The 267,564-nt window shown below is 35.4% G+C and overlaps 3 protein-coding genes across 4 annotated transcripts; 1 reads left to right on the forward strand and 2 right to left on the reverse strand.

Moving 5' to 3' along the window:
* Nucleotides 1–8,789: 8,789 nt before the first annotated feature.
* Pkhd1l1 (PKHD1 like 1) lies at nucleotides 8,790–146,487 on the reverse strand. Its single transcript, XM_042672936.1, is given in 80 exon segments — nucleotides 8,790–8,979; nucleotides 12,082–12,354; nucleotides 15,159–15,312; nucleotides 15,634–15,780; nucleotides 16,493–16,644; nucleotides 19,754–20,095; nucleotides 24,781–24,916; nucleotides 26,003–26,160; nucleotides 28,389–28,556; nucleotides 28,720–28,952; nucleotides 30,530–30,695; nucleotides 32,962–33,078; nucleotides 33,157–33,268; nucleotides 34,167–34,289; nucleotides 34,372–34,520; nucleotides 36,539–36,629; nucleotides 39,600–39,721; nucleotides 40,418–40,547; nucleotides 41,965–42,068; nucleotides 45,357–45,530; nucleotides 47,150–47,279; nucleotides 47,929–48,047; nucleotides 49,848–49,977; nucleotides 51,467–51,615; nucleotides 52,094–52,182; nucleotides 54,029–54,200; nucleotides 55,557–55,716; nucleotides 56,754–56,905; nucleotides 58,484–58,675; nucleotides 60,164–61,193; nucleotides 63,659–63,795; nucleotides 65,014–65,255; nucleotides 68,175–68,304; nucleotides 69,374–69,503; nucleotides 69,911–69,990; nucleotides 71,697–71,853; nucleotides 72,459–72,606; nucleotides 73,533–73,707; nucleotides 76,250–76,399; nucleotides 77,073–77,321; nucleotides 80,182–80,245; nucleotides 80,247–80,818; nucleotides 80,821–81,166; nucleotides 81,933–82,159; nucleotides 83,155–83,325; nucleotides 84,047–84,235; nucleotides 84,874–84,978; nucleotides 85,365–85,507; nucleotides 87,471–87,666; nucleotides 88,610–88,742; nucleotides 90,435–90,556; nucleotides 91,966–92,130; nucleotides 93,357–93,467; nucleotides 95,623–95,728; nucleotides 95,936–96,058; nucleotides 96,818–96,972; nucleotides 98,181–98,328; nucleotides 102,987–103,159; nucleotides 103,690–103,853; nucleotides 106,128–106,252; nucleotides 106,948–107,097; nucleotides 108,733–108,846; nucleotides 110,084–110,241; nucleotides 111,712–111,855; nucleotides 113,074–113,209; nucleotides 113,597–113,756; nucleotides 118,374–118,465; nucleotides 119,736–120,004; nucleotides 123,043–123,132; nucleotides 125,330–125,440; nucleotides 126,241–126,311; nucleotides 130,089–130,131; nucleotides 131,643–131,716; nucleotides 132,226–132,279; nucleotides 132,498–132,591; nucleotides 134,579–134,636; nucleotides 138,572–138,680; nucleotides 140,027–140,171; nucleotides 144,179–144,268; nucleotides 146,363–146,487. Coding segments are annotated over 80 exon segments (12,756 nt in total). The 5' UTR covers nucleotides 146,436–146,487; the 3' UTR covers nucleotides 8,790–8,968.
* Nucleotides 146,488–159,312: 12,825 nt separating this feature from the next.
* On the reverse strand, nucleotides 159,313–170,380 carry Eny2 (ENY2 transcription and export complex 2 subunit). Of its 2 annotated transcripts, none has more exons than XM_042673096.1 (5): nucleotides 170,293–170,380; nucleotides 168,698–168,774; nucleotides 165,114–165,184; nucleotides 162,638–162,712; nucleotides 159,313–159,576 (listed from the first exon to the last, which is right to left on the reverse strand). In XM_042673096.1, the coding sequence occupies exons 2-5, from the start codon at nucleotides 168,763–168,765 to the stop codon at nucleotides 159,500–159,502; spliced, it is 291 nt and encodes a 96-aa protein (XP_042529030.1). In that variant the 5' UTR covers nucleotides 168,766–168,774; nucleotides 170,293–170,380; the 3' UTR covers nucleotides 159,313–159,499. The 2 variants fall into 2 exon arrangements, with proteins under 2 accessions (XP_042529030.1, XP_042529029.1); XM_042673095.1 differs by having other exon boundaries at nucleotides 170,221–170,363.
* A 219-nt stretch (nucleotides 170,381–170,599) lies between these two features.
* Nudcd1 (NudC domain containing 1) lies at nucleotides 170,600–216,117 on the forward strand. Its single transcript, XM_042673105.1, has 10 exons — nucleotides 170,600–170,813; nucleotides 178,889–179,043; nucleotides 190,044–190,229; nucleotides 192,907–193,087; nucleotides 193,512–193,694; nucleotides 195,374–195,578; nucleotides 200,799–200,943; nucleotides 202,816–202,941; nucleotides 212,415–212,574; nucleotides 215,484–216,117. Exons 1-10 carry the CDS (start codon nucleotides 170,696–170,698, stop codon nucleotides 215,774–215,776), a joined length of 1,752 nt encoding a protein of 583 aa, XP_042529039.1. The 5' UTR covers nucleotides 170,600–170,695; the 3' UTR covers nucleotides 215,777–216,117.
* Nucleotides 216,118–267,564: the final 51,447 nt, after the last annotated feature.

The following is a 267,564-nucleotide window of genomic DNA, read 5'->3' on the forward strand; positions in this document are numbered from 1 at the left end:
TGCTTACAGACCTTTTAGTGCAGAGTTAGGCTCGTAGCAAACATCCATAGAAGCATCTCTTACCATAGTTATGACTTATAGGACTAAGACTTTTCCCCCTTCCCAAATTCAGGAAACCCTCTTCAACTTCAACACGTACTGTATTCTTTGAATGCCTAATTTCCAGTAATTAAAATTCCAATTCATTTTGAATTCTCTATATTCACTAACCCTAACCTAAGCAAGCTTTTTGTTTTTGTTGTAAGTTTATCTATACTTCAGATTATATATTATACCATATAATATGATGATTCTTTATTTTTCCTTACTAAACTTGCCATTTCCTAATTAACCAAAAGTATATACTTTTCTAGAAACATTAGTTGCTGGGTACTTGCTCCTCAACACAACAAATGGAAAGCATTAAATCTTGCCAAAGATTGCTAAAATTAGCTTATAAATATATAAGTAAATACACTGAGTAGTATGGAAGTATACACAAATGTACTAGCTGAATATGGTCGATTCGAAGGATAACTCCAATAGTGTAATTCCTTAGAAAGGGCAAAGTCAAAGTTCAGCAAAATAAACACCAGAAACAGGTATGTGAAATGGGTGGGAAAGGGTAAAGGGGAGAAAGGTAGACAATGAAGAGAAGGAGGGGAGAACACAGCCAAGAATTCAATGTGTGTCATACAAATTTAAGCCCACAGAGACAAAGGATGCGTGGTTCCCTTATATGTGGAAGCTGGATTTACAAACTTGTAAGTAAATACATTAGGTGGTATGCAAGAGTCTACAGATGTATTAACTGAAATACAGTAGATTCAAGGAACAAAAATAGTGTAATTCTTTAAAAGGGCAGAATCAAAGTTCAGCAAGTAAAATACCAGGGAGCAGACACTTGAATGAGGTGGGGTGGTGTCAAGGGGAAAATGTTAAATGAATGGAAGAGACGAGTGGGAAATGCAGTCAAGAATCCAGTGTATATCCTGCAAAATGAGCAAGAGTGAGGAAAGGGATGGGTAGAGAAGGGACATGGGTAGGAATGTTGAGAGATGACACTGATAAAGATGCAATGTATTCATAAGCTGCTTTGTTAAATGACAACTCCTTTGTACAATTGCTTAAAGAAAATAAAAAATTTTAAAAATATTTTAAACTTTAAAAATTACTTTAGAAATACCTAGAAAAGAATATTGCAAAATTGAGTGGTAACCCCATAGGTTGGGATCATAGTTGTTACTAATTTGGAATCTTGCTTGAGAACCACTTCTTGGAATCTTCAATTTTCAGTCCACTCCTCCGAAGGAACTTGATGTGGGTGGGAGAATGGGACTACCAAATGCCAAGTGGGAGGAACACAAGGAATAGAAAAATTTCTTTCTGGATTGCCTTTAATCTTTATGCACAAGCCATTCTTCCCACTTTAAGTTTCTAGTCAACGGCTGTGGGCTTCCAACCCATCACTCACCAGTTTAAAAGCCTGTGTGGTTTATTGTAAATTCTCTATCAGGGGCTTAGGTCTCTCTTGCAAACTGCTGAAAAGGTTGGAACAGACCTTGCAAACACAGGCCTGTGTTTCCAAATCATCCCAACTTGGTTGCTTACATTTTCACCAAAGTATACTTTTGTTGTGGTGTATATTTTGTTATTATTTCTCCTCAAGCACAAATTTAGACCACCTTGGGCTTTAATGGCTTTTTATTAATAAGCAGCTGTTCATGGTTGTAGATAGATCATAAAGTCACATTTATCCTACCAAGCAAAACAGAATAACATCTAAATACGTTTGAAAGCGTAGACTTTTCTGATTATAATTTTATTGTCTTTAGAGAATTTACTTGCTGTCAAAATATTAAATGTTATTCTGGAAGAGTAGAACATTTTAATATCCAATGTTTAATATCTAATATTTAATAGTAAAGGTCAATTGATTAATAAAGAAGTCAGCCATTCTAACATTTTTGATGATAATTTTACATAAGATGAAATTTTTATTGCTTAATACAGGAAGATCTAAGATTTAATAACTTTTTTTTTTTTTTTTGCCAGTCCTGAGGCTTGAACTTGGGGCCTGAACTGTTCCTGAGCTTTTGCTCAAGGCTAGTGCTGTACCACTTGGGCCAGAGATCCACCACTAATAATAATAATAATAATAACAATAATAATTCTCCTCTTTCTTTTTGGTAGTTTATTGGAGAAAGTCTCATGGACTTTCCTGCATACTCAAGCAGTCTTTGACCCAGGATCTTCAAATCTCAGCCTTCTGAGTAGCTAGGATTATAGGCGTTAGCCACTGGTGCCCAGGTTAAGGATAAAAGAGTCTTAGAAGTGAAGAAAAATAATGTTTTTTAAAAAGAGTAAAATGAAAATTCTCATCCCATCTGCAATAAAGTTTTGTATCATTACTTAGATAATTCTGCATTGTTATCAGAGTTATAGTTCAGCTATAACTTGATTTGAGCAAGATCTAGAAATCCAATATTTTTAAATGATTTTTTTTTTTTACTTTTTAAATTTAATTTTATTGTCAAGGTGATGTGCCGAGGGGTTAAAGTTACATATGTAAGGTAATGAGTACATTTCTTTTTTTCCTTAATATATATTTTTATTGTAAAGATACTGTACAGAGGGGTTACAGTTACAAAAGCAAGGTAATGAGTCTACTTCCTATCCAGCACTGTTACACCCTCCTTTATTTTTCCCCTACCATCCCTTCCTCCCTACCTCCCCAACTCCTCCCTCCCTTCCACCCCCCATGCAAAGTTTCTTTTCAACATACTGTGTTATACATCTCATTGTTACAATGGGTCATCCTGTATCCTTATTTCAGCATTTTGTTATTTCCCTTCCCCTCCCTAATTAGAAAAATGTATCATATAAATCTTATGCCTTTTAAAACTATTTCTAAAAGCAAATATGTTCAGATTCATACACTTATCATCAAACAATTACCTGATCTATAATGTATCCCTTGCCTTCTAATAGCATGGTGCATTGCAGCTGTGACCTTAAACAAGCTTATGCCTCAATTTTCTCATCTGCAGAATTAGGTTAATAATCCCTTAAGAATTTACTGTGCAAATTAATTGTCATAATGTATGCACAAATGTGTTGGGAAGACAGCAATAGCATCAATGAAAAGTTCCTGACACCCAAGTTATTATCTTCCGTGTCCAATATATTCTCACAAGGAATAGTGCTTCCAAAGGCATAGAAGTAAAATTTCAGTCAACAACCTGTAATAGGCATATTTGCCAATAACACATTTTAAAAAAAGTAAAGGAGAGGGAACATTGAAGCTGATTCAATGTTCCCTTGGCCACTTCTGCCCATTTACTTTAAAGACATAAAGTGTAGTGGTAGCATCAGAATGAAAGCACTGTATGTCCGTTCTTCTCCAGGCCTTTTCTCACAGCATAGGTTATGTTTCTCTTAACACAATTTGCTGCCAAATTTTGTCCATTTTTCAGTGCCCATCATTTTAGCAGATGTAGACTATTGTAATGACCTAACTAGTCTTTCATACTTTATTTTTCTCTTCCTCTAAAACAGGTCAATACTTTGTTGTCTTATTAATATACTTTAAATAATAGCCATCATTGTGTAACTGTATCCTGCTCAAAATATTTATTTGCCACTGTCAGTTCAGATTCACTTTAAAAAATAAACCTTAATTGTTGTTCTTTAAAGTCTTAATTTATTTCAAATGTCTTCCTGGAACTCCCCTGGCCCTAGAAAATACCAGTCTTATCAGTAATTCTTAAAGTTGTTTGCTTGTAATTTTTAAAGTTGTGGGGCTTGAACTCTGGGCCTGGGTGCTGCTGTTGTTCAAGGTGAGAGCTCTACCAGGTAAGCCACAGCGCCACTTCTTGTTTTCTGTTAGTTAATTGGAGATAAGAGTCTCATGGAATTTCCTGCTGGGCCTGGCTTTGAACTGCAATCGTCAGATCTCAGCCTCCTCAGTAGCTAGGATTACAGGCATGAGCCACTAGTGCCTGGCTTGTAATTCTTATTTAAAATTAAATTCATATATAAGAAATATTCAGTGTAATAATTTCAATGTGTTTTTTCTCTTCCTAGGGAGAATTCACATATGGAAAGGATCATCTGCCAAAGCACATAACTTAAAGACCAATGACAGTACTCTTGCCACATAGCCAGCCACACTGATAAATATCTTGCCCAAAGGATTTTTTTTTTTGTTCATAGGCACTGTGCCCATAACCATAGTAACCATGACTAGTTGGCCTATAACAGTGTGGATTTTATACAGTGTTATTTAAAATATTAAGGCTCTAAGGATAAAGTGCAGCCTATAACATTTTGTCAGGATTTCTTTATCTCAAAAATCTGGTGGAATAAAAGTTTAATCCTGTGGCCTATTTATTTAGTTTATTTCATTCTTATGAACATACTGTGTGCTAAATTCCTTAGAATAATCAGTAGCACATATTACTGTCAGTCTTAAGGAACATCACTAATAAAGTCAGAATTCATGGATAAAGAGCATTCCTGGAAGTACAAATTTTCCATGAAGATTTTAGAATTGTTGAACCATAAGTAAAATATTAAGGCATGTGATAGATAGCAAGAAGGTTATAGCTAGTCATATGGCTACAAAGATGTAAAAACTTACTGTAAGCCCCCCAATAGACTTTACCTTTATGGTCTGACACAGTGCTGGAATTTCTTTCACTCCAACAGACACTCTATGTCAATTGGAGCCAGCATGAGGGAACAGAGTATGCCCACTGGGAAAATGAAGAAAGGAGGCTACCCTCCTACTGCTTCAGATAGGTTTCCGTAACCAAACACCAATAGATTCACATCCATGCTTAAACGTTTGTCTAAGCTGGTATGGGTAATCATTTCAAAGTATGTGTTTTATGTTAAGCTCTTTTCCTGTCCTGTCTACCTCTCCACCTCTATAAGGAAAGATTAATTCTTGATTCTCTTGTTCCTTTCAAATTTTCCATCTCAGAAAACACAGTAACCCAGGAGATATAAGAGTTAAAGAGTAATATCCTCAGCTGGTGGGCTGGTGGTTCATGCCTGTAATCCTAGCTGCTCAGGAGGCTCTTCAGCTCAAGGGGAACACTCTACCACTTAAACCACAGTGCCACTTCTGGTTTTCTGGTTGTTTATTGGAGATTAGAGTCTAATGGACTTTCCTGCTGAGGCTGGCTTTGAATCACGATCCTCAGATCTCAACCTGAGTAGCTAGGATTACAGGCATGAGCCACTAGCACCGGCTTTTCTTTTTCTTTTAAGTTTCAAATTTCCTCATCTAGAAAAAGAATGATAAGGTTACAGGGTTATTATAAAGAGTCATGTAGAATACTTAGCATCACTTAGAGCAGTTAATAAGCATGTGGTCAGTTTACATTGGTATTGTTAGTAGTAGTAGTGAGAATATATAAGTACTTTATGGATAAAAAGAAGAGGCTGGGAATGGTGGTACAGGCCAGCATGGGCTATTTTGCAAGACTCCATCTTGAATCAAAGAGAGGCAAAAGCAGCTGGATCATCTAGAACTCACTGCAATAATCAAGTGCTGGAACATTTTAAGAAAGCTCACAGGTTAAGAGCTTAGTTGTCCTCTGCTCCATCCACTTTAGAAGCCATTTGCAAGCTTTATGATACAGATTGTTTTTAACCTGTGCTTTGCCCCAATTAGCTATAAAACAAGGCCTCTATGATGGTTACCTTGCCAAACACTTAGCCAAACATGTTTGCTAGATTATTGTGAAAGATACTACAAAAGTCACCGATGTTACAATAGACAAAAGATATCGCAAAGTCATTTGTGGGACCAAAGTATGGAGGAAAGGACACTTTCTCCGTGGTTGTACTACCCAGGAACCTCAGCACATTTACTCAAGTTTTCTGAACTCTGACCATTTGGGTTTTTAGGGAGACTAATGCTTATACCAATGCGTTGGAGAGGGGAATCCAGTGAGGCCCATCTCTTTAGACTCTTCATGGCCTATCTGTGCAGCCTTCCTCCTCCCAAATATGGGACAGAACCCCATTTGAGATAAGAGGTCAGGATCTATCATTTATTAGAGAAGGTAGGTCAGAGAAAGATGGTGAAGATTAATGTTCTTTAATCTGCCTTTGGAATGAAAAAGTTGTATATAGCTTATCCTTCAGAGGTATGAGTCAGGAACTGTGGAGGGAAGTGTGTGTGTGTGTGTGTGTGTGTGTGTGTGTGTGTGTGTGTGTGTGTGTGTGTGTGTGTGTGTACTAATACAACATGGGATTTTAATAATCTGTTGAGAAGTAAAATAGTCCCTCAGTATTTTCAGAATTTATATTTACATTTCTAAGAAAGCAATATTAAACTATTGAAAGGCAAGTAATTTAGGAACATAAATGGATAACATGAATACTGAAGCCATCTTGTGCATGGATTCTTCAGAATTTAGGAATTTAGAAAAGTAGTTGTTAAATTGCAATTTATCTGGCATAAAAAATTATTATGGGTATATACTATGATAATGCTAGAAGGTTCTTTAAAAGGCAGACAGCCAGAGACTAAAAGCAATTAAATCAGTAACTTTTAAACATGTCTGTGGCTAAGAACATTGTTTAGAAATTGCATCTACTGTTATATGCCTTGTATTAGAAAATATCTTTATTAAGCATCTAGAGAGAAATTTTGACCCAAAGTCTCCAGTAGACTAAATTAAAAATTTAGGAAAGAAAAGAGTGCAGATGGTATCAAATTTGTGGTTTTAACAGTATTCTGATACGTAAAATGGAAGATAAGTATATCTTCCAGAATCCAAGTATGGAATTTGTTTCTTAGATGCAAAAATTGTAATTCCTGGAATTTAATTTTCTAACAGGAAGTATCATGGAATGGAAAGTACATGGATTTGCCCAGATTTAAAATCTCAGTCTGGAATAGAGGCATATTGGACCTTTTTCCCAGAGGTCTCACCCTTTTATACCAGGAACTGAGGGAACTGAGGCAGGAACTGAGGGAACTCTGAAAGTAGTGGTAGTATCGGATTGAACATCAGTGCTCCTTTGACATGGCAAATCTTCCTCGCGAAGAGGTTTTCATGTGTTATTTAAGATTATCAGGTACATCTTAACCTGGAGTTTGCTTAAAATGGTTACATTCATACAAATAGCTTGAACTTTTTTTAGTATCTCCTAGGCATCACTATCCCTCTTCCGATTTATTTCCCTGCAGTCTACCTACCTTCCTTCTAAGCAGTCCCTTGCATAAGACTTAAGGTACCCCAGTGCCAGATCTCTCTCTTCTCTCTCTCTCTCTCTCTCTCTCTCTCTCTCTCTCTCTCTCACACACACACACACACACACACACACACACACACACACACACACACACACACACACACACACACACACACACACACGGAGCCCCCATCAGGTTCAGCAGGTTTATGGGCTCATTCTTCTGCATCCTTTGGCCAGATAGCATTCTGGAATGATGTACTGTGCAAGCCTACATTTGTCTTCTACAGGCTACTCCAGCCTTCTGCTCCTTGATTTTATTCTTATGACTCAAACACCAGCCCATTGTTTACCTCAAACCTCAGGATCAACTATTAAGTTTCCCATGAGGTAAATGGAAGTCCTTGGCTCTTGCCTCTGTCATCCCTCCCTTTTGAAAATAGCTTCAGCATAACCATCTCTGAAAAACTGCTCTTCAAAAATCCTCCTTCAACCATCATTTTTTAGCCTACCTACTTTGAAAAATGTGATACCTTGTTTGGTACTTGCCTTTGTAATTTAGCTTCCGTCTTAATATCTGGTTAAATCTTGGTTCATGTTACCCACAGAAGAATCTCAAGTCTCTTGAATTCTTCGACAGAGGTTGACACCCTCCCTATATCCTCCTCTCTTGAAACTATCATTTCATAGCATCCAGCTGCTTGCTTTATTCACAAACCTCCATTATTCACTAATCTAATAGGCAGTGACTATTAGATTAAGGACTAAGCATTTTGTGAGCATACAGGGACAAGTGCTAAGAAAGGCAGAACCCCTAATGTGAAAACCTTACCATCTAGTGGTGCACAAGTCTTCACTCTTGCCACCATACCTTCTGCCCCAAATGCTTGATAGGTGTCACTTGTGACAAAATAATTTGTGATTGCCGTTTTTACCTGAGTAGACATGATTGCCATGCCTTTCAAGGGTGTTCTGCCAAACAGAGTCATTACCTTTAGAACTTTTTAATTAAAGGCTATGTTTTATAGTAAATTTTTATATTAATTTATTAACTAATCTGTCTGCATTTTCTAGTTTATCTTCTTGAAATGTTTCTATTCTTTAGCTAGAGTTGTAGATCACACTTAGTGGTGGTAATCAGTGCAAAGAAAGGCCAAGCAAAGAACAAATTTGGAGTTGTTCCCAATGCCCATTTTGTTTACCAATATCAAAAAGCTTATAATACTAGTGAGGATTTGCAGGTCCAGACCTAGGACTGTATGAAATTTCTGGAAGTATTCAGGACCTGAATGAAAAACAGTTTGATAGAGGTATAAAACACACTCATCTCCAGAATCCTCAGGAATTAGGATGATTTACATGGTTAGAAATCAGAGCTTCATTAGTAGAGAGATATCAACCCTTGAATATATGTTCTAATACATTTTTTTGAAATGCCTACAACATGACATTAAGAATTTAAGTGAGAACTAGACAAGTTCACTTGGCTCTGAAAGGATTCTCTGATTTCTTGGTATAATTTGGAGGTGGCATATCTGCTTCCAAATCAGAGATTTTCAGAAGTTTTGTTTTAGTGAAATAAGAAAGTACAAATATAAGGAATCAAAATAAGCTTGTATTTTGATGAAATCTTATTTTGTAATTAATACATTTTAAATGTTATAAAAGTATTTTAGCAAATTTTCTTGAAGATGCTATAGAAGGTTTCTTGCTGCACAACAAAGTAGTTCACAAATAAGCAATCTTCCTTCCGCTGGTTCTTTGGAAGAACACTTTAGTTGTCTCCTAAAAAAATGAAAAAATACAAAAGCTTTTAAAAAGCCATCATAAAAGATGGTATGATTAAAATATATTTCATTAATTTTAACTTTTAAAATATTTCATATTATGGTTAAAACAGGAAAAATAATACCTAAAAGCAATTTAAAAGTTTACCAGTTTTATGTTAAAATCAGTAATAATTCTCTAAGGAAAATGTAGAATTGTGTTGCTTATATCATGTTGTGGGAAGTTTTCTGTAAATATTGCCATTTTGTTTGGTGAAATTTCATGATTGTTTCCAAAGTATAATATTTTCAGGTCAAAAGCAAAGGTACGAAACAAGCTAGCATTGGCTAGCTTATTTAATTGGCATTTAAATCACTGGTAGTTTACTTAGTAGTAAAGAAAAAGCTTTTAAAATTTTTAAAGCTTCTAAAGTGAACAGCGTGCTTTTTATTTGGAAAAGGCCCTGGGGAATAAAACAATAAGCTATATAATTCACTAGTGATTTGAAAGTAGAATTTTCTTAGTTTGGAAAACATTAAAGTGAGGAGTCACTGGGATTAAAGTCAGTGGGAAATTTTGGAAAATGAAGAAACGAAGTATATAAGTATGCAGTTAGCAACATTTATCTATTTAACTAATTACCTTATTTTATTTTTTTTAATGTATGATACAGGGAAGATGCAATAGTGAACTGTGATATGGCAAGGGACAATTATATTTTAATGCTTCAGAAGAGAAAAATGATTTTGAACAATTTTTTATGTTATAAAATTTTAAAAACTAGTCTCAATTTTTATTAAAATTCTGAACCCAATTAAACTTACATAAAAATAACTTGAGTCTTAGTCATCACCTATGATCTCTCAACTTAAACTTTCCCATGTATTTAGCTATGAAAAGACAGACAAGATATCTATAAACCATGCTTCTCCCTTGACATCTGGATCCTACCTATTGTCAGTATGAGGGAAACAGGGCTTATTCTTTGCAATTTATGGCTATTCCTGAAGCCTCAGTTGTTGGTTTCAGGTTCCTTTTTTTTTTTTCTTTGATTTTGGTTACTTCCAGAACTAGCTTTATTGTGTCTCTATATCCTGACCTCCTTTATATTTAAATTTAAAATCCAGTCATGGCTTTTTATTACTTCAGGTACTTTTGTTTGTCCTGAATTACTCTTAAACCTCAAATTTTCTAAAACTTTAAAATATTATGTGATGCTTTCATTTCATTAATATACCAAAAGCTTAAGTCAATTGCAAACTCTGCCAATCAAAGCTCTTTACAATTTGTCCAAACTACTCCTACTCAACATTTTCCCTTAAGTCAGATATGAGAACTTGTGCTTCTTTTAAGAGCTAAAATCAATTAAACATCATTTTTAGTAACTATAATACTTAAAGCATAAAGCACAGATCTTCTATTTACCAATTAATGAGGAAGACTATTTTGAATATAAGTTTAATAGAAATATACTACATAAAGCCCTGTAATAAAAATATAAATTAAGAGACCAAAGAATAAGGGAAATAAATATCTTGTAGAATAGAAATCAAGAAGGAAAATGTGCTCTAAGAAGTAGAATTTGAGTTGGACCCAGAAGAATGTTTTGAGAATTGAAGAGTAGAGGAACTTTAGATAAACAGAGAGATTATGTGGAATTATCTAGAAAGGAGACAAGTCTGGATTTAGCCAGGCAAGTGTGGCCCACACTTGTAATCCTAGCTACTCAGGAAGCTGAGACCTGTGGACTGTGGTTTGAAGTCAGCCTGGAAGGAAAGTTTACAACTCTTATCTCCAATTAACTAGCAAAAAGTGAGAGATGGAGATGTGGTTCAAATGGTATAATGCCAGCCTTGAGTGAAAAAGCTAAAGGGCAGTTCAAACCCCAGTAGTTGCTTTGAGTTCAGATCCCAGGAATAATATCCACATAAAAATAAAACCTCGGTTTAGAGTCTTTTGGTATTGATGGTATTTTGCAATGCCGAGGAATACTTGAGGTTTTCAGATCCTTGTACTTTCCAAAGCAAACTCTAACAGACTGGAAGAGAGGGAATTTAAAAACAAGGAATTTAGGAAGTTGTTAAGACAGACTAAGTGAGGATTAAAAGCATTGAGAATAGAGCAGTGAGAAGTTAATTGAGGGACAAAGAACATGGTTGGATGTGGATGCCACAGAGAGGGAGAGGATGTGGAGCTTGAAGGAAAGGAAGAAGTCAATGATGTAGCAACCAGGTTGCTCAGAAAACATGGTATTATCATTAACTGAGATATTAGCAGATGTATGCTTAGAAGAAAAAGAAGAAATCAGTGCTGAGCATTTGTGGCTGCAGCTACCTTTTTTCATTCCCACATTTTTCTTTGCTCCTACCATATCCTTTTCTTGCACGCTTTTTCCCTCCCTCTCAAAATTGACATATCATGTAACTAGCAACTTTCATGTGTTGCTGATAAAGTAATATTTACAATCATCCAGCAGGCTACATTGTAGCCCACAAAGAATCCTCTTCCCATTAATTTCCTTAATGCTCGCTACCTCTGTTTGTTATATTTGGTAACTAACACCCAAACATACATCATGTGTAGAACCTTAATACATGCAACCCAGCCAAGCTTTGGCCACAACATGGAGATATGTCTGAAACCAAGTCAATAGCCTGGATTTGGTGGGCTTTTATTTTCATTTTGTTTTTGCTGGACCTGTGAGAAAAAGGGAGTACATTCTGCATTGACTATCAGACTGATAGAATGTAAACAGGAAGATCTTGGTACCTTTGCTATGAGGATTGGAAGAAGGGATGACCTGGGAGTAAAATTACTACTAAGGAGATTAGAGCCAAGACATAAAAGGAAACAAGGTTCTGTGTAACATCACTTGAGTTTGGGATCTTGCTGCAGTCAAACTTCTCACAACCAGATAAAGGTCCTGAGATGAGCTGTATTTATCATTCCCTACATTCTTACATACCAACATAGAATGGGAAGAACATTTCCTGTAAGGTTGTCAAGTCTCTGCCATTGAGGATGACATTTTCTCTTTGTGTTATCAGTGGTGACAGGCATACATGCTGTGCACAGTCTTTACTCAGAAAACACATTATGCACAAAATGAGCCATCTTTACCTGCAATCATGTTCAGAATAAAAACCGTGGCCATAAATATTTCCAAGAGCAAAACTCTTCCCATCAGACAACTCATAACTATGGTCAGTATGTGGGCAGATGGACGCACAGTTGATGCTTCGTTGTGGCTGCTGCTGCTGCCACTGCTGCTGCTGCTGCTGCTGCTGCTGCCGCCACCACCACCACCAGAGATGGACTGTGCTGTTAGACTGAAAGCTCTGGATTCTACTCGAATATTGTTATCCAGGAGAAATTCAATTTTATAATTTTTTCCTAGTAGAAAAAAAACATAATAGTTAACTTCCTCACTTATTTTCCAGTTCCAATTTGGTTTCCATTGACTTCAAATTAGGATCTAGTACCAAATGAAGTAGTTTTTGCAATCAAGTCAAATAAATTAGTTTGAAGGTCTCCGAGCGAAAAGAATGTCTTCTTACTAACCATGGACAGGGAATTCTCGATAGATTCTCTTTCTGCTTCTTAGGATCTTTTTTAGACAGTTCCTCAAAATGCAGGAAAATAGGGAAGTAGATGTAAGAGTTGAATGTCTATTTCATTTGTGCTTAACAGACATAGTCCTGGAGAAGCTTCACCCTTACTTCGTGGAGGTAGAGATGAATATTGAATATTTCAAACAACAGAGTTTTAAAAATATAGTCTCCACTCAGACTAAATGACTTTAACCATCCTCTACATTGGTTTTAAGTCAGATGGCAGTTTCACAGCACAACTGAGACTCTTTTTTCCTTCCTACCCCAGCTAGACACCTTAGGGAGACACCAATGTTTATGTTTAGAGTATAAAGGAGAAAGGACTCGTTAACATATTTTTAAATCTACACATTAAATCTTCCCATACTTTTGAATATGAGATAACCAATGTCTTTTTCTGCTACATTATTTCTTCTGGTACTACTGCTACCATTAGCAGTAGTTTTCACATAGAACAGGTTTGTACTGTTTTATAATAAGTCCATGATCTACATTTTTTCTATTCAGATGGTCTTGTTTGCTCGTAATGAAGTAGTTATGTGTAGAAGCAGCATGATGTAGCTGCTGTTGGGCAGATCTCAAGGGAATCCCTGCAGAGCAATAATCCATGAGAGTGGGTACTAGAAAGAGACAGGTGGCCCACACTTGTATTCCTAGTGACTCAGGAGGCTGAGATGTGTGGAGTGAGGTTTGAAGCCAGCCTGGGAAGGAAAGTCTACAACTCCTATCTCCAATTCACTTGCAAAAAAGTTAATTTTCTCAATATACTTTAATAAATTTTACTGTGGTTAATCTGATAATGGACCAACTGATCTAGAAATAATGAATATGTCTATACTTGGCTGTCCTTTTTATATATAAGCAAAGAAATGAGATTTCTCACATTCTCCTATTCTTGATGAGATGAAGGGTAGAGGGAAAGAAAGTGAGAAGGAAAAGAAGGAGGAAGAAGAAAAAGAAAAGGGAGAAAGCAAAGGATATGGAAGGAGGAAGACAAGGACAAAAAGGAGAGTAAGGTAGGAAGGGGGAAGGAAGGAAGAGGAAAAGGGGAGCATATGAGAAACACTTCTCTATAGGATTGATAAGTGAAAGAGTTGAATTTTGAATGAAAAACTATTGTATAAAGTGCTTTTTTAAAAAATTATTTTGGTACCACAATAAAATTCTACCATCTCTCTTATTGCTTCAGGACTTCAGCAGTCTTTACTTTGAACCATTGCTTTCGGAAATGGTGAACAGCTTGGGCACAAGCTCAGATTTTTGTTCAGGATATTACTGGATCGACTTTAATGAGGAGGTGAGCAACCTTATCTTAGGGAAACATTCTGTGATGTGTCTCATTTCCTATAAACATGTTCTAGTCTTATCACCACTTAAGATGACTGTTAACAGAATGCAGCTTAATCAAAAACCATTAGGACATTTTAGGTACTTGCTTAGAAACACACTGTTGAGCCCTTGTCATTTGATTTCTATCAGTATTAGATTAAGATCTTGCCTCTCAGTAAACATATAACTTTTCAAGTCATGAGACAATAAAAAACCTAAGGGAAAACCTTGGAAATTATTTTGGCTTTTGACATCTAGTTATTTAAAACTTAGATTATTTCTAAAGTTTATTTTCCTTATTTTACCCTCTATCGTTACTTCCATCAGGTGTGTGTGTGTGTGTGTGTGTGTGTGTGTGTGTGTGTGTGTGTGTGAGTGTGACAGAGACAGCAGTGATAAGGAGTGAGAAAGTGTTACTTCATACCCTTTTAATAACAGGTCTGCTTCAAAGTATAAGGAGGTTATCAATTTTATTCTTTTAAATACTTTGTAATCCATCGCAAGTAGAAATCCATGTTTGTGGATATCATTTAAACTCTAGTAGAATAGTCTTTTCCAGTAGGAATTTTACCATCCATATAGATGGTAAATATAAGAATTTTACCATCCATATGGATGTCAATATAAGAAACCACACAGTGAAAGATAAATTAACTGAAGTTAGTGTATTGACATTGAAGGCATACTGCATACAGGTTGGTTGGGTATATGTCATGATAACTCATAGGGGACCTGTATTCTCAAAGAGTGTTATAATTCTCCACAACAACTGGCCAAGGATCATATGGGCACTGTGGCTCATGAAAATGGTTATGTTTTCTCCTTTCCATTGGCTTTAAGAAAGATTACAACCTAGCTCAACTCTTAACTTATGTATTTGGCTGTAAAGTCATATGAACCTATCTTACCCTTTCTTTTTTTTGAATTTGAAAGCCCACATATTAGTTTTTCTTACTATAAATATAGTATCTATTTGGTAGATAAAAATGGATAAAAAAGAATCTACAAGTTGACACAATTTTATGTATATCCTCAAATTATCTGTCTTAATTTAATCATTTATTTTCTTTCTTTTGCCAAGTAAGTATATTTTTATAAGTTAGATTCAATATTTTCTGAAACAAGACAGGGTCTAACATACTGACTTCTACAATTCATATGCCAAAGTTCTGTAAGAATATTTTGTTCATTAAAAGAAAATTATAATTTTCCTTGCTTATGGGGTCTATATGTGAGGAAATAAAATACTTTACTCACCTATTCTAAGAGGAGTAAGATCTGTATAGTTGGCCCAACAGCTGCTAAATGGAATTGTTGTATTTCCATTAAGGCCGCTGACTTGGTTATTATTGGCATCTTTTAGTATAGCCTTCAAAGTAAGTGAAGTAATCCCAACGGATATACAATTACCCTCCAAAAAAGAATAGAGAATTATAGCAATTGGATTGTCTTTTGCTCTTCTCAAAAGATATGCTAAATTTATTTTTTTAAAAAGTCTCCTTACAAATTTAAAATCTACAGAAGCCCCTCATTCCACACAAAAAGTTCATAAATATTGTCAAGGAGTGCTCTCATTTCATATAAATGTTTTCACAACAGTAGAAGAGAATATGCATAGGTACAGTCTGATTTCTAAAATGCAATCCGAGGCTGCCAGTATTCCAGATGGCTTTCCATTCACAATTTACACCTCAATCCTTCACGAAAAGGAAGATGTTGTGTCAAAACTTACATTGGAATCTGTTGCTTTTACTGAAGGCTGCTGAGAAAATGGCTGTCCTGGGTGTGCTGCCACTGGCTGGGTGATCACGAAGAGGGAGGACACAAAGGCCACATGGTGGACAGGAAATGCAGACCTCTCGACTGGCTGGGCAGTCACCTGGCATGGACAGAAGAAAATGTGTTTCCCAGGGCATACTACATTCTACAGCAAACTCATCTCAGGCAGGCCAAGTGCAGTATCCTATTGTTTATTAAAAATAAGTCAGAGGGCAGATGACACCCCAAAATTGTTCAAGAATTCAAGGAGAGATCAATTTAACCCTAGCTGCTGGAGTCAGTCACTCTTAAGAACATTTTCTTAACAGTGATAGTTTTGATTATTTTCTGGAAGCTGAATGTGAATTAAAGGCTCTGTGGGAAGGGTAAGCAAATGCAATTATTATATTCAATGTACATTACATAAAAATCAAACTATCTGACGAGGATAGGATGAGGAAGGGGAAAAGTGAGGGAGAACAAAAGAAGAGGTGACGTTGATTAGGATGAATTGTACCCAGTCTGACTTACAGAATTGTTAACTCTTCATACAACTACTTAATAATGAAATTAAAATAAAAATTTAAAAAAGGTTCAGTATCCACAGCACATTAGTATAAATATCCAAAGCAAAGCACATGTGCAATCAGTACACATTTCAAGTGATCTTACTGTTTACTCAAACAACATTATTATCATTTTGGTAATCTCACAAAATATAGTCTACAGTAAATTAGAAAGACATGCCTTCTAAATTTCTGCCTTAAAATAGGAAAAAGTAACAATCTTTTAAATAGCTAAAGTGAATTTTTTCCCTAGGTGAATGTTCTTACCTTAGTCCAGCCAGAATCACTTGGGCGAGGGATAGGAGTGGTAATAGACATGGAAGAAACATTAAATCCAAGAATACTACTGATTTTTCCTAAAATTACAGCTTGTCCAAGAGAAGCAGCAGTTTCCTGGAGTTCAGATAATTGCATCTGACCTATGGACAAACAGTATCATGACATTTAGATTTAAGAATATAAAATTTTGAGAGAACATGGAAAATACAGTTAAAATACAGTTTTATTTGTAGTTCTCTGTCCATTATAGAATTCTAAGACTTGTAAACTGTACCCAAAACATATGTCTGTGTGTGTGTATATCTGTGTGTGTAAAAAATTTGGTAGAATAAGTGAAAAAGCCCAAAAGTAGAAAAAAGATATAAGGAAAATGAATGGGAGATTGGGAAAATGGATCTCTGAATTTAATACTTCTCCATGTTTTTTGTTTGTGCAGCACTATCAACTGTTTGTATTATAACCATTTTTTCAACAGCAGAATGTTAAAAGTAATATAATTGGTAATTTTAAAGTAAATGTATATGTTGTTAAGTATTATAATAAAGCCCCTTTTATTTCAACAACACAAAAATGATTTAATTGCAAATATCCCAGCAACATTTTTGTGCATTTAATTGTACTGTAAAATAGTTGCTTTGTATAACATGATTACAAATGCCCAAGATAAAAAGGTTTCTTTCTTTTTTCCTTTTTCTGCTTATGAGGTTGTTAATTTATTTACTTATGCCTATTTGATGTACGTGTGAAACAATGTTGTCCATTAACACACCTGAATTTTATATTTTGAGTTGCTCTTAAAAACAATTAGGTATAATTGTATTGTTATTTCAATAGTTGAAACTTCTTTTTTGCAATTAGTTCATGCTGATAAATTTTGAGAAGAATAAAATCAAAACAGGATGTTAATTTTGATTTTTTTTTGGGGGGGGGGTCCAGTTGTGGGGCTTGAACTCTGGGCCTGGGTTCTGTCCCTTAGCTCTTCAGCTCAAGGCTAGCGCTCTACCACTTGAACCACAGCGCCACTTCCGGCTTTTTTCTTTTTGCTTATGTGATGCTGAAGAATCGAACCCAGGGCCTCAGGCATGCAAGGCAAGCTCTCTACCACTGAGCCATCTTCCCAGCCCAGGATGTTAATTTTGAAAAGGAAGAATAATTCATTAAATTACCAGTCTGTACATTAATAAGTTGCTAATGCTATTACTAAGTTACTACAAAGTTGTTTCTTGCCTTGGTTGGCAGTTTTGATGGTTAATTTTAATACTATGTGTAGTTTCTGTTTCTCTTTTTTTCTAGATGGAAGGACTGGGATTTTCTCTTAAACTTTTGGCCCTATCAGTGCTCCTTATCTTAGGTAGTGACACCTCCCTGCATCAATTTCTTTGGTGCTGATGTTTAACTGTACTTCTCTGCTATACCAGACCTAATCAGTTTTCAATTTCTCACTACAGCCACACTATCAAAATCTGAGTTGAAGTTAGAGGTTACTAAAACAGCTTTTAAATCAGTTCATATCCATTCTTGTCCTTTCTACTCCATTCCATACAGAGTAGTCAGTTACTATTTACAAACAACTGTAGCCAGAATAAAGTGTTGATATCCTACATATCTTGATTAGCTTTTGTCCGGTATTTTCACAATTAAAAAAAGTTCTTAACTTGTCATTAACTGAGCAATAAATTATCCCAAGCAGTGAAAAAAAAAAAAAAGAATTGAAATCAGTGAGCTGCTTCTTTTAAGGCTAAACCATGATGCTACCCTCAGGCAAAAGGAGTAACGCTTGGAAAAGCACAGCCAGGGAATTTTATGCCCTATTGGTTTGTTTCAGAGGTCTCTTTCCCACGACTAAGACTATCCAGTAGGATAAACGCTGAAATTTTCATATTCTTTATTCTCTATGAATCCTTCTGGGATATTTCTCAAGAAGGCTTCACAAATATAAGGCCTTGTATTGTCTAGGGTAGCAGTACCAAGTTGCTTCAGGTCTATGTACTACTATTACTTTGCCTTCACTGGTTTTCTGTACCTGCTCTTCACTGTTCTTATTCACAGCACCACTTCTGGCTTTTTCTGTTTATGTGGTACTGAGGAATTGAACCCAGGGCTTCATGCATGCTAGGCAAGCAATTTACCATTAAGCCACCTTCCTAGCCTAATAGGTTCCTTCTGACAGTATGACATATAAATGGATTAGTTTCTGCTGATTGCCATTTAGAAACCAAAGGCATTGACTGAAGCCTTCTTATTCCTCACCCTGGTGATCTCCTTACTACTTAAGTAACTGTCCTGTAGATTATCTAGGAACTTCCAGATATCTTAATACTGTGTGAGAATATCTATTTTCAGGACAATGGGGAGCACAGAGTTCAACTCCATGCAGTTTTTCTTTCCACTTTCCAGTTTTTTGCTGTGAGTCAGTCCAGGCCAGGTCACAGGGATATTCTTGTAACTCAATCTCTGTCTATGTCTAGAAGACATACCAATAATCTGTCTTTCATTATTTTCCTGTCCTTAGTTCCATGCTCTCAGATTGTCTTATAGCTATTGAAAACATATGGATAATAAGCTAGACGTACTTTGAACTCAAAGTAGAACTGGACAAGTGGTGTGTAAGGAAAGCTAGGTCATATATAGGAAATAAATTACAATTTCTCTGGATATCTAGTAGCTAGTATAATAAAATTTGGACCTTGCTAACATACAAGGTTTATTAGTTATTTCTACAAGTGTGTGAACAAACTGCATATGTAGAATGGATCTATTACAATGCTCACATTAAATAAATTATCGAGCTGAGTCATGTTGAGTCCAAAGTGATTACCCAAGTCCAAGGAAGCACAGGCTGAAGTAAAATCAATTATGATTTTAGACAGAGAATACTATGGGATATCTGATTGCAACTCAAGGCAACAAAAGAGTTTTCTTGACAGATTTCCTCATCTCACTGAAAGGTTGTTTTCCTTCCTCATCTATCAGCTCTTAAGTTACTTCTTTAGGTAGATTGTCTCAGATTTTTTTATATTTGATCAAATATTTTTGTTTCCTAATCACCATAAAACAAGTTAAAACTAAAATTCCTTTAACGTTCCAAAGTTGGTGCTATAGGAGTAGAGAAGAAAACAAAAGGGTCTGCCTCTAGGTCATTACATGATTCAGGGTTAGTTGGTATGATTTCCTGAAGCCTAGCTCACCAAAACTTGGTTGGTTTATTGATGGCTGTAGACTTGGTAATTCTACTCTTTTGTCTCATACCTGTGGTGTCATTGGGTAGGAGCTGAGTGGGAGCTTCTCCAATCTCTACTTCTATTGTATGTCTCACGGATCTCTTCCTTCTTAGACTCTCTCCTCCTATTATTCTGGTGACACGGATTTTGTCACTTGGTATTTTTAGGAACAAAGCAAGATTTCGAACTAGATTCTGTGAGATGTAAAAGTCATCTTCTGTTACACCAGGTAATTGGAAAGAAACAAATATGACTGTAGCAGTATGAATCTCAATGGGTATAGTTCCTTTAACCAAAAGGTAAAGCATCTGGTAGGTCTTATCAAAGTAGTTTTCACCAACAGTGGAATCCAGGTTAGGAAGAAATTGCCCTACAAAAGAAAAAAAACAAAACATCAATCACATAGATTTACATGATCACAATTATGATGTAATATTTAACACTTGTTTTCATAAAGTTTTATTTTATAATTTTCATTAGAAATCATGCATATTAGGAACACAAAATATAATTAACATGCAAAGCTGAAGTCAAATCTTTAAATACTGTCAATAGTGATTATATTTTAAATTTTTCTTCAAAACCAATTAGCTATATAGTATAAGTGAGAAACAAATCTAATCTTAAACCCAGGAGCTTATACTGTGTACTTGTAACATTATTTCCATATTCAGAATTTTAAAGCTTTGACTGAAGGCACTGGTAATTTTAAAATATAAATTTAACTTTACTAGCCATCTAATTTAAAATATAACAATTTTAAGAGACTATTTACAATTCAATGTTTCTCTTTTTACCAAGGACAGAAAGTATGAAATGAAAATAAAAATATATTAAAGCATCTTAGAAGAATCTTAAAGCAACAAAACATATTTACAGTGGCTAACATAAACCACATTCAAAAAAGAGAATTGTTTTATAAAATGATTGAATTTTGTATAATGATTTAATTAATTATACACACATAATGAATGATATATTGTTTCATGCAAACTACTAACAAAGTTTAAGAGGTAATAAATTCACTAATGCATAATTAAGCCTAAAGGTTGAATTATGTGATAGTTGAATAAAATTGTTTGTTCCTTACCATCTTTTATTATGTGACAATGATAAATATATTTTGCATTATAAATTAAACTTGTTCTCAAATTACTATTGGGGCACATATACTATTTATATTAGGTAAGTTTCTCGCTATCATAGGAAGGAAGGAAGCAGAAACATCTTCCTCTGTCTGCCACGTGAGAACACAGCAAGAATGTGGCTTGTTCCAATCAAGAAGAAAACACCTACACCTCATGTGTCTCGACCATGTGTAGGCACTCTTAATATCAGACTCTCAATCTCCAGAACTGTGAGAAAATAATTTCTGTTTCTTAATCTATTTTGTAATATTTTAAAAAAGATTTGGGCAATTACTTCTCCTATACTTCAGTTTAGTTGAATATAGTCACCTCCTTGCATTATTATGATATAGTAACAATGATTTAAACAAAACACTCTAAGAACAGTGTCTGACAGGTAGTATGAATAGCTAATATTTATTAGGCCTTTTTTTGAATGAGAATGAGTTGGATCATCCATAAATACTCCCAAGTTTAGCTTATATTATGCCCTTTAGCACGTATTAATGTAATGTTGGGAAAAAATTGTGAAACTGTCTAAAAATGATGATAAGCAGATCACATGGAATGGAATGTTTGTCAATGTCATCAGAATCCTAATAAACACAAAAAGGTAAATGAACAGGAATAAATACTGGCATTATAAATATATTGCCAAATGAGTATGTATAACCTATTTTATTTAAGCCATTTCTCATATTACTTAATAGTATTCAGTTGACATTCAGATTGACATTTCTTGTCAATCCTTATAGAGCACACCAGTTAAGTTAGGCTCTGACCTCTATGAAGTATCAGAGATAAAGCAGCAATTCTGAGCAAAATCTCTTTTAAACAGAGAAATGACTAAACTCAATGTTGAATTATGATCTTCTCAAGAACATGTAGCCAGGTGCTGATGGCTTATGCCTATAATCCTAGCTACTCAGGAGGCTGAGATCTGAGGACCATGGTTTAAAGCCAGCCCAGGCAGGAAAGTCCATGAGACTCATTTCCACTAAACCAGCTCCACATCCAGAAAACTGGATGTGGAGCTGTGGTTCAAGTGGTAGAGTGCTGGCCTTGAGCTGAATTGTTGAGGGACAGCACCCAGGCCCAGAGTTCAAGCCCCATGACTGACAACAACAACAAAAAAACCCGCGAAAACTAAAACAAAAAAACTTGCATGTACGAATACATAAATCCATCAAGAGTGACTTTTTAAATTTTGTAAAGGTGATGTGCAGAGGGGTTGCAGTTACATAGGTCAGGTAAATGAGTACAGTTCTTTTTGTCATGTGTGTCAATACTTTTTTTTTGCATGTCTGATTCTTTTTTTTTTTTTTACTTTTTTTTTTTTTTTTTTGATCCGGTCGTGGGGCCTGAACTCTGGGCCTGGGCGCCGTCCCTCAGCTCTTCAGCTCAAGGCTAGCGCTCTACCACTTGAGCCACAGCACCACTTCTGGCTTTTCTTATGTGGTGCTGAGGAATCGAACCCACGGCCTCGAGCATGCAAGGCAAGTGCTCTACCACTGAGCCACCTTCCCAGCCCTCTTTTTTTTTTTTTATTGTGAACATACTGAGTACTTTTTTTTTTAATAGGCACACTATAGCTCCCATAAATGAGGGAAAGCATAAAACCTGTGATTCTCTGAGTCTGGATTACTTCACTTAATATAATTTTTCCAGGTCTTTCCATTTCCTTATGAATGGTACAATAGCACTATCATTTTTTTTTCTGATGGATAAGTAGAATTCTACTGTGTGTATCTGTCTGCATGTTTTTATTCATTTGTTCATTAAGGGATATCTGGGCTGATTTCATATCTTGGCTGTGGTAAACAATGCTGCAATAAACATGGTTGTACTGGTGGCTTTAGTGTATCCTTGTTTGTGCCCTATTGGATAAATGTGCAGGAGTGGAATTGCAGGATATATGGTAGTTCTGTGTTTAGTTTTTTTTTTTTTTTGAGGAACCTCTATATTGCTTTCCAGAGTGGTTGAACAAGTTTATGTTTCCACCAACAATATGATAGGGTTTAATTTCAGCCACCTCCACACCAGCATTTTATATGGTTAATTTACTTGATAAAGGCCATTCGAACTACAGTGAGGTGGAATCACAGTGTTGTTTTGATTTGCATTTCCTTGATGGCCAGAGGTGTTGATTCTTCATGTGTCTATTGAACATATTTACTTTTTCTTCTGAGAAGTCTCTCTTTAAGTTACTAGCCTGTGTGTTAATTGGGTTGCTTTTTCCTTGAGGGCTTATTTTTGAGTTTCATTTTGAGCTCTAAGTATTTTTTGGACATTAGGGCCTTTTCTGATGTATAGCTCCAATTCAATAATCTTTCTATTTACCTTGTTAACTATGTCTTCTGCAGTGCAGAAACTTTTAAGTTTGTTGTAATGTCATTTATCACTTATTTCTTTGATTTGTTCTGTTTCTGGATTTTTACTTAGAAAGTCTCAATTTGTGCCTAGGAGTCCTGGCATTTTCTTTATGCTTTCCTGTAAAAATTTTATGGTTTCTGGCCATACATTGAGCTCTTTGATCCATTTTGAATCAATACTGGTACAAGATGATATATGGGGATTTAGTTTCAGTTTTCTGTACGTGGATATTCAGTTTAACCAGCAACATTTCTTCCTCCCTATATTTTTGGCTCCCTTATCAAATATTAGATGGCTATAGGTCTGGGGGTTCATTTCTGGGTCTTCTACTCCATGCTGTTGGTCCTCAGACCCATTTTTGTGCAGTACCAAGTTGTTTTCATTATTGTGCCTCTAAAATAGAATTTGAAAGTTTAGTATTGTTATTCCTCCAACATCGTTCTGCCTGCTTGATTTCTGTTGCTTTTCAGGGTCTTACTCCATATGAATTTTTGCATTGCTTTCCCAATCTATGAGCATGGTGTTTCCATTTCCTAAAATCTTCAATTTCTTTTTTCAGATTTTTTTAAGTTTTCACTATAGAGGTCCTTCATATCCTAGTTAATTCCTAGCATTTTTATTTTTATTTGAGGCAAATGAGGTCCCTTTCTTGGTTTCAACTAAATATTCTTGTTGTTGGCCTGGATAAACTACTGATTTTTGTGGGCTGATTTTATACCCTGCTTTTTGCCAAAGTTTTGGATAAGCATTAGTAGCCTAGGTGAGAAAGTTTGGGAGTCCTTTAAGTACAGGATCATCTCATCTTCAAAAAGGGATAGTTTTACTTCTTCCTACCTATTTGGATCTCTTTTATGTTTTTTTTTCTTGCCTTATTGCTCTTGCTAGGAATTCCAATATTATATTGAAGAGGAATAGAGAGAATAGACATCTTTACCTCATTCCTGATTTTAGGGGGGATAGCTTTAGGCCTTCAACATTAATGTGCCTATAAATCTATAAGTAAACAAAGTGGGTGGTGTGAAAGCAGTTACAAATTAATTAACTTAAGGACAGACTATATGTAGAATGCATATAGGATAATTCTTTAGAAAGACGAAGTCAAAGCCCAACAAAATAAGTACCAGGATATGGGTACATTCAAGAGGCAGGACAAAGGGAAAGGGATAAAAGAATGAATATGGGAAGAGAGTAGAATGCATGTAAAAATGCATTGTATATACCATAGAACTGAAAATAATAAGGTAAGGGTTGAGATGAAGGGGGAAGACAGTGCTGAAGAGCTAACACAGATCAAGATGCATTTTATATACATAATCTCCTTTTTAAGTGGCAAAAAGTTCAACACATAACCTAAAAATTAAGAAAAGTGAGGAAAGGGGTGGGGTTGGAGGGGTAGGTGAGAAGGATGAAAGGGGTGACATTAGTCAAGAAGTGCTATATTCATAAACTGCTTTGTTGAATGGCAGCTCCTTTGTACACCTATTTACAGATACAAAGAACTTTATATTAATGAGTGCATATAGCATTTGAACTGTACTTTTCAAGAAATGAGTACCTGTGCGCAGATGTCTATTAAGTTTACAGTGTTTCTTTTGGGTATCCCATACTGTATGTTTGGGACAAACCAATGAATTGTTCACATACACATCCAGTCTCTGAAGTGTTGAAAAGAAAATTCCCACTAGAACAGCCTGTTAAAAATAAACGTTTTTGTGTTTTAAGATAGCAGTACAATAAAATATTTAAAAATTTAGAATGTTAAAATATCCTTTAATTATGTACCTTCTGTAAAATACTGTTTACCAGACTTAAGACAAATATTAAACTTTTCTGAGGTCTAGGGGATTTTAAAAAATATGATTAGAAATACAATAAACAATTTGAAAAACTACTAAAAATGTCAATGAACTGCAAATTTAAAATAACTTTGCATTCAACTATTCATGCAGATGTTGTAACTTAACCCTTAATTGACAGTACTCAGTTAACAAAAAAAGCAACTAAATTACTGGAAGAATACTTCTAAATTAAAGAGTAATTTCCAACTACTCATCAGATAAAAGATTAATATCCAGATTAAATACACAAAACTCAGATCATACACAAATTATACAGAAAACTCAGATTATACACAAAAAACAAATAATTTTATTAGGATATAAGCAAATTAATTGAACAGAGTTCTTAGAAGAAAAAGTACAAATGGCTAATAAATGCACAAAAAGTGTACAATATCCTTAGCCATAAAGGTACTGAGAATCAAAGCCATAACAAGATTCCCTGTAAGCCCAGAATGGTAATCATCAAGTACACAGCAACAAATGGTATGAGAGATAAAGGAGCCCTAGTATACTTGGTAGGAAATATATATTAGTGCAACCACTATGGAAATCAGTATGGAGATTCATCAGAAAACTAAGAAGAGAGCTACCTTATGACCCTAACACACTCTCGGTAGCATCATGGAAGAATATATAATTCTCTTACTAGTTTTGGGTGTACACTTTTTTACTGTAAAAAAATTTGTTCATCATGCAAATCATAGTTAAAACATGGTCCACATGAGTAACACCAGAATCAAATGCATATTGGGAGAGGGTATTAGGCATGTATAAACACATTACTATGTGGATAAGTAATAATTTTAGAAGAGCCCAAATGGGTGCTTAAAATGAGTTAGAGAGTTGAAAATGTTATAGGAAAGGAGATATAAGCCTTAGCAGATAGAAATATATGCAAATAATCATCTACAAGGCATCATTTCTATCTTGGCTTACCTTATTTTGGTCAACATTAAGTAACATCAACCGAAGATTCTGAGGACTGGTACCGGTGAAGTAAATTTCGTAAGACTGGTTTAGAGCCACAATGCTATGAAACAGGGACAGTCTTCTCTGGCAGGTGTATCCAGCACACCAGCCATGATCCTGTGGTCCTGAATCCACACAAAATAAAAGTCCATGCTCCTATATTAGCAGTTGTACAGTGATATGGCATAAAATATGAAGAATAATTGCATTTACACCTAGATCAGTACCTCAGTCCAGAAATCTTATTACTTTAGGTGTGATTGAGATTGAGAGAATAGCAATTTGAGGCCAGTCAGACTCAGTAACAAATACTTCAACAACCAAGTCAAGTATGACCTGTTCGAAACAAACCTCACAAACAAATCAGGTATGATTGTCACACACCTATAATCTAGGGAGGCAGTTAGGAGGATTCTGGTCCAAGGCCAGCTCTCAGACAAAAAGCACTAAAACCCTCTCTGCAAAATAACCTAAATAATATAAATGGCAAGAGTCATGTTCAAGTTCAATCCTCTAAATTTAACTCCAACACTACTCAACTTATAATATCAATAATACATTTCTGTGATCTAATTTAAATTCACATTAAATATTTAGAATCATTCACTATCCAGCAATTTATGTTATTTCCAAACCTTGACTTTTTTTTTTTTTGTCAGTTGTAGGGCTTGAATTTTGGGCCTGAGCACCGTCCCTCAGCTCTTCAGCTCAAGGCTAGCACTCTACCACTTGAGCTACAGCACCACTTCTGGTTTTCTGGTGGTTTATTGGAGATAAGAATTTCATGGACTTTCCTGTCTGGGCTGGCTTTGAACCGTGATCTTCAGATCTCAGTCTCCTGAGTAGCTAGGATTACAGGTGTGAGCCACCAGCACTTGACCAAAACCTTGGCTTTTATACAATCCAGGGTTACAAAGATAAATTGCTGTGTGACAATTTATCCTAGAAAGTCACTGAAAGAAATAGTAGTAGCCTTGTATGTCATTTTAATAATCATATTAAAGACATATAGTGAGGAAGGAAATGCTTGATTCTTTCTCTTCCCTGTTAAGTGTGAGTCTGGGAACCTGTCTTCTTAGGCTTTGAGATAGGAAATGTGCTATAAAGGAATTAGTTTGCTAAGAGTGGGACTTGAACCTGGAAATCATGAACATTTGTTAAGTTGGGACAAGTTTCATTTATTTTTTCACTTAATTGTTTTATTAGTTAATTTGTAAAGTCAACAAACACATTTGATCCAGTCTTTAATCTTCTTCTATTTTCATTTTAACTTAATATATTTTTAAAGATGGTGACTACAAGTCCTCTTTTACAAGGTCAACATATTAATGATCTGAAGCCATCTGGGAAATAACACACCTTCCTAACATCTGAAAAACTAAATTTTAAAAAGGGATATTTTTCTACGTGAGTCCAGGCATTTTTAGAAAAGGTTGGGCATGATTTTCATAGCAAATGCCTCTATTTTGCTTCAGTGAAACTTGGTGAAATATAGAAAGATGAATTTTTTGATGTATTCATTAGGTTCACTGAATTTTCTGGCTCACCTAGAAATATTATAAATATTTATAATTGAAGTTCAATCAGATTTTAAATCAGCATATACTTCTAAGACTCAAGTAGAGCATAACATTTCTCTTAGCATATAAAATATAATTCCTACTTTTAGTGTACTTTCTTTTAGGGTCAGTATATAAAATAAAAAACTGCAACGACAAAAGTCATATTATGAATGAAGCTGGGCATTAATGTTTGAAATGAAAGTTTGATAATCAATAACTTTTATGGATGATATTTTCACATCTAGTATAAACCACCAATATTCAAGCCAAAGATACACAAGAACAAGAGAAATCTAGACTCTAGAATCAGTTATGAAAAACAAGTTTATAAGTCTTCCAAAGATTTATGAGAATAAAAAATCAGTAGACTAAGACCACCTTCTCTTTGAATATTCCAAACAGCATGCCAATTTCTTATTTTATATAAGGCAAATCACATTTTTAAGAGTTAAGCCAATTTTTCTTTATATGTATGTATTACATATATATTTACACATACACCTTGTCAATAAAGGCATGACAATCATTCCAGGAATAAATTTCCTCTTCCCTTCCTTTCCACTTAATCCTTTCCCCTCTCCTCCCTCCTCCTTCTAAGGTCAGTTTGAAGTAATAGCCCTGGCTTTCCTGAATGGAGGGCTGCTGAAGAGTCAAGTCTCACCTTTTCTTACGAATGAAAGGCAAAGAAATCTCAATGTTTGCTAGTTGCATGTGGCAAAAATGTATAAGATAGCTTCATGTATTTAATAAAATGAAGTAGTAACATTGGTTCTCTAATACTAATCACCTACCATTAATAAGATCAACATAGCCATTGCTCACTATTGCCACTGGTGAAAGTCTTCGTGTTTCTGTGTCAGAGTCCAGGCTTTCAATAACCATCATGGCATATTCCAGCCCAAAGCACTGGTAGCTCTGCCACTCTGGAATGTATTTACAGGTTGAATCTCTAATAATTCCTAGAAACACAGGAATATATATTTTAGCAATGAAAATGAATCTTTTTACAAACAATGTGAGGAACATTTAAGATATAGATTGAAAATATAAATTATTAAGATTAAAACATTTTATTCCATGAACTTGAAAGGAGGTCTGACCATGGAATAAGATGTAACAAACCTTTATATGGGGCTTTCTCAGTGACTGGAATTCTGCTTCCATTCAAGAATGTGAGCATCACCTTTGGAATTCTGTAGTCACCAATTCCTAATTGTTTGTTTCCATTCCATTCATACTCTGCTTGAGGTATAACTGAACCAGAATTCCCCAGAAAGGAGCCATCCATGTCTCTAAGGAAAGATTTCCTTTTGGCATCACAAACCATGTCAACACAATCAGATGGATTCACTTTACTGGGGGAAAAGACAAAATGATTTAGTTCACTGCTCAAGACAGCAAATGTGAATAAGCTTGAGTACTGGACTAGAAGGTCCAAGGAATCAAAATACTGACAATCTTATTTCATGAAGGGTTTAAAGTGGGACAAAGTAGCATATACAGTTAGAATTGCAAGAAGATTTGCTTTTTCCATTGTTTATTTGGCCCATAATGATGATAAACTAACATTTTTGAAATGACAAGATGCATCTGTGGAATATAAAAATCAGAATTCCATTTTTCTATTCCATATTTTGTTGAATAATAGATTTAACATTTATGGACTGTTCATAATATAGTAACATTGCCCAAACAGATCTATCCCTAGATTGGCTAGGAAGTCTTTGTTATTTTTCTGTTTTGTCCATAAAATTTGATAAAGTATTGCTTTTTATAAAATAACAGCTAACACTAAGCAAAAGGAAAGAAATGGACCTATCACCCAATGTGGAAGAAATAATTGTATTGTCAAAGCTCATAGAATTCGCAAACAAAATAGACCATGATAATGACAATTTGTCTCATGAAGGTTAAAATGTATTTGTATCACTATCTCACAAAACTGAAATTTATGTAATCACTTAATATTCTAAAAAATATAATAAAAGTTCCAAAAACATGTAATTGTCTTTTGTTTTATTTTGTTTTGATAGGACGTGGTCTTGCTATATATCCAGAATTGCCTAAAAATCATAGCAAGTCCTTCTGACTCTATTTCTGAAGTTCTGGGATTACAGAAAAACACCAACATGGTCAACTTTTATATTATGATTCTTTGGCTACATATTTAAAGGCACTCTATAGATAACTATAATAAAGGAGATGTAAAGTAAAGACACAAAATAATGGGCTATCATCCAAATAAAATCAGATGAAGTTAAGCTATTTATGAAATATTTTTGTTTCTTATGAAAGGTGTCTCTTTAATTACAGATATTCTTTTTTTTTATTTCCCTAAACTGAAACTAGTCAAGAATCTCTGATAGACATGTCTTTTATCTAAATTCTTGACTTGAACTTCCTATAAAATAACTGTTATTGACTATTTTCTTCTACCTACAATCTAAGTGATCAGCTTCTGGAAATAATCTGACACCAATTGACCTTTATGGTCAGAGAAAGTGCTGTTCTAAATACTTACACATTTATAATCACATTTGTTAGAATACTTGATGCTTACTCTCCAAGTGCATTTTGGAATAACTGTAATAGGATATTTTGAAAGGAAGAGGTAGAAGAAAATTCATAACAAATGAAAAATACAAAATGATTGTGGTATGTTATCTTTAATGGAGAGATATTAATGTCAAATACTCTTCAGACCTCACATTATTAATGATGTAGGAAAGGAAGAACAGGAGGAGAAATGCTTCTCAAAGTTCAGTTTTTAAAATGTAACTGAGAAACCTTAGATTTATATCAATAAAGTCATAATTTCATAATGTAGATGGAGTTTCATAGATATTAGCAGTTATTTTGGTATAGAAACTCAAGTCTTTGAGAAGGAGTATTGAAAGGAAAATATATCAAATAAACATCAAATGCAATTTACCTAATGTCAGGCCTGTGTATAAATATTTTGGACTGTTCAGTGGAATCAACCAGTTGTATCTTCTTCACATGGACTGGATGCTGTAAATCCTCATTTAAAGGATTAGTAATGAATATCACATTCCTTTCCCCTGAACAAACATTCTTAAATCCAACAAAAGTTGAGCCTGAGACATGATAGAAAAGTGATTAATTTTTCTGACTGAAATAAGATCAGATTTATTTCAAACATTTTCTTTAACATATCCTGATAAAGTAAAAAAGTTTGTCACAAACAAGGTCATACTAAGGCTACCAGCACAGCTATGTTTATTGCAGCATTATTTACCATAGCTAAGATATGGAACCAACCCAGATGCCCCTCAGTAGATGAATGGATCAAGAAGATGTGGTATATATACACAATGGAATTCTATGCCTCCATCAGAAAGAATGACATTGCCCCATTTGTTAGGAAATGGAAAGACTTGGAAAAAATTATATTAACTGAAATAAGCCAGGCCCAAAGAAATATAGGTCCCATGGTTTCCCTTATTTGCAATAACTAGTATATGTCTGAGTCAAGCAGAAAAGGTCAGATAAGTTGATGTTAGGGGAATGAACCCCAAGATAAATATTGTGTATGGATCGAGAAAATGTGGCACTGCCCCTAAGCTCTTTTGCTCGAGGTTAGCATTCTACCTGTTTGAACCACAGCACCACTTCTGGTTTTCTGTTGGTTCATTGGAGATAAAAGTCTCACAGATTTTCTTGTCTGGGCTTTCTTTTAACTACAATCCTTATAGCTTATCCTCCTGAGTAGCTGGGATGACAGGTGTGAACCACCTCAGACTTGTTAAAAATTTGGCATACCCCTAAGTTTGGTCAATGGGACATTAGCCATTATAGCATAAGCAGAAATCTAGAGCGTGTTTGCATATTAGGGCCTGCTTTCTTGAGAAGCTTTTGGAAATTCTATGGTTTTCATAGATAAGAAAGTCTGGCATCCATGTGGCCTATTCTCATCATTCAAACTAATAGACTGCACCAGGTTTTAGCAAACACTAGTAATTGGACATGGATCCAGGCTTTTCTACTAGATGAGGCCATCTAGCATTGATAAGGTACACTGTGGTATATGCCCGGTGCTACTTATAAATGAGTAAGCATAGAAGGGTGTAAGTATATAAGGGTGCTGAATAGGGGGGGACTGGGATCATGTAACATTGTACCAGATAAGCAATGTTGAGCAGAAAACATGTTAGCCGGGAAGGAGGGAAATTTAGAAAAACTGAAGAAGGAGCTATTATATATGGTCAAGGAACCAACTGTAATCAATGTGACTACGAATCCTCTTTCATAATTTTTCCAAGAGGTTGTGATCATACAGAATCCTAGAAGAATAATTCAAATAGAATAAACTTAATATAACTAAACAAAGCAAGCTGGTTCTGGGAGTGGATTGAAGTGAATGCAGACTGGCTCACCCATTTGGTGCCTTTGTAAGTACTGTCTGCTAACAGTTCAGGATCACCTCCTCTCCCCCGCTCCCCTTTTGCAGTGAATTAGCTTTAGGCAAACAGCAATCATATTATCCAGGAAAGTAAGACCCTCATCACAAAAAGCTGTAACCCAAAAATTGCTGACATGGAAGTACAAATGTACATTCCCTGCTCCCAAAATTCGAGACAAATCCATTGGCAATTTGTATTCCAGGAGTGTCTGGTGGGATTAAGTGAAGCCATGCTCCGGGTCACATCCCAGCTCTGTTTCACCTTCCCTCCCCTTGTGCTCCTTCAGCACCTTTCTCAAGCACTCCTCCAAGAAACTACTTTTAGAAAAATCTCATCTAATACAATGCTTCTGGGGTCCCCCTCCCCCAACCCAAGTCAACCACTTTTCATACATTCCCTTTCAAGACAATATCATATAAATGAATAGTTATTTGTGTACCTTTTAGAAATTTTCCTTATGTGGCTTCCTTTTACAGGTCTATTTTTGTTGATATATGGTATTTTCAATATTCGAAATCATATTTTATTTAAAACAATAAATGTTTACCTAAAACTTCAGTACCATGTTATATAATGTTCAACCAGGGTTTTATCATTGTAACAATAGTGAAAAATGATCATTCCTTTTACATTTCTGGGCCTAAAATCATGAATAATAAGTCAAAACTTCGATATCTAATTTATTGTATTGGTTTCATCAAAGACACACTGGGTAAAATTATTATGACGAGATATACTAAACATAAATAGTGGTTCAGTGTATTTAATAGGAAAAATAAAAATAATTGACATGTTTTCCACATTAGTTTATATATAATGATTTGACATTTCTACAGAGATTGTCTGGTCCGTTGGTTTGTATGTAGGGATTTTTTTTATTTTAATCTCAGTTCAGCCAATATTTGGGAGAGGCTTTGTGAAAGGCCAAAGTTGAACTTGCCTGAGACATCCAAAAGACCACTGATAGCATTGTAACTCATGATCCCTGCGTGAGGCTTCCGCGGTGCCAGGTTATGAGCTGAAGCAAAGGTAGGCCAACAGATTCCACTTCTCCCACCTTTTGCAAAAAGGAATAGGTTAGCAGAAATGGCTGATACAGTCATTGGAATGCCATCGTTAAAATTCAAAATTTCACCTGATGGATGTCTAGAACTCCGATGTGCAGCTGTGAGTTCAATATTGGGATCATCATTAGTTAGGACATCCGAGCAATTAAATTCAGGACTACTCCCAACAATTAATGAGTTCTAGGTTTGAAAAGTCCAAACAGTACAGTGTTAAGAATAGCTCTTTCTAAAAGAAGACATAGTAAAGCTAAAACTGAAATTTTCAATAACAAAGCAAAAATAGTAATTTTAGAATTATTATTTGCTTCATTAAATGAAGATAAAAAAGTGTGGTTATAACCCTGACTGGAATGACACTACGAGAGAGTGGGGAAGGAGAGAGAGAGAAAGAGAGAGAGAGAGAGAAAGGAGGGAGGGGGAGAAGAGAAGAAGAGAGAGAGAGGGAGAGGGAGAGAGAGAAAGATAAATAGTTAATAAAAGGGCATGCTATATTTCCATGATAGAAATGTGTCCTAATAATAGTGTTAATAAAAAGGGAAGGGATTATCATTACTACTTCTGTTGCTCCAGAAAGCCTTTCTAGAAGGTTCAAAAATTTAGTGAACAGCTACAAGATCAGGTGATCATCAAGAGGAGGTGAAGGAATATGAAAGAGATAAGAACAGAATTGTCTTATTTCAAAAGAAGCAAGAAGTGGAGCCAGATGTTGGTAACTCATGTTTGTCATCCTAACTACTCAGGAAGCTGAAATCTGAGGATCGGAGTTCAAAACCAGCCCAGGGAGATAATTCTATGGGACTGTATTCTCTAGTTAAGCAGCAAAACACCAGAAGTGGAGACACGGCTTAAGTGGTAGAGTACCAACAAAAAAAGCCAAGGGAGAGCCAGAAGCTTGAGGCTCAAGCCCTACTACTGGCAAACATGCATGCACACGCATGCACACACACACACACACATTAACACACACACATACACACAAGCAGGAAAGTATGAGTTACAAATATCAGTCAAGGAGGTTATTCTTAATAGTTCTTGAGTTAAATTTACCCTTCTCAAAATGGCTCTGTTTATTTCTTACCTTAATCTTAATTATTTTACTAGAAATTTTGTGAGATACAGCAGCTGGCATGTAGATCATAGAAAAAATGGCCATTCCGTTGTTCACCAGGGTTACATTATAGATATGCACACTCTCTGTGGTCTGTAATACAATGTGAACTTTACAAACTACTAATAACAACCGTAAAAGAAAGTAAGCAATCACCATCTTTCATCATATATACCTGAAAATAAATTCCATAATCCCAGCATGCCCAAATGGTAAATCCCTGTATAAGAGAACATCCAGGAAGGCCATCTTGGTTCATGTAGATACCATATAACCCCCCATGTGCTTCGTTGTCAAACCAGTCTTCCATTGGATTAGATTGACCTTGGAAGAAAACATAGAATCAAAAAGTCACATTGCAAGTCAAGCTGTATTATTTTAATAGACAGTATTAAAGGTTTACATGCTTGTCTATCTATCTATATATATATTAATTCCAGTGTACACTTTAATGTACACTTTTAACATTTTTATGGCTCTGCAGTTATAATTTACCCTCCTTGCTAAAAGTCTTACAAATTTGTTGCTTATTTGCAAAAAAATAGTGTTAGTAGTCCTGATTAATCAAATATGAATTTTACTAGAAAGAGCATGAGGTTTTGCTGGAGGCATGACTCAAATGGAAGAGCATGAGATCTAGATTCTAGCATACCTAAACTTGAAATGAAATACCAATTGCAGTGGTAAAAAGCTATTTCTTGCCCCTCCCCACACTGTTTTGTCCTTGAGTCTTTTGGATCATACTATTTTAAGAATTATTTCTTTAAAAAGCTTTCTCTGAGTGCTTTTAAAATAGTTATTTGAGGGGCTGGGAAGGTGGCTCAGTGGTAGAGCGCTTGCCTTGCATGCATGAGGCCCTGGGTTCAATTCCTCAGTACTCCATAAGCAAAAAAGAAAAAAGCCGGAAGTGGCGCTGTGGCTCAAGTGGTAGAGCACTAGCTTTGAGCTGAGGAGCTGAGGGACAGTGCCCAGGCCCAGAGTTCAGGCCCCATGACCGGACCCCCCCCAAAAAATATTTGACATGCAATTAAAATCTGTTACTTGACACTTGGTTAATTATTTGTGAATTTCCCTTTTCCCTTCCCTACTTGGGTCTAAGCTTCATAAGAAGAAGATACCATGCTTGCTTATTCATCATCGTATTCCTGGATCCTGGCATGCAATGTAGAGATAAGTGTGTCTTTGATAATTGTTTTGCATTGATGTGTATGTGATCTTGGGAAAGTTATTTAATTTTTGAAATCTTACTTTGCTTGTCCATTAAAATGTTTGAATCCCGATCCATGATTGTTTCAAAATAAAATGAAATAACCCATATTCCATTCAAATATCCTCAATACCATAGAAACAAGTATATTGATTAACATATCTTATAATTAAAGCAGATGGGTTATGTATGTTCAAATTGGACCAGTAACCTAAATAACTCCATCCCTCAGCACAAAAGAATTGCTCAGAGTATCTGATTTTCTTTTCTCTTTGATTCACTTTCCTTTTCTATAAGAATTTATTCATATTACTCTACAGCTTCCACTTCTCCTTTACGGATATACTTGTGACTTCTCCATGTCTCTTTTGCTTTGTTTCAAAGAGACATGTTCCAGTATTCAGCTTTGTACAACTCGTCTGCTATTAAGGGGCACATAGTGGCTTTCAGCTATCTGGTAGTACAGATAACGTGATGGAATAAAGTCGTTCATTAACCATGTTTTAAGTGTGGAAAGGCAACAGTTACTAGAAGTGGAAGTTTTGGGTTAAAGGTAAATGCACCCATGATTTTGGTAGCTATTCTCAGAATCCCTCAGCTATGTAAAATTATTCCAGTCTTTTCTCCAATGAGCAGTGCACGTTTGTTTTCCTGTTTCCATCCAGCCTTGCTAAAAGCTTATGTTTGGTAAATTCTTAGGGAAGTTCAATAGAGAGATGTACCTGACAGCTATTAATTTTTTTCATGAATGCAGCTTTTAACTTACAAATAAGAGGTATTGAGTCTATCAAAAGCATGAAGGAGTGTCACATTCCAGTAGGCACATGCCTCTGTTACTTGGAAGTGCTGCTTTTTGTGTGTGAAAGCAGTCATAGGGCTGGGCAAGGTACTTACTGTTGCCATGCCAACCAAGCCAAGGGCTGAAGTTGCTGCTAGCGATTTTTGGTAAACTTTTTCTTAAAAGCTTATCCATTTCTCTTTAGAAACAATACTTCTTGAAATAATTGACTTTGTTGAAATCTTTAGGTTCCAGAAGTAATATAAAGAACATAATGAATTTACAAATGATAATTCATTTCTAACCAGTTTGGACAAATGCTTTCTGGTTGTAGTGATTATGTGTTAGAAGACTTACTTGAACATGGTTCACCATCAATGCGGTATCCTGCTCTTCCAAATCCAGCAACTACATTATTTTGTAGCACTGTATTCGTCCCTCTATTTATCTAGTACAAAGAAAAAGAAAATGTTTTGGACTAGGCTGTTGTACAACTATAAAATTAGAACAAGTATATGACACCTTACCTGTGGAGACTTCATTTTATTTTCAGGAAAAAATTCATCTATTTACCCCCACTGAAACATCATAAATGAAATTATATTAAGTAGTGTTTGTGTGTGTGTGTGTGTGTGTGTGTGTGTGTTGCTGATGATTGAACCCAGGGCCTTACACGGCAAAGTTTCGTTCTCTAACCTTGAATTAAGTTTGGTGTAAAACCATCACGAGGTATTATATCTTGTTTAGAAAAACTGCATTTAATGATAAATACAGTAACTCATATCTATTTTCAGCTACTCAGAAGGTAGAGATCAGAAATATGGCACAAGTACAGCCTGAGCAAAAAAGTAAGACCCCCATCTTACAACAAAATCTGGGTTTAGTGTCATTCACTCATCATAGCAGCTATGCAGGAGGGATAAATAGGAGAATTGGTGTTTAAGCCAGCCTAGGCAAAAGCCCCACAAGGCCTTACATGAAAAATAGTAAGATAAGTAGGGCTGAGACCATGATTCAAGTGGTAGCTCACCTACTCAGAAAACTGAAAAAAGGTTATTTTCAATTGTTTCATTTTTAAAATTATCGTCAAGTCATTATGCATTAGGATTTCCAGTCAACATGTCAGTTTATGAGTACAGTGCTTCTGGTGAGTGTCATCCCTTTCATAATGCTCCTCAGCTACAAACCCCATTCAGCACCTCCATTTTTTAGTTCCATTTTCATGCATATAGCTTGAATATTTTTTGGGGGGGTCCAGTCGTGGGGCCTGAACTCTGGGCCTGGGCACTGTCCCTCAGCTCTTCAGCTCAAGGAAAGTGCTCTACCACTGAGCCACCTTCCCAGTCCATAGCTTGAATATCATGGCTGCATTTACCAACCTTTCCTCCTTCCATCCTTCTATCCCACTCCCTTTGATGTCCCCAACACCACAAGTTCCAGTTTCCTGGTATTCATTTTGGTAAATTGTAAGATAGTTGTTGAAAGGAGTTACAACATTGGAATTCTGCATATAAACATATCACAAAATAACAAAATGTGGCTAAAATGTAAAGCTATAAACTTAATTCCAGTATTTTGAGAATGCTATAAGAATTTTATCATTTGTTTTAGTTATATTTTGTTACCACTTTGATTAAGAAAGAGACAACTAAAGTAGTTAGAATAGACTATATAATTCACTAGTGATATAGATTAATTTAATAAATCTGCTATGATCAAAAACAAAGTTAGCAACATATGAAACTAATTGCCAAACAATTTTATAGTATAACCAATACATGTGTAGATCATTGAAGATTTATCCTTGTTTACAGTGTCAGGAAAAGTTAAAAATCTTAGCGGTTTAAGGTATATTATCCTGGTATTTGTTTATTTATTTAGATATTTATTTATTGGTCCTGGGACTTGAACTCTGGGCCTGTGCTCTGTCTCAGAGCTTTTGTGTTTCTGCAATTTGAGCGACAGTTTCAGTTCTGGCTTTTTGTGATTAACTGGAGATGAGTCTCACAGATTTTTCTGCCATGGTTGGCCTGGAACAGTGATCCTCAGATCTTAGCTTCCTCAATTGCTAGGATTACAGGTGAGACAGCAGCACTCAGCAACATCCTGATTTTTTTTTTAATTAAGTTTTTTATTGTGAAAATACTGCACAAAGGGGTTACAGTTACATGAGCAAGGTAATGAGTACATTTCTTATCTAGCATTGTTGTCTCCTCCTTTTTTTCCCTACCATCCCTTTCCCTTCCCTCTCCTCCTCCCCCCCTCCTGCCTTCCCCTCTCCCCTGCAAATTGTAAAGTTCAAGACACTATGTCAAAACACGAACTTTACAAGTCGAAAAATGAACTTAACATCCTTATTTTTAAAGGCTGTAATAAAGAAGAATGAACTGGATTCATATATGGAAAATATGTACCATTTACTTTCAAAATCTGTACATAACTTTAAAGATATACAACTGATGATATTTGATTATACTCTAACATCTATAGATTGAGAGAGTTTTTACCTTTTGTATGTATACTTAATTTTAGCTTTCTGATTTTACCCTAGGGTAATAATTAACATGAGGACAAAAACAAATACTTCAAAAGTAATTATTTTTAATTCCTTTCTATTCCTACAGTATAGGCAAATAAAAACTACAAGCTACAAATTGGAGAAAAATGACTTGCCCAAATATTTTCTCTCCATTTTCTTGCTTGTAATCTAATGTCCAAACCCCACCAAATAATACCATCTGCAGTAATTGAAGAAACTGCATGGAAAACAAGAAGGACCCAATTGGTAATGTGAGAGAAGTATAGAGTTTCTTTTCTTTTCTTTTTTTTTTTTGTCGGTCCTGGGGCTTGAACTCTGGGCCTGGGTGCTGTCCCTCAGCTATTCAGGTCAAGGCTAGTGCTCTACCACTTGAGCCACAGTGCCACTTCCAGTTTTCTGAGTGGTTTATTGGTGATAAGAGTCTCATGGACTTTTCCTGCTCTGGATGGGTTTGGACCTCAATCCTTATATCTCAGCCTCCTGAGTAGCTAGAATTACAGGTGTGAACCACCCGCACCCAGCTTAGAGATTCTTTGATTTATCATTCTACATTTCAACATTCAGAGTTTGGTAATATTCACACCAGGAACTCAGCTCACCAGCAGTGGAGTGGTTCTGCTCCAGAAGTTGAAAGTGAGGAATAATATTGAAGAAAAAAGGAACTAGGTGAACTACTTAAACCAATAGACACCAACAGAAAGAAATTTAAAAAATAGTTATTAGGGACCCTAACAACTTATTCACTCCAGTTAACACATTTTATTAGTTATCAAACTAGAAAATATAGCTGTCAGTAATATAAGATTTACAACTTTTCCAGAAATTATGATTATATATTATACATATAATTTTGTGTAAATATAAATTTATTCTCATTACCTCAATAGCTGCATGCCAGAGACTGGAACTTAAATCTTTTCTGTTCTGATAGGTTCCTGGCCAAACTGAAAGTGTAACTAAATTTCTTCGAACTCTGTTGGCATTCCCCCATATTCTAATGCCTGGAATGAAAAAAAGAGAAAAGTCCCCCAAGATATATATGCTAATTTGTATTGATACTATAGATAATATCTTTCATTTTTTGCATAAATTTATTTCTCTAGGTTGAACCTGAGAGATGATCCTATTAGATTTTAGTGAGTCCTCTAACTCTTCATTAAATAATTCCATTCTTTTAATAGAATATTTGAGTTCCAGGTTTCACTATAGATTTTACCAAATACACACATAACTTTTTATAAATATAAAAAGGCTGATATAGAATATAAAATATATTTTATATATATAAATATAAATATATATGATATAAATATAAAATAAGCTGATAAAAAAGAAAGGAAAATATTTTAAATATATATATATAATTTTAAACTAAAATAACTTTGTGAATAATCTTTATGATTGACATGTGAAGCACATCTAAACATGGTATTTTAAATGATGAGTGATTAGATTCACATTCAGTCATTGGCAATCATTCTTCCATGTTTTAGGCTCAATATATGGGACTATTCAATATAAAATAGAAATCAAATTCCTCTGTCATACCAGCCACAATTCAGACATTCATTAGTCACAGGTGGCTTAGTGATTTCTGTGTTTGCACAGACATAGACTATTTCCACTGCCAGAGAGAGATCACTTGAACAGCTTGGCTCTAGAGTTTACAGATAAGATTACCTCTGAAGGTACATTACCTTCCCCTACTGTAAAGTGAATGATGTTGTCATCTATATCCAATCCATCTGTCCCAAACACGCCAATTGCTGGGGAGAAGCCATGGTGAAAAGAGCATCCTCGAACATAAGACAAGCCATGTTCTTGGACCTATAAAATATTGAGACTCTAAGAATATTTAAAATGTAGAATTGTCAAGTACTGTTGGTCATGCCTATAATCTAATTGTTGAGGATTATGGAGTGACACCAGCACCGGTATACAATCTCTATCCTTTCTCAACCAATAGTTGCGTTTGGTGATGTCTATTTGTCATCATAGCTATGATGAGAAACACAAAACAGGAAGATTGAGGCCCAGGTATGTTTCTGGGAAAAAAGTGAAATTATGTATCAAACATAGTGTGAAAAAGGACTGGAGGCAAAGCTCAGCAGAAGCACATCTGCCTCGCAAGTCCTAGGCCCTCAGTACAAACCCCAGACCCACCAAAACACTACTTCTACTACTACTGTAGTAGTAGTAGTAGTAGTAGTAGTAGTAGTAGTAGTAGTACCAGTATACTTAAAGAAAAACCTTGAAGTAATTTTTTGGTAAGCAAACCTGATCATACTCAATTTACTTTTCCATAAAAAGAGATGATTTCCCCCATTTGATTCTGGGAAATTTACATATATCTTAAATTTATGATTAAATAAACCAAAATTACATTTGCTTTTTAAAGTGCAGATCAGAAAATTCTCAAGTGTATTTATATTTTCATCTGCAAAATACCAAAGGGTAAAAATTATTTTTTGACCAGTATATTACATATAAAAGTGCTCTAAGCAAGGGTTCCCAATTTAAGCACGGATAGGAATGAGTTGGTAAGAAAGTCAGAGATTTCACCAGGTACTGGTGGCTCACACCTGTAACTCTAGCTACTCAGGAGGCTGAGATATGAGGATTGTGGTTCAAAGCCAGCCTGGGCAGGAAAGTCCATAAGACTCTTATCTCCAATAAACCACTCAGAAAACTGGAAGTGGCACTGTGGCTCAAGTGGTAGAGTGCTAGCCTTGAGCTGAAGAGCTGAGGGACAGCGCTCAGGCCCAGAGTCCAAGGCCCATGACTAACCCCCCCCCCAAAAAAAAGAAAAGGAAGTCAGAGATTTCAACTATAAAGCTCCACTATTTTGTTTTATTTCTTCTAAGAAATATGTTCCTCTCATCTTCCAAAGTCTCAAACTTTGGTGGAGATACAGATACATAGACATGTTTGTACTTCATTTAATAGACATCATGTAATAGACATTGTTATTCCTTGTGATTGCAACAGAAAGCAGGGATTTGAATCACTATTCAGACCTTAATTCTGTTACATTTTCAATGGTTCTTATAGAACTGAAAATCAATGGATGAAATGAGTGAATCAAATACTACTATGAATCTAAAAATGTTGATGGGAAATATATCCAAGAAAGTTTGATTGTATTAGAACTATAATTGCAACTACTTGAAGATGTAGCTATGTAGTTAAGTAAATGAAGATATAAACATTTTATGTTGAACATGCACAAAAATTAAATACAAACCTGTCCTAGGTTAAGAAATGTTATAGCATATCTTGGATCTGTGCTGTCTCGGAAGCCTTCCTGACCACTATGATAAAATTCCACATTACTTATTCTTGCATTTCCTAGGGTAGGAGACAAGAAAAAAATTTCCTAAAACAGAGTGAAACATTTTTGAAAAGCTACACACACTATTCAAAATTTCTGTTGAAAACCTCATTAGTATTGTTTTTTTCAATCCAAGAAATGTAAAATTTTTCAACATTATTTCTTCCATTGCCTTTCTTCTTAGATGATTTCCCCCCAATGGAATCTTTCCTCATTTAATTATAAAATGTTGATTATACATATATAAGTCTGTTAAAACATAGTATCTTTTGAAAGACCACAAATGATTTCAATAGCTAATTGTTTTCTCTCAAGGCCTAATTTTCTTCCCCTTGAGGGTAAATTTGCCTATTAAAATAATGTCTTCAAATATAATTTACTTGTCATTTCATTATTATTGCTACAAAGAGCTTATACTCCCTTATTTGTAATAATTAGATAAGTCTAGGATAGTCCTAGCAGAGATCACAATAGCTCAATAGCTATGCACATATGACCATATAGAATGATGCTAATCAAAATGATCTCCAAAATATAAGCAATAAGGTTTTTTGTGTTTTATTATGTACTATGTGAAGTTATATTTCTCCCTTTATTTATCCCCTGTTGTCATTGTTTTTGATTTTGCTACCCTGTGTCTTGTATATACATTTATCTGATTTAGGGGAGGGAAGAGGAATAACAAAATGGTGAAATAAACTACAAAGTGTCAAATGCAATAGTGAGACCCACAAGACACTTTGTTGAAAATGAATTTTACAGCTTGGGGGAGTGAAGGAAGTGGGGAGAAGGGAAAATGGGAGATAATGAGGGAGAGGGAGTAAGTGTTTGACAAGAAATGTACTCATAACCGTACTTACATGATTGTACCCTCTGTATATCACCTCTACAATAAAATAAAATTAAAAAGGAAATATTTTGTGGAGAAGCATGCCACATTTCCAGCTATTATAGACCTTTAATAAAGAACATATTTATACTAAAAATAAAAATAAAAGATCTTCCTGTCAAGAAAGAAAAAAATGAGCTTAGCACTTATACTAATGGTATTAGCTTCCAGAATCCCTCTCAGTATATGTATTGCCAACTCCTCACTGGTTTGTCATAGTACCATAGAAGTGACAGTAATTTATATATGACCACTAATCTAGAGTTATAATTTATAGATTTATACTTTTATATTAGTAATAATAGCAATGAAAACCTATGAGATATTACTCGATGCCAAGTGCCTGATTTAAAAAAAATCTATATTTGTCTTGAATTTGTGATGAAATAAAGCAAAAGCCATATGTTTACTTTAAAGGCAGATGAAAAATTCTCAACTATATTGATATTTTAATTATGACCTCTGAAGTGCTAATGTACTAAGCATGTTTAAACTAGTTTACTATATGATGATCAGAGATATTTTATTTTATTTATTTTATTGCTTTTGTTGGTCATGGGGCTTGAATTCTGGGTCTGGGCGCTGTCCCTCAGCTCTTCAGCTCAATGCTAGCACTCTACCACTTGAGCAACAGTGCCAATTCCAGTTTTCTGAGTGGTTTATTGGAGATAAGAGTCTTATGGACTTTCCTGCTCAGGCTGGCTTTGAACCGCAGTCCTCAGATCTCAGCGGCCTGAGTAGCTAAGATTACAGGCATGAGCCACCAGTGCCCAGCCATAGGTATGTTATTACAGAAAAATAATACAAAGGTCTACAATTTTTACAATTAGGCAAAGGTCTACAATTCAGATATGTGGATAGGACTGAGTCAATGAAGTTACAGGTTGCAAAGAGAATCAGACGTAAGCAATGTGTGGTTTAATCCAACTAATTTGGGCTGGAGAGTAGTATGTCTATCTAACAGGCATTAGGTTCTGATTTCAAACCCAAGTATCTTTTTTTTGTAAAACAATAATTTTTATTAGCATTCTATTAGTTTGAACTCTCCCTCTTCCTGTCTTGTAGGAAAGGAAACTGAGGTATGGAATTTCCTGATTGGAAAATATCAGTAAAGGATATTTCTTCTTCCCAAATCTGATATCTAATAAGATGCACTGGACAAGAGTCATTCTGACTAGGATGGAAAAGCCTGTCTTAAAATCCATGTTGCAGAGATTAAATATATGGTAGACAACACAGGAATAATAATAGAAATCAGGCTAAAATGATTACTACCACCCTTTTAAAGCTTTGTGATTAAATGATAATTAGATTACTAGTGGTAAGGATTTAAAGCTCTCTGACCTAGACAATAATTATTAAAGTCTGCTAACACCACAAAAGGAGAAACAACCATAGATGCTTACTGATAGAAAAATTACAACAATGAGATGTACAAGATGTTATGTCAAAAAAAGTACTTTACAACTTTGGCATGGGGGTGGAGGGGAGATGGGAAGGGATGGGAAGGGGAAACAAAGGAGGAGGAAACAATGCTTAATAAGAAATGCACTCATTGCCTTGCCCATATAATTGTAACCCCTCTGAATGGTATTTTCACACACACACACACACACACACACACACACACACACACACACACACACACACACACAGTATCAGCAACTCTAGAGAATTCTTGCCCCCAAAATTGTCCAAGACTCCAGCTCTGAAGCTTATGTTCAAGAATTACAAGATGGGCAGGAACAAGTTCAATTCAGGGAAGGCAATAATTGGATTCTAAACTGTGGGGAACACTATAGGAAAAAAATCACTTGTCTTAAAAAAGAAATACATCATCATAAAAGAGAAATGAAGCAAAGACTTGTAACTGGTATCAATGTGCATGTTATTTAGTTTCTGCTTTGAGCAAATAATGCATAGAAAAGGGGAGACATGATGTACAGAGGAAAATTGGAGAAATTAGAACTATCATTTGGTGTTAATAAATGAACATAACTTAAAAAGTAAAATCCAAAAGTTTTAAGACAATGATTTAGATAAAACAAAACCGGCAAAATTGAAAAATTTGAAAGTGCTGATTGCATGAATTTGTTATGCTGTTCTATTTTTGGCATATGTTTGAAATTTTCCTTAAAAATAATAGATGATCTGTTGGACTTACTATAAAATGATTTCTGTTTTGATGAGAGGCTTCTTTAGCTTTTACTTAAGGTCATTATTAGTTTGCTACTTTTGATTATCTATAAAAATACAGACAATAATCTGAGAGAATTTAGTTAAAGTGTAATACTTGAGTTATATAATCACTCTTCAGGTTTTATTTTTCCTATTCCTATAAAAAGTGAGAAGTATTGAAGAACTAAAACAAAAGGCTATATTTTACTTAGGAAAAAAAAACTAAATTCATACCAACCTTGAAACGTCATCATATTCCCCATGAATGAGCCAACCAAAATACGTGCACCAAAAGAGTCCTTGGACCAGCCTGGGTAATCTTCACCAATTATTTTGATGTTCCTACTCAGTATCCCAACATCAGCTGCTAATGTGTAGCTCTGATCTGTTTCAGGGACATGGTATCTTTCAGCTGCAACATAAAGTGGGCTAAATCAATGTCAATGCTAAGAAATATGTTTTTATTAATTTCTGTGTAGTTGATAGACTAAATAATTGTCTAATATGAAAAATACATAAAGTGCTTAGATTTGCATGATGAACATATATATAGCAGGCTGAAATTAAGATAGCCTTTTATTTATAAAAAACTTTTGTTTATAAATGCAATGGAAAAAATATTTCCTCTCATTGCACCAAGAAAATTATAGTAATCAACAATTACAGACATTGCTTAACAAGTATTTAAGGCAGTTTCAGTCACTCCAAATTATACGAGAAAATATTGTTTTCAGCAATGCAAGTAGTTTAATTTTAATAGATAAAGAGTTAAAATGAGAAAAAAAGGTGTTGCCCAAAGTCATAAGAATGAACAATACACAGATATCTTTTGTTCTGACCTCTAAATCTGGATTAACCCCACTTTTCCTATGGCACATTGTATATTAATAACAATTCTTTGTAATTATTAATTATTCATAATTCTTTATTAGTATATACTATCTGCACATATACTTCTTAGTGATTTGTAAAACACAAGTTTTACTGTTTCTAGAAACCTTATCTAAAACCTTATGGCAAACAGGTACACTTCAAACAAAGAGAATATTTAGAACTTTTAGTGAAATAATCCATAAATGTCAGTCTCTAAAGACCCAGCTGCTTTCTTTCTTTCTTTCTTTCTTCTTGGTTGGTCTTGGGGCTTGAACTCTGGGATGGGTGCTGTCCCTGCGCTCTTCAGCTCAAGGCGAGTGCTCTACCACTTGAGCCACAGTGCCACTTCCCCAGCTGCTTTCTAATGAATTATATCGAGTGTTTTATAATCAATCAAAGGTTCTTCAACAAATCTTTTTCTTTTGATTTCAAGAAAAAAATGTGATATAGAATGATAGGCACAGACACGTGCTGTGTGATGAGAAAAGTTCTTTTAAGTTTCATTTGTATGCACATCCAGGGCTCCCAGGTCCATCCTATTGCCCTCACTGCTGGACTTCTCATGGACATTAGAGTCTTTGAAGGGTTTTGTAGCTTCCTTGTCTGTCTGTTCACATTTTCTGAGATGTGACTGAAAAGTGCAAGTAAAATACAGAAAGACTGGGGTTTTAGGAAGGTCCTACTTTAATTTAAATGATAAAAAACTTCATCAGAGAATACCAATGTGCATATTTCCCCAAGAATTACAGTTTCCGCTTGCATGGTACTTTGTGAATAGGAAGTGATAGCTGAAGATGTCCATGAGACAAGTGAGGACAACCTTTGCTTTTGGATCAGGGTTTTAAAGTTCCATGGTGCATAAGAATTAGCTAGTGGCTTGTTCAGAACAGAAGGTGTTAGGGTCTTAATTCCATTGAGTGTGACACAGTAGAGCTTTGCTTAAATGAAAGAGTGAAGCAATGAATGCATATAGCAACCTGTATGATAGCCAATGCATAACTAGTAGTACCAATTTGGTATGAGAGCCAATCTGGGTAAATTGCACTATGAAAATATATGCTTTAGCAAAGAACTATAATCACGGGGAAGAACACTAACCCATGAACACCTTCAGACTTTTAAACAAGCTATCCATTTTGTTAAAGAGCGGACACTTACCGAGGTGAGTGAAGGAAAGGCTACCATTGAGAATGAGAATTTTGTGGCCATGCAGGATTTTAACAATACTTCTAGTTTCTGTCTGGTGGAGATCATAGCTTGTGGTGGTTATCACAATCTCTTCTCCCTCCTGAGAAAAATTTCAAGTGCCAAATTCAAGAACATTTTTGAAAACAAGTTTATATTTCTTAGTAACAACTATTAAATAATTTTAAATGTATATCTGATTGGCAATCACAGTATCAGAATAAAGTGTACAGTGAGGTCTCTATAAGTACACATGCTTGTTTGGTAATAAGAATTCTAACTTGTGAATTTACCATTTATAAAATCAAAATTTCTACTGTCAAAATATCCACTCAACACAAGCATTATTTGAAAATTTTTGGGCTTTGTTTCTTTCCAAATGCTTAACAGATAAAATAATAAACTAGAAGAGGTAACCAATATAACAATAAATACATTTAAAATAATTACATTATCTCTTTTGAAAGAATGTGTTATGAACTAATACTTTCACTAGCAACCTTCAAGTTTTTCTTTCACATTAACATATGTACACTATTATTTATGTATTCTAAAGAAGCTTTCAGACCACAATTTTGGTACACATTTAAAAATTGTGTAATCTCAAGTCATCCCTATGTGAGATGATTGTAAAATCCACATTTCTCATCTAGACAATCGATCACACAAGCAAAAAATGTTCATAAAGAGAGAAGAAACATTTTAAGTAGACCCTTCTGTATGCATTTTATACTGCACAATATTTTCTCTACCTGCCAATCCACAGCATCCACCAGGGATAGGACCTTGGAACCTGCCTCTGCAGTTTCCGACAGTTTAGTTTTATAGATTGAACGAGGAAGTCCATGAAGATCCAGCTCACCAAACACCCCTAAAGGAGAAAAATCATTGCTACTTTTTCACCACACAGTGCTGAGTTAGATGCTAGGATAAAGTGAGACCATTCATGAATACATTTTAATAAGTAATTGAATATTCAAGAATTAATGAATAAATGAAGGCTCTGGGCTAAAAGATGTGATATTTCTAGGAATGTAGTCCATATGACAGAAATTTTTCAATGCAAATAAAAAAATTTTATGTTTCTGGGCTGGGAAGGTGGCTCAGTGGTAGAGCACTTGCCTTGCATGCATAAGGCCCTCGGTTCGATTCCTCAGCACCACAAAAGCAAAAAGAAAAAAGCCGGAAGTGGCGCTGTGGCTTGAGTGGTAGAGCGCTAGCCTTGAGCTGAAGAGCTGAGGGACAGCACCCAGGCCCAGAGTTCAGGCCCCACAACTGGACCCCCCCCCAAAAAAAATTATGTTTCTCTGATATGTATGAATTGTATGAATTCCTTTATATGTTTTCTTTAAAAGGTCCTTTGAAAATTATTTACATCCTTTAACTGATATACAATCAGTCTATTTTCAAAATGACAAATCATAGATAATAAAAAGAAAACAATGAAATAAAGTATACAATAGGTAGATGTGTAATAATATTTAGAAATTCTAAAAAGAATTACCCCACTATGTACATCAATGGGAGAATGATTAAATGAATTTTAACATTAATACTAAGGGGTAATGTTCTATAAAATAAAGTATTTATCTAGAAATATTTCTATAATATTATTTGAAGACATTGCATTGTAATGTATTTAATTTTGTTAAGAGGAACAATACAACTCCATCTAATAACTATTTAAAATATAAATATGGGTATAAATTTTTTAAATGAGCAGATACATGAAAATTATTAACAATACTAGCTTCCTGAAGAGAGTACAATTGGAAAGATACATATTTTCTCTGAATATTTTTGCTGAAAAGGTTCTATATTATTTGAAATTACTGTTGAAATAAAAACAAACACATGAAAACAGATATATAAGTATATATAAATATATTTAAGATGGAATTTGTCTGCTTCCTGAGGAATGCTAGCAGAGAGCTAATTCAGTCTCGAGCCATTTTAAAATCCCCTTCATGGGTAAGTTTTAAAAATTGTATGGTGAAGCAATAGTATTTGCTTATTTGTGTCTTCTAAATAAATATGCAATAAAAGTGGGCTTTCACTGTGATCACATTAAACACTTTCAGGTCCTTTGCTTTCTAGGCTCAAGAAGAAATATGCACAGTACATTATTACCCCTGGGAAATTAACCTCAACCACAGCTGCTATTGGGTAATTAACAGCAGAATCAATGGATCCACATATTATTAAGAAAATTGACTTTAGAGTTGTGGCTAGAGTTGTGGTAGAGCTCTTGCCTTGAGCACAAAAGCTCAGGGACAGTTCGCAGGCCCTGAGTTCAAGCATCTTGACCAACCAGAAAAAAAATAAATAAATAAAAGAAATGGACTTTTAAGAGAAAATCACTAAAATCAAGAGTATTATGGCTATATCAGGAAAGATAATAAAGACAACTAGACTAGCCAAATAATATCCACACATATTTGTTAATTTAACCTTGTTAAATTTGGTTTTATTTAAATTTGGTTTTATAATATATTACATTTTAATTTAAATATATGCATCTATTTCTGTTTTAGTTTTTAAAAATTTTTCTACTACTTATATGACCCTTTACTATAAAGAACTATGACATGACTTATGTACTCTAGTGCTACATATTTAAAAGTAGCCTCTGAAAACTGCCAAGGCACATTTGCTATATGTAGACACATACCTAAGACCTTTGCCCCTTGATTTGGTCCTTCTGGGAGAGCCCATTCTGGAGTAGTATGATTTCCTCTAAGAACAATCTGTAATTCTCCTTTAAAAGGGTTATCTTCCCAGCCACCGATTAATCTACCTCCCTGTGGTGAAGCAGAAAATTGTTAAAGTTAAAAAAATTGAGCTGAAAGTATTTCATCCACTAAAAAAGAACTAGAACTAGAAAGTAAACGGAAGTCAAATGTCGTGTGTGTGTGTGTGTGTGTGTGTGTGTACCCACACCCATCATATGGCTATAATTTAGGGACTAGCTGCTGTTCTGAGCCCTTTTTTACTCGAGGCTAGCATTCTACCACTTGAGCCACAGCTCTACCTCCAACTTTTTTGAAGTTTATTGGAGAGAAGAATCTGGATTGCAAACCCCAGATCACAGCCTACCAAGTAGTTAAGATTACAGGCATGAGACACCAGTGTCTGGCAAATAACTGCATTTTGTTATAGCAATATTGAAAATGGAAGTTAGGTCAACCCATTTACTTTAGGGTAATATAAATGCTTTTCCAAGGTCAAAATCAGTATTTACTTACTATCAGAACTGGAGCTAAAATTGCAATACTTTAACACCTAAACACATGTGTTTGAACAGACCATATTGTATCTGGATGCAATATGCCATATGCAGAATATATATATATATATATATATATATATATATATATGTGACCCATATCTGAACCATGACATTTATCATGCATCATTGTTAATCCCAACAGCCACCACTACATGCTTGTTGATTCTATGCCACATAGAACAGAAAAGGCTTTGTATATGTTAATTACACAGTTTAAGACTTATTCTAATCTCTGATGCTGAAAAAGGACAAATAACTTACTCAAGGTTACCCAACAAACAAATAATGAAAATTCAGTAGTATCTTCGATTTACTACAAAGACCATATGTTATACCCTTTACAGCATCCAAGACTATGTTGCTTGGTTTTATTTCTTTCTCAAAGCAAACCTAAGGACTTTCTTTTTATAAATTTTATTTTAGTGTAAAGGGGATGTACAGAGGGGTTATAATTACATAAATAGACAATGAGCTTATTTCTTGTCGAAATCTGTTATCCCTTGTTTTCTCGTGCTCTCCCTCCTTGCTTTATACAAAATTGTGCTTAATAGCTTTGTGGCTTAGCCATTCTTTATCCTTTATAAACAATTTGAGGTTTATGAGATAAGGCTTTGATTGCTCCAACAATAGATTTTTAAAATATTCTTTCTTTTTAAAAATTCTTGAATTACTTTTGCTTTTTACTGGAGCTCCTAGGGACTAATTGTTGGCTCAAGCTCATTGTTCAACATACCTAATAGCAATGAAAATGTTTTAAGAAGAATTGAAACCAGGCCAACTTTATATTCAACATATCTTGATCATTAATCCTTAAGGTATGTTGAGTTCACAATTTAAAGAGAGGTAGAATAATTCTGGATGTACCAAAGGCTCACATTTCCTGGGCTAAAACAGCTTCAATTTTTATTCAAAATTGAGTATGTTCTATTGTTATTATCTCAATAAATCTAGAGATCAGAATTTGCTTGATAAAGATACAAATTGAAATATATCATGCTGACCTGCACTGATATGTAGGTAGCATTCAAAACAACTCTTCTGTAAGAAGGCCCTGCTGTGCCCACTTTGGATTTATCTTCCAGTTCTAGAACACCCCAAACTATGAGCCTTTCCATTGATGGCAAATCTGTGTCAGCTACAATCCAGGTTCCTGTAAAACAGTACATATAAATATTGTAATCCACTAGCTGTGGCCTATGGTAAAACATGAACAAGCTTATCAGTGTATCTTGGGTGTGAAGTTTATAACCTATCTTTTTATACAATCCTGTCACTCATAGACAATGTTACTGAATTTACTTACTTACTTTATTTTCTATGGAGGTTAGCCTTGACCTTTTGGGTTCAAGCAATCTTCCTGTTTCTCACACATTTGAGCAGCTGGCATAATAGGCATCTCCATGCTGCCCAGTTTATATTACTGTTAACAGTCAAGATTAAACTTATACAGAACCCAGAAGAATTTGATTCATATCAGGGCCACAAATTATACTGCCCCTCTTCAGATGTACTCTTTTCCCAAGGTGGAATGCATAAAGGTAGAAACCTTATTAACTGAGGTATCTATCTGTGGTAGTATTAAGTTACATAAGCACAACCATCTGTCCTATCTTTATTTGTGTATTTACCTTCAGGAATAATCACACTTGCTCCTGGATGGGGTATAGTATAATTATTTTCTGGAGATGATTGCCAAAAGGAATCATTGGACCACAAACTGAAAGCAGAAGAAAAATATTTCCATCAATTATGTCTATATGTTTAGTAGCGTTATACCACCCATTTAAGATGATAGAATGTGAATTCGATAGTTTATAATTTCACTAATTAGACAGCTAATTTATGCAACAAGGAAAATACTTAGCACACATACTATATATATGTATATATAGTATTTATTCTCTCTCTATATGCTGTGTATATGTATATATGTATATAGATACCTTTTTTCTACTGAACAAAACTTTCTTCTCACAACATGAATTACTTTTTCCACTAAATTGTTATTGTGATATAACCTAATTTTGTCTCTATAGTCAGTTGCTCCATTTCCTTATGAGATTTCACATGGTCGAAAAAGTGAAAAGTAAATTAAATGTGTCCTTCATGTTTGAGGGGCCATAACATGATCTTATTTCGTGTGAAATGAGATTGAGGATGTACTTGGATAGATTCTGGGGTGTGTATAGAGGGGGAAAGAATAACTGGTACTTGAATTGCCAAAGATAGTAAATGTTGGCCCTGAATATAGTGGCAGGGTGGAAGAAGTTGGCGGGCAATCAGAATGAAGGCTCCATGTCTTAAGTTGAAATAAACATGGAAAATGTATTCAGCCTCTTTTCATAACTATGCCTTCCAGAAACTATCTGCTAATTCAAATTGTTGTAAAGTTGATGACATTTCCTTAGTGGAAAATGTTCACAGAACTTGTGCAGATTCAATATATGTATATATATATATATATATATATATATATATATATATTCATTTATATTGTCGGTTCTGGGGCTTGAACTCTGGGCCTGGGCACTGTCCCTCAGCTCTTCGCTCAACATGAGTGCTCTACCACTTGAGCCATAGCGCCACTTCCAGTTTTCTGGTGGTTAATTGGAGATAAGAGTCTCACAGACTTTCCTGCTGGGACTAGCTTTGAACTGCAGTCCTCAGCCTCCGAATGAGCCACCTTCACACAGCTGTTTGTTGTTGTTGTTTAGTTCCATTAATATATATAATCTGAATGGTAATATGTTCAATAATTTTTAAACTAATTTTCATCTAGATTAGCAACTCTTTCTTCTTATCCCGCCAACAGTATCACCATCACTGCATATGTTTTGTATTCTTATTTCCCATCAACATAATCCCTCATAAACCAGGCATTTATGTTGTATAGCTAAAGGTTTATATTCTACTCCTGAGATTCTGGTTCTTAATCAAAAATCTGTTTTTTTTCTGATGGCTAACTGAACAATACAAATTGATTAACCCAATTACATCTATTTCCAGTGAGGCAAATTCACATAATGGAGAAGAGGGACTATAATATGACATGATCGTGTCATCACATACCTGTTTTATGCCCTAATTTAGGCAATCTAAATCTGTTACACTAGTCACATTTCCTAATTATGTAGTAATAATATCTACCTCAGTTAGCATAAAGATATTCTGTGCAATAACTTTGATGGAACTATATCTTTTAACAAGGTCTCTAGAGCATTTTTTACCCCTCCCTGCTTCCTCTACTGTCATTTAGAATACATTCAGAGAGTAGCAAGAGGAGTAATTTGGAATATGTAGCATCTGTTCAATAGTCCATGTCTAATAGTCTAAATTTCATATGGGCAATGGTGAAATTACCAATAATGTTCACACTTCATTTCTGTGACATTCTCCCGTGTTTTCTTTAGGGTGGTTGTAAAACCAAGCAAAGCAACATACTTTATCAACTACAAGGCCTTGTGCTAGAGAAAGGCATCATCATCATCTCACTTAGTCATGGCAAGTGAAAAAGGTTATGTCAAGAGTTATAGAAGGGCATTAACCACAAAAGCCCTCCATACTTGTAAGTGGTTGGTCGTTTCCTGGGAACTGGTTTTCTTGAGGAGGGATGTACAGAAAAACAATCTTGAAGAACACAGCAATAAGCTTGGAAATTGATAATGACATCTTTCACATTAGGGTCCAGAGTCCCAGAAGTGAGCTGACTCTGTTGAAGGTCACTTCTTCCTGACACTGAAAGTACAACAAATATTAGTTAACAATGGTAAAGAGTTAACATGAAAGTGCTTAAATGTAATCAGAACCATAGCATTTTGAATAACAGCATCTCAATGGAAATGTTGCATTATCTAAATGTACAGACAGGTATTGAGAAATTTCAACAAAATAAATGTGTTACTAAAAATATAAAGTATAAAGTGAAAACATCTTGCTAAAAATGAGTGCCTTAAATTTTAAGGCTCAGTATGATGGCATGTTTCTTCAGTCTTATTTACTCCTGTAGAGCTGGACAGAATTGCTGTTTGACAGACAGCTAAGGCAAAAAGATAGCAAGACCCCATCTCAACCAAGATGAAAACCTGGTTGTGTGTCTCTATGTATATCTGTAGTCTCAGGTTCATGGGTAGCAGTGGGAGGAGGGTGGCAATACTGGCTGGCCTAAGCAAAAATGCAAGAGCCTATCAAACAATAAAGCAACAACGATCTGGAGTATGGCCTGAGTGATGCAGTGTCTGCCTAATGAATGTGGGGCCTTGAGTTCAAACTATATAATGACAGAAAAAAAGAAAGGTTTGATTTAAATTTATTCTTGTACAGTTTTTCTAAAATAAGAAAAAAAAAAGGGAAACAGGAGATAGGCCATCATAGTCCTTGCCTAAGAACTTTGTGAAATAAATGACCAGAATCATGTACAAGTTTGTTAGTGGTAGCTACAAAAATAAATATGAAGTTCCTAAACTCAAGTCTTTTACTAGCATAAATGTAGTGGCTATTATTTTCTTTTTTTTTTTTTTTTTTTGGGTCTGGTCCTGGGGCCTGAACTCTGGGTCTGGGCACTGTCCCTCAGCTCTTCAGCTCAAGACTAGCGCTCTACCACTTGAGCCACAGCGCCACTTCTGGCTTTTTTTTCTTTTTGCTTATGTGGTGCTGAAGAATCGAACCCAGGGCCTCTGGCATGCAAGGCAAGTGCTCTACCACTGAGCCACCTTCCCAGCCCCAAGTGGCTATTATTTTCATTCAACAAGTATTTCTTTTCTTTTTTTTTTTTGGGTCCGGTCGTGGGGCCTGAACTCTGGGCCTGAGTGCTGTCCCTCAGCTCTTCAGCTCAAGGCTAGTGCTCTACCACTTGAGCCACAGCGCCACTTCCAGCTTTTATTCTTTTTGCTTATGTGGTGCTGAGGAATCGAACCCAGGGCCTTAGGCATGCAAGGCAAGCACTCTACCACTGAGCCAACTTCCCAGCCCCTCAACAAGTATTTCTTAACTCTTCCATACTGGGCACTGTCTATCCCATTTGTCTATGAGGCAAATTTTCTCATCCTTTAGGAAAGGCAGTAAAATGATGGCTTCTTCCTAATGAACACATACCCAAGTAATACAGTGTGCTAGTGTTTGTTTCAAGATGCCAGTCTCCATTCTTGCTAGTATTCCAATTCAATGGATTCGAAGAACCATTTCTCATATCAATAACATTAAACATATCAGGATTTTGAGTGAAGTTGTGTGATATAATTACATAGTCTTCTTCCTATAAAAATTGACAGAAAAGTACCAGTTTATTTTTAGGCTAGTATCTTGCATGATATACATTAATTTCAATGACATTACTTGTCCTTCTATTGTTCTAATAAAAATGTTAGTTTTAGTTTTTATTTATGTTTATTTTATTAATACTTTATATGACTATAACAATTTCAATAGATCTATCACTAACACAATTAGTATATGTGTATGTCTACATTTGAAGAATATTTAATTTCTATGATGTTTGAAATATTTGAAAGAGTACAGGATAAGATTTGGGGGGCTGTACAAATACATAGTATAAGTAGAAAACATGTATGGGAGGAAAATAGCTAATTCAGGACACTGGTTAGAGGTAGAGAAAGGGGATTTAATCAGGCTTCCATTTCATCTGCAAAATTATGTTTTCAAAAATAGAAAATAAATATTTATAAATTGTTATAACTGTGGGAGGCATAAATATTATTTTGAAAACTAATTTGCTTAATGTTTGACTTCGCTTATAAAATGAATAATAAGCCCTTAATTGGCACCTGAGATGTTCTAAATATTCAATAAACAGAAATTCTTATCCTAGTAATTTAGGACAAGTGCACTAATCTGGTATAATATTATGAGCATATCATGGAAGGACTTCTTGCTATTCTTGCTCAAATGAACTCTTTGGGCTGCTTCCTAAATTTAGAGTGGATTGTGAAAGATATGCAGGACTTTAATAGATTGATTTTTGAAATGAGGGCTTTTTTGGGGGGGCGTCAGTCGTGGGGGCTTGAACTCTATGCCTGGGCGCTGTCCTTGAGCCCTTCAGCTCAAGGCAAGCACTCTATCACGTGAGCCACAGTGCCACTTCTGGTTTTTGATGGTTAATTGGAGATAAGAGTCTCATGGACTGCCCAGGCTGATCTTCAGATCTCAGCCTCCTGAGTAGCTAGGATTACGGTGTAAGCCACCAGCAATGAGAGCTTTCTGAGTCCAACAATAGATATGAGCAAAACAAAAATGTCTAGAGTAAGACAATGAACTTTACAGCTCTTCATATACCTTAAATCCATAGAATGTGGATGTGTATGATATATTGGTTATATGATCCACCCCTTTGAAATACCAGTTAATGTGATTTGCATTTGGAATCAGAGCCATCCATCCAGACATATGAGTCAGTCGTTTCTTCTGAAAGGGAACCACACTAGTGCCTGCAGAAAATGATACAAGCAAGTTATATCAACCTTTACCTTTTAAAATTTTCCTCTTTATTAACAAGTGCAAGTTATTTAGTCTGTGATAGTCTCTTCATGGCTTTCAAAATGTCTTTGTTCAACTGAAAGTTGAACAATATTTAATATTGCATTTGATTGGAACATAAAATGCCTTCACTTGGGATTCCAAATTCAAATGGAGACTTTATTCCTTAGAAAAAGAGAGCACTGAAATGTGATGGCTATTGAACTATGAAGACAGAAAACTATGAGGACACAAAATGTTTAAATCTGCTAACAGAATTCTTTCAATATCATTCACCTAAACATACTTTTATTTCTATTCTTTAAAGAACCTAAATTTTCAGAATTTTTGATTTCCAGTGTCTATAAACATAATTTGCCTTTTTTGTCTATTGAGCTGTATAACAAATGCTGAATTGTATATAATCCATTTAAAGGATGCTGTTTTGACTGAAGTGTTAAGGAATGAGGCCTGAACTGTCCAGTCACTTCACAGTGGTCATGGTATCTAAACTTTTTAATGAGAACTTGGAAGCTGACCTACCTTGTAGTATTTGGGGCATGAGAGAGTGACTGAGCATTTAAGTACTTGAAAAGGTTTCTTAGAAATAGAGACCTTTGATTAATTCTCCTGTATATTTTCTTCCTCTATTCTCCTTAAGAGGTTGTAGTTGGGCCATTGAGGGTGTTCTCTAGAGGATTGTGCTACCGCTGTGTTTTCCTTGTTATTTTTTGTAGTTTTTCCTCCATTGCACACAATGTACCATGATGTGCTGCTTATCCACAATCATAAAACAATGAGGCCAAGGACGGAAACTTCCAAAACTGTGGGCCAACATAAACTTTCTCTTTATAACTTGATTATCTTAGGGGTTAGTTGGAATAATGGAATTCTGACTGAGAGAACAATAAGAGAGCAATAAGCTAAAAGTAATTTCTAATCCTTCAGGGGCAAAATAAAGGTATTATTTAGTACATCAGCCTAATATTTGAAAACATAAGAAACAAGATATCCACCACACCCCTATTCAGCTTTCTTTTTACTACTTCAAATGTCCTGTAAATCATGAATTATGCCAGCAAACTAAGACAACCCAGTCAGTAACCATGTCAAGCATATCTGCTGTTCTAAGATATTGGAGCATTAGTGTCTGTAGTGGTACAGTCTGTACTGGTACTGGTCTGTACTGGTAGGAAAGCAACCATCATTGGCCCATAGTATGCAGCTATTGATTCACCATCTGTCAATCAGGAGCATAACAAACATGCTTCAGTATTAGGAATGCTGGTATGTTTTTACTGTCTTGATACAAAGGTTATGCCAACTGCTCTTCACCATAATATTAACAGGAGGTTTCTTTGTCAACAGAATATTAGAGTGATCAATGAATTCTTCACACACTCACTCTGGGTGTGTTGTTTTCTGCCTGGGCTAGGATTGGTATAAACATTATGCTTTCTGTAAAGTACCAAGCAACTGCTTAAGAATAAATGCAAAAGCTTAAGGAAACATCTTTAAATGATCATTTAAGCTATTTAAAATAACCTTACCAAAAGAGTCTGAGAGAACCACATCCTTTTCAAGTAGAGATACTGGAGAAGGCTTGTTGAATGCTAAGCGATGGAAACTGACTGAGGTATCACACACAGACCCAGGGAAGCCAACACTCCACTGGGCCTCTTGTGTGCAATGTGAAGGGTCCAGCAAGGAGCTGTGTGGAATGACAGTGTACCCTTTGTGCCCTGGAAAAGAAACATAAGTAGCATGATTACTACTTCCATTACAAAACTTAAAAAGCTGGTCCACACTGCACAGCTTCTGTGGCCCATAGTATTACCAATAAAATCTAGAAATCTTAGCATATTGTTTTCTTTTGTTTGTATGAAGAAGAACTCCCATAGAGATTTTGCATCAGGTACATGGGTTTTGAAGCATTAGTAAGAGTCAATATAAGAGATGAGAAGCAGGACACAAAGGACTGAAATCCATGGCCACAGATCCTAGACAGTTATCCAATGAACGGTTAACATTAAAAGAAGCTGAATTTAGTAGACCAATATAGGTTACACAAAATCTTTGTAAATCAGAAGCATCAAAAAATTCTCCTTGTCAAAATTCATAATTAATTAGAGTAGGATATAGAAGTTATCACTTTGAGAATCACATCCTGAATATCTAGAATAGTTTTCTTTTATCTTTCAAAGATTCTTTCAAATCAATTGTTTACATCTTTCAATTTACTTGTCAATTGGCTCTCTTTTTTAAAAGTATGATTCAACAAGGTACATATATTCTTTAAGTCTTATTTAGGCGACTTTTTTGTTAACAATGCACAAAGACATTAAACTCTAGAAACCATGAATATTTACAGAAAATCTGACATATGAAGTGCTTAAAAAATAAACCGAAATCTAGAATGTATACTGAAGTTTTTCTAGATAACACATTCTTCCAATGAGTCCAAATGTAGAGTATAAATGAAAAAGAAAAGAATCATGGTGGGCTGGGAAGGTGGTTCAGTGGTAGAGTGCCTGCCTTGTATGCATAAGATCTTGGATTCGATTCTTTAGCACCACATAAGCAGAAAAAGCCAGAAGTGGCGCTGTGACTCAAGTGGTAGAGCGCTAGCCTTGAGATGAAGAGCTCTGGGACAGTGCCCAGGCCTAGAGTTCAGGCCTCATGACTGACCAAAAAAAAAAATTTTATATATATATATATAATCATGGTAAGCTTGATATTTACTTCTTCTCTTGAAAAGTTTTCTAGCAAGAGAATATCCAGACTTCTTATCTTTTGTAAATAATGATGGCTTTTATATATCTGTGGGACATGTTTGGCTGTGGGTTTGGCAAGGCAAGAAAGTAGTGTCTTAACTGTATATTGAGCATAGAATAAAATTGTTTTGAAATAAAATTACTTCCTTTGTAGATGAGTATTTCTGTAAATATTGTTCAACATTTGCTATTGACTCAAAATCCAAGTGTGGCCATAGGAGGAAAAGGGCATATTTGAAGGCTACCTCTGCCAGTTTGAGTCTCGTTCAGAAACATCATGGGTAATATTTTTACACTTGCTGATTTTTTAAAGAATTATTTTAAAATAACTTCTTTAATAAAATTTGAGGCTGGGTAAGACCTGTGATATTGGTTAATCTGTTTTAGCCAATCACATCTGAGTGAATACATTTTCCCCCCAATCTATGTTTATCACAAACTGAGAACAAATGTTACCTGTGAGTGAGCCATCTATATCAATCAGTAGTGCTTCGTGCTCCCATCTAAAGCCGGCCTTATTTGGCGCGTGAAAATACTGGATGTTAACAAATTTTGTACTCCAACCTCCACATCTGTCATTGCAAACTCCAGTGATAGACGTCACTCCCAAAGCTACACATGTAGGACGGTCAAAGTTCATAAAGTGCACAGAAGATACCGTCAACCCTTCACTAAAGGGGAGAACAAGGCCTCTTGAGGTGCAAAAGTCAGAGCCTAGGCCCAGTTCCTCAAGATAACCAACAATTTTGGCATTTTTAATCATCGCTCCATTGGTTTCACCCCATCCTCCCACATAAGGAGCTAAAATCCTCTTCGTCTCAATTCCAGCCTCGTGGTTATTAACCATCACAAAGTTATGGAACTGAAGGGCACCACCATTGACCCATTCGGCTCCTTTTTGACAATTCCAAGTCGTAAGTGAATGAAAGATTGCAGGCACCGGCACTGTGGAAGTACAGGATCCTGTCTGCATGGGGAAATATTCTTCAAAGATCCATAGTCCAAACCAACCTTGGGAATGAACAGTATTGTTAAAGAACTCTCCAAGAGGAACTCTTTTTTGGCAGATGTTTCGGTCATAGGATGGTCCATCAGGATGGTTGTTCATTCGGTACCAAAAGCCAAAGTGAGTGCCACCAGCAGCTGCATTGTGGCGTATGGTGTTATTTGGGTTGGTTACCCAGAATGCAGCTGGAGTCACATCATCATTCAGAAGACTGGTGCTTTGCTGCACAAAGACTGCCAAATTATATTGCAGAATATTTCCGTGTTCAATACCATCTTCTATAAAAAATGCGCCTCCCTTGATATCATAGATAATATTCCTCTCAACCAGAAGGTGGTGTGTGTTATGGATAGTAACAGCTCTGTTATAGGTCTGGTGAATCGCACAGCCTCGGACATAGGATTTAAACTGTAAATCTCCGAGCAGATGCCAATGGATAGGATATCTCCCCAACCGGAAAGCCTGGCCAGCATGGAATACCTGAAAAGCCCCCCAAAAAGAAATTACTTAGTAACCCACATAAACTCCAGTGTTGCCTAGGTCCTATTTCTTTATTCCAAAATAATTTCCAATTTTACCCTAATTGTTAATGCATAGTAACTTCCATATTTTTCATGTTTATCATTTGAAAATGTTATTTGACCCTAAAACTCTTTTTTTTTTTTTTTTGGTCGGCTATGGGGCTTGAACTCTGGGCCTGCGTGCTTGTCCCTAAGCTCTTTGTCTCAAGGCGAGCACTCTATCACTTGAGTCACAGTGCCACTTCCAGTTTTCTGGGTGGTTTATTGGAGATAAGAGTCTTACAGACTTTTCTGCTAAGGCTGGCTTTGAACCACAATCCTCAGATCTCAGCCTCCTGAGTAGCTAGGATTACAGGAATGAGCCACTGGTGTCCAGCTTAAAACACCTTGTTTTATTTAATGTATACAAAATACAAAACGGTAAGTGAGCAAAAGGTATTTGATTTTTCTTTTTACCTTTACTAATAAACTTTTGTGTGTTAGAGTTAAAATGTCTGAACAGACTTCCTTTTCTTCTTTACTTTGATTCTTAAATAATGAGAAACAGCTGGGCACTGGTGGCTCACACCTATAATCCTGGTTACACAGGAGGCTGAGTTTGAGGATCTTGGCTCAAAGGCAGGCTGGGCAAGAAACTCTGTGACACAATTACCTTCAATCACCAAAAAAGCTGGAAGTGGAGGAATGGTTCAAGTGACAGAGTGCAAGCCCTGAGGTCCTGAGTTCAAGACTCAGAGCCATCGTGAGAGAAAGAAGGAGAGAGAAAGGGGGAAGGGGAGGAAGGGAGAAAAACATTTTGACCATTTGCCTTGAGCCAGATATTGCTAAGTGTTTTATCTAATCTTTACAGAGTCGTCGCTGACTACCATCTTTATCATACAAATGACAAAATTTATGTGTAGAAAGTCTGAGTATCTTGCTCATGGTCACGAAGCTTCATTTCAATCCAGATTGGTATGGTTTGAGAGTAGGTGCTCTTACTAGCCACTCTGCTGTACATTTTTTCAACCTATGATTTAATAATCTAATAGAGAGGAATCCAAAATGTGTGAATACTTATTATCCCAAGGGTTAAGAAAATAACACATTAGATCATGTATTTTCATCCTCTAAAGTGAAAAATGTAATCATTAATCATTAATATACAGCCTGAGATCCTGACAACCTTGTTCGCTTCATATTTTAAATGTTACATGTGTATAATATATCTTAGGAGAAGGAGAATGTCACAAAATGGAGGTGTTAACTGTCACCATCAATGCTGTCTAGGTGTATCCAGGATGGGTTTATGGATTTGTCTATCATGTCTTTACTGCCTTTTTCCTTCCTTCCTTCCTTCCTTCCTTCCTTCCTTCCTTCCTTCCTTCCTTCCTTCCTTCCTTCCTTCCTTCCTTCCTTCCTTCCTTCCTTCCTGCCCGCCCACTCTCCTTCCTTTCTTTTTTCTCCCTTTGAATCTCCTTCAATTGAATATTTGATAGAACTATACTAAACCCTGATTATATATACTGAACTTGAAGAAGATACAGAGCAGCTTCTAAAATCAGAGGTAATGGGCATATTTATCTGCTTGTTCAACTAATAATCATGTAAGATTCTACTGTACATCATGAATTATTCTAACCACTGGAGAATCGTGAGATAATCAGAAAGCCAAAATCTCTGAAGTAATTGAACTTACATGCTCCAGGGAGAGATTGAAAATAAAAAATAGGTATCACCTTAAATGTTGGATTTGGGCAGCAATTCAAATAAAAGTGGTGAGGAAGGGTTATTCTCCTGACATAGCATTTGAGAAGAAACCTGACTGAAATGAGGCTGTGAGCTGAGCAAATGTTTGGTGGCAGAACATTCGACACAGAAAGAAGAGTAAGGACCAAGCAGCAAAGGCAAGACTGTACTTTCCAGAGTCACACGTCACATGAGGAGGTCCGTGGACAGATGACAAAGTGAGACGGGTCCTATGGGTCCTGTGGGAAGGACTTAAACTTGGTTCTAGATGTGATATGAAGCCATTGAAGGGTTCAAATTTTGGATATGAGAAGACTGGATTTTAAATTCTTACTTGGCTTCCACATAGAAATGTTATTGGAATAGCATGAAAGCAGGCAGTCTAGATAAGAGGTAAAGGTGATTTGGGTTTGGATTCAGGTGAAGGTGGTAGATAGAGTAAAATTTAGATATAGTGTTTAGTGGGTAAGGAGATAGAAATTGCTGATAAAGCCGAGATGAGGTATGAGAAAAACAGAACATTTTTGCATCATGGAGCGGGTAAATAATTGGTGTGTTAAAATTGTTCACTTACTTGTCTGTCTCTTCTATTAGACCATAAGCAGAGTACAGCTAACAGCTGTAGCTCCATATACATTAATTTCATGGAAAACTTTAGTCAAATGATTGTGATTTAATAACAATAATACATCTTACCTCTACATATTCTATCCTTCCAGTTACCATGTCAGAATTAGGCAAAGGAGCATGAAACATAATGCAGCCTCCAAACTGGTCACTTCCTATTTCTTCTCCAAACTTACCCTGGAGACATGTCTGAGTAGCAAATTCACCTTTAAAAATATTTTTAAAGCATTTTTAGGAAGAAGACCATGTTGTGATAGTCTTACATTAAGAACTGTTTTCTTACTATCTAGTTATATCTTTACTGCAACATGAGTAGTTGCTTTCATACCATCTTCTCTTGTACATAGTTAGGAAAAGTAAGTATCAGGTCTTATTTACCCAAAGGTCAATAAGTATTAAAGTACTTACTGAAGTTTTTCTTTAGAGAGTGTATTAAATAAATATTTTAATGATTGCATGAATATTGATAAAGGTATTTTTTTTGCTGCTGCCAAAGCCCATTGCCCTGTTCGGGGATTAATATAATCAATGCAATCATATACTTGTCTAGCACTAGAGAAGATTTTAAATCAATTCTCAAATGAGCTGGAGCCTTCATCAGTCTGGATTGCAGAAGGATTATGATGAACACTCATTTGGGACTGGACACCGATAGCTTTAATTAGAACTGTTGGTTACTGAAAATCGTTTCTGGAATTATTTACTAAAAGAAATTATCTACAATGGCTCTTAACTGGTTATGTTTTTCCATGGAACATTTTTTGCAATATCTGTATATATGTTTGGTTGACACCATTGTGTAATGTTACTAGATTTAACTGGCAAAGGCCAAGTATGCTATTAATCATCATCCAAATTATGATCTGGGTCAAAATGTCAAAAGTACTGGGGTTCAGAAACTCTCACATTGCCTGTCCTAACAGGTTCAGATCCATATACCTCTCTCTTTATCTTTCCTGAATACACTTGTCTCTCTATTTAGTTTCCATCTAGAATCAGTTAAACAATCCATCTGCAATATCTCCATGCTCATACACCACTCTACTGAACTGTAGATCTTGAAAATGAGGAGACACATTGATGAATTCATGATCTTCAGATCATCTCACATATCATTTTATACATTTTCCTCTGGGTGAGATGTAAACCTGTAATTACTAAGACTGAAGCTTAACATATAATGAAGAGATTTTCTCAGAGATATTTTATCATCAGATTCTAAGTACACTTACTACTTCTATGCCAGTGTCATCACCCCAGCATTATCCATTGATACATTGCAAATAACTCATAATGTTACTTGAACATACTATCATCACTTATTGTTAGAAATTGAAGATAATGCAATGAATAGAAGCCATTAAAATTTGAACACTTGCACACTAGATTTGCAACTAGACAAACAAGATAATTGTTGAAACTACCTGTATCAAATCCCTCAGGACATGCTGGGATTTTGTTATTCCACTCTACATTATTAGATCCTCTTATTATGATGTTCCTTGTAAGAATTCCAACTTCTGCCCTTGCTTCAAATGGCGTTCCATCAGGGAGAGTGATGGTGATTCCTAAGTGTGTGTGATTCAGTGGCTTGGATAGTGTGATGTTCACTCCATTAGCAGAAACAGAGGCAATGGTCCTTTTTTCATTCTCTCGTTGACTATGTCTGTAAAGATTTTAACAGAAAATTTCAAGGCTAATATAAGTCAACGTAACATATTTGATGTCACTTTGAACACTTCATTTGCTCAATAAGGATTGTCTTGGCATGCAATATTCTGAGAATTTCAATACAACATTTTTACTCCTTATAGGAGTAACAATACATTTTACAGATTTACTTAAATTAATATTTTTCAAGTACTAGGTTTGTCCACATAACTGTACTAGCTTTTGAAAAGGATTGAAAAGTTTGATATTTTAAGTACCCTACTCAGAGTTTCTCAACTAAAGATTATTTTGTAGTCCCAACAATGCCAAAGGCATTATTGATTGTTATAACTACAAGGGTATACATGGTATCTCATAGTTCAGGGAGACTTCTATATTATTATTGTGGACTGCCTACAACAAAATGTATCTGGCCTCAAAGGTCAATCATGTCAAAGTTGAGAAACTATTAGGAAAATGATTGGAGGTCCCAGAGTAGAGACATCATTTAATTAAAGGTTATTCTTCTAATATATCTGAAATTCCAGCCACAGTAAAGGAACTTTCAAATTCTATAATGTACTCAGCAACATATGTGGGCATTCAATAAATAATTTATTGAGTATTTATCCTTATTTCTAGTTATATTGAAATGCACCAGGCATACAGTGTGATATCTGGTTGAAAGAGAAGTGTGATATCTGATAGAAAGTACGTCTACTAAGCATAATCAGTGCTGATAGTAGGGAAGCATAAGTGAGTGACTTGTGTCTTCCTAACTTACCTCTTGTCTTCTACCATGGAAATAATTTCATCCTTAAGTATAAATGGTAATAATGCCACATGTAAAATAGATTAACAGTTAACTTCTCAACTTCCTCAACCTTTCTGGATAAGGCCCTATTCATGTTTAGAGAAACCACAGGGCAGTCCTGTGATCTTTTTACATTCCTACCACTTCCTCTGTCCTGACTGCTCTTCTACGTAAGAGATCTATTGGATGATTTTATAGACTGAGCACGTAACTCAAATAGGAAGATGACATAATCCCAGGTGAGAGGGTCCCAGAGTCTAAGCTGCACGGGAAAAGCTGATGGAAGACACATTTCCAAGGCAGAACCAAAAGAACTTGATGATGTCCAAGAAGTAAAGAATGATGGTCATTGAAAGGTAATTGGGAGAAGTTTAGTGAAGAACAAAATTAGATCATAAAGTTTTAAAGGAACTAATGAGGAGAAATAATGAGGAGAAAAATAGATGAATTGGGCTTAACATTTAAGTGTTTAATTTTTTTGAATAAAGAATAACAAAGAAATTAGAAGATAGAGAATAAAGTTGTTTTCTATGTGTTATGCAAACCTAGAACTACAAAATGAGATGGAGTTGAGGAAACGTGGGCAGGGAAAGGTGAGATTTATTATATTTAGAGGTAAGGGGGATTTAATAGAACAAGATCTCATTAGCTGGTCTTTCTTAAAATCTTTTAGATACAGATGATGTTGTGATTTCTTTAGAAACAAGAGTTCTAAAAGGCACTGTTATATGTTCTGTAAACTTTAACACATTTATCCCTCTTTTGTAGGAAGAATGGGTGCTTATAAAGTGCTTACTTTGAGCCAAGCTCCATTGTGTTTTGTACACATGCGTTCCCTCAATCGTTACAATAGTTGAATGTGGTAAGTACTAACAGCACTGCAAGGTATTAGGGAGTGGTTTCAGAAGTCATTTTCTTAATTCTTCGCTTTGCAAACTCTCAGAAATTATCAATGAAACAGTCAACAATGTTCATATTTGGTGACAAAACCCCTAATTATTTTTAAGACTAAAATAACCCTATTCTAAATTGTAAATTTGCTATTTTATTTTATATCCAGATTGTCAGTGAGGATTTTTACATTCTATTAATGAACCCTATGATTTTCCTGCTTTTTATTTTGTCATTAGGTAATTAAATATTCTTCCAAGGGCAGAAAAAAATAGGCACTTACAAAATTAAGTACATAGTTAACTCTTCCTAATGTCTGAAAATCTATTTTTAACATAAACAATGACAAACTCCCAAGGCATCTTGAATTTTAATTTGAGTCATGGCCTTAACATATCTGTTTTTTGTCATAAAATTACTATTTATTCCCTGATAAGCATAATCCCATCCAATCTCAATTTAAATAATTTGAGGAATAAAAATAAAGCTCCTTCATTCTCTCAAATACTAGAGTAACTATGTTGATTTTTTTCCTTTTAGTTCTGATTTATTTACATATGTAAACAGAACTTAAAGATCATAGGCAGCAGGAACTGGCACTGTGGCTCAAGTAGTAGAGCACTAGCCTTGAGCTGAAGAGCTGAGGGACAGCGCCCAGGCCCAGAGTTCAAACTCCATGAAAAAAAAAAAAAGATCTTAGGCAGCTTCATATTCTTAAAATGTCAAGAATCTAGAAGGTTGTGTTAATTGCCATTCTCTATGATGGGTCTATGAACAATTTTGTTCCATGAAAGCCACTGAAAAGACTCTAAAGTTTCTTCTTGCTTTCACCCATATTCTTTGGGACATCAGACAAAGATTTCTGCATCCATGGATACACTTTCCCAAATCTCTAAGCCAAAAGTTTTCAAATAACCTTTAGTAGCACAATGCTTTTGATATGAAATCTTCAATAGGAAACACAACCATGTAAACCAAATAAAATATTTCAGACATGTTTTCCAGATTCACATTCGCACAGCTTCTTGTATGACTTCCAGCACTGACACCTCAACACACTGGTGATCAACCAATGGTAACATTCAACACACAGTATTTGATTGTTGATGTTACTTTGCTAGGATTTCAAATTTCTGAATTAGCCCTTTTTTTCTACAGCTTTATAAAATCTCTGACCGAATTCAAAAGCATTAAGCCCGAGGGCGGGGAGGGGGGGGGGGGGACCCATACCTGTGACCTGTGCTTGCAATTACAATGCTGTCTCCTGCCTTCCAGGTCACTGCTTGCTGCAAAATCAAGGTCTGTTCTCCTGCCTTTGCAGTATGAGCCAGGCGAGTCCACACCACAGGAACAGGAAGACCTAAGCCAACATACAAACCAAGAATTTCTGCAGATGTGACTTTCAGATGACTGACACCTTCACACATTTTTATCTGTTTCGGGATTAAATCAATTTTGAGAAGATCTGTGTGACCTTAGGATTTGTACTTCTCTCTCTCTCTAAAATAAAAAAGAAATGTGAAGAAAAATGCTTACTTTATGGTTGGCTTACACCTGTAAATTCGACTACCTGAAATGTATAGATGAGAGGATTGCAGTCCCGGGCCATCCCAGGAGAAATGTTAGTGAGATCTTATCTCAAAGAAGGCAGGTATGTGCTATATATTTTTAATTCTAGTATATGAAACACAAAGGTAGTAAGACTTCAGATAGCCTCAGAAAAAGTGTTTAAGATCGTACCTGAAAAACAACTAAAGAAGAAAGGACTAGGAGTAGATGTATATATAATATAACATATATTTTAAGAAATTAAATATACAATAACATTACATAATATAAAATATAAAAATATAAAATATAGTATATAATTATATATATTTTTCTAAGAAATTATAGTAGCAAATATGTTTAGTGCTCTGTAGGAAATTTATAATCATACTAGGTATCTTTTAAGTATTATTACAGAAGCCTTCGATGTAAAACAGCTCATGCATTTTTTGAATAGTGTTCTCCAAATACCTCAAACAGGATCAGAATCATTTTCTATGAGGACAATTTTTTAGCATATTGCTATAAAGTGCAACTATAAGTTTATTGTTATAGTTTGTAAAGACCATTTTCAGATGGAAGTATGAAAAATTACAATCTGTTTTCAGATTTGATGTTTTAATATAGATAAAGAGGTGGAGTAAGCAGATAGTCACCATGAATCATTGTAAATGCTGAAAGAGACACAAAGTGTTTGGAAAGGGATGGAAAGAGCTGTGAGAAAGGGCAAAGAAATGGGCCAGAACTGAACAATTGTTTTCGACACACAGGATGTGTGGGACTAGCCCAGGAGAGAGGAGGGAAGTGGAAGAAGGAAAGAAGCCGCGTAAAGCCATAGAAGCCTGGCATGTTTCCACGTGGAGCGCCTTTTGCCACAGTACCGTGCAGATCCAGGGTTCCTTCTCGTACAGCCAATGTCTTGGCGCCATATACCGGGAGCTCGGGAGAGCGCAGATGCCCGTGCAAGGTAATAATGGCCTTGTGCTGAAATGGGGATGCTTCTGTTCCAATCTGTGAGAGATCACAAGCTCGTTCCAAAATCTAACAGGTCGAATCAAGCAAATGTACTCTTTCCTTTCTCCCTTCCAGGAATTGATTTTTCACTTATTCCTAAAGCTTTATATTTTCTATGCAGCCAAATATATTGTACCAGACCACAGAAAATATAATTTACTTTAGCCACATCATGAATTTATTTTTTCCTATTTTTAATTATGCTCTGTTAAAACACACCATTATCTTCTTGTCAAAGTGTAAGTATATTCTGGAAACTTCTCAGTAAGAAAATGTTACACTAGTAAAAGAGGCACAATGGAGATTAACTTGGGAGAAGTTGGAATGAACTACTCATTTAACACGTAATATTTAAAATCAGAAGTAAAGCTTAATAATGAATATAAATCATGTCTCTTGTATACCTGGAGAATGCCTCCATCTGTAATTAGAATATTTTCTGCTTGGAGTTCAATGTCAGCTTCATCAAATATTAGAGTTCCTCCTATGAACCATAAAAAATTTAAATGTAACGTAAGAACAGATATTATTAAAATTTATCTATTAAATTACATGTTAAAACTTAATCTCTCACTTAATATCTCTATGCATGCTAATTTAGTTCTTCTCTTGACTAACATAAAAGTATAAAAATTTTGGACAAGACCTTGAGGTTGACAGAAAGTCACGTTCCAAAGCAGTTTGTTTTCCAATGACCATTTGTTATTTTAAATGTTATTAAGTATTATAGCTATACAAATTAATTCTAAAAATGCAGGGCTTCAAAACAGAAATTAAGAACAAAAATAATGGAAGTTACCTTGATAAAAACCATTATAAAACTATGAGTTTTTACTTAGCACTTTACATTGGCAATAGCAGTAGACTACGATTTTTTTTTTTTTTGGCCAGTCACGGGGCATAAATTCTGGGCCTGGGCACTGTCCCTCAGCCCTTCAGCTTAAGGCTAGTGCTCTACCACTCCAGCCATAGCGCCACTTCTGGTTTTTCTGCTTATGTGGTGCTGAAGAATCGAACCCAGGGCCTCATGCATGCAAGGCAAGCACTCTACCACTGAGCCACCTTCCCAGCCCCTAGACTATGAATTTTTACTTAGTATTTTACATTGGCAACAGCAGTAGCTTAATTAGCATTATTAAGGATACACTAAAAAATTGTGTGTCACTGGCACAGGACAGTAATCTTAGAAACTCAGGAGGCTACGATCTGAGGATCACAGTCTGAAGCCAGAGTAAACAAGAAAGTTCGTGAGACTCTTATTCTGATTAACCACCAAAAAACTGGATGTGGAGCTGTAGCTCAAATGGTAGAATGCTAGTAGTCTTGAGCACAAAAGCTCAGTGACAGCTCCTAGCCCCTGAGTTCAAACTCTAGTAGCAGCACGCATGCACACGTGCCCACCCACCCACCCACACCCACCCACACAGACACACACACACACACACACACACACACACACATAAATATACACTAAATTGCATTTTATGAGATAAATTATAAACAGAAAAACTACTTGTCTAAAGATCTAACATTTAATAATATAACTGAATTACTATCCCAGGATTTAAAACAATTGTAACATTGCAGAAGTCTTTGAGCAACTCAAACCATTATGGCTAAGTTTTTGTGTAAAAGCATCAAATACTTAATGTTTAGCTGATATAAAATTGTAATGGTTATTTCATTTGTCTATAGCAGAAACAATATCGAAGATCAGCGAGAACCACACATAACACCTAGAAGCAGATACTCAGGTAAAGATGAGTCATAACCTGCTTCCCTGATGGGAACTGGCTTAAGACAGATTTAAGCAAATCCACTATCATTTTATAGCACCTAGGATCCACCACAGCAGTGGTTTTGAAGTGATAAATGCTTTTTATTAATGTAATTAATTAAATCCAAGTATGCATACATGCTCACTACCTCTTCCTACCCTGTTACTGAAATAAATTTTCTGAAGTGACAGTAATGTTTGTTGCAATGCATAAAGTAATTTCACAACCATAAATAGGGTATAATAATTTAGAAAATGTAACACTACCATGCATATTTAAAACATAATGCAAATACTGATGCCCATAATCATGAACTGATTAAATTAACTTCATAGAAATATAGGCATATTTTCATAAGCAAAACCTATGGAAATATACAGTCTATGGAAGAAATAGGTTATCAGAAATTTACCCTGAATAAGCAACATTTTCAGAATAGGGGTACTCTGGTCTAGTAAAATGATTTGTCCTTTTGTAATAACAGCAAGAGACCCTTCCTCTGGTGGAGATACCCCTCCCCAGGAGTTGTTGGAGGACCAAACATCAACATATAAGAAGTCAACATTTTCCTGAAACACAGGACAAACACAAATACAACATCAGTTTCTCACAGAAAGAAATCTACCACAATACACACTTAGGTGAATCATAACATAGAATTCATTTTAAATATGTTATAGTTACCTCTGTATTGCAAGATAATAGCGAAGTGAAAATTTTATTACTCCACAACCCAGAACTATTATAATTTACAATAATAAAAACGTTGGGATGGGCACCAATGACTTATGTCTATAACCCTTGCTACTCAGGAGGTCTAGATCCAAGAATCAAGGTTCAAAGCCAGCCTGGGCAAAAAAGTCCCCTTGAGACTTATCTCCAATTAAGCACTCAAAAACTGTATGTGGTGCTGTGGCTCAGTGGTAGGGCACTAGACCTGAGCACAAAGAGGCTCAGGGATAGTGCCCAGGCCCTGAGTTCAAACCCCACAACTGACAATAATAATAATAATAATAACAACAATAAATGTTAGTAGTAAAATAGAACCTAAGTGCCTTTAAATTTTATGTAGTCCCACTTCAATTACCTTGGGAAGCATTAGAGTAAAACTTCCTCCTGAGTCTACCCTATATCCCACTAGCTTTCCATTGCTATGATTACTATAAACTATTACCAGTTTGGCCATGCCCATGTTTCTGTCACGGAGAAGTACTGGGGCCCATCCAGAAGGAGTATGGGCTCTTGTCAAGCAGATGATGTGTGTCTTGTTGGAGTACTGAATGTCACACCTGGCTCCAGCAATGGTGACCTGAATGTTTTCACTGGGAAGGAAGTAAAGGAAAACAAAGCATTTCTGTGCTTTTCAAATCCCACAGCATGAATTGAATCCCTGTTTTCACTTATGTTGTTACAAAAGGAATGATCCTTACAAAAGGATTGCCCTACAGTCTATCAAAGTGCAGAGCCACACATTTTTTCAGTGTTAGGACTTGGAAATATTTGCTTGGAATAAGGAGATTAAGAAGTGAGGAATAGAATTGTACAAACAAGCAAATATTCTACTCTTCAAGGAAATACTGCCTGGGTTCAAGTTATTCTTTATTGGTCTCAAAATAGGAAGCATTATGTGAGTCTCTCAAGGATTATGTTGTCATCACGGTATTTTCATTGCTTTCACAGGCCTTAAGACTCTAGTCTTTCATTGCACATTAACTGCAATTAAAGTGTGAGTCATAATAAGTACTAGAGGAATTAAGGTTACCTTATAAGATCTGATGTTTCAAGTCAGCCTTGCCCACTTGAAGAATGATTATAGGGTAGTACAGAAAATTTGATCTGCGTAATGGGGGAAAGTAAGAAAAAGCCTGGCCAGTTAGAGTGGGATAGATTAAAGAAATGTGTCATGACTCAATGAATGAGGTTAGAGATGAGCTGGGAGGGGAAAATATAACACAGTGTGATTTCTGTGATGTTATTTACAAGGATTTCGAGCAAATGACTTGATTTCTTTCATTTTAGTAACTTAACCATACAATGGGATTAAAAACACCTAGATGGTAAGATAGAAAGTTTCTGTGGACAGGAAGATACCTGGTACAAAGAAAGTACACAAAAAATGTTAGCTATTAGTATTAAACATAGCTGAACACAGAAGGTCCACTCAGGTTATCAGTCAAGGTATTGACCAAGAAGAAGATGTACAGATCTAACCTGGACACCTATTGATACTTGTGTGTGGGGACAGTACCTGAACCCTGATCCCATGACTGTCAGTCTGGTGCCTCCTGCTGTGCTGCCTCTTCTGGGAAACACTTCAGTGATGAGTGGAGTCACTGACATTGAGTATATGAACAGAGTTGAGGACGGCGACGAATCTTGCCCATTGACCACTCTCACTTCACAGGCTTGCTCAGGTCCTGGGCCTAGGAGAAAAGATGAGAACTGTCCAGATGAGGAGAGTTCTTCCAGTAAGCCCTGATTCATTTCCAAATCCTCTGAATGCTTTTTTAAAATAATATCCTCATTTTCCTACAATAACACTGATTTATTTGTATTTGAATAGCAGTAGACAAAACCACAAAGTTCACCCACTTCCAAATCAAGAGGGGGAAAAAAGTTTCTCCTTTAGAGTCTACCATTGACAACAGCTGTGCAAACCTGCCTACTCCTTTTTCAGTCCTACAAGATTCAATTATCTAAATTAAAGCAGGAAAAGTGAAAGATGTGCAAAGACAGGGGCACTAAGAATGGAAGATAGGAGAGAAAAGCTACAGAAACCCATGTAAAGATAGAAAAGGAAGACAGAGCCTGTCTTAAGACTGGCTCTAGAAACACTGCTAAATCTTAACCACATTGCTACATGTTTATTTGTTGGTTTTGTTTTTCTGTTTTGGGGGGTTTTTTGGTCCGGTCATGGGGCCTGAACTCTGGGCCTGGGTGCTGTCCCTCAGCTCTTCAGCTCAAGGCTAGTGCTCTACCACTTGAGCCACAGTAGCACTTCTAGCTTTTTCTGCTTATGTGGTGCTGAGGAATCGAACCCAGGGCCTTATGCATGCAAGGCAAGCACTCTACCACTGAGCCACCTTCCCAGCCCTTGTTGTTGTTGCAGACCAGGATACAAACACTAGGATTGAATAATAAATCATTTTTTCAGCATCACTTGTTTAAAATGCCTTACAAAGTAAGTGGTAAAATTGAATCAGAAACTCCTCAGAACTGCAATTCTTAATTCCTAAATAAAAATAAATTAGAGTAATGGTATGTGATACCATCTTTTTTTGTGTGTGAAAATACTGTACAGAGGGGTTACAATTACGTGGGCAAGATAATGAGTACATTTCTTATCAAGCATTGATGCCTCCTCCTTTGTTTCCCCTTCCCAGCCCTTCCCATCTCCACCCCACCTTTTCTCCTCACCCTCCACACCAAAGTTGTAAAGTTCATTTTCAACATAACGACTTGTACATCTCATTGTTGCAATGGGTCCACCTGTATCCCTATTTAAACATTTTTTTTTGCCCTTCCCCTCCACAAATTATACCAATATCAAATACAGTGAAAACAGGGGTTAAACCATGGGGGAGGGACATACAAAGCAACAAAGAAATATCTTGTAAATATGTTAGAAACAATAGCAAGAAAGAAAAACCATTTAAGTCCTTACCTTGGGGTTCATTTTGCCTAACATCAACTTATAAGACCGTTTCTGCTTGTCTCAGACATATATGAGTTATTGAAAATAAGGGAAACCATGGGACCTTTGGGCCTGGCTTACTTCACTTAATCTAATTTTTTCCAAGTCTTTCCATTTCCTAACAAATGGGACAATGTCATTCTTTCTGATGGAGGCATAGAATTCCATTGTGTATATATACCACATTTTCTTGATCCATTCATCCACTGAGGAGCATCTGGGTTGGTTCCATATCTTAGCTATGGTAAATAATGCTGCAATAAACATAGTTGTGCTACTGGGGCTGGGAAGGTGGCTCAGTGGTAGAGCGCTTGCCTTGCATGCATTAGGCCCTGGGTTCGATTCTTCAGCACCACATAAGCAAAAAGAAAAAAGCTGGAAGTGGCACTGTGGCTCAAGTGATAGAGTGCTAGCCTTGAGCTGAAGAGCTGAGGGACAGCACCCAGGCCCAGAGTTCAGGCCCCATGACCAGACCCCCCTCCCCCCCAAAAAAAACATAGTTGTGCTGGTAGCTCTAGTATGGTCTTGTTTGTAATCATTTGGGTAAATGCCCAAAGGTGGGATTGCTGGGTCATAGGAAAGCTCTATTCTTTTTTGTTTGTTTTTGTTTTTGTTTTATTTTTGGGGGAGGGGGTCTGGTGGTGGGGCCTGAACTCTGGGCCTGGGCGCTGTCCCTCAGCTCTTCAGCTCAAGGCTAGCGCTCTACCACTTGAGCCATAGCACCACTTCGGCTTTTTTCTTTTTGCTTATGTGGTACCGGGGAATCAAACCCAGGGCCTCATACATGCAAGGCAAGTGCTCTACCACTGAGCCACCTTCCCAGCCCAGGAAAGCTCTATTCTTAAGACATACTTACCTCCTAATAATCCTGCAAAGTATGCCATTAAAAATATCAATAATTTTATAAAATTACTGGAGTTTGAACACAGGGTCTCACAATTGCTCAGTGGGCACTCTGCTACATGAGCCACCCTGACTTCAAAGGAAATCAAATACTCTAGTAAGAACTGAAGACATGTTTTTGTTTTTGTTTTAAATATAGGATGCCTAATAGGCTAAGAGCACATCAATTGATATCATAAATTAAAATTTTTCAAAGACTTGTAAGCTTAGAAAATAAAGGTTCTGAATACATAGTTTAAAATCAGAACAGTTATAAAAGTGATTCAGTTATTTCAATTAACCTAGCAACTTGAAAGGAAAAATTCAGACTATAATCTTTATAATATTAATCATATACCAAAGGCTGTCATCCTTTTCTTAAAGCTTACCTTTATTAGGCGGAATCTCACAGAATAGTGCAGTGGAATTCGATCTCAGTCTGTCAATCACACATTCCAAGCCACAGACCAATAAAATTGAATTTTGTGGATTAAACCCAGTGCCTCTGACAGTCATGGTTTGGCCACCACCAAAGCTCCCTAGTATAGATAAACACAGAGGAAAAGCTAAGTAAATACGAATTGTTACATACTTGCTTCACTGTATTTAAAACTCGGATATGGAAGTTATTTAAATAAAAAGTTTCATAAATATGAGTCCCTTATATTATTGATAAAACAGAACTTTTTTCAGTTATAGTATTTAAAAATCTTCAATGAGTAGATGTCACAGCTGGTAATTTGTACAAACTGTTTCTAGGAACTAAACTTTCATGTAAAAGAGATATCCCATAATTTCAAATTAATCAGAATGAAATCACTATTTTAACTGAGGGCACTGGTTATATTTTCTTAAGGTTTTTAACCATCAAAATAATTCTCAACTAGAAAAAATACTTTTTTGCATATAAGTAGGATTTTTGATTATATATAAGCTTGATGTTTTAAATAGAATATATTTTGAATACATTGTATAATACTAAGAGAAGTCTAAGTCCTTAGCCTAATATTTTGAGTGATTACCTAATACTATTGCATGCATATATATGTGTGTATATATATATAAAATGTGTATATATATAAAATGTGTGTTGTATATATATAATGTGTGTATATATATAATGTGTGTATGTATATATATATATATATATATATATATATATATATATATATATATATATATATATATATGTTCCTGTGTGCTTGTGACTACCTTGTCTTGGATGAATGTTTTGGATCTGCAGAGGATACTCAAATACAACAGTGGAGACGGCAGACCCTCTTGTCTTATGATGCATCATCACAGGGAAAACGCCTCCCTCATGAGCTCCCACAAGGCACTGTAGAACAGTGTCATTGACCATGGTCACATTACACTGAACGTCATTTATCATCACTGAAATTTCTGAGATATCAGTACCAAAGTTGGATCCAGTGATCTCAATTTCAGTTCCTGGGGGACCTTAAAAACGAAACAAAATCAAGCAGAAAAGATCAGATAAAGTTGATGTTAGGGAAATGAACCCTAAGATATGTATCCAAATGTTTTTTTTTTCTTTCATGCGATTGTTTCTAACACATTTATAAGATTATTTCTTTGTTGTTTTGTATGTCCCTCCCCCATGGTATAACCTCTGCTTTCACTGTATTTGATGTTGGTATAATTTGTGGAGGGGAAGGGGAAAAACAAATCGTTTAAATAGGGATACAGGTGGACCCATTGCAACAATGAGAAGTACAAGTCGTTATTTTGAAAACGAACTTTACAACGTTGGTGCGGGGGGGGGGGGGGGGGGGGGGGGGGGGGGGGGGGGGGGGGAGGGATTGAGGGAATGGGGGGGGGGGGGGATGGGAAGGGGAAACAAAGGAGGAGGCAGCAATGCTCCATAAGAAATGTACTCATTATCTTACCCATGTAATTGTAACCCTTCCGTACAGTATTTTCACATTAAAAAAATAAATAAAATAAAAAAATGAAACAAAAATACATAATATAATGAAAGGTCAATGTTTGTTCATGTGTTTAAAGACATACCTCTTTAATTCTGTTTTTAAAAAGTTGTGTCAGTGTTTTAATACCAGAATGACTACTAATACATATGCTGTGCCATATACTTTCGCTACAATATACCTTGTAGTTTAGTGTTTATTAACTACAAATGACGCATCTTAATATTCATTATTTTTCAGTCCTTCCATCCATTCTACTGAGTTGAATTTACTATTTTAGTTTGAGAAGACAGGAGAAGGGAAAATAGGTAGACTAAGGAAGTATGAGTGTCTGCGCAGCTGTGGTAAGTTGGAGTGCATTTTGAAGATCAGTTGGGTCACTTTTTATTCTCTGCACTTTTCTTCCCTGATATGAGAAATTATTTATGTAAATGGAGTGTAGTTTTTCTTAATTCGCCTAGCCTATAGTTTTAAATTATTTCAACTTGATGAACAAATCATGTTATATAATTAGGTATAAGATAGGAAATAAAGAAAAGAAAGGAAAGATTATGCTTCATGTGGACACTGAGATTTGAATGAATATACACAGAAAGGAGTTCAATCTGTTTTTGCCCTTGTTTCTTTTTTTGACAAATGTACACTGAGAGCATAAATGAGGAAATGTTCACAGGTCATCCAAATAACTACATTTCAGATGAATAAATAATCTCCAACTGGTTACAAATACAAATATCCAAGTACTGTCTTTATTTTGATTTAACTAAGAATACCATGGATTACCAAAGTGAGGATTACCAAAATATAAATCCCTGTGTTTATGAATCATTATCATAAAACTATAAATGTTAATGAAATATTTCATATTAGGAATACTATAAGGTAATAAGTTATTCTGTAAATCTTAAAATAATGATTTTGTTTTCATTTTGCTTTTTATAGCGGAGAGGTATTTTTTAAGTGTGATCTATAGCCTTTCCCTTTAGGAAGTTAAACAGCGTGGATCTCATTTGATTACCAATCTCTTATACTTTACATAGATTATATTCAAAGAGAGAGATAGAGAAATGCCTCCTAGAAACAAGGAGCAGATGCTGTCAATTGCAATGACTTCAAATATGTGGATTTATCATTTCTATGTGTCACTGTGGCTCATTTGGTAGAGTGCTAGCCTTGAGCTGAAGAGACAGCACCCAGGCCCAGAGTTCAAGCCCCACTACCGACAAAAAAAAAAAAAAAGAAGAGCAGAGCATCTCCTAAGGGAATACGTGTCATCTTTGCGGAAGTGGCACTGTGGCTCATTTGGTAGAGTGCTAGCCTTGAGCTGAAGAGCTGAGGGACAGCACCCAGGCCCAGAATTTAGGCCCCATGACTGACAAAAAAGAAAAGAAAAAAAGCAGTGTAGTCATTTCTATTGTTAACATCTGTTTGTAAGGCAATAGAATTGATGTATTAAAGAAAAAAATTAATAATAAACTTATTAAAGTTAGGTAATATATCTTATCTAAACCTAATACATTTCCCAGTGATATAAACTAAACATTTTAACATCTAACATTTCAAGAATTCTTTATTCAATGTTCCATTCTAAATTACCATGTATACATGAATTAATTTCTCAAATTTTATGCAATATATATAAATATATGAAACCAATATTTAAGAAGAAAAATATAAATTCGTGTCCAGCACATCACCATTAGAAAGGAAAAGAACCAAAGACTGGAACCTGAGCATCAAGGACACTGCAATACAGTTGTCTTTCCAGAATTCACTAGGTACACAGTAGGCATTCCAAGAGCTAGAAGAGGATCAGAAACAGTGCAGTACAATAGCAAAAGACCAAGAGGTCATTTAATATATGCTTAGCTTAGGAAAATGTGTCACACTGAATCATTCAGTAAATATTATTTTATAATTTCTCTATCTAAATTATTCCCCTTAAAAGATTTCCACTGTACTAACAATAATCATCCTGAAATTCAGGCAAATAAAATACTCTGAATAATTCTCAGTGTTAGTAAGAAGGACTAGTTGTGAATTCCAATAGCTGTTTCTTGTGGCATGGCAACTTTAAGGATTGTCCACTTTGATTCATAAATATCCTAGCATTTATTCCTCATTTGAAATTAAGGTCAGGTTAAGTTGATGGAGATTTTTACACCTAAATCAGAGCTGCAATTTGTTTAAACATTTTATCCCAAGATTGTGTGAAAAATCAGCACTAACTTAAATCTCATGTATTAATAGAGTTAAGTAGGACTGTTTAAAAACACATCAACATTATTATGATTATTGTTAACGCTATAGTAATAAATGCTACTGTTACTACAGCATCAAGAAGATAAACAAGACAGCCTGTAGTGAGGTACCTCTATTTGGGATGATTCCTCTGAGCAATGGAGTATCCTCTGAGGTGTATGCGAATGGCAAAGGGTGGGTAGATGACTGTATTAACCCAGATCTTCAGATTGGCCACTCCAGCTTCCCCAGCTGGTGTCTTGCAGTAGATCTGACTGGAATTGACAAATAGAATTTGACAAGGGTCTTCACCAACCGTGACTGTAGTGTTGCCAGGATAGAAGCCGTTCCCTGTGATCAGCAGAGCAGTTCCACCACCCATGCTGCCAGAAGCTGGTGAAACAGATGCCACCGCAGGGCTGCTGATGGTCCCGGTGCCTAGAGCCAGACCTTTACTTCTCACCACCACGCTGAGAGAATGAAGTCCAGCTGGGAGAGCCGTCAGAAGAACAGTGAGGTTCTTCTCAGTAACATCAACTACTCTGAACTGTTGATTTCCTATGAAAACAGAAATCTCCTCCAAAACTGTCCCAAAACCTTTTCCTTCAACAAGGACTTTTGCAGAACCTACGATCGAGTCTGGGAAGACTCCTGTTATATAAGGAGTGAGGCTTTCTAAATATGAGAAACTGCAGGTCCCCTGACATCGAGCAGGCTCTCCATGTATTAGAACATCTACATGCACACTTTGTTCAGAAGCCGGGGTGATTCACATTCAATGGCTGTATAGTTCACAGTTAGAACTTTACATGGAAAACGCCCCATAAAGACTTCTACACCTTCGGAAGAACCTGTGAATCCAGAGCCGTATATAGTTACTCTTGTCATTCCTGTAGTTGATCCTTCATTTGGCAACACCGTGTCAATATTTGGCAAAAGCACAAATCGCCTATCAAATTCATTGAACAGTGTGTTGATAGCAGTGCCCAGATTGTAGACAATCAAAGTGACAAGTTCTCTGATGCCAACATCCATGGAATTTTGAGGGTCAATATGGCAAATAATAGAAGTGTTATTACTTTCTTTTACAATACAGGGGTAGCTACCAATTGTAACCTGAAAATAAAAAGAATAGAAAATAAGGAAACACATTGCTCTGCATGAACTTAATGTTTCTATTAGCAACAAGTATAATTTTAAGAAGCTAATTCTGTGAAACCTGTTTTATTCATAAAATTAATTTTGAGATTTAAGATGTATTTTGAATTGATTTTAATGCTAATTATGACTGTGCACACATATTCATAACACCATTCTTCACAACAGGCCATCAGTGAAGACAACCCTAATGTCTATCAGCTGATGACTGGACAAAATATGCTATACCATTCAATAGACTATCATTCAGCTATAAAAAGAAATGAAGTATCGACATCTGGATGAACTTTAAGAGCTTTATAACAAGTGCAAATAGTAGGTCACAAGGAATTACAAGCTGTATAATTACACTTGTAAGCAATGATGTCCAGAAAAAGCAAATCTATAGGGATGGAAAGTAGATTAGTTTGGGGAGAGTGATGTAATTAGGCATGATGCCTAAGTGTTTAGAGGTTTCTTTGTGGGGATAACAGAAATGTTCTCAAATTGGCTGCAGTAATTGGTGCACAGTTAGGTGAATTAGATAAATGGAAACACACACTCATATAGACACATAATGCATATATATTACTGTTAAGTTAGTTATATGTTTTAAATGTATGGATTGTATGACATGCAATTTACATCTCAACAAACTGATGAAAATTAAACTATGAGGTTATAGTAAAAATACCTTCCCTTTATTGAGTATATAGAACTTCACGAAAGATCTTTACAATCTTACCTTATTAGCACATGTGAGATTACTGAAGCCATGTCCAATAATGGTTATCAGTTCATTTGCTGTTCCTGAGGAAGGAGTAATGTTACTTATACATGGTGACATACAACTTGAAAGCTCAAAGAGCAATCTACTGGAATTTTCAGCCATGGTATTATTCAGGCCACACAGAGGATCTGTTGCTAAGCAGCCTGCCACAGAGCTTCCCAAGTGCAAGTTCTCAGGTTCTCCTTTAGACAAAAGAAAATCCTGTAAGTCATAGACAATATTCTAAAACATGAACTATGTTCAGAAATCATTACTCTTCCTTTTGGTGAGAGCAACTTCAAATTCTGCAAGAATGTCTCAGAAACACAGGGACATAAAAGAAAAAACTTGAACAAAAGACAAGAATAAATGTAAACTATGTTTATTGCAGCATTATTTACCATAGCTAAGACATGGAACCAACCCAGATGCCCCTCAGTAGATGAATGGATCAAGAAGATGTGGTATATATACACAATGGAATTCTATGCCTCCATCAGAAAGAATGACATTGCCCCATTTGTTAGGAAATGGAAAGGCTTGGAAAAAATTATATTAAGTGAAGTAAGCCAGGCCCAAAGAAACATAGGTCCCATGGTTTCCCTTATTTGCAATATCTAGTATAGGTATGAGTCAAGCGGAAAAAGTCAAATAATGTGATGTTAGGAAAACGAAACCTCAAATATGTATTTTAATGTTTTTGTTTCTTTCATGCATGTGTTTCTAACGCATTTATAAGATTATCTCTTTGTTGCTTTGTATGTCCCTCCCCCACAGTGTAACCCCCGCTTTCAGTATATTTGATGTCAGTATAACATGTGGAGGAGATGGGGACAAACAAGTCGTTTAAGGATTCAGGTGGACCTGTTGCAACAATGAGAAGTATAAACTTACTTTATTTTTCTATTTGCCCCTGGCCAGAATCCCATAGAGAAATAAAGCAGTAACCTCAACTAGCATTTAATATAGTTGGAGCACATCTAGAGTGTCGGGATCTTTGCACAAGCAATCTCATTTGGGAGATGGGCAGAAAGAACTTACTGCCATCTTGATTTTACAGAATCAATTCCAGACTCAGAGCAGCCCAAACCTATTCAAAGTCCTATGGCAGTGAGTTTCATAATGGTTAGACCCTGTAATCTGATGCCTGCTCCTGGGAGATCACCTGAGTAAAAGTTTCCATCCTCACCTATTTTACCTTGAGCATATGTGGCTTCCATGCCACCCACAAATAGCTGCAGGGGAAGGTGCCTGGTTTCAGCTGGTAAAACGTTAATGACTCCTTGGAGAGAAATAGAGTGTGACTCCTCAATATACCCACTGCTATAATAATGGGTTCCAGGAGAAGTAAACCGGTAAGAAAATGAACCTGTCACAAAATAAGATTGTATAAACACAAGCAGTTAATGCATCTTTGAAATGGGGGCTGTGGTGGAATGGCAATTTAAATGTGCATGTAGATGGCAAGTGTCTTATTTTTCATGTATTTGATAGGTCAACAAGAAGTAGCAAGGAAATGAGTCACTAGGTATAAAAGAGTTATCTTGTGCAATGAAATTACAGTTCAGGGAGACAAGATTCAAAGATGTAGCATTCATTGTTTTTCGGTGTTTTTTTGTTTTGTTTTTAGAAAACCATGACTAATCTGAAACAGCTGACCAAACTTTAGAGAAAAGCTCAATATATGAAAATTGAAAAATAAATATGTACAGGAAAAAGGCACACTTTCACTGAGCTCTCTTACAAGAAATATTGATTTTATAACTGATTCTAATCAATATAATGCAACCATTTGCAATCAGATTGATATGATTAAAACAAATTCTTATTTCTATTATATTGTGCTGTATAGTTTTTCATTGGTTACTTATCATGGAATCAATAAATGTGTACCTGGCATTAGAACTTATTTCAAAATATACCAAATAGTCATTTTTTAACATTTTAAGTAAAGTCATAAATGTCAGATAAATCATTTTGTGAATTTGTATATATTATTTGCTTAAACATCTTTTAAGTCTAAAGAAAGTGTCTTTGTATTACAGCTAGGAAAAGGATACGGTGCCAAAGCCAATATAGTAGATACATACCTGATTGAGATTTTTGCCTTCCATTAGTAAATCCTTTGCCATCATAAATTACACTTCCAGGACTAGAGACTGAGAAAACTCTGTATCCTATTCCCTTGAGAAATGGATGTGCTTGCCAATACCAAATCACCGTGTCTCCCACAGACACATTTAAGACTGATGGTGACCAGGCATAACCGAATCCATGTTCTAGATGAAAAATAGAACCATATATTTATAAGAAGAATGAGTAGATTATTTAGTAATTAAGTTGAAAACACCCTGAAGTTTTTATAGCTACTAGGGAAAAGAACTTTAAAGTAATATTTTATTGAAATTTTAAGCCAAAATAAACAAGAGTAATAGCAAAATAATGAGAAGATAAAGTAGTAATACCATGACCAAAAGACAATTTTAAAAATACTCAATGAATCAGCTGCTGAGAGATATTACATGGAATATTTTTAAGGGCTCTGATAATTACTTAGACATAGAAATTTTCTGAAAAAAATTCTGAAGCAAATAGATATGCAAATATATGGATATACATAAGAACATAATTTTAACTTGCTTATTCATTTAGAAAACCATGAAACTACAGTACTGTAGTAACACACCAAATGACAATATTTAAGCATGGACCTCATAAAATCTCCCCTTCTAAACTCAAATTTACCACTGAATCACTTCATATATTATTCCTTTGTAAAGTGATGGTGTTAGCAAATTATAAAAGAAATCATGACATGGATCCCCTGAATAATTTGAAGCGTAAAATAAATAAAACCCAAATTAATTCCAGGACAAAGGGTTTTCCTTGTTCACAATATGTGAATGTTGATTGGTACCTAAATTATCCCCATTGTTGGTAATTCTGAATACGTTCCCTGTTGAATGGAGAGTACACCTTATGATACTTTCTGATGATGATGTAACATTACAAGGGAAAGTACCTAGAATGAACAAAAAAGGAAAAAGAAAGCATTATCTCAAATACTACAAAGATGAAATATGATTGCTAATAGTCAAGTCCCTTCCCACCCCCAAAAAATCTCTATATTCCATGGTCTTTGATGGTAATCATGTTTGAATACTGATTATTTTCAGAATAATCCTCTACCTCTTTTTAAGTACTCAATATACATTAAACATAAAATAACAGTTAGAAAATGAAAGCTTCCATTTTCTAAATTCCTTCAGTCAAATATATTTCACCCCTCTTTATACTAATAGAAAAATGTTTTAGTGACTTCAGGTATTTATATAATAACTCAGTAGCACATTCTTTAAGCTGAAAGGAAAACGTTTAACATCTCTCCTGGGGGAATGAAGCTCTTACCTAAAAGGACAGTATTCTCAGTTGGTATTGTGCTGAACCCAAAACCCTTTACAGTAATTTCTGTCCCACCATACAAGGAACCTCTCTGTGGAAACATGTGAGTCACTTCCAAAATATACTGAATTGAAGCATTTGACTTGTCTCTGAGAAAGAAGAAAGAATAGGTTTTTTTTCCCTCATGAATTTCTTTTCCATAGGTTGGTAGTTCTGAACTCTTGCTAGGCTATGACTACCTGAGGAAATTTATGTAAGTAGGGTAGAACATCTGGTAATTGGCAACCTCAATTTGGTTTGGCAGGAATATAGTAATTATTCTGAAGATTAGAATTGTGGAAATCTGCCAGGTGCCAGTGGCTCACGCCTGTAATCCTAGCTATTCAGGAGGCTGAGATCTGAGGATAGCGATTCAAAGCCAGCCCCAGCAGGAAAGGCCAGAAAACTGGAAGTGGCGCTGTGGATCAAGTGGTAGAGTGCTAGCCTTGAGCTGAAGAGCTGAAGGACACCAGAGTTCAAGCCCCATGATCAAAAAAAAATGTGGAAATCTGATAGCAGAAGGGTGTGAGATAACAGATCTTAAAATAATTTGGAAAATACAGGAAATGAGGTCACAAGAAATACAAGAAATCCTTCAAAATGTTCTCTCTTTCCATTAGAGTGAAATATAAAGGCAGTTTTATCTGTAAACAATAACAAAATCCACACATATTATGTAATTAATTATGGAAGTATTATGTGAGTAATTAGGTAAGGAATTTCCCTTCCCACTATTTCAAGAAAAGGAGTTTTAACTCATTTTTCATTGTTACTGACAATACCCCTAATAAGAAGCCTTTAACATGTACAATGTCAAGCAGGCTAACGCCCACATTCTGGGTCCTGCCCTAACAACTCAGGCAGAAAGATTCTAAGGAGTTCACCTTCATTAAACTCCCTCAGCATAACTGAATTGAAACCTCTATAACTATTAGCTAAATACACATTTTCACTAGGGCAACTTTGCACATGGTATCAAATCAAAGCAGAAAGCTCTTCCAGCACTCTTCTAGCCCCAGTGTACCTGGAAGGAAATACAGGCCTGAGGGTATGGTTGCTCCTTCATCACCTGTGAAGTTTCTCTCAGCTTTTGTCATCTTTCTAATCCCTATATTTCAGTTTTCTCCTTTTCTAGGTATTCCAAGCCAGTAACTCCCTCATATATGAACTAAAATTTAACCTTTAATCAATAGTTAGAGGGAAGAAAATACTAAATCTCTCCAGAAACACAACTGGAGGAAGATTCTCTCCATCCTTCCTTTTTATTTATTTTTTAATCCATGTGAAGTACTTCTTTTAAAAATGTTTATTATCTTTAAGTAGTTGTACAAAGGAGATGCCATCTGGCAAAGCAGTTTATGAATTAATGCATCTTGATCAGTGCTTTCCCCTTCACCCTTCTCACCCCATTTTGACCCACCCCTTCCCTTAGTTTTTTATAACCTTGTGGTATATACCATGAGTTCCTGACTATGTTATCCTCTCCTTTGTCCCGTCATTCATCTACTCCCCATGCTTTCTCTTAGATGGGCAGCTCCTACCCATTTCTTGATCTAATTGTCATATTTTCACAGAATTCTGTTCCTTGAGGATATTAGCTTCCTCTATTATATACTCTTATAACTTGTGCTAGCTCTTACTCATTGTATTTTTCCCATTTATAACTGTTACAGTACTGCTGTAACTCTTTGTTTGAATCTTTCTCTCTGACAAAACTGTGAGCATCATTTTTGCAAAAGACAGATCCCTCTTAATGCCTACTTCAAATCTAGCATTAACAAGTATATGCCTTCTAGAAACTACTTGCTAAATATTTCCTGAACTAATAAAAATTGTGTGACTTGTGCACAAATCTAGCTGCAGAGAAAATTGTATAGTCTAATATGAATGATATTGGTCTCAAACTGAAGTCTCATATTGTATTCTATGAGATTTTCTCAAATATTTTACGAATGGAGATGTAGAAAAGGTAAAGAAAGCAATAAATAGAAGTCCATGACTATTTCTTTTCCTAGCTCAACTATTAGCCACACGTGTTCCACAATTCTATGGAATTTGTGTTCATCATCATACCTTGTTGATGCAAAACCCCAGGTTCTGACTTCAACATAAATGTCATGTTTTCCAGGAGGCAACAAGGGCAAACGGCATTGAATACCTGTGACATTCCAGCTAAGAATCTGGCAGGTTTTTCCTCCAACATGTACCACCATGTTTTGTGCAAGTTCATTGCCAAAGTTATAACCCTTAATTGTTAAGTTGACGTCTCCTGTGTTTTAAAAGAAGAAAAAGCAGAGAAAAGTTAAATTTAATATCATTTAATATCCAATGTGAAACTGGCATATTAAGTCAATCAACTAATTTCACTGAATTTAGAAAAATCCAAAAACTTTTCAAAGCATAGTGAAAAACTGACAGACTGCTGGTTATCATGTAGAGATAAAAATTCTTTTTTGTTTCACAGGGGAGAAAATGACAATAAAGTACTGTGTGTGTGTGTGTGTGTGTGTGTGTGTATGTGTGTGTGTGTGTGTGTGTGTGTGTGTGTGTGTTAGGGCTTGAATTCAGGGTTTAGTTGCTACCCTTGAGCTTCTTTGCTCAAGGCTAGCAGTCTACTACTTGAATCACAGCTGGACTTCTAGTTTTGTGTGTGTGTGTTTGTGTGTGTGTGTGTGTGTGTGTGTGTGTGTGTTTAATTGGAGATAAAGGCTGGGTTTGAAAGGTGATTCTGAGATCTCAGCCTCCTAAATACCTAGGATTTCAGGTGTGAGTTGCCAGCCACTCAATCATATTTTTCTCTATATCGCACATAATCAAGAAAAATTATAAATACATGTTTTTAAAAGGAAAACTAACGTAGGGCTCTTTTCACTTTAAGAAACAAACTATAAAAAAAAAGAAACAAGGGGCTGGGAAGGTGGCTCAGTGGTAGAGCGCTTGCCTTGCATGCCTGAGGCCCTGAGTTCGATTCCTCAGCACCACATAAGCAAAAAGAAAAAAGCCGGAAGTGGCACTGTGGCTCAAGTGGTAGAGAGCTAGCCTTGAGCTGAAGAGCTGAGGGACAGCGCCTAGGCCCAGAGTTCAGGCCCCACGACTGGACCCCCCCCCCCCCAAAAGAAACAAACTATAAGAGAATCAGTCGGGGGGGGCACTTTCTGGAAGTGATTTCCATCAATATGTTAAGTGACTCATCTTACGGAAGAGTTTCTTACCTAAAATTGTTCGTACTTTTGGATTAAAATCAGTTATAACTGGAGTCTGTAAGCAACTGTAACTAAAAACATCCTTTGCTGTAGCTTGAATTCCATTGGTAGTAACTGAAATATCAACTGTACCCTCAGTTCTCTGAAATAAGCAGAGAAATAATGCAATTAAAAAACATTAAATACTTAGAAATTCAATAGCTGAAAAGAAATAGTTATTTAAAAATAAGTTTTTGAAGATGTTTTGTTTCCATCTTGATTAAAATTAATTTTCACATATTTAAAAAGTTGTGATGTCAAATATTGGTTACATATATGAAGTCTCAAAATAAAGGTATTATGGTTTTGTAGGTGCTGTATTCAATTTAAATGCCTCTGTATTATTGGAGGCTGAGGGTTTCATAAGGTGGCTTAGATGCTCAAGACAATGGTTCTCTAGTTGATAAGGATTAAGATGCTGCAACTTTCCTGGTTTGAAATAGACTCAACTATAACTATTATTCTTTTTCATTCACAACTCATATCATTAGCTGATCTAGTGTCATTATTTAAGACTAAACATTTAGACTCCGAAAACAATGATCCATGCTTTCGCTAATACAGGGTCTGCAATTCGTTGATTAAGAAAAACTTGTCACCATCCCTTGATATTTCTTTAATGCACATTTGGTGTTTAACTGTATGTCACAATTTCAACAAGTTTCAGTTTGTCATATTCACTAGATTCTCACCACTCAGTCCAATAACAACTAAAATTTGTTTTTTCCTCCTTCACAACTACATAACACATCTACTTATTCTGATATATTTTGGGGTTTTGATGGTAGTGACTAAATGTATTAGCATTTTGTACATAACAAGCAAATCAGAGTATATATATTTATATATACATGCACTAAACACTGTTGGAAATGAATTTTACAACTTTGGGGGAAGGAAAGTTGAGCAGGGAGGGACAGAGAGAGAAAAAAGAAAGAGGGGTAGACTCTGTTCAAAAGCAAATATACTCACTACTTATGTAACTGTAACCCATCTATATATCACCTTTACAATAGAATAAAATTTAAAATATATATTTACATCAAAATATTTGGTCTTAAAATACGCGATATCATGGAGAATTTCACATGGGTGTTTTTTGTCAATAAACTGAAACAGCAAATATTTTAAAAACTCCTTTCTCAAAACAAAAAAGTTCTAAATTCACTTTCTTGAATTTTTTAGAACATTTAGTGGTACTTTTTTTTGGGGGGGGGGGTCTGGTGGTGGGGCCTGAACTCTGGGCCTGGGCGCTGTCCCTCAGCTCTTCAGCTCAAGGCTAGCTCTCTACCACTTGAGCCACAGCTCCACTTCTGGCTTTTTTCTTTTTGCTTATGTGGTGCTGAGGAATCGAACCCAGAGCCTCAAGCATGCAAGGCAAGCGCTCTACCACTGAGCCACCTTTCCAGCCCCACTTTTTTTGTTTTTATCATTGTTATTTTGTTTTTATCATCCTTACTTGCTAATAAGGCCATCACTTTTGTAGGGAACTGCTTCCAACACTCCCTCTCCCTTGTATTTTGTCTTTACTTTGTATCTATTATTTCAAGTGGAGTGCATTGCTTAATACATAATAGTCTGTCTTCTTTTGGAATTTTAAGGATCTACAAGATAGGGTATAATACTACATCTTTGGATCTTAGAAAGTTGTTGAAAAAGTAATTCTGGAAGGTCATAATAAAATCACTGCCATTTCTAGGACATTTGTCACTTACTTAACCCTCTTCCCGGGTGATGCACTTGAATTCATAGGATTTAAGACTTAGGGAAAAATGACCAAAATCAGAGGCCTTACCTTCGGTGTTCTGCAGGTTATCCTATTCGTATCCCCTTCAATCACTTTGCAGGTTTCATTTCCAACTAACACCTCTGAACTTTCACTAAAGCCAAATCCAGATATAGTCAGTAGAGTGCCACCTTTATAAGGAAAACAAAGAGAAAATTTAGTAGGGGCTGAGAAGATGGCTCAGTGGTAGAGCGCTTGCCTTGCATGCATGAGGCCCTGGGTTCGATTCCTCAGCACCACATAAGCAAAAACAAAAAAAAAAGCTGGAAGTGGTGCTGTGGCTCAAGTGGTAGAGCACTAGCCTTGAGCTGAAGAGCTGAGGGACAGCGCCCAGGCCCAGAGTTCAGGCCCCACGACCGGACCCAAAAAAAAATCAAGAAGAACATATATTCAATACTAGGATGCCAAAGTCAAATGCAGTGACAACAGGGTATAAGCCATAGGGAGAAAACACAAAAGAAAACGAATGAGAACAACAAAGTGGTGAAACAAAGGACAAAGGGGGAACCCATGCAACAGCGAGACTCAAGATAACATGTTGGAAATGATCTGTACAACTTGGGGAGGGAGGATTGGAGAGGTAGAGAAAGAAGGAGAAAAATGAGGGAAGAGGTAACAAGTTAGAAAAGAAATATAATCACTAGCTTATTTATGTAACTGTACCCCCTCTGTACATCACCTTAACAATAACATTTTTAAAAATTCAAGAAGTAGATTCTTGATGTGTACAATTAAACCACATGCCTAAATCTGAACTTTGTAGCTTGGAACCACAAAGAAGTGGTTCACAGAAATAATACAGATTTGCCACCCAAGTTTCTTTGGGGCATTATTAGCAGCAACTCCTATTTCCTGTGGTGCCTTCTTCATCCTGAGAAAAAATTATTGTGTTTCTATTCACTCAACCATTCCATGGGGATGAAGTAAATATGAATACTTTTACCAAATCCTAAATTTAGAACCTCCAAGTAAAAAGAAAACAGAGAAAACTCGAATAAACTAAAAATAAAGAATCTTTTAGAAACCCAAAGCATCAAAAGCACAAAATGCAAAACTAAGAATAGCTTAAAATAAAGGGAGGAGAATAGAGCACAAAGGAAATGAAGCAAGATAAGAAAAAGCATTGTGTTATATCCATCCTCTTCATCAGCTTTCCTTTGCCTGATTGGTTTCCAGAACTTTTTCTGGGTCAAGTTGCTCCGTTGAGATTATGGTTACAAATGGAGCAGCTGGTAAGCAGAATAATAACCAATAAATCTTATCTTGACATAATTAATGAGCTTGTTATAGAAACATGTAATAATGGATGAAATTAATTCAATAACCAAAGACGTAAATATAAGCAGTCACTCTGACTTGTGCTTCAGAAGAAACAGAATTGGTCAGCCATTTAAGCTCTATGTCTTCTGAAAGGCAAATCCTTTTGTTCTATATGAGGGAGATTTGTGTTCTCTCCCTTTTCCCTGTCAGAAACAGGGCATTAGAAACTGAAACATAGAAATGTAACCAATTTTCTCTGTTGAGAACTATTAACTATTACCTGCCAGACTTCCTGAATCAGGCCAAATGTGTGAGATCTGGCTTTGATAGATGAAGTAGAATCCTTCACCTTCTGCATGTTGTGCCAGACCTGCATCAGCTATGGACACAATCACTGGTACACGTCCAGCACTTCCATTCCGAATCTGGCATGTGATCTCATTTTCTTGTGATAAAGAAAGAAGAAAATGATAGAGAAATTGTATTTTTTAGATAAAAATCACTAAAAATTTATGTTTGTAATTATTAATCTTGGCCTTCACTTTGAGGCCCCAAGAAAGAAAACTGCTCATGGGAAAGGGGAAATCTTGAAGGCTAGGAAAACCTTTGTGAACTACCTGCTGCTATGAATCAGATACTCCCAGGAAAGAGGTAAACTGACGATGAAGGCAAAGTAAACAATCTCTGATGTTATGTGTTCAATAAGGCCCCTTGTCATCATTTTCAAAATCTTAATATACAATACAAATCTTAATTTGTAATTAGGACTTATATTAATCTAAGTATTTTGTGCAACATATATTCAAGATTGAGTAAAATAACAGGTGTTATCAGCAAAGATAATAGACAACAAAATAAAAACATTTATTTTATTTAGAATAGTTTGTATACACCAATAATATAGGCACAATATTGACTATTGGACTGCAAGAATACATAGAAAATTGAGGAAATTTAAAACAATAGAAATTACTTGGACACTGTGTTTTCTTATACAATTCTAATATGTTTCAATTAAGGAAAAGACCTAGTATTATAGAAGATAACTTTCAGAGAAATAAATGCCTGAGTTTCAAGAAGGTCAAAACATCTTTAAATTCTGAATCACTTGAGAGAAATTCTATTGGATTAGACGTTAAGGAAATGCCAAACCTTCTTGCCACATGACTTATGTACTATTGTCAAAATGTGGGTAGAGGAGCTGGGGATAAATGGCAGAGCACATACCTAGTATTAAACCAGCAGTACAAGAAAAAGTGGGCATTGGATTAACATGTGGAAATATCACTGTGTCTCAGATAAACACTAGTATAACTAGTACCTTGTGGAACCACTTTGGAGACAGACAGACAGACAGACATGGAGAGATAGAGAAATGTACAGAGAGATAGAAACAGAAACAGATAGAGACTACAAAATTCAACTGTCATGGGATAAGGATGTGTGACATTTTAGGGAAATAAAATAATTAGTTTGTGGTTATCAAACTTTAACATCTAAAGCACTCTCAAGACCAGATTTCCAATTTCATGACTTCACAGGGTATAATATAGGATAATTATATTTGTGATATTGCTCTTTGAGAAGCAGTATTACAGCAGTAATACTGCAGCAATGCTGCTCTTTTCCATTTCTTTTGGAGAAAAACAATTAGACTGTAAAAGGACTCACCATTCACAGAAAGAATAGAGCAACACGTGGGTCCAACAGAGACTGATACAGCTGAGCTAGGAGAAAACCCAGAGCCTAAGATGGTCAAAATGGTGCTTTCTTCAAAGGAGCCTGAAAGAGGTACATTTAAATAACAATATTAAAATGAGAAAATTAGATTCTATTGCTTCCAAATCATTTATTTCTCAGAGAATATATGGCTACCAATAAAATATATAAACATTAAGATTATGGGTAAGCCAGGAGGAAAAAGACATGGCATTTTTTCCATTGAATTACCATTTTGCTTAATAGTTTCAATCTATGTGTAGGTGGAAATTATTAAAAAGAATTTACCTAATTGGAAAAAAAATGGAATGAGATAAAAGAATTATTTTTCTTAAAACAAAATTACGCAGATACTTCTGTACGATAATTTAGCATACGACAGAATAGCAATCACAAATATGTGAGGAAAGGATAAATCACACTATAAGTAATGTGGTATTTCTCACTTGAAAATAAAATGAGAATCTTGTGACTAGAAAGTTATACATCCTATAATGCTTGTGATACACTACACTTATTCCTGTTGGCCCAACATCATAAACTTAATATTTTTCAGTTCATTCTTTTTTATGGTTTTTATTTTGGAAAATACAGTACAGAAGGGTTACAGTTACGTGAGCAAGGTACTGAGTACATTTTTTATCAAGCATTGTTGCCTCCTCCTTTGTTTTTCCCCTACCATCCCTTCCTTCCCACCTCCACAATTACACTTCCCTCCTTCCCCGCCCCACCTAAATTGTAAAGTTTGTTTTTCAACATAGTGTCTTCTACATCTCATTGTTGCAATGGGTTAACCTGTACCCCTACTTAAACATTTTGTTTTTTCCCTTCCCCTCCCTCAAAAGTGTCCAGGTCCAAATGACAAATGCTATATATGGTCACTTAACACATATGACACCACTCATTATTATAAAGTCCATATGAATTTAAATATCTGAGAATGAAAAGCTAGCAGTAGGTATTTTATAAATAAATAAAGTCAGGTATCTTAATGACTTAAGATTGAGATAGATTTCTGTTTTGTTTATTTGCTTGCTTGTTTATCACAATTGTTATCACAATTGCCTCTGGGTAGCTGTGTGGAAACTAGGACAAGTGATGATCCTTAAGGAGGACTTTAACTGTTCCTATAACATTTTCTCTCTTAGAATGATGATTAGAGATAATATATAACAATATGTTAAGAAGTGTGAAATGTCATTAAAGAGAAAAATATTTTATAGCATTTTTACATGCTTCAGTACTTTAAAATTTTGATCATAATGATGAGGGTAAATTACATTCTTAATTATCTTCTATAAGAAATAATCTTTAATACGTGCATATGAAAATGGCAAATTCAAGAATAAATGCAAAAATAAAGATATCAAAGGACTAGAATAAAATATTCATGAATTTTTTCTCTTGAAATTACTGACCTCATGTAACATGAATTCTCTCAAAGTTAATATAATTGCTATGAAAATTCTGAAAATATATTCTTTTAACAAGAACAGAGACTAATTTTAAGATTCACTGCTTTGGGAGCTGGTCAGGAGGCTGATATAAAATTAGCAGATGAAGATTTCTATTAACAATCAAGTCTAGATATTATATTATCTGACTGAAAAATTACAGTCCTTTTCCTCATATTTATTTCAATTCTCAAAAGCACATAAAAACTATGCTCATACTTTTTGAAGCAATTACATATGATGCAGTTTCTAGACTAGACTGAGTTCTTGGTAAATTTCTTAGTCTAAGATTGATTACTCTATTCTTTTATTAAGCCACAGCTCTCTTATTACTAGCCTTTTAATAATAACTCCCTGAAACTGTTTGTATATGATGAAAGATTATAATTAAAACTCTCACTAGACAAGTAGAACAAAAATAACTCAAATTCATACTGAAATTTCAGAGGCTAATTATACCGGTTGAAAACAGAGAATAGAAAGATTAATGCCTCTTCTACTACAAATGCTATACTTCAGTACTTTAGCTTTATAGGCAATAGCTTTATTTTCAAATAAATAATGCCTGCCCTTTCCATAGCTTAATTTGATACTTATTTCACTATATGGAACAGTCTGTTTGATTTGATGACACTAGCATGCATATATATATTTGATTTGATGACACTAGCATGCATATATATATATATATATATATATAATCAGAGTTTGCATTATGCTTCTTATTTTTTATTCATATTACGAGCTAAAAATTAAGAAGTTACCTTGGGAAGGTCTTGTAGCCAAAACTAAGGGAGTAGTCATGGGATCCCATGTAAACCCACAGTCACCCGAACATTTGGCTGGAATTCCATTGACATAGACTTCAACCTTAAAGTAAAGAAGCAGAGCTAGTGAAAGAGCATAGAAGTAAAACAGTTCGGCAATATAGAATATAGAATTATGAACATTTAAAAATACAGATGACATCCCTGGAATTACCAACTTAATTTCCAGGAGAAGTAGAATAGAGTCAATCATCTGTTGATGCAAATATTCACAAGTCAACTCATATGTTTTACCTGGTTTTTTACATACCTGAGGTTGTTGACTGGGTACATGAAGAAGATCCCCAAGTATGTGTTGTCTCAATAAGCCACCTTCCTTTATCTTTGCAACTGTGATATTTGCTTTTACTCCAGTAATGTTGGAATCATTAATCTATTTTCACACAAAATTATTTTTACTAGAACAGCTATGGTAATATAACCACACAAATTTTGCTTTTAAGATTTAAGTATGGATCAATGAAAATAAAAGCCAAAAGATATATAAATATAAACCATTTTAGTCACTTTTTTAAAAGAAGACTTTCAAAAAAGGCTTTCAAACAATTAAAAATGGTTGCAGTATTAAGCATTGCATTAAAACATGAATAAAATGTCTAAAATTAACTTGAATTTTTACAATTAATGAAATCTATGGAAAATAAATTCACTGAATTTAATGTTCATAAAATGTTCTTGTTTTTTCTAGTATGACCACTTTGAAATTTATTTTGAATAATTGAAAAATTTGTTTTCTTTTTCCGAGAGTCAACTTTCCTGTTCAGCACTTTTCATTCCTCACTACTATGCTTTTCCATCCATTCCAAGAATTGTACTTTTTTCCAGTGGTAAAAATGAAACCAAATCAAGTCCTTGTGCATAATTTGGATTTATGAGACTTGACCCAGCCTGTATTCTTCCTGATACTTTTGGGATTCTTCAAACACATTCTTGAACTTTTTTCATGTGACACAGAAAATAATGTATCAACAACCACTACTTTCTAATCAAGAGAACACCTGACCAACTTTATCTGTTATGATATAAGTCCAGAGTTTTCATTTTAAAAATATATCGTCTTTTTTGAATGAGGCAGAATGTAAATAAGCAAGCATAAAGAAGAAAGGGAAAGCCAAACCAAAAATGAGGGAACCTGTAGGAGATTCTGCTTTCCGCATGTGCTTCTCCATTTGATATTCCAAGTGTACCCAGCGCAGGTTCCCTCTCGGGTAACAGAGACTCTCCCCACTTCTTTCAGGCTCTGGAGAGCAAACTGCAAATCTGCAGCTGACACTGCAGCAGGGATGCCTGAATCACAGACGGAGGGCAAACAACAGGGGCAAAATTCATTCACCAGATTTCATCTCTGGGCACTGAGCATTATCCTTATAAGCAATACAGCTTCCTCCAATACAGTAAAAATGAATGAAATTGGTAGCTTTTTTACACTGATTGATAAATATTGCTGGGAGACAAATTATGTGAGTGATGTCCATCAAAGCATGGCCTTAGCTCACATACTTTTATTATCAGCTCACTTTGTAGATAATCTTTAAGTCATAAATATAAAAGAGAGTCTTTAGGGAATAAAAGCTTTTATACCTGGTGAGGGAATAAATAAAATATGCAAATGCCATTTGCTCTGGATAATCTAGTTTGGTGATGCTGACATAATTTCAAGTATATAAATTAGGGAGAGAAATACTACCAGAAATAAGTAAACCAAAGTATTTATTAGGGTTGTCTAGTTCAGCAGTGTCCAATTAAAAAACATTAGCTACTACATACATAATTTTTAAGATATATAGTATTACTCTCATGTTTAAAAAGTAAAAATAAGGACAATTATTCCAATTATAAGTTTTATGTAATAAAATATATTTAAAATGTAATTTCAACAATATTGAGAGACTCCTTCAATGTTGTTATGTCTATACATGGGACTTACTGCATTTTAAATGTTTGGTGAGCACATGAGGCTCATAAGTACCATACTGGAGGTCTGGATGCTTCAAATAAGGGTTATTTTTAAAGAATACTCCAATTCCAAGTTCTTAAATATTTTAATGTTATTTTTATTCTTTCTGTATACCATAATAATGAATGCTTGTTTGTAAAATGAAGTTTTAATTGCACAAGGGGAAGACTTTAAAAACTAATAACTTAAGAGTTTATTGTACTTTCATAGATTTTTCTTATATTACTTTTACATAAAAATAATCATTACTAGTAACTGGCTTTGAAGGGGTAAGGTTTATTCTTAATGTGGTAAAAATAATTTTGAAACAAAATATTATGATTTGGTGTTAATTAGCCACAGTATTATATAGATACCATACACACATACACATACATACATTCGTACATCCTTTTTGTATATCCTTGAATGTAAAAATAATATGTAAAAATCTTCAATTGAACAACACATGTTTTATAGGGTATACACATGCATATGCGTACCAGTGTTCTGAACATTATTCATACAGGTTTGAGAATTTCCAACATTTTAAATCTACCTTTGAGGGTATGTCCATAAGCTTGAATGTCAAAACTGCCACTTATAGGTGGAGAAGCCTCTTGGATCCGTTGAATACGAATCTTTGATTCTCCTGGCCAGTTAATTCCTCTGTAGACAGACTCGGCCTCAATCTCATTTGTGATTTTCTAATTCCCAAAATAAACATTGATAAAATGATTAAACCTAACAATAGCTAACATGATTTCTGTTTCATCATGGCACAATCCTATGATGTGACATAAATGAGCCTTGTGTTTTCAGGATTCTCCAGGACATTAAGAAGAGCCCCATAAATCAACACAGGCTATGCCTATACAGCTGTGATAATGAGGCCAAAGTCAGCTCAGTCATCTGTGCAGCAATCAGCTGGAATCACAGTAATACCTCATTAATTCAGATTGTACCTCCATCCCTCAAGGAACAATGTTTACCAAGGAGACCCTCCATTCAGGTACAAAGCACATTACTGTGGGGAGGCAGAGAGGCATGAGATGCAAGCTTTGCTGCCAGAACGGTAGAATATTTCTTGGAAAAGTAACTATGGAAATTTAACCAATAATATAGGGAAGCGTGTGTTCAGTAGCGGGCCAATCCAGCCTTACTAAGTAGCTTTTTATTTCATTTCATTTATTTTTATTTTTAAATATATATTTTATTGTAATGATACTGTACAGAGGGGTTACAGTTACATGAGTAAGGTAATGAATACATTTCCTATGGAGCATCGTTACCCTCTCCTTTGTTTTTCCTCTAACATCCCTGACCTCCCACTTCAAAAATCTGACCCCCCCCTCCGCACCCAAGTTGTAAAGTTCGTTTTCAACATAGTGTCTTGTACATCTCATTGTTACAATGGGTCAACCTGTATCCTTGTTTCAGCATTTTGTTATTTCCCTTCCCCTTCCCAAATTAGAAAAATGTATATACAAGATTCAGGGCACAGGAATCAAATACAGTAAAAACAGGGGTTATACCATGGGGGAAGAACAAAAGAAACAACAACAAAAAAAACTCACACGGTACATTATAAGTACATTAAAACCAACAGCAACAAAAAGTCTCTTGTGTCCCTATCTTGCAAAAAGTCTCTTGTGTCCCTATCTTGGGGTTCATTCTTCCATCAGAAAGAATGACACTGCTCCATTTGTTAGGAAATGGAAAGACTTGGAAAAATTTTATTAAATGAAGTAAGCCAGACCCAAAGAAACATAGGTCACATGCTTTCCCTTATTTGCAATAACTAAGTAGTTTGAAAAATAAAATTGAATGCCAATACTGAAGCAGTACCTGCAGGTGAAATCCATAGACTGTAACTCTAATGGTGAAAATGATATAATCCCATTTCTGTAGAACGTAAAGCAGTGCTGAAATAAGTGACAGTGCAAGAAGACATGCACAAGATATGTATACCAACTTTAGTAATTGGAAAAAATGTACGGCAATGAAAATGAATAAATCCCAGCTATATATAACATAAATTTCTCAGTACTGAGAAAAAAGTGAATTCTGATATTTCACAGGTATGCAGTTTAAAGCAGGCAAAACTTATTAAAGGTGGTAAGAGTTAAACTACTAGCCATCTACATGTGAGGAGTGAGTAGTCTAGTGAAAATGAGGAGATAAAAGAAAATGCTCAAAGCATAGATGATTTTCTTTACCTTAATCAGGATGATGATTACTTAAGGGTATTCACTTTGCCTTTCTAAGGAATTAGAATGAAATCTCCCATGAATTTCTCATATTCCAGTTAATACATTTGCATGTATTTGCATACTATATTACATATTTACTTATATGTTTATAAGCGAATTCTAGTTTAAATAAGGGAAAACATGCATTCTTTGTCTCTCTCTCTGGGCCTGATTTACTTTGCATAATATAATTTCTCCAGGTCTTTCCATTTCTTTACAAATTATACAATATCATTCTTTCCCATGAATGAGTAAAAGTTCAACAAAATAAACATCAGGTAAGTGGTACTTGAAAAGGGTGGGGTGGGGTCAAAGGGAAAGGCGTAGATGAATGAATAGAAGTGAGAATGAAGTCAAGAATTCAATGTATAATCTACAGCTTTTTTACAAAGTAGACTGAGAGGAATGGGGAAAAATGATGAAAAGCTGACATTGAATAAGATGAATTATGTTCATAAACTATTTTGTTAAATGGCAACTTCTTTGCACAACTTAAAGATAATAAAAAAGAAATAATAATGAAAAAGGATAATGAAAGAAAATTAAATCTCATTAAAAAAGGAGTATTTATAATTAAGAGAAAATGAAGCACTTAACATATAAATTTAATAAGACGTGTTCTATTTCTGATCCGTACATGGCTAAATTCCGATAACTGATATAAAAAAACTAAACATTTGGTCATATAAAATCTAAATAAATGGAGGTGCATATCATGTCCACAAATGGGAAGATTCTTTAAAGTTTTTAGAGACTCTTTAAAATGCCAACGGGATATTCTGATAGATATATAAGCTTATTCTAAAATATTTATAAAAAGATACAATCTAGAATAAAGTACTTTTGCAAAGGAAGAGTTGAGAGAATTCAACCTACTTAATGTTAACATTTACTGAATACAATATTTTAGGGAGGGAAAAAGTATAAAAAATACACTGGATTTCATCAAAACTAAAAACTTCTCTCTGAGAGCTACCTTACAAAGAAGAGAAAAATATAAGATACGATGTAGGAGAAAATATTTGTCAACCATGTATCTGATGAAGAACAGCTATCTAAAATACATAGAGTTCTATAAACTCAACAATAATAAATGAATAATCCAATGAGAAGATTGGCAAAAGGCATTACTAGGCATTTCATAAAAAATACATGAATTGTAAATAATCCCATAAAAAGATGTTCAATACCATTAGCCATTATTGAGTGTGATTAAAACCAGAATGAGAGGTCAGTATGTAATATAATTGAATGGTTAAAATGAAACCAAATACTGATAGAATAAAATGGCATTGAATTTGTTTGAAAGCTGAATTATTTATCTAAGGCTGGTAGGAATGTATGTTGGTAGAGTGATTTGGGAAAGAGCCCAGTAATTTCTCACAAAATGATACATATGCTTACCATATATGTATGGTTACATAGACATAGATAGCCCCAATGAAAAATTACATCCCACGATATCTTACATACTAGTGTTTATATAAGTTTTATTCAAAATAGCTTAAAACTCCACTGCCTTTTAATGCATAGGTGGCTAATAGTAGGATATATACTCACCATTAAATACTACTCAGAAATCAAAACTAAGCATCAATGTGAATAACTTTTAAGGAAATTATGGTCAGAGGGAAAAACAGCAATCTCAAAGGAGTACATAGGCTGAGTATGTAAGATTGATCTCACTTATATAACATCGTTGAAATGACACAATTATAGAGCCAGAACTGATTAGGTATTTTCAGATATAAACCAGTGTCCCAAGGAGTTAGTTAAGAGCTGCTGTACCTATAAAAGAATAGCATGAATGATGCTTGTAATGAAACTCTTCCGGTGGTGGTCAGATAAATCTATAAATGTGATGAAATTGTACATAAATATACACATATAAACACAAATGAGTGCATGTAAAACAGATAGAAATCTGAACAAGGTCAGTTAGTGGAATATTTATATATAAAGTTTATGCCTGTATCAACTTTAATTGTCATATTATGCTATGTTATAGAAGTGTTCTCATTGGGTTGAAAAATGGAAGAATATATGTTGTTTCTTACATAAACCTACAATTATGTCAGAGTTTTTAATAGGAAAAAGTTTTTTTTAATAATTCAGGACCTGCATTTCACACATGTGTGTATTTTACTTCTTTTAAATTTTATTTGAATTTTTAACAAAGGAAACAAAAATTAAGTCTCCAATTTAACTTTGAATAAATAACTGAAGCAAGAAGTTAAAATCACCAATCATTAGATTAATAAGGAATCTTGAAAAATGAAAGGCTTTGTATGTCTCAAAACAAAGCCCAGAGTTAGCACCTTTTGAAGTAAAGCTAAAAGACTAGAATATATTGTAAGACGTTTATCTTACATTTATCTTCATTTTACATTTTTGCTTATTTTTACATTTATATTTATTGAATATAAGACTCAGGTAAAGACAATTTTTAAGGGAATATTGATAAATTTTCATTTTCTTTATAAAGTTTTTTAGTTAGTAGAATATTCATTATAGATCTCTAAATACTAATTAATTATTTGAACTTATACTTGTTTTAAATCTGTTGTGGAAAATGATTTTAAACAATTGAATATTTTCATTACAAATAAAATTTTAAAGAATGATCATTCTTTAAAATAACCTGGCAGTACAAAAATGATTATTTTGGAGTTATAGGAAACCACATTTATTCTTTGCATAAATTTCAACAGAAGCATATTAAATGTTATACATAACAGACACAATTTGAAATGATAATCCAGAGCATTAGCTCTTCTTTCTACAATTTCTGTTTAAGGATTATTGGAAATTTCAAACCTTGCCCTTTTAGGTCAATACGGAAAATTCTGCTTAAATCAAACTAACTTTATTGTTAAAGAACTTTTCCATTTGTTTATTCTCCATACGTGATACTGCTTGAAAAGCTGAAAATCAGTTTTTTATGCTCAAATTAAACAATGCTCTAAATTATGATTCATCATTAGAAGAACTATCTTATCCTATTAAACAATACCCATTCTGTATTTAGGTATTTCCAGTTTTTAAGAAAACTTGCTACATTAGACTAATACCCATGGAATTGAAAATAATAACTTACAGGTTTTTAAGCTTACCTGCCCAAAGTTCACTGCCATCATAGGTATATTATAACTGCAATTATATGAAGTCATGGTGACAAAATATTGAACTGTCGTAGTTGATCCATTTATTCTGGTCTGATTCACCTGAAAATGCTCTAAAAATATTCCTTTATTTGCTAATGCTGCAAGTCTTCTCTTTGGCATCTCTAAAAAATATGGTAGAAAAGTAAATAGCAGACAAATTTGTAGTGTAGCTTTTACTATTTTACTATCACATCTCAAGTATTAGATAATCTCAAGAAGTAATGTGAATGATTTTAAAAGTAATATTTTCTGTTTAACAGTAGTATCACATAAGTCCAGGTTAATCATTCTAGAAACAGACATCAATGTCAATACTTGCATTTGGAATAGCTCTCCCTCTCGATAACTGATTTCTCAAAAAATAAAATGAAAATAAAAAATTAAATAGTTCACCACAGTGCATTGATCAATAAGAAACTTAAGACTTTAAAGCTAATTCTTGCTCTGATAAAAGTGTTTAAATTAGGGACTCATTTATCCTTATAATAAACTTGAAATTACCAGTTAAATCATAATATTACTAAGAATGACTCATTAATATTTAGATATTAATATTTCTGTTTATGTCAAGTAATATAGGAATTATTTCTACAATAAGCCTTCACTATATGATCACTACAGATTGCAATAAATATAAAATACCACAACACACCATTGAATGTTGAGAGTGTAGGTGTCTGTCCAATGTATACTACATCAACATAGAAGGACTGTGACTCAGAGGCTTTCTGTAAACTGATCCTTTGAAGAGAAAAACTTGTTCCAGAATGCTTGGCTTGTATGAGATCCAGAAGGTCTATACAAGTATAGGTCCAGCTGAAATAGGGTGATTAATTTGATATATAGTTAGTAGGAAATAAGTACATTTCAAAAGACATCAATCAATTTTAAACATACTTTAAAAGACATCAGTAAATTTTAAAGTGAAAGCTCTTATTTTTTCACACAAGAGGACCAATAACCACCGTTTATTAGTACAGAAAAAGAATGAGAAGAAGCACATGAGCAGTAAAAAAAAAAGTGTTGCTCACAAGAACAGTTTATATTTATTTGTAGTCTTGGTAGCAGTTATAGGTTTTTATACAATGACATTCTGTAACTTAAGGAAATTATGGAAGGCATTCATAAAAACAAGACAGAATAGAATGATGGAGGTAGAACAGTAAGTCCAGTCCAGTACTAAGAGCCGATTAATACTTCCTGAAGAGCTTACTGGTTTAGCACTACTCATTATGTGAAGTGACCAGAAAGTACCAAGTTATTTCATATTATTACATACAGTTGAAAATAACTTCTGCATAATTTCCTGTTTTGTTTGAGTAGTTTCTATTTTTATTTTATTTTATGGTTTGTAAACTCATAAGATCTGCACCACTGCTTTAAAGCTTAAATAGCAAGTACTAGTTTTAGAAAATTACACTCAGAATCACATAAAGTTATAGTGCTTTGAAAAACAATACTTAATATCTCTAAACAGAATTCTACAACTAGCACTTACAATTCTGAAGTTCTAAAAATTACTACTTAAGAGTATCTTGTATCTAGGAAACCAGATATATCTTTTATAAGAGGAAAGAAGAGTGCATATGGCATTAGAAAAAATGAATTATACACTGTGGATATGTAATTCTATTTGTTAAAAGTAATGTCTAGATTTTTTAGATTTTTGAAACTCAGTTTACAACTGCAAACCTTACTGCTTTTGTAGTTATATAATGATGCTTAAGGGAAATGGCACTTTGAACACTAAGTATACTGAAAAAAAATCTAAGATTAAAACATCTACTTGATCTACCTGACCTACATACAATCTAAAGATACCTAGGAAAAGCAGGAGAGTTTCTGCATTAACTGGCAACAGTTTCATTGAAAGAATTCTATGCTTCTAAAAATATCATGATGTTTTTGTTTAAAGATCTTGAAACATTTAGGGCAAAGAAAATTCATCCTTTCTGTCCGGTGCAATATGTCTTCAAATGACTGCAGATTAGATGAAACTGTAGGCTAAAAGGAGAGATCGATTTGTTTGGTATGGAAACCATCATGGTGTAAAAACAAGATAGGAGGCCTGTAAAATGTTCCAAAATTCTGTTTCTGTGAACCTGAATGTGCTTGTGTTTTGAAATAATGTTGGAATCTTGTTGAAAGCATATTGCTTAACATTGTAGAGATAGGCAGTAGAGTCTATATTCAGAATCCTAACCCAGAAACAACTTTTTTAAATCAAGACTTAATTTTTTCCCATACAATTACTCTGTTCTTCCTTATCACTTTAACTTTGAAAAGAATTCTTTCATTTATTTGTTTCCAGCTTTGGCTATTTTATGCCTCTGGGTGTCAAGAGGAGGGGGTTGATTCTGCTTCATATTGGTTTCATAAAGATAATTCTGAATTATAAGGGACCCATCCTTATGATAGGAATCAATAAAAAGCAAGTATCAAAATAACTTTTCTCTTTTTATTCTGATAGTCATCAAACTGTTCTATATTATTTTTAATATTATAACAATATTATAATAAATGGAATGACTTCTACATTCTCTCACTAGCTAGACACATTACTTGATTCAATTATATACAATTTAAGTTCTAAAGTTACTATTGTTTTGTCTTTCAAATGGTCATGAGTATTGATGACCTGAGACTCATTTTTATCTTCCAAAGGCACAGATTTCTTTCTGCTACAATGTGTTAGTTCCATGTGCAGAGACTAAAATAATTGTAATTAAATAAATATGAACATGGTTCTATCATTCCCCCAGACACAACACTACAAAACAAAAACTACAAGCACTGAGTTTCTTGGTAGTGTATATCCTACAGTATAAAAAAGTGTGAAATAATCCAGTCCAAGGAATACAATTATCATGTTCTTTTAATCATATGTAGAATCTAGAGGAGTCAAAGCAAAATAAGGTCATAAAAAAAAGTACAATCACTAGGGAGATAGAAGGGGAAGGTAGGAGGGGGTAGGGTGGAACATACAGTAATGGACGAAATAAGTATAATCAACTGTATATATACACATATAGAAATATTACAAAACCTTATTCTGCAAAATTACATATACATCAAAACAGTTTAACTTACTTGTTTCCATAGGCAAAATTATATGTAAATTGCATGTCAGTGCTTCTAGTAATCTTGCCATTGTCTTGGTAGTGGAATTTTAGACCAATATAGTTTGCCAGGAATCCTTTGTATGCTAAACATAACTACATTGAAAAAAATGAAAAAAATCACCAATAGTTTCTTAAATTGTTTGATTCAACCCAATAGGTGATTTTCCATTTATCAGAACACAGACAAAAGAATGAATAGCTTCATCCAGTTAACAGTAGAAAAAGGATTAGAAAAGATTTTTATAAAAGATAAAATGAAACCAATGTAGCTTTACAATTAATGATTAAACCCTCTTGGAGGGAGTTGATGAGTATGGGCCATGAACCACCCCTGAATTAATTCTTTATTGTTTTCTTTACTGTAATTCCATAGTTAAAGTTCACTATAAAGTATGTGCAAACAATTTCTTCCAAAATTATGAGGTATAGCAGTATACTAAATAATACTTTTACTGTTTTTACTAAATAATACTTTTACTGTTTTTACTAAATAATACTTTTACTGTTTTTACTAAATAATACTTTTACTGTTTTTACTAAATAATACTTTCACCATTTTTACTTTCAGTTTTTTTCTTCTATCTTTTTCTTTTTGTTATTGTTGTTTGTCTGATTTGAGAATCACTAGAAAAGGAAATCACAAAAGCACTCAGAATGTGAGCCACTATGCCTGTTCTACATGACAGGATTTTACATGGCATACACTTACCCTTGTCTTAAAATTTCAGGATATTTTATTACCAAGGTATTTTCCAGATTCAATTAGCATATCATTTTCTTGAGCTTACCTGATTATAAGGAAATAATAAAATGTCTCCATATGGTAGCTTATTTGGCTTAGCATCTGCTGAGTCAAAAAGAACAGCTGGGTTTTTCAGGGAGTAACGACCACAATAAGCATCAGTTTCAGCTGTCTTTTGCCCTCTATTAATATATTCCTATAGAAACAATAATATTTCAAATTACATATGATGTACTGTCTTGCTTTGTTCCCAACATCCCCAACCAAGTCATTCAAAGTCTGACACATGGTTTCTCAAAACTACTTTAACTTGAAATGCCAGAGATCTCTCTGAAATTCTAAAGCTGTCCTTCAGACCCATCACCATACAATCTCTTGTATTGGTATTTGATTACTTCCAAATTCTGATCTTTCTTCTTATATTATTTGTTTCTTATGGATATTAACTGATCCCTTCTAGAAATGTTTATCCAGTGTTTACTGTGTTTCAGTTTTTGTTTAATCTTAAAAACTGAAGTGATAAGGACCACCATCCCCCCACTTTATACTACAGGGAGAGAGGGCACAAAGGAATTACAGATATTAGCATTAAGACTGAAGCAAGCATGTAGTTAGCATAAAAGCACCAAGAAAAATGACTCAGAAGAAGTAACAAATGAGTTGTCTTTAAATATAAACAGGAGTTGTTTAAATGGAGGGGAAAAAAGTGTCAGGAGGCTTAATTAGCCAGTAAACTATGTTCAAAAGTATCCAGAATCTTTGGAGTAAGAATTAGGAAGAATACTTTTAACATTTATTCCTTTCATTTTATATATCAAAAGTATTTATATTTCATCAGAAAGATATAAAAGATTAGGTGTAATACCAATTGAACAGAGGTGATCTTACAGAACAAAGAAAGCAATTTCCCATGCAATTTATATTCTCTGAAGCAAACGAGGAACCAATATGTAATCTTCATTACATCTTTATTACTACATGAAGACGCATACAAACAAAATGCTGTGTAGATCTTATACTTATGCATCTTGCCTACTTTCTACAGATCATGTAAATTCCTGTGATTGGAAGTACAGCTTTGCTTTGAAGCAATAGTTCTCACTGGACTCTGTTGAATATGAACTATACAATTTGTAGGTAGGATGGAAGAGAAAACCAGGGAGAGAGCAAGGGAAGGGGAAACATTGTCACAAAGGAAATACACTCTTTACCTGACTTATGTACTGTAACCCCTCTGTACATCACCATTATAATAGCAATAAGATTAAAAAAGAAAGTATTGATTTCACAAACAGATCATTTTATTTTCACTTATTTTTCATAGATATATAGATAGATAGATAGATAGATGGATGATAGATGATAGATAGCTAGATAGTCATGAGGCCTAACTCTAGGCCTGAGAGTTATCCCTCAGATCTTCTGCTCAAGGCTAGCGCTCTATCACTTCCAGCTTTTTCTGTTTATGTGGTGCTGAGGAATTGAACCTAGGGCTTCATGCATGCAAGGCAAGCACTATACCACTGAGCCACCTTCCCAGTCCCATTCTTTATAATCCTTAAGTAGTTGTACAAAGGGGTTTCAAGTCAACATGTCAGTTTATCAGTAAAATGCATCTTGATCCATGTTACCCCTTCCATCATAAATGAATTGTTTCATAGAATGAGCAGATTATACAACAGGCCTTCCTAGTTAATCTATAATATAGCTATATATTTTTGCAATTTGACTTAGAATAAACTAGTAATGCTATCTCAAAAATGCAATTATAATGTTGCAAACATTTATATGACTTATTCGGTCCATTTCTAAGTTCATTAATGTTCCATACCAAATCAAAATCAGTTTCATAATCTCTGAAGTATTTTACAACAAATCCTTCTTCCAAATGTGCAATTTGTGGTGGACACTTAGTGCTGACCATTTCTTCCACTGCTACCTGAAACTACATAACAACATACAACTTAGAAACTCCTTTTACATAAACACATTGAATATTAGTAATTTTATTACTTCTATTAACTAGTTCACAAGTAGAATATTTGATAGCATAATTCTAATGTCAGTCATAACATAATTTCCTTATAATTTTACATTATTATGTCATCATTGCAGAGTTCATTTATTTTTTTCAAGTGTTGCATTCAGAATGACAAATTATATTTAATTGGCAATTATTAGTATAGTTACTATAGAAAGCAATTATTTTTAATAATGTTTTAAAAATAGCAATGAATAAAGCCTAAATTAATGAGTACTAAATTAAACAGGTTCCAAGTAAATTATTTTTTCAATTTTCCAAAAATTAACTGGAACAAATGGACATGTTCCAAAGTATTTTACTTGTCCAAAGAAGAGATAAATATACTGTATGCCTCTATTTATGATTATCTAAAAGATAACCAGTAATTCTAGATTAAGCATTAGACATTATTTCATAGTCATGGGTCTCCTACAACTTCCGGATACACTTCTCTGACAAAACAAAGACAGAATTGTATCTAAGACTAAGCTTGAAGCAATGTATAACCTCCAATCATCAAATAAATAATAGCACACTCATTGTACAGGTAGTGATATGATTGAGATTAAATGACCCACGCACATTCTTTCTTCAAGAACAGCTGCCCACAGGCAGACACATTATGTCCTTTGACATCATTCCAAGAACTCCCTTTTCTTCTCCTCTGCCTTCAGAACATTTCCTCTTACCTTGTGGACGGGCCATGCCACAAAGAAGAATGTGTTCCTCCTCCTTGAAATACTCTTTAGAGAAGGTTGGCATTGAAAAAGTGTTTTTTTTTTTAACTTCAAATAAAGGAATAAGACATTTAAACTTTACAATTAAACTTTTACTGCCCGCTGTCTCAAGGATTTTGTGACTGACATGATGACAATTTGTGGTTTGGATGAAGAACATTGCTGGTGTTGAGAAAGGGACACAGAGCCTCTAACAGCAAAGCAAATCTCTGATGACCTTAAAATGGTTTATTTAGAAAATGGATGGTTGTGCTAGAAAGTCTGTGTCCATTTTTAGAAAAACGTTTATGATATACCAACTTTTATAAGTTGGTCAAAGGCTAAATAATTTTTAGTAAGTTTTGGAAATAAGGCCTCCTGCTTGTTTCCCTACGCATTGCCAGTGAATACAGTAATGTGAGATGAACATTTGTGGAACATACTTCAAGTTCGGATGATCTTGGGTTAAGGGGCATAGAAGCAACCCCATCCCAATTTAATGTGAATGTCTCCAAACTGGGTTTGCCTTTGGTTTGCTCTATAATATCCAGAGTGACATTATTCTCAGCAAACAACTCATAACCAAGCAGATCAAAGTCTCCTGAAAAATATAGCAAATAGAATTTTAATTTCTTATCTATCATAGACATTAAAATATAAGCACATTGGCTTTATTTGGAGTACCAGTAACACAAAATAAAAAATTGAGTAAGAGTTGAAAGGATTTGATTATTCGTTCATATATGAAAGAGTAAAACAGCAAAGTACTACTGATTGAAGAAGAAATATTATAAAACAAGCAGAGGCTGCACTAGGACCAAAAGTAAAGCTCAATGGACAGCAGGCCAGGCCAAAATGCATTTAGTTTCATGTCAATATCAGTATTTTAGTGCAAAGCACTTGGATAGGATGTTGCTGGTTTACATTGGATACAAATAGGACATAAGATTGACTTCCAGGAAGTGTCCTAAGCCTATGAAGCTTGCTTATACAATGTCCCAGTGAGAGACATAAAACCTTGCCCCCAAGTATTTCTCCTCCTTGCAAGGATACTTTGCCAGTGGAAGCCCATTGTTCTTCTCTATTGAGCATAGACTTAGAATATACCCAGTTATGATTTTGGTACTTTATTTCTTAAGGTCATTTTTGCAGCCTCAAAGTTTCTATCTGATCTACTAGTAGCTCAACAAGGATAACCACATATTCAATTACAGAGTGCATTGATAAACTAACCTCAGTAACAATGTTAGAACTTCAGTTCATGTTAAGCAAAATTCTTCATCTCATTCAACAATCAAGTTAACAATTCCATACAATAAGACATAAACATTGAAATAATATTTTACTTACACAAATGGAAGAATAATAGTTGAGTAAAGACAAGACGTGTGTGTGTGTGTGTGTCTGTGTGTGTGTTTAGTGACCTGCTTCATGGTATTCAATCTATCAAACACATACTTTGATTGCTAAATTTGACTTAATGTTTACCTACCTTAATATTTCTAAAAATTGTTTTGCATCAAATAATAATTTAAAGTTCAATGGCATTATTTAAAGTATTATTTTTTAAAAAGGTGAAGAGATCAAATAAATTGCATTAATCTGAGGTCAACTTTTGTTTTCCCTGAAGGATTTATTGCTAATTTTACTATTCTAATGATTTCAGTCAGTTTTCAAGGAGCCATGATATGAAATACTTTCCTTGTAAAATAAACTGTGGAATTCTTTCTTTTGGCAAGATTTGGTCAGACTATTTTGTCAAACAACATTGATTTACTAAAGTTTTATTTTTAGAATTATATTTCAACAATTCATAAAATATTGTTTTTACTAAGACTGCATTTTTGTGAATGTGGTATACTTTATGCATTGTAATTGCACCTTCCTGTTATATCCCTAAAATTTGAATTATCATTGGAAATAATTCACCATTTCCTATTTCTCCTGACACTGATCAAGGACATGAATCTAATTTCTTCCCTCAATAATTTTATGAACTTCTACTTTTTATAGTGGAGTTGCACTGGGTATAAATTAGTTTTCTGAAATGAAAAATAAAATATTAGCTTACCTCTAGTTGATAGGAAGGTTATTATGTAGTTGTAACTCTGGAGATTCTGTGTTCTTTTTACTTGAACTGTATCTGGTTTTATAGACCAAAGGTCATTTAAAGCTGATTGCAATATAAAGTCAGAAGCATCAGCAGCTAGCAAGACTTTTGAATAAATTTAAAAAAGAAAGGAAGAAGAGTTAAAATCATTCAAAAATTAAAAAGAAAAAGAATGTTTGGTGCTGGTGGCTGTAATCCTAGCTACTCAGGAGGCTGAGATCTGAGGATAGTGGTTTGAAGCCAGCCTGGGAAGAAAAGTCTCCATGAGACTCTTATCTCCAATTAGCCCCTCAACAACCAGAAGTGGATCTGTGGCTCAAAGAGGTAGAGCACTATCTTTGAGCAAAATAGCTCAATAACAGTACTCAGGCCCTGAGTTCAAATCTTACAACCAACAAAAAAGTAAAAAAGAAAAAGAAAGAAAGAAAAATCATTCTAGAACACTGCAATCAAAGCTAATGTCTTATACTTAATTTTATAAAGCATACATATTCAATATCAGTTAAGATACCATGTAGAAAAATTATGTTGTGAAATTGATTCAAGTTTGGTTGACTAATCAGTTTGTGACTTTTGTTGGTGGTGGAATTAGTCATGGGGCTTCGAGTCAGGGACTGGGTACTGTCTGAGCTATTTTGCTCACTCTACCACTTTAAAGCACAGCTCCACTTTCAATTTTCCAGTGGTTTATTGGAGATAAGAGTCACAGACTTTCCTGCCTGGGCTGGTATCAAACCACGATCCTTGGATCTCAGCTTCCTGAGTAGTTAGAATTAGAGGCATGAGCCACCGGCGCCCAACAGTTTGTGATATTTTTTGTGATAAAGACCATATTTTATTATTTTGGTATAGCATGGTTACAAGTGTTTTATTTTGCAAACAATAAGCACTCATCAATACTTACATCTTGAAACAATGGAAATAGCAAAAATCAATTGTTTATGATTTATTATCAAGTGCAGAAATATGCTGCCATTAGCTGAGAAATCAGTATTTCATGTCTATCATTTAGTTTGAGAAATTGATAGACATGTTTATTTCTCTTTAATGATGAATCTGATTTCCATATTCTGAACTTAATATCTATGAGTTATAGATACAATAAATCTTTATGTGCTTTCAGATATAAATTCATCTCTATTCTTATAAAAGAAAATATGGAATAGGCCAGAAAATTGTATGCAATGATACAACCCTAGTCTGAAGGCTTCTCTTTGCTTAAAACTATATTTTCCAATCCATAACACTAGACTAGAGCAGACACTTTAGAGCCATATGTAGACATACAAAGAAATGTCATCTCTCTCATTATTTATAACTTACCAGTTTTTTCTTTGCCATAGATTAGTCTGTATTGGTAAAGTGAACATGAATTAGCTTCCACACAAGGGCTGGTTACTGTGATCTTCTGAACTTCATGAGTGCCATTAGTTGTTTCCCAGTTTTCCAATGTTATGACCTATGTTTCAATTTAAGGAAAAAATAAATATAAGACACATTTTTGAAACACCATTATTAAGCTATTCAATGCCTCTTTATTTTTGCTATGTTTTACTACAGATGAAAAAAGTATATATTCTAAACTGTTTAAAGTTTGTCTTATTAAGGAACAACTTATTTACTTTATAATACTGATTTGCCAAGCTACAACTCAATAATGTCCATGAATGTGTACCTCTAAAATTCTTGCCTGGTGAAATTAATAATCCAAGAAATCTCTGTCACAGAATATTTCATTCAAAAAATATTTCAGTGCTGGAGATCAAACCTAGGGTCTCAGAAATGCTAGGCAAGCATTCTACCACGGACTGTACCTCCAGCTCTTGTATCTAGCAGCACAGCATACCTGTACTTCTTGGATAATTGTTGATTGGGATTTGATAACTTGTTCTTCGTTTACTGCATCTCCTGTTTGCTGTTCAGAATAGACAGTTTTATACTGGTATAGCCCAACATCAACAAAAGCACTCAATCTATGTTCTTGAAGCAAGATTTCAATGTAATACCTGCAAAACAGAATAATTAATATAATGTTTTCCCCAAGAATACTCATCCTGAAACACTTAAATAATATTGCATCATAATATAGACATCATTTTCAAAATTTATTAAATGATTTATATTATAGACATGTAAAATCTATACAATATATTTAAACTTCTTAATATTAAAAAGCTCATAGCAGCCAGGTGCCAGTGCACAAGCCTATAAGCCTAGCTACTCAGGAGGCTGAGATCTGAAGATCGCAGTTCAAAGCCAGCCTGAGCAGGAAAGTCCATGAGACTCTAATCTCCAGTGAACCACCAGAAACCCAGAAGTGGTGCTGCAGCTCAAGTGGTAGAGCCCTAGCCTTGAGCTGAAGAGCTCAGAGACAGCTCCCAGTCCCAGAGTTCAAGCCCCACGACCTACTAAATAAAAAAAGTGCACAGCAGTTCCCTAACAGAAAATGAATTACTTAAGATATTTACATCAGTAGAGAATTGTCCAGATCAAATTAGCTTAGTCACTAGGTTTTGTTTGTTTGTTTTTTGTTTTTGTCGGTTGTGAGGCTTGAACTCTGGGCCTGGGCGCTCTCTCTCTCAGCTCCTCAGCTCGAGGCTAGCGCTCTACCACTGGAGCCACAGCACCACTTCTGGTTTTCTGGTGGTTTATTGGAGATAAGGGTCTCATAGACATTCCTGTCTGGACTGGCTTTGAAGCGGGATCCTCAGATCTCAGCCTCCTGAGTAGCTAGTAAAATTACAGGCTTGAAACACCAGTGGCCTTGTAGACACTAGTTTATGAAGAAGATACTATCCCCTATCTTCAAGAAAGTTAATCAAAATGTCATTGTATATTATTATAATCGTTCCCTGATATATGATACTGAAGAAACAAAGACATTAAATGCTTTATTATGTTCAAAAACTGACAGACAAGCTTACATATGTCATGTATTTTGCAACTGAATAGTTGTACATGTTAAGAAGAAAAGTCCTAGCCAGGCACCAGAGGCTCCTGCCTGTAATCTTAGATACTCATAAGGTCAAAATTTGAGGATCACAGTTGAAAGCCTGCCCCAGAAAGGAAAGACTGTGAGACTCATATCTCCAATTAACAGGCGAGTGCAAAATTACTTCTTCCCCATCTAAAATCTAGTCATGTTACCATTTCTTCCATTTAAAATGTCCACAAGTGAAGCCTGGAGCCTGTGGCTCAAACCTGGAATCCTAGCTACTCTTGCGTCTGAGATCTGAGGATCTTGATTTGAAGCCGGCTGGGTCAGAAGAATCCGCATGATACTCTTCTCTCCAACAAACCACTCAAAAACTGGAAGTGGTAATGTTGCTCAAGTGGTCAAGCTTAGCCTTGAGCACAAAGAGACCCAGACCCTGAGTAAGTTCAAGCCCCACAACCAACTAATAAGTAAATCCACATGTGAATTCCTCTGAATTGTCTGTTATATAAGAATAAATTCATAGAATACTCCAAATGAGCAACATTTCTTATTTGTTTGTGATAAGGAGACTCTGGATAGTCTCCTTGATAAAAATGAGCCTGGAGGTTACAGTAGGGCTCTAAGCTGCCACATGAACCTGTTGGCTACTTATCCTGAATGGAGGTAGCCAAGACTAAATAAGGATATGGAGACAAAGAAAAAACCATGAGATTTTGCTTCCCTATTTGAAGTTTAAAATATTAGACACTTTATATTTACTAGACACCAAACTAGTATATCTTTCTTTGAAAGAATAACAGAGACTAATCGAATTTTTTAAATTTAAGATTGTGTGTGTGTGTGTGTGTGTGTGTGTGTGTGTGTGTGTGTGTGTGAGTAATGGGGCTTAAACTCAGGGCTTGAACACTGTCCCTTTTACTCAAGGCTAGCACTCTGCCACATTGAGCCACAGTACCAATTCCAATTTTCTGGTGGTTCATTGGAGATAAGAGTCTCACAGACTTTGCTCCCTGGGCTGGCTTTGAACCATGAGCCTCGAATCTCAGCCTTCTGAGTAGCTAGGATTACAGGCATGAGCCACTAGTGCCCAGTTAAAATTTAATGATTTTTTTAAAATTAGAAACGGATGTAAAATTCAAAGCAGAACAAGGTGATCAAAACAAATATGCAGTAGAACATGAAGTCACTCTATTTGAGCAAAATGAACAATGGGAAGTATTTTCATAAGGCTTTTAAAACCATTGTAAAATAATGAAGCTAGGAATCTTATTTACAGAATTCATAGTTGTTATTATCAAGTGTAGACTACATAGTTATCATTGTCAAGTGCAGTTGTTTTTACAAGAACAAAGACAGCAGGCAACAGATGTACTGGAAATGGCATTGATTCAAGCTCTGTGCTCCTGCCAAGCAAATAAGCTAAATGCATTTTGTAAGACCAACTCAATGTCTGAAGATGTATGGACACTTATTTTCAGTAGATATTAATCAGATACTTCATCAATTGGTCCATTAATGATTTTTTGTTAAAAATAATAGTGTTTATGCTTATAAAGAAGAAAAAGCAGAAAAAACGTGGTGGCCAATATTCTTTTCCCAGCTCACTAAAATCTCAGTAAAGCATTAAGTGTGATTGTTCCCCGGTTCCACTGATTGAAAACCACTTGTCAATTCTCTCAGATTTTCACTGTGCTAACTTTGAACATAATCATGATAATACCTGGGTGGATGATATGGGAAAATGAACGACAAGATATTCCCCCTATCAAAAAGTGAAGTCTGTAGCTATAATCCAAGGAACTTGGGAGGCAGAGATTGGAAGGACTGAAGTGCAAAGTTATCCCAGGTAGAAAGTTTGAGAAAACTGAAATTCAAGTTTATTCCCCACCAAAAATATTGTGAGGTCATAGCTATAAAAAAAATACTGAGCATGGCGGTGCATTCCTGCCATCCCACTATGCAGAAAATGTTATTAGGAGGACTGAAGTCCAAGCCAGACAGGGAATAAACATGTTATTCTATTAAAAAAAAAAATAAAAACTGAAAAGGGTTAAGGGAAGGGGCTCAAGTGACGAGTTCCTACCTAGCAATCACAGGTCCTAAGTCCAAAACCCCATTATTATCTGCCCCCCAAAAGTGAAATTTATCCCTGTCCCCTGAGTCTAGGTTTCACCATTTGCATTGGCCAATAGGAAGAGAATACTACAATTCGCTGTCTTTACTGCTACAAATACATCCATTAACCTGACCAGCTCAGTCTAGCTCCTGGAAGATAAGAAAGCATGTCTAAATTCCAACCAGGACAAATGACTCTTATCTTCCTGAGCCCAGGCTTTGTCTTCCTTGAGATCTTACCCTTTAGTTTCTGTCAAAAACCAGCAAGAAAAAGTAGTTTAAAAAGAGAGAGAGAGACTTTGGCCTTATGGCACCAAGCATGGAGGCTGAAGCGTCTTCTCCTCCTCCATCGGCTGTCCAAGCCACTGAGGAGGAGTCGTTGACTCACTCAGACGCCTTCCTCGCGTCCAAAGCAGAAACCCAGGAGCGCGCGCCTGACTCGTCCGCGCATTTCCTCCAGGAGGGATCAGAATCGGTGCATGCAAATTCCATGCAATGTAAAATGAAGAGTAGTTCATTCACGGCTCGATCTGGATCGATCTGGTTCAATCCGGCTCGACCAGTTCCATCCGGATCAATCCGGCTCGATCAGGCTCACACCGTTTCAAATCAGTTCAATCTGGCTCAATCCGGTTCAAACCAGTTCAATCCGGCTCTATCCGTTTCAAATCAACTCAATCCGACTCAATCCGGCTTGACCCAGTTCAATCCAGCTCGATCTGGTTGAATCTGGCTCAAATCCGATTCAATCCAGTTCAATCTGGCTTAATCTGGTTCAATATGGATTGATCCGGTTCGAACCTGCTCAATCCAGCTGAATCAGGCTCAATCTGGTTCAAACCGGTTCAGCCCGACTCAATCCGGTTCACACTGGTTCAATAAGGTTCAATCCTGCTCTATCCAGTTCAATCCAGCATGATCTGTTTCAAATCGGCTCAATCTGGCTCGATCCAGTTCAAACCTGCTCGATTTGGTTCAAACCTGCTCAATCCAGCTCAATCCCGTTCAAACCAGTTCAATCTGGCTCAATCCCTCTCTATCCGGCTCCATCTGGTTCCATCCTGTTCCATCTAGCTCATTCTGCCTTGATCCAGTTCACACCTGTTCACACTGGCTCAATCCAGCTCGATCCTGGTCAATCCCATTCAATCCCGCTCAGTGGGCTCCTTGAATGGTATTTTCATATAATTTGCATTAAATTTCCAAGGTTAGGGATAGGTCAGTGAATTACAAATATTAATTGACACTGGCTCCAACCCATGTAGTTTTATAGAAACAATCAGCTGATGAAACAAAGAAATTAATAAAGTATTGACCGAAAAATCTTAGAATAAGAATCAGGATTAAGTAAATTTCATAAAATTATAATTCTGAAACAGGTTAACTTGGATTTCAAATTTTCCTGATTAGCTGAATGTCAGTGATCTTGAAAATAGAGATTCTTACTAACAAAATTATTAGTCAACTGATAAATTAAGCCAACAAACTGTCATAATCACTAATAAAAATTTAAAACATCAGCTTGTATTTAAAAGATATTCAGTAACTTAAAGACAAGAAAAATTCTTACTCTTTTCCTTTGTGAAGATGAATATCATCTGATCTTTGGGATGGACTGGAAAAATAACTGTTGGAATTGGCAGAATGATAGGCAATCCTTACCTTTTCCAGATAGACAGAAAGATAATTTTAAAGTCTTTTCAATATTTAATTATCATTTTTCATTATTATCATACTTAGTGCTTTTATGAACAAAAATTATGAAAGTCCTTCATATATTTCTTCTAAAGTTAGTTATCTGTGGTAACATGGAATTTTTTAAATGATCAGGCTGTCTTCATTCATTTCACCCTTCATTAACACCATCTTCACCACCAAGTGCACTATGTAGATCAGTGTTTCCTTAACTAGAACTCTAGTGGAAAATAAAAAGGTGTGCACTGTAAAAACATTTATTTTGCTCAGCAGAGAACTTTTAGAGACCTGATCTAAAGTAGATCATTAGATTTCGCTCTGAGAGATGCTAAAGGTTGCTAAATAGTTTAACATACTAGAGTGGGAGACTATGGATTTTTCTAGTGAGAATCTTTAGAGTAGGTATGCTGACAACTATTATAAATCAGAATTCATAAATTAGAAGTAGCAATTTAAATTTACAGCCAGTTTAGGAAGCAATCTTGCTATATAAATTGAATCATAAAACTGATATTTTATAGTTGATCTGCTAGCTTCAAGTTTGTGTAACGACCCTGAGGAAATATTAACACACACACACACACACACACACACACACACACACACACACACACATACACACACACATTATAAAACTAAAAAACACAGATGTCCAGTATAGTATTATTAGTGGCCATAAAAAATCTGAAGCCAAAAACTTACTAGGAGGAAGATAGTTAGCTTAGTAAATATGTGTTACAGCATTGCAGTCATTAATTTGAAATTCTGATTATACCTGATATTTAATACTAATATATGACATAAAAGATGAGTGTGAATTTGGATGCATGACCTTAATTATACAAAAACTTAGAGATTAAAAGGAAAAGACAGATTTTCATATCCTAACTGAGTAAATATACAAGAGTGAAATACATCATTCTTTTCCAAATTTCAGGTTATATTAGAATTCATTCATTAAAAAACATAGAACTTCAATTTAAAAATAAAGATATGTGACATTTCCCTTGGCAGAGAAAATTTAGATCAGGGAAATAATTTTCTTTTAGTCTATGGGTTTTCTATAATAATTGTATTGCTCATTTCACATGTGGTAAGATAGCAAAAAATCCTGTCACGTGGAATTTCTTCTCAGAAATTCATATGTTCACTGAGTTTGATTTATAAGAATTTAGATAAATATAAATATCACCACACTTCTTTTATAGTATCAAGTAGTGTTCTTTGACTCCCTTACCTTATCTTCTGGAAGTCCAGTCTGGCTGAAATAAATAGCATAACGGTCATCACCTTTGATGTAGAATCTATAAACGTCAGAATCTGGGGGCACCAAAAATCCACTGAAACGTGCAACAAATGTGTCTTGCTCCAGAGGCCAAACATAGGAAGCAGAGTCTACCCAAGTGGCTCCCATGTATCCCAAAGTGCCTTCATTGTATTCAAATATTTCTTCAAGATGCACTGGCCGACTGTTATTCCACACCTCAAGCTTTAGACCTCTCCCTCCTGAATAAAATAAAGAAAGCCATACATGTGAATGGTGACCCAATATCTCAACAGCCTTCTTCTTGGTGGTACCTATAGGGGTTCTATATCAATTCAGGTCTTTAGGGCATGCATGTTAATAAAACAATTCCCTACACCTTTTTAGTGTTATTTTTAAGGAGTTACATTCTCATAAGAAAGGTAATGAGTACAATGCTTCTTGGGCCATGTCACTCCTTCCTTCACTTTCCCCCATTGTCCCCTTCCTGTCCCCACCCACGAGTTATATAGTTTGGTTTTTACATAGTGTATATTGAATACCATAACTGCATTTGCTTCCCCCTCCTCCCTCCATTCCTGTAGCTCTCCTTTGCCTATACATACTTGTAAATGTATCCATTCTGAGAGGACATAAGGCAATACAGCCATCTGCAATGTATTTATTCTTACTTTATTTCTCTGAGCCTCAGTTTCTACACATGTTAAAGGAGGTAATAATGCTATCTGTATGGTTTCTATGTGGATTAAGTATACTATATGTAACATATATGGTATATATATACATGTATTCTATGCATACACAGACATATATGCATATATGTATGCATTTCATAATATGTATGTATATATGCTAAATTTGAAGTATATATACATATATATTATACATGTAGAACATATATGGTATGATTTATATTTTATGTAAGAATAACAATACAAAAATTACTCTATTACCTGTGACTGATTTTGTTTTATATAATAAAGTAAAAAATTCACAATTCAATCTTATTATAAACTTTTTGTCTTAATGGTTTACTCTTACAAGTTACTCACTTAGGGGCTGGGAAGGTAGCTCAGTGGTAGAGTGCTTGCCTTGCAAGCCAGAGGCCCTGGGTTCGATTCCTCAGCACCACATAGGCAAAAAGAAAAAAGCCGGAAGTGGCACTGTGGCTCAAGTGGTAGAGCGCTAGCCTTGAGCTGAAGAGCTGAGGGACAGCGCCCAGGCCCAGAGTTCAGGCCCCACGAGTGGACCCCCCCAAAAAAAAAAACAAAACAAGTTACTCATTAATGGCTTTACAGAGCCATTGATCAAAGAACAAACTGCTGGCTTTACGATTTCTCTCAGTATTTTTTCTCTATTTTTAATTTTATTTTTCTTTATTTTTTGTTCTTTTCAAGCATCACTCCTGTGCTAAGATTCCACCTCTTTCTGGGATGGAATAAGAGGGAAAGCACTCTCAATAAAATGTTCCTTGACTTGCCAGTGTAAATTCTAGTATTAAGTGTTTCCTGAACAGAACTGTCAACTCCTTTTCTATTTTTCTCAAAATACAGCAGCCATAAAGGCTTCCTTCAGTGCCTCAATCTTGTTTGTATCAGGAAAATCATGGCTGTTTCGCTTCACCCAAATTTGGTTGGAGAAAAGACAAATTACCTTGACCGAGCCAGTATTTCACAGCAGAAGTAGCCAGTCATAAATTCACCTTCCTTTAGAATCATCAATTATAAACATGAAAATGATTTTCTAAAACTGGTAACTTTTTTCTAATATTTAGACAAGGAAATTTAAGAGAATGGGTGAAGAGTTTTATTGCACTTTTAATTATAAACAGATTTCACTGTGTGTACAAGATACAAGATCCATACCCTGTCCAAACATACGTACAACATTTCAAAAGGAATTAGTGTACATATGAAGGCTACCTACCTGCAAGTTCACTGGGCTACAGAGGGAAAAATCTAGAAAGCATTTTGAGTCATATATACATCCTTCATCTGTTTTCATACCCAAGTCATTCTAGACAAGAAAGTAACCTCTCCATTTATATTTTTCCCCAAGAAAAAAATATTTTAAAAGATTTTATAAGGAGTCTGACACCAGTGGCTCAAGCCTGTAATCCTAGCTACTCAGGAGGCTGAGATCTGAAGATCACAGTTTGAAGCCAGCCAGGGCAGAAAAGTTCCTGTGAGACTCTTATCTCCAATTAACCACTCAAAATACAAAAAACCAAAAACCAAAAGTGGAGCTGTGGCTCAATAGGTAGAGCACTAGCCTTGAGCATAAAGAGGCCCAGACCCTGAGTCCAAGTCCCACAATTGACAAAAATTAATTAATTAATTAATTATTAGGTGAGCATTTTACAAATATGTAATTATAGCTACTTACGAGGCAGAGATGGAAAATTTTAGTTCATTTAAAACAAGTTTGGGCATAAAATTTTATAAGACTCTATCTTAGTCATCTTAGTGGCTGGGCGTGGTAATGTGTGCCTGTTACTCCAACTACAGGAAAAGCATAATGGCTGGGTACAGTGGCACACCCTTGCCAGTCTCAGTGGCATAGGGAAGCACAAGTAGCAAAATTAAAAGGCCAAGCTATCCTGGGCATGAAGTAATAACCAACAAAGGAAGGGGCTGGAGGTTTGGCTCAAGTGGCATAGCACCAGCAATCCCCAGGTACTTAACAAAAAAGCGGTATTTTATTTTTAATAATTACTGATAATGGGATTACTAAAATAGTGGCATAGAGGCAAGATGTCCAATTAACAGCCTGGTGTTCCCAGTGGGAGAAGACAGTGATGCAAGTCAGGCTTCTGTACAATTCAAGAAAAGCAAATGGAGATAGACATATTTTCTGTGGGAAGTAAGGGGAACTGGATAGGTCTTGATACTGCATCCCACATAGGTCCCTGAGTTTAATCCCCAGCACCACAAAAAATATTCTATATATAATGTACCAAGAGTTAATGATCATAACTAAATTTAAACTAAAGATATATTGCAGTTTTATCAACAGAGACTTACTATTGGCAGTAGGGTGTCAGAAGGATTTAGGCTGGGTTTATCTCCACTGATGTCACTTTGATAGAGTATTTTAATCTAGAATAAGTCTATTTAATCTAGAATAAATAGATTTAAAAACATGGGAAGTGACAATTCTCACTAAAAATTTTAAAACAAACTAATAATATTTTATGACACATGAAACATGCCCATATGATTCTTTTCCTGGAAATATACCTCATATATATTTTTTTCTATGATTTTTTATGGTAACTTACCTGGATACAGACTTTTGAGAACTGGAGGTAGGGGAGGTGTCTTGCAATATATTCTATTTTCTGTAACATTGAGAACATCACAGGACTGACCTGTACAGATCAAAATGAACAACTATTAAAAATAAAATTCCAGAAATCAAATTACAGTAGCCTCCCTTGAAATATTTTTTCCAATTAAAACAAAATTGCATAGAAGTGTCAAAGTCAAGGTTCTTCATTTCAGATATAGATATAGATATAGATAGATATAGATACATTCCATGGAAAATGATGTTTCATTCAAGCTGGCTGTGATGGCCCTGCCTATCATCTCACCACTTAGTGCCTGGAGGTGGGATGGTTGAAATTTTTCTGAGCAGTCTGGGGGCCGAGGGGTGGGGGGCAAGTTCAACATCAGCCCAGGCTAGTGAGATTATATAGTGAGACTCTATTTCCAAATAAAAATAGGCACATTATTCATTAATGGCTATACTTCCATCAAGGAAAATTATATCCTGGCAAAATATAACACATCTGAGAAAGAAAATTTCAGGTTCTCAGGAGAATACAGAACAAAATGGATCAAAGGATTTCATTGTAAACATGCCACTTATGGGTGGGCCTTAGGTGAAGTTCAATTTCCCCTCAGGGAGGAATTGCTGAATGACCTCATGATGGACACAAGTATTAAAGGTAGGTGCACACTTGGTTCATTAACCCAAGTTTTTTAAATAAAAGCAAATGGGACGATAATGTTAAAGTGCTATGTTCACAAGCAGACTGAATTCCAGACTGACAAGGGTCTAAAGCCTGATAGAGGAGTCTGTGTTTGAGACCTGCGTGTGTTCCTCATGTAAATAAACGGTCCGTGCTGAGCATTCAATGAAGCAACAGTCATCATCCATGAAAAGTGAAGACAACGGAACTGAAGTCAGATCTGGTTGCCAACTCATGTTTGGTGGCCTTTCATGTTTAGCTTTGATACGACCCTTTACTACTTTGAATCTTTTGTGGATTGAACTAGCAAAACAATACATTAGAATAGTATATTAAACCACCAGATCATTTTATCAGAGGCAAAGGAAATACATTAGCAGATTATTATTTTTAAAGAAATTATGGGAGGGGGGGGGTCTCCAGCTTCCAGTCTGGTGGCCACATTAATAAATACAAAAGCATGAGAGAAAATTGTCGTCTTCTCAACAATGAAATATGATAGAAAATTGTCATCCTCACAGCGTATCGACTACATCATAACCAAATCAGGCACAAGATCAGATCATCACAAATGTATTGTACAAGTTAAAAGAATTTTGCATCCTTGTTTTAATATTTAAAACATAAAACTGGGGAAGTGGTGCTGTGGCTCAAGTGGTAGAGCACTAGTCTTGAGCTGAAGAGCTCAGGGACAGTGCCCCGGTGGAGAGTTCAGGCTGTTGTTCCCAAGGCCAGTATTATCAGTAATTATTAATGCATACCAGCCACAGTATATGAGAGTATGAGGGGAAATCTGAAAATCCTACCTAAATTTCATCATTTCCTCAAGAAGGGCTTGTAAGAGCTCATTATATTTTGGGGTTCATTTCTTAGCAAATAAAGAAAACCATGAGACCTAAATTTCTGTGGGATTGGGTTACTTCACTTAATATGATTTTTCCAAGATATGGAAACAAGAGGTCTGTCTTTATGGTTATTGTTTTAAATGTACCATGGGATTTTACTTGTTCTTGTTGTTGTTTCCTTTGTATTTTCTTCCCCCTATGTACTCTTTGCCTTACTCATGTAACTGTAACCCCTCTGTATCACTTGTCGATCAGTGTTACCCCCTTCCCTTGTTGTTGTCCCACTATCCCTTCCCGCCTCTCACCTCCCACACTCCCCCCCCATCCCTCCCACCAAAGTTGTACTCATTGCCTTCCTCATGTAAGTGTAACCCCTCCATACAACATCTTTACAATAAATATTTTTTAAAGAATTACAACTGTCTAAAGATGAAAAAGAGAAATAAAAAGAGCTCATTATATAGAAAGCGGTGTGTCCTTCACTGTGGGTGGTAGCTACAGTGCCATGTCACAGTGCCTTTTGGTGTCACCCGCAGAGCTTAGGTTACTGTCACATAAAGCTGGAAGGAGTTGCCTTCTTTAGAAAATTGCAATGGGAAGAGCATGGGGTCCCGGAACCCAATTCCTATGTGCAAATACCTAGCTTTCAATGGAAGAAAATAATAGTGAAGATTATTGTTCTTCTTACAAATTATTAAAGAACAGGAAGGATTCATTCTTACAAAGTATGACTTGAGAAATCATACCTCCAACTAGAACTTTCACTGGCAGATCCGTCTGATCAAAGAACTGTCCATTTATAGTTAGCACAGCGCCACCTTGAATGCTTCCTTTGGAGGGTGAAATTGAAGTGATTTCTGGGGGTGGGGAGAGCACATGAAATACAATGCATATTTACCTAAATCAGAACGATCTTGAAGAATCTGCTCATTCTTTTATTTATGGACTGGCATCTTATATTTGCATTTCTCCAGGTAGCAAGTGCCTTTAACTATGGTAAGCTTTGTGTGACTTTAAACATAAAGTTCTAAGTGTACTGGTAAATTAGTCCAGATTCTTACACTTTTTTTCTAATTCTGTGAAAGTTTTATAATAATACTACAGATGCATTTTGCATGAAATAAATTGCCAGGAAAAGCAACCACATGTGATTGCTTCCAAGATGATTTTTTTCACACCTTGACATCCTTGAAATCTGTGTGTCTCCATCATTTCAATCCCAGGACAAGTACAGTTTTTCCAGAAAGGCATATTTGCTTCTGATACCCTCCTAAGTGTATTTCAACCTGAGACCTTTTTAAAATAATTAAATTAGGCTAAATTAAAATCTATTTTAGTATTCCTCTGGGCCACACTCATGGCATAGAGATACTGGCTTCTGAATTAAATTGACAGGAAAACTTTTTATTTCTTCCTCCACCAACAACTAAAATTGAGACATGCAAGTGTCCCAGCTATCACTGTTTGGTCGATGAATTGTTTTTTTCAATAAATCTTACACAAAAAATGCAAAGCTGGGGAGCTTAGCTCATGTCAGTCATCCAATTAGAGTCTTCCTTATAGGCATTTGTCTTTTTCTAGCAGTATAGAAAACACTATTTTCTTTCATTTGATGACATATATGAGTATACAATGATGTGAGAGAAACATCACATACCTGCATATGTTTGAAACATGGAAATTTTATTGAGGGATGAAACAAAATATGTCATTTTCTCTGGGAAACTCCTGTTTAAAAAAAGGTAAATTTTCCTGTTTTAAAATAGGATCTTTACAGCATGAAGTCCTCAGTTCAAGCCCAAATAGCAATATCAAATAAAAAGAACTTTAAGAAAAGACCTTTATTTTAGTAATTTTTGTAGTGATAGAAATCGTATTGTAGCTTACAAAATAGTAGGATGGGACTTTTAGGGGGAAGATATAACATCTTGTATTTTTATTTTGTTGTTGGTTATACATTTGTCAGAACTTATGTACACTTTACATATGTGCATGTGTATTTTATTAAATGCAAATTTTTCCTGAATCGAGCTGGTTTTAGGAAATTACATTAACCAACAAAAAAGTTCAGAAAACAAAATAAACTTGGACAGGAGCCAGGTGCTAGTGGCTCACATCTGTAATCCTAGCTACTCTGGAGGCTGAGATCTGAGGAGTGTGGTTTGATGCCAGCTCAGGGCAAAAAAGTCTGTGAGACTTATCTCCAATAAGCTATGTAGAAGAAGCCAGAAATGGTGCTGTGGCTCAAGTGGCAGAGTACTAGACTTGAGCAAAAGAAACTCGAAAGAAAGAAAGAAAGAAAGAAAGAAAGGAAGGAAGGAAGGAAGGAAGGAAGGAAGGAAGGAAGGAAGGAAGGAAGGAAGGAAGGAAGGAAGGAAGGAAGGAAGGAAGGAAGGAAGAAGGAAGGAAGGAAAGAAAGAAAGAAAGAAAGAAAGAAAAAAAGAAAGAAAGAAAGACTCTGAACAGGAAAGCTGTCCTTCAGATATATGAGCACTTCCTGCAGACAATCTCATGGTCTCTTAGAACCTCCTTGTGATTTATGAGGATCAAGCTAAGAGCTCTCAATTTACTATGACATCTAATTTTTACCTTTATCACATCAAGTACGTAAAATTCAAGAATGTTCATAATTTACTCAAGATTACAAAACCAAGTGGCAGAAATAAAACAGAAATGCAAAGTCCTAATAGGTATAGTAACTACTAATTTCTGTGACAGTACAGATGAGTGAGAAGAAACTAATATCCAGTCCACTAGGTTTACACTGCCCTTAATGCACACTTGTTATTTTTGATATATATACTTCCATAATCTAGGGTCAAAATTAAATAATGTTTCTCTAACTACCTCAATGAAATTAGAAAAGTTAAAGAATTCAAATACAAATATTAAGATACAAAAGTAGACTCAAAAAGGGTAATATAAGCCTCAGGTTAGGGACAAACAATGAACTCTCCTGTGAAGCTAACTCATGCATTACAATACATATTTGCAAGACTAAGGAGTCTTGGGAAATACTTTATGCTAAATTAGTTATTTAAGAAGTTCATATTAGATTGTATATTTTTGTGTTGATCCCCAAAGATCTGAAAACATGCCAGCACCAACAATATTGTGTCTCAACAGATCCTCTGCTTCTTTAGCTAGTGAGAAAATTGCCTTTTGAAATAAAATTTGAATGTAATTTATTTGGGATGACATTGGGGTGATTTTCACGAATTTATTGATAATGAGTAGGCATTTCTCAATTAAGACAGCCTCATCTGAACCTTATCAGTTTGGAACAGCTGTCATTTGAACTTGGGGAAATAGTGAAGACAAGGTTGGCTATTAAAAAAGATACAGATTATGTGCCACAGTGGACTTTAATTATTACTTCATTTGATATTCAGGAATGTGCCTAAAATTGTAAAATATGAATCTTATCATTAAAAAAGATTTAATAGTTTTTAAATGACATGGAATCTTAAAACTAGGCTTCTAAGTAGTAAATGTCATAGTTTTAATAGTTATCTTAAATTCCTAAGACTATTTTATATAGAAACATCATTTCTTCAATTAGTGGACATTAGTATCAAAGGTTAGCCATGCATTTCTTTAAAAAAAGAAAATAAAGTATAAATCAAGATCATGGAATGAACAATTTAAGGTAGTACCCCTAGTTATAGAATATGTGAATTTGATGATAGTTATAAATGGAAATTTCCAGAGCCTTTAATGCAGCAGACTGATTTATGCACTCTTAGCAATCATATTCAGTCTTGATCACTCAAACCATCTATTTTGGGATAATTGTTTCTCTGGGAGACATATAATGGATTTGACAATTAACAATTTTCACAGACTTGGAAGTTAAGAATTCATTTTTCACCTTAGAGAATGAGAGTAAGAACATAAAAGACCCATATATAGTTATAGAAATCATTTAAAACTCAAGGATGGTTGCTTCTCACAAAGGGTTTAGTCTTTTTCGTAAAATTCTATTCACAAATTTTAAAAAGTTGTTTATAAGAAGTTCTCTTCTTGAAGAGAATAGTTGTTATATCATAGGGCTCTAATTCATTTGCTGTGTATCAGTTACAAAGCTGATTCATAGCCACTTATGTATCTCTTTGATTTGGTGCTAAATTATACTGCTATTCAAGGATTTGGTTTAGTTTGTAATAAAGTATCCATCTCAGGTATTGCTTTGTTATAAAGTTCTTGCTTGTGTCTAGAATTTGATAGCCCTCTAAAGATGATAGTAAAATTTAATCCATCTGGAATTACATTTTTATGCGAGGAGAGAACCAATCTGAGCTGCTCTGGCACTCTGTGAACACATATTACTTTGTAGTATGGACATTCTTTTCAAGCTTACAATCATTGGGTGTCTCCTGAGAGACAAAAAAATAAATCAACAGATCTAACTAACAATATTAAAATTGGATACTAAATAGAATCCAATTTATTTATTTAATTACAGTATCCAATAGAAATTTATTTGGTTGCCTGACAATTGACTCATTTTCTCAATAGACACTATGAGATTTGGGGCAGAACAATTTATTTAGGTTTGTCACATCTATGTCCTGCCTATTAAAGACATTAACTTACCCAGTTACTGTGATAGTCAGAAAATACACTCATTGTAAATGTTTTCATTGTAAATACTACAGCATCAAAACGTGAAGCTGTGGTGATATTTAGTTCTGGTGGCTGAAACTTTCTATCAGCCATGGCAGAGAAGTAGAATGAATGAAATGTTCAGGTCCGCGAGATAGGACTTAGACTACATGATTCACTTACTGCTGTAATCTGCTTCTATTGGCTGAATTTGCTTGGGCAAATTATCTCCCTTTCCTCCTTCCTTTTCATGTTGCCAATAGGCAAGATGGGGTGGATTATATGTCACTTATTAGGATATCTTAAAAGAAAACCTTTATCCTGTAATATTAATTATGAGGCTTTTGTTTTACAGTAACAAAAATTGTAATTCAGCTGGACGCCGGTGGCTCACGCCTGTAATCCTAACTACTCAGGAGGCTGAGATCTGAGGATCACGATTCAAAGCCAGCCCGGGCAGGAAAGTTCATGAGACCCTTATCTCCAATAAACCACTAGGAAACCAGAAGTGGTGCTGTGGTTCAAGCAGTAGAGCTCTCGCCTTGAGCTGAAGAGCACAAGGACAGCACCCAAGCCCAGAGTTCAAGCCCCACGACCGACAAAAAAAAAAAAAAATTACTATTCAATCAGGAGAACTATATAAAAGATAATAGTTTTCCATCACAGTTAAATGTTTTTATTTGTTATTTTAGTTACTGTTGATTCACAACAAGTAAAAGTCATATGGAAGGTACAAATTAAAAATAAAAGGGAGTTATGGATTCTTTAAATGTTAATATGTGGAAAGAAAGTGATTGATTCCTTAATCTCTGCATTTAGAGTGCAAAATAAATATTTATACTTAATTTTATTCGCCCAGTTGAATCAATTATGATAATCATTATTTACAAAATGACCTACCTTCCATAATCACTATCTAAGATGAAGCTGACATTGTGATGACCTGGAATTAATTGGAATACACAATTAAATTTCCAATCAGAGGAGAACAATAACTCTATTCTATGTAGCTGATTTAAATGCAGACAAAATATATAATAAAAATATATAATAAAACAAAACATATAACAAAAATATATAATAAAATATATAATAAAACAAAATATATAACAAAAATATATAATAAAATATATAATAAAACACATATAATCATTTACAAATCATCAAAGAAAACTGGAAGGTTTTAAAAGTTGAAGTTATAACTAGGAAAATATTACAAAATACAATTATGAACTTAGAAAAATAAAGAATAGATAGGCATCACTAATACCCTGTTCAGAGCCTCTGATGGGGGTTGAGAGACATGGTGTGGAAGGAAGACTCTGCCGATCCTTATCCTAACAGAATGCATTATCAAGAGCAAAGACCCAAACAGAGAGCTTAAACTTGTTATGGAATATCAGGAATAATAAATCTTGAGAATGTAAAATATGGGTCAAAGAGCATTTCTCTGTCCCTGCGCTCTTCAGCTCAAGGCAAGCGCTCTACTGCTTGAGCCACAGCGCCACTTTCAGTTTTCTAGTGTTTTATTGGAGATGAGTCTCACGGACTTTCCTTCTCGGGCTGCTTCGAACCATGATCCTCAGATCTCAGCCTCCTGAGTAGCTAGAATTATAGGCGTGAGCCACTGGCGCCCAACATCAAAGAGCATTTTCTGAGGACATATATTTCATCTGAAAATTTCAGGATGTAATACTTACACAGGGCCTGAGATAGGAGAGAAGCTGATTTAAGAACTGAAAGAGCCAGATGCCAGTGGCTCACACTTAAAATCCTAGCTACTCAGAAGGCTGAAATCTTAGGATAGCAGTTCAAAGCCAGCCAAGACAGGAAAATTTATGAGCCTCTTATCTCTAATTAATCGCTAGAAGAAAAAAAAAGCCAGAAGAGAAGCTTTGGCTCAAGTGGTAGAACTCTAGTGTTGAGTAAAAAGAACTTAGGGATAGCACCCAGGCCCTGAGTTCAATCCAAGGAGCAGAACACAGATACAGACACACACAAACACCCAGGCACACACAGACACACACACAGACACACACACACACACACACACACACACACACACACACACACACACACACACACACACACACACCAAAAAGGAGGAGGAGAAGAAGAAGAAAAAGAGGAGGAGAAGGAGGAAAACTGAAATTAAGGCAGCATGTAAGAAGTAAAACAGCTGAACTAAGTAAATCATAGAATCATTGGGAAGGGCAAAAAAGAAAATATAACCTTGAAGTTTACTTTCTATATGTCTTAAGAAAATAAGTATGTAAATAAATAAAGCATACACCCTGGCTTAAAAGTGAAAAGAAGGCAATTAAGAAAGGGAAAACAAAAACAACAAAAAAATGGCGACCGTGAGAAAAAAATGCAGGGAAGATCTAGAAGAACATAAAACAAGGCTGAGCTGGGCTTCTCTGACAACTATGAAGAAGAGTGATCAACGCTTACCAATGTAAGTTCCTGTTATTTTACAAATCATAGAACCCATGTCTCCACTTGGATGATCTAGCTTGAGTCCATACCTATCAAAATTATGAGCTTATCAAATTTCATATTGATATTACATTTCAAAATATCATTTTAATTGGACATATTTTATTACTTTCAGAATATATATCAGTTTAGAAACATTCTCCACTTAAAATCTCCGTGAGATGAAAATAATTCCCAGGTGTCAGTGATGGGTTATAGATAAAATTTCATTTGATGCAAAAATGTTTGTAATTAAATTTGACATTCCTGTTTCTCTTAAGCACTGAAAATACAATCAAGTAAAGAAATTATGTGATATTTCTCAAAACACCTTTTTCATAATGACCTAAATAATAATTCATATTGTACTATACTGAAGACAAAGGAGAAAATAAGTTAGCAGCTAACTACATAAATGAATATTAATTTATGAAATAAACTATTACTACTCATGTACTATAAAGGCATTTAGCTATGTGATATTTCTTACCATTACTATTTATTTTTTTAGCAAAACAATTTTAAAAAATTTTTAACAAAAATTTTCTTAATTACTTACAAATCATCAGATTGTGGTATAAGAAGCTCACAGGGCATTCCTCCAATATAAACTCTGCATAAATATTTTATCAGATAAAAGTTAAGTTATATTAGTAAAATGTACCTCCCATAAACAATAACTACCATACGTTTTTCTTAATCACTCATTGCTAATTACTATCCATCATGACTGCCTTAAACAAACATCTATTGATGCTATACTGAAGTTTTTAATTTTTTTAAAAAAATTTTATTATTTGATCCATTATTATACTTCCACACCAAAATTACCTCAAAATCCTGACATTTCTCCCATTTGAGCTTACAGCAGTATTGCTCCCATAGACATCAGTAAAGATTCTTCCTTGGATTGTTATTAATGTACCTGAAAACAAAGCAAAAGATTCAAGTAGGCTCTATATTAATCTCTATCTCAAAACACTAGAAAGTTCTCTAATAAAAACAAATTAACAGATTTTTTCTATTTTTTATTTTTATTTTTGTCTATCCAAGGCTTGAACTCAGGCCTGGGCACTGTTCCTGATCTCTTTTGCTGGTGGTAGTGCTAGCAATGCTACTAACACTCTGCCACTTTGAGCTATAGTGCTGCTTTTGGTTTTTGAATGGTTAATTAGAGATCAGAGTCTCATGGGGACTTTTCTACTTGGGCTGGCTTCAAACCATGATCCTCAGATCTCAGCCTCCTGAGTAGCTAGGATTGCAGGTATGAGGTGCTGGTGCTCTGAAAAAAACAGAATTCTTATATTCCGTTGTAGTGTTCAGCATTGGCGTGAAATTTCTAATAAATATAATAAAATATATTGTGTATATTGAGTATATTAAGTACATTGAATGAGTATTTGTATTTAAAGATTAGTGAAGTATTTCAGAGAAAAAACTAGTAAAATACTTAATTAAATACTACTTCGGGCAACAGGTAATTTATTTAAAAAGAAAAAGATTGCCACATAATACATAAAGTAACCCAAATCTTGATTGAAATAATCATGAAATATTAAAGCTAGTCATAAAAGTATACATCTGTAATCTTAGCATTCTAGAGGCTGAGGCAGGAAATGAATTGCAAATTTAAAACATCACAAGGCTCTGTCTCAAAAAGTACATTAAATAATTAAATTTTGAAAATTATGAAAAGAAAGTGAAATTGAATGTGATGATTGTGTAATTAGGATTTCAGGTTAAATCTACACATGTAATAATAAAAATGAAGTTATCTGACAGAGCCATGCACTGGTGAATCGTACCTCTAATCATAAATACTTAAGAGGCTGAGATCTAGATTATGGTTTAAAACTAACCTGGGTAGATAAGTCTGTGAGACTCCATGTCAAAAATAAAAGCTGGATTAGAAATATAATTCAAATGTTAGAGCGCCAATTGAGTGAGCATGAGACCCTGAGTTCAAGCTCTGGTACTGCCAAAAAAAAAAAATATCTGATAGAAAAAGCATTTGTTTTCCAAAACAAGATAAATTCAAAATATATTTCACACATACATGAAATAAGATATTTGGCATCCTTCAAAGAATTCTTTTTTTTTTTAATTGTGAAAATACCATACAGAGGGCTTACAATTACATGGGCAAGATAATGAGTACATTTCTTATCAAGCATTGTTGCCTCCTCCTTTGTTTCCCCTTCCCATCCTTTCCCATCTCCCACCCCTCCCCCCAGATAAATATTCAAATGTTTTTTCTTTCATGCGATTGTTTCTAACATATTTATAAGATGATTTCAAAGAATTCTTACAATTTCATATGGAAAAAGATGATTGGCTTATGAAATGAAATGCATATATTCAACAAACCTGAAACAAATTTAAGAGTAAACCAAAGAACTGAAAACACTGAAAGCATACTACTTTTTCTTTTTTATAAATTCCATTTTATTTTAAGGCAGGATCTCACTAAGTAGCCCAGGCTGTCCTCAAACTCGACCTTCCTGCCTCTATTTCCCAAATGCTGAGAATGCCATTTATAGTTACCATAACCAATTCCGTTACTGTGTGTCATTACTCCCTGGGAAGAATATTTGAAAACAGTTCATAGTTACAATTGAGTAAGCTGTAGAAAAGGGCATTCGTATGTATTTCTGTAGGTATTATAAACTGGCCTAATGGTATCATCAAAATAAACACTAGAAGATAAGTAAACATCCAATACAATGAAAATTAAGTGCATTATCATAGATTATGATTCAACTTTTGAAAATACTTTTAATTGATAACCCGTTTCATAAGCAGAAAAAGGAAATGTATAATTTTTAGGTATTATAATGATTGCATACACAATATATGTAAATAAAGTTAACTGCCACACACCAAAAAAAATTTCAGCAATTACAAGAACCAACCTGGAGTTCCAGATAAAGGTGTGATGTTCCTTATTGTTGGGGTTCTGAAACTTTTTGTCTGTAAAATAATAATATGGATAAGCAGTCTTTTCTCTATATTGATTCTAATTTTATGGAATAGATCTATTTCTACTTCTATTTCAATAATAATCCATAATAGAACTATCAAAATATTCTTACATATAATAAAAATTTTGATCATGTTCTGGTTATTCAAGATTATTTCCTTATTCTTTAAAAATTCTTCCGCTTCACAATATTGTCAGCCTGGAATTTTTGTCTACTTGGTTGGTTGGTTGTTTTTGTGGAACTACTTTATTTTTTTGTTGAGCTGTGAGCTTGGGGGGCGGGGAGGTGCCAGGGGGTAGGGGAGGGTGGAGTTCAGGGAGTTTCTACCCATGATCATCTCTGCTTTGCTTTACTGGAATCTTAAGGGGAAACGTGGGGGAGACAGGCTTCTGAGATTCCACATGGCTGAGCACTTGTACCCACACCTCCCATGTGCCAGATTGGATTCCCCAGATTCTGACTTATCAGCCTAGAATTTGAAAACTCCATCATCCTTTAGTTAAAACTAGAAGCCAATCAGTCATTCAGAAGACTCTCAAGAATTTGACAGGATAAAATTAAAGAAATTATGTTTGGTTAAGTCCTTGAGGAAAGAAAGTAACAAGGAACACTTCAAAATCAGACGCAAAATAATAAAAGACCAGTAAAGCAAGTTTTATTTGTCATGGTAATGATAAATTCCTGGCGCAATGCAGTCACTTTTCTTAAGAAATGTCACAGCAAAGGAGAATTGAAAAAGAGGCAAATTCCAGAGAGGCCACCAGTGTAATTAAGACTTCAATATCTGTCATAAAGTAATGACTTTCTAAAGTGTCCACACCCCAGTCTCTACGGAAATATCAGGCTATGGTAAATGGTTGTAAATGGAATTAAAGTTGCTAAATAGCTGGCTTTAAATAAGGAGATAACCCTGTATTGCCCCCATGGGCCCAAAGTATTTACAAAGATTCTGGAAGTACAACTGGGAAACAGAGTGCAGACAGATTAAGAGAAGAAAATAGGGTGCTTCTTGGAAGCAGAGTGAGCATGACGCAGTGTGATAAAGACTTAACTCCCATTGTTGGCTTTGGAGACAATGGTAGGAGAACAGGAGCCAAATTATATGGGTAGTCATAGCAGCTAGAAAAGGCAAGAATACAGAATCTCCCATAGTGTCTCTGGAAGGAATGTAGCCATCCAGACACGTGATTGCAGCCTAGACTTAACTGCAGAGATGTAAGATGGTACATTTGCATTGCAGTAAGCCACTAAGTTTGTGATAATTTGTCATTGCATTAAATAAGAAAGGGTTGTCTAGCTTTTAGAGGTCTTCAAGTACATATAAGAGGAAGAAGGGTATCACAGTTAAAAGCCCAAGTTTGCAGCTGCTCTTTTCAAATTGAAATTTGAGCTTAATCACTGCCTCTTTATGTGACTTCGGGTAAGCAACATAATTTCTCTGTGCATCAATTTTATCATTTATAAAACAGAGGTAAATAAGACTTATATTCAGCTACAAGATTGCTATCAGAGTTATGAGTTAATAAACATACCTATTAAGAATATCACCTGACCTATAATAAATACTACAGTAAATACTATATGAGCCATTATTATGCAAATAAACACATGCTGAATTCATTTTTAAAAGACAAAAAAGGCTGGACATTGGTGGCTCATGCATGCAAGCCTAGCTAGTTAGGAAGCTGAGGTCTGAGGATCAAGGTTCAGTCTTCAAGATTTTTATAGCAATTAACCAGAGCAAAAAGCTGGAAGTAAGAAGTGATGGTGTGTGGCTCCAGTGAAGTGGAGGTATGGCTCAAGTGATGTAAAGGTGTGGCTCAAGTGGTACCTAGCCAGCAAGGAGCAGGGTAGAGTAGAAAAAAGAAAAAGCAAGAGGCTCTGAGTTCAAGCTCCATACCAGCATACACATACATCCACAACCACCCACACCTATACCCACACCCATACTGCCCCATACATTGCTCCAATGTGAAGAAAATTACTTATTTAAATAGGAAAAGAGCACACTTTAGGAAAATCAGTAACCAAGATGAATTAATCATCTACATTTTGAAAGAATGCTGGAGAAAATTAGTAGTCCAGAAACAGATCAAGAAGAATTTACATTCCACAGAAAACAGAACAGACATGGGAAGCATTTTTAAGAATTAATTAATATTAATTAATTAAGCATTTTAAAGAATTAATTAATGGAACCTGTGTTATGAAAAATAATAAAATAATTTAGAACAAAGTAGATTCTCAATGAAGTCAATTGGCCCTTTATTCTCATTAAGATGAATGTGAAAGACCATTGTTTTTTGAGTGTTAAAATAATTTTGAAATATGAGGATAAGAAGGCTTCAGATATATCCTTTCACAATTTAGAATGATAAAAGAAAACAAATTCTAAATGGAGAATTCCTATAAAATAATAGAAAATGAATCTCTAGCCATAAAACCTTTGTTTGGTAAAATATTAGTTTTAAAATAGTTAGTAGAAAGGCTAAAGGAACTGCCAGCTAGGTGTACAAATCAATCTCTACAAGTCATTGTATTCTTACTTAAATAGTATTTGTAGCAAAATAATAGAGGATTGCATGTTAAATAACATTAGTTTCTGTCATAGTTTTAAACCAATAGACAAAATGTACAAGGTATTTGTTATCAGTTGTTAATAGAAGTACAAAAAAATAAGAGTACACTACTGCAGAACATGTATACTTATTTAACATTGATATGACATACTGCATTTTCTAATATATTGATATACAAAGATTTTTAAATTTTAATGCTAATCCTTCACCTACCTCAAAATAAAAATTGTATGGATCCTACACAACATGCAGGCTCATTACATTCAAAATTATACAGAAAGAAGAGCTGTGATGTTCTATTTATAATGAAGTAGTGAATCTTATGAAGTAGGAAAAGAATCAAACAAAGAACAGAGGTGGAGAAAGAGGAAAAACAGTTTAAACAAAAAAATTCAACAGTGTAAGTATGCAGTGATATTTTTTAAACCTAAATTCCCACTGAAAATGGGAGAATGAAGCAGAAATAAAAGAGATTCAACTGCTAAAAAGAATCAAAACTAAGAAAATTATCTTATGCTAATATATGAATGTATACACATATATGCTAATATAGGTATTTATTGTGTACATATGTATATACTATACATCAATTATACATTATATAGCATATAATATGTATTATACATTACATATTATGTAATATACACTTTGTATATATTATATAATAAAATATGTATAAGTATGTATACTATGTTAATATATGTAATATATTAGAGAAATATAGAAATATATTACATATATATCATGTTACATGTATATATGTAATCTACACATATTAGCATATGTAATATGCATATAAGTAATATATTAGCATAAGAAAATGTGTATATATCAACGTTAGAACTAGGTAGCATATATTTTATATATATATGTGTGTGTGTGTATGGATATGCACATATACATTCTCATCTATACTGGGGATTAAACTCAGGGTCTCCTAGGAAAGCACTGTACTACTGAATCACATCTCCAACCCCTTTGCCTGGGTGATTTTCAAGGTAAGGTCTCACTTTATACTCAGGACAGCCTAACTGTAATCCTACTTATGCTTCCTCTTATCATAGGGAATGACAGTATAGTTGCTGTGCTCTGCTAGATTCACCCACGGCTGGTTGAGATGGAGTCTCTTGAACTGTGTATGCTCAGGCTGGACTTGAACTGTGTATGATCTCTCAATCTTTACCTCTCAAGCAGCTAAGATTACAGGCTTAAGCCACTTAGCCTGGATAATATCTTTTCTAATGTGGAAAGAATAACAATTTGAAAAATTAAGCAATAAAAACCCAGTTCTGTCAAAAAGAAGACAAGGTGGATAAGGTATAAGTTCCAAAGGAGAGACACGTACATTGAAGCTGCATGCCCAGCTGCCACTGTGACCACGGCAGGTGCGATTCTCTGCGATAGGAACCCCGTCCACACTGACTCTCACAATGTAGGAATCTTCTGGCATTGCTCTTCAAGGTCAATGAGGAACACATGAAGATGGAATCATTTTTATTTTAGTAGACATTCATAATTAAAAAATATTGTCTTAGATAGACTACATGTCAACCTTGAAAATAAACTTATCTAAATTTCTACTTGAATCAGAGTTCAATTCCGACCGATTTATTTATTTACTATTAGGATGGCAATACTGGAGTTTGAACTTAAGGTCTCAGGCTTGCTAGGCAGTCACTCTTACCACTTGAGCCACATAAACCTATACCTTTTTTTGCTCTAGTTTTTTTCCCCTTAAATAGGATCTCCTATATTTTTGGCCAAGGGTCTCCACAGACCAAGTTCCTCTTACCTAAGCCTCTCACATATTTGAGTAATATGTACCAACATTCCCAGTTTATTTATTAAAATGGTTTCTCTCTACCTTCTTGCCCAGGGTGGCCTCTACCAATAACCCTCCCTATCTCTGCCTCCCAAGCCAGGAATGCATGACTCACTGCATCTAGCTAAATTCAAATTTCTATTACACAAAGAAAAGCTGCATCCAGAAGTACCATATATCACAAATTCCAACATAGGTTAGCTTAGACCAATACCTATTCTGACTATGTATATTAATTTTCATCATGAAGGACAACATATACAGTAATAACAAGTAGTGATAATCATATAAAATACTAACATTAACCTGACAGATTCAGTTAGTTCATGATATTCTTTTAAAAAGCTATTAATCAAGTTTCCTCTTAAGTACACATTTGCAGATGAAAGACAGCCAGCAAACCTAATATAAGTCCTCTAAAATATGTGCTACCTAGTTCTAAAGTTAATATTAAAAGCTGCAATTTAAAATGATTTAAAATGTTTCCTAAATTACTAATAATACACATCAATTTGGGCTGATAGTAAAGAACTTAAAATGTCACTATACAAAATGGTCATCTTCAATCTTAATAACTATGCAAATATTTTAAACAAAATTAGCCAAACTGAACAGGAAAGCATAATTTTGCCATTTTGAGGAACATCATTACATTTTAATAGTAGCCATTTATCTACTAAAGAAGTCTAATAATGATAAGATAATGGCTGTAATACAGGAGAATAGATATGGGGTATCCTTTTATCATTCCAATATGTGAAAAGAACATTTCGGCTGAACATAATAAAGGTGTAAAATAGTCACGATATCAAGAAATCAAAAATAATAGTCAAGATATCAAGAAATCAAAAATAATGACTGGAAACCAGAAAAATATTGCTTTTAGTAGGCAGACTGACAAAACTATTCAAAACCAATACACATAACTGAATTCTGAGATGATGAAAATGATGTTATTAAAGACACTTTGAAACCGACCTAGTATAGCATGTAATTTGAGTTGAATGGCTTGAATCTTTTTCTACATCACAAGTAATTGACTGGAAAGAAGAAACTAATTGCACACTGTTTCCCAACTCAGTGTTATCAACTCCATAGCTAAACTGGTTTGCTTGAGAAAAACCTGGAAAAGTAAGAAGATTCAATTACTATTAATGGAATTCAATTTTCGGAGAGCTAACAACTGTCACCCAGTAATTGATCATGTAATAAATAATGCCAAATAGCATGAAGCAAACAGTCCATTTATTTCATCTTTAACCCTATAGTTATAATCTGTGGAAATACAAAAATTGGCCTTGAATTGATTTATTCATGGAAGTTTTGTGAAACTTGTGCATCTCTCTCTCTACATTCATACACATAGAGAGAGAGAGCACCAAATACTAAGTAAGATGGGGAAAGGTACTATTTAAAAATAAGTCAAAGGGACTGGAAGAAGTAGAGGAGTGAGAAGTGATAAATATTATAAGTGATGAAGTCTTCACCTGTAGCTCCTATAAACAGACTTGCAAGTTGATAGTTTATTTAGGCTGTAACCCTTAGAGAAATGGAAGATAAAACTTGAGAGAAAAAATACTAGGATCTCTGAGGACAACTGTGGCTCAATCTTGAGGGGAATATATATATATTTAGTGGTATTAGGGTTTAAGGGCAAAACTTTACACTTGTTAGGTAGGAACTATACACTGAAGTCATGCCACTAGCCCTTTTTAATGCTGGTTATGTTTTTGAGCTAGGTCTAGCTTTTACTCAGATTGGCCTCAATATCAGTTCTATAATTTGTGTATCCTTTGGTAGCTGGGATGACAAGTTCACTGTGCCCAGCTTCTTCTTTTTTCATTGTTTAACCTTGGCTAGCCTGGAACTGACATTCTCCAGATCTTATGCCTCTCACTCAGCTGAGATTATGGATGTGGAACTGTGACTCAAGTGAGCACAAAAACTTGGTGGCAACACCCAAATCCTGAATTCAAGCCTCAAGACCAGCGTACTAGATAGATAGATTAGATAGATAGATAGATAGATAGATAGATAGATAGATAGATAGATAGATAGATAGATAATCAATATCAGTAAGTGGGAGGCCAGGATCTGAGCTCAGATTGTAGATTACCTGTGACCCAATGTAGTAGTCTCTTTCTTCTTATTTCTATCTTATCCTTAACATTAAAACCAAGGGTAGGGATTTTAACAAAAAGCTCTCTATGCCTCACATCTTAGGCCTTTATCAAAGAATTCATTTGACATTGAACAATACAAATACAAATATACATGTACATTTCACATATGACTAATATTTGCATTGAGCTGGCAGTTTAGAAACTAGAAAGCCAGCTGTTGCTCAAATGGAATTGTGAGAAAGCATATGAACATAGGAAAGCAAACCACTTGTAAATCCACTCCTTTTCTTTTGCCAATTTTTGCTTATCTATGGAGTTCACATTGAGTGTGGAATCAAGAAGGGCTGCTGCCAACTAACTAAAGGATGGAAAGTCTTACTTGTTCAGGAAGTGATAGAGGAATTTATTTTTCTATTAGGTACATGATACCTTGGTGACAGGGTGACATGAATCTCTTCTTTGGCATTCCCAAATCAACTACAATTCTGAAAAATAATACTAAAAAATATGGCATTTAAAAAAGTTTCCAAATGGCTATAATGTCAAATGTGTGTGTGTATATGTGTGTGCATGTGAGGGGAGGGGGGGGAGAAGAAAGAGAGAAAATGTCTAGAGTAAAGCCTATGGGAAAATGTGAACCAAATTAACAAGATTTGTAAATGCTTTAGCTATACTTTTGCTAAAAGCATACAAATATACAAATATTTATAATTTTAAATTAATTACAACAAAGCAAAAAGAAATGCAAATGAGCTATAGTTTTTAAGTTTTTATTTAAAGATATCATTTGAAACAAAGAGGACACTTCTGGAAGTCCTCCAAAGAACATAGATTACAGGAAGGGCTGGGAGTAACCTGGAAACAGAAAAGGCTGAAACTTCACATGGAAATTCCTGACATGTTGATATGTTTTCCTTTGTAGAAGTAAAACTGGAGACAAGAATTGTCAGGCACACAAACCTGAGTCTCCTGATAGCACTCATCCAAAAAGTACCGCCCAAGCTGCTATCATGGAAAATGTTAGTGTTGTTTCAGTCAGTAATTGTCATATAAGACTCAGAGTGATTTGTTTTCTCTAAGCTTTTTGTCTGGTTGGGTTTTTTGGTTGTTGTTCTTTTTTTTTAATTGTGAAAATACCATACAGAGGGGTTACAATTACATGGGCAAGGTAACGCAGGTCTTGGAAATGTATTTAAAAGTTGTAACATTCAAAACAGTAGGGTAAGGAAAACTACAGCTTGATTGGTGGAAGATACATTGTAAAGAATGAAACCAAGCCTGTAACATGAGTACTGAAGAATAAAAAGAATAAAGTAGCAAATACTCATAGGGGGTACTTTAGCTACATTATTCTTTCCAATATTCATGAGTCTAAGATGTAGAAATTAATAGGTCATGTTTCTACTGAGGAAGCCAGGGCTCAGAGAAGTAACTTATACCAGCCACGTAAATTGCAGTGGCAGAGATGGCATTGAAAGCCAAGAGACTGGATCAAAGTCTGTGACACTCCTATGACCATCATGACTATTATCATATTTTTTTACATAAAGAGAGATAGGATAGCTAGTACAAAACATAATGGAGGAATATGAACTATGGGTATAAAGCAAAGAAAAAAAACAATATAGTTTACAGACATGCCAGAACTGACCAAAATGATAATCCACTTCATCAATATCATCATATTAGAAGGAAATACAATTATTTCTATGATTGTGCTGTTGCTCAAAACACTTCTATTTTGGTATCATAACAGTAAAATCATAACTTTGTCTCCTTAAGTACAGGCTTTTTTTGCTTTGTTGTTAATTTTTTTAAACTGAGTTTAAAATGTTCTACCACTGAGCTTAACTTGCACCATAAACACTGCCATTTGAACAGAGTAATCCAATAGCAAAGTTTTGCCTTTAAAAGTGAGCATCATGTATAGAAGTAGACAAAAATCATTTGGGTGTACACAAAGTGTTAGTACTAGATTTTCTAGCAGCTGGAGTTTCTCCTAAATAATATTTTCTGTAATATTTTAAAATGACTTTATGAAAGTAACACAATTTAAATAGGTATGGGGGGGGCCAACATTTAGGTAATAATTACAGTTGTAAAGTGTTTTAGATTGATAAATTGATGCAATTGTAAAAATGAAAATACTTAGTGATCAGAGGTAGCACGGATGAATTGTGTGCGTCTTTTTTTTTCAAGTTAATTCACATAGTGATAAGAGATCTTAGGTGTTTTGTAGATTTATCATTGTATTGAACATATTCCATATATATGGAATATATATATAATGGGCACCAAACACCTATATTAAAACTTTATGTATTTGTCTTTGTTATTAAAGTATGATTGGCATATAAAAAGCTATAGTGTATATAACTTTGATATAATTATATACCTGTAAAGAATTACTGAAAGCAAATCCATAAATGTATCTACCATCTCCAAGTGTTGCCTTGATCTTTTCTTTATTAAAAAATAAAAAACCGTATACACTGGGTACCACTGGCTCACACTTGTAATCCTAGCTATTCAGGAAGCTGATGAGATCTGAGAATCATGGTTCAAAGCCAGCACAGGCAGGAAAGTCTGTAAGACTCTTATCTCCAATGAACTACTAAAAAAAGCATAAATAGAGCTATGGCTCAGGTGGTAAAGCACTAGTCTTAAGCCAAAGAAAGTCAGGCACAGCACTGAGTTCATACCCAGGACTAGTGCACACACACACACACACACACACACACACACACACACACACACATTTCAATAACACTTGACCTATGATCATCTATCTCAGCAAAAGTTTAAGTATATATTACCATACGTCTAACTCGAGGTATATGGTGTCTAACAGATCAATACAACTTACTCATTTTACATACTGCTCCTATAAAACAGCAAAAGTAGTATTTAGACTTACCTCTGAGAAAGCAATGTGAAATAATCTTTAAAATACATCAGCCTTAGTGCTCACATAGAGACGGGAAGAGAAGAAGAAAAGTAATTTTACCTTCTCCTTTGATAGTTAACCTTGTTGCTCCATTTATACTTCCATATTTAGGCATTACTTCTGTAACTCTGGGGATTGTTTTAGAACTCTCTGAAAGATACAAAAGAACAACAGTACAGGTAAGGTAACCAGGTTCTCCATTTCAAGCACCACAGTTTGAGCCAGCTATTACAAACTTGTAAAGAAAATTGCAAAAATAATAGGATTTGAAGAAAAATATGTCTAGGGTCTATTTCAGACACGATTAAAAAATATTAACTGAAGTTAATATTAATTTACTTCAACTTCTTAGTTAATACTTAGTAGTAAATAATCCTTTAGTTAAAACTTGGTTAATAATCACTGGTTTTTGTGAAAAGCACTCTTTTAGGTGTTACAGAGAGGATAACCATTTTCATCAGACTGACCTTTCATACATATTAGAAGCTACATATTGAACTCGGAGTGTCACACGGGCTCTGTGAACTGCAGAACGATAGCACACTTAGCAGACCCTTCACACAGCATCAGAGAGCAACAACGTAGAGACATAAATCATAAAAACACGCGCAAGGGACAACAGAAGGCAGATTTAAAGAAGTGTTCAAGAGCAGAAAAGGAATATTGTGCCTTGAGAACAGCTGTGGCAGGATGAGATTTCACAAAGGGCAATTTCTGAAAGCTTTCTAATGATAAGCTCTTCATGTGAGAGTAACCCAGTTTGTCGAGCGAATTAGTGAAAGTTACTAACAAACTGGGTTAGTTTCCAGGGGATATAGAAATGTTTCTCAGTCTTAACTTTCTGGCAGTTAACTTAGTACACAGAGGGTCACAGGTGACTTAGAAGATGCATTTCTCTTTTGCTACTGAGGCCACATCAGTCTCTAGAAGGCAAAGGATCCATTGCTGTTAATTAAGGGCAAATTTGAATTAGCTTGAACCTACTCATCAGGAAATAGAAGAGCTGTCTGGAGAAACACAGGGCAAATGACATTTTTTTTAGTATTATTATTTTTAGAAAACTACAACTAATTATTATTTTCAAAACTGAGACTGAGTCTCACTAGATAGACTAGGCTAGCTTCAAACTTGTGACCCTCCTACCTCCTCCTCCCAAGTGCTGGGAGCTATATAAGTGCACTGTCACACCTGGGTAGTAGTTCTTCAAGAAAACTCAAAAATACATGGAGAGTAGACACATTTATTTTCTGCTCAAACAAACTAGATCTCATCCTTGAGTTAGAGGTTAAACCAATCCTCAAAGTAGAACAACTTAAATGAAGACAGAACGACCACAAAAAATATTGTGTGAAGTGGATGTCTGAGCAAAGGTTAAGAAAATGATAATATGTTTATTCCTTTTTGAAATCGTGTCCTGGCATCTTGACCCACAATAGAAAAGCTCTCTGCCTTTGGGTGTGCCTGTTCCAAGAATTCCACAATGTTCCTGCCTATGGTACCTACTAACCCCTGGCACCAGACAGCCAAGAGTTGGGCACTGCAGGAAGAGAGCTGGATCCTATTTTCAGTTGGTGTTGCCTGGTCTATCTCAAGTTCATCCTGCTCTTATCTCGGCAGACAACTCCAATTTCTTATCTTATCACTTTCCTCCCAGGCCTCTCCTGAGTATTACTTTGAAGACTCAGGGCAACTTTCCCTGGAAGTGACTGACACCCATCCTAAAGACCCAACAACTTCTGTCTTCAGCGGCCAGGGCCAGACACTAGAACTGTCCTCATTACCTTGCTCATGTGGTTGTAACCCCTCGGTACAGTATTTTCACAATAAAAAACTTATTAAAAAAAATTAGGGAAAAGAGCGAGCCTTCAGGATGCGTATGTGCCTGCTCATCCCTGCCTTACTCCTCAGCAAATTGTTCTCTTTTTGGTTGTGTCACTTTGAAAAGTAGGTAGGAAAGAAGTTCCACAGATTAAATAATAGCCTCGCTCAATTTATAACAATTGAAATAATTTCTCACGTTCTCTTCTGAGCCTTTTTTTGAGTGTCTGTCTGTCTGTCTGTCTGTCTGTCCCTCTCTCTCTCTCTCTCTCTCTCTCTCTCTCTCTCTCTCTCTCTCTCTCTGCCCAGGGCAGGTGCCAGGGGGCCTGGGCTCTTCAGTGACACCCCCCCACACACACACCCCCCAAGCAGGGTCACGGTCTATTCTGACTTCTCCAACGTTTCCCTAATGCCCCACCCCCTAACCTGTGCGAAGATCCGCTGCGCACAGAAGCAGCCCGCAGAGGCCCCAAGTTTCCAGGAGCCACAGGCGCCCCATCGCAGAGCCAGTTGCTGCAGCCTGCACCTCTCCCCGCCGCCAGCATTGGGTTCCAGCGCGGGCCACACGTCCCAGGAGCCCGGGCTAACTTGGCACCGGAGGCCCGCCCCGCCCCGCCCCGCCCCGCCCCGTGCTTTGGATTTGCACGCGCACACCCACACACAGACCCGCACACGCACACACAACGCTACAGCCTTTACTGGAAAACCAAGCCTGTCCTGAACGTACCAGTCTCTAACCATCAAATTTCCACTCCCAGATCCCAGGTCATGACATGCATTCATTCCATGGCTGTCTATGCCTTGCTCTACTTGGTAGGAGGAATCAATGGTTAATTTCTCTGGGAATCCGTTTACAGTTTGTTTGTGGTTTTTTTGTTTCTTTGTTTTGGTTTTGGTTTATTTTATAAATTTTTATTGTCAAGCTGCGTGCAGAGGGGTTTCAGTTACATAAGTAAGGTAATGAGTACATTTGTTATCTTTCTTACGCTTCCCTTTTTTCCTACTTTCCCTGCCCCCCAGCCTCCCCCCCCCCCAAGTTGTACAGATCATTTCCAACGTGTTGTCTTGTGTGTATCTCTGTTGCATTGGTTCCCCCTTGACCTTTGTCTCACCATTCTGTTGTTCCCCCCTTCTTGATAAAATTCTGGGTTTACATACTTGTCTGTCTTGGTCACTAATCCTCCTTAAATGGATTAACATTTAAAATCACCTAGTACACAAACTTTCACTTATTCTCCCCTTCATATCACACACACACACACACACACACACACACACACACACTGTTATCTCTTCAGTTGACAATAGTAATAAAAAATAGTAGTGGTAGTAGTAGTAGGTATTTTTAGACTGTCCCAAACACTCATAATGATGTAGGTAGGACTTTTACTATACCCCTACTGTGTTTAGCAAGGGACCTGCATGGAAATGTTAAGCAATTCCTCAGGACCACACCCTAAGGTAATATAGCTGCTGAACACCTCAGTGTGTGGCTCTGACAATTGCCACTCCACTACCGCAGCCTCAGGGCAGTAGGCATCTGGAGAAAGCCTGCACATAGGCCAAGTACCAATGATGCCCTAAACCTGAGGGTGGCAGGGAGCACAGGTGTGGGAACCAGGGATGCTGACCCCACGCAGTATGCACTTGTTCCTTACTGAATGTTCTCCAAGTCTATTTCAATTTCTCTTCACTGTTCTTTTTTTTTTTTTTGTATCTTTCTCGGTTTTTTTAATTGTGAAAACACCGTACAGAGGGGTTACACTTACATGAGCAAGGTAATGAGTACATTTTTTTTTTTAATTTTTATTTATTTTTTATTGTGAAAATACTGTACAGAGGGGTTACAATTAGATGGGCAAGATAATGAGTACATTTCTTATCAAGCATTGTAGCCTCCTCCTTTGTTTCCCCTTCCCATCCCTTCCCAGCCTCCTCCCATCCCCCCACCCAATCCTACCCCTCCCCCCCACCAAAGTTGTAAAGTTCGTTTTCAACATGACAACTTGTACATCTCATTGTTGCAACGGGTCCACCTGTATCCTTATTTAAATGACTTGTTTTTCCCCTTCCCCTCCACAAATTATACCAACATCAAATACCGTGAAAGCAGGGGTTATACTGTGGGGGAAGGACATACAAAGCAACAAAGAGATAATCTTATAAATGTGTTAGAAACAATTGCATGAAAGAAAAAAAACATTTAAATACATATCTTAGGGTTCATTTTCCTAACATCACCTTATCTGACCTTTTCTGCTTGACTCAGACATATACTAGATATTGCAAATAAGGGAAACCATGGGACCTATGTTTCTTTGGGCTTGGCTTACTTCATTTACTTACTTCACTTAATATAATTTTTTCCTAACAAATGGGGCAATGTCATTTCACTCTTCTTAACATCCCATCCTCCATGTATTTTCTTCCTGTTAAAAGTTACAAAACTCCTATAGCTTTGATGGAGGTGTGGTTCAGTGGTAGAGCACCTGCCTAGCAAGCAATGAGGCCTTGAGATCAAATCTCCATATTGGGAAAAACAAAGAAACAGACAAACAAACAAACAAAAAAACAAAATGAAAGCAACCAGAAACTCTCCACTTCAACTTTCAGTTTCTTGTGAAATTACCTTTCTGACTGGGATATGGTGTTCTTATAAGATAGATAAGGAAACTGAATGTGGGGAAAATATTAATATATTGTGGAAGGGTTCATTTTGTTAGAAAATTTGTATCATTCTCATGTAAGAAAATATTCACATTATGGAATCAAATGCTGAGGTATTTGCAGTTGGTGTGTCATGATATCTGGAATTTGTTTTAATTGACTTGAAAAAATCTGGAAAATTAAATAATGTTAGACCTTAGGTGTAGGTATGATTCCACTTTTCTGTACTTTTGGAATTTTGTGTATATATAGAAAATTTTTATTTTTTTTCACCTTTTTAATTTTTCTTTTGATGACATTTTTAGGAAGAAATACTTTATTTCCTCTAATAGCCAGTTTCCTTTGTGCTTTTTAAAAACTGTTTGCTTTCCAAGTTACTGTTTTCCCAATGTTGCTTACCTCAACTCTAATTAATCTCCCTTCTTGGCTTTTCTTGTAAAGAAATGCAATATTCAGAAAGTAAAGACTAAGAACAAAAAAATGCTTTACTTTTAAAATTATGGCAAAGTCCCAAATTTATTGTTACTGTTGTGTGTGTATGGCTGTCTAGGGGCATGATTTCAGGGTCTGGGTGCTGTCCCGGAGCTTTTCTGCTCAAGGCTAGTGCTGTACCACTTGAGACACATCTCCACTTCCAATTTTATGCTGGTTAATTGAAGATAAAAGAGTATCATGGACTTTTCCATTGGGGGCTAGTGTGAACTATGTTTCTAAGATCTCAATCAGGGGTTTAGCTAGGATTATAGACATGAACCACAGCTGCCCAGGTGTTTTATGCTTTCTTAAAGAGTTTCCTATTTTAGAAAAATCCTGTTCAAGGTCACTATCCACCTTATTCATCCACTCTTAAGAGGCTATTCGTGATCCAATTCATTCTTATTTACTTTGTAGCAAGGGGAAAGTGAGAGTGGGGGGATGGAGAGGGGATAGGTGAGGAGCAGAGTTGATAGATGATAACATTGTCCATTCAGTGAAGAAGACACCTTCAAAAAGTTGAATTGAAGAGAAATGGCAACCTACCCAGGACTCATATGTTCTCTACGATGTTTAGGACATGCTTATATGAAAAACTTCCATGGTTTTATCTGAGACTCAAGTCTAGCTCAGCTTTCCACATTTTTATTTAGTAAATGTGATGACTTTGGTTTAGAAAGAAGAGAGGAGACAAAATAGAAGATTAGTACAATGTAGCATTTAAATTTTGGAATACTACAGACAATTTAGTATCTTTTCAGAATATTTCATCCTACTCCTTACATCTCTTCTCATTTATAAAATCAGAAGCATCTGAACATAGGTCAGTAGTGGAGCACTTGACTAGTATAAGCAAAGCCCTGGGTTTCCTGGAAACAAAACACATACATACATACATACATACATATATATACTCACATAAGAGGACACAGAAGTTTTGCTTAAATCACAAATTACATTTCTATAAACTTATCCAAAGTTTAATATATACTAATTTTATTTTATTTATTCTTTTTTTTTTTGTCAGTCATGGGCCCTGAACTCTGGGTCTTGGCACTGTCCCTGAGCTTTTCAGCTCAAGGCTAATGCTCTACCACTTGAGCCACAGCACCACTTCCGGCTTTTTCTGCTTATGTGGTGCTGAGGAATGGAACCTAGGACCTCATGCATGCAAGGCAAGCACTCTACTACTGAGCCACCTTCCCAGCCCACTAAATTAATATTAAAGGATCATAAATAAATCAGATTAGCCAAACAACACTACGCAAAAATTCCCATATTTAAGTTTGTTTTATTAATGAGTAAAATATATATTCAAAAATGTCATAGACAATGACTTTAATATTGATACACCTTTTGGTAAAGTTGCTACTTATTACTATTTAATATTACAATCTTTAAATTTAGTAAATGTGATAAATTATTAATTGGTAGATTAGTATTTACCTCAGTTTCTTCTAATGTTGGCCTGATTCTAGACAGAAAGGAAGAAAAGAGGTGAGCAGAACCTGCAGGAAGATGGAAGAGAATATGAACTGAAGTAGTGGACAAACAATAGGTCTAAAACTATTCAGAGGAATAGAATTTCTAGAAAGATGTTAGCAAAACTATATACTACTTACAGTTCTAAGATAATTAATATTATTCCTTTGTAAGCAATTTTTTTCAATAGGAGTTATTATTTCAGTAACTTTTAGGAGTCAGATGGCAAAACATTATGAGATGCATATAATTATCCAGATGATAGTAAAATTATTTTTTACCTTCAACTAGATACCTAAAGAACAAGGATATGATTTATTTTTTATACTGGTTCCTCCAAAAATGCTTGAACCATAGTTTAAACATTTCTTTCTGATATAAACTGTGTGAAAGATATTGAACTAGACTGTGATCTTTGCTTACTGGGAAAAAATTATAGTTAGAATTTGACTCAAAATGCCTTTGAGAATTTTGGTGTCTTTTGAGACAAGATTGTTATGATTTTGTAAAGTGAGGTGAAGAAGCTTTAATTTCGTGCTATGATTTGAATGTTTATACTTCGTTGTATTTCATTCATTGAAATCTTAACTTCCAAGGTGATGGGGTGTTTGAGGGAAGTGACTGAGTGAAAGAAATGAGTATCCTTATAAAATAGGCCCAAGGAAGCTCATTAACCTTTTCTGCCATATGATCATAACATCCAGGAGATGCTGCTCACTAGATACCAAATCTTCTATCACCACACCATCCTATTCTTCCAAATATCCAAAACTGTGAGAAATAAATTGTTTCTGAGCCATTCAGATGTGCTTTTTTTTTTTTTAGCAGTCTAAAGAGACTAAGACATTCCATTCAGAAGACAGATCAATCTTAACAAATCAATAGTTTTAGTATTCATAACATCCAAACAAAAAATTGAAATTGGTGGCATGTGCAGCATAAAATGTTGTGGTTCAACACTATCCTACACTTTACTGTTCTTTTCCAATTTTAAAAATAGCCTGAGTCCTTACACTATGCTTTAAAATAAAATACAATTTCAAACTGATGCATATATGACATGTATTACCTTTTTGTTGTTGGTCATGGGGATTGCACTCATGGCCTGGACACTGTCCTTGAACTTTTTCCCCTCAAGGTTAGCATTCTACCACTTTGAGCCACAGCACCACTTCCAGCTTTTTCTGAGTAGTGCTTTGCATGTAACAGTCTCATAGACTTTCTTGCCTGGATTGACTTTGAACCACAATCTTCAGATCTCAGCCTCCTGAGTAGCTAGGATTACAGGTATGAGCCATGATGCCTTGTATTATCTTTCTTTGTTAGTAGCAAGTAAATGTATATATATATATATATATATATATTATACAATAATTTTTGAAGAATCTTGATATTTTATGTTAATATCAATTGTATCCAGTTTAATTCCATGAATTTTATTGTGTACAGTTTTTTGTTTGGTGCCCCTTCTGGAGTTTGAACTCAGAGCCTGGATGCTCTTGTGTTTATGTGCCTTAGTGTTTTTAAGCTTTTGTGCTCAAGTCTAACACTCTACTTCTTGAGACATAGCCCGACTTCTGACCTTTTGGTGGCTACTTGGAGATCAGAATCTCATAGACTTTTCTGCTTGTGCTAGTTTCAAACTATGACCCTCAAATCGAGAGGTTATCAGTAGCCATGAGTCTGGGTGAAAGCAGACAGTGTTGCAGTACACAAATCAAGATAATGGCTCTGAGGAAAGGGAGTCCTTATTAGTCTCATCAATGCTGTCCAGAGGTTGATTAAGGAAGGTATGTACATATGACGATGCTAATTGAAATGAACTCCCAAACATGAAAACAACAGATTTTTGTTATTTTGTGTTTTTCTCTTGTTTGTGGACCTTGTTGTCACAAATGTACTGTATCTAGTTCTTTCTTCTTATTTTTTCATTTTTCTTTTTCCATTGGTTTATCCCTGGCAATCACTGTCTTTGATTCTGGTAACCTCCGCCTTGTATATACATTTATCTGATTAGGGGAAGGGAAGGGGAATAACAAAATACCGAAAGATGGACAAAGAATGGCCCATTGCAACAATGATACTCACAAGACACTATGTCGGAAATGAACTTTACAACTTCAGGAGGGGGTGGAGAGTGGGAGGGAAGGGCTAGTGGGAGAAGAACAAAAGAGTGGGTAACAATGCTCAACAAGAAATATACTCATAGCCGGGCAGTGGTGGCTCCTGCCTGTAATCCTAGCTACTCAGGAGGCTGAGATCTGAGGATCATGGTTCAAAGCCAGCTCCGGCAGGAAAGTCCGTGAAACTCTTATCTTCAATAAACCACCAGAAAACTGGAAGGGTGCTGTAGTTCAAGTGGTAGAGTTCTAGCCTTAAGCTGAAGAGCTCATTACCTTACTCATGTAACTAACCCCTCTGTACAGCATCTTTACAATAAAATTTAAAAAAATTAAAAAAAATTTACTCAAGAGAATCAAATGCTTGTTGGCCCATTTCAAAGTTATTTGTGATAAACACATATATAAATCCTTCCATTAGATTTCTATTTTCTTTCTACCTTTTTCTCTCTCCATATTTGGCACATATCCTAGTTGGTGTTGCTAAACCGAGAGTAGTTATAACGTAATGATTTATCCCTACATATATCAACAAGGAACATAGACATTCTTCATAAATACAACTAACTGTAACACTCAAGAAATTTAAAACTGAAACTGTAGCTTATGCTTATAATTCTCGATTATACTTGATATATTTATCAAAGACAATACATTGCTTTAAATTCTAACATCTTGGTTTTCTTTTAGTCTATAACAATTTCTTATTATCCTTTAAAAAGTGTTCCATTGTTTCATAACCATGGCCAGCACCAACTGTGGCCACACATTTTTTTATCACCTAAAAAATCATACCAATTTCAGAATGCTGTGTTGGTCATTTTTGAAAAAGACTTAGGATTGTGAAATTTTCTTCGACAAGGTTCAGGTGATCAGGTGCCTACAATGAAAAAGTTTTCAGGGTAGTTATGCCTAAATTATGATCAAGCAGGACTGTACGTGCTGCGGAAAAAAGAGAAATGGACACGAAGTGTAATTATAACTTAGCTGGTAAGAAGGGAAGTAAGGAAAGGGCAATGTTGGTAGAGGATGCAATTATTTTACTGTCTATATAAAATCAGCATCAAATAGTATTCAAATAAGTAACATAAGAAACACAGCTATTAAGTGAGCTGTTACAATGTCTGCCTGAAAACCAAGTTTTTTTTTAAGGACGGGTAAAATATGGAAGATCAATCCTGTACACAAAACTGTTTTATGAATACCATTGCTAGGTGAACAATGAAACTATATATATATATATATATATATATATTTGCTAAGTCCTTAACCATAAATTTGACTTTATGTCAGTTCTTCTTAGAGGAACACCCACATTTTACTAAGTGCCAGAATCCCTACCAAAACAGGACAGGAATTGGCCCTCAATTAACAGCTGGAACCCTTAAGTGACTAATAAAAGTTATTAAGCACATAAATGGCAGAACTGAGAAACAGCATTCTTATGCTTTCATTGTCTGAGCTGGACTGAATGTGCCTCAAAACATACCACACACTTAATTACATTACCTGCCCAGCAGACAGACTAGGGACTAGTGGACATTTCTATTTCAATTATCCTATTTTGCATGAAACTCAAGTTTGACATAAATATCCATCTGGAAAGCATAAATTCTTGAAGGATATGTTTTCAGTAAAAAATTTTAGGGTAATAAGGCATAAGGCGACTGACAGAAATTTGTCATCATTTACTTCTGATAATTCCAAGCACAAAATAGAAACATTTCTGAATGTGAGAAGCATAGAATCAACTCTGTATTCACCATTACCGTAGGAGCAACACAGCAGTTTCAATGGATTTGGTTTTTAGTATGTTTGATTTTTTTTAAACTGTTGTCAGTCGTCTTTCCTGATTTCAGCCACACTCTTCTCATTGTTGGCATACACAAAAGCCATTGATTTTTGAGGGTTAATTTTATACTTGCTATTTTGCCTGTGGGATTATTTAAATATAAGATCATGTCCTCGGCAAAGAGGGAGAGTTTTACTACATCTTTCCCTATTTGAATCCCTTTTATGTTTGCATCTTGTCTTATTGCTGTAGCTAGGCATTCTAATACTAAATTGAAGAGAAGTGCAAAGAGTGGACATCCTTGTCTCATTCTTGAGTTTAGAGGAAATGGCTTTAGTTTTTCACCATTAAGTATAATGCTGGCTGTAGATTTGTCATATACAGCCTTTATTGTATTGAGGAATGTTCCCTGGATTCCTAGTTTTTCCAGAGCCATCATCATAAAAGGGTGTTGGATCTTGTCAAATGCTTTTTCCTCATCTATTAAAATAACCATGAGGTTCTTATCCTTGCTCTTGTTGATGTGATGAATTAAATTAATTGATTTGCATATGTTCAACCACCTTTGCATGCCTGAAGTGAATCCTGTTTGATCGTGGTGTATGATTTTTTGGATGAATTGTTGAAGTCTATTGGCCAAAATGTTGTTGAGAAGTTTTGCATCAATGTTCATCAAAGAAATGGGTCTATAGTTCTCTTTCTTTGATGAGTCTCTGCCTGGTTTTGAGATGAGGATTATGATGGCTTCATAGAATGAGTTTGGTAGTGAACTTTCTCTTTCAATTTCATTGAAGAGTTGGAGGAGTATTGGTGTGAGCTCTGCTTTGAAGGCCTTGTAGAATTCCACTGTAAATCCATCTGATCCTGGGCTTTTCTTAGTTGGGAGGTCTCTTATTGCTGTTTCAATTTCAATGCTTGATATGGGCCTCCACCGTGAGCCATTCTTTGAGCATTCACATGAATTGGAGACTATATGTGCTCTATTTATACTTTCAGGAAGTGATATAAGATTTTAAAAAACAACAACAAGTATTATGTTCTTGAACTCTGAAAATGATTTTTCTTTCATTTGTTAAACTCTCTTAAGGCTGGGATGTAGTGCAGTGGTACAGTGCTTGCAGGCACATAAGAAACCTTATGTTTGATATTTGATTCCCAGCACTGTGAGAAACAAACAAGATATCCAGTCCCAGAAAATAGGTGAACTAGAACTATTTAAGGCATAGTCTATGATATTTAAATCAACATCCTTTCTGAATTACTGAATTGGCTTCACAAAATGATCCCAAGCTCAACAATATCTACACCTACGTGTAGCTTCAAGTTACATTAGACCAAAGTCATTTTCTTAAGTACTCACATTAGGTTTAATTCAGTAATACTTTCAACCTTGAAAAAGCTGGCTGGCCTAAATTGGAACTGGATCAGTTACAATGAGCTCCATAGAGGACCAATACACAGGCTCCAAGTGCTCTCTAGTGGCTGATCAATGGAATAGCCAAATATAATTTCAAATATAGAATAAACAGGTGCATCCAAACTTATTGGCCAGTCATTTTTATTTCTATTTACTTAAGATAATTTATTCAGAAGCTTTAAGGCATTGATAACTAAAAGACAAATGGGATATAATTCATGTCATTGATGAATGAAGGGAAAAGTGACTACAAATAGCTTCAACCCTTCCCGATAAGTGCTATTATAGTGTTATTTCTATGAAGTTAGCTGTCATCCACCTAAGGATAATTCCTATATTCATAGAAAATTAGAAAACACATGCAGACTGAGTTCTTGTTAGGCTAACATAAATCCAGTTAACTTTCTTTTATGATTATTCTATTAGTATTTAAGACTTTTTAAATTCCTGCCCGGTCTGCAATATCAGATCTACTCTCTAGATATGGAAACTTGAGGTAGAGTCAGTCCTATCTGTTAATTCAGCATCATTGAGGAGATTAGAACCCCAATGATGTGACTGTAATTAAGTTTTCTTGGTAGAATGACCCAGTGGCTTTTCTTTGATTTCTAATGGTAAACATTAAGGATTTTATGAAGTCACTAACATGGAAGATCCTTTCACAGGGTCTCTCTCTCTCTCTCTCTCTCACACACACACACACACACAGAGGCTCATTACCAACATGGCCTACAGAGCAGCTGTCACAGGTCTCTCATTTTTTTAATCAAGTTATGAAAAGTCCCATATCCAATTACTAATCCCTAGCATCACCCAGTCCCTGGTTTGGCACTGTTCAACCAAATGATACTTGTACTGCCAGAGCAAAGTGATTACATGAATAATTTAGCAGAGCGTTCTTTAATCCTATGAGCTTATACTGATCCTAATTATACCCACACAGTACAGTCATGTAACTGTATTCAATGTCCACTTCTCAGTGTGAATGGTTGCAATTGTTAAAGACTACATTCATAGTTCAATTAAGTCAATGATTAGAGTCAAGATGTTCTGAAGAAGTTGATTTATTTTCAAGGAATTAATGGTTCTAGATGCAAACTACAAACTATTTCTAGGATGTCACAGAAACCTCAAAGTGGAGAAGTCTCAACATGACCACTTTAAGTTTATGCTCTTTAATACTAAACTTCTATGAAGTATTTTCATTTAGCTATTGTTTTTCTATTTCAAAAGTATCCTAACATGTTTTCATTTTCATATATCTTTTGGGCTATTAAGAGGGACAGAAAAACTTTGGCTTGTTTCCGTATACAGAATTATGAAATAAGAACTATTAATTCTAATAATGAAATCTGTTAAAAGGGGCAGGAAGGTAAGTGTAGAAATAGACTATTACAGTTACGTGTAGAGATCTTGCAGTGAAACCCTCTTGTATAATATATACTCATAGAAAGGCCTATTATTTCTGACATTTAAGGTGCTTTCCTTTTTAATAATGGGAACTACATACCATATCATATATTAACACTGCTTTATGAAACAAAAATACTTCTGGGTAGGATTTTTTGATTATGTGGGTGTGCATCATGGGCTCAAAACAGCATAATCCCAGTTTGTCCTGCCATGTTTGTGAACTAGTAAACCAAAAATTAATATGAAACTGTCCCTCAGTTACATCCCATTTATTGCTACCTGTTCTCATATCCTACGTGTCTTTCATTTAACTCTTCCCTTTCTTGTTCATTCAGAAATAGGTATCAAACAGAAAGTCTTTTCCTCCTTTCCAGGAAATGCATATAATAGCTCAAGAACTATTATAAAGACAAAAGGACAGCTGAGTTGTTTCTAATAGAAAATAAAAAGAGCAGGGGGTTGCACGGTACTTATAAATCAACAGCATGTCAAATGGCAACCCTTTTGTAGAACTACTCAAACATAAAAATATAAAATAAAAAATGGATTACCGGTGGGGAACCTAAATCGCAGGAGTTTCAGAATGTCTTGACAATTCAGTTTCAGGGTAAGTAGAAGAGGGAAGGCCTCTCCATGTTGATGGGTTCTCAAAAATCTTAACGGATGGAACAACTAGGTACCTTGGGACCAGAGCAATAAGTAGTTACTTTTAGGTCTAAGCATTACATAAACACAGAATTTTATCCTGCACTGATGTATTTCAAGTAAGGAATAAAATGCTCACACTTGAATTTTAGTAAGGCCATAGAGGCAACAGTGTGGAAGCAATACCAGAAGAGGCACACAATTAGAGCAAGGAAATATTAGGAGGCTATAGAAATCATCTGGACTAGTTAAGGGGAGACAATTTACAGCCTTGCTTTTCTCAAAACAGTCCTCTATCAGCAGCAGCACACACATAAACTAGACTGTCTTCAGAAATACAGGATCTTGTGCCTTTATCTCTTACCTTCAGAAACAGCATTTCAGAAGTGTCTTGGGAAATCTGTATGTCTAAGAGGTACTATTCAGAGAAAGACAGCAGAGGTGATTACTAGGGAAGAATATAATCACTATTTTAGTTACAGTCAATTTGAGGTGTTTGTGGATTATCTATGGAAGCTGATCCACAAATGAGTACATACAGTTGAGGCTAGAAATAAGTCTTGCTTAGACACAGAGGTTAGCATTTATCAACCTGTTGGTATTTGAAACCATGGTCTGACCCATTTCCTGGATGTGCCCAGGGAAAGTACATCCAGTTAAGTCAGGCAGAGAACTCAGAAGAGAGCCCTAAAAACATTATTACTTAAAAGTCACATACAGTAACAGGTATTGGTATTCCACAAGAAACAGAAGGAACTTCCTTTGGTAGGAAGAAACAATATGAGGACTGGGGTGAGAGTTCCAAGTGGCAGGATAGTCAACATTCTCACTTTGCAGCAGAGGTCACATAAGAACAGACAGAGTCCATTGGATTTAGCAATCCTGATGGCATAGTAAAGCTAATGGATGAAGATTAATTCCCAGTGAGTTCTTTCTTGACCTTAGTATGTGGGGATGCAATTTACAGATTCTGCTTTCAAAGTTCAGATGAGTAGAGTATTGTGAGAGGAGCTTGGTGGGCAGTCAGCTTGCAAATGTTCTCTCTTCTACTAGATGGCAAATTCTTTGAAGCATAAGGAAGGCACAGAAAGATGAGTAAAACCCAGTCCTAACCCTCAGAGTTTGTAACAAATACGAAAAATAATACCATAGTACAAGATGGGATATTACAATTTATAAAATAGAATGGGGATTCACAAGAGGAATACACCATATGTAGACAATCAGGAAAGGCTGTTACCTCCTGCTGTTAGCACAGATAATTGCACATACTAAATACTTATATTAATTGCTCATTGTTTCTCTCAACAATCCAGTGAATTAGTAATAAAGACAGAGTCCCATTTATTCCAAAATCCAAGCAAACTTCAAACTTATTCATGAGATATTTATTAAAATAACACATTTAGGGAAAAAAATCAATACAATGTATACATCATTACTGAAAACTGTATACCATCATACAAAAAAGGATTTTGTTTTGGGAGACTGAGTTCTAATTTATGGCAAGTTTTCAGAAATAAAACCACAGAACAACACGATCTAATTAAACCTTAAAGACTGGCATGCTGAGCAAGGAATGTTCTTATTCTTTGTAGGAGTTCCTTCTTTACACTGTCAGGTACCAGGGCTGAAATATAAAAATAAAACCATCAGAGCAAGAATATTCTAATTAATACATGCCAATTTAAGACCTGGCATACCAATCAGAGGAATTTCAGATAGCCAACATAGTTGAATAAAAAGAAAGTGGATATACACAAAATTTAAAAAGTGAGGGGAAGGGTGAACTGGAAAGGATGGGAGAGAATGTTGAAAGGGGTGCCACTGATTACGATGCACTGTATTCACAAGCTTCTTTGTTGAATGGCAACTCCTTCGCACAACTTCTTAACAGTAATATAAAAATGTATATAAAAAGTAAAAAGCAAAGATATTTGAAAAAGGGTACATATTTGCAATTTCTTATTTTAATTATTTAATACTTAAATACATCACACATTGATGAGAAGAAAAGACAAGTTTTAAACAAGGTGTGCAGAGCACCATTTAAAAATACACAGGCTTTATGCATTTATAAGATTATTTCTTTGTTGCTTTGTATGTCCTTCCCCCACAGTATAACCCCTGCTTTCACTGTATTTGATGTAGGTATAATTTGTGGAGGGGAAGGGGAAAAACAAGTCGTTTAAATAAGGATACAGGTGGACCCGTTGCAACAATGAGAAGTACAAGTTGTCATGTCTTAAAACGAACTTTACAACTTTGGTGGGGGGAGGACTTGATAGGGGGGGAGGGGAGAGGTTGGGAAGGGATGGGAAGGGGAAACAAAGGAGGAGGCTACAATGCTTGATAAGAAATGTACTCATTATCTTGCCCATGTAATTGTAACCCCTCTGTACAGTATTTTCATAATAAAATATAAAAAAAAGAAAAAAATACACAGGCTGTACCAAATTGACAAATTTGATTTACAACATCTTATAATAAATCAAGATAAACAATTCAAAAAGACAGAAACTTGGTACACTATCTTATAGAATAGGATCGGATAACAAAAATGAGCAAAGATGATGATGAAAGAAGAAACAGGTCTTAAATATGATGGGTTCAATCTTAGCTTCCAGATAGCTCGTTCCATCAATCAGATAGACTGAAATGCTACAGTTAATAACATGACTGAGAAAAAAGTCATTCTTGTTAGCTAGTGGAGGTACATGTTTTGAAAGGTAATTTGTCAACTGAAATAATGAGTGTACGTATTCTGAGCAAGCAAAAATGTAAAATTCTGCAACAAGTTACATTCATAATTTCTTAATTTTGACCTATGAGCTTGTACTACCTAAAATATTCAACAAAAAAAAATTGAAAGAAAAAAAATCTAAGTATAAACATTTAATATTGTCTAGGGGAAGGAACACAAGATACAGATTCAATATTTCTATAAAAAATTATGTAAATACAAGTCAGGCTGGAGATGTAGCTCAAGTGGCAAAGCACCAGCCTTGAATAAGAAAGAGTAAATACGGTGCCAGTGGCTCATGCCTGTAATCCTGGCTACTCAGGAGGCTGAGATCCAAGGACTGAGGTTCAAAGATAGTGCAGTAGCAAAGTCCATGAGACTCTTCAACTAACTAGCAAAAAACTATAAAGAGAGCTTTGGCTCAATGGTATAGCACTAGCCTTGAGCAAAAGAAATTCAGGAACCGTGAGTGCCCAGGCCCCGAGTTCAAGCCATGGTAGAGAGAAGAACCATACAAAAAAGGCATACAAACCAAGTTAGGCAGATATTCCTTACACTGTTTAGTTCAAGTCTACCTATAAGGAGACTACATGAAGTTCAGAGGAAATGTAACCAATATATATGAGTAAGATTTTATTTTTCATTTTTAGATGGTACTGGGAATTGAACGTAGCAAGCACTCACATTTGACAGGAAGGTATTCTTCTCTACCTCTAGTCCCTCTGAAAAAGTTCTAAACTAAAATATGGTGATTGGAAACAGGTTGGTTGTCTTGATGCAAGATGTGACTATCAATAAAAAGCTCAGCAAGTGTTACGGGTAACAAAACAGTTCTGCATCCTAATTTTACTCGTCGTTATGAATGTGTACAAACTTCAGGAAACTAGACCCTAAAAAACTAATTTTATCTTAGGGTAATAAAATATGTCTATGCCTGACAGTAAAAGAACTAAGTATACCTAAATATACACAGGAAAATTTTCTTTGCTTATTCTCTAGCAGAGAAGCTGCAATACACTGATGTATACAAAATACAAATGCTGAAGCAGTACAGGATAATTTATAGCCCGTACAACATATTTCTAAACAATGTGAACAAGTGAAGAATTACAAAAAAAAGCAAAAAAAAATTCTTACATATATATTTGTAAGAAAAAAATATTTTCCTTTTTCTTCTCTTGAGACATGAAGAAAACAAGCAGGTTTTGAAGTTGTAAACAAGCTTTAAGAAATTGTCATAGAGGACCACAGAAGTTTGTAGTTCTGTATCAGTAGATAGCAGTTCAGGAAATCAGTGATCATAGTAATTTTCAAACATATTTGGTCACTTATAATGTCACTACATCAGAAATGACAATGATGTGGCTTCTGATCATGTGTATTTATTATATACTATCACTATTACTATTTCCTATCTTTCCTTTGCCTTCTGTAAGTAGGACATTAAAGAGATAAACCAAGAAAGTGCCTGCATTATGAGTCTTAAATATGGATTACCCTGAACATGAAATTATAGAATCACTAAATCCTTAATTAGACATTCAAGGAGAACACGTTCATTTATTTTTAATAAGGAAAGAGATAGTGGAACAATGACACATGGGCTGGAGTAAAACTCTAAATTATTAAATATTGGAGTCAGGCCATACCTGTTAATTCCTAATTTGATACTACCATCTATAAAATCCTGCATTAAAAAGAAATACCTGTCTAAACCATGCCAATTTAAAATAGTATAATGTTTTAGAGTACAGACAAGTGTTATATCTATTATCTCATTCATTACTTGAACTGTGGGAGAGGCAGGCAGACAACTGCAACTCTTCTTGTATGAAGCAATGTAAGCACCCAAATCATTATAGAGTGATTTTCCTAACAGAAAGAATACTTGACTGTAACAATAAATGTCCATAGCACATGTCCCTTTGACACAATTTGCACTCCTTACCTCTGCCTTTTGGAGTGATTTCAGCCACCAAGTCATCAACAGTAACGTGTTCTAGTCCTTTTTCTTTAATTACCTCTTATGCAAAAGCAAAAAACAAATCATATCATTTAAAATCATTATCTGTAAGAAAGATTTTCATAGAGGAAGGGTTAAAATCATGTTTTTTGAGTGTAAATTGGTCTTTAAAAAAAAAAAAGAGGACACTTCTTTTTTTAAAGAATTTTCTAGTTTAAAATGATAAGTTTTTATTCATCTTCTAGTGAAATAACCTGTAACTGCAACACTTCAAATAAACTTGAACTGTAACACTTAAATCTAACTTTTGCAGCAGGCTGGAAACTTTTAACAACATTTTAAACATTATCTGTAAAATTTCTTCTTAAATATACGTACTATACATATGTATATATATATATATATATATATATATATATTTAAATTTATGTATGGAGATTCTCAAACAAACAAACAAAAAACCCTATTATTTGATGTTAACTTCTGATCCCATAGCTTTAGGTTAAAATGTAGAACTACTTTTTGCTCCTTTTCCTTCTCGGACTAGGCCAAAACAAACGTAGGATAGAATTTAACTGATATTCAACAATCACAAAAAATCTAATAGAGTAGACATTTCTTCTACTTCAAGGGAGAGGCAATAAATTTAAAGATTAAATAGCTCATTTGAACATGAGTTAAAATCCGTTATAATCTTTTTTTTTTTTTGCCAGTCCTGGGGCTTGAACTCTGTCCCTGAGCTCCCTTTGCTCAAGGCTAGAACTCTACCACTTGAGCCACAATGCCCCTTCCGGCTTTGTCTGTGATTAATTGGCAGTAAGATTCTCCAGACTTTCTTTTCATGGTTGGCTTCCAACTGTGATCTTCAGATCACAGCCTCCTGAGTAGTTAGGATTACAGGCATAGAGGCATGAGCCACCAGCAAAAGGTTCAGTTCTTATCTTTTACAATTAAAGTCTGTAGGAGCTCAAAGTCTGTGCTGCTTCCTAATATGCCAGTAGCCCTCTCACAGTTAGTGACAGTCTCTCTCTCTCTCTCTCGTGTGTGTGTGTGTGTGTGTGTGTGTGTGTGTCCTGAGGCTTGAACTCAGAGCTCCTGTGTGTGTGTGTATATGTGTATGTGTGTGTGTGTGTGTGTGTGTGTGTGTCCTGAGGCTTGAACTCAGAGCCTGGGTGTTGTTCCTGAGCCACTTTGGGCGTGTGTGTGTGTGTGTCCTAAGGCTTGAACTCAGAGCCTGGGTGTTGTTCCTGAGCCACTTTGGGCGTGTGTGTGTGTGTGTGTGTGTGTGTGTGTGTGTCCTAAGGCTTGAACTCAGAGCCTGGGTGTTATTCCTGAGCCACTTTGGGCCTGTGTGTGTGTGTGTGTGTGCGCGCGCGCGCGCGTGTGTGTGTGTGTGTGTGTGTGTGTGTCCTAAGGCTTGAACTCAGAGCCTGGGTGTTGTTCCTGAGCCACTTTGAGCTTTTTTGGTAGACTCAAACTTTTCTGCCAGCATGGATTCAAACCTAGATCTCAGATCTCAACTTCCTGAACAGCTAGGATTGCAGGCATGAACCACAGGCACCCAGGCTAGTCTCTACTATTTATATTCATAGAAGCCATTGCAATAGGATACATGAAAATATACAGAATTTTAGGTGGGTGTGGTATTTTATGCCTAAAATCTTAGCAGCTCAGGAAGAAACATGAACTGAGGCCAGCCTGAATAAAATTTCACAAGACTCCATCTCAACTAATAAATGGATGGTGGTATAAGCTTAACAATCCAGATATAAGGAAACATGAAACAGAAGGATCATGATCCAAGCTGGCTCTGGCATAAATCCAAGACATTATCCCAAAAAATAAAGCAAAAAGGGCTCATGTACAGTGGCTTAAGCAGTACAGTGCCTCCCTAGGAAGCTCAAATCCTAGGGTTAACACTCCCAGTACCTCTAAAATATCAGAATTCCACTACTCCAAAAACCGATCCAGAAAGGAGGCTCATCTCAGTGATACGTGAATCTATCAAGTGGTACCATCATCAATATCCAAGAATTTAACAAGCAGTTTTTTAAAATAAGCATTAATTCTCTAAAAGCTTTTGTACATGATTTTTTTCAAGGTAACAGAAACAGGAGAGACAAATTCCTCTTAGTCTGCCAAGCTCCAGCCATTAATTTTTTATTAAATGAAAACACATTAGGAATACTTGATACTGGAAAACACAGGAGTTTACTTTTTTGATGCCAGAGAAATCTTAGTGGTCAGGCCTCACTTGTTTTAAGGGAAACAAAGATTTCTAAAAAACTTATTTTGTTTACATATGTTACTAACAAAGAAATTATTGTAAGATTCTATTTCTTTACAATTATACTTGAGAAGTCATACCTTAAAATGCTCATTATACTTCTTTCTAGTTAACCCCCAACCTACCCAGTTCAAAGCAATGGAACTAGCTTATCTTCTAAGTAAAACTGATTACCTTTACAGTGTGCCTTCAACTGATCCTTCCAGCCACATTCAATTAATTTAGCTCTCAGCAACTCTTTGAGGCTGTTGAAAAAAATTTTTTTTTTCAAATTAAATAACAACATACAATATTATGGATAAGAATGTTTGAAGCAAAGATACAACTGTTCGATTAAAAACTTCCTGCCTTTCAATTTCAAGACTTTAACTGAGACCTAATCTGGGTTCTATCAGTTCTTTGATCTTATGCAAGTCACTTAAATCAGGGTTTTGAATTAAATTTGGGCCTAACATGAGGGACAAAATTAAATGGGGAGGATATAACACTTCTCAAAAATCTTGTGCATTTTGTACAACTGCTAGAGCCTTATCTCTACCATTACAGACTGACTCTCCTTATTTTAATAACTCAGTTATTAGCATGCCTATAATTTTTATTAGCATTATTTTCTTTCTAGTGATAAAATATTAGTGTATAGTCCAACTAACGGAATCAATAAAATATTTTGTTATGTCATACCTACCCTTATAAATCCTCAAATCAATCATTTCTCAGTTTAATGTATCAGATCCCAAACAGATTTTCTCTGCCTGCAAACTGTTCCTTTTGATATTTCTAGACATCTACAATGTGTCATTTTCATTATATCTTAGGTCTTTCAGTACCATTAGGGTTCATATCCAACTTTCTATTTTCTTCCACTCCTCTTGCTTTTCTCAAAATGACCTTATTCCTTTGGTTCCTTGGGCTCGATCTTGGGCATTCTTCACTCCACTCTCCTTGTAATACCTAATCCATGAGTAAATACTACAGGTTTCAGATTTAAAATGTTAACTACAATTTAAATGTTTCTCACCATCTCTGCTATTAATACTCTAGTTCACAGTAGAGTCCAGATTATTACCCAATCACTTGCTTCTTCCCTTGTGTACTTTATTCTTCACTTATTACACCAAATCCTCTAGTGCCTTCCCAATTTACTTAAAACAAAATGCCAGGTCTCTATTACAGCCTACGTAAAACTTGATGATCTGACTTCGCCCCAAGTATGCTTGTGATTTTTTTTTTCTTGCCCATCTTGGGGCTTGAACTCAGGGTTTAAGCACTTTCCCTGAGCTTTTTTGCTCACAGCTAGCACTCTACCTACTACTTGCGTCACAGCTCTACCTCCAACTTTTCTGGTGATTAACTGGAGATACAAGTTTCATGGAATTTCCTGCCCTGACTAGCTTCTAACATCCATCCTCAGAGCTGAGCCACCTACGTAGCTCAGAATAAAGGCATAAGCCACCCACTAGCACCCAGCTATGTGCTTGTGATTTTATCTTCTTTCTCCCTTATACAACATATGCAGTTTCCACATATAACTCAATAATGCTAGGCAAATTCAAAACCTGGAATTTTGTTGGCTTTTAACTGTGTGAAGTATCAGCTGTCTCACTTACATGCTTTTTTCTTTCTCTAGCACTAATCACTACCTGACATATTTACTATGATTTCCCTCCCATTAGAAGTTTACAATTCATAAAGGCTGGGGTATGGCTCAAAGAGTTGAGCACTTCCAAGTCCTAAGTTCAAACCTCAGTATGGAAAAAAAGATAAAAAGAAATTTCCTGAAAGCACAAATTCCATTTTGTTTACTACTCTATCTATAACACTAAACAAGGTATGGCCCATAACAGAAATTCAGTAACATCAGCTGTATAAATTAAAAACAAAAACAAACAAATAATGAGTATAATTCCCTATACTCATCATTAACAATACTATCCTTCCAGTCAACCCATAGCTCTGCTCTAGATATATTCTTCCTAAAATCAGAGGATGTTTCTTCTTCTATTTTTTAAAATTAAGGTTTCCTTTCCATTCTTCTTCTTCCATTTTTACTCACCAAATAATTTTCTACTTCCTTTTTTTTTTTTTGCCATCTATCTTGACCTTTTCAAGTTTATCCCCAACAGTGACAAATAAAATTCCTCAAGTATAAATGATGTAACTCCCAACATCTAAGAATAAAGTCAACAACAGATGTTTTTGCAAACACTGGCAACTGTCTCACTGCCCTTTGACAGGAAACAAACAAACACAAAAACCCCCAAAACCTTTGTGTATTGATCTGGGCAATTGTTCTAGTGACAGTAGCATGAGGAAGGTAAAGCTGGTCTTCTAACTCATTTATTACCTAAGTTTAACAGTAATCATGCAAGGCCCTTTGCAGAGGAAGATTCTCTGATCTGGTAAAATGTAAATTTTGAACTGCAATTCTCTGTTACTTGTGAGAAGGCTCTGTTTGAAAATAAAGTAAAAGGGAAAAACGGAGAAAAATATATTTTGACAACAATTTTTGAGTACTTACACTGGATGATATAAGAAGCAATTGAAAACCTTATGTATTTAATCCCATTGGTTAAGCTAATCTGAGTTGCTTCTTTTTATTCCAAGCAAAGAATGCTGACTTAAAACATATTCCTCTTGTCTGCTACATTTTTCATATTATCCTCATTTCCTCTTATTCTGTAGTCCCACTCATTGTCTCTGAGTGTATATAATCTGTCCCATCTACCTAGAACATTTTCTCCTTTATTGATTTAGAGAACTCCTTTCTATCCCAGTATCTCTTTTATTACTGAAATCTTACACAATTAACTTGACCCACAAGTAAAAATGGAAAGATTTTGTAAACTTTGTTACTTTGTGTTTTTTGGTTCTCCAATCACTTCTTTGTACTTTTAAATTTATTCTGCAAATATTAACTTGGCCAGTTAGATGCCGGGCATAGCATTAGATGCTCTGCTGCCATGCAACTTAGTATTATAAAATGGATGACAAAAAACTAATAGTAAGCTAAAATGTAAAATGGTTAAATGCTACAAATGAAGAAAAAAAATTGCTCAAAATAAGGGAAATAAAAGTATTTTGGAATAAGAATAGCATGTGATGATCAAGGTTAAGAGAGCCTGATGCTGGGCATAGTGGCACGTGCCTGTAATCACAGATACCGGAAAGGAGAAAGCAGAAGGATTTAAAGATTATGGACAGCATGGACAAAACGTAGGAAACTATCTGAAAAGCAGGAAGTTTGAAGTGGCTCAAGCCTGTAACCTTGGTAGAAAAGTCAGTGAGAGTCTCCTATTAACCAGCAAAAAGCTAGATGTGAAAGTGTGGCTCAAGTGGTAGAGGGCCAACTTTGGGCAATTAAGCCAAGGAAGAACACAGGCCAAGAGTTCAAGTCCTACTGTCAACACACACTCAGCCCCTCCACCCCCAAAAGAATTTGGTAACTGAAACTGGGTCTATCATGTTTCCTTCCTGTTAAACCTGGGGAACATATCTTCAATTGTAGTTCATTGGCATTTTTTTTTCTTTATTATACATGTTTTAAGTATAGTCATTTCCTGCTTATCTTTCTAAATCATCCTTTTAAGTTTGCAATGTTGAACAGATCTAAACTATTTTCATATAAAAGTCAGGAATAGAAACTATTAATGATCTCAAATTTTGTAATTCCACTAACATGTTTTGTTTCTTGACATTTAGATTTTATAATTATTAAAAACTATAAAACGTAATTTATTAACACAATTTTAGTTACTTACCGCTCTCTTTCTCCAGTTTCTATTAACTTTTGGTTAATCGCTGCTCTCATCTGCGCATCTTTGTTCATCTTGCTAACCTAGACATCAATAAGTGTTTTCAGATACAGAAATTTACAAATCACTTTTTTCTAAATCTCCCAGGCAAGTATCCTAACACTTTAGTATTCTACCAACTGCAAGAGTGATAAATTTTAAGTATTAACAATGTCATTACTCTTAATATGATTTGCTGCATACTAAGATAACATATCAACACTCAATATACTACGTCTTTCCCCTATGTGCTCTTTATTAATGAGTCTTTAGATAATATTAAGTATCACTTTAACACTTAGTAAACATTTAAGTGCCTGTACTGGGCTGAAAATTTATTTTTGAAATTACATTTAATCCCCAAACTCACTGTTACACATTAACATAACTTATGTTTTAAAGATGAGAAAACTGAGGCACAGAGATACAAAATGGTTAAAGCAGAATTTGAACTCTGGGTTCTCTGACCCTTGAAGCCCCACTTTATTGAACTGCATCAGAACTGACTGCTGATCCATTTCTGCACCTTAGGTACATTCAAAATTCAGGGAAGCCATATAATGTAAATATCAACGAAAGATGAGACGGTATTAGTAAAGGAAAAAAAACGACAAAAACAGGGAAATGGTAAGAATGAGTACTTTACTCTTCATTAGGGTGTACCCTGCATTAAGTGGCTACACTACCTATGTTATCAAAAACATTTATTGTGGGTGGGGATAAGAGGAAACAACTCTCAAACGAATTCTTAACTTGTGTTTTAAGGACATTCAAGTTACTTCTCATCTGTCACTAACTCGACTCTAATCGTTATCTCCTATCTCCCGTCCCAAGTCAAAGTGGCAAAGACTTTTTAGAGTTGTGTGTGTGTGTGTGTGTTGGGGGGGGGGGGGTGGGCAGTCAAAGTGGCAAAGACTTTTTAGAGTTGTGTGTGTGTGTGTGTGTGTGTGTGTGTTGGGGGGCGGGCTGGGGTTGGATAGGGAATCGGGAAGGGAGGTTGAAAAAGAAGTAGGAAATGTTCTGCCTTTGCAAACTGGAAGCTAACATTTTTCAAAGTAACTACAAAATGCTCGTCAGTTCCACGGCAGGAATATTGAACTTGATTTCGCCTCAAGCCCCCCAGATCCAGATCGTGACCTTGGACAAGTCACTTAATACTTTCAAGGCCTCAGTTTTGTCACTGGTTAAAAAAAACAAAACAAAAACAAACAAACAAACAAAAAAAAACACCCGGGCGCTAGGGGTTCCCTCCCCGCTCAGACGTTCTCGGGAAAATGCACCCAGGCGGGGACAGCTGGAGAGGCGGGAGGGAGGAGCCAGAAAACAAAGCGAGGACTGGCTCCAGGCCAACTCCAGCAGCACGCCCAGTCGGAGAGCCCTACAGGCCCGCGAGCGAGCGCGGGTCGGGGAAGCGAACCAAAGACAGTACAGCGAAAAGGAGCCTGGGCCGGGCCCGGGTCCCGGCCCTGAGGACCACGGGCATAGCTCACCACCATCACCGCGGGCGAGGGCCGTCCCTTCCCAGCGACGAAATGACCCTTGCGCTGACGACCGTTACCTACCACACTCTTCGACTGCCCGGGACTTAGACCCTCAGTAGCTCGGGCACCTAAGCACACAGAAACCTAGAACACGCATTTCCGGGGCGGGGTCTGGCCACTCTGCCTATAATGTGAGAATTTAACTAGCGCGGGCCGCCTCCCGGTCGCTCAGCCTTCTGGGTAAGTGAGTCCAGATCCAGCCCTCATGCCGGGGCGACAAGCCCGTAGAAAACTACATAGCCCCGAATGCATCAGAGTCCGCTCCCCCTCCCTCACACGAACACTACACTTCCCGGTATGCACTTTGCGCCGCAGTGTGTGCTGGGATGGGAACCACGCCGGCTCCCCAGCCTCAGTTCCCGGAGCCGGCGCGGACCTTTCAACCAGAGCTCTGTTAGTTCTTAGGCCGAGACTGTAGCCAGCGATGGAGGTGGCGGCTAATTGTTCCCTACGGGTGAAGAGGCCTCTGCTGGATCCCCGCTTCGAGGGTTACAAGCTGTCTCTCGAGCCGCTACCGTGTTATCAGCTGGAGCTTGACGCAGGTGGGAAGCGGCGGCTCCCCCAGGCCCTGGGTGCCCCCCCCCTTTCCGCTGCACCCCCTCACCTTTCCCGCGTTTTCTCTCTGACTAGGGCAAGCAGGGTCACCGTGGCCGCCCCTACGGCCTGCCCGGCTGGGGTGCACCCAGGGTGGCCGTCCCTGGAGAATGGTGTCCATCCCAGGACCCTCGCGAGCCCCCCCTTTGCGTCCTCCCGCTCCTCTTGGCCCGTCGGGTTCAGAGGTCTGGCACGCGGCTGTGTTGCCTGGGCCCCGGCTGTCTGTCTGCGCATCCCTGGCCTGGCCCTGCTGGGGAGAAAGTCCTGGACCTTGTTCCAACTCCGAGCACCTCGTTTATAAACGTGTTCCCTGAAAAGCCACGCCTCCTTGGTCAGTCCCCAGTTGTTTCCTCTGACGCAGAGCCTTTTCTTGTGAGAGAAATTCTCCTACATTCCAGTTCTGTCATTTTCGAGTGTCCAGGTCCCGCGACCCTCAGGACGGGTGCCCTCGCGGCCATCGCTACGAAGTTTGTGAGGGGGAGTGATGTAGTCACAACACTTGTGCTTGTTTTGGCTGGAATGTTCCCATCCTGTTTTCACTGCGTACAGCTTTATTTTCATGACTGGCCAGAGATACGAACTTTTTAGTGCAGGCCCCAGCTGATTCTGATGCCTGTCGGTAGATCACACTTGGAGAAATACTGGTCAGGGTCAGTACGTGTTACTGTATCAAACAAGTGTTTATTAATTTGTTGATTAAATTCAGAAATATCGCAGGCCAGTGTCGAGATACATTTTGAGGATATCAAGGTGAGTATTACATAACAGGAAGAAAAGTTTAAATAATTATAATGTGAGAAGGCAGTGGTAGGAATGTGAAAGGCTTCCCCACGAAAATCACTCAAACTCTTGGTCACATACAAAGGAAGAGAGTAGCAGGTAGGCAAGAGTAGCAACTGGGAGGAGCAACAGCACATTTTTATAAGGCTGTGTTCATGTGGAACACTGTTGTGGAAAGGGTTAACATTTACAGTTGTAGCTGAACAAACAAAGGAGAGGAAAACTTCATGCCATTTGAAGCTGGCAACTACCTGCTTCGCCTGTTTTTAGGTATAAGTCTGTGTCACCTGTGGGGAAGGCTGCTTTTGCTTTTTTGCTGAAGATGTAAGGTGGGCAGACTGGGTAAGAACATGGAGAATGTATGTGTACAACATGCAGTGGTAAAACTTGAGTGTCTTTCCTAAAGCAGCCTGTGGAAATCCGAGAAAGATTCCTGAAAGAGTTGATACTCTCATTGAACTTGCAAGGATAGGCAAACTGGAGTTGACTCATGAGAGAAGATGAACTTTCTTTAGATGCCTTTCATTTCCTTTCTTTCTTCTCCCTCTCCCAAATGATTTTTGTTTTGTTTTGTCTCCAAATCAAAAAACAATACTACCATGTTTAGTTAGTTAATGCATTCAAACCCAAACCCAGAATTTAGTTGTTCAATATGAAAGGATTATTGTTGCTTACCAATCTACAGGTCAACTTGGTGGTTGTTCTAGTTCTGGCAAAGCTCGTTCTTGCATCTTGGTTCATTTATGGGTGTGCTAGGCAGTTCTCTTTTTGACTAGACTTTGTCCTATGTTGGGGTTCTGCCTGTTTAAGATGATTTCAGATGATCTCCACTTGACTCATCCAGTAGCAGGCTAGTGCAGGCTTGTTGCCCTAGCACATAACAGCACTTAAGTGATGTTTACTTCAAATTTGTTTCTGTGCCATTCCCCAAAACAAGTCAAATATCAAACCTAGATTCAGTGTGGGATGATTGTACTAAAGGATACTCCAGAAGGTATAAAACTTGGGACTGCTAGTGCAGATCTGTATAATGGTTCCTGTTGGAGTTATTTTCAATGCATTTGTTTAGATCTCATCCAATTTATCCATAAATGCCCCGAGTTCCAAATTAGGGTACCTACATTCTCATCCAAATCATAGTTTTTGCATTCCTAAAATATAGTAGGCTCCTTAACAGCTTTCCTGATTTTACTTTAGAACCTCTTCCCTCTTATCGCAAGACTGTAAGTGTAGCTTTTAATTTTATGTTTATTTGATGGGTATTATACTGAGACTTCTATGAAAACTCTATGGTGTTTCTCTTACTATGCTGTCCTTAGTTCTTGACACATACTAGTATTCAATAAGTTGAGTGAGTGGAGGATATTTTTGCATTCTTAAAATCTCCTGAGCTCTTTGGGAAATATAATTCAATTGTTTGGAAACTAATTTCATTAAGTCTTGCTTTTATGTTTTGTTGGGCTGCTCTAGAATGGTGCTTAGACTAGGGATATTTGTAAATGCTGTCAAGGCAAGACTGACTTGTGTGCTCTGCTCAGTATTCCATAAATTACGTGTTTTGTTTGTTTGTTTTTATTTTAGCTGTTGGGCATAGTTCTTTCCTAACCTGCTGTGACCAGCACTGTACTATCTAATCCTTTCAAGTGTGTGTGTGTGTGTGTGTGTGTGTGTGTGTGTGTTTGTGTGTATGTGTTTGTCGGTCTTGGGGTGTGTTTGTGTGTATGTGTTTGTCGGTCTTGGGGCTTGAACTCTGGCCCTGGGCGCTGTCCCTGAGCTCTTCAGCCAAGGCTAGTGCTCTTACCACTTGAGCCACAATGTCACTTCTGGTTTTTTGGTGATTAATTGGAGATGAGTCTCATAGATGTTCCTGCCTAGGCTGGCTTTGAACCTGGATCCTCAGATCTCAGTCTCTTAAGTAGTTAGGATTACTGGCATGAACCACCAGTGCCAGCTTCAAATGTTTTTTTATCTCAGATGGTTTCCACAAACACATGACCTTGGTACTAGGTTAAGTCCTTGAGAGGGATCCTCTTCATATCTCCAAGGTTCTTTCTGGGCAGCTTTCCCTTCTACTACAGATTTTAAAATCAGTATCTTCAACTTAAAGATTTTGCTAAATTTGACCTCAGTTTCTTCTCTTTGTGTTGTGTCCTGGAAATTTTTCAAGGCAATATCCTGGGACACAGTATGGTTCACATTATTTGTGGTCTCTTTAAGGATCACTAGTCTTCACTGCCTGATAGCTAGTTCTTAGAGGCTATTGTTTAATGTAATTTTGTCTCATTTATTTTACTTATTAGTTGTTTCTAATGTGTTTCTTTGTGTTTTATGTACATGTTTGCAAGTGTGTGTGTGTGTGTGTGTGTGTGAGAGAGAGAGAAAGACAGACACACACACATACACACATATACACAGAGACAGAGACAGAGACAGAAACATTTCACCATAGTTAAATGAAGGAAAAGGGGAGCCAGGGGAAAGGATATTACCTCTGATAAGAGGTAGAATTGCAAACATATATGGGAGAATTAACCTTGGAAAAGAGAAGAGGAGGGCTGGGAAGGTGGCTCAGTGGTAGAGCACTTGCCTTGCATGCCTGAGGCCCTGGGTTTGATTCCTCAGCACCACATAAGCAAAAAGAAAAAAAAAAAAGCTGGAAGTGGCGTTGTGGCTCAAGTGGTAGAGCGCTAGCCTTGAGCTGAAAAGCTGAGGGACAGCGCCCAGGCCCAGAGTTCAGGCCCCATGACCGGACCCAAAAAAAAAAGGAAAAGAGAAGAGGAACAGGGAAATCAGTACTTATCATTCTTTGTTTAAATTTTTTTTTTTATTGTAAAGGTGATATAGTAGTTATGTAGTAAGGAAATGAGTACAATTCTTTTTTTTGGGGGGAGGGGTCTGTTGTGGGGCCTGAACTCTGGGCCTGGGTGCTGTCCCTCAGCTCCTTAGCTCAAGGCTAGTGCTCTACCGCTTGAGCCACAGCACCACTTCCGGCTTTTTTTTTCTGTTTATGTGGTGCTGAGGAATTGAACCCAGGGCCTCAGGCATGCAAGGCAAGCGCTCTACCACTGAGCCATCTTCCCAGCCCCATGAGTACAATTCTTGTTGAACATTGTTACCTCCTCATTTTCTCCTGCTATCCTCCCCCCACGTGTAAAATATTGTGAGTATCACTGTTGCATTGGTTCACCCTTTGTCTTTTGTCTCACCATTTCTATGATTTCCCTTTCTTTCCCCAAATCCGATAAACTTATATACAGTACAAAGGGTAATAAAAAAAAATGTCAACAGCAGGTAAGCCAATGGAAAAATAAAAACAAAAAAAGAACTGTATACAGTACATTAAAAAAAAAAACACTTTCCATATCTTGTACTTAATTTCTATTAGCATCATTTCTTAAGGTGAGGGAAACCAGGCAGCCTATGTTTCTTTGGGTCTGTCTTACTTCACTTACTATGAATTTTTCCCAGTCTTTTCATTTCCTTACAAATGAAGAAATGCCGTTCTTTCTGGTGGAAGCATAGAACTCCATTGTGTATATTTACCACATTTTCTTGATCCATTACATTATATGACAATTCCATAGGGTAAACACATGAAACTTTACCAGGAAGGAAACCAGAAAAGGAGGGGATGAGAAAGATTAGCTAATTTAAAAGACTAATCCTGGCACAGTTTTTATAATGATCTAGGTAGTCTCTCCCCTCCACCCCCAAATCTCCCCAGCTCCCAGCAGAGAGAAGAAAAGCTAATATTTAGGTTATCTGTTGGCACTGGGGCCCAGCTCACAGTTATCATCCTAGCTACTCATGAGGCTGAGGTCTGAGGAATGCAATCTGAAGCCAGCTCAGACTGGAAAGTCCATGACTGTTTCTCTAATTAATTACCTGAAAGCCTGAAGTGGAGCTGTGGCTCTAGTAGTAGAGCAATAGCCTTGAGCAAAAATGCTTAGTAACAGTGCCCAGGCTTTAAGTCAAACCCCAGTACTAGCACACACATACACATTAAAAAAAAAAAAGAACAAATGGACAAAAAGATTTAGGCTATCACCTGAGTAAAAGGAGGGAGGAATCCTGTAATCATAAATCTCATAGCTACCCATAAGGAGGAAGATAAGATAATGTTGTAATCACACAAACCCCATATAAAATAGTTTCATGGGAGCTTGGGTCTTCTCTATTCCATGAGTCTTGCTTCAGAACTTATTAACAAGAATTGTACTTTTTCATTTTAATATTATACAAAAGCAAATAGGAGAAGAGAACTTATTGAGTTGGTTCTAAAAGATGTAAGGTTTAAGAAGTGACCTTTATTCAGTTAATGTTCATTGCTTCTTCCATCTTTTTCAAACTAGTATACTAGTATACTGTGTACGTATTTGGTTGAGTCATTTAATTGGTGTCAAGACACTGACATTTCATCTGGTTCAATATAATAGTATATTTTGAGAAAACAAATAATAAATAACATTAAAATTGGAGTTGGATCTGTTTTACTTCAGAGTATGTCCATATGACTGCCGGCTAGTTATATGGAGTGTGGATGAACTTTTAACTTCTCTGCCTTGGCCCTTGGCCTTGAACCACTGTCTCCAGATCTCAGCCTCACCATTACCCAGCAAAAGCTATAGATTTGAGGCTCTTTGAGAATTTGGTAGTTCTCTTTCCTATTAAAAACTTGTAGTTTTTGAGATTTTATTAGGATTTGAGCAAAGAAGACTCCTTGTTTGACCCTAAACTCATTATATAAAAGACAGTGATAAAGGTTTTTTTAAGCAAAGTTTATTTCTAAGGAAAGATAACATTAAACATTAAAACATTTTCCATACTGGCTTCTCTGTAGAAAGGTTCTTGTTCAGCTATTTCAAAGATCCAAATACAGATTAACTCCTTGTCCTTTCTTTCTTGGAAGGGTTCTACAAAAGACCTCTGTTTTAAGCTGTGCCGTATCCTGGACACTGTTTTTTCTTTCAGCTCTATCTGCTTCCTCTGTCTTTATACCAGGTACAACTTTTCATTTCTTATTTAGGGTACGAAACAGCCTCCCCCTTTTCCCCCCTTCTCTCTCTGTGTTTGTGTCTCTCTCCCTCCTTCCCTCCCTCCCTTCTTCCTTCTCTCTACCCTCTCCCCTTTTCCTTCTCCCCCTCTCCTTTTCCCTTCTCTCCTCCTCCCTGGCCTCCTCCTCTTTCCCTTTTCTTCCTCTCTACCTATCCCCCCTTCCTCTCCCTCTCTCTCTAATGAGGCTTGAACTCATGGCCTCCCATTTTCTAGACAGGTACTTTTACCATTCATCCTTGCCTCCAGCATACCCAACAGAATTAGTACAAAATAGTGGGTTTTAGAAAATAGTAAGCTTTTAGATACCCTATACTATGCAGAGAGCAGTTGTAATAAGGGGAAAAGCTAAGAAACTTCTACTTTGTCCAAGATTAGCCACAGTTCTTTGCCCAGATGTGAAGAAAATGATTTTTAACATTGTTTAATATAACTACTTTGGCCTACTGTTGTTAAGCATAATTTTGTATTATCAACTTTCATCCACACAGTGGTGCTAGAAGACCAAGAGTTGATCATTATTTCCTCCTAATCAGAATAATATGTATTTCTAACCATTCCTTATAAACACTTTTTCAAGTTAGACAGCAAGTTTCCTTAATCTCTATCAACTGTCATTAAATTATGATTTTATACTTCTCGAATATTTCTGGTTTTGTTCCAGTTTTTTTATCCACATTGTAATGGTAAACACTTTTTTGGGAGTTTAAATCTGAACATTATTCTCCTGCTTAAAAATAATGAATTCTTATTACAATAAATTTATCAATAAGGAACAAAGACAAGGCATTTCATGATTAAACTCCTGTCCATATCTGGGCTTCATTCATCTCTATCTGTTCTTTTTCTGTACATAGCCAGTATGGCTTTCTTTTTGCATTTTGAATATGTTTCCCTTAATTTTGCGTAATTTTCCTTTTGCCTAGAATAAGTAGAGGAATGTATGTGGAAATGTAGATAATCCTTATTTTTCCATCCCTCTTAAGTCTTTGCTCAATTCTTAGAAAAAAGCTTTCATTAATCTCTCCAAGTAGATTAACTCACTATTTTATGTGATCTTATGTTACTAATTTTTCTTCATTGCATCACTATAATTATATTAAACTTAGATAAATTATGTAACATTTATATAATTAGTTATTCTCCATTTTCTTACTGGAAAAATGCTAAGACTGTGTATACTTATTGCTCATCACTGTGTTATTGGTGCGTAAGGAAATATTTGCTAAGGAAATGAGTGACTAAATCAAGTTATCTGGAACTTAAGTATTAGAAGTAGGAAAGATGAATATCCTGAAGAAAGAAGAAAATAGTTGCAATTAGAGTACCCCAAAGTAAGCATTATTTTAAGGTAATGTATTGGCTCAGTGTATAGACATGCCTGTCTGTCTGTCCATCTGTCTATCAGTCCGTCCACACATCCATCCATCTTACTGAGACTGTAGTTAATTCTAGATCATAGGCCTTAAGCTATAAGATTTCTTTACAACGTGGGGGAGGGAAGGGGGAGTTGGGGAGGAAAGGGATGGTAGGGGAAAAACAAGGGAAGAGGTAACAATGTTCAATAGGAAATGTACTCATTACTTTACTTATGTAACTGTAACCCCTCTGTACACTATTTTTACAATAAAAAAACATTTAAAAAAAAGACTTCTTACCTTCATGAGAGGACAAGATTATTTCAGAGATTTGGAAGTAGTGGAGAATACTGTTTTGTAAGTTATTGAAGGAATCAGTTTATATTTACTTTTATTTACATAATGGTATATAAAGACATTCTCTTTATTCTTTAATGTGTGATAAAGATCAATAATAGAAGTAAAAACATTAAAAAATTTATGAAAGTAGGTTTATTATTTGTCCACTGGAAAGTCTTTTTTTCTGTAATTTCTCTTATTCATAATTATGAGAGATGACTTAAAGAAAAGAGAGCTAGGGCATAAAATGCCCTCTATGTTCTAAATTCTATAAAGGCTTGACTGTACTGTTTTATTTACTATCCTCTATACACATTGCCTGACAGGTACCCAGAAATTATCTTTGAGTGAATCATATAGTGAATTCTCTGACAGCTAATGTGATTGGTATTGGTTAGTTTCTTTGCCTTGTAGTCATTCTGCAGAAAAGAATGATCTGAGGTAAAATACTTGATGATTGATTGTGTTTATTTCTTTGCTTTTTTGTATTTCAGCTGTGGCAGAAGTAAAACTTCGAGATGATCAATATACCTTGGACCACATGCATGCTTTTGGAATGTATAATTACCTACACCATGATTCATGGTACCAAGATAGTGTCTACTACATTGATAACCTTGGAAGAATCATGAATTTAACAGTGATGCTGGTAAAAAAAATATATGTGATATAGTAACTTACCAATTAATTGATCCTTTAAACTTATCTTTGGATCTAATATCCAGGGAATTGAGGTACACATGCTTTTACTGAATGGAATCCTTTCATTAGTGTATGTGAGATTCTGTATGTTTAATTCACTTTTCTTTTGCTGTTATTTATAGTTATTTCTACCTTTTTACTCCTACCACTAGGCAACTGGAAATTATATATTAGTATTAATGTACTTGTTCAGGCTGTTTTTCTTATGTGACATATTATCCTCAACTATAATAATGAATTTGTCTATTTTTACTTTTAGTTAATTTTTGCATTATGTACTTTTAACTATGTTAATTGACCACAAACATTCAGATTTGCTTGGTCCACTATGAATTGACCTTTAACATGAAATATTTATCTGTAGATAGGTTATTGTGAAATTTTTTTTTTTGGGTGGGGGGGGGGTCCGGTCATGGGGCTTAAACTCTGGGCCTGAGTGCTGTCCCTCAGCTCTTCAGCTCAAGGCTAGCGCTCTACCACTTGAGCCAGAGCACCACTTCCGGCTTTTTTCTTTTTGCTTATGTGGTGCTGAGGAATCGAACCCAGGGCCTCCATGCAAGGCAAGAGCTCTACCACTGAGCCACCTTCCCAGCCCTAGTTATTTTTGTTTTTAAAATTAGTGTGAATTATTTTATTTCCTTTTTCTTTTAGCTTATCAGTATTGTTATTTTTATTTATTTTATTTTATTTTATTTTATTGTTCGTCCAGCTTAACTCCAGGCCTGGGCACTGTCCCATGAGTTCTTTTGCTCAAGGTTAGTGCTCTATCACTTTGAACCACTGTGCCACTTCTGGTTTTCTGGTGGTTAATTAGAGATAAAAGTCTCTTGGACTTTCTTGCCTGGGCTGGCTTTGAACTACACACTCCAAATCTCAGCTTCCTGAGTAGTTAGGCTTACAGGCATGAGCCACCAACACTTGGCAGTATTCCTATTTTTAAAGTATTTTGGCTCGATAGTGGCAATGTTTGTCTTTTAATTGGAAGGGCTTAGTATAGTTATATTTACCTTAATTACTGATATTCATGTTACAGTCTTGGTATTTCTATTTTAGTTTATCATGTCAGTTCTTTGTGACTTCGTTTGCTTCAGTTTCTTTGTTACAACCTTTTGTGGAGTTGCTTAACTGATTTTTTATTTTTGCCAGTCCTGGGGCTTGAACTCAGGGTCTGGGCACTGTCCCTGAGCTTCCTTTGCTCAAGGCTAGCACTCTACCACCTGAGCTACACCACTACTTCTGTCTTTTTCTGTTTATGTAGTACTGAGGAATTGAACCTAGAGCTTCAAGCATGCTAGGCAAGCACTCTACCACTAAGCCACACTCCCAGCCCCTTAAGTGATCTTTTAGAAAAAGTTTTAGAAAAATTTTATTTGACTTTTTTTTTTCTTTTGGCTTTGTGTCTGTCTGTTAGTATTGCTAATTCAAATGGTCAGTGTACAGATTATAGTGTTAATTCTTATTGCATTCTCAGTCTAAAAAATGTGGTCTATTTATTGTATAAAATTCTTATAATAATGTAGTTCCTTTTACTTTACCTCTAATATATTGAGTTATTTTTGAACTTTTTCACATATTGTAAACTCCACATTAAATCATTAATGCATTTTCTTTAAACAACCATTCATTGATAGCTTCCTAACTGCTTTCTGTTTCTGCCAGCCCTTTTGTTCATTGCAACTTTAAAATATCTTATTTGCTTGTCTCACTACTTTTTGCTTAAATTAATATTTTTCATGACAAATGCACACTTTGTGTGTGTGTGTGCACGAGCGTGCGTGCACATGTGTGCCAATCCTGGAACTTGAATTCAAGGCCTGTGTGCTGTTCCTGAAGGTTTTTGCTCATGGCTAATAGTCTACCATTTGAACCACAATTCCACTTCTGGCCTTTTTGGTGCTTAATTGGCAATAAGAGCCTCATGGACTTTCCTGCCCAGGTTGGCTTTGAGCCACAATCCTTAGATCTCAGCCTCCTAAGAAGCTAGGATTACAGGCATGAGCTGCTAGTACCTGGCTAATATCCACACCGTTTAATATATAATTTTAGCAGAGGCAAGGCATCCATGTGACTTTGAAAAATATAGTTATAAAAATAGTAAAGTCTCCCTGAGCTTATCTTTCATCTCTCTTGTCACATTTTCCCTGCAACTTCCTTATTAGTTTCTTGTTTATCCTTCCTGAGGTGCTGAGGGTTTTTCTTTATTTGCTTTTGTAAGTATGATGATCAACCCATTGTCAACTTGATTTGACTAAGAAAAATCTAAGTAAACTCACATACTTTGGCTACATCTGCAAAGATGTTTCCAAAGAGGCTTAGAATATGAGGGCTCTGAGCAATTCATAGTAGCTAAACATAAGTATAAACATTCTTTGCTTTGCTTTCTTTTAGGTCTGAAATTGGGTCTTGAACTAGACACCTGTTGCTTCCACTCATTGGCTGTCGCACTACTAACTGAGCCACACCTCCAACCTCTAAACAAGTATTCTTGTATAATAAGCTTTTTATCTTGCCATATATAGTTGACATGCTTTCTTTCCAACCTTGTCTTGTCTTCCACCTCTTATATACTACACTTTAGCAATTCTAAACTCTTCTAGTTCTTTAAACATCTCTATGTCCTATTATTACTAGGCTTTTTTTTTTCCTCCACAGATCATATTCTCAATTCTGTGGCAGGCAGCTTTACTTAAAGAGCCAATTAATCATCATTAAGGAAGCATGTCTTGAACTCCTCCCTCTGTTGCCTCTGGAATATTCATGCCATTTACTATTGTAATTACATGTGCTATGAACTTCCTGTATGCCAAAGGTTGGTAAATTTTTTCTGTACAGGGGCAGATATTTTAGGCTTTGTGGGGCCAGTTAGTCTCTTGCCATGGCAATTTACTTTTGCTGTTTTAGTGGAAAAACAGCAATAGATGATTGTAAATGAAAGAGTGATGTGTTCCAATAAAACATTGATTGCAAAATCATGCTGTAAAGCCAGCTTTATGTGGACAGCACCAAAGTCTGCTGCCAGCTCTAGCAATAACCAAAACAATTTGGGGGTTGGCTGCAGTGGCCTGCAAGTACGTGTTGTTATTGAGCAGGATAAATTGAATCCTGAGAAACAAATTTTGGGGTGGCTGTGTGCAAGATTCTTGCCTCTGCTGAACTCTGTCCCAAAATGATTTTAAATGATTTCAGATCTTTGGAATTTTTACTCTGCATTAGGTAATTCCTAAGATGCCCTAAAAGTTATTTTGTCAATTTATATTGAAATCAGTTTATAACTATAGTTCATCTTCCAGCATTTTCACATCTATCCCAACCTCTCTCACTCTCTATATCTTTCTGATTCTATATTCACATATATGCATTGAATAATATGACTGCATTCATTTCTTTTTAGTGATATTAAAACCATGCCTTCCTTAGCTCCACCCTTACACAGGTTTTTCTGACCATATGTAAGTTTTTCATGTTATTTTGCTCTGATTTTTGTTTCTAGTTCTCATTGTAAACTAGACTAGAAGCAGCTAGCAATGCTAAGCAGCTAGCAATGCTAAGCTGCCTTGAAATTTTCTTCATTATAATTCCATCACTTTGAAGCTTGGTGTCAGTCAGTCTTAGGGCATGAACAAAATGTAGACGTGTTATCCCACAATGTAACATGAATGTCCCAGAATCTTTTTTCCTAATGAAACCTCAACATTCCTATCTGTCTTTGTTTTACTGAGCTCACACCAGAATCATCTATGCTCTGGGCATTCTCTAGCTCATGTTTCCAAATGTTTTCCCAAAACTTCTCAACCATATTGTCAGGTGAAATCAACAACCACTTCCTTAGTTCACAATACCTTTAGAAAACTCTAAAGGAACAGAACTAATAGAACATATACACATATTATAAATTATAATTTTAAAATTATTAGATGGGCTTACTTGATTGGAGGCTAGTTAATCTAGCCATGGTTATCTGTATGTTGGAGAAGCCATTTGCTGCTCAGTTCAAGAGTTAGGAGCCTCAGAGAAAGGACTAAAGATGTCCTAGTCAAGCTGAAGGCTTCAAAACTGCTTAGAGTGTTACTGGTGTGAGTGAGAAGTGAAAGGTTGAATCTGTCTAATGTGTATTGAAAGTGGCAGCAGCAATAGATATACTTGTTCAGGAAGATTGAATGGTGCTGCCCACATTCAGGGTATCTTTCCCTTTTGTTGATGTTCGGTAACTAATTGCTTCTGGAAACACCTCATGATCATTCTTATTTTATATAAAGAAATCCAAATCAAGGACATGTGGAAAATTCATCACATTGTTTCTGGTATCTTATGCAATAGTCAGTCTTGATTGTTGATTAGATTGAGAGATACCTATGTGTGCAGACCAAGTAAAAGACATGAGGGGACACAGCAAGGAGGTAGCATCTGCAAGCCAAGAAAAGACCCTTCCCAAGCAACTGACTGACTAGACCTGTGTGGTACTTTTAGCTTCATTACTATGACAAACTTACTTTATGCTGGCCAATCAATGGTATTTCATGATAGTAGTCCTAGCAGACTCTTGTCCTAGCAGTAAATATTGTTTTAGACCTACACTTAGCATGGACATTACTAGTTCTATAACATCAGGCAAGTCACTGCTTGTTTGGAGACCTTTGTGTCTTCATGTGAAAATAAAAGACAACCTGATCAGTGTTGTCTACAGAATTCTGTACTATGGAAGATTCCATGGAGCTGCCCTGGCAGGGAGGGCCTACCTCCTACTCCTCCCATCTATGAAGCTCTATATATTTGTCTTTTCCACATGAAATTTTTTAATGGAAGAAGTTCACTGGCACATATTTGACAGTTGGAGATTACTTCTGAGAAGCCAGGTGCTGGTGGCTCATCCCTGTAATCCTAGCTACTCAGGAGGCTGAGATCTGAGGGTGATGTTTTTTAATGGCATAGCAGAAAACAGACTGTTGTAATATCCATCCTATTGACTAGTAATTTTTTTGAGTCAAAGCCACAATGCACATGTAAAATAAAAAAGACTATAAAATCAAAAATGGAAATTTTGATTAACAAAATCTGTCCAGACATTGCTAGTTCTCTGATCTTCACAGGAGCCAGCAGATGGCAGCAGTACAACACATGGTTCATAGAACCATTACATTTGCAAGTTTTAACTTAGGGATATACAATCCTTAACTTCTGAGAAATGTCAATTGGGAATAAGTATGCTTCGAAAGTAGAAGATGTTTAAGCAAAGAAAGGTTTACAGTGAAGTATATATCATTTTATAGGGTACTGTGGTTCATTTTAAGGTAATAATTCAGTTTCTTAATATTTAGGATATTATTTCTGCTTCAACATTTTTCTGCTTACCTAAACTCTCTTGTTTCTGAGACTAAAGAATACCATCTTGTGGTATCTCTTTAACAAGATCCAGAGATCAGTTACTGGATTTCATTTGTAAGCATGCATTTGTAGGGCCATGTGTTGGGAGTAAACTGATTACAACTACTTGATACTCTAGCTCCCTAGTGACTGCTATCTGCCCAACTCTCTGCTTATTTTAAACAAGTAGCCGGAAACTAATTACTTCTCTGGGCAATAAAAATTATAAAAGGGCCAAATTCTAGGATTTGTGTGCATCTGATACATTTTAAGTAAAAGTCATCAAACTAATTGGTTAGCAATACCTGTATGTAAGCTTTAGGAAAAGACAGGGAAAAAAGAAAATTGTCTTCCAAATGAATTTAATGATTATTAGTTAATTTTGTTCAGGAAGTTATCCTCTTAAAAGGGATTTTTTTTTAGTGCCAATTTCTTTAAAATATTAGCAAATGACATTCCTACCTACTTTTGTTTGCCCATATTCTTTTAAAGCTTCAGTACTCTCCTTTTATAAGTATATATATGAGAAAAATACTTTGTTGGTTCAGATTTTCTGTGATTGTAACTATAGCTAAGAGGGGCCCAAACATATACGGTTTAGTTATCAATGCTTAACTATTGTCACTTATATGTACTATATGGAAATTATACTTGTTGCATTATATCTTAATAACTTAGGATTATTAATTTAAGCATTCTGTGTAATGACATGAAGAAAACCTGAATATGTTCATTGCACTCAGAGTGGGTTTTTATTTTATTTTTATTATTTTGTTTTGTCACGGTGGTATTCAGGTGCACTGAGTCTGAAGTACTATTTGTTTAGAAAAATGAAGCAAATAGTTTCTTCTCTAGAAAATGGCAAGTAGAGAAAGAATGTCAAATATTGAAGTAGGATTGACAAAGCTTTGAAATTTGGCCCTGGCATCTTCAGCAATGGAGTTTAAGAAGGATTATTTTATTTTATTTTTTGAATCTATCTTGAGGTTGGGATAATTTCAGCTTCATAGTACTCAATGATGGTTAAATGAGATGGCAATGTGGCAAAGCACTTACTTAATGTTTTTATACATTAAAGTCATGGAGTCCTTCTGTAAATTACTTGTGAAATATTTTCAATGTCCTTGAACTTGGTTACATTTTGTGATGAAAAGGGAAGTAGGGTAAAAACTGGACATATAGATGCCAATTTGATGAGATCCTATGATGAGGATACAAAGTAGAACTGTCATTACGGTTACTGGAAATAATGGAATGTTCTTAAGTAAAATTTTCAGAAACTTTTTACTGCATATAGTCTAGTCAAAATTCAAGTATACCCTGAGAATTCCAAACATCAAGAATATTTAGGTTGCTCTCACTTTATCATTTATCTCTAGTAAGAGAACTACATATTTTCCTTTATGTTTTGTTAATTTTGATTTCACATGCACATACTTGAGAATCAATTCTATTAGATATTATAGCACCTTTTCTGATAATTACACTTCTACCTACTTTAGTCATATTAACCATGTGTTTAAGAGATTATTAAAAACATAGTTTTATGTGAAGTAGAGAATAGTGATTTAACAAGTTCAGCCCTGAGTTTTTGCCAACAATGGCTTATTAGATTAGATACAGTTAGAAGCATGTAGTGAATCATAGAAATCTTTACTTTTAACCAACTTTTATGAAAAAAGAATACCATTTTGTTTTACCTTAGTAAGAAAACATCTATCTATCTATATATGTATATATAACTATATGTATGTATAAGTAAATATATATGTAAATATAGCTATGTATAAATGTATCCATATCACGGAAATTGCTCAGTACAAAAGAGGGGGAATGTGCTTGATCTCCCCAGTCACCAGGCATACTCCAGTCTTATTTTCTCCTAATGATTTTCATTCCTAATAGCACACACTATAGACACAGCATGTATCTATTCCTTAATGTGTGCTAACATCATTACCTTTATTTCCGCACTTATGGATTCATATTATTATTCTTTGCATGCATTATTCATTCTTTGCATGTAATACTAACCTTTCACCATTTATTTTATAATTGGTATTCCACAGAATTGTATTTTACAATTTCCTTCTAGTGCTCTTCTGAAAAAGATGCCAGGCGTAGATTTGTGTTTGAACAAGTTAGATTTTTATTACTTTTTTCAGCAAGGGAGAACATACACCATGGGGAGATAGAGTCTCTCAATAAGATTTAAAAACTTGATAGTAAAGGATTGGGTTTTGTTGAGTGATTTGTGGCAGGAATTTGACCTTTCCTCTGGATTGAACACTTTTATAAGAATAGAAAATTCTCTGATTAGTATCTTAAGATTTATCTAAGTGGGACTAGTGTAAAGCTCAGGCTGTAATTAAAAAAGCTGTAGTTGGTCATGTTGGTCTGATTTGGGGCCTTATTTATAGTGTTTGTTTTATTTGTGTTCAGATATCATTATGAAGTGATGCTGTTTTATTTTGGTGCATCATAATCACATAATTGCCTTATCTGCTTATATTTTTGTAAAACTGTTTATGTCTAATAGAACAGTGTTATTTATATGTGTTGGGCTAGCAAAAACAAAGACCTTGCTGATGTTCCCAAGATAGGTCCAGTGCTTGGTCTAGTGCTTGGGGGTCCTTTTTTTATTTCTCCATTAATAATCAGGGATGGGTTGTTAAATAATCAATATTATTACATTTAAAATTATATATGTGCAAGTATTCTTACAAGATAACTTTCTATAAATGGAATTAATATCAGAGTACATAAAGTAAAAATGATTTATCATCTCCAGAAAACCTATACTTATTTCTACCAGCAGGGCACTTCAGTCAAGAACAGATATTACTAGTCTAAGATATACCCCTATACCTCCACCCCTGCTAATGGGGAAATCTTACTTTAATTCATATATATGTATATATTACTATGTTAAATATACATTTACATATATATTAAATATATACATGTACATTTAATATAATGAGTTTATTCTATTTTTCTTTGTTAGATATCCATAATTCCATGTTTATTAAAATTTTTAAATAATCATTTTTTGTTGGATTTTTAAGGAGTTTATATGTTAGAGGTGTTGGTCTTGTGTTTGTGACATTTTCTCCCTACATATCTTTTACTTATGCATAGGAAAGCATATGTTTATTATACTAAATTATTATAGTTATTTCAGTTTTTCTTTAACACATTTGGATTGTCTTTGGAACATGCAATATGTTTATATATGATGGGGAGAGGAAAGTTAAATTTTTTTCAAAAAGATTTTTAGAGTTCCAGTACCATTTACTTATTACATTTTTTTTAGTGGGAATACCGTATTATGTTGTGAATGCTTACATAGAAATTACCTGACAGCAGAATTGGTCTTAGTTGACCTGCACTTAACTGACTGAATTAACTCAGAGTCTCTATTTCCTCTATAAACATAATCCTGGAGACTCCTGTGAGTTCACTACTAATCAGCTACTTAGATCTATGCTAATATAATTTTACTTTTAATGTTTAAATTGCAAATACTTAGATTTAAAACCTATGCCAACTCTGTGTTTTAAACTTATTTTATATGTTATTATGCAAATCAGTAAAAAAAGAAAAGGAAAAAAAATTTTAAGAAAAGTCTCTTTCAATGAAAAACTAAATTGAGTACTTTGGAAAAGCAGTGGTCAGCCAGGTACAGGTACAGACTAATGATGTAATCTTAACTACTCAGGATGTTGACTTTTTGAGACCTCATCTCAGTGGCAAAAGCTGGTAAGATGAGACTCACCAAAGATCCTTGCTTTGGGAAACCTAAGTAGGAGGATCACAGTCCAGACCAACCTGAGCAAAAAAAATGAGACCCTATCTCAAAAATAACCAGAGCCAGCCGGGCACTGGTGGCTCATACCTGTAATCCTAGCTACTCAGGAGGCTGAGTTCAAAGCCAGTCTGGGTAGGAAAGTCCATGAGATTCTTATCCAATAAACTACCAAGAAACTAGAAGTGGCACTGTGGCTTAAGCAGTAGAGCGCTCACCTTGAACTAAAGAGCGCCCCAGGACAGCTCCCAGACTGAGTTCAAGCCTCACGACCACCACCACCAACAAAAAATAACCAGAGCCCAAAAAAAGCCAAGGATGCAGCTTAAATGTTAAGAGTGCCAACAAGCACAAGGCCCTGAATTCAAACCCCAATATTGCAAAAAATGGAATACAGTACATACTAATAACCAAAATAAAAAAATCAGAGTACTTGTGGCTCACACTTATCATCCAAACTTCTTGGAATGCTGAAGATGGGAAGATCGTATTTCTGAGACAGTGTGGACAGGAAAGTCTTAACTATCCCTTCTCCTTAGAGGGAAGCTGAACTCAGTAGCATATGCCCATGGGCCCAGCAAGTATCAGAAGCCTTAAGTAGGTGAATGGAGGCTCATGGAGGGTGAGGGGAGACAACAGTAAGACCTTATCCTAAAAATAACCAATGAAATCCAGAGGGGTGGGGTGGGGGTGGGGTGGCTCAAGTAGTAGAACACCTGCCTAGTGTGAGACTCTGAGTTCAAACCTCCACTACTTAAATAAAAAGTAGTTACCAAAAAAAAATGACTAAAGACAGTGTGTATGGTTTCCATGAATTTATTAATAAGCACATAGATCTGATGGGTGCTAGGAGCAAGGAGTAAAACGCACAAATCAAAAATTCCTTCTGGTCATTCTCACCTTAAAGATGACCTGCATCTCATTTTCAATGAAAAACAAAAGCTAAAAGCAAAAACAAAACTTTTAAGGAAAAAGTTGTGTTGAATTGGATACAGTTTGGTGTTTTTGAGGAAGTTTATTACCTCTATAGTAAGCCTGTTTTATGTCTTGTATTTTAATGATGCAACCTATCTTAAAACTTGAAATTATGAGGTCACAGACACAATTAAACATTTGTTCACCAAGCCTAAATTGTTAATAGATTGTTTGTAGTACTTTCATTCAGCAATGAATGTTTGTCTGCATTTAGAGCATGATGTGATATTTCTAACTTAGTGATTTTAAAATAGTGATCATTAACTCTAAAATTAAACAAAAACTAGATTATTGTACTGTATTAATTACCTTTTACTGGATGATGCATTCAGGATTTAGAGTCATCTCAGTTTCTGTAGGAGTTTTGGCTCAAGGTTTCTCATGATGTTGTGATGTCAGGACTGCAGTCATTTGAAGGTTTGGTTAGGGCAGAAGAACATGTTTCAGAAATGATCCATACTCAGAGGTTGGTTCATGATAGGAGGCCTCATTTTCTCCTCACATAGGCATTTGCAAGTAACTCAGTACTTAATTAACTTCACAGCTTGGCAGCTTACCTTCCTTAGTGCTAGCTAACAAAAGATAACAAATCAGAGTATGTAAAGTATTTGGTGATCTAGTCCTTGAGTCTGAATACTATCCCTCTCAGCTTACTGTATTTGTCATTTCTGACAAATACGGTAAAGGGAGTGGAATTAGGTTCAGTTCTTGAGGAAGAGAGAAACTACTAAACTGCAAATATTTATTTTCTGAGTATGGATCAGTGAAAGGAAATAAATATATAATGTTAGACTTCTTTTTAGGACACTGCTTTAGGAAAACCACGGGAGGTGTTTCGACTTCCTACAGATTTGACAGCATATGACAATCGCCTTTGTTCATCTATCCACTTCTCATCTTCCTCGTGGGTTACGTTGTCAGATGGTACTGGAAGACTGTATGTCATTGCAACAGGTGAACGTGGAAATAGTGCTTCTGAGAAATGGGAGGTAAGGATTTATTCTTTTAAAGATTTATGTAAAGTCCAGAAGATATGTGCACAGTAAGGTTATTTATTTTAAAATCACATGTTTTAAGGATAATTTGCAAATGACTTCTTGGCTTATCTATTATAAATTTGTATCTCTTTAAATCATAAAACCTATACCTTTTGTAAATTGATACATTAGCCAGTTCTGAGGTCACAGCAATCATTGAGAATTGTGTTCCATTTTAGCAAAGGTTTTGGGGTTGTGTTTATGTGTAAAACGGTATAATAAGCATTGCCACCTTTGTGCCCTTGAAGGACGGCTGACTTAAACTTACATCGGGGTATTTTCTCCTCTGCCTGCATGTTAGGGTACTCATGTATTTACATGAGTTACTTAGCAAGTTTATTGGGCTATTTCATACCGAAAAATACATTATAAGATAAATATGTCTTTTTTAATCTCTTAAATTGCCATTTTTACTTCATTAAAAAATTGAAGCAGATTTAAATCTAAGCGGTTAGAATGTCAGTAGTTATAAATAAAGAATTAATTTCTGTATAGAGTCAATGTCTCGAGAGTCATGGTTTTTAAATGATATTCAGTAGAATTAAATGTTTTATTTCAACTCACTTGAATTATACTAAGTATATTGTAATAGCACTATAGAAATCCCAGCATTTAACCTGAAGTGTTGAATAAAGGTAGACATACTTAATATATTTACATGTAAGAAGATTTTTTTAAAATCAGATTGACCAATGTCTGTAAACTACCAGCCTTTAATTCTTTGAGGAAAACTATACCTGGTCATAACCTGGCTTCTTTAATTGAAACTCCCTTTTTTATAGCTACTTAATAAAAGAAATAAATATTAAGTAATAAATTTAAAAAAGGAAGGAAAAGAAACTGAGAGAATTGATGAAACAAAAGAAAATCTAAAGGTGGAATTGGTTAAAGGGCATAATATGGAGAAAAGAGGTTCTAGGATGGTGTTAGTATGTAAAGCCCAGGAAGAGAAATTAAGGAGATAGGATAGATTTCATTGGGGAAAGAAAAAGGAAACAATAAGCTAGCTACTTGTACATGACAGAACTTATCATTTTCTCTTCTTGCTTTTATTTTCTACTGTTCCCCAAACAAAAGGAAAACTCAGTCAACCAATTCAAAACTTGTCTTCATCTGTCATTTCAGTTTTCAGTATTTAAGAGTTTTCCTGGGTTTTTTGTTTTGTTTGTTTTACTTATGAAAATCTTTCAAGTGAGCCTACTATTTGAATAATTTTGGTAGAACTTTTTTTTTTGTTTGTTTGTTTTTGTCGTGGAGCTTAAACTCTGGGCTTGGAGGCTATTCCTCAGCTCTTCAGCTCAAGGTGAGCACCTCTTGAACCACAGCACCACTTCCGGTTTTCTAGTGGTTTATTGGAGATAAGAGTCTCACGGACTTTCCTGCCTAGGCTGGCTTTGAACCGGGATCCTCAGATCTCAGCCTCCTGAGTAGCTAAGAGATTATAGGCGTGAGCCACCGGTGCCTGGCTAGAAGTGTTTTTGATGACATTGTAGCTTACTTTTCTTTATAAGTCTTTCAATTAGGAACCGATAATAGGAGATTTAAGATACAGATTTTAAAAACAGACTAGCTGTTTGGAAGTCTGAAATTGACTTCAAATTGTACTTTGAGGCTAGCTCATGCAAAATCTAGAGACCCTGCTCCCCCATCTCCTCCAGTAGTTTGGAGGTATGTGCCTATCATTTTAGCTACATGGGAATCATTAAAAGGAAGTAATTTCTAAGTTTCTTTGGATTAGATCACTATTTTATACCCAATTAACCAGTAATTTTGGTCCCCAAGGCATAAATAGAACCTATCGAAAAAATAACTAAAGAGAAAAAAACTTAGGGCCTATCACATGTAGTAGAGAGCCTGCTTATCAAATAGAAGACACATCATGAGATCAACTCAGTAAAAACAAAAAAAATTGTTTTTTACTTCTTTGAAAATCTTATTAAAGAATCATGATTGTATTATAAGGAAAATTCCATAGGATTCTGTGTGTCTTTAACTTGGCTTTTGGTGGGCAACTTCACCATCATATTTTAGCCACTACCAGTAACACACACACACACACACACACACAAACACACACACAGAGTTTGTATTTTAGTTACCTTTAAAGGTGTGAGCTCCTTGGCTTTTGAAATTAAGAAATTTTAGTGATTTTTTTTCCCCCGATACCTTACATGTTACTTTTATAAAGTTCTGGAAAATATAAAGGAAAACAAATAAAAAGCATAAGAAGAAGGCATACATGCATAGGAATGCCAGCTGCACACAGTAATAAATCCTGTATGAGATGGTGAAGAGACAGTGAGCATTGCCCTGCCCATGCCCTCTCCTTTTACGTATAGTTTTTCCTCTTGATATTTCTTTTATCAAGATTGCTTTTAGCTTGTTTTTTCTCTTTTAGAATCCCTGTTTTGTTTTTAAGCCAAGAGAATGAACTAGTTTGCTTGGTTGTACAGTTGTCTTTTAAGTTCTTTCTGTAGAGAGCATTATTTGAACTTGTAGTCTGCTTTTACAGGCTTAAAAAAGACTGAATTCCTTCTAATAAATAATATTTATGTCTTTTATATATTTCCTCTGTTATCGCTGTTCATATATGGCCATTTTGGTGTGTGTGTGTGTGATTTTATTATAGATTATGTTTAATGAAGAGCTGGGGGATCCCTTTATTATAGTTCACAGCATCTCATTGCTGAAACCTGAAGAACATTCAATAGCTACCCTACTTCTTCGAATAGAGAAAGAGGAATCGGATTTCAAAGGAAGTGGTTTCTATGTTTCTTTGGAGTGGGTCACTATCAGTAAGAAAAATAAAGGTAAAATAAAATTCTGAATCTCTCTCTCTGTCTCTTTCTCTCTCTCACTTCTCTCTCTCTCTAATGTATGTCATCATTAGTAGGTTTTGGAAATTTGAATTAAGCCTAAGTGTTCTGAGATACTCATCTCCATTTAACCAGCAAAAATAGCATACTGGAGGTATGACTCAAATGGTACAGTGTAATCTGTGAGTAAATAAGTTGAGTAAGAGCATAAGGCCCTGAGTTCAACTGGCACAAAAAGTAAAATATTAAAAAAAAAATTACAGACTTATTTGTAGAAAATTAGGTTGTAATGTTTTTATTCTTAGGAAAAGAGTATAAATGTGTCTTTTAGTAATATACTTAGAATACTTAGGTATGATTACAACTAATATTCAAATCTTTTTAGACTTTTCATTTAATGTAAAATATTTTCTTACAGATAATGAAAAATATGAAATTACTAAGCGTGACATTCTCCGCGGGAAGTCAGTGCCACATTATGCTGCTATTGAGCCCAATGGAAATGGTCTGATGATTGTCTCCTACAAGTCTTTCAAATTTGTTCAGGCTGGTCATGATCTTGAAGAAACTATGGAAGAAGACATGCCAGAGAAAATCAAAGGTGGTTTTACTTTATTCTTCATAGATTAAAGTGATATTCATTTTAGTTTTTTCTTCCTAATTAGGGGTGGGGTTTTACCAGGTCAGGACAGATGACTAATATTTTTTTTGTATTCCCTTCTTCCTTTTTTTTTTTTGTAAAAAAATAGTTCACCAAAATATTGTGAAAATTTAATAATTTTATAGTTTGTTTGTTTGTTGGTCATGGGGCTTGAACTCGGCTGGGATGCTGTCCCTCAGTTCTTCAGTTCAAGGCTAGCGCTTTACCACTTGAGCCACAGCACTACTTCCATTTTTCTGAGTGGTTTATTGGAGATAAGAGTCTCATGGACATTCCTGTCTGGGCTGGGCTTTGAACTGTGATCCTCAGATCTCAGCCTCCTGAGTAGCTAGGATTACAGGCATGAGCCACTGGCACCCTGCTCCAAAGATTGCTTTTAAAAAATGATCTGTGTATTAGCTAACTTGATTCTTTATTCTACACTTAGCATGTAACTGAATAATACCAGTTATATTGGCACTTTGAAGCCAGTATATCATACTGAATACTTGTAGACAATAAGGTAGACTGATGCATATGTTCTTAACCTTCATGTTAAGCTGAAAATAAGTTTCTTCAGACAGAACCACTCAGTTTTTTAATGTTAAATGAATGAGTAAAGATCATGTTTTAGAATGAAAGGCTTAACAAAGTCTTTCAGAAAAAAAAATTGTATTTGTATATGAAGAGTATGAATTCTATTAAAGTTCTTCAAAAGAATCTTGTCTCAAAAATCACTGATGTTTATAGCCAAACTGATATATTTTATAAGATTTTTAGTATTTATAATTATACATACTCTGTAAACTAACCTTTTTATTAATATTGATATTGAAACAAATTTGCTTCACTGTTTTGTACTTTTTGTTTTTGGTTCCTGTCCTGGGGCTTGAACTCAGTACCTGGACACTGTCCCTGAGCTTTTTAGCTCAATAGTAACACTCCACTAGTTGAGCATCAGCTCCATTTCCAGTTTTTATTTTTTGAGAGAAAGGATAGTTAATCGGAAGTAAGTGTCTCACAGACTTTCCTGCCTGGACTGGCTTTGAACTGTGACCCTCAGATCTCAGTCTCCTGAATAGTTGGAATTACAGTTGTAAGCCATTGGCACCTAGCTTCCATGACTCTTTATACTGAAAGCTTGTGTGACTTTCCAGTCCTTGATGCGTTTTCTGGCAGAAGTTATCCACTGGGTTATTACTATGTATAAATCACTTTGCTTTCTTTTCAGGGAAATACATCATATTCTTGTTCAGCAAAGAATTAGTGTGTGTGTGTGTGTGTGTGTGTGTGTGTGTGTGTACGCATGCACATGTGTATGTGTGTATGTGTTGGGAAAGAGAGAATATAAGGACCAAAGAAAAGATTGCTGTCAATAGTATTTTCTGACTGGTCATTTCCTAGAGGAATAGGTAAGCTTGGAAGCTGAAAATGTTAAATTTAATTGCTTCAACTTTTCCAGTGAAAATTCCCCAAGGAAATCTATATATTTGCTTATGCTTATTTTTTTCTGTGAGATTATCTCTACAAAGCATGCTGAGATTATTTTAGATAGATGTTCTTTCATATCTTCTGGGCTCTAATTTTATATATTGTTGTTTCATTTTGATTATATAATTCATCTCCCTCCTCACCTCTAGAACCTCTGTATTACTGGCAACAGAGTGAAGACGATGTGACAGTAACAGTGCGGCTTCCCGAAGACAGTACTAAGGAAGACGTTCAAGTACAATTTTTACCTGATAACATCAGCATCATGCTGAAGGGTCTCCAAATTTTAGAAGGAAAACTATTTTCATCTGTTGATCATGAAAGCAGTACATGGATAATTAAAGAGAATAATAGGTATTTTAATAGTTTTATATTTGAAATTTTAGTTAATCTTTTTGTCTTGTTATTTTTTCCGTACCAGTTGGGCATCAAAGATGAATACAGTACTTTTGTCTCTTCCTCATTAATTTTAGTTTTTTCTTTTATCTTTTTGGTTGGTCATGGGCTTGAACTCTGTGCCTGGGCACTATCTCTGAGCTCAGCACCACTTCTGGTTTGCTGGTAGTTAATTTTTTCTGGTGGATAAGAGTCTTATAGACTTTTCTGCCTAGGCTGGTTTTGACCTGCGATCCTCATATTTCAGCCTCCTGAGTAGCTAGGATTATAGGCTTGAGCCACCAGTGCCTAGCTCATTAATTTTCTTAAGATTGATTAAAAATGTAATAACTACATGGAACAACTTAACTGTAGTTAAGATTAATGATACTAGCGTAGTTATCACTTGTAGGACACAGTATTACTTTTCATTACTCTCTCTAAAGATAAGTGATATAGGAATAACAGAGTATGAAAATGGCTATTTTAATTTGAATTCTTAACTTTTTCTACCAAGTATAAATTATTTACTAAATAATAGATTCTCATTTTTATAAACATAAAGCATATAGAAGAATAGAGCTAGAAACCTCCCTCCAAGTCAACCTCAACATTCATCCACAGCTGTTTTGTTTCATTTCAGAGTATTTCATGTATATTCTAGCACCATGCTTTTTTCTTCCTTTTTAAGAGAAAAGATTTTGAAAAATACTGTACCCATCATTACATCTTTCTTCTCTTTTTTTTTTCTTTTCTTTTTTGGTACTGGGGATCAAACCCAGGATGATGCACTTACTATGCAAGCACTTTGCCACTAAGCTACATCCCAGCCCTATATCTTGTTTTTATTCATTTTCAAGAGTAAATCTTTGAATTAACAATAGATTTTTTTAATATTGTTAATAGTTTTAGTCTGTTGATTGAAGCATCATTTAAAAATATTGTCCCTCTAATCGAACCAATAAGTTAATTATTTCAAATCTTTTGCCACAGTAAATAACTACATATCATTTTTCATATGCAGAAATAAATAGGAATGATACATTTCTACTTGTGGAATAATATTTATTTCATAATTTTGGCAAATAATTTTGTTTCAATGTAAATTGGTCATTTATATTTATTTTATTGTTGGCATGTTTAGGGTACAATAGGCCAAAAAAAAACAACAAGAAATATATGATAAATTGGACTTCATCTAAAAGTTTTCTGCACCTCATGACTGAAAATGTCTGCTCTCTTAAATTAGATACCTTAAGAAAAACCATAAAAATAAACATAGACTGAAGAAAATATTCTCAGTACTCTGACAGTATTTTCATTCTCAGTGTGTAAAGATTTCTACAAATTCATAATAAAAGATAACTCAGCTTTAGAACTGATCAAATGATTTGAATAGACAAATGACAATAGAAACCAAATGAATATCTAGTAAGCATATGAAAAGTAATCATTAATCTTTAGGAAAATTAAAGCCAGGATGAGGTATCTAAAATTAACAAGGGAGGCAGTATTGAATCTTGGGGAATCTGGAACCACAAACAACATAAGCATAGCTACTGTGAAATAAAATAATATAGTTACTTTGGCAAATTGTTTGACAGTTTTTTTGCCAAATTAAACATATACATACTTGGTAGCCTATCAATTCTGTCTATTCTTCTCACTATTTCCCAATGACAAAATGAAGATATACATTGAAAAACTAAATAAGGCCAAAAATTTTATAAAAACTATTCATTGTACAGTATTTTTCACAATAAAAATTTACAGATAAAACTATATTCATAGTGGCTTTACTTGAAAAACCACTAACTACACACAATTCTAATGATCATGGAAAATGTGAATAGATAAAGTGGTATGTTTATGTGATGAAATGCTACTCTGTAAAGAAAGAACTAACTACAGCTAAACAGCCATATAAATTAATCAAAAGCATGTGGCATACATAGAAATCAGAGCCCCAAATTACATATTTTGTAATTTCACATATACAGAATTATAGACTGGCAAAAGTAGTCAGTGGTGATACAAAATACAACAGTTTACTGTGTAAGGAGTAGGGGGATTGTTTAGAAGAGAATAAAAAGGAACGTAACTACTTCCTCGGAATTATTTGAGCATATGTGTTTATTAGCTAATTTATGAATTCTGTTTAAAGTTGTCCAGTAAAAGAAATAGAAGTTTGTTTATAAATAAAGGTCAAATGTCTATGAAACTTTAAAGTTTTAAGCACTTGTGAAACTTTAATAATCTGAGTTTACTGCCATGTTTCTTTGCAAGACTGTTGTTCAAAACACTTTACTCCTCAATGTTGACTTTCATTATTATTATTAAACTATAGGTGGTTAAAACAGTATTAGGCACTTAATTTTTTCAGTTTTATTTGGTTGATTTATGTTAATGTTGCATAAGGTTATTAGCTACTTTTATATAAAATAGTTCTGGATTTATAGTATAAAACTAATGTGAGTCTAAGTCTTAACTCATGGAATTCTAAAAAACAAATACCCTGTTCAAAGAAAATTTAAAGTTTTAAAAGGTGTTAGAGCATTTGATGATGTGGTTACATTTTCTGATATGAAAAATAATTTTCTGAAAGTTTCCTGAAAAAATATTTTAGAGTTGGAAGTGTGACGAGCATCTCCTTTATTATCATTTCAAGGTCCTAAGTTCAGAACCCCTATACATTATCATCACATACTCTGTTTAATCATATTTATGAAAACAAGTAGAACATGTTTAAATGTAAGTTACCAAGCAGCTAACGATCTCTTGTAGACCAGCCAGAGGTCTATGGGAATAACTAGACATCATATAGTAATTTCAGCCCAATATTCTTTTAGTAATTTCAAGGTATTTGATTACTGTTCTGTGTTATAAAAATAATTACAGTGATATGTAAGTGGTAAGTGGCTTAAAATTGTTTTTTTGTACTTGAAAATATGATTACTTTTGATTTCAAATATTTAATATTCTTTAGAAGGATTTTGTTTAGTAGTATGTAGTTTATAATATATATTATTGTTCGATCTTTCTTGGACACTAGTGGTCTAGTTTTAAAATAGAGATATGCATGTCAAAAAAGCTACAGTGCCTAGGTTGGCAAAATAATGATGGTTCAGAAATTCATCAAAACTAAAATTGTATATACTTTTAATTTTTTTAACTTAATTTTATTGTCAAGATGATGTACAGATGGGCTACAGTTACATACGTAAGATAGGGAGTACATTTTTTGTCAAACTTGTTAACCCCTCCCTCATTTTTCTCCTATCTTCCCTCCTCCCCTACCTCCCCCACCAAATACTGCCAAAGGCTCTCTACAAATTCAGTGCGACACTCATCAATATCTCAACTTCGTTCTTTACTCAAATAGAGAAAGCAATCAAAAAATGTATATGGAATAATAAAACACCTTGAATAACATAAACAATCTTTAGCAAGAAGAATAGTGCTGGAAGAATATCAGTACAAAACTTCAAACTATTACAAAGCTATAGTAATAAAAACAATTTGGTACTAGAACAAGAACAGGCCCAAGGACCAAAGAAATAGAACTCAAGACCTAGAAATGAACCCGCAGACCTAATCTTTGATAAAGGACCAAAAAACTAGAATGGAAGAAAGACAGCCTCTTTAACAAATGCTGCTGGCATAATTAGTTAAACACCTGTAGAAAACTAAAGTTAGATCCTTATAAATCATTCTGCATCAGATTTCTTAAGGTAGCAACTGGGAATGTGTATATACATTCAAGTCTCTGAGTAGAAATTCTTTAATGGTTATTTACATTTTTTTTTTTTTTAGAGACACAGAATAGTGCAGTAGTGAAAAACATGGATTGGAATCAGACTGCTTTACATAGCTTCTAAACTTGTCAAGTTACTTAATCTCTTTGTGCTTTTTTCCCCTTGCTTATAAATTGAATATGTCAGTAGTACTTATTTATTTGGTTATGGTAAGCAATACATGAGTTAAAATATATAAAGCATTTAAAACAGTACCTGTCATGGGGTAAAGCAATAAGTAAGTATGAGCTGCAGTCTTTATTTTTCTTTTCATTATCTTCATCGTCAAGATTAGCCTGTTCCTTGGAAAATAGTGAAATAGGGTATTTCATAATAGTGATGATAATTTTCATTACTTATGTGATAGGAACTTACATTACATAAGCAATACCATTTTGTATGGTTTTCTAAAATAAGTAGTCAGAAAAATGTTAAAAATGATGCAATTAATTCATGAGGTGGTGACAATAACCACCTTGAAAAAGAACGGTTAACATATTCTATTTGATAATGATGATAATAGCTATTATTATACTCTGGCAGTTGTTTGCTTGCAGTTGTGTTTAAGGTAATGGTTAGCATGGTTCACCTGTAACATAAGATGGCATATGGAAAAGGTTATGTGGCTATAGAAGAACCACTACCCCACTTTCTCTGTTAGAGCAGATGCTATTCATAAGGCATTATACTTGATTTTCCCCTCTTCCAAAGGAACATGAGCTACTTCCTTCTTCCTGTATCTAATATGATCTGCTCTGACTTTTTTGTCACTCTTTCCCGCCTCATCAATTTTTGATCTCAGTTTATTTTCAGGCCCTTCAGAACATATTCAAAATATCATCTTAATGACCTAAATGTATAGAATTTTCAAATAAAGTAATAGAGACGTTACTATCATTTTGTGTTTGTTCCAAAACTAATTTCCCCCTAATTCCTAATCTTTTTTTTTTCAGTTCTTTAAAAATCTACATTTTGGAAATTAACAAGTTGATTGAACCTGATGGATATTTTCAATAATAATTGTATATTATGACTATTTGTAAAAATAAAGTTAATTGTTGGGTTCATACCCAAAGAGATCTCCTGTATTTGTGGACCTTCCCTTGCTTTACACCACTGTACCTATGCTGCTTGTAATTCCATCACTGGACTACAACAATTCTTTCTAGTGGTCTTCCTCTTGGCCTTTCTAGTCACTAACTTCTTCATGCCATATTTGGTGTACCATTTCTAGTGGAACTTTGATATATGCTATTTGCCTTGAATTAGAGATTTACTATCACAAAGCTAAAATGAACATATTTGAGATTCCAGCTACTTAATGTCTGTAGGAAGTCCTATTTATTGATTGTATAATTTATGTAGTTGGTGAAAGTAACATCACTTTTTTCATTTAAACTTTTAGCTTGGAGATTTCCTTGATTAAGAAGAATGAAGGACTCACATGGCCAGAGCTAGTGGTTGGTGATAAACAGGGGGAACTTTTAAGAGACGCAGCCCAATGTGCTGTAATTGCTGAGCGTTTGATGCATTTGACTTCTGAGGAACTGGTAAATAGCAATAGTAGTGTGACTTTCCAATAATTCAAAAGTATTTAAGAGAATTGTGCCATGTTTCCAACATGATTTTGCCTTTCCTAATATAAAAGAGATGAGTTACTATTGATGTGATTAATATTATAAAATGGTGTAGAGTTCTAATATTTCTTGTACTGTGTGAATGCACACGTATGTCTGGGCATATTGTATGCATGTATTTATGCATCTCTTTACATATATTCTCCTTTAGAAGAAACAAGAAGCCAGTAGTGACAGAAAAAATTATAATTTTGCCTTATATGTTAATACTCTCATCATTGAAATTTTCTAGGTGACTTTAGAATATCAAAGATTTACATGTACATCATACATAACATGTCTTCTTTTTGATAATATTATTGCACATAGTGCCCATTCACATATGAGGCTGAAAATGTTTCCATGTTCATGACTTGGAAGATCATGTTGTGAACCTGAGCAAATACAATATACTAGAATGTCAGTTATGTGTTCATTTTCTAAAAAATTATAGTAGATATATAAAAATGACTTACTGAACATGATATTAGCATATATTATTGCCATCTTGAATTGTAAAGATGAAGAATATTTTTCCTTAATAAATGATAAAATAGATTGAAAGTAAATGCATTTGTAGTGAAGATATGGCTAAATAAAGAAACCAGGCTTGTATTTGTTGGCATTAATTAAAAATTTCAGAAAGCACTGAATTTATATGTAACAGTACTTTCATTTCTTAATTATGTAGGCCTCGTCCTATGTTTATTCAGTCAGCAAATATTTAGTATTGTAAGCGCTGAGAGTATAATAATTTTGACACTAGCAGAGACTTGATTTTAGATTATAGATTTTTCTTTCATCTTTTTTTAGTGAGTTTTTGTTTGGCAGGGATTTTTTTTTTTTGTGAAAATACTGTACAGAGGGGTTACAATTACATGGGCAAGATAATGAGTACATTTCTTATCAAGCATTGTAGCCTCCTCCTTTGTTTCCCTTTCCCATCCTGGCAGGGATTTTTTGTTGTTGCTTTGCTTTGTTGAGTATTGAACGAAGAGTCTTTCAGGTTACTTTATTAAGTTCTAAGTAACTGACTGTATTTTGATAAACTAGGTATGTGAACATTTGTTTAGTGAATTCTATTATGTGTAAGTGTATTTATAATTTATTGCTTAATTATCGTGATCTTATTACTCTGCTAGCTTCTTGCATTTAAACAAGGGAGCATAATCAAATTATTTTATAACTCATGTATCTGTTTTTGGCTTATTAGCTGTGTTTATGTATATGTGACAGTGGATTTTGTAAACTATGCATATGTATCACCATCTTCAAAAAATGTTATTTCACTTATAATTTAAGAACTTTAAAATGATATTTCTATTGCTCCATGTTCCATTTTAATATTGTTACATTTCCATGTTATAAATATACAGCACATTAGTTTTTTAACTTTAGCCAGTTCTTTTTTAAAGAGAATAAAAATAAGAAAAAAATTATTTGCATATTTGTCATTTTCTCTTATGTTTTTTAATATTTGGATGGATATTCATTTAACATTTTTCCTCCTTGAGTAAGTTACTGTAGCAAGGTATAATGTAGGTCTGCTGGTAATATTAATTCTCAACATATTTTTGTTTTACTTTTAATGTCTTTGAGTATATCAAATGTCTATTCATGTTTTTTTTCTGTTGGCTCAATTATTGTGATATCTCTGTTTTTGTTGATACTGTTTTTATTAGACAAGGGTCTGAATTAATTTTGTTGTTGTAATCATAGCATTTCTAAGAATGAATAAATCTATTTCCTTATTGTTGTTTGTTTTGCTTATTATTTGTTTTTTTTTGTTGTTGTTGTTGGTTTAAGAATCCAAATCCAGATAAAGAAAAACCTCCTTGTAATGCTCAAGAGTTAGAAGAATGTGATATTTTCTTTGAAGAGAGTTCTAGTTTATGCAGATTTGATGGCAGTTCATTGAAAACTACTCATGTGGTAAGTTCTTACTATTTCTGGAAATCAGTGGGTAATGGAAATGATAATTTAAGGACAGATAAATGTTTTATAAAATTATCTTGATTGGACCCAAATGTAGTAGAGTACACATATAGTATCAGCCCTTGAGAAGAGGGAGGGAGAGGATCATTAAGTTTGAAGCTAACTTGGGCTTCATAGCCAGTTCTAGACCAGACTGGGCTGTATAGGAAACCCTGTCTCCATCAATCAATCAATCAATGTTGGATTAGTAGTTATTGCTTGTGATAAGTCTTATTACTCAGTGAGGAACCATCAGTCCATACTAGTAATCCATACCATCAAATATATCAAACACAATAAAACGAAGTTAGATTGTTTGAGTAACATTTCATATTAATACTGTTTAGCTAGCTTTTTTCCTGTGCCATTCTTTTTCACACAGTATGACCATGTAAATGTATATTAACTTTCTATCTTCTCATTTGTAACGTCTTGACTAATTTTCTGTTTCACTGCACCATTACCTTCACCTTTGGTTTTCTGTTTGATCTTTACTAATTGGTGGTCAAGATGTAGAATCTTACTTTAAATTATATATTTTCTAACTTTTCACAAATTTGTATATTAATTCTTTTGCAAATAATATTTTTCTATTTGTGTTTCTTACTAATTTTTGTGACCTGTTTCAAAAATTACCATTTTGGAATATTTTTTGCTCAGTTTCTTAAACCAATTGGGATTTTTTTCTCCTACTGTCTGGTATGTCATATGCGTATAATTGCTTCCCTCAGAATTACATTCTGCTTAAAAGCCTTGGGAAATGTGTACTAGTATGAATGTTGCCTGGTGTGGCTTGGTGTCACTCTACTCCAGGGTTTAGTCCTCAGCTTTGTAGATTATAAAACAATACAGGAACTTGATTTACCAAATCTTACGTTCCAACCCAACATTATATTGATTAAAAGAAAATCTCTAAGCCAGGTGCCAGTGGCTCATGCCTATAATCTCAGCAACTCAAAAAGCTAAGATTTGAGGATTGCAGTTTCAAACCAGCCCACGCAGGAAATTCCATGAGACTCTCTTAACCTCGAATTAGCCACCAAAAGTAGGGGCTCAAGTGGTAGAATGCCAGCCTTGAGTGAAAAACCTAAGGGATAGCACCTATGCCTTGAGTTCCACCCCAGTAGCCTCCCCCACCACACACACACACACACACACACACACACACACACACACACACACACACACACACACACACACACACACACACACACACACACACACACACACACACACACACACACACACACGCACACACACACACACACACACACACACACACACACACAGTCTTAATTGTTCCTCTCATTATAAATTTTTCCTTCCCTCGTTTTTTTCTCCTCTTCATGATACCTTGTTTTTTTGTATTTAACAGCTTTCTCTAGTCTTAGGAATTAGGACTCTCCTTAATGACTTTATTTCAGCTGAATTAGTCTTTGAAGGTCTCTTTCCACATATGAATTTAAGGGTATTCAATTCAAACATAATAATATTTTCACTTAGATTTTATTAGTGTTTAGTCTTTTGTGACATTTATATCTTCTTTTTACTGAGGTATTTAGGAATGAGTTGCACATACAGTTTCTCTTTACCTCCACCAATTTGCTTATATGCTAAAAATGAAGGGATTATTTTTTAATTTTATTTGTTTTCTTATTTATGTGTTATGGAGGAATTGAATCTAGAGCCTCATGCATGCTAGCCAAGCAATCTGCCACTCAACCACATTCCCAGCAGGAGATTATTTTATATAACCACATACAATTTAACATATAACACTTCAGACTTTATATTCAAATTTTACCAGTGGATCAAAAAATGAACAAATTTTGAGCAAATTTTGTTTCTGATTCAGGATCTTACCCAATGTCTCATACCACATTTAGCTTTGGTGTCTCTTTAGTCTCCATTTTGAAATAGCCACTAACTCATCCTTTTGATGGTAACTTCATTTTGTAGCTTTTATATACTATCTCTCAATTTATAATCCTATAGAATTCCCTCATCAGATTCAATGAAATTTTGATAGAAATTCCACATAGTGATTCTTTTGGCGTATATGTCATTAGATGAGATTACGTGTAATTTTGTCTCTGTTTTTGTGGTGTCAGATTTGATTATATACTATTACCAGTTTTTCTACTTTTAAGTTATTTTCCCTTTGAATTAATAGTAAGTAGTTTCATGACCAAAGCAACCCTTTTAAAGGTCTTAATACATTATATAATTTTTCTATTTCTATCTTCCCTATGAAGCTTCTATGTGTCATATTAAGATTAATGCCCAGTGTCCTTACTGTGGTCAATGGGAGGCCTTTAAATGTTTCTATAATTTTTCTAGGTAGTGATACATTATAAATTGAGACAACATGCATGTACACACACACGCACACACACACACACTGGGGATATAGGTGTCTGATGGGAAAATTCTACAAAGTGGAATGACCCTTACTACATGAATATTATTGTAAATAATATTCATTGTTAATAAAATAAAAATGAAAATTGTTTTTTACATACTTTTTTATTCTATTGATTTTATTGTTGGGATTCATGATTTAGAAATCACTGGCATGCTGTCCTGATTGCTGTTCATTTTCTACCCATTTCTTCGAGTCATTTTCTTTAGCTACCCTGGCCTTCATGCCATTCCCCAGATTATTAACATGCTCTTCTCCAGGACTCTTAACATTCCTTCTTTCCTTGCCTGAAATACTCGGACTTTGGCACTATTCTCTTACCTTACTCAGTTCTCAGTTCAAAAACTATGTTTTATCCTCTGTTAACCTAGATAAAGTACAACCACGTTATCTGTCTTCTCAACTACTTCCTCTTCCTTTTTTCTGTTAGCACTTTTTCTTGATAGGTATTTTTGTTATTATACTTACGTGTATCTGCCAATATACATTATTGGTCATTGAAAGTTGGTATCATTGTGATACATTATAATTTCAATTTGATATTTTTTAAGCTGCAAAAAATATTCCTTTCCCCACATGTTTGTAGAGGTTACTGTCTTGAGTTTTTGTAAACTTAAAAATCAGTTTGTTTCCATCAATTGTATTTTATGCTTTTCAGCTAATACCTTATGTCTTCCAAAGATCTAGTCAGCTAAAGATAACTTTAATTGTATAGATAATTAATAAGTGTTCAAATACTGCACTAGTGGAGTATCACATCTGAAATAGTGTCTAGCCACAGACATTGAATATTTATTATAGACAGTTAAATAGTTGCTTAATAGTTATTATAAAGTAGGCCTTGGGAGAGAACATAGTCTGATAATGAAGAACATGAGTTTGGAAGCACATTTAAATTTAAATTTCAGCCACTACTTGTTAGTGACTTAAATATCTCATGAGACTTACTTTTATCTTATGTAAGATGGATACTTCTAATTCTTAGGTAGCAAACATTAAATAAGATAGTAAATTCTTTATACATACATACATGTATGCATGTGTATATGTGTGCACATACATATATGTATGGGTGTGTGTATATATACACAGATGTGTATATGCATATATAGGTATAAAGAATATATAATTTTAATAATGCATTCTATATGGGATTTTGAAACTGTGAATTTGAAGCTGGTTTCAATCTTGCCTTCTAACAAATATCTTAATTCTGTATAGAATTTTTTCAATTAATTTGGTAGTACCAGTTATTAAAGATTGCTTAAATGTCTTCACTTTGACATTTAATCTTCTGAAGTCTGTAATTATTAGATGTTCCACCAAGAAATTTAAGAGTCAGTTGACTACTTGAAATGCATATTTCAGATTTTCTGTAGTGACTGGCTTACTATAATTATAGTTTTCACCAGTACTTCAAAGATACATATGACCTTTTCTATAATAAACATGAACATAGAATGAATGTGGAATTAGATCTTACTGGTTTATGAATTTGTGTTGTTTTAAACCATTCATTTTGGCGTCAGTGAGGATTGAGTACCCAAATCAGTGGATTGTTCAGATCAATTAACTTTTCTCTGTCAAATATGACAACTATATTCAAAGCCATTTCTTCACTTTTGGAATCTTACTAGACTTGTTTTGGTTGCTCAGTATTTTATATGGAACATTCTGCAAAGAATATTTTTGATGCTTGTGTGTCTTCACTGTGACCATCAGTTAAAACTTGCTGTGCATCTCTAATAATGTATAGAAGCATTTGTCCCTACAGTAAATAGCCTAAGCCTGCTGGATTTTCAGAATTTATTGTTAGTATTCATTTTACTACTTATGAGCTATTGGCTACTGCTTCTTAACTTCAATGTATTGCTGCCCAGAGCAGCCATCCATTTCTTTCTTATTTGTAGTCTTTATTTTGCTCTTGGCTATCAAGTTTTAAAGTCAATGAAATTTTGTTGACACCAAAATACATAATTCTCTAGTGAAGGAAACTTTGATTTGCATGTTCTTATTTGTTTATTTTTGGTAGGACTAATGGATGAATCAATATTCTTGGACATGGTAGACAGCTACACTCTATTTTTGTGGCACCTGTTCTTGACTCAAAAACTTTTTAAACATCTCCTTGTTTCTTTCAGGTGATTGTCCCAGTAGATAATGGATGTCTCATTTCTGTTTAGTCCACTTCAGATTTAACATAGTATATCTCTGCTTTTCAAATATTTCTTCTATTGTTATTTTCTGTCTTTGAAGAACCATACAAAAGAACACATTTATGCTTTCTAGTTATCATTCATTCTTATTTATTTAATTCTGATTTGCTTTTCATTTGGCTGTAATTTGGTAGTCTCGAGTTTTTTGTGATTGCAGATAACAGAAAACCTTTGCCACCTTCAAGTGTTGTAAGTTAGCATATGTTGGGATTGTAGGCAACAGTGGAAACTAAATTTTTTCAGATCTTAGGAAGAACTAAAGTTGTTCTGGTAATGCATTGGAAGTCAGGCTTAAAGACATAAACATTTTTAGATAATAGGACATAGTTCTGATGTCTGATTTGGGAATCAGATGCCCTTGCCTTCTTCTGTCTCCGTGCTTTCCCATTGTCATATTGATATCTTCTGTATTTGCTTCTACTGAGCAGAAGTAACTGTTCTCTTACTTTACAAATGATGTCATGGTTTCTGCTTACTTTACTCTCTTGTTATGTCTTCTACCTTGCTTTTGAACATTTGAATTGAATGTTTTGGCATGTAGACTTCCCAAAGAAGAGGATTTTTTTGTCTTGGCCAACATCCTTCAAGAAGACAAGGAACCTGTGGGAGAGAGCTTCAGTCTGATTGTTTATTTTGTATGTCAGTGGATGAAAGATGATAGCTTTTATATTTGAAGCCTACATTCTGTCAGCAGAAGTTAGGGAGTGGAATCCTCTAGTATATAATTTGCTTGATACAGAACTTCTTATATAGTTTGCTAATATTTTAGACTTTATGCAGGTTATAGTTATCAATGCACCAAGAATGCCGGGGGATGAGAGTAGTTTTATCCCATTGAAGAAAATCCTCTACCAACTCAGTTTCTTTCAGAGTACAAGATGACACTGGAAGAATTGAATCTATTAATGCACTGAAGCTAGTCATAGTAACAAACAAATACAAATCATGTTTCAATCAATCCCTAACACTAATGATCTAAGTAGAAGTATCTTCATTCCTAGACATAAATAAATACAACTTATTTCATAATCTATTGGCACATAAAGTCCATTATTCAATAAAAAAAACTACAAGACACAACAAAGAAAAAAGTAAAGCATCCCATAGAGAAGAAACAAGCAAACTAGATTCAGAAATGACCCATGTTCTTAGAGTATGAAATGGTCAATTTAAAGTAAGTGTGATATGGTTGACATGTTAGGGGCACAGTGGAAAAGATAAATGAATATGTACTATCTTTTAATGAAGATAAAAATTGCAAACAAATAAAATAAAAAAAAACATAGCAAGAGAAGACAAATGTTTGCAGCAAACTGATGAGCATTCCCTCTATCTATGAGAAAAGAAAAAGTTACCTTGGAAACAGGTTGTTAAAAATTGCAAGAACTGAAATAGATTATATAGATAGGTAATATATACACAAATATCCACATACACACACACACACACACACACACACACACACACACATATAATACACACATACATACATACATACATACATACATAGAAGTACACCATCCAAGAACAGCAAGACAATAGCAAATGGGCTTATATATAATTATTTGGCATCCCAGAAGAACTATGAATCATTCAGTAAACTATACTATGCTCTGGGTCATAGAAACATTTAAATGTTCTTCGGTCATAAGATAATTAAATATGAACAAAAAATACCCCCCAAAATTCTAAATATATGGAAATTAACACATTTCTCATTAGCCCACAGGTCACAGAACTCACAAAGAATTTAGTATTGAATGAAAATGAAACACAGGGGCAGGCACTGATGGATCATGTCTGTAATCCTAACTACTCAGGAGGCTGAAGATCACAGTTCAAAGCCATCCTGGGCAGGAAAATCCATGAGATTCTTACCGCCAGTTTAGGCACCAGAAAATCAGAAATGTCACTGTGGCTCAAAGTGGTGGAGTGTTAGTCTTGAGCAAAAGAGCCTAAGGACAGCACTTAGGCCCTGAGTTCAAACCCCATGACTGACAAAAAAAGAAACACCGCACATGTGGGATGCAAAGTCGTGGTGAGAAGAAAATGTATAGCATTATATGTTAGAAAACTATCTCCATTTAATCATTTAGGCTTCTATCAGAAGAAGATACAAAAACAAGAGCCACCTACCAAGAAGGTAAAGGCTATATACTACTAAAAATAATCAGTAGAATTGAGTACTGGAAATAGAGAAAACGGATGAAATCAAAAGGTAGTTCTCTAAAAGAGATTGGTGCATTTCTAGCCAGACTGCTCAAGGAAAAGGAATAGATGTACTTTACTAGTCATCTCTCAATGAAGTTGACAGTTAAGATTGAGCATCACAGCCACATTTGTGCATTTCTGTAATCCCTTTTACTCTAGTGCAGAGACAGAAGTAGGAGGCCAGTTTGGAAAAACTTAGCCAGATCATATTTCAAAAACAACAAATGAATGGCTGGGGGCATGGCTTAGCTGTACAGCACCTGATTGTCATGTAAAAGATCCTGTTCAGTTCCCAGTACCAAGATGCAGTATTTCATCTCAGAGTACTTGGTATATATTGCTATTGCCAGATATAGTAGGTAGGTTTCATTAAGTAGACCATGAAGAGACATAACACGGTTATTCAGGCAAGAAAAGAAATTTATTTACCAAACTGCTGCCCCCTCCGATGCCTGGTGGGGAGACTTGGCCAAAAAGGGGAGACCCACCCCTGGGCCAGGACTTATCTAGGCCAGGGACAGGAAGAGGTATGGCCAGGTGGGGGAAAGGTGTGGCAACACTGGATCTGAATGGACCTCAGGGTCTGGGATCTGTGGTCAGTTGGAAGGCCAGGGCACCCCAGGATGTAACCTTGCAGGAGGGGAAGGTGACTGCTTCCAGGTGTGCCAGTTACCTATGTAACAGATACTGGGTGGAAACTGGGTGGAATAGCTTATGTTTGAAATTACTCATAAAATGGAGTGTATACAATAAAAAATGAAATGAGAAGCAGAACAATTAATTCCTTTATTTTTAAATGAGGCAAGAATTTAAAAATTTGTCCATAAAGGAAATATTTTAGGATTAGGTCAGAGGAATTCTGTTATTTTTTAACTAGCTTTGCACACATTTCATAGGCATAAAATTATACAAATACTGTGTGAGGCTTTGGAAATATCATGCCCAAACTGTTTTCTTATTAATGTTGGTTACTTTATTCTTTTGGAATATCAGTAATATATAAAGTAGATACAGAGAAGTATAGAATGGTAAAATTGAACATTTATTATGGTATGTCAACCCCTGTGCAAGTGTTAAAATATAGTGTTCACATATAACAATAGTTTGTGGTTATTACTGTTGTACTTATAATCATTCTCATCTCTAATTGCATGTCAGTGCAACAGGTAAGTTCAATAGCAATAGCAAAGTAAATTGTTAGGTGGTTATTATTTCTTTATCATTAACATTGAAGTAAACTTGGATGCCACTGGATTGTAGCATATGATTGACATAGAGACATCATGAACAGGAAGTGAGAAAATAGGAGAGTTTTATAAATTGTGATCTAGTCTTGCTACCTTTTAAGAAGAATAATTGGAATTAATAATTGGAACAATAATTGGTCTTCCGGGGTCTGATTTTGAAGAGCTTTCATTAAGTGTCATTTGACATTTTTCTTTAAACATCAGAGAACCAAGGAAAAAGATTATTGAAAAAGTAAGATTTCTGAGGTAAGAAATAAAAAGCAAAGGGATCCATATCTCTACTTAAGTTTAAGTGTAGAAGCTGCTGACCCTAGTAAACTTTATGAAGTATTTCATTAAGAACCTAATGATGGGCAAGCACAGTTATAATCTTTAAAGTTCATATGTGAAATGGAACCAGATAATGTGAGGGGAAGGATAGAGTTGGGATGGAAGATGGGGAAAATGATGGGAAGGGTGATACTGATCGTGATACATTGTAACCTTAATCCCTGTGTACAATTACTTGAAGATAATAAGATATAGTCCAATTTCTGAAAACCAATTCCTTATCAAGCACTGTTGATTCTGTATACCTTCTAATTTGGTATGACTTTTGTTGTCATATCGACCGACTCTGATGAAAACACTTCTAAGAATATGGTTTCACTCTACCCATTATAAAAAGTATTATCGTAGATGGAATTCAATTATAAGCCTCAATCAACTTTGTATTGAAATGAATTCCTTTAGGCACAAGTATTACAATAATAATTACTGACATTACATTGATGTTAATAACATAATTCAGCTATACATGAAAGTAATTGATGAACAGATTTGAGTTAGAAACCCAGTTTGTGAATTTTCTGTTTAATCCACAGCACATTATTCAAATCTCTCCAAGGCTATTCTTTCATCTCTTAAATGAAGATAGAAACAGCCTTATGAGTAGTAGAGATTGTTTATAATATGCCTAACATATAGAACATGTTTACAAATTCTTATAGCTAGTGTTTTATTTTATTTTGGTAATTACAAGCTAATATCAGTAAGTTTATTGTATTCTGTGGTTCAAAACTTTTCCTTATAGAACTGATGTTTTATAGTATCTTTTAAACTAGCGTACTAACAGTTGAGAAGTAGATAGCACAGTGTTAAGAGCATGGAGTTGGATCAACTTGGATGTTACCTGCCCCGTGCATCACTTCCCTTGTCTTTAAAATGAATGTGAAACATTTCTTTCAGAAATGCTAGGAGATGTCTTTAAAAAGTTTAGAACAGTTGCTTACACTTAGTTTCGTGTGTCAGTTTTGTCTCCTTTAATAATTGGTTAAATTATTCATCATTTTTTAGGTGAATCTTGGGAGCAACCAGTACCTTTTCTCTGTCATAGTGGATCCTAAAGAAATGCCCTGCTTCTGTTTGCGCCATGATGTCGATGCCCTTCTCTGGCAACCTCGCTCTGGCAAACAAGATGATATGTGGGAACACATAGCAACCTTCAATGCTCTAGGTACAAAGTAGGCTCTTCACAGCATTTCCATTATGCCAAAAATTAGTCATCATTTTAAAGTTGGTTTCTTTTTTCTTTTTAATTTGAGAAGTTCTAATCATATTCAGATTGGTTTGTTCTACAATTTGATTCTTTATAGTATAGTTAATGGGGTGAGTACTGTTATAACATCAGGACAAATTTGTTCCTATGTTTGTACAAAAGATCACAGAATAGAAATGAAAATGATTATCTATAATTTTTTTTGTTTATTTTTGTCTGTCGTGAACTCAGACCCTGGGCTCTGTCCCTGTGGTCTATTGCTCAAGGCCAGCTCTCTACCATTTTAAGCCATAGCTCCACTTCTGGTTTTTGAGTAGTTAATTGGAGATAAGAGTCCCACGGGGACCTTTCTGTCCCAGCTAGCTTTGAACCATGATCCTCAGATCAGCCTCTTGAGTGGCCAGGATTATAGGCGTGAGCCACTGGTGCCCAGCTTGGTTATCTATAATTCTAATCAATTATTTGCTTATTTTAATTCTGTGAACTATACAGTGTTAGAATAGAAATGGGTCTTACAGTACCTTACATGGAATCTGAATTTAGATTTCTTCACAGTAATCTTCAAAAACATCATAGAACTGCTCTAAGGAGTCATTTTTCATTGAACATGAATGCGAAAGAGCCATTATAATGAATAAACTACAGAAAGTGGCAGTGAGTAGAAATTTGATAGAATAAAAGAAAAAGTACTGGTTTTAAAATTTGGGCTTGTGTTAGCTGGGCGCTGGTGGCTCGCCTGTTATCCTCGTTACTCAGGAAGCTGAGATCTGAGGATTGTGGTTCAAAGCCAGCCCAGGCAGGAAAGTCCTTGAGACTCTTTATCTCCAACAAACCACCAGAAAACTGGAAGTGGCACTGTGGCTCAAGTAGTAGAGTGCTAGCCTTGAGCTGAAGAGCTGAGGGACAGCACCCAGGCCCAGAGTTCAAGCTCTATGACCGACCAAAAAAAAAGAAAAAAGAAAAGAAAGAAAGAAGGAGAGAGAGAGAGAGAGAGAGAAAGACAGATATAGATAGAGGGTAAGATCTAGATTCCACATGATTCTATTAAGTTCTGCCCTTGGGAAAAGCCATGCAACACTCTCCTTTCTTCAACAGGAATTTTGGGCTTTAACTTTATATGTTTGTATTGTTTGGGAGAAACTTTTTACATGAGCTAGCCACAGTTACTACTTAATTGAGAAGATATTTTAAACTAGTAGCAGGAAGTAAAATTATATATTTTAATGCTCCATGAACACAACCCTAGCTGTAGAGATTTGTCACTTATCCTTTATTAATTAATAATATAATTCAGGGTTTTTTTGTTTTGTTTTTGTTTTGGTTCTGGTCCTGGGGCTTGAACTCAGGGCCTGGACAATGTCCCTGAGCTTTATTGCTCATGGCTAGTACTCTACCACTTGAACCACAGCTCCACTTCTGGCATTTTTGGTAGTTAACTGGAAATAAGAGTTTCATGGACTTTATTACTCACGCTGGCTTCAAACCATGATCCTCAGATCTCTACCTCCTTAGTAGCTAGGATTACAGGCATGAGCCACTGACACCTGGTTTATGATTCCATTTTCAATGGATTATTGGCCTGAAATGCAAAGTTGCATTGATCTATTTACAAATAGTTTCTAGCCTCTCTAATTTCTATTCGTTTAATTCATTCTTCCTTCAGTAAGTAAAATGTTGGATAATGTAACTTCTTGATGCTCAGATCCTCCATGTGTATGCACAAACCCTCATATTTCAGTGGACTTCTTTTTTTCTTTTCTTTTCTTTTTTTGGTACTGGGGGTCAAACTCAGGAAGTTGCACTTGCTAGGCAAGCAATTGCCACAGAGCTATATCCCAGCCCTCAGTGGACTTCTACTAAGCTTGAGACTTAAATCAACTTTATATTACCAATGGACATAATATCTCACACAAGTACATATGCAAATAGGTATCAACATCTCCATTACTCTTCCTTTCTCAAACCCCAATTAACATTTAGTATTAACATTTCATATTATTTTCTCATGTGCTCCATAGCTTTGCCCATTTATTGATGGGAGCTCAATTTTCACTGGTGGTCCCTTTTTTTATATCACATGTCATAGCATTCAGTAATCATGTCCCACTCTGAAAATCCTAATGTATTTCACAAGTGACAATTTTAAAATATGCGTATGATTTAAGATAAATTGCAGTTTAAGGCTTGGCTTAAAGCACAAAACCCTATCTGAAAAACAACCTAGAATCAAAAGAACTAGGTGTGTGACTAAAAAGCCCAGCAGGGATAAGATGGAGTTTGTTTTCCACTACTGCTAAAACAGAAAACTTACAAACATCACAGGCTTGCTGAGAGAACTCACTGTGAATACCTTTAGAGATAGTGTTTCAGACCTTCATAATAAGCACAAATAATGTTACATCTAATATAGTAAATATGAGATAATTTTGGTCATATCCTATGACCATGAGAGGAAACATTCTGTGATGCTCTTGTTACTCATCCACCTACATATTAAATTGGGATTTAAGGATCTTTTAACATGTATTTTTAGTCTTTTAGATTTCAGAATTTTAGTATTTTAATTATTTGTGGAAATTAAATGTAACTATCTTGTACATTTCTTAAAGAGACAAAGCTTGTTTTGTTCCTATATTAACATGTAGTGTAGCATCAATTAAAAGAAACAGATTATGAGTAATCATTAATGGTTCTGAAGTCAACCATCATTGAGTGTTTATGGTATACATGTATATATTTTACTGAGGATTTTAATTCTAATAGAAATTAGGAAGTTATAATCAAAGTTTTGAAATATTAAATATTAAATCATGTTTTCTCGTATGTAAATTATAGTTCTTCTTTTGTTCATATTATGTTTTCGGCAGGTTATGTGCAAGCATCAAAGAGAGACAAAAAATTTTTTGCCTGTGCTCCAAATTACTCCTATGCTGCCCTTTGTGAGTGCCTTCGCCGAGTATTCATCTATCGCCAGCCTGCTCCCATGTCTACTGTGCTCTACAACAGAAAGGAAGGCAGGCATGTAGGGCAGGTTGCTAAGCAGCAAGTTGCAAGCCTAGAGACCAATGATCCTATTTTAGGCTTTCAGGCAACAAATGAGAGATTATTCGTTCTCACGACCAAAAACCTCTTTTTAATAAAAGTAAATGCAGAGAATTAACTTCTTCAACATGTTAGCAGGCTATAATAGAAAGCATTCATTGGTACCTAGAGGATTAAGCAGTTGTACTGTGTAACTTGTTACGTTTTCATGTGTTAAATAAAAATATCTTGAATGAATTTTTATTTTTTAAATGATATTAGAAATATAGTTAAAAGATTATGATTCTGTAAAAGCTGTAAAATGAAGCTACAGATTTGGGAAATATTGGCTTCTATAAAAAACATAAAGATAGTATTGGCTAGTGTAATTATTTTTAAAATATAGAGGCTAGAATCTTTTATATGAAACATGTACAGTTTAGTGTTTAAAAATAAAAATATTTATCATATACTTAATATATTTGTTCATTGATTATATTGTTATAGTCTATCGTCTATCCCTATAGAATAGGTTAGGTGATAATTAAAATGTTCAATATTATAAATTCTAAAGTTAACAGAATAATTTAGTCTACATAAAGGAGGATTTGCAAAGGTATAGCAGGTCAGCATTTACTGAAAACCAGTAATTGCTTTTCAAATTAATCGTAGCTTTATTTGATTTTTTAAAATCTATTCTGCCGCAAATATGATAAGGTTATACATAGAAACTATTTGGTTCTAAGATACCTTTTGCATATTTGGGCAGATATTTGACTGAACCAATATTTGATTAGAAAATTCAGTTTCTGACTGAATGTAAATTTAATTTTGATGGATTTTAATATTAGAACACCTGAGGGTTTGGGTCCTAAAACAGCAAAAATAACTAGTTTTAGAAAAGAAGGACAACAATCTTGAGGGACAAGAAAAAGAAAAAAAACAAGGATTTTGCATGCTCTAAACCCTGTGGTAGGGCTAAGGATGTAACCCAGCGTTACAGCGGTAGAACACTTGCCTGGGATGCACAGAGACATGGGTACAATCCACAGGAATGCAATAAGAAGTAAGAAACTCTATGTCAGTATCTTGAAATGTATATGGCCTAAAAATAATATGGATTTCCCCTTCATTTAGAGTAAAAGACTTGTAATTTAGGTTCATTATTGAATGATCCCATAAATTTACTTTTATTTTCCCTTCCTAGTAGCAAAGAAGTTCCTTTTAACTTTGTCACAGAACAGTTGTGTACTTAAATGTATGTAGAAATTTTTCCTACACACTGAACAAGCACTCAATTTTTCAACCAACACCAATGGAGCACCTTAAAGTGCAGTCTTAGGTCCAGGTCCTACAACTATCAGCAGCAGGACTGGAAAATTTCTACTGAGCCAGACTAAGAATGTTTTACTACATTGGTAATTTGGAGAAGAAAAGTACAAGTTTTCCCTGTGGAGTTGGGATGTCCTTACTTTGTCTTAGTGTCCATGTGTTTTTGCTCACTTTCCTGGAAGCTGCCATGTGTTTGACTATCTGAAATCTCTTAGACTCTCTCTCTCTGGGTTCATAAAGAGAATTTATTACATAAGGACCAGCAGTTTTCCACTTCGGTTTATACCCAAGAAAAGTAAAAGCCTGCACATAAATATTTGTAGTAGCCTTATGGCTAATATAACTAGAATGTATAAATAACTCGAATACCCATGATTAATGAATAAATAAATTGTGGCATCCTCAGCATGGATGAACCTTGAAAACAACATGCTAAATTAAGCCAGTCTCACTAGGCCATATTAAGTAGGATTCTATTTTAATGAAAAGGAGTAGCAGGTAACAGACAAAGTCTTAGCTAAGAGCTGAGAGGAAATGGGAGATGATTGAAACTGATTGGCTTGATAAATTTACAATGCCATGATTGTACTAAAACACACTTAAATTATACATAGTTGGATTGTGAAATATGTAGATTATAGTTTAAGAAAGCCCTATAGAAATATGCTAAGTATGCACTCATTTATTTTTAAAAACATTAGAGTTACTTTTGCTTTCAGTTTGTTTAAATAGCCTATTTTAAAAATCATCTTTAATTGTATAAAGGAGTTGCCATTTAACTAAGCTGTCCATGAATACAATGCATCTTGATCAGTTTAACTCCTCTCACCATTCTCATCCCTCCACTAGCTCACCCTGTCCCTTACTTTTCTTAATTTTGTAGTACATACAGTGAATTCTTGGAGAGGAGGCTCAGGTGATAGAGCACTAGCCAATGAATGGAAGTGTTAAATAGCTTATTTTTAGGAAATTTGAATTTTAGAGTAGGTAACTTGTGAAGGTCACATTGTTCAAATAGTTTTATTGAGGGGAGCTGATCAAATGAGATGGTTGGCAGTACTTTTGCTGAAACCTCTTAAATGGAGATTTTTTTTCCCTGTAAAATTATTTAAACAAAATCATCTTTCTTGTTTTTGTTTACTTGCCATTTTCTACTGATGTGAAATTAGAGAAAGTGATCAGCATTTTTGTTCTTGGTAATATAGAGTCATTGAAAACTGCCGAGTACTCTACATTTCTTGTTTCGAAGCAGTCTCCAAAATTGATGTTAAATATATTCTTCTTTTAAGTGTGCTGTTAAGTGGTTGCTAGCTAATGAGAACAGCCTTTGCTAACATTTTGAAGTCTAGTTGAATATCACTGCCGTTGGCCTAGGAGAATCACCTCCAACTGTGTATGAGGATATGGGGCTGTATAGGGCCTTGGGACACGGAGAAAGCTTTAGTGGAAATATTGACATTTTAATCTAGAACTCATTTTCTTTCTCTGCCTTCCTTTGTTTCTTTCTTTCTTTCTTTCTTTCTTCCTTCCTTCCTTCCTTCCTTCCTTTCTTCCTTCCTTCCTTTCCTTTCTTTCTTGCCTTTTCTCTGCTTTTGGTTGTTCCCATTTGCTCTCCTACCTCTCATGTTTCCTCTGTGTTGTTCTCCTTTCCTCTCTTCCACAACCCCACTTTAGGCAAAATTTCCCTTAGTCCAGACACCCATCCACCATAAACCTGGTTGGAAATGGCAAAGATCTCATCACTAATATAAAAATAGTGAAATATCCATTTGCCTGCTGATAAAATAACATTGCTTCCTTAATACATTAAAAAGAGATTTATTTGTTTATACCTTTGTATCAACATCATGACAAAAAAAAAAGCTAGGAAATAAATATTTCTCTTACTGTAGGTGAAGATCTTAGATGATGAGAGATGCTTGGCTTCTCAGCAGAGTATAGAAAAGTGGTTTGAAAGAGGTTGAGATCAAAAGGGTAGGTCTCATAATTAACCCAGTCAGCTTTGTTTACCATTCTTCTACATGCTGGAGGAAACTATGCTTCTTTCTGTTGTAAATGATTGTAGACATTGTGTGTGTGTAACAGGACTGGGGAAATAACTGATCTTTTATTACTTGCTAGAATTATTTCTTTTAGAAAAGTCTTATGCCTTTTAGTTATAAACAGCAATGAGTCTCCACAAATACAACAGTTTTTTTTTTCCTTTGTACATAACAAATAAGCATAGTATCTTAGGAACTTGCCTTTGTTGTAGACCTGCAGGGAGGTGGGTTTTTTGTTGTCGATGTTGTTTTTGTTTTTTCAGCTGAGTTCCTAGCACTCAGCAAATACTGTTTAGTGGTTTTCTATTTGTTTGGCCTTTTTTTCCCCTGCAGTGTTGAGGATTGAACACAAGGGCTTGCTCCCTCTAATTAAGTGCTCTCTGCCTTTGAGACACAACCCCAGACAATAAATGATAGAATTACTACTTTTATTCCATTTAAGTCTTAAAAAGTGACACTGTTCAGAGGTTCAGATACAAGAAGAAAAATTTAATTCTGTGAAATTCTGAGCTCCTTTTGATTAGGAAAGGTTTTTTTCATCTTCGAATCTACAGATACTAACATACAGTAGATGTTCCATAAACATTTGATAAATAATAGTGTCACTGGAAAAAAATAAGCACAGAAGCAGGAAGTTGTGGGAAGGTATGTGAGTCAGCTACTATCTCTGTTGGGCTAGAACAGCATTTCTTAGCCTCATCAATCCTGAGATGAGATGTTGACTTGGGTAATTCCTGGTTGAGAGGCATCATCCTGGATGGATCTGTTTTATAAGGTATTTAAGCAGCATCAGTACAATGTTTCTTCCATTGTTAAAACCAGATACCTTCAGGTGTTGCTAATAACTTGGAGTAAATCACTGATAGCTGAGAACCATTGCGATAGAATGTTGTGGTTGTAAGAAGAGTAAAGGTTGAAACAGTAGGTTGTGCGTAAATGGGGTAAGGCCTTAGGTGGCAGTTTAAAATTTTAAGAGTTTACTTTGAAGATAGGGAACTGTAAGGAGTTTGCAAGTAGGAAGTAATGATAATGAAATGGTACTCAGAAGGATTCGTCTAAACGGGAAGTACAGCTCGGTGGTAGAACTCTTGCCTAACATTTGCGGAGTGCTGGATTTGAGTCCCAGCATTGGAAAAAATCAGTTTGAAAGGTTATTTCTGTAAAATATATGGACAACAGAGAAAATGAAGTCATGATACCAGCCACAGCAATGGACTTGACAAAAAACAGCTGGAATAATGACTGGTGGTCAAAAAGAGGACCGGCAGACATTAGAGAATGAGGACAAGGAAGGAAGAAAATGGGGTGCAAACTTCTCTTGGATCCTACATTCAGAACTAGGAAGATGTAGAAGGAATACATTGTTCTTAATTGAAGTCATTCTGTGTTGGAAAATTCAATCTTTTACAGTTCTTTGAAAACTTCACATTATGGAAAGAGAAGAACCCTCCTTTCAAATTGAAATGTAAAATCCCTTGAGATCTTGAAACAGAAGATAAATATATCTTAAATTTACAATTATTTAATGGCAGGTTAAAATGTTTGTTGTAAATTATATAGGAGATAGCACTTAAGCTTTTTATTTCTTGAAGATAATAACATCAACTAATATATAGGTAGCATCGGCTATGTACAGCCACTATTGGGGTGCTTTATGTGTTACTTCTATTTTCATACAAACCCTATTTGTAGAAAAGAAAACTGACACAGAGTGGGTAAGCAACCTGAGGTGAACAGGGAGTGGCAGGGCTTGGGTTTAAACCCATACAGTCTGGACTGTTGGACTCTTCTGAGATCCCAGCCACCATTTAGATCTGCTTTTCCCACACAGTAACTTACTCACTTCATTGCTGAGAATCACATGTCTATGTGTATGCTAGACAAGCGTTGAGCTATGTTCCCAGTCCATGTCTACATTTTGATGATTGTGATGATGATTTAAATCATGCACATCCCAAGTCTCAAGAATAGCAAGTAGATACAGCTGGGGCAAAAATGGATTTCTCATTCACTGCTTCTATTTTGCTTCTTTGCTAACTTTTACTGCAGTGATTAGTCAGTATCTTCAGAGACAAAGATTTTGGGAAAGGTGTAATTAAAAATTTCAGATTAAAGGGAAAACTTGGTTTATGATTTTAGACACTCATGATTTCACCCTATGCTTCGTGGGATAGGGTGCGATGATCACCACTGAGATATCCAAATCGCTGTTTTTGAGTCCCTTTCTAATGAATGCTTTTTAAAATGACTTTCTTTGTGACCTGAGTGACTCCAGCTGTGGGATAATTCTAATTAGGCCTAAAAGGGTTATTAGGACTCTGAACAATGAAAAGGAAAACCAACCTTCAGCTGTTCTCAGACAACATTCCTTCAGGCAATGTGTCCTTCATAGTTTTTTACTTTTTTCCCCAAGTCGTGATCCATTAAAAAAAAGTTTCAATTGATTGTTCTTAATGAATCATTTCAACTTTGGTTGAATCTTGGTCAAAAAGCACTTGTTTTCTTACTCAAAGAACTTGCTTTACATATAACAGCCTACTGAGCTCCCTTCTCTCCCCAGTGTCTATGAGTCATTTACAAAGCAGAAAAGCCTGCTGACCTGTTTGCCAAATCTGCCTACTGTGGAGTTGGCCACAGTGACAGATTTTTTAGACGAGTGAACTTCTCTGCTAGGGATCTAACCAGTAGCTTCATTGCTTCCTGGTAGGACTTTGATGATTCATAAGGACTGACTCATTGAAGAGAGAAAAAGGAGTGATGGGAGCCATCTGTCCCTTAGCAAATGTGCTCAATGTGGCTTACCAAGTATCCGTCCTTGGTCTAGGAGCAGTGAGAAAGCAGAAATACGAACTTTCCAAACTGATGTGCAATTAGCAAGTCTAATCAGTTCAAAATCATCAAGCACCAAATGTAATGAGTTAAGTCAGAAATGGTTGCTTTTAACAAACAGGAAAATTCAGCACTGCCATATGCAGTTAAGGTTGTTTAGAGCAATTTTGAAGTTACATTCTCTAATTTTCTGTAAGAATTGTAGTTAAAAGCACATACACACACACCTATTATACATTGATATTCCATTTTACCCCCAAAAGAGTCACGTGTTAAAGATAGCATGCTTGGACTAGGGATGTAACTCAATGTAGGGTGTTTGTCTATCATGAGCAAAGTCTTGAGCACTACAAAATAAAAAAAAAAAATCGTATTCTTTAGATAGCACTACCTTTCTGGGTTTGTCCACTGAATCCTTCAGAATCCTTTTCACCCAAGGAATCCTTGAGACATTATTAACTTGGTATGGTTATTGTTATAGTAGTTTTCTAATATAGCATATTATGAATGTAGCAAAACACTACAAACTGAGTTGCTTTAAGCAAATCAAACTGATTATCTTCAAATTCTCAGGTGAGGATTCCAAAATGCGTCTTCAAGGATCAGGATCACGGCATCATACTGTTAGGAACCTTTAAGGGAGAGCCCTTGTTTTATGTCTTTTTCAGCCTCCACAGGCTGCTTGCATTCCTTGCCTCCCTTGCACTTCTACCTCAAAGCCAGCAGTGGCTGCTTGGATTTTATGCAGACTACATTCTTCTGATATCTACACATTTGTCACCCTCTTCCACTCTTTAGTGCCCATCTGATTAATTCAGACCTCTAGGTGTCTACACATTTTAAAGTTAACACATTAGTAATCTCAATTCCATCTCCAGCCTAATGTTTCCTTTCCCGGTATTAAAATATCACAGATTCTAGGAATTAAGATGTGGAAATGTTTTGTAGGATGCTTATTCTGTCTGCTTCTGGTATCAGTGGTCTGTTACTTGGAATATATAAAATCTTAAATCAGTACTATAGGTTGAAGCTTTTAGAATCATCTCAATTTAATGGCTTCTTTCTGTGATACAAATGGATACAGAAAGATACAGATATATCTATCTTAAAAGCAATTACTACCTCAAATCCTGTTTGAAACTAGACAGTATAAACTAAGTAGAAATATTTATTATTGTTATGACAGAAATTCACAAATGAAGATATCATAAATGAATAGTAAAAACTTGAATATAATTCTCAAATAGAAAAATATAAAACAAAAACCAATGATGGCTTCTACTGGCAGAAAAAAATATGGCAGGTTATGCACCTTTCAAAATAATTTTTGGAAGACAGAAACATGTTGATAATAAGGAGGCAGAAGCAAACAAGAGTTATCATATACTGTGAGAAGGCTACTGGAAGGATAGGAATGAGTTAGCAAAATGAAATTCCGTGCTAACTCTGGGCTCAGATTCAACCAGGTGGGGAAATAAATGAGGCTGAAATTGGAGGGATTTTAATTAAATGTCTACATGGGTTTAAATGTCTGTGCATGGAATAACTATACCTCGGGGCTCCTTTTCCTCACTCTGCTACAGATCACAAGGATGTGGTATTCTCTAAAGCATAAAAAGTGTTGCCTTTTTTTTTTATATTTAAAAACAACAACAACAACAAAAATCACCCAGAACTGTTTGGCTGAAATCAAGTAAGTTTTCTTGGTGAGATTGTAGGAGTTCTGAGAAAATGAATTCTCATTTTTTCAACTTGGGCAGATTTGTAGCCACACAGATGGTTTTCAGTTGACTCACAAGTACATTATAGTAATAGGCTTGGCCTGAATTTGACTAGACTTCCCAGCCTCTCCCCACCTCCTTGCAAAGAAAAAAAAAATACTTTATTTTCCCCAGAAAATGAGTTGTTCAGAAAAGAAGCTAAGATTTCTAATGTCAGAAAAAATTATGCGTGACAAATTACCATTTGTTTTAAACAAAACTGATGGCTTGTGGTGTTGAAAGTAGTGGTTAAGATTAGCAAAACAATTTCCTAGAACTAAGGGGAAACTATAAATAAAAATTATGAGGAAGGAAGGGGTAGGAGTTAGAGTAAGTGAAATGATCATGAAGGTCACATGGGGCTCATACCTACATTCCCAGCTTCTTGGAGGGGCAACAGAAATAGGAAGATCATTGTCTGAGGCCAACTGAGGCAAAAAAATAATAAAATAATAGGGTCCTCTCAAAACCCAAGCTGGGAATAATGTTTTATACCTTTAATTCCAGCCAACTGGGTGTCAGCGGTAGGAATATGGCAGTCTTAGGCCAGCTGTGACACAAAGCTATAGACTCCACCTAAAAAATAACTAAAACGAAAAGGTCTGGGGACATGGTTGAAGTTGTGCTAGAGTGCTACTTGAGTTCAAATCCTATAACAATAATAACAGTAAAAAACTATTAGCTACGTCACTATGCCTATGCCACAGGAGGCCACTAAATCTTCAACCGACTAAACACACACATACATGGATGATTTTTTTCATAAAGCAGTCCACACAAGAGGCTCTATTTATGCTATGATACAGTTTAATAGGAAGAAGTTGATCTCAGTCATTGCAGTAACAATGGTAACATAAACTGTCCAGCCATTGTTAATAGAATTGAAAGTAAGGGTGAAGAGTGCAGGCAGAGGATGCAATGTTGATTCCCATGGGTGATAAATTTGGAAAAGGATGGTCTAAGGGAATTTCATCTACATTTGAACTGCTAATGTTACAGCAGCATCAACTGTCTTATAAAAAGGGAGGAGGGCTATAAGTGACAGACACACTTGCATAAACCAAGAATAATGCTAGACCTTAGAGAGACAGCCAGAATTTGAGCACCGCTGGCATACTTGCAGGTTACTGTATTTCTCCATCTGCCTTACTTCACTGGGTTACATCCTAATAACCTCATGATCTATAAGTTGGAAAAATAGCCTCAGACTGGCCTTCAGATATACTTAACTGGTCCTGTGCCCATTCTTTGCAATTGTTGTAACTGTGGGAGTAAAGCACTCCCAACAGCTCAGGTGGGACATGGCAATTCAGCTGTTAACAGATTGCAGGAAGCCAAAGTCAAAGAGAAAATTTTGACTCTCACAAACAAATTACGTTAATACAAATACAAAGAGTACAAAAAAAGACCATAAATCAAGAATTTATGAAACTCTCAGCTCCGTGGAAAACAACCAAAACAATGGAATATCTGGGGCTTTCTTAGCCTGTCAGGCTCTGCAGCTCAGAATAAGTGAACACATGTTCTGCTGGTGTTCAAGAAGAGAAATTTCCTACACTACTCAACTTTATAAACCCATATAAGTAAATTATAGGCTAACAGCTTTCTAATCACAAATCCAATAAATTTGTAGCAAAAGTTAGCCTTCAGCTCTCTATATAACAGTTCACTTTTCCACCTTACCACTTAACCACTCTGCCCGTCTCCATAACATATGCTTCTCCTGTGTACTTTTTACTTGTCTTCAGGTTCTGCTTTTTGCTTGCAGCAACTTATCACATAAACTCATCTGTGCCAAAGCATTGCATTACCCAGGTAACAGAGCTCATTGTTGACTACCTAGAATAAATCTCCCTCTTATCCAAATTCTGTCTCCCAGGGCAGAATTACTTTCCTCTAAAATGCCAGTGTTTTTCATTAACATGCTTGATCCTTCAGGTTATTAGGTTTATGGCAGCCCCATTAAGCAGAACAATAATGATTTATGGAAGAAGTGAGACCAGAATCTTTGTTTTGTTTAATAAAAAAGGTTCACAAAATGCAGCCAGGATTTTAAATCCTGTAGTTTTTCATTAACGCCAGGGTCTGGGTGTGATTCAGATTGTCTCCTTGTTTTAATTCCCAGAAGAGTTTGAGTCTGACATTGTTCCTCAAGATCAGCAAGCTGTAAAGGATAGCTGTGATGTTGAAACCTCTGCTGAGAAACAGCAGTGGTTAGGACCCAGATAGACCTGGATAAAACTTTCAAGTCTGCTCTATTTTGTTTTTATTTTTTCTGCTGGTCCTCGGGCTTGAACTCAGGGCCTGTATAGTCCCTAAGCTTTTTTTCCTCAAGACTAGTGCTCTACCACTTGAGCCACAACTCCACTTACAGTTTTTTTGGTGGTTAGTTGGAGATAAGAGCCTCATGGACTTTTCTGTTTGGCCTGGCTTCAAACTGTGATTCTCAGATCTCAGTAGCTTGGATTATAGGCCCCCAGCCTCAAGTCTGCTCTTTAAAATCCTTGTCATTTAACTGCCATGAATTTTCCTCAGCCATGAAACTAGGTGATCATACCTTGCTTGTGTGTTGCACAAGCTGAGCAAGATGCTGAATGAATCATTCTGCCAGATTCTTAGTGTCTCTAGCCTGATGTGTTGCCTTTTCTGTGTTCTACTCTGGGTCACAAATGGATGAACCCAAGCTACAGTTTCACAGCTTCCAACTAGAGTTAATCGGTAGCTATTGGTGGGGAATTAGAGGAGAGGGAGAGCAAATGGCCCAGGGACTCTCCACTCCATCACCTTCAGTGATATATCTGTCAACATCCTGTCAATTTCATTCATGGCCCTGTTCCTGCTTGCCGGGGAACAATGATGTCAGCCTCTACCCGATGACCCAGTCTCCTGGGCTCTGTGGCCAAATAGTAATTCTAAATTTCTGTTCAGTAATTTCGTCCTTGCTTCAAGTCCCTTTTTTGATTCCTCATCTCTTTTATTAACCATGAAGTCAATAATATCCCTTAAATTAATTCTGTTTTTAATACCCAAGCAGTTATGCTTCTTAGTTAGCTCCTGACTGGTATAACCACTTAGCATATCAGTATCATCTAGTAGGCATTTGTTTTGATTTGTTCAGACTGCTTAAACTCATACTTTAAGATTATATGTTATCAGTTCTTGGCCTTTTGCCTAAGATCAAGTATGAAGATTATATGTTATGGAAAAACAGAGCTAGGCAGTAAAATGGTTAAAAAAATATAGTCAAGAATCATTGTCATAGAAGAAAAGGGACTTTGGTATAGAATTGGGCTCAATTTTATTCCATGGCATAAGCAAGAGAAGATTTATATCTAAGAAACAGACTAGAGAATAGTCAATGGATGAAAAGTTACTGACAAGGATCTTATGAGATCTAAAGAATTTACTGCCTATCTATCTTTCTTTCACTTGCCATCCATTTTCCTACATAAGTCTGGCTAAGTTGCCTGTAGTTGTAACAAGTATGTTTAAGCAAGAATTCACTTTTTTCTAATGTTACTAATAATTTGGCAATCATAAGTGATTGAATTGCCTGCAGAAAAAAATGTGGTAGGGATAAAAGTGACTGAGTCATAGTATGTGTGTCTTCAATTTAAAGGACAAACTAAAGAAATAGGGCACATGCCCTAAATAATTAAAACTAGCAGAGATACAGCTAATCAGAACACCTCTTAACAGCAATAAGTGGGTTGTGGGTTGCCAAATGATGCTCAGGATTGAAAAATGATTTCACTAGTACTCCAACTACCCACAACTGGCTCTTGATAATTCTTTATCGGGCAGAAAACAGACTGCATATTATTTATCTTTCATTCCCAAAGCCTAGTACAAGCCTCATCGAGTTGTGGATTCTTGATGAAAATCTGTTGAATGAAGAAAAAGAACCTCAAGATATTGGTAACTCCATTGTTTGGTCTATGTCAAGATGATAGCCATTATCACTCTATTGGGCAGAGAGCAGTTAGGTAAACAGGACCTATATTAGGTATTTTACAGATGGGAATTATTACAGGGGAATGTCACACAAGTTGTAAAAGGTGACAGTGTACCAAAGAAATTCTGAGATAAGCCAGGGGTCATGTCTCCAAGAATCCATCCCACCATTGTCCTTTAGGGCTGTAGAAAAAAATGAGCAGGTTTGAGGTTGCCCTGCAGCTCAAAAGAGAAGTCCTAAAGAGTGGATGGTTAGAACTTGGAAGAGAGACAGCTGTTGCTACTTCTGAAGGCTTACAAGAAGACACTACTAACATTTGGCTAGCTTCCTTATAGCCCAGTGTTCTTCAATAAGGGATCATTTTGCTCTCTACTGGACATTGGCAATGGTAATTTATTTTAGTGGTCACAATTTGGGTGGAGAATATTATTGGCATCTATAGTGGTAGAGACCAAGGATCCCAATTAGCATCTTACAAAACAAAGGAAAACCCTCAATAACATATAGTTATCTAACCCAAAATGTCAGCAGTAAACAGTATGAGTAACTTTGCTTTCTGGGAAACTAAATGAAGTCAGATGACAAGGTGATCTTGGTAGTTGCCAGAGTCCTAACCCAGGACTAGGACTCTGAGTTAAAACTAAGTGACTACATTTGGCACTTAGCCCCAATCCATGTAAATGACAGCCCCAAGCATCCGTCTAAAATGAGTTTGTTCCTGGATACAGAAATAATTTGATTGTCCACAGGACTAACCAAATATGACAAGTGGGAAAGATAAGCCAACATAATTAATTTTCAAAAGCAAATGCACACTTGCATTTGAGATTCTTTTGGTGTTAGGTTATATGGTGGGATAGTTAGTGAAACAATTTGTCAGGATCTGTTGAATGATGGGTAGCATACATAGAATTCATTTTGAGTCCTTGTGAGGCATCTCGGGGTTTAGAGCTATCATCTCTGTCTTGATAGAGGTAGAGACAGGCCATTCTTATTGATGATCAGGAGAAATGGACAGCTGTATGGATGCCTAACAATTTATCACTATCAAATTATATTGGATGTCATCATAGCTGAAAGATTTCTATGAATCTGTCATTTCTATGAATCTGTTATATATTTGTTTGGTTGCTACTTTAATACTCTCCTTTAAAACTTAATGTCTTAACACTGATTGCTGCTAGATTGTAATCCTATTACTTTAGAAACATATCCTGAGGATGATGATTTGAAGGCCAGGGTGGCATGCACCTGTCATCTCAGTCATCACAGGAAGACAAAAATGGATAGATTTGTGGCCCAAGTATATGTGGGTAGAAAGTAAGACCCTATCTCAAAAATAACCAGCGCAGAAAGGGGCTGGAGTGTGGCTTGGTTGTACAATGCCCAAGGTTTAGGTCCTGAGTTCAAACTCTAGTACTTCCCAAACAAACACCATGCTAGCAAAACTCAAAACAGAAATTTAGTAACTCTAAACAATGACAATTTATAATGTGTCTGGCACTATTTCACAACAGTTGTCATTTAGTTGAATATACCAGACTGCAGCCCAGCATGCCCTCCTTCCCATACCAGCTAGTGTCTTCTAAGATCAGCAAGACCACTAGTAAGAGTATACATTAATGTAAATTCTTGAGTCTGAAGTTACTCCTGCTAATTTTAACCTTAGGTTGTACTCTGGCCTAAATTTCTGATTTGGATTTGGAGCCATATAAAAATTGGTAGACAGGACTGGTGATGGTTAGGAAAAGTCTGGGCATCAGCTCTTCATAATGTATAGACCAAGACAGGGAAATACAATGCTCCACTATGGTCTACTGCTAAGTAGCCCCTATGAACTCTCACGACTCATTCCAGCTGGACTCGAGTCATTCTGTTGTTGTCATCCTGGAATGGAGATGCATGACTCCAAGGAAATTCATGCAACACTGTTTGATAGTTCTCGTGGATTCTGAGGGTCCACATTATAGTCAGATCACAGTAGGGATGACCTTTGCCCTTCACAAAGTCCACGGCTTTAGCTGGAAAGACAAGAAGGCTGGGGTGACTGGATGGCAAGCAAGATCTTGGCATCCTTGGGAAGTTTCATCACTTACCTAATCTCCTGTGCTGGGTTGATCAAGGACTTGGGTGCTTTACTTTGTGGCCTGGCTTCCACACAGAACAGTGTTTTTAGGCCTAAATTGCCCAGTTCTTCCACACTGGGGCTGTTCTCCAAGCTCAGGAATTACTGCGCAGAAGCTGCCTTGACTCTCGGCCATGATGTCACATGGTCCCTTCCACTGTATGCTATTGGCTGCAGTCATCTTACATCTATTTTGATTCAAGGGGACAGAAACTCAACCTTTCTAGGGAGACATGTCATGCTGCATTCAATAGCACATGGAGTGGTAAATATTGGTGCTATCATGGGTTATAAAAAAAACCCAGTATACTCAAAATAGTTTGAGAAACAAGTTTGTTTGTTTTTTTCTTGCAGAAAGGAGGGATAGTTGGTGTAGTATACAATGTGTCTTGAATTTGAACAGTGTGCAAAGTCTGGATGCATCCCACTGATCCTAGGGCATGGCCTTGGACAATTTCTTCTTTTGACTGATTTTTTTTAGTCTTGGAAAATGGATACTTAAGAAAGATCTTAAAACATAAGATTCTTTGATCTTAATGCATTAAGTTAGAGAAAGAGTATATGGAAGATGAGAATCCACTATGTATGTGACTTAAAAAAGAACTGAGGTTTCAAAGGAAGTAAAAATATCAACAAAAACAATGGGATTAGTAGGATAAAGACAATATTTCAGGGCTGGGAAGGTGGCTCAGTGTAGAGTGCTTGCCTCATATGTCTGAGGCCCTGGGTTCATTCCTCAGCACCACATAAACAGAAAAAGATGGAAATGGTGCTGTGGCTCAAGTAGTAGAGCGCTAGCCTTGAGCTGAAGAGCTGAGAGACAGCACCCAGGCCCAGAGTTCAAGTCCCACAACTGACAAAAAAACAAAAAACAAAAAGAAAACATTTCAGTTTAGTGATTAAATTTTTTTGAGGTGAAACTTGTGCATTTCTTTAATCTCTCTAGGTTCGACTCTTCAGTACCTCATAAACAGAAAAAGCTGGAATTGATGCTGTGGCCCAAGTGGTAGAGTGCTAGCTTTGAGCAAAAAGAAGCTCAGGGACAGTGCTCAGGACCTGAGTACAAGCCCCAGGACTGGCAATTTTTTTTCTTGTACAGAAAGAATTTACAGAGAAAGATCTTGAAGAATTGTTTATATTTGTTGAAGATGCTAACTTTTGTTTTTATTATTAGGAAAACAAATGAAAAGTTGTAGAGATAATGTTTTCTCTGAAAAATATATATTTGAATTTTAAAAATCTATTATGTATACTGTTTGGGCAGAGATTCTGTCTCTAAGATTATTTATAAGTCTTTATAACAAAACAAATGTATAGAGTTAAACAAGCTAGAACAGATTTATTGAAACCTTATTACTGAAATGTTCACAAGCCAAATTTAAGGCATTTAAATAAGTGGTAATTTAACTTCCCTTGTTCTTTTCCTTCTAAATTACTTCTTCACTTTTTTTTAAATTACAGACAGCAATTAGTAGGTATTTTTAAAAAACAGAAAATGAAAAACAAAAAATATGCATTAACTTTATGTGATATGTTATTTATTTTTATATTTAAGAAAGGATTTACATAGCTTAGGCATAATATCAAAATACTAAAGCAGATATATAAAAGTGTCAGTAGGAGATCAAATATAAAATAAGAACTGTGCTTAAAGCACATTAATTACAGGGGATTTGCTATGCATTTTAAATCAATACTAAGAAATGATGGATAAAAGGTTACATGATGACAAGAAAAATAATCACATATTCTTTTTAAAAAATCTAAATTACCTCAATTATAGTCATTATCCTCTTCATAGTCTTACTGGTTGGAAAACAATTTAAAGCCAAGAAAATTAGTTCTGCAATGAAATCTCATATCCCCCTTTATCTACTTCAATGTCTTTTCTTTCTTACAAGTCAATCTTGAAGAAGAAATAATGAATAATTTCTATACCTATTTTCTTGTTTTCCATTTTTCTCTTCATACATTACTCCCTGGTTTCTCGGTAAACCACTGAGGAGTCTCTGAGTTACATAGCAGGTTATACCCCAGCTCTCAATACAGTAAAAAAAATCAGTTATTCACTCACTATGACTTCTAACATTGTTAGAACCCTAGAATTCCTTTTCTTTATAATTTTTTTGTGACACAATGATCTCCTAGTGCCTTCCAACATCTCTGATTATTTCTTGTTGGCCTTTGTTGGAATCTTTTGCTCTTCCCACTCCTTACCTTTTCTAAAATGGAGATATAATCCATACAGCATAATTTTCTCATTTTGAAGTATGTGACTCAATAGTTTTTAAAGTATACTCATTAAGCTTTGTCTTGGTCTACATTTTATGACTAAATGCCACAAATTAGGTAACTTACAAAGAACAAACGCTTCTTTAGCCTACAATTCTGGAGACTAGGAGACACAAGATGATTGGACTAGCGTCTGTTGAATGCTTTCTTGCTTGGTGGTGATGGAAAAGAATTCAAATCTCTTCAAACCACAAGACTGCCAGAGAGAGCTCACATTTACAACCTAGCTACTCTCTTAATAGTCACTGACCTATCACTCCACAAATGGATGAACAGAAGATCCAGTCACTTCTCTAAGTACATTAAGTTGCATACAGATTCTAATATATGAATTCAGGGGAACAAACATTCAAACCATCACACTGTTCTATCACACGATTTTATTCCAGAACATTTTAATTATTCCAAAAAGGAACCTTAAAAGCATGGTCAAATGTACCCTATTGCTGGGCACCAGTGGCTGACACCTTTAATTCTAGCTACTCAGGAGGCTGAGATCTGAGGATTGCTGTTCAAAGCCAGCCCAGGCAGGAAAGTCCATGAGACTTTTATCTCCAATAAACCACCGGAAAACCAGAAGTGGTGCTGTGACTCAAGTGGTAGAGCTCTAGCCTTGAGCTGACGAATGGAGGGACAGCGCCTAGGCCCAGAGTTCAAGCCCCAGGACTGACAAAAAACAAACAAAAACTCCCCTATTTCCAACTCCATTTCTTGGCAGTCTCTATACCTTATGTCTCTATAAATTTATTTATTTGGGAGATTTTAGAAATAATTAAATCTAACAATATGAGTCTTTGTTGTTGGAATTGTTTCACTTACCAGGTGTTTTCAGGGATTATATATGTCATGACATATATCAATATTTCATTTATTTTAGAGAATAAGCCTCAGAAACAATGGGCCGGTACCATTCAATATATTTGTAATAGAGGCTTCAGAAGAAACAAAGAAATGAGCATAAAGTTATTTGAAGAAATTATAGTTTAAACCTTTCCAAATTTAGTGGGAAACATTATAGATGCAAGAAGCTCAATGAAGTAACAAATAAAAACAAAGAGAACAAAGTAAGTCCAAAGAGAACAGCATGCATACATTTCAGGATTAAACAGGTAAAAGCCAATGATACAAAAAAGTAATGGAAGAAATCAGAGAAAAAATGCTCTTCAATTAGTGGAACAATGATTAGATTAGTACCTAATAACCAATTATTACATGTCATACGTAAGTCATTTTCAGTAATGAAGATAAAATCCAGAGCTTTCAAATAGAATTTGAGAGAATTAGTTTACAGAAAATCGATACTACAACAAAAACTGAAAGTTTTTTGGTGGAAGAAAATTCACTCTGAATGCTACTCATAGATCCAAGAACTTTGGCTTGCTTTGGAGCAACTGGCCAGATTGAAATAGAATTTTTTTAAAGAAAACTAAGAGATAATACTGAAATAATTGATTGATACTTGTCAAATATGTCAGAGTCATAATAATATTAAGGAAATGTCATGTATTTTATAGTTTCTTTAACATCTTTTATCTACTTGGAGTTGATCAAAGCTTTGACAAATAAGCATAGCAAAAAATATTAACATATTTATTTCAGTAATTGATTGATAGAACAACAACAACAAAAACCCGTTCTGTTTTTTTTTTTTAAGAGACGCACTTTTATAATAGCTGCTCTAAAGCCTTTTAAGGATATTTAAGGATATTTTTTTTAACATCTGTGCTGTCCTTGCATGGGTATCTATCGACTGTCGATTTTCCAAGTGAGGTACCTGAGGGAACTGTTTTGCAGGCAGATCCAGAAGGTCTTGGTGATTGTCTGCATTCCATTAGAAGTATGGAAGGAATGAACATGGAACTAGGGAGTAATGAAGCAATAGGAAGCCTGAAAAAATTCCCATGGCTCTTGGCTCACATGTCTGAGGGAATTGTGATTCCATTTATTGAAAGAGAGAGATAAGACAATGTAAAATTTGTTGGTTTTTTTATGCCAGAGGCTGAGATGCCCAAGGACAATCCATGGACATAGGCAACATGGCATTCAATCTGAGGTCAGAGAAGGAGGAAGACCTCAAGACAGCACTTGTCGATTGTGTTACACAGATGGTTCTCCAAAGCATTCTTTTTTTTTTTTTTTCAGGTAAGGGGTAGGTTTATTCATCGACCTGGCTGCCACCAGGCCATGTTGGCCCTCCACGTGGCTGGGAAAGGCCTGGGAAAGAGAGAGAGCTGGAAAAGAGAGAGAAAAGAGCTAGAAAAGAGCTAGAAAAAAGAGCATCTGGGAAAGGTGGGAAAGAGAGAGCTAGGAAAGAGAAGAGAGCTGGGAAAGAGAAGAGAAGGAAAGAGCTGAGAAAGAGCTAGAATAGAGCAGAGAGAGGCTCCAAAGCATTCTTAAAGATGGTTTAGAAGAGTAAAATTACAAGTCTACAATGAGAACATGTGTGTGTGTGTGTGTGTGTGTGCGTGTGTGTGAAGTTCCTGGGACTTGAACTCGGCCTGGGTGCTGTCCTTTGAGCTTTTGCGTTCAAGGCTATGTCTCTGCCACTTGAGTCATAGCTCTACTTTCAGCTTTTTTTTTTATGATTAATTGCAGATAAGAGTCTTTCCAGCTACCCTGGGTGACTTCAAACCACAGAATATTTATAGAAAGTAGCTAGAAATGAAAGGCCCATAAGAAACATTTTGAAGATAAGACTACTATGGTCTAGTATTTTGGAGCCTAAAAGAGGGCAGTCCAAAGCAATGGACTCCCATAAGTTCTATTTAATAAGGGAGAAATGTGCATGACCACAAGCAGAGCAGCCTAGTGAGATGACAGCTGAAGACAGTGGTAACTGGTGATATTGATCAAGGAGTTTCAGTGTGGTAGTAAAGGTGGAAGAAAGCCAGTGGATTAAGGGACTAAACCATAGTGGGAAGGAGGAGATAAAATGATCATTGCTTCTTGAATCTTGGATAAAAAAGAAAGGTATGAATGAGATGCATGGTGAAGAAGTAATTCCTAGATTTTGTCAGAATACTTTTCGAAGTAATTACCTATATTTGTTTTATCTCTTAGAAAATAAGAACAGATTGCAAATATTTTTTTTCCAGTCATGGGGCCTGAACTCTGGGCCTGGGCGCTGTCCCTCAGCTCTTCAGCTCAAAGCTAACGCTCTACCACTTGAGCCAGAGCACCACTTCCAGCTTTTTCTGCTTATGTGGTGCTGAGGAATTGAACCCAGGGCCTCATGCATGTGAGGCAAGCACTCTACCACTGAGTCACCTTCCCAGCCCAGATTGAAATATTTTAACAACTGAATTCCAAGTAGTAGAAAGCCACAAATAGACCTTTAAAGATGTCTCAATCCCCTCAGCTACTGCTTGAAAACAAAAGTACTCCATTAATTTTGACTTGCTGTTGCCAGGCAACGGGAACCAAAGTGGGCTCAGGCTTTGTAAATTAAAGATCACTCTTGGATCTTTAGTCTACACACTGCCAGAGATGGCTACAAATCCTTCCCTGTCTGAGCTCGTTAATTATAAGTGGGGTGCTTCTCTGGACTCCTGCCTTGTTCCTCATGGTCATAACATGCTTAGAGCATTCAATATTGGGGGCTAGAAAGGTGGCTCAGCGGTAGAGTGCTTGCCTTGCATCCATGAGGCCCTGAGTTCAATTACTTAGCACAACGTAAGCAGAAAAAGCTGGAAGTGGCTCTGTGGCTCAAGTGATAAAGTGCTAGCCTTGATCTGAAGAGCTGAGGGACAGCTCCCAGGGTCCAGAGTTCAGTCCCTATGCCCAACAACAGCGAGAAAAAGAACATGCAATAGACCTACTACTAAGCGGAGGCTTCCTTTTCTCCATCACCTGTTAACAGTAGCAATTACATGGTGCACTGATTTTCCTGGTTTCTTCATGTTGCTCTTCTTGGTATTGTTTATTTTAGAAGTTCAGTTCGTGTCCTTGACCTATTAGGAGGAAGACAATTTTCTCTGACCATGTAATACAGTTAGGACAGTCACAGCTCAAGATCTAACTCTTTTCCTACTCAGAGATTGTTTTTATTCATGTGGGCGAGGCATAACTTTTCTAGTGGTAGAAATTTTCACTTTTCAGAGTGGTACATTCAACCTATGAAAGTCACAAAGAAGATGTTCTTTTCCTCCTGTCTTGTTCTTTTCTTGTTTTAGCAAGAAGAGTTTATCTCTTGATTCAGCAAGGCAGTTGATGAGAGTGATCACGATACTATTTTTAGCCCCAAAGCAGCAACTGTCTCTTCTAAATGACCCACGAGAGGAGCAAATTGAACCTGGATAGTCACTTTTACCTCATGACGTCTTTAGAGATTGAAAGGAATTACAATTAGATAGGAAGATTAGGCATCAGATGTGTAGTTTGTGATCTCTGTAGCCATCAACAATGTAAAAAGAAGCTAAAGAGACCAATCAAAAATCACAACCAAAATGGATGAGATGAGCAGATGAAAGGATTTAGGCCAGTTGATGTGTTTAACAAAAATAAAATGAGAACAAAATGAAATGGCTTGGAGAATGACAATGACCTACCCTCATAAGACTTAACATCGGGGCAAATTCTTATCTACTGAATTTGTATCTTGCACGGAGGTACAACTGCACTGGTTGGACTAGATCATGAAAGAGTCCTGTTCTTGGTGCTGTGGATCTAACATTAACTTTGACTACATTGATATGATGCTTCCAAAATTGATTGTATTTCCTACAAATTACAAAGCATTTAGGTGAATCAATTTGGAAAGAAAAACATAAAGATAGAGCTAACTATATCAAACAATTTAAAGGAACTTTATTGCAGGATGATACATTTAAATAATTTGGTCCAACTCATTTTTTTTTTTTAACAAATGAGTGTTGCTTTCATGAGACAGATGCAATATCAATGCCTTCACAAAGTCATGATTCAAAAATAATTCTTTGATGAGAAGCATGTTTTGAGATCCTATAGTTAAACTGAAGTTTGAGACCAGAGAAGCTAGAAACTCTGACCTAAATGGGAAACAAAAGGATATAATAGCTATAATGTTCCTTTTATGGGAACACTTTACCTGGATCTTTTACTTGGCAGTTGTCTTCATGCCTAATTGTCCTAACAATGATGAGGAGGTGTTCACAGAAGAAAGCTATCTATACCAGTAAATTCATTGTGTATCTTGTCTGACCCGTGTCTAGTCTATGCCTGTCTGTCTGCCTATTATTCTGGTTCTAAAAATTCCACCTTGTGTTTCCTTGGCATCCCAAGGTAGACCCAGCTGGGGGAACTCTCAGATGGAAGCTGCAACTTCAATACACAAAATAGGAAATAAGTTCAGAGATTTTGCTTACAGGGCAAAGAGGATTTAAATCTACATATATGTACACATATATTTCAATTTGTATTTTTTATAAATTCATGTATTTATCATGTGCATTACAATGCATTGAAGCGCATATATGCTGTAGCATGGTTCAGTTTAGCTGAGTTTATTGGCTTGGACAAGTTGGATATAGGAGAGAATTGGAAACTCAAGGGAGTTTCCCATCAGAGCTGTGCTCTGATATGAGATTTAAATTCATGTTTTAAATGGATGTCGGGGTATCATAAAATTATAAGAAGTCACTACATATTAAGTCTTCTAGAAATTCTTAAAAGAGGAAAACCCTTGATGTCCCCGAACTACCCAAGGATAGTCTTGAGTGAGTTGCATTTTGAAGGAAACAAATGGAAAAATGATTGAGAAATTATTTTACCCTAAATTAGAAGAGTGTAGCATTTGTTTTTTTAATGTGCTAACAGACAAGATTATGAGTATGAAATTGCTCATTCCATAGGGATATTTTTATGCTTACATAAATATTTATTGATAGAATTATTCAGAATGGAAATAATTTTCTGTAAGAAAGTAGAGATGATTATAGCCAAAGGCCATGTCTTAGGTGGACTCAGTAAGTTAAAAACACAGACAGATATAAAAAAGCACAACTGTACAACTAAGAAAACACGACATTTAATCAATGAAACTGGGTAACTTCTAGTTACAAACCACTAACAAAATTAGGAACAAATGGCACATGAAGTTTTAGGCTTAACTAGAGCTACTTTAGATTTAAAAAATATATAGTGAAACTAACAGTATATGAAGTGACTATTGCAATTTATTTCAGAAAGTCAGTAATTGGTCAGTTCTTAGCTATTGTAACACATGCAGGGGCATTAAAACTATGCACTATGGTATCTACACAACACTTCATTTCACTTGTTCATTCAGTATTTGCATACTGTTTACCAGTCACATTCAAGATGCTGATCTAGGAACCTGGGCTACAGAGACAAAGGAAAGTTAGAAACATACTTAAATTGAGAATATATCCAGTAACAAAAGAAAAATAAATAACAAAATATCCTCAAATAGATGTTAAGTATTACGCAGGAAATGTGTCATATAGGTTAGAGTGATTTGAAGGAGGAGGAATTCCTCTTGGTGACCTTTGGGATAAGACACAGGTGCAGATGAGCAGGCTGGTAGAGAGCCAGGAGGAAGAGCATTCCAGACAAAAGCTCTGAATCAGGGAAGAGTAAGATTAGGATGTGTTCCAGGAACTGAAAAAAGGGAAGCTCTTTTTTCTCTCCATAGCAGTAGGGCTATTTGGATCATTTGTTTGAAAAGTTAAGCCACAGAGAGAAATCTAGACATTGGTACAAAATGCAATGGAAATTCTTTGATGATCTGCTTGATTTAAAAAAATATATATCTTTGGGGTTTTGTTTTTGTTTGTTTTTTACCTTATGTTTATGTGTCTTGATTAGATGAGAATTAAATCAGTTTTACTAGTTACTTTTAGTAGCTTATAATTGTTAATTAAGGGAATGTATAATTATGTATTAATATAGTATATTTATAATATAATATATAATATTATATAATTATATTATAGGATATAATTATATAATAATTATAAATCTTTCAACTTTAATTATTTTAAACAAAACTGTTGAAATGGTCTTCTAATTTTGTGAGATATCACCTAAATACCTTAGGAAATTCATCGCTATCACCATTTATTTTAGAAATAAAAGAAGCTCTTTTCTGATGGAAAGAAATAGAACACTATTTTCTCCTTGAGCTCTAAATTTAATTCTCTTTTCAACATTATTCTATTTAACATTTTCTATGTTAAAATTAGTTTGCTGATCCCTTTTCATACTCATTTTTAACAGTACGCTTATCATTTTAAGGTGTTTATATTATGTTCTGTCTGAGATTATTGTTGCACTAAGAGTTTGCAACTTGCTCTAAATGTACAATAATTATTAAACAAAGGCAATTTAATTAAGTCTTTACTGAGAAGAGTGTCATTTTTTCCAACTAGTTAACGAAATCTAGACAAATGATGGGTAAAGTTCAGCCTTGGTTCATATAGATCAGTAGATGAGAACGAAATCCATTTCATTATGGTAATAAGTAGAAGAAAACAGAATAGATTTTGTTATGATGATTTTCCTTAATTCGTTTTGAATACTTTCTGAGTTGTATGCAAAACATTTCCAAGTAGCCTAGCATCAAAAATCATTTTTAATGATCTATTAGCTGGCCATTCTATTAGATCATCTTCAATTTTGTTGAATGCTAAGAATTGAAAATCAATTTATTTGCAAAGATTTGCTGGACCGTTGTTGGAGTCATTAATTTTCTGTTTCTGGGAACTGTACCAAAAATACTTTACCCATAGTTTTCAAATTACTTTCATATTACTTATATATGTTATGTTTGTACTTCAAGACACATAGTTTATCCCAATACACTCAGGAAGAGCAAGGGCACAGATAAATAATAGTCTCAATATACCTTTGCAACAGTGGTTTGACAAAATGCAGTATCTCCATGTTCTATATACCTTAAACATTTTTGTTAAAAACTTGAGGCTTTAATACTTTGTGTACTCAATTGATAGAAAATGTCTGTTCTGTATCCTAGTTATCCAAGCCATGTTTATTGATAATCAACCAAATAAATTTTACTCATTATTATAAATATATATAGATTTATTTAATTAATTAATTTTTTGTTGCTGGTCCTAGGGCTTGAACTCAGAAAGTGGGTGCTTTTCCTGAGTTTTTGTGTTCAAGGCTAGCTCTCTACCACTTAAGCCATAGATTCACTTCTAGTTTATTATTATTATTATTGTGGTCACTTGTAGATAAACGTCTTATGGATTTTCTTGTCTGGGCTGGTTTTGAACTTCAATCCCAGATCTCATCCTCCTGAATAGCTAGGGTTATAGGTATAATCCTTGGTGCCTGGCTAAATTTATTTTACTCCAAGTACATTAATGTGTACTTTGACAAATACTGGAAAACAAGTTATGGGATGTGTTTTGCATAATGATCCCCAATGCTGTCAACTCTCATTTAAGATGATGTAGAATCAAATATAATTAGTAAATCAATTTTCACAAATTGTCAAACCAAATATAATGTTATTTTATGGCTTAATTTGTAATATTGTAATATTATGAAATATCCAACATAACTGATAGCTAAAGTAAGTAGTTGTGAAAGGAGAAGTATAATAAACATATCTGTCTTTCCTTAATGTGTTCATGGATATGCATTAATGTTTACTTTCAGATTTGGAGAACTCTTAAGTGTTACACATAAATATTTGCCAAAATAAAAATTACTGTGTATCGAAAGAAAAAAGTATTTTTAATGCTAAATTTCATCTTGTATAATAGGAGATAGAAAATATTAACCAGTTTAAAAATAGACCAATACATAATTAGAATAAATATTTTTATGGTTTGATAAAATAAATTTTAATGACCTTGTTGAATAATTTATACTGAATCTACAGTAATTACATAAAATTCTTATATGTGACTACACTTTCTACTATAGCTAGAGAATGAAATGGGTAATTCTGTAAAATGTCTCTGCTTTTCTTTAAAAAAGTTTAGGAGCACTGTGGTATAGCACTTTGACCAAAAGAAGCTTTTGTATAGGAATATTATGACTGTCTGAAGTACGTTCACTTTAGAAAAGAAAGTTTTAGTTTTCAATGTTTCTTAACAATGCTCTCCTCAACATTCTTCACTCACATCCTTTGCCTGGGAACAAGACATTCTTTGAAAAGAACCTAAGGAAAAGAGGTAAAGATTGTCACTCTATCTAATTTTACATTATTCTCACAAAGGCCAACATTTCCCATTTCTAATCCTTCATGCTTCCATTTTATTAGATGTATGTGTAATACAAAGAGAGAGACAAAAGACATATTCTTCCTTCATACACTATTTTAATTGTCTCTTGCTGGTGCCCTAGATACATTTGTATCCTAGGGCAATGATATATTCTGGGTAAGCCAAGGAGATGTCTTTCTTCTGTAAAATGACAAAGAGCTATTTTGAAAGAAAAGAATGGAATTTACCTGGTAGTGGGAAAGAATGTATACAGCCACTGAAAATTGAAAAAAAAAATCCCTTAAAATAGATTCATAAACTGCTTTGTTAAATGGCAAAAAAATTCAATGCATATCCCCTAAAATTAAGCAAAGTGAGGAAAAAGGTAGGTTGGAGGGATGGGCGAGATTATTAAAAAGGGTAACATTGATCAAGACATATCATATTCATACTGCTTAATTGAATGGCAATTCCTTGGTACAACTACTTAAAGATAACAAAAATATTTAAGTTTTTCCTCTAGTGATAAGAATACCAGATCTTCTAACTAACTGGTCCCTATTCTAGTTTTATATTTGCCACAAAAATCTTATCTTGACACTGCTTTTATAGTATAATATTCAAATATTTGCTCTATTTACTAGTTTGTACATTTTAAGTTCATCTTTGAAAACAAGACAACTAAAGAGCCAAAGTCATCATAGCTTTCCTAGATAGATCATGCTCATATTTAGAGTATCTGGCAATAGGCTATTTTTTCTAGTTGTACTGAAATGCCAAATGACCAAATATGACTAAATTATGGTACTAAGACAATGATTAATTGAGGATATATATATATATATATATTTTTTTTTTTTTTTTTTTTGGTTGGTCACGGGGCTTGAACTCGGCTTGGGCACTGTCCTTGCGCTGTTCAGCTTAAGGGGAGCACTCTACCACTTGAGCCACAGTGCCACTTCTGGTTTTCTAGTGGTTATTGGAGATAAGAGTCTCACGGACTTTCCTGCCCAGGCTGGCTTTGAACTGCTATCCTCAGATCTCAGCCTCTTAACTAGCTAGGATTACAGGTTTGAGCCACTGGTGCCCAGCTGTGTGTGTGTGTGTGTGTGTGTGTGTGTGTGTCTGTGTGTGTGTGTGTGTGTGTGTGTGTGTGTCTGTGTGTGTGTGTGTATGTTTTGAAGAGTTAGAAAATGCAAGTGGAGTACAGTTGTTTACATCTGTAATCCTAGCTATTAGGAAATCAGAGATCAGGAAGATAATTGTTGGAGACCAGGCCAACCTGGGCATAAACATGAAAACCTATTTGAAAAATCACTGATGAGAAAAGAACTAGGCCTATGGCTCAAGAGTAAAGGACCTATTTAGTAAGCAGGAAGTGCTGAGTTATGTGAATCCTACTACTGAAAATAAAAGGAAATAGAAAAATATGTACATATCATAGCAAAATCTGCAAATATAATAGGAAAGAAGGTAAATACTGTCATCCAGAAATAACTGCTGTATTTTGGAACACTTTCATGTATCTTTTATATTATTAAAGAAAGGCGTGTGTGTGTGTGTGTGTGTGTGTGTGTGTGTGTGTGTGTGCATGTCTGTACTCATATAAATTGCTTAGAAATTTAAGTTTTAATGCTCTAGGATGACATCTTTTCCCATGAATTAACGCATCACTACAATATCATCATGAATGGCTATGGACCATTCTTCTAAAATGAAATCCCAGTTTGATTAATTCAGTATAGTTGGATGCTTAAGTTATTTTCAGCTTTTCATACTTACAAACAGTGATGTAATTGTCATTCCCACAGATAAATCTGATACTCCTTCAGTTATTTATTAGAAATTACTCCTAGGAAAGGTAATGTGTTATATTTATATCCACTGATGCGTAATCTCCAGTAAGGAGCTTCCCACAAGTATCAAGGGCAAGTGTTCTTAGGCTGAGGTGCTTTACCTGGCAGCTGTTGGTGCACCTAGCTTTGCTAGTAAGCATGCATGGGAAGCAAGAGAGGGTGTTAATAGCATATTGCTCCAAGAATGGGAACATCTTCTAGAAGGAAAATTATAGAGATAATTAGTTTCTTTGCCAAGTTTAGTAGTTTTTTCATGGACCCTGAACTTATACATACCACTTTAAATATCAGCTTATACAGAGAGCTTTAAATATCAACCAGTTTGTGGCAAATAAGTCAAGATAATTATTCCTCGACACCAGGCCAAGGCTAGTGGTCTCATGCCTGTAATCCTGGCTACCTAGGACGCTGAGATCTGAGGATCACGGTTTGAAGCCAGCCTGTGCAGGAAAGTCCATGTGACTCATATATCCAATAAACTACTCAGAAAAACCCAGAAGTGAAGTGGTAGAACACTAGCCTCAGGCTTCCCTCTTTTATTTTTAAAGCTCCATAGGTGAAGTTTATACATAGAAAAGGTAAGAACTGGTGCCTCGGCCTGGTGTGGTGGGTGGCATCTGTAATCCTAGCTACTCTAGGAGTGGATCTCCAGAGGATTGCTTTCAGGCCAGTCTGAGCAAAAAACTCAAAAGACCTCTATCTCACTCAATAAAAGCTTGACAATAGCATGTGCATGTCATTCCCACGACACAGGAATTGAAAATAGGAAAACCACAGTCTGAATATTCCTGAGAATAAAAGTGAGGCCCTTGTAGAAAGCAAGAAAGGTTGGGGCCATGGCTTAACTGGTAGAGTGCCTGCCATAGATTTAAACCTCAGTACCACCAGAACCCCAAAACAATCCAAAGCTACACCAAAACAATGAAAACAATAATAAAAATAAGTACGTAGATTTTTTTTTGGTTGATTGACAGCAGTACAGGAATTTTTATTTTTTATTTTTATTTTTTGACTCAGTATCCTATATAGACTTGGTGGGAGAAATGTACTTGGATCTGTATAAGATAATCCATTTTCTTCAACTTTGAAACATGCCCAGTACCCAGTGCTACAATGCATGCCTTGTGATGATCATAGTGTGGCCTGGAATAAGATTTAAGAAAATAATCTCTTCTCTGTCTGTGAAGTGGGGTTAGAATAACACCAAAGATGGATCATGCTTGTTATCCTAATTACTCAGGAGGCTGAGAACTGAGGATCGTAGTTTAAAGCCAGCCTAGGAAGGAAAACATGTGAGACTATTATCTTCAACTACCAAAAAGCTGGGGATGGTGCTGGAACTCAAATGGTTGAGCACTAGTCTTGAGCAAAAGAAGCTCAGGGACAGTGCCCAGGCCCTGAGTTCAAGCCCTAGTACTAGCACCAAATAGAAAAGAAAAGGAAGAAAAAAGACTAACACCAAATCATATGGCTGCTGTGCAAAGCCGAAATAAATAAGATGATGAGCATCAAGTGCATCAATAAATGTGATCTGGTAGGAGGGCCAGAACTCCTACTGGTTTTGTTCTTCTGGCTTAGTTAGTAACAGTAGTAAGAGGTTCCTTTGATGACCTGAAAGTTTCCGGTCACAGGAACATCAAGGTAGTTTCTTCAAAGATATGTTTAATAGGTCTTCAGACTGGAAAGACATTTTAGAGGAAGAATAAGAAAGAAGAAGAAGGAGGAAGAAAAGAAGAAGAAGGAGGAAGAAAAGAAGAAGAGGAAGAAGAGGAAGAAGGAGAAGAGGAAGAAGAGGAAGAAGAGGAAGAAGGAGAAGAGGAAGAAGAGGAAGAAGGAGGAGGAGGAGGAAGAGGGGGGGAGGAGGAGGAGGAGGAGGAGGAGGAGGAGGAGGAGGAGGAGGAGGAGGAGGAGGAGGAGGAGGAGGAGGAGGAGAAGAAGGAGGAGGAGGAGAAGGAGAAGGAGAAGGAGAAGGAGAAGGAGAAGGAGAAGAAAGAAGAAGAAGAAGAAGAAGAAGAAGAAGAAGAAGAAGAAGAAGAAGAAGAAGAAGAAGAAGAAGAAGAAGAAGAAGAAGAAGAAGAAGAAGAAGAAGAAGAAGAAGAAGAAGAAGAAGAAGAAGAAGAAGAAGAAGAAGAAGAAGAAGAAGAAAGAAGAAGAAGAAGAAGAAGAAGAAGAAATAGAGAAGTAGAGAGGCTTGAGACAAGACAATTCACACCACACCATGGAGACAAAGGAGGAAAAATTTGCTCCTGACAAGCTGACAAATTATTGAAGGTTTTCTAAAACAGCCTCTGACTCACTTTCTGAGACTTTTCTCTTTTCAGAAACACATAGCTAATAAAAGGAGACAAAATGTCCTTAGTCCTCATGCACTATACACATCACACCATGCCACCTGTCCCCCCTCTTCTCTAGTATCACAACAAAATCCACCAGCCGCCCATGCACTGCACTTGTTCCTTGATCATTATTTTCCTGTTCATTCTGAAGCCCTTCATGTTTTATCATAAAATAACAGAGTAGACTGTACAATTCACTCTGTTAAGAGTTTCAACTACTGCTATGATACAGGTAGCCAGATTTTAAACAGCAGAGTGGAATAAGAACCAAAGAAAATACAGATGTTTTAAAGCACAAGTAACTCATAAACTTGCAGCTATAATTTTACAGTTGGAAATTTAAATTTCCTATTTCCCTCCAGTTGAGAGATGACTGGCATTTTGCTAATACCCTAGGGAAGAAAAACTTACGAATGACTTTTAGTGGAGAATTACAAAGAACTTGGTAAACACTGATTTAATTAGAATTTACCAAGAAAACCCAAAGTCAGAAATTACCCGTTGACAACTGATTGCACTTGGCATGGTATTTCTCAATCTGGTAATGCTTCGGGCTGACTTAGGAAGCTTAAATAAAATTGTACTGCGGTTCTGACCCCATCTAGAGTCAATGAAGTTTGAATCTATGAAAATGGGATCTGGGATGTCAATCTTTGGAAGCTATCTCCCCACTTGATTCTAATGTGTAGCAGGGTTAAAAACATAGATATTTTGGTAGACATGATCCTTGTAGGATCCCTAAGATTTGTGTGCCCTAAGGGTTTAAGATAAAACAAAAATATGGCCAAGTACAGTAGCTCATGCTTGTAATCAGCTATTTGATAGAGTATTGGGAATATCACAGTTTGAGACCAGCCAAGGCAAATAATTAGAGACTCTGTTCCAATAAAAATATGGGGTGTGGTGGTTCAATTTAGACTCACAACTGCTAGTAAGCATGGATAGGATAATAACATTTCAAGGCCAATCTCAGGCAGAAAAGGGAGACCCTATTTGAAAAACAGCCTAAAGCAAAAAGAGGTGAAGGTATGGATGGCTCTGGTGGTAGAGTGCTTGGTTTAGCAAGAATAAAACTCCTAGTTTGAATGCATCTGAGAGAGAGGTGGGGGACAGAGGCTTATGGACATTTCTGTGTTTTTATAAGTTGGTGGATAAAATACTTTTATCTGAAAAAATACATGCAATCTATATTTATTATGACCTTGTCATACTTGAAAAGTGTTCATTGATTATTCTCTATGATGCCCCTTAAAATAGAAGGTTTCCAATGTTTTCTTCTACATTGTTGAGCGTATACATTTTTGGCAATAATACCATAGAGTTGATGTACATTTATTTTTCCTTCTGCACTTAATTTTTTTTGTTTGTTTGAGACTGCAAGGCTAGAGGCTTAACTTTTTAGATTGAGGCATTCGAGTTATCCTAAAGAAAGCAAACAAAAAATCCCTCACAGAGTGCTAATTTGAGGAACACAGAAATAATCACTTCAGATCCCACCTTTAGGGTACTCTCATGAGATTTAAACAATCAAACAAAAAGATAAAGCAATTAGGGGAAACCATGGGACCTATGTTTCTTTGGGCCTGGCTTATTTCACTTAATATATTTTTTTCCAAGTCTTTCCATTTCCTAACAAATGGGGCAATGTCATTCTTTCTGATGGAGGCATAGAATTCCATTGTGTATATATACCACATTTTCTTGATCCATTCATCTACTGAAGGGCATCTGGGTTGGTTTCATATCTTAGCTATGGTAAATAATGCTGCAATAAACATAGTTGTGCTGGCAGCTTTAGTATGGTCTTGTTTGTGATCATTTGGGTAAATGCCCAAAAGTGGGATTGCTGGGTCATAAGGGAGCTCTATGTGGAGTCTATTGAGGAATCCTTCCCTTATTTGCAATAACTAGTATATGTCTGAGACAAACAGAAATGGTCAGATAAGTTGATGTTAGGCGAAAATGAACCCCAAGATAAGAACTCAAATGGTTTTTCTTTCTTGCTATTGTTTCTAACATATTTATAAAATAATATTTTTGTTGCTTTGTATGTCCCTCCCTCACGGTATAACCCCATTTTCACTGTATTTGATGTTGGTATAATTTGGGGAGGGGAAGAGAAAAAACAAATTGCTTAAATAGGGATACAGGTGGATCCATTGCAACAATGAGATGTACAAGTCGTTATGTCGAAAAACGAACTTTTAAAACTTTGGCCAGGGGGTGGGAGATGGAAGGGATGGGAAGGGGAAACAAAGGAGGAGGCAACAATGCTTGATAAGAAATGTACTCATTACCTTGCTCATGTAATTGTAACCCCTCTGTATGGTATTTTCACAATATAAAAATATTAATAATAGAAAAGATATAGCAAAAAATTAAGTCATTTGGATATTCTGTTTAAACTGTTATCTATAGGCTAAGAAATCATAATTATGTTTAGTTATTCTTTTTAAAGTTACACATAAACATACCTCTGAGGCATCTTTTGGAGTAATTACTCTGTGTCTTAGGTATTTCTCGTTTCTGGTAGCACCGTTAAAGCTCCAACACTTCTGTCCCAGTGGTGTCTAGAGCAGAGCAAATTCCAGGTAAACACAACACAGTGTTTTTCTTTAGTGGTCTTTTACTAGTAAGCTTTCTCTTTAGTTTAATGTTCTTCTTGAATAGCTCAGCTACACCTCAGCTCCCTGGAAAGCAGTTGTCTTGATGTCTCCTGTAGTCTTTCAACTCACTCAGAAGAAAGTCCACACTCTTTATCACAATCTACAAAAGTCTGTGGGATCAACACCCACTGTTTTTTCTGCTCTTACCATTGCTTAGATTCCTGTCACTTCAATAGCTTTAATTTGCAATGGCTTGTCTTGTCACCTGGGCCATCTCAGGCCTTTATGCCTGGCATTCTACAGCTTTGCAAGGCTTCTTTCCTAGCATTCAGCCCAGCTTTCCTTCCTTTCCTTCTGGGAAAGACAAGCCACACACCTTTCCCTCCCTTCTCCCTCCTCCCTCCTCCCTCCCTCCTTCCCTTCCCTCCCTTCCTTCCTTCCTTCCTTCCTTCCTTCCTTCCTTCCTTCCTTCCTTCCTTCCTTCCTTCCTTCCTTCCTTCCTTCTTCCATCATTTTTATTTAAAATTTTCTTTTGGAATCACAAATTCACAAGAAATTGAAATAATAATGCAATGAGGTTCCAGGTACCCTTCATCCCATTTTTCCAACTGACACTACTTGCTTAAAATACTACCACATCTACCACTTATACCGACTGTCTCTCCTTATCCTGCTTTATACTTCTTCCTGGAACTCACCTCTACCTGTCACCTCATACATTATTTTACTTATTTTCTCTCTTCTCGTACTAGAATGAAAATTCCACTAAAAAAGAGGCTTTGTTTGGTCCATCACTACATTTTTCAATTCCTGGATTGAGGATTATTAAGTTGAATTAGCTTTTTATTTGAAAGACGTCTGGCTGTTTGGGGAGGAAACTACTTCTGGCATAATTGTTTGTTTGCTGAAAAGTTACCTGTTGTGCCAGCAAAACATGCAATGCGCCCATCTATCCAAATGTTTAATCCAAAGATCCAGGCTAATAAGAAGGCAGGAAGAGCCTGGATGTCTGTCCTTTTCTAAATGCAGATTTCTTACCTGCACAGAATTGCTGATCACGAGTGTAAGAATAGTCCTCATCATACCAGGCATTGTACCTCTTTCTGCTAGAAAATCAATGATAGCTGCAGGTATGTATATAGAATCCTTAGTGACAGTAAGCTTTATTTAGAGCCAGTCAGAACTCACAGAGTGTCTACCATAGGCAAAGGCTGGGAAAAAGCGGGAGAGGCAGGAGTCATCCCGTATATAGCACAGTCTTTGGTGAGAACTAGTATTTGCCTATCAGCATATATTGGCAATCTAGAACTTTTACATTTAGTAAGCATTTTTTTCCCAAAAATAGCTATACAAATAATGCCTTTTCAGAAAAAACCAACAACAAAACTGCTTGAGGCCATATGCAGTAAAATCATGGAAATGATGTCCCTTGAAAAAGGTCTTTCTCCAGAACATGAAGCACAGTTGTTTAGCTTTTATACTTAATGTCTCAGCATATTAGCAGGGCAAGGAACTGCTTCCCTATGATTTGCTTTCCCAAACATCCAGAGAAGCACGGAGCTATCACCTCTGTTGAATATATATATACATATATGTATATATGTATATATATGTGTGTGTATGTATATCTATATGTTAAATGAATCATATGTACATGTGTCAGGGTAAATAAACTAATGCTTATGAAAATGTAGGTTCACTTTACATATTAGATGCTTCAATTTACAGAAACCAGCAAAATGTCAATCCAACCAAAGACCAGGAAGTTGCTCTTGACTTCTTCCTTTTTTTGTTGGTCATGGGGCCTGAACTCTGGGCCTGGGTGCTGTCCCTCAGCTCTTCAGCTCAAGGCTAGCATTCTACCACTTGAGCCACAATGCCACCTCTGGCTTTTTCTGCTTATGTGGTGCTGAGGAATCAAACCCAGGGCTTCATGCATGTAAGACAAGCACTCTACCACTGAGCCACCTTCCCAGCCCTTGTCTTCTGCCTTTTTTTCATGCCTCACTTCAAATCCTAATCATGCATTAGTTTTTGTGTTTTGTACCCATCTGTATCCAGAGAATCTGCCCAGTCTTCAGGCTGTCACTCTACTATAGCAATCTCTTATCTCATCTTTTAAAAAATTTTTATCCTACTGTAAAGATGCATTATTTAGGAGGAATAACTCTTGTATCTAGAAATGGACTATTGGGTACAAAAACGTTCTCTAGGAAACAAATAATATGAATAATTCCAAAAGAAGAGCAAGGGAGAGAGATTAAATTTTTATGGCTAACAAACTAGCATTTCAAGGTACATTCCAACCTGTATTTGTTCTATAATGAACTCTGATCTTTAATTTTTTCTCAATAAACAATCAGAATGATATTTCAAATTTTATTTTCATCTGATTTTATGATTCTTATAACTCTGTTCTCTAAACCTAGCATACTCATGTACTGATTTATCTGAACAGTAGCTAAACTGAAAACTAGATGAACCACTTGTTTGAGATTGACTCTCATTGCCCTTAATTTTATGACAGAAAGGTAATAGGCTTGTAGGCAGGCCTAATTTGAATCGTGTCTATCTGTCACTGGCAAGCTGTAGGAATTTAGATAATTTAGAATAAGTTCCTTCTAAGGAGCTTAAGACCATCATATCTGCTTTATAAAAATGTAAAGAGAATGAGTCTATGATGTCCTCATTATAATTTGAAATGTTTTCTATTTTGCAAGACTCCTTGTCAACTCTAATGAAACCTCCTGATAAATGCCTCAAAAGGCAGGGCAGACACAAAAGCATTATTGGTAGAAATGCATCTTTCAGTAGTCTTTTGATTTCTGGTGGGTGGCTAGTATCCAATTCTGTTTCCTAATGAATAAGAATGGATCTGGTATACTTGATGATAAGCTAAGGGAAAAAATGTATTATTTATATTTTTTGGCATTTGATTGTTCACAAACAGCCAAATATTTTCATCACCCCTAACTTACAAATAGAAGTCTTGAGATGCAGAGTTAAGCTCACTGACAGTAAGTGACAAAGTTAGGGCTGAAATGTGGCCTTTTGTTCTAAAACTTGGTAAGCATTCATGGTTATTATACATGAACAAAAGGTGAATTTTTGGGTTCAGAACTTGGTTTATTGGAAGGAACATGGTTATCTCTATGTCATACTGGACATTGGAAAATTCCAGCCTTGAACTGCCATCACACTGAGATGCCTACATTAAAGTTAGGCCTCTTTGTACTGACTGAGGTTCAGTTGAATATTGAACGCTTTTAGTGAATGAGTTATTTTTAGAGAAGTAGACTTATTGCAACTGGGAAGAAACTCCAATTTATTTAATGGGAATGGAAGCCAGCACCAGTGGCTCATGCCTGTTATCCTAGCCACTCAGGAGGCTCATATAAGGATCTTAATTTGAGCCAGCCCAGGCAGACATAAACCTCCAGGTATGCGTAGGGCTATTTGTTCATATACATAAAACAACACATAAGAAATACAACAAACTAACCAACAAAATACCCAACAAAATTCAGTATTTTCCTATAAAAGATCTACCTAAAGAAGGGAAAGGCTGCGTATAGCAAGACTGGATATCACAGGAAAAAAAATGCACTTGGAAAATATTAACAAAATAAAGGAAAGTGTGGCAATACTGACAGAGAAAAGTACATTTTGTAAGATTCCATTTTCCATAATGAGTGTCTTAGATAAAGAGAGATATTACATATTCTAGAGAAAAAAAAGCTTTAATATGAAACAGGTATTGTCTGTAAACATCTAATGCAGAGCTATGTAATAAGTAAGGAAATGTTAAAAATATAGGAGAAATCAACAGCATTATAATTATAGAAAAATTTCAAATTAATGGATAAAGAATAAAAACGGATTTTAGTAATATAATTATGCAACTATAATAAACTTATATAGAACTTTCATATGAGACTATCTGGTCATTTGTAGGGCAATAGCTATGGAAAATTTTACTTAAATACATATTAATCACACCAATGAAATTGAAACTATTTCAAAAATCAGTATAGTAATGATAGCATGTTAATTAGAAATAAAGAGAAATTTATAGCAAATTAACTATTTGAACATATAATTCTTTTAACCTGTAGATTGAAAAGAAAATAAAAAATAAAATAAAATTTTATATTGTAAGCAAACATGTATTGTGAACAAAGCATATATTGTAAACAAACATGACTGCTATATAACCATGATTCCAAAACTAGGTAAGAATAGCACACAAGTGCATTTACAGACACATATGGCATGAACACAGACATGAACACAGAAGATATAACCGTGTACACAGCAGAAATATATAGATATAAGTATGTGTGTAATGTGTATGTATATGTATGTATATAGAGAAGAAATACTAGCACAAAGGAAATGCTTGACTAAATTTTAAAGCTAACATACAATGGTATCAATAATGGCAATATATAAATTGTCACTATGATACCATTTTCTATATACCAACAATCATTCATTTAAGAAGCCAATAAAAATTCCATTTACAGTAATAATAATGTTTATAAAGTTCTTGGAAAAAAATGGTTTAAGTATTAATGTGTGTGTGTGTGTGTGTGTCTGTGTGTGTGTGTGAGTGTGTGTGTGTGTGTGAGTGTGTGTGTGTGAGTGTGTGTGTGTGTCTGTGTGTGTGTGTGAGTGTGTGTGTGTGAGTGTGTGTGTGTGTGTGTGTCTGTGTGTGTGAGTGTGTGTGTGTGTGTGTCTGTGTGCTTGTGGACCCTGGAGATTGGATTTAGGGACTAATTCATGCTAATCACATGTTCACTCTTTGACCTGCACCTCTGCTCCTAAACTTTAATCTGAAACACTTTACTAAAAGCCAAAAAGAACCAAATAAAGGAAAAAAAACATATCTTATTTAAGTATGGAGGATTCAGTGTTGCAAAAACACACACTAACTCATACTTTGATTCATTGTAGTAAGAGGTTTTTATGGAATTTGGTACCTGTATTCTAAATTTTTCTTTTCTTTTTTTTTTTTTGGGTAAATCAGTCTATTTTTTTAATTGTGAAAATACTGTACAGAGGGGTTACAATTACAGGGGCAAGATAAGAGTACATTTCTTTTTTTTTTAATTTAATTTTATTTTATTTGTGAACATACTGTACAGAGGGGTTGCAATTACATGGGCAGGATAATGCATACATTTCTTACCAAGCATTTCAGCCTCCTCCTTTGTTTACCCTGCACTTCCCTTCCCAGCCTCCCCCCTACCTCCCCACCACCCAATCCTCCCCTCACTCCTCACCAACGTTGTAAAGCTCGTTTTCGACATAACCTTGTAAATTTTTCTATAACAGAATATACATGGGAAATTTGACAAAACTAAAATGAGAATGAAATAGAACTTTCAAATGTCATAGGTCAGAAATCCAAGGTAATCAGCAGTATATAATAAAATTTAAAGTGCATATATTCTCAGACACAATGAAATCTTATTTTTAAGGCATTTTTAATATAGGATTGCTGGAAGGTGTGAAAAAACTATCTTCATAGCAAAACTTATTAAGATTATCTGTGATAACACAATGCCAGAGTCAACTTAGCTGTCAGTGATAGGCAGTTGTCAGAAAATCATAGAGAATCCATATGGAGGACTAGGGAGCAGTTGACTGAAGCTCTCCAACTTGAAAAAGGTATAGATTTCCCCTAAAGAGAGTTTGGAAAATCAATTCTCTAACTTAACAAGAGGAATTTCATCAGATAAAACTTTAAACACAAAAATACCTTAAAACAAACTCAAGCTATGGATTTTATTCACTTGCAAACTATGGATTTTATTCACCTTCTTTTACTATATAATGGAAAAGACTGTAAAAATGAATATAAAGCTGTGATAACAATTACCTTCAGGGTTTACATTAAAGCACTACATTAAATAAATAGTACTTTCCTTTGATTGTTCTATTTTCCTCTTCTTTGTGTTATTTGCTTTAATAAGATGGGATTGCTCAGTTATTTATTTCACTTTCAAAAATGAAAATAATTTTAGAAAACAATATAAAAATCGTATCATTCCAGGATTTACTTAAATCTTAAAATGTTTCCTTGGGGATGAGAAAAAGCAGATCAAGTCATACTAAGTCCAAATATATCAATGTAAGATGAATGTTTCATTAGTGAGCCCTGAAACCTCGTCCCAAATCATTATATTCATGAAAACATGAAGCATTCCTTGTTAGCTTTTTGAAATATTTTTTGTCACTCTAGCTCATTCTAAAATATTTATTCAGAAAATTCTCTGCTGAATTCAACATAGTGTTGTGGACAGAGAAAGCTCAGCATCCATTTTGTTGCATATAATAAGTGCTCCCTGAAAGAAGTTAATAGAAAAGTTGGGGAACCTCAAATCCTATGACATTTAGCCTTACCCCTCCACTCCTTGTCCTCTGAGAGTGAATCAGAAGATCAGAAGGGTCAAATTTCATGCAAGCCTATCTTTCACTCTGACATTATAATTCAGTTATACAAATACATAATTTTTATTTAGCTTTTGAGTTTCCAAAAGAACCTTACACATACATTGTTTCTGTTTGTTCTTCACACAATCATTTCAGATCAGGAGGACACAAAGTAATATCACCAATGTATAATTCAAATTCAGAAGACATCACCGAATAAGATCTGGCATGTTATTTAATGGCTTCTTACTGGTTATACGACTTGACAAAACAGTGGAAATTCATGCATAAAATCAAATGTACTTAAGGAAGAATGTATTGGTCCAGGAAAAAAAATGGGTTGAGGGGCTGGGAAGGTGGCTCAGTGGTAGAGCGCTTGCCTTGCATGCCTGAGGCCCTGGGTTCAGTTCCTCAGCACCACATAAGCAAAAAGAAAAGAGCCAGAAGTGGTGCTGTGGCTCAAGTGGTAGGGCACTAGCCTTGAGCTGAAGAACTGAGGGACAATGCTCAGGCCCAGAGTTCAGGCTCCACATCTGGACCAAAAACAAAACAAAACAAAAATTGGGTTGAATTAACTAACAATGCTCATAGTAAAAATTAGGTTGCATGAAGAAGTTGATCAGTGTTTTAGAGCAGGTAGTGCTGCATACCACTAGCAGGAGGGAGTAGACAGCTGCTATGTGTATTACAGCAAGGAGGATCAAAATCTGCCTGCTCAAAGAGGGTTCTTTTCCCGTTGTTTCTGATATTTAGAGTCACTTACGTTTCTTGTCTCCAGGTGGAACTGACAAATAAATAGTGAGTCATTGGATGGTACAGTGCACTCATTTAAACACATTATGTAAAGTCAGGCCCAGAGACACAAAGAATCCATGTTTTCTCTTACTTGTGGAAGCTAGATTTGGCTTACAAACTTTTAAGAACATCAGATGGTATGCAAGTATATACAAATGTATTAACTGAAACATGCTGGAATCAAGAGAGATCTCAAATAGTGTGATTCCTTAGAAAGGCAAAACCAAAGCTCAGCAAAATAAAACACCAGGAAGAATGTATGCAAAGGGGCAGGATGGGGCCAAAGGGAAAGGGGTAGACAGATGAAGTGGGAAAATTCAGGAAAGAATCCAGTGTGTATTTTACAAAATTAAGAAGAGGGAAGGGGTGGGTAGGGGAGGATGGGTGAGAATGTTGAAAGGGGTGACATTGATCAAGACATATCATACTCATAAACTTCTGTGTTAAATGACAACTCCTTTACACAATTACTTAAAGCCGATACAAAAAAATTGTACAAAGAAGATAAGATGAAAACAAAGAACTGCTGCATATTCAGTGTTTACACCCACACCTCCCCCCACCATACACACCGATAACATGCATATTATTAAATATGTACATTAATATAATTGAGTATAAATTGAAGATATCATGTTCTTTTATCTATAAACATAGTACCACCTCAACCTTATTGGTGGAGGTTAAGTTCTAAGAACCCCAATGGGTGCTGAAAATCACCACAGTACCAAATTCTTTATCTATTTATATACCATTTTTCCTATGTGTCCATGACTATGATAAAGCTTAATTTATAATTCATGTGTAGAAACATATTAATATCAATAGCTAGCAATATAGTAAGTCAATTAAAAATACAGTACTTAATACAAACTTCAATACAAATATCCCTCATAGGAGATAGAGGTAAGGCTAAAGAAGAAGGTACCTTCTTAAGACCCAGTGTCTTCACTGGGTTCTTACTGGCCCCAGAGTGAGGACTCTGCCTGTCACATCATGGTGACCTTTCATCTTGTGAAGCAGTTATGGTGGACTAACATCTATAAACTATACAGGAAGAGAAATTGAAGCAGCAAAGATACAAACCTATGTCTGTAGAATTTAAATCATGGTATTTACTATTCTACATCATACAACTATTCCTTGGTGCCGTACTTTCCATGAAACTATCTTGATAATCTTCTGCCCATTGATATTCTTTGATATTTGTCATACTTTTTTATATTTTGTGGTTTTGACCTCTCAAAGGTATGCTTTTCCTCGAAAATGCATTTTCAGCTCAGTTCTTTCTCAATTTACACCTTTACACCTTTACTTTACACCTTTTAGAGACCTTTCTTAAAAGCTGCATTCTCTGTAAGGCTGTCTTAACACCTTTAGAAAGAATTTTCCACATAGTCTGTATATTTCCAAGGCATTTTGCAAGTCGCTATGTCAAAAATATTTCATGATAACTATCTTTATGTTGATTCTCCATTGAGAACCAAGGTGGCCTTGACCTAGCACGATGCCTGCACCATTGTAGGTCTTTGAAAGTCATTACTTAATAAATGAGCTCTCACAGTCATACCTTTCCTGACTGCAATTGGTATGGATTTGAAAGTAGAGGGCCACATAACCTATGCTAACCCTCCGCTGCGAAAACTCACAGGCAACTGACATCTGAAGGATTTATAAACATACTATTGCCTTCTATCACAAAGTCTGCTAAAAAATAATAAACTGGCCTTTGGAGTCCAATCGGTCCTGCTTTAAACACATGGTATTGAATCTTTCATTTGGCGAAATAAATTTAAGCTTGAAAATCATTTATTCAATTCTCTACAGAGTACAGCTTAGACCTAGATATATGTAGGATATTTAATCATTTAGATTCAATTTTGTTTTTAATGTTGGAGGTTGCTAATGATGTGGGGTCCAACATAGAAAGGGCTCAGAGTCAGACATCCAGCAGTGTCCCAATAGGCGGCAGATAGTCATTAGCAATTGCTTTCCAAGAGGGATCAAAAGCCTCAATGTGAGAAGCTCTCACATAATGAAGGAACCGCTAAAAAATGAAATTTGATTTTTAGTTTTTGTTTTTTTTTTAGGAATGAATTGTTAATGGGAGTACCTGGAGTGCTTATAATGCAGTAGAAGTATAACTTTGGGCCAAAACAATACTAGCAACAGTTTAATAATCTATATCATCACCTTTCTCTTGAATATTATTTAGTTTTTGGTGATAGAAATAGTTTCGGGCTTTTAGAAAATTTCTCCCCTAGATTCCTTAAAATACGGAGATGGACCAGAAAATTTTAAATTGTATGACACTCCAGGTGGCTCTTGTTCTATGATTCCTTCTCTTTCCTACACTTTTCCTTAAAAATAAAATAATTTTAGCATTTGATTAGTAAGACAAAGACCTCTGCTTATCCTTTGGCATTCATTGTCATTTTCTTGTTCCTTCTATCCAAACTCCAACTTTTTCCAGGTAGCCATATTTGTGCTAACCTCCATGATTAAGAGGAAACAGGTAATCTCTAGCATTATGACAGAAAATAATTGGGATATAAAAGAATCAGCACATGGAATTGTCTTGCAACAATTCCTGGTACAGGAGTGGGATTCTGATTTCAGTTGGCTCAAACTAAAGTAAAAGACCTATTTGATCCTTTGACACTTGTCTCTGTCTCTGTCTTTGTCTTTGTCTCTGTCTCTCTCTAGCTGTTTCTACAAGATCATCTTGCCCTAGTAGCTGCTGATGGTTATCTAATGACTACAATGAGAAGGGCCCAATGTAGACCTTTAGCCAGCCATTCTGGGGAACAGAGAAGAAAGAGAAAATGCCTGTCATCTTTGTCAAGGTTAAGGCCACTAAATCAGGTCATTTTGTAGCTGACTCCATTATACTTCTTGCGATGCAACCTAATAAAGTTGATAGGTGATTAAGTCTGAAAGAACCATAGATTTGGTTATTGCAGTTGAATGCACACAGTATGATGTATTAATTATGAAGACTGGGGATATAAAACTTCTAATTGTCCTCAAAAGGATGTCAAAGTAAACCGGATTTAGTGATTTACATAATTGTTTTAATACCACAAAACAATTTTATATAAATTATAAACAATACACATGAGTGGCTAATTTTGGAGGGAGCTGGTAGAAGGTGACATGAAGAATATTTTGTTTCAAACTGTGAATAGAAAATCTCTGCCCTGCTTATTTCTAAAAAAATAAAGGTGTGTGGGGGCAGTACAAATAAACTTATAGTTGGTGCTCAGCTTCTGATTGGAAAGGGATTGTTATTTATTGAGTATTATTAGAAGCAAGCACTGTCCTGGTTGCTTTTTACACAGTTGAACATGCAATTAGAAGCAGTAGATGTAGAATCACTCAGAACTACTCCATTGGTACATATTCTCAAGATGGTCAGTCCCCATTTGACAAAAATGAAATTCATGTCTGTCTTGTTCAGCTTCATCCAAATTCTTTACTTGGATTTCCAAGAACTATACACTTAGATAAGTATATTTCCCAATACATAGAAGTTAGTTCCAGAGAGATTCCTGAAATCAGCTATGTGTAGTATTAGAATCAGCCTCATCAGTTATTATGAAATTCTTATTTCAGGTAATAGTGCTAGTGCCGCTTCTCTTATCTTCTAGAAATCCTTTGGGTTTCTACTAGCTTGTGAGATCTGATGTGATCAAGTTGAAAAACAAAAAGGGGTGAATGGTAAAAAAAAATCACAGGTTTAAAAAAAGTATCTGAAAATATGTACTCACATTATGCAAATATGCATGTCAAATCATTATACCAATGCGGTTTTTAAATTTTGTGCAATCTTATATCAGAACACAACATAACTTTTAACAGCACTATGTATTCTACCTGTAGAAATAGCCTAATTTGCTAATCCTAATCACTTTTTCCAATATTACATTTTAGATAGTTTCTGTTTTTCTCTGTTATAAATATTTCCTAATAATGAGCATCTCCACTCGATGAACTTAGTCCTTAAAGGAGTAAGTTTACATTTTCCAAGTAGCATCTTAAAATACTTTTCAAGCTTCAAGACTTAGGTGAGGAGGGGAACTTCGGGCCATTTTCAAATGAAGTTGAGGCCTGCTTTGGAATTTGTCACTAAATTTCCAAGACAGATTATGAACTAGACCTGGACCACTTTTCCTTTTTCAGTCCGAACAAGATCCAATCAATGAACCCTTATTTCTCTTCCTTGATTGTTCATTTAAGGCTACCACATTCTATTCCATCTGCCTCCCAAAATGACATTGTGGGTCTTCAGTGTCTCTTCATTGTTTCCTCAGAGGTCACCCTGGACCAAGGCCAGGCTTTCTTTCTGACAATCAGGCGTTGGGGCTTTGTAACACTCGGTCCACAGCCTATTTCCTTCTTTCTCGGCTGTTGGAATGGACAGTACGCATCAGCGCTGCTCTCTGGTGAGGGCCACAGAGGTGAGCACAATGGGATTTTGGTGTTCTGAGTGGGATACACAGGAAGGGCCAGGGCAAGATGAAGAGCAGTGTCAAGGTTAGGTATTTGATGACTTGGCACAGGCTCACAGCCTATATCCTCCACATTCCCTAGGTGCCTGGCTATGATATTCTACTTTATTTTCTCTTTCTGACTCAAGTAAATGTTTCAGCAACTGCACCCCAGCTGCACATTTCATTCTGTTTTATCTTCTTTTTGCAAGCATTCAGACCTCTTTGTTGACTGAGATCACTTGGCTTCTGCCCTTAATCCTCTTTCTAAATCTTCTTGGGTCTCCTGGAGACCCTGATGCTTCTTCCGCATCTGCCTGCCTCAGTAATGAAGAGGCCCTTTTCCTCATTTATTCAGTGATTTGTATTCATAGAAAAGCTTAAAAACAATTTTCTTAATTACAGTAGTTGATGCCACAACTTGTCTCCCAATTTTTGTGTGCAGCTTCATCGGTGCTGCACTCTGCCTGAATTCGGAAGAACTTTCTCCTGCAGTGATAAGAAACAAAAAGAGACAGCAGCTTGTAGGAGTCCCTTTAAAGAATGTTTGTTTGCTTAGGGGAGTCTGACTGAGAGGCTGCTTTGTGATTTGCACATACAAACCAAAATTAAGGTTCTGGTTTGTACTGTTCATTTACTAATGAAAATGCTGCTTTACTAATGGAAATGGTGGTTTTGTTTTGCTTTGTTTTTTAAATTTGCCTGCAGGTGAAGATTTAGACCTCATTCTCTCCTGACACCACCAGGAAAAGAGGGAATGAATAATTAGATGGTTTTCTAAAACACCGAGAGGAATATTCTAGCCTTTCATCATAAAATTGGATTTTGTGGATCCATCAGCTAATGATTGCAGAAAGTAGTGTGGACTCTGTGGTCTCCCTCCAAACACAGGAAAAACCATTCAGCAGCTCTGGCCTTGCTGGGTAAAAGACTTCCTCCACTCAGTCCAGGCTATGGGATTTAAAGCTGAAAAGGAGAATGAATACTATCAAATACATTTTCTTTAAGGATTTTAGCAGTTAAATTACCATGTTTGATTTTGAAATTTTATCTCAGCTTTATTAGTCACACTAACCAGATCCTTTCTAGACTTTTTACAGACTAGGGGTGGTCAAGGATGTACAGTATCTGTACAATAAACGCAAATATATATATTATTTTAAAAAAAGAATGTTTTGTTCTGTCTCTTCCTTCATTATTGCCATTGAAATGCTGGAGGGAGAATGTGGCTGAGGGAGATACATTCTGAAGTCCTGGGTGATGGTGGTAAAGCTGGTACTAGTACTTTATGTTTGAGTAGGGTTGAGCTTAGATTTGAATTAAGCTATGGACCTTGTCAGGTTTTCTTCCCATTAACATTGTTCCTTCAAGTTCTCAAGAGCAGAGAACCAACATAGGTAGTTTTGTTCTTCAAACAACCTGTTCACAAAACCACTGGAGTTGGTCCCTGGAATTGGGATGAATAGAAGAGTCTGCTGTGCTGATGAACCAGGCCATCATTTACATTTACCTTCACAAGCTAGTTCTCCATCAAGGTTGAAAGAAACACTTGAGGCAGAAGTTTTGTGATTGATGGTCTAGTCTGGGAGAAGAGAGAAAGAAGACACAGAAGACAGATAGGTTGTTTTCCACCGTCTATCAAGACAGCATTTACTGGCCAGAGCTCAGACTTCATAGAAATCATTGCTTCACATAATACACAAACAGTGATATGCAAGTAGAATAGATAGAAAGTAGAAGAAGAAGGGTCATGTTACAAAGAATGCGAAGATAAGGTGCTACAAAACATGTTGCACTTTTTATTTGTTGTTGTTGGTTGTAGGGTTTGAACTCAGAGCATGGGTGCTGTCCCTGAGCCTCTTTGTGCTCAAGGCGAGTGCTCAACCACTTGAGCCATAGCACCACTTCCAGTTTTCTGGTGGTTAATTGGAGACAGGAGTCTCACAGACTTTCTTGCCTGGGCTGGCTTCAAACTATGATCCTCAGATCTCAGCCTCCTGAGTAGTTAGGGTTATAGTGTGAGTCACTGGCACCCAGCATATGTTATATCTTTAAAAGCCAGAAAAGATGATCCTTGGTGAAAGTTGGTATTACTGTGGTGGGAACCAGAAGCTAGGCAACTTGGAAAAGTTCTCCTTTGGTAATTTTGCATCAATGAGCAGGTGAACATACAGGAAGAACAAGCTAAGTCTTGATCAATGTAATACACCCTCATGATCTGTAAGAAATAACTGAAGGGGAGGGAGGTTCCGGTGTATTGAATAGGCAGGGATTTTTTACTTACCTGTGAAATTGTGTTGTTATCAGTAATATGACTTCTTTTACATCCCTAGGCTGATTTCAAGCCTTCCAGGTCTTCTGTGGGTCACTCTATTGGTCTATTGTGTCATAGCAGTCATAAGCCATACAATATTAATTTTTATAAAACTCCCCAAAGTCTATTACTAATATGAGAAATTAAAGGACATCTATTAATACTAATAATATTCATTGCCATCTCTGATCAGCAAGAAGAAGGACAGTGTGATGTGTAGCCTGGATGATCAATAGGTAATGGCAAATTCAGCAATACTTCCCAAATTATAGCTCTCCATCTGGCTATGGAAATCAGTGTGTCTATATCCATCACAACTTGGCATCAAGAAGAATGTGTGCAGTGTTCCAAGCAAAGACACTGATTCTTTCATCTGTCTAAAAACTTTAAGGTGACCACTAGCATTTCTCTCAGAGATAATGAATGATCATGAATAACAAAGTGTTACCCATATGAAATACTTTAATATTAAATTGTAAGAGAACTTTTCCTGCAATAAATCCTCCACACAAAAAAATGCTATCCAGAAGACTTTTTTGTGAACCTTGTTTTATAGTCTTAAAAAATCTCAATATTTATTCCCTTTATCTACTCATTAGGGTAATGTTTTTGTGTATTTTTGTGTACATCTTGGTATAATGATAATAACTAAGACTTAAATAAACAAATAAATATTGTAATATCATTACTACTGCTATCTGTTTTACAAGTTTTCTTCAGCCCATAAGTTAGTCTTCAATAAACTTGAAAGTTAGAACATAATTTCAACTAATATATCCATTAAAAAGTTGTTTAATCTGCAGATTATTCATGTCATATATGTACATATATGTATATACACACATATATGTATACATATACATATATATGAGCATATACATATGTATGTATATATATGTATACACATATTTGTTCTCTGTATATTGACTTTGTAAGTCTCAAATTTGCTGAACATGTTATTTATTCCTAGTGTATTGTAGTTCTTGACTTCCTTACATATAAGATTGTCATCTTATTTTTGAGAGAAAGCATTCAATCTTTCACTATTAGGCATGCTTTTATTTGTGAGTTATCCTTAAATAGCCTCTCAGATGAAAGAATTTCTCTTTGATTTATATTAACTTGAAATTTTATTATAAAATGGTGTTGATACAATCAAATAAGATTTGGTATTTGCACTAACTATCATGTGGAGTTTTTCCCTTTGAAAAAGAGAATATTTCACAATAAAATGAGAGACTGGAGTATATGCTCATTGATAATAATTCCCCAGTGTTTAAATGCTGATCCTAAGGGGTCTTCACTCCATGGACAATTTGGCTGGGTTTAGTTATGCTGAGGGACTTTTCACAACTATGGAGAAGGTGATAGAGTAGAAAAGCAATTTCTTTGGCTTGTTGGATAGGAGAAAATAATATCTGAGGAACTTTCCACCAGAACTATGCTAAAATCATGGATCTCTAAGGAGATGTGGTGTAAGACACCATAAATGGCATGTGGTTTGTATACATTTATCTACATTATATTATCATTTGTAATGACTATATCAGAAGAATGGGCAGATTCATGAAGGAGATTGGATGGTCATATTTAGTAGAATTTTAAGTCAGAACAAACATAATTTAAAGCTAAACATTTTTAAAGGTTAATATGAATGAGTGGACAGTGTTACAAATTGAGAATCTCTAAGATATTTCATTGTCTGTTTCGTCTATGTTGCTTTTGCGGTTTATAATGTTTTCTGTTCATTAAAGCTAATTATTTAATAAACACATTCATTTGTATCCATTAGCAATGGCTGGTAGAAGGTCCATTGTGTTCCAAGTACTGTTAAATCACTGCACTTTGCTGATCAGAGTCAGCAAAAATGTGCCCTCATGGATTTTTATAGCCTTTTTCGCTAGAAAAGAGGGATGTGCTACTTGATAAACCACATGAATATCTGAGAAAATTAAGGAAAATTTATATGGTTTGAGAGCCTATATAGTACATGACACTACAAGAATAAAATGCCTTAGAAGATAAATAGTGTCAGAGTTAGCATTCTTGTGAGGTTTGAAGGGATCTGCTCTTATTCGCTGAGTGTTGCAGTGTTCCAAGTACATTTTAATTTTTTTCCAAGTTCTTCAAATGTAAAAGAACAAGGCCATTCAAACAAAGCTTGAGATTTACTTCAGCAAGAATTTTCTTTCATATGCCCAAATGAACTTCATCAAACGAAGTCTGTTTATGACAATAGAGCCTCAGGGAATAGACAATTGTGTTTCTACATAGATAAGTGCACAACTTTATAACCAGATATATTTTGTTAGCTACTCCAGGTAAAGGGGAGATGATTTTGAATCACAATGGCAATGGAATAATCTATTTTACAAGTATCTGTTTAACAGGTATTTAAGTATATTCTGCTATTGTTCAAACAGTGACAATAAGAAACAATGTTTCAGTGTTGTGAAAACCTCAGCCACTAGCACCACTTACTTTTTTCTCATCTAATATTAATGTTAAATGAACTTACTAATATCAATGTGATCGTTCATTGCTTGATAAGCTAGTTAATATTTGTTTCAATACACATAGGATTTAGTATTGGACATATCTATTGTTGTTTTACTTATAGTTATCTACCAATGGTACATGTTGGATGGCAGTGAATTAAGATGTGATTTTCTGGACAAATGATTTTTTTTTTCTTGGTTGTGGGGCTTGAACTCTAGGTCTGGGCACTTTCCCTCAGCAATTCAGCTCAAGACTAGTGCTCTACCACTTGAGCCACAGTGCCACTTCTGGCTTTTTCTGCTTATGTGGTGCTGAGGAATCGAACCCAGGGCCTCATGCATGCAAAGCAAGCACTCTACCACTAAGCCATCTTCCCAGACCCACTGGACAAATGGTTTTAAGAGCAAGTTATACCCCAAGTGCAATCATGTTGAAAATAAAGAAATCAAAGGAGACAGATCTTTCAGTTTTTATGGTTTATTTCACACCATCCACATATAAAAGAAGTAAGTTCCCATAGTAGAGCACATAGTACAGTGCTTTCCTAAAGAACCTTTGTGCCACCAGGATACAATAGTTCATTCCAAATGGTCAAGTGGGTCAGCATTCAACTTTACAAAACTGATAGAAGAAAACCAAGACACTCAGAGGAATGTTATACACAACATGCAAGTCAACAATGAGGTCATAGTAACCAGGAGCTAATCACTACATGTGTTTCAACGTCAGGGTTAATGCCGAAGCTTTGATTCACAAACAGCCAAGGACCCTGGGCTAGCTCTGATCTCTGTTTTGCATAAGTAGACAGAGTAGTTAGGGACCTGAAAAATATGCACATATATAAATAGTTTTTAATACATAATGACAATATAATATAGAAAAAGATATACATATGCATTTACATTTTAACTTGGAAAATTAGTATTATAAGAATACTTCTAATATTTTAACTCACAAGACAAATACTATACCATATTTTGTATAGATAAAAATTACATTCAATTTTTGAAAATAAACAGTAATTTACTTATATACATTTCTATTTTATATTCTTGAGTGTGAGTGAATTTTTTAAACCAAATATAAATACAGGTAGGTTACTTACTTCCTTTGCTTTTCCTTTCAACTATCTTTAATCAATCCCTGATGAATTATACTTGCATTGGACACATGCCTATAATATCCAGAGTTTTGTTCTAAGGTTTCTTTGTGTCTCCTTGGCCCTCATTCATCTTATTTCACTTACATAAATTGTCATTCCTTTAGCTAGCTAAGTCTAATATATCTCAGAATAAATACCCACTTTCTCTACAAAGTCTAGTTGATAACTCCAGACTCCCTGATACTCTCTCCAGTGAAGAATTTAGTTGTTTGTATTCTGAAATTACACAATTAAAGTGATTTCAGAATGTATTCATTAGCTGGAGATTCATTCATTCATTCATTCATTTAACTGCAAATTAGAGACACCATCTAAATTTAGATAATATATAGAATACAAATGAAAAATGGAGTCACCCTTGTGGAAGTTTCTGGTTAGTTGGTTGTTAGGATTTACTTTATAACTACAAATCTTGATGACCTAACACAGAGACTTAGAACATAGTGGCTTTCAGGGGATGCTCAAAGAACTCTAGGCATGGAAATCATATAATAAATGAAAATATGATAGGACAAAGACATAAAGTACATTTTAAGATGAGATTACACGTGATTTGTGGGTACCAAACCAAGGTGATTTATTATTCCTCTCTAGTAAATATTTAGCTTTCTTACTGAGGCATCTTGTGCCATTTCAGAAAGTATTCTTACTGACTTCTGAATGCAGTACTCTGCTTAGGTGGAGTCTTCCTGTAAAGTCATGTATGTTTTCTTCTTCTCTTCAGTTCCAGATTTATCAATACCAGTCCAAGACATTCTAAAGAAGTTCATATTCATTTGTTTCTTAGCAGTTAGCATCCCTAAGCCCAAGAATTAAGTCCATTTCTCTGCAAAAATATTAGTTCCTTTCCCTAATGAATAAAGTATAGTTTATTCCAATCACCTGTTAATTTATGCATATGTGTGTATGTGTGTATCTGTACATATGCTTATATCATTTGGTCATTCTAGTGCCTATTTATAATGACAAGAAAAGTCATTGATTTGGAATGAAATTTGTTAAAAAGGATAGTTTAATGTCATACAAATGAACTTTCAGAGTATTTTTTTCTGTAAATATTTGCTTGCATTAGATATGATGATGACATTGTGATAGATGACAGGATAAGAATTTCTTCCTGCAGTAGATGAGTTTTCATAATCTGGAATGTTCTGAATGGTAAATTCTTCATGAAGCAGGATTTCAAAACAGAAGCTTCCAAAACAGAGCATATACTTAATTAAGTAGGTGGGGAGGGATAGATTACTAATAATAATTAGATTTCAGAAAAGAAATCCATGACATAGAGATATAGTCAGGAGAGGAGAAAATGCCAGCTTTCAGTGCAGATAATTTTCACTCCAATTTTTAAAAAATCAATAATTCTGAACCATAACCAAGGGTAATTTCTACCCTGGGAGATCTGACCTGCCAAATCTCAGTAGGTGAGTCATTTCAGAGTGATTTAAGTAGGACCTGTCTAATGTCCTGGGTAGATTCTTATTCACAGCTGTCTAATAATTGCTGGAATAGCAGTCACAGGCAAAACTAGAAGCATGAGAAGCTGGAAACAGGATGAAATCACTTATAACTCTACTAAAATGAAATCAATAGACTTCTACATTACTTTGGATGCATAATCTGTAACAAAATATAACTAGCCTCTGAAAACAAATCAACCTCAAATAACAATCAGAAAGAAAGACGTTTGCAGGCATGTGAAAATCTATTGACTACAAGGTTCAGCGAGAGGTCTTCATCTCCAAGTGTAATAGCCAGATATTGGCTGATTTAGAATAGCAACTAAGCTTTTGAGATTGCTTCAGACTTTTAAGCTACAGTCAGCTAGAAGAATATGCTTGACATGCCTCAGTGGCTTATATACAAAAATGTTCAAAAAGAATTGTTTTCCTTGAAAGTTTCAGATAAAAAAGCAAAAAA

Source organism: Dipodomys spectabilis, unplaced genomic scaffold (assembly GCF_019054845.1).
Source record: "Dipodomys spectabilis isolate Male_0828 unplaced genomic scaffold, ASM1905484v1 ptg000783l, whole genome shotgun sequence".
Taxonomy (NCBI): Eukaryota; Metazoa; Chordata; class Mammalia; order Rodentia; family Heteromyidae; genus Dipodomys; species Dipodomys spectabilis.

What these genes read in the sequence shown, in the direction of transcription:
- Eny2 (XM_042673095.1), bottom strand. An exon ending in GAAACTGGAGAAAGAGAGCG is followed by an intron (nt 165,185 to 168,697) that starts GTAAGTAACTAA and finishes TTTTTTCAACAG; the next exon opens with CCTCAAAGAGTTGCTGAGAG. An exon ending in GTTGAAGGCACACTGTAAAG is followed by an intron (nt 162,713 to 165,113) that starts GTAATCAGTTTT and finishes CTTTTGCATAAG; the next exon opens with AGGTAATTAAAGAAAAAGGA.
- Nudcd1 (XM_042673105.1), top strand. Translation starts at nt 170,696, where the DNA reads ATGGAGGTGGCGGCTAATTGTTCCCTACGGGTGAAGAGGCCTCTGCTG. An exon ending in GTGCTTCTGAGAAATGGGAG is followed by an intron (nt 190,230 to 192,906) that starts GTAAGGATTTAT and finishes ATTTTATTATAG; the next exon opens with ATTATGTTTAATGAAGAGCT. An exon ending in AGCAACCTTCAATGCTCTAG is followed by an intron (nt 212,575 to 215,483) that starts GTACAAAGTAGG and finishes TGTTTTCGGCAG; the next exon opens with GTTATGTGCAAGCATCAAAG.